This window comes from Scomber japonicus, chromosome 16, assembly GCF_027409825.1.
Source record: "Scomber japonicus isolate fScoJap1 chromosome 16, fScoJap1.pri, whole genome shotgun sequence".
NCBI classification, from domain to species: domain Eukaryota; kingdom Metazoa; phylum Chordata; class Actinopteri; order Scombriformes; family Scombridae; genus Scomber; species Scomber japonicus.
The window spans coordinates 21,514,093-21,802,450 of NC_070593.1; the positions used below are offsets into that span (position 1 = coordinate 21,514,093).

The 288,358-nt window shown below is 39.2% G+C and overlaps 12 protein-coding genes and 1 non-coding gene across 17 annotated transcripts; 9 read left to right on the forward strand and 4 right to left on the reverse strand.

Annotated features, from left to right (window-relative positions):
* The first annotated feature begins 28,265 nt into the window (after positions 1-28,265).
* marcksl1a (MARCKS-like 1a) lies at positions 28,266-31,152 on the forward strand. The gene is made up of 2 exons (XM_053335507.1): positions 28,266-28,552; positions 29,769-31,152. The coding sequence occupies exons 1-2, from the start codon at positions 28,469-28,471 to the stop codon at positions 30,303-30,305; spliced, it is 621 nt and encodes a 206-aa protein (XP_053191482.1). The 5' UTR covers positions 28,266-28,468; the 3' UTR covers positions 30,306-31,152.
* A 965-nt stretch (positions 31,153-32,117) lies between these two features.
* Positions 32,118-32,199, forward strand: trnas-gcu (transfer RNA serine (anticodon GCU)). The gene has a single exon. It is a non-coding gene; the product is annotated as a tRNA-Ser (tRNA).
* Positions 32,200-39,036: 6,837 nt separating this feature from the next.
* Positions 39,037-40,793, reverse strand: gjb9a (gap junction protein beta 9a). Its single transcript, XM_053335427.1, has 3 exons — positions 40,619-40,793; positions 39,671-39,972; positions 39,037-39,565 (listed from the first exon to the last, which is right to left on the reverse strand). Exons 1-3 carry the CDS (start codon positions 40,787-40,789, stop codon positions 39,223-39,225), a joined length of 816 nt encoding a protein of 271 aa, XP_053191402.1. The 5' UTR covers positions 40,790-40,793; the 3' UTR covers positions 39,037-39,222.
* Positions 40,794-47,079: 6,286 nt separating this feature from the next.
* LOC128375524 (protein tyrosine phosphatase type IVA 2-like) lies at positions 47,080-53,268 on the forward strand. Its single transcript, XM_053335896.1, has 8 exons — positions 47,080-47,192; positions 47,933-48,068; positions 48,168-48,293; positions 48,637-49,427; positions 49,532-49,624; positions 49,913-50,043; positions 51,364-51,438; positions 51,555-53,268. The coding sequence occupies exons 4-8, from the start codon at positions 49,332-49,334 to the stop codon at positions 51,664-51,666; spliced, it is 507 nt and encodes a 168-aa protein (XP_053191871.1). The 5' UTR covers positions 47,080-47,192; positions 47,933-48,068; positions 48,168-48,293; positions 48,637-49,331; the 3' UTR covers positions 51,667-53,268.
* A 2,140-nt stretch (positions 53,269-55,408) lies between these two features.
* LOC128375499 (apoptosis-stimulating of p53 protein 1-like) lies at positions 55,409-99,275 on the forward strand. 2 transcript variants are annotated; one of them, XM_053335862.1, is made up of 23 exons: positions 55,409-55,551; positions 65,220-65,367; positions 68,225-68,332; positions 70,965-71,026; positions 83,406-83,501; positions 85,855-85,911; positions 86,035-86,155; positions 86,488-86,567; positions 86,677-86,844; positions 86,970-87,110; positions 87,212-87,407; positions 91,727-91,794; positions 92,209-92,422; positions 92,555-92,782; positions 92,914-93,129; positions 93,607-93,757; positions 93,878-93,915; positions 94,030-94,397; positions 94,725-94,862; positions 96,054-96,187; positions 96,602-96,768; positions 96,925-97,124; positions 98,653-99,275. In XM_053335862.1, exons 1-23 carry the CDS (start codon positions 55,543-55,545, stop codon positions 98,692-98,694), a joined length of 3,150 nt encoding a protein of 1,049 aa, XP_053191837.1. In that variant the 5' UTR covers positions 55,409-55,542; the 3' UTR covers positions 98,695-99,275. The 2 variants fall into 2 exon arrangements, with proteins under 2 accessions (XP_053191837.1, XP_053191838.1); XM_053335863.1 differs by having other exon boundaries at positions 92,212-92,422.
* Positions 99,276-102,753: 3,478 nt separating this feature from the next.
* sdsl (serine dehydratase-like) lies at positions 102,754-127,022 on the forward strand. 2 transcript variants are annotated; one of them, XR_008323082.1, is made up of 11 exons: positions 102,754-102,904; positions 103,093-103,129; positions 103,226-103,365; positions 103,498-103,586; positions 103,757-103,990; positions 104,095-104,225; positions 104,371-104,457; positions 105,435-105,556; positions 114,087-114,225; positions 124,764-124,811; positions 126,453-127,022. XR_008323082.1 is itself a non-coding variant. In XM_053335887.1 (8 exons), the coding sequence occupies exons 1-8, from the start codon at positions 102,758-102,760 to the stop codon at positions 105,536-105,538; spliced, it is 969 nt and encodes a 322-aa protein (XP_053191862.1). In that variant the 5' UTR covers positions 102,754-102,757; the 3' UTR covers positions 105,539-107,092. The 2 variants fall into 2 exon arrangements, 1 of the variants encoding a protein (XP_053191862.1); XM_053335887.1 differs by lacking the exons at positions 114,087-114,225; positions 124,764-124,811; positions 126,453-127,022 and having other exon boundaries at positions 105,435-107,092.
* syt14a (synaptotagmin XIVa) lies at positions 114,142-148,231 on the forward strand. 3 transcript variants are annotated; one of them, XM_053335878.1, is made up of 8 exons: positions 114,142-114,225; positions 124,764-124,811; positions 131,190-131,342; positions 134,243-134,470; positions 141,233-141,537; positions 141,616-142,065; positions 143,037-143,226; positions 147,156-148,231. In XM_053335878.1, the coding sequence occupies exons 1-8, from the start codon at positions 114,213-114,215 to the stop codon at positions 147,467-147,469; spliced, it is 1,701 nt and encodes a 566-aa protein (XP_053191853.1). In that variant the 5' UTR covers positions 114,142-114,212; the 3' UTR covers positions 147,470-148,231. The 3 variants fall into 3 exon arrangements, with proteins under 3 accessions (XP_053191853.1, XP_053191854.1, XP_053191855.1); XM_053335879.1 differs by having other exon boundaries at positions 141,233-141,504; XM_053335880.1 differs by lacking the exons at positions 114,142-114,225; positions 124,764-124,811 and adding an exon at positions 127,425-127,523.
* Positions 148,232-166,515: 18,284 nt separating this feature from the next.
* On the forward strand, positions 166,516-168,486 carry sertad4 (SERTA domain containing 4; the record flags this gene model as incomplete). The annotated part of the gene is made up of 3 exons (XM_053335886.1): positions 166,516-166,669; positions 166,981-167,099; positions 167,722-168,486. Coding segments are annotated over exons 1-3 (1,038 nt in total), but the record flags the coding sequence as incomplete, so codon positions are not given.
* Positions 168,487-192,941: 24,455 nt separating this feature from the next.
* Positions 192,942-201,527, reverse strand: gnmt (glycine N-methyltransferase). Its single transcript, XM_053335889.1, has 6 exons — positions 201,215-201,527; positions 198,379-198,506; positions 198,117-198,230; positions 197,852-197,994; positions 195,177-195,298; positions 192,942-194,572 (listed from the first exon to the last, which is right to left on the reverse strand). The coding sequence occupies exons 1-6, from the start codon at positions 201,421-201,423 to the stop codon at positions 194,401-194,403; spliced, it is 888 nt and encodes a 295-aa protein (XP_053191864.1). The 5' UTR covers positions 201,424-201,527; the 3' UTR covers positions 192,942-194,400.
* Positions 201,528-206,218: 4,691 nt separating this feature from the next.
* Positions 206,219-208,192, reverse strand: LOC128375515 (thrombomodulin). The gene has a single exon (XM_053335885.1). The coding sequence runs from the start codon at positions 207,607-207,609 to the stop codon at positions 206,494-206,496; it is 1,116 nt and encodes a 371-aa protein (XP_053191860.1). The 5' UTR covers positions 207,610-208,192; the 3' UTR covers positions 206,219-206,493.
* A 616-nt stretch (positions 208,193-208,808) lies between these two features.
* On the reverse strand, positions 208,809-210,698 carry LOC128375512 (complement component C1q receptor). Its single transcript, XM_053335882.1, has one exon. It carries the CDS (start codon positions 210,599-210,601, stop codon positions 208,910-208,912), a length of 1,692 nt encoding a protein of 563 aa, XP_053191857.1. The 5' UTR covers positions 210,602-210,698; the 3' UTR covers positions 208,809-208,909.
* Positions 210,699-226,288: 15,590 nt separating this feature from the next.
* Positions 226,289-236,519, forward strand: LOC128374969 (calpain-1 catalytic subunit-like). The gene is made up of 21 exons (XM_053335188.1): positions 226,289-226,525; positions 228,506-228,575; positions 228,658-228,776; positions 229,390-229,523; positions 229,624-229,798; positions 230,603-230,677; positions 230,803-230,888; positions 231,332-231,406; positions 231,876-232,036; positions 233,426-233,583; positions 234,122-234,133; positions 234,252-234,460; positions 234,587-234,623; positions 234,788-234,862; positions 235,204-235,261; positions 235,382-235,443; positions 235,652-235,720; positions 235,839-235,917; positions 236,120-236,236; positions 236,333-236,385; positions 236,493-236,519. The coding sequence occupies exons 1-21, from the start codon at positions 226,289-226,291 to the stop codon at positions 236,517-236,519; spliced, it is 2,088 nt and encodes a 695-aa protein (XP_053191163.1).
* Positions 236,520-242,077: 5,558 nt separating this feature from the next.
* Positions 242,078-251,593, forward strand: LOC128375510 (calpain-2 catalytic subunit-like). Its single transcript, XM_053335877.1, has 20 exons — positions 242,078-242,314; positions 242,926-242,995; positions 243,413-243,531; positions 243,766-243,899; positions 244,011-244,185; positions 244,729-244,803; positions 244,907-244,992; positions 245,766-245,834; positions 246,244-246,404; positions 246,759-246,943; positions 247,462-247,664; positions 247,807-247,855; positions 248,015-248,083; positions 248,913-248,970; positions 249,059-249,120; positions 249,900-249,968; positions 250,137-250,215; positions 250,902-251,018; positions 251,244-251,296; positions 251,567-251,593. The coding sequence occupies exons 1-20, from the start codon at positions 242,078-242,080 to the stop codon at positions 251,591-251,593; spliced, it is 2,097 nt and encodes a 698-aa protein (XP_053191852.1).
* The last annotated feature ends 36,765 nt before the right edge of the window (positions 251,594-288,358 follow it).

Sequence of the window (288,358 nt, forward strand, 5' to 3'; positions counted from 1 at the left end):
GAAAAATATTTCTGTATTTCGCAGTCTGGAATCTCAGGAATCACAAGAGTACTTACTCTGACAGAAGAGAAGAGGACTGCAGAGGGAGATTTTGGGGGGAAGGGACAAAACAAAAATGCAGCATTCCAGCAATGAAGAAGATGTGGTAGTTTTTTGTAATGACAAAATGTGTTACAATAAAAAAATGAATGTGCTGCCGGTGAACCTGGAGGAGATGTATTGAAATGATAAGCTGCAGGTCAGGTAAGGAGAATAAAGAGAGAAGTCCACACTTATTTCCACCACGGTCCTCTGGCATACAGACAGGCAATAACACTCAAGAGAAATGAGACTTTTCCTGAGCAGAATACAAAATGGTTCAAACACTCTCTCACACTAAGGAATGAGCTGGCCGTAGTAAGTCTGATTAAACGTTGGGGGAGGTGGGCAGTGAGGGTGAAAAGGAGTAAATCTACATTTTTCCATCTGGAGAATGTATGTCAGTGGGCTGCCTGGCCCACATCTCGCTCTCTCCCTCTCTCTTTCTCAGTCTTTCTGAGTGGGACCGATTCAGTGCAGTTAAGTACAGTAGTCAGCTGCCAATGCAACCAATTCATATTCAGAGTACGTACTCTGCACTCTCGCACAGCGCACACTGCACACTCTCATTGACTGTCTAATGGACGAATTGAAGAGGTCTATCTGGGCAGCAAATACTCAGTTCATTAAAGTCACAGTCACTCTACTCTAACATCTTTTTTCATTGTCTTAAATATCATTAAGGAACTGCAAAGTGATCAACATGGTATATGAATCAAGACTGTTTACATGAGAATGTTAGAGTGCACAGCCAAGCGTATGTGGACAACACAACATTAGTAAGTTCAGACGCTGAATAAGGCCTGTTCTGATTCATCCCAAAAGTGTTGGATGGGGTTGAGGTCACAGGATAATCAAGTTTTTCCACAATAAACACAGGAAAACCTTTGTTTGAGCACACGGTTACTACCACGTTAAAATAAGACAGGGCCTCCAAACTGTTGCTATTGCTCTAATAGTGGTCTGCAGCACTGTTGGAATTGCCCTCCGTTAAAATTAAGTGGACGTTAAGAACAAAAACTGCCATGCTCTGTTGCTTTAGATACCTGGGTCAGGTTATTATTATTATCATTATTATTATTATTAGTAGTAGTAGTAGTAGTAATTATTATGATAAAGTTTGATTTGTTGCCACACTGGAAGACACACGAAAAGTAATTGTCTAAAGAATTTATGTTAAAAAAGAGAAATTAAGCAAAAGTTCTAACACTGCCAACTTTCAAATCTCTCCACGCCTGGCTTATATTAGTGTCAGAGGGGACATTCATCCCTTCTCCATCCAACAGTAGCATGGATTCAGGGACATGCCGAGCATGACGAGATTGAGATGCCGCTCCTCACTAGCTCAAATTATTCGACCATCTGCACGATCAATAAGATCATGGAATGTATTTCCTAAATAGATAATAGAATTTCAAACTTTTTAAACTTTTTAGATTATCAACAGCACTTGGGGGAATATCCCCCAGGCACAAACACAATTATATACGCACACCACTCCTTCCAAATTGAATTAGGGCTTTAATGAAGAAGTTATTTACCTCAGTCTGTATAACCCTGAGCAAAGGAGGAAAGACATCCCTGTTCTTTTAGATAGAAAAGCTCACAACAGGCTGTTTCCTTGTCTTCAATCTATTTGCATCAGTTGATACCTGAGATAGTTTCTGCTTGTGTGTAACACAAGCAGACAGTGACAGTGTTCGAGCACAGAGAAGCTGTGCTGAGTTTTGCTCACACTCTGTTTCCTGTGTTGTGGTTTCAGTGCCAACAGCTGTGGGGGAAGTCACACAGTATTTGTGGGGTTAGGCACTTGTTTGTATATATGTATATGTGTGTGTAAGAGCGTACATGGCCTGTTCTTCCACCACCCTGCTGGGGCTGTTCTATTTCCTAGTTGCAGGTGCTGCAGTGAGATCACTTCCTGCCGGCTCCCCTCTGTGTGTGTATCCGTGGGTTCCAGCCATTTCCTGTCCACAGAGAAGAGGAAACTATAGGAAACAGGATGAGCCTCCCGGGCAAAAGGGGTCAGAGAGGGATGGGAGAGGTGGACGGAGGGGGTGATGACCCTGGAAATAAGGGAGACGACCACGGATACACGATGCACCATATCAGGACTTGTTTGTCTCGGCAAGAGTAGATAGTGATGGCTTTTAGAGCCACTAGCACTTACAAGGGACAATCATTATGTTCTTGTATTTTCACAGGGGGGTAGTAGGGAAATCCCAGAATTACTTGGTCTCTGGTTCACCTTTATTTTGAACCCATTCTTACCCTTAATAAGGAGGTCAGGATGACAGTATCTAAAGGCATAGTCATTTTTATACAGATTAAACTAACTACAGGTTAGCTGTTTCACAGTTTCCAGTCTTTAAGCTAAGATAAGCTAATCATCTCCTGACTGTGGTGTCATATTGAACATATACATTTTACATAGTTCCCATCTTACACTTGGCTAGAAAGCAAATCAGAATATTTTCATAAATCTAGACCAAATATTATTACTTTAAACCATTTGAACTGAGAAGGCTTCCTTTTAAACACATTACACATTCTTTTGAAAATCTCTTCTTTCTGACTGCTCTCTGAAATGGGTATAAATGATAAATACTTTATCACCACAGCCCACATACAGTGTCTAACCTTGCCAGAATGAGTTAAGGTTAAAAGTCATTATGATGATGTAGCAAACCCTCCCATTAGTTTCCCGTCTTTAGCTGTCATATTTCCTTTAACTGACAATAAACTTCCGTCCTACCTTGGAACTTACTGTCACCCGTAACACAGATGTTATTCATATGTATTCACATGTAGTCACACATGCTGTACACTCTGACACACACAGGCCCATTCATTACCAAAGACCACGGGCCATGTGAAGGGCAAGCCCGGGCAGATAAGTCTCTCTTCTGACAGTTCCTCTCCACTTCTCACTGTCTGTCTTACTATGCTCCACTTCTGGGAAGTTTTGCTCTTTTGGAAAATATTATATTTTGATGTCACTCTTTAAAGAGTCTCTGTACGTGGGTGTTAATGTAGAGCGATGTAGTAAGTAATTAAGAAAGCCAGTAAATTTATTTATATAGCATCTTTCAAGAACAGAGACAAAGTGCTTCACAGACAAAATAAAGTATAAACATACAAACATAAAACACAATAAAGTGAATAAATGGAAAATAGAAAAACTACACAAAGGCAAGTCTGAACAAATGGGTCTTGAGCTGCTTTTTTAAAGGTGTCCATAGATCTTAAATCTAAGGGACAGAGGTTCACAGCTTAGCAGCCATGACCACTTTAGACGTTTACTTTCTTTTTATGTGTGTGTGAATGAGAATAAGAGAAAGTAAACCCACTGTATCATGTGATCTGCATCTTTCCAGGAAATTCCTCTCCACTTCATGGCTCCATCTAAAGATGAAGTGGATACATTCAAGGTCAAAGGATGATCCATGTCCTATTTATGTAAACCCCCATAACCACCCACACAGATCTCATCTTAAACCAGCACACAGCTGACCTCTGACCTTCTCATATCCTGTCAGAAGTTGCTGCATTGCTGTGACTGACACACAGAGCTTCATCTGCTTGTCTCTGCTTGGTTATGCTCTACGCTCATGTGTTCATATGTTAAGATTTATGAATGAACCGGCGGGCCAAGCTGGCAGAGCTTCCTGACTTGCTAGCGTGTGTGTGTCGGTGGAACTTCCTGTCAAAAGATGTGTGATTTCCTTTGCTCACACAGCTGTGCTGTGAAACATTCTGGGAAAACACTCTTAGCTATAGGGAATGCATGGAGAGAGCACTGTAAGTTAAATATATCTCAGTTCAATATGATTTGAGTTATATTGTTCTGAGAAAATATTCAGATTTGAGAAAAATAGACTTTATTCGTCCAGCTAGTCCTTGAAGCAATGACATTTCTTCATAAATGTTGAAACCCCTCTGTTTTTTTACACTTGTTGATTAAAGGCCCTTAGGTACATGAGTAGCCCTTTAAACTCTCAACCAGCATTCTTATGGGCACATGTCATCAGCCTATTCAGGCATGGAAGGAATGTAAGGAAAGACAGAAGGAGAGAGACAAGATGAAGGATTGGGATGGTTCCGTCTTCGAAATATCTCAATCTGGGGCTTCAAGAATGCGTGAAAGCTTTGTTTTGCCTCTCTTGGAGCTGGCTTACAACTGATTGAAAGTTATGTTGTTTTGGGCAATCAGCAAGTTAGTCATGCATTAAACTAAACAGTCCACCAACACTTAAACCTCTTTATCGGAAATGTGTCCATAGAAAACAGTGCTGCTCCCTGTGAGAGAACTTCAAGAAAAATCTGATAAAGAAATATCTAAACATTCATCTCAAGTGAATGGGCTGTGTGTATTTGTTTGTGGTGAGATTACTGAGGTGATAGTCATGTAATTTTCATCGTGAAAGAATGCGGTCATTCGGAGATTGCTGATTACAGGGAAGAAAAAAACTGTAAGATCAGATTAATATCTTGAATTAAAAGAAAACTCTAGTTCTATCTATTACTCACTGGTGAGTTTTGACACATTTTTTTAGTTTGATCACACATAACAACCCCCTCACTGACCACCTCCCTGCCCCCATCACTTCACTCCTTCTCCCTATTTATGAGGTCCTAATTGGCAGAGGACGGCCTTCAGGAGGCAGTCGGGATGGGGCCACGTTCAAGAAGCTCACTCTTCTCATCTCTCCTGGGGGTGGGTTAATGGGCCAGGATCAGTTCAGTTAGCCCCTAGGACGAGTGTGTCACAGGGCCATTAACGCTTTAGCCAAAATGGCTGGTTTATATGAGGTGTCAAACCTGGTGGGACGACACATTTCCAAACTGTAAAAAGGAAAACACACAACTCAACTTGACAACAACACATTAAAAGAAGCCAAACTGAAAAGTTATGCTCCTTCAAGGTTATGTATTTAAAATAGTGCTGTGAATTTTTTTTTTAACTCTGGGAAAGATGAAGAAACTTTGATTAATCTAGTTCTGGACTGTGTGGTAAGTCTCAAGTAGAGGCTGATTGGATATGAAAGGATTTCCTCTTTCCTCCCAGGAGCCACAGCCGGAAGCACTATTTCCACGCGTAACTGCATATCCTCATCGTTCATATCTGCTACTTCATTGACTCCACTTATCGGGGTGGTTCATTTCTTTTGTCAGTGAGAATGAATGGCCCACTATCAGTAGATCCTTTTACTCAGCCTGTTCAAGGCGTGAATGCTGTGTCGTTATTCTGCCTCGCCGTAGTGTATAGAAGGTTTAGGTGCATTGTTATTCCGCCATTAACCCGGCAGTGGAAGTAGTCACATCTCCAGATCAACGTGCGGCAGGACAGTCAGCACTAGATGTGTGTCATACATCACGCCTCTGTTTCTGGAATGCCACGATGCTATCTAAAATCTAACACGGGTCAGCACTATGATGGCTTTGTTGATTTACTGGAAAGGGGCGAGTATCTGTTCTGTAGAATCTCATTAGTTTGTGACTCAACTTTAGGGTAGCCACTATTACCTAACATCCTCCGTTCCTGGTTCCTGCAGATGTTGTAAATTCTTTGAACGTTTATCAGTCTGACACTCTGACTCCTCAAATCTCTCTCTGTCTGTCTCGCTCTGACAATCCTTCACACATGTGTCACCCCTACATATCTCTGGGGTAAACATGTAAGGGCACTTCCTCTTCCTGTGGGATGAGCATACCGGCATCCTGCATATGGACTGCGGGGTACTGTTACTTCCTGTATGACCCGGGGGCAGAGGGGGGCGTTCAGGGAGGCGGAACTGAAAACAGCAATGTCTGAGAGATAAAACTACCATGTGATTCAACAATTTCGCAGCATCCCAGGTGTTGTACTTGCTGAATGTAGATCTTCATTACAACATGATGAAGGGATCATTTAGAAAGCCCCAGAGATGCTGAGACTGAAATTAATGAGTATGCAGTGGCTCCTCTCTCACATACATGCAAGTCATTAGTAAGTTAATTTTCATTCAGCCCCAGTTCCAAAGGTTTTGTCCCACTTTGTAGCTGGCAGTGAGCTATTTTAAAACTGAATGAAATTGTTCCAGCTGAAGAAAATGCAAAGCCTGTAGCAAATAATATCCTATTAAGTACCAAATAATGTTATAACTAGTCAAAATGAAAATGAATGGGTTGAAAATGTAACAAAAACCATTATGGCAGAACCACAAGACTTCTCACATCCAACTTTTACATAGTTACATCCAACTTTTGTATCTTTTGTTTCTATTTATAGACATAATAATTACAAAGATATGAATAAGATGGTTCCCTAAAATGGCTTTCATACTGAAGTTTGACACTGTCATTTGGCAATGTCAAGAGAAAGATTAATTGAAGAACTTGAATACCTTGAAGTGTGTTGTGGTGTGGTGTGGTTGTAAATGAGAGCAGAGCTCTGGCAAAGATCTGCAACTAATTGAAAACACTTGAATAGACTAATTATCTTCACAAATTATGATGCTCCATTTGTAGATAAAACAAAAATGTTTGAAGCTGCCTTCTCTATTCTTCTTAGTCTTCCTCTACTTTGGTGTGAGTACTCTGCCAACTCAGCATTGAAGTCCTAGATCACTGTTGGACTCACAATGTAGAGTTTTTTTCTTTTAAAGGATCAGAATCGATGCAGCAGAACCAATGACGTCGTCTTTTCGTTTTTCCCATGCTTTCTTCTTCCTTTTCAAAACCTGACGCAACTTTCCTGAACTTACCCAACTGTACAGGTTTGGGTATGCCAGTGGTGGCTTATGTAGCATTGAGCTACTAACCAAAGGGCAGATTTGAGAAGAAGGCTACAAAGGTCTTTCTAACTCCCAGATTTTTGTCATTTTCACACTTGAAGTCCTCAACCCCAACTGACACTGACTCATCAATTGAAGGAAATTTAATATGCGCTGCACCTTCTGAGGCTGGCTTTACACATATGTAGTGGTTCTCCCCAACACATGTAAACAGACTTGGAAGTGTAAAATTCTGCATTCCCCTATAAAGTTATTTAAAATCTAATGAGACCCTCTACATGGTCGCAATTAAACTTCCACATGACTTCACATTACAACTGAGACTGTTTTTTTCTTTTCTTTTTTAACAGATGAGTTGACTTCACACCTTTAACCAGCTGTTCACGGTCAGCTCAACCACAAGTGCTTTATGTGTATTCTCACTCGAGCTCTGTCAACTGGAAACCCCAAACACAGAAAGAATGCGCTTACAACAGTGCAGTGTAATTACTACGCGGAGTCAACAAGCATCCTCTCCTCTTCATTGTGAAAGAAATTCTCCACCAAGTCAGTCAAGATTACAGATTTCCATTTCCAGAGAGGAAGTGCCACAAAAATGACACTTATTCTGACACAAACATGAAAAAGAATGCAGTCAGGCACGTACATGCCCGCGGTGAAAATTGGCACCCCAAAAGTGGCGGATTGTTTGCACGACATTGTCATCAGTGTGTGTATTCAGTATGGTGTGTTTGTGTGCGTTTGCATGCATGTGTAAACAGTACCTAACCCATAGCTTTCATAGCTCAGATTCCTCTGGTCATGCATGTTTACAAATAGCAGAGAGAGATTCTCCTCTCCTTGTCTTCCTCCATCTTGAGCCGAAGCTGAAGGAATGTTGGGGTTTAGATAGCGGAGAGATTTAACCCGAAGTTGACGCCAGTGAGATCTTTTTTTTCCATGACTGTTAAACATTTTTATCCAGGTGTTTGGTCCAGTCAGGGTTTGAATCCATGCATGAGTTTGTGTACTCTTCAAATCCTTCTCACACATATTCTCTGATCCCCATCTCCATGTCTTTCCCCTCTCTGTTTGTAGCTCTTTCACTCCAGTTCTTTCACTGTCCACAAGGGAGGTCAGTAGTATTTGAGCTGGAGCTCACGGGACTCAAATAAAACACACAACCAAAAGGAATTTCACAGAAAGGTATGCACATGTATGTGCACAGTCCAAGAAATACTTGGGACTTCAAATATGAAACACTGTTCCGTCTCAGCAACAAATATGTTGGTCTAGATCCCAGTCGGGGATTAGGACAAAGAAAATAAAGAGTGAACATAAAGAAGAAAAAAAAAAAAAACTCTTATTTTGGGGTGGAATTAGTGAATTGCAGTGACACGTGGCTTGACATGGCACACTTGCATTCACAACACATGGAAGAAGATCTGGAATGTGCTGAGGAGAAAATATGGTGGAAACATGATCACTCACACACACACACACACACACACACACACACACACACACACAATCATATCTAGACCTTCAGTGGAAATCTTCAAACTGTTTCCAATTTAGGACCAGTCAACAATGATGAATGATAACGTCTGCTATATGCATGTATGGCACTTCTGCAGCATGCGATTTATGTCCAGTGCCAACATTCAGTGTCAATACAGGAAGTATTCTGTAACGAAGCAGAAAGTACATTTGTGGAGGTTGGGGTGAGGCATGGGGGAAGGGTGGGTAGTGTATTTTGAATCCCGTCACAATCCATCAGTTAACTCTTATCTTTTTTTAAACTATAGCCAGTGCTCTAGTTTTCTATCCTTAAAGTCCCTCCCCACTCAAAAATGTGTTTTTCTTCTTGTTCCTAAAGTTGAATGTTTGAGCTTCACTGAGCAGAATAATGTATGTGCAGAGTTAGACACTAGAAAGCTGTTTTCACATTCATCTGCTGAAAGTGGAAAGTTCTCTGTGATCACTGAGAATCACATTTTTAGTTGTGGGCCTACAAGCAAGATTTGTGACGTCAACTTGTTTGTAAGCTAATAGTGGTCCAGTATTTAACTTACACAAGTGCGATGCGGAAACTTGAAGCCTCCAATGCACAAACACTGAGGATGGACTTCACAGTGAAGTAGGAGACATCTTGTGTTCAGCAGTTAAACTTATTTTTTAAAATTCATATGCACAGTAATAAAACATTATATTTCACAGTACACAGGCAAATAACTGTGCAGGAAAGGAAAAGAAGCCCATGGTGCTTATATAAAATCCTCCCCTTTAGTATAAAAACATATCGACCAAATAAGAAGAGAGAAAAAATAATAAGAGAGAAAAAACACACATTATTGTTCAAAGTAGAATATTTTTATGTCTTAATACATGTCTTTTAACCATGTTCTATTTTCCATAACCACAATATTTCCCTTACCTTAACCAAACCATAACAACTAACTAAAATAAGACAAAACATTGTTATGGTTATGTTAAGGCACTTACAGTACTTGGGGAAAGATCACTCACTTGGTTAAATTATTGAAGAACAAGGCAGGCCACAGCTTTTTGCATTGGCACTCACACTGCATCAACACACTGCCTCCACTCAAATGAATGAGAGGGGGAAACTTTGTTCATCATTGGTTTAACCCTTCCCACACATGAAAAATATCACCAGGGAAAATAATGCAAGTGACGATTTCTTCTCAAAATATATATATATATATATATATAAGCAATTTTTAGGCGACAAGCTTGGAATGGTCCAATACCGCCATTCTGTCAGGATCAGATCCATAGTCAGTACGCAGGTTGCCATCATAGTTTATAAAACCTGCAACCCCAAAGCAACTGATCATCAAACATGTTTCCTTTGTTTCCGAGGCTGGGTTTGTCCTCCATGTTGATCCCTGTGTGGTGTTGGGTATCGAGCCATTTTCGAAAGGCCAAAGAGGGGCTTACAGCAGAGCCTAAAGGGACATGGGAGGGTGGTGGTGGAGGACCGTGTCAGTGCTTATTAAGAGGATCACGTTCCCTGCTGAAGACCCATGGGGGCAGACTACTTCCTGTGGCCATGCGGCACACACCAAACTGTAGACAAGACAAGACTTAACAGATGGACCTGCCAGAGTCCAGGGAATTGAGTATTTCCCTTGAAACTGAAACTCTTCTGCTCATGTTCTGCACACACTCATCTCCGACTCTCAAGACTAGTTTCTCCTATACAATATCTTTAAATTATTTACTGACTGCTATGTAGCTTCTTACTCCTTGTTTCATGACACTCACTTGTTTTCTGCATCACTCATTTGCATCCAACCCCCTCTGTTTTTCCCTTCTTCTCCTCCTGTCCAGCTCAGCTATATTTTTCTTTAAAGCTTGCACCTCATTTCCTTTGAACCCACTCCAAATCCATCTCATATGTCTGTTCATGCTCTGTTGAGATACAACATTCGCTCTAAGCTGCGACATAGACGTATACAACGCCTTGCATCTCTTTGCTCTCCAAGATGAGACAGGGACAGAAGTGTCAGATCTCTTGACTATGAACATCTGGAGAATGTTAATGCAATCAACGCAAATCAGATTCCTCTAACAGTCATTGGCAGGAGTTCAGGGCTCAGGAGGGAGAGATGGGCTCGGGAGGAATGGAGCACAGAGAAAGGGACTGGTGCCAGCAGGGGAATGGAAGGGGAAACGGTTGCTGGTTTGTATCCTCGAGTTCTAAACAGACATGCCGTTAAAGAGGTGGTACATTCATTTTTCTTTCACTGATGGCGGTGGTGGTGTTTTCCTCATGCGCAGAGCCAGAGAGATTACAGAGGAAACACTTAGATGGTGAGAAAATGGGGCCCACTCACAAATGAAATCCCAACCCATGAGATGTATGATCATGTACCATGAAAAAGGAGAGGGGTTCAGGGTCACACACTGTGTGTGTGATTAGTGTGCCTGTTGAATGGCTGAACGTGAGAGTGAGCCATTTGTAATGCTAGCCTTTGACCTATCAGTTCAGGGCTGTCGTAACAACGTTTCCTCTCCCCTGGGTATGTGTGTGCGTATGTGTGTGTGCGCACATGTGCTGTCACAGGGGGAATTAGACATATTTCCTGGTGTGGAGTCTACCCGAGTCCCAATGTAGTGACTGACTGGGAAAATAATGATAATGCAGGACTTCACTCTCCCTCTCTTTTACTCTCTCAGCCTCGAATGACCCAGATTGCAGTAACTGCCAAAGCAGATTTTGGTCCAAGCCCCCCACCCCCATGGACAGAGCACAGCCCCTAGGCCTGCATGTGAGCCACACACTCCCTTCTCTCAACTCATGCGTACTAGGTTTATCATTGTGAAACTGTCACTGAATACTACTACACTGTCCATGCATTACCATAACCACTGATGACATCCACACATGCTGCTACAGTACGCTGCGCTCGTAGGCTTTTCGTCATGTAAAATGTGAATCAGTGCAGCCTTCTGTTCCTACCAATGTTTGCATTTGTGATTTGTCTGACAGAGGACACACTCACAAAATATATTATGTAATATATATAAAGCATGTTTATTATCTTTTGTCTATCCCCCTACCTGTTTTCCTCAATACAGAAAAAAGATTTGAAAGGAAGGAAGGCAGCCGAAAGAAGAATCATGCCGAGGGAAGGATGTGAAGGACAGGAAGAGGTAAAGAAAGATACTGGAGGGAAGCCTGTAAAAGGTATTTATACCCTCCTGTTGGGGCGACTAAAGGACAGACAAGGAGGCAGACTAACAAGCATACAGCCAATACAAAGGCAGGAGAATAAAGCCAGGTGGCTGAACAAGACAGCATGCAATCAAAAGTAAAGATGGAAAATTCAACTGTGAAATTTCTAGAAGCTTTTGTGATCTGAACCAAAGCCAGACATCATGTAACAGATGTTAGCAGCAAAGGGCAGGTAAAGTCTGTCTGATACTGTCTGGAAGTGATCTGTTATTTTGAATAGATGGCAGATGACTCTTGGGAATGGGGCTGACTCAGGCTTCAGACACACCAAGAACCCTTAACTCGAATCTTTGTCATATATTCAAATATTAGAAATACAATCAAATACACCATACAATCATGATTGAGCCAGCAGACATAAACAATATAAATAGTGATACTGTTTCTTCTTCCCTGCAATACTGGTGGAGTTGTCATAGCTTTACATTACTTATCTGTGAAAGTGGAAACCGGAAACTATGCTGTCTGAGCTAGCTGCAGGCATTTTTGCCTTTATTTGAAAGTACATGGCATAGAGGCCAATAAGAAAACAGGGACAGAGAGAACAAGAGGGAAATTACAAGCAGCAAAGGTTCCTTGCCAGAATCGAACCAGGGACACTGCCATTATGTGGTATGCGCAGCAACCGCTCAAGTACCAAGGTGCTCCATTTAATGATGTATTATTGCTGAAGCTGTATTATTATTGCATTTAATATATTTCTTTTTCAGTTGTATGTATGAATAATTCCTGTGCAAAAACTAAAACAAAATTACTGAAGTGCTTTATGACCAAATACCAACTAGAACCTGTGATTACTGACTGGAGTTTTGCCTCAGGTTGGTACACTATAAATGTCATTGTTCATGACATACAGTGCATTCTGTATATTGTTGTGTTCACATAGCCAATTATATTAAGTGAACTGTGCAGACTATAATTAGTTAAAGCCAGACCTACAAAATACAATGATAGTGCAGCTACTGTGCTTTTTTTTCATTCTTCAAAACAGGCCATATTTATGGGAACAGTGTCTAACCTTCAAGCCTCTGGGTAGATGTTTCACATGGCAACAGTTGACTTATATCTGATGGCTAGCGTTGTTATAAGACACACTGTTGACTACAAATGGAGACTACTGACTGAAGCGTGCCATACAATTTTATACAAAGAGTTTTTTTCTGTTTTTCCACATAGTGTTCTCGTCTGTTAGCAATATGTCTCTCCTTCTCATATTCAACATTCCCCCAACTATGAACATTTTGGGAAGCCCCATTTGGGTGTTCTGTTGGTGAAATAAAGTTACTTAGCCTAGCTTGCTAAAGTTAGCATTGATTTCCATTTCACATTACCTATTGTTCATGTCATCTAAAGGATATGGCTTGTTTTTATATTGTATTCCTCTGTGCTGTAGACCTCAGTTAATTAATTAAAGTAAAACAAACATGTCAATGAGTCACACTACTACACTGGGTGACATGTTCCTTCATCCCAGAAGGAATAGCTGTTTTTAAATGAGCTATGGTACCCACTCTTTTCAAAGACAAAGAAACATGTTACCCAGTACAGCAAAGTGGCTCATTGACATGTTTTTTGAAAAACAAATGTATTTAATTTTGGTTTGACTGAGATTTGTTGATAATAAGAAAAATAGAAAATTTCCATCCAATTCCTATGAACACAGTGCCATCGTCAAGCTCCTACATTACTACTAAGTTCAGCTTGTCTCACATTAAAGTAGGGGTGTGACAAACGTTTGCTTTTTCTCTTTCATGGGCCTGTTTGCACTGAAGGAAAATGACCAGACTGTCAGAACATGTTGTCTGGTAAACTCAACACAGTCAGGTAGGGAATGCTCAAATCACAGATAGGACTAAGCATCAGTTAATGGCCTTGTTCACACCTGGCATTAATATGTCTCTTGGGTGACCAGATCACAAGTACAGGTGTGAATGCACCCAAAATGCATTGAGGATGGATTGAGATCCAATCACTCAGACCACATTCAAAGGTGGTCTGTGCTGTATATGCCCACATTGTTTTGGTAGTGTGTACACAAATGTGTCCTGGGCCACACTGAAGGACCACCTACTCAACTGATGTCCTCTGCCAAAAACAGAAGTACGTACTCATTCATGCGCCAACAGCATCATATTAAAGTACAAAACAACAAGAAGAGGCCACAACAACATGCAAAATGGTTTCTGTGGAGATGTTATTCAATTCCCCGCAGACTAGGCCGCCAATTAAAAGAAACAAAGCATTTGGTCTTTGCAAACAAAAATGACTTACATGTTTATTTGGAAAGAGATTGGGGAAGTGAAATGTGATCATAAGTGGTCACTCGAGATGCCTTCTAATGCCAGGTGTGAACTGATATCTATGTTGGCTTCACTGGGTTTTTAACTATCTGTTTTAATATAATGAACCATTTTTAGTGTCCACCCACACAAATATTGCAGCAATAAAATGGAACCAACATATTGACAGCATTAAGATATGCGTGGTTGACCTTGTTGACTTATAAAATGAGTGATCACAGAGAAACGAGAAGGTTGGCCTCTTAACTAGCCATGCCTGTGAAGGTTTCACAGCATTTGTGAGTGTTTTCAAACAGCTAAATTTTCCTCATCTACCTTTTTTAATTTATTCCCTCTAGATATAGTTTCTGAAAAGCATTTTTTGATGGTGGCAAAGGCCGATTTGGTGTGAATGAGGGCCAAAATAGAGAGGAAATGATTCTCTTTCAAATGTATCTCTATTAGTGCACAGCCTAAGCAGGGCACAGAAGGTGGGGAGGGTTAAACTATCACCTTTCTGCCCCTGAGTACTCCCACAGCTACCACCGCCATCTCAAACAATTACAGTCAAAAGGCCCCTGCTATATACCACATACTCTTTCTCTTTCCCTTTCCCCTTCTCTCTCTCTCTCTCTCTTTCTCTTTCTTTCTCTTTCTCTTTCTCAGTCACACACATCAAACACACACCCAGACCAACTGCAAACCAGCAGGGAGTCAAAAGATGTTACCATGTCATAGAAATCACAACACATTCATTCCCTTTAAACTGTAGACTTGCACCAACCCTCTTTTTCAGTCGTCTGGGGGAGTTTTTGGGAGCTCCCAGAATTCACCAAGGAGCTCTTGTGTGGCACTTGTGGTGGGTCAAATTAAATCAGGCATGCTGTGTGGCATTCTGTGTTGGCACAAGGCACTTAACCTACTTCCATGAAAGCCTTAAGACCCAGTCATGTTAAGAGTGTAAGCCAGGGGCCAGGACAACATCAAGCCTTTGATTTGATGGCCTCATTTGATGAAATTCAGCACTTCCATCAGCACAATAACATAAATGTCAAAACTGTTTTCATATATAGAGACAAAAAGGTGTGGTAAGACTTGACTGATGAGCAGAGGCCAATCCTAATGACCCATAAACTTAGCGCTGGGTGTGGTAATCAGCTTAGAAGTTCACGACAGCTCCTGAGAGTTAGATGGCGGGTGGTGCGGTAAAACCATGATGCATTATGAAATAAAGAGCTCAAGGCAGCCCCTAACAGAGTAATGTTATTGAGTTATCCCATAACTGGCTCAGCCAAATCCGCCTGCTGCACTTTGCTTAATGTACAACAGCTGGGGGCAGCTGGGGCCTGTGGCAGCCATGATGGATGTGATGTCATATCGCAACTCCCGCCCACCCTGGCCTGATGATTCTTCATCTGCTTCAGGTTCTTGGAGGGTGTTGAATGTTTGTGGTATGCAGATCATGATCAACATATATCTCCAAAACCTCCTCCTTTTTTTCTCTGTCGAGATGATGCACCATAGAGGGAATGTGAAGGTTTGCTTGAGTTGATCTTATCTGTTCTATACATATATTTTACTCTTCATCCTGTCTCCAACGTTCCACCCTCTCCACAACACACTCCAAGCTTGTCTTCCCATTAGTATGCAACAGAGAACAGCAAGTTAAAATTGGATCATGCTGACTTTGTCTCTCAGTGCCTGTATGTCCGACTATATGTCTGAACATAAACCAACTTCAACCTCACCTTTGGGACGGTGGAAGGTTTGGAGATTATGTATTTTGCCAGTGTGTGTTGTATCTGCATTTGCAGGGGGGCGACCAGGTCTATTTTCTCACCGTCTATATACAGCCACCAGATGTGGGGTTTCTCAGGTTCAATATCCTCCGTTCATGAGATCGCCATGCCAAATGAATTCCATCACTGTTGTCATGGCATTGTCATGGCAACCACTTAGATCCCTGTCTGTGATGCCACTGCTCAGTCAACAGTGTCTCACTCTCAGGGGAAACTGAAAGTGAGACAGAGGGCGAGAGAAAAGCAATGAAAGGGGGGAGGTCGAAAGTGAAAGATGCAGAGTCATAAATGACAATGGGGATTTACCGTGATTGACAGGATGAGAGTAAATATTTCATGTGACTTGACCATTAAAACGTTTTTCATAATGGAAGGGAGCTGTAAGCTGTGACTGAAATGAGCGCTACTAGTGACTGAGGGCTTTACACAGATCCAGTTCTGTTAACAAGCAGACCCACTATGACTGTCCCCTCCTCTCTCTCTCTCTCCTGCAGGGATACTGGGAAAAAGCTGGGATGCACAGCAGGTACATGGTTTATTCATGGTTATGACTCTATTTTGAGACTCCATGTGAGACACGTTTGTCTGAGAGGGTAAAAATGCACCATACTTCATACTTGATCTTTACATATCTAAGGGCATATAGCTTGTTGTTCTCCTCCCTCATCTGTGTCACGACATAAAGACATACAGTATGCATAACTGATGCAAATTTCATCACAACATAACCACATGTTGAGTTTCATCTCTCTTGCTCTCTCACTTACCTCACAAAAACACATACATTCAACCCTCCTTCCTCCATCTGTTTTCGTCTCTCTGTCTGTTTTTTTTTTTTTTTGTTACACTCTTGTGCACACAAAAAAATGTGGATACACATACATGCATATTTCACCGTGCCCTGGCAAATGCACACCACTCTACCCTCCCTTCAGACCAGGAGCTACAAGATTAATCCATTTGCACAGCAGCAGAGGGGCGAGAGGAGCGACCAGAGAGACCAACCAGTAGAGATATAGAAGGGGAAGAGGGCTGAGAAGGAGTTGTGGGCCGTTGGCTATATTTGAACAGAGACTTTACTATATCTTTTACATTTAGACAATGACAGTCATGCTGTGCAGTCAAACACAAAGGAGTTAGGGACCCTCAAGTGGCAACATCTATTGCCTCAGTACATCTTACTTGTGCTTCTTATAAACAGTTAACACTCTCCACCTGGTAAACAATATTAGCACAGACTGAAAACAAGATATTGTCACTTGTTCGTACGTGCAAAAACTTGCATGGCCGCCGTTCTTTGATGTATCAGTGGATGATATGTAACATGTAATGATGCAAGCTGATGAAAAACTGAAAGGGGCTTCAGCAAGAGAATGTGGTTTAAGTCTGCAGGGAGCATGTCAGGAATCATGAGAGCTGTCTATGTGTGGATGTATCTGCCTATGCGACTTGGAAAAACAATTAGCAAAAGGGTTACGTTAGCTGATTCCTTTCTGAGAAAGATAATGGAGCTGCTACCTCTGAGAATGTTCAAGCAAATATGCAAAGCTCCTGTATCTGTTTGCAGACGTCAACCCTATTACAGACACAGGACACAAGACTCAAACATGTAGTCCATTTGAAATCTGACAACTCACAGACTGGCTTTTATCACCTGCTGTGTCATTACTGTTTTCACTGTCTGTGCAATTGCTGGAGAGGCCCAGGCCAAAGCGAAGATGGGTATCTTTCCATTACAGTACTCCCTTCTCATCTGTTATCCTCATCTGAAAGGTACGCCTTTCTATTGATTTTCTCCACCTGCCAAAAGCTTGGTGAACAGCTGCTTGGTTGGACAGCCACATTACTCATCCTGGACACTTAGCAGATATCAATAATCAGCCGTTTCCCTCTTCTCTATTTGAAATAACAAGGCCATACAATGCATCAGGCCAAACAGTTACTAGCTTGCTGCCAAACTGCTTGAGGCTCCAAACTCTTTCAGTCCTTATAAGGTGATTCAGCCTGTGGTAGGAGAAGTGAAGGAGAAGATGGGTCTATAGGTTGGGACATTGGAAACCCACCCAGCAGTGCTGAGTGAGCTGCTTTTCTTCTGTGTCCTGTTTATGTTCAGCTCTGAATACCGAGAAATTCAGCTCATTAAGCTTTATTCCTCCCTATAGCCAAGCTATTACTGCCCTGAAACAACCTCTTGTTATACTGTGACATAGCACTTTGGGAACACACATACATGTGATATACCCATCGATCAAGCTAGACACCTTGTCATTGAACAACCTTGAATGAGTCTGTGTGAGTGCAAGGTCTCATCTGCATGTGCACGTCCAACAGAACCTCTACAGGTTTGAGGTGTTTGATGACAGCACAGGAGATAAAGTCGGTCAAAGCACTTTGCCGCTGGTCGTTAATTACTCCGGCTCACCCTGACCTTGAGGAGGCCTGGGTCACTCTCCCCATTAGAAGGGACAACTTGCCTCCACCCAGGCAACTTTCCCATGACACCCCATAAATCTTCTTAAAAGAATCCTCTGAATGCTCTGCAGAGAACATAAAACCAGGCAGCACAGTTAAACAAGGCACAACATCCTTTCAACCAGTTTATTACCTGCCTGTCTACAAAATCCTGTCCACCTGGAATAAAAGATTCAGGGATTTCTAGGAAATGTGAGGACATCTCTTGTCACTTTTTTGTCCACTCTCAGACAGCTGGAATGTCTGAGAGTGTATTTCTGATATATATCGCAAATTTGAGGAGAAATTTGAATACCCTAGAATATTTCAGGAATGGCCCCCTTTTGGGCAAACTCTTAATCAAATGAAAAAGACACTGTCCCATAACTAGCCACATCAACATCCATCATATGCTGCAGGAACACAGCATGACACTAAATAGCTTTGATAGTTCAACAGTCTTTGCTTACCAAAATGAAACCGCCACTATCCCCGAAGGGCACGCTGCACCAGCAGGCGACAGAAATCAGGCCACAATGGACAGTGATCAAATTGCTCCTGTTGTGCGTGCACCACATCAGTCTGGTCATCTCCCAGTGACACAGGTTATGTGCTTATGTTACACATCTATAGGCTTAAATCCTCCAGTGACATCAATAAAGAACTGACAATCTCATCAAATTATGGTTTTCTAAATATATATCCAAACCATTGTCATTGGATTCAAGCAGATTATCTCCCACACAGGCCTGATCGGCTTACATGTTGGGTATTTCAGTATGTTATGGAAGTCCACCAGGAGCACCTGATCATATAGCGCACAACCTCCTGAGACCTGCACCAAATGATGCCCTTGGCCCTAATATCATCCCTGCTGCCCCTCCTGATGTCGAGAGCTCCATTGTGGGCAGATACCAAGGGTCTTCTAACTGTTTTCCCATTGATCTTCAGTCCCAGCTCATCACTGATCCATGATAACCTTGTTATGAAGCCCCAAGGGGAAGACACACTAAGGACGTCACGTTGTCTCCCTTTGGTACTGAAATATGTCTTTTTCATCTCTCGGCTGTTGTCAGAGCAGGTGTCTTTCATATTGTACCTGTCAGTGGGAGATATATTCATCCCGTTTTGTTTTTAATGTATCTTTCTGTCAGGGCGGTATCTCTGGCTCTGACAAGGAGTGAATGTACAAGAGAATAATTCTGGCAGTAACAGTAAATCTTTGGCCAAACTGACTGCACTTATTTCCTGATGAGACACAAACGTAAATAACTGCCCCGGTACCCACACCCTTACCTCACTCATCCTCCCTCTCTACTCCCTGTTTCAACCAATCAATCCCTAATCAATTACTTGCAATCACTGTCAGGCAGTAGCCAGAGTGTTATGGGCTAACCAGATCTAAGCTAGCGGGAGGTTAATGCAGACCCAACTGGGCACGTTGGTCAGGCTGTCATGGATCAATGCTAGCTATCTCAGCAGACCAGTGGAGATGAGGTCACTGCTACACTGCAAACACAGTCAAGCAGTTCAAGATCAATTAAAGCAATGATAAGAGGGTGGGAGGCATTGCTGGCACAATGGTAAGAAATGCAAGCTGGGTTGCCAGAAGTCAGAGGTGTAATGTTACTCACAGTCTGATGATAGAGTTGTGAAGGCTGGCTAAAGGTCAATACCAGCAGGTTGGGTGAGATTTTAGGAAACTGTAGCCATTGTCTTTATAGCTTCATAGTCATTAATCTAAGGGAGGCTGAGGGAGCCATACACTGTTACGCCCTTTAGGCTGGAGACTCCTCACCTCATTTGCATGACTGACATCTGCATATATTTACAATATAGACAAAGCTAAGCATGAGTATATAGACATATGGGCTTTTTTGGCAGCTGCACCAGTTTTTGCTTATTTTGTACTCCAAATAAGCAGCTGACATGTTGACAAGATAATTGTCTCCATTATATCACTTTTGAGCTAAGAATATTTTTTAAGAGTGAAATGAAAATAACCCAGACTCAACACCTCACCCTGTCTTCTGAATTTTTAATAACTCACAAAGACGTTCATGCCACACTGACGACCCAGTGCTGGTTCAAAGGGAGCTTTTTTATGTAACCATGTTTTGATAAACTGGAGGAGGACAAGAGAGGGAATTGGGGGCAAGAGATAAAGGGGGTGGGTTATAAATAGGTCACTCACAAACAAGTGCAACACACGGCAATGATGCTCTATGACAACCCAGCTGCAATGGCAGATGGATGAAATGGAAAACTGGAGCAAAAATGACAATCAAATAATAATTCACTCCAAAGCTGAGTGTCCTACACACAAATATTTGATTATGGTTATTGTTATTTACAGACTGGTTTGAGTTTTGTTGCTTTATGGCATAGAGAGCAGAGAGACCATCCTTCAGCTGGACTGGCATCTTTTTGGCAAATATTCACCCAGCTTATGTGCCATTGAGTTACTGAACCTGCCCTCACATACCAGCAGAGGAGGGCCAGGTAACAATAAAAACTAATTATTACATAATTTTCACATTAAAATTGTTAAAAATCCTAATTGAACCATGCATGTAACTGTGCGCTTTGTTCTTGTGTGTTTCAAGTGCAATTCAGTGTAATCACACACAGAGAGCGAGGAGTCAACGACAGAAGTGAGCTGACTGTCTTTTTCCAGCGCAATAAGAGGTCCAGAGTCAATGAATCTGTCCCACACACGGCTCATTAAAACACAATGGTTTTGACTCTAGACATTTATTTATTTTCGCCAGAGGCCTTTTTCTACTCTCTGCCCTCCATTCTGGTGTGTGTGAGTTGTCGAGAGGGGAGGGGTGCATTGTCAGAGGAGGGCAGTGGCTCGGTGAGGTTTGACTTCTTGACGCTGTGCTCAGAGAGAGAGACTGGATTACACTACGACAGCTGGGGCAAGCGTGGCTATAGTTTAAGCTGCAGACATAAGAACTAGACAGCCCCCAAATGCACACACCCATCCACACACACTGGTTGCACACATACAAATACACACCCTGACACACTTGCAGAAAACCATGAGCACGCCACAACGTCGCAGACAGCACAAGCACAATAGCTGAACAGCTGAACAGTCTGTGTTGGCAAATTAGTGAGATTTCAATAATAGCTTTACTGCTTCCACACAGATGAATACACAGATTAACACACTGCAGTTTGAATATTATGATCACTCTTCATTTTTTGTTAGTTTGATATGGTCTTAGTCTTTGGAAGAGGGAAAAATAACATGACCTCAGTGACATTAAGCTCATTATGTCTAGACAGTACAAAACGCCATCGCCATTGAACATCCTATTCTTCTCTGTCCCTGGACGAGATTACTGCTGAATGAAGATGCGAGGGGCGTGTCTGCAATCTTTTATTTCAAGATGAGGCCAGGATGTTGATATCTGATGTCTGAGTCATGTATACAGGCTGGGGGATAACCCTAGAAGCTCTCTCTTTCTCTGTCTCTCTCTTGGGCTCCCTTCCCCCCAACCCACGCCGGACCGCCTGCTGAGGCACAGCAGGGCTGCCAGGTCATACTTAACACCAACCACAGCCATTCCACAGACCTCCTCTCTCTCTTTCCCCATCCCCCTCTGATCCCTTCCCCCACCGATCCTTAAATCTGCATTACAATGAAGATGGTTGAGGAGGAGGGGGTTGGTTTGAGGAGCCAGGAGAGAGGAAAATACAGACGGGGGCTCAGGGAGAGTGATGATCTCACAGATTGGCCAAAAAGAAGAAGGCCAAGCTACCAGATAACCCAGAACTGAGCTAGTCTGAGGCTGTGTGTGTGTGTGTGTGTGTGTGTGTGTGTGTGTGTGTGTGTGTGTTTATGTGTGTATGTGTGTGTGTGTGTGTGTGGAGTGGTAGTGGGGGGTTAAAAGCATTCACATGTGGTTGCACGCAAGTGGTTGTTGTCGTATATACAGTATATTCTTTGTGTACCAAACAAACGACACTGATGCTGCCAGTTATTTTTGAGCAGCAGCGGAGATGTCAGCATGAGGTCTTATATCACTCAAGCCATTTTATATTATGCAGGAATGCACAGCTGTCATGAAATATGGCCTATTACGTTTTATTGGTCTGCTTTTAACTGCGTGGAGTGTGTAAGGCTCTCTGTGCTTCTACTTTGAGACCATTAAAAGGATTCCACAAGGGAAAATTGATTTCTGTCTATCACAGGGCGTCTGATGCTTAGTGATTTTTGACACAGACATAGTTTTGATATTTGGTACTGATGACTTACTTCCAATTTGTCACTGACAGGTCCTTTAAACTATTTTGTACAGTACAACTTTCAGGCATGTCACCCAAGTGTTAGTAAGTCCTCAATAAAGGGAAGCTGTACTTTTCTATTAAAACATACATTATTCCATTATAAATGTTAATAAATACAAAGGTAGCATTTGAAAACGCTAACCAGCTACTTAAAATAATAAAATAGCTTGATTTTAAAATTAGCTATGCTACCGTATTCCCAATGATTACTGGGAAATGTAGTTAAATTAGAAAAGCCACTAAATCCCAGAAACTGCCAGTTAAGAAGTCATCCAGCACAGTTTTGTTACACTTACATATTAGATACAGGGTGTTTATTGGTGGACAGTTTTGTTTAACTTCAAAGCCAAGCTAGCTGTTTCCTAATACTAAAGTAAGCTAACCTGGTTGTAGTTTTGTATTAGCCACACAGGCATAAGAGGAGAATATTCTCATCTAAAACCAAAATTTTATAGTCATTGCTTAATGTTGGTTATACATACATTGTTTGTTCACACACTTAAGTGCACAATTTCACTGCTTGCCTACTGAATAGAGGATGATAATGAAGTAATTTAGCCATTCAGCTGTCGTTCAGGCGTTTCAGTTTGGTGGGGAGCTCTTTATGAAAAATAGCTGGGAAAATTACTGTGAACGTTCATTGTTTCCACACATAACTTGCGTTCAAAAAATGTGCTTAGTGTTGACGTCAAGAGCTAGCTAAAATGCTCTTATTAATGGCTGGTAAGCATTTGTTGAGGACACATTAGTCACAGCTTATAAAGTAAACCCCCAAAAGAGAGACCCTTCCTATAAATGAGCTTCTAGCCTAGCATGGCCCTAGCTACAGAGTTACATCTCGACTTGGAGGCAAACCTTATAGACTTGCACCGTCTGAGTCAGTTTAGGTTTACTTTCCATTCTGTCTGAAGCCCAGTATATCTCTCATTGTGGTGTCTGTGCGTGAAGAAGAGAACAACTGCAAGAAAGCGTGGGAGGGATGAAGAGGGAGAGTGTAGGAGGAAGAGCAGGCTGTGATAATGATGAATGAGATGATGGCACACTGACCTAGTAACTCTGCAGTGCCGTTGCCAGTGGGGATGAGCTGCCCTACTACTGTACGCCCCTGTCTGACACACACATACACACATCGACGCTACCAAGCCCCTATCCTCTCCTTCTGCTTTCTGTACTCCTTAACTCCTCACCCTCTCCTTATACTTGTTTCGCCATCTGCTTTATCTCTCAATGCTTTCTTCATGATAAGGAAGAAGAAATAGCCTGACAGGGAGATGGTGAGGGCTAATGTTAAAAGGAAACCACACTTGATTTCCCTGTGGTCACAGACGTTGTGAGCCTCGATTGCATAAATTGTGGGAGTCAGAGTAATGTCAAATAAACAAAACTGAGATGATAAGGCAAACAAAAACAACGCCAAAGCCATATCCTCTTCCTTTCTCCCCATGAGTAGGTTCCCACCAAACCACGTCCCTTCATAACATCAGGCAGGAGACGTCGATAGAGGCAGTAGTTGCCATGGTAACCGGCTCTGTGGCATGTCTGCACGCACGCAGAAATGTAGGGAGGGGTATGTCGTGTCATGAATGTGTCTGTCACCTTCGGCACAGAGTGAAAGAGACGGAGAATGGGGGGGATCAACTGCACACATCAACATGACTACTGTTGGTCTCCCTCCATTTTTAGAGTTTGTGTATTGTGTTTCCAAGCTCCCCCGTGAACAACTATTTCATCAATGAGGCGAGTCAAACATGCAAGCCTGGCTGAGCATTGGACATCCAGCTACATGCCTACCTCCGCCTCTGAGAGCCACTGCCAGAGCCCGACAGACAGATACGTCTGCACAAGCCCCTCGGCCAAGATGGCTGCCATGTGCAGCTTTGTTGTTGCCTGCTGGTGAGGGCCTTTTTGCAGTCAATAAGCCAGTTGATCGAATTCATTAGCATTACAAAGGGCTTTCTTTTAAGTCTACGCACCCCTATTCATGCCAATGAAGAGGGCTGTGTACCTGATTTTCCTTGTAATTAGGTGCTTGGCAATGCAAATGTTCTGTTTATGCTAGACTAAATCAAACATATACAATCAAGTTTACATCTTGGTTTATACAAACAATGATACTTGAATATAACTTTTGAGCAAAATCCAATGCTGCATTTGCATTTATGAGACAATAATATGTAATTTTCTTAGTAGTAAAGCGTGTAGCCTTAAATGCAAGTTTGGCCATATACATGTTGCTTTTCGCTACCGTTTCCTCACATTTATTCCTATTATAAAATCTAATTTATGACTTTGCCTCAAAAGATGACATTACATTAGGTCTTGAAGTATTTGGGCCATTAACTGTGCACAACTGCAGTAAATTTGTTGCCATCAGTGTATCACAAAACTGTAAGAGTGTGCACAGCAAACAGCCTGCACTCTCATTTCTGTGATTGTGTATGCATGAATTGCTGACAAACTGTGGAACCCTGGGAAATTACATATTCATCAAGCTGATATGCTCAAGTCATCTGTTCAAGGTGACTGTCATAAACACAACTTTTTTCCTTCTTGAAGCACGAGGAACCCCCAGAGACATGTTTCTGATTCTTCTCCTTCGCTCCAGTCCTCCTCCCTATCCTTTCTCTTTCTACTTGTGATGCTCATCAGTTGGCTTGCTGAGACAGAGACAATGGAGGCTTTTAGCAGATTTGAGAGCTCATCCTGTGTCAGGGCATGAAAAATGGGCAACCACACAAACAGGAGCATTGACAAGCTCAAAGGGGAAAAAAGTGTGTGAAGAGGAGAAGAAGCACCACGTTTAACGTGACAGAAATAAGTCCTCCAGTCACAATCTCATTGTTCTTAAGGAAATCAGGCCTGGTCATCATCACAATGCGTGTACTACAAGTGTGTGCACGTAGTAAATAAATGGTTTGGCTTTCATTGTCAGTATTCATTGCATTTTCAGCTTCTGTCCACACTAATCTAAATTAATTTTGAATTTATGTTTTTGTTGACCTTTGCAGGGCATAGACTATACAATCCTCTGGCCCAATGCATGCTGGGATAATCCGCCCCCCTGTGATCCTAACAGCATTAAAGTTCAACATGCATATTTGTTCTTTTGTCGAGAGGTGGATAGGAAGATTGATGCCACTTTTATACTTGCACACAGGGAATTAGCCTAGCTTAGCATAAAGACTGGAAGCAGAGGAAACAGCTAGCCTGGCTCTGTCCAAAGTTAAAACAAATATGCCTACCAGTGCCTCAAAATGACTTCTAATTAATAGGACATATCTTGTTTGTTGAACTAATACATAGATAAAAATGTAATGTAACATAAAAAGAACAGGTTGTGGTTTCACAAGGAGTTACAGGCTTGGACTATTCCTTGGCTAGGTGCAGTTATTCCCTGGAATTGGATCATCACCACAGACAGTTTTACTTGTGAATAAATATCCATGGCTGGATGTCATTTAACGCTTAGAAAGTAGGTGAATAAACACATTTTATAAGTGTCGAACTACTCATTTAAGTAGATAAAGAAATTTGTTGTGCTGGAATGTAATAGTATACTAAACTGCAAAGGTCTCATGAGTGTGAAACCATTTTTGTGGAGAAGTTTTCTGATGTTTTGCAGTTTCTAACAAGCAAGATTGGCGGGTGACGACAAATCATGAGTCTCAAAAATGGATCACATGACAATCATTTGCCAAGTGTTTAAAGAAAAGTTTGTGTCCAAATAATGCAATATTGGCATACATTTGTTTCAGTTGACAGAAATTCCAATGTTTTTGTGGATATGAAGCCAAAATAGAAAGACTGACTGATCAAAATGGATCCACATTTTACCTTTGTAGTTTAAGGGTTGCAAAAACCTGGCCAGCTGTGCCTCTGCAGAAGTTTTGACACCCTGCTGTGAAACCAACTCTTTCTTGTTCTGATCAAACCAGGAACACCTCTTTGAAATCTGACAACCTTAATGTGTAGACCTCATCAGAATAAAGACCCAACTCAGGCGTTCCACATCAGAGCGCAGCGAGGAATTCCACAGACATGATTGGGCTATGAATGCATGATACACTGAATGGTAGGGATGGGGGTAAAAAAAAGAAGTTTCTAAAACATGTTTTTCTCTTTCTAGACTCAGTTTGGGAGAATGTATGAAAGGGTGGTGGTTGGTTAGAGAAGGTGGAGGGGTAGGGGGGTGCAGATTTAAAGCCCCTGAGGGGGTATTCCACTCTGGGAAGCTCAGCCCACAGAATGGATGGAGATCATTCTCTGGGTGGCGTATGCATGCCTCGCATACCACAGCTGTGACATGTTTGTGTGAGTGTGTGCATGTGTGGAAGGCTGGTGGGCGGTGAGGGAGTGGGGGTCTATCAGTTTGGTGGAAAAAATGTCAAAAATGGATGCCTTAGAAGAATACGGGACTTTGATAAGAGGAAATCATAAATTAATGAAGTCCTATAAGGATGAGAAACAGTACCAGTCTGTTAACACGGGTTCATCACTGGGATAAATGAGGGCCTTGTTGATGGGAAAGAAAGGATAATTTGGTTAAAGTAGCCAGAATTAAGAGTAACGGCTTGAAAATGAGGCAGCTGCCATGTGTAATGCATGTATGATCCTGTCCCATGGCTGGCTGGGCTCACTAGCACTCATAACTCAGCTTAAAACATATAACCCTTGACCCTGCTGGATCACAAGAGGAACCCATCAGCTTTGGGCTCCCAAAATTAAAAAAAAAAAAATGCAATGTCATTGCTGCGATCGTGGGATTCGCTCGTCTGGCCAAGAGACCTCATTACTGTCTGACAGGCGGATTCACTGTCTCTCTGTCTGCCTCAGTGACAAAGCAGCCCCAGTGCCATCGGAAGGTCTCCTCTGAATGTGAGGCTGACTGCATGTGATGTAACAAGTTTAGTCTTTGAAAACTGAGCCTGTCACTCAAACTCCACTCAGTCATTCAAATAGTGTTTTTATGCAGTCGGAAGATCGGATTATCAAGATGATCTGAGAATTTATTCAAGCTAATTAAAGTCACTGAAACTGTGATAGATGACCTTAAGCTTGACGAGGAGTTGACATTAACTTTAAACAAAGTGTATACAAGAGCTTGTAATGATCTACTGTAGTGGAGCCCAGCCTTTATAAGTAATGCTGAAACCACAGTATGTGTATTTCTATGAGCTGCAAGGAGTTCAACTGAGGAGTGATGTCCCCTTCTTGGCTGATTTTAATCTTTTTAGAGGCCCAGAGTTGAAACTCTGCACTATTTCACAAGAACGAGCAAAGATTTAAGAAAAGACACAAAAATGAATGTAACTCAAGTATTTATACAGCAAAAATATTTGTGTGACTTCTCGGATTAATCTTGTGACTCCTTTACTTGTGAACTTAAGGTTATCTGGAAATTTATAGAAATACTTATAGTATTATTTGGTCATTATGTTGTCATTTAATACATACAACTTATTCATACATCTTTTCAATGACATCTTCATAAAGTGAATCCATTTCAGTTACCTGTATGATTTATACAGCCTGAAACACTTGCATGCGTTACAGTTTATGAACATATGCAACAAGTGATGAATAGGTAAACGAAAGAAGTCTCCAAAATTTAAGATGTACAAAATCTTGCAGACATCTGAGACAGTGGAAGAAGTCTTGCTGAGCATGGAGTTGAGTCGCACACTATGCAGTGACAGGGGGGTTCAGGAGGAGGCCCATCCCTTGACTGCCGATTGGACAAAGATCGACCGACACGCCCAGGGGAGGAGACTCCGGTCGATTTTGAGGCGCGGTTGAAATACTCACAGTCGTTTCTCTGCCATCCTTTAATTTGAGCTCAGCCGCCGTGGGGTCCACACTCACAGAAGGGGGAACTTCTCGTTTCCAACACCTAGCTAGGGAGAAGGAGATCCGGTCGGATTTTTCACCTCTTTGGCAAGATTTCACCTATCCCAGAGCTGGATTTTCAAATCTGAAAAACACCTCCAGGTTTTTCTTTTTCGATTTTCTTTTTTGTTCAGAACACCTAAAGGAAAAAAAATGGGAGCCCAGTTGTCCAAGGGTGGAGTAGCTGTTGAGGGGAAAGCCGCCGCCGACCCTGCTGCTGCCAAAGCCAACGGCCAGGTGAGTAAAGTTTGCCTGCAGTGCCTAACATCAGCGGGGAGCCACATGGCACCCAACGCCCACTGCCAGCATGGGTGCCACAGCGGGGCTCAGCGCAGAGACGAGAGCTGAGCTGTTGCTCATTCACACTCTGCACTGAGGGCACAGTCAACCCTCCACACACACACACACACACACACCACATGGCTGTAGAAAATTGACTTAAAGTAAAATAAAAGCCGGTTGTCTAAATCCAGGGGACCTCCAGCAGACCAGCCGTCGAGTGGCCATGCTCGTCCCCGCTCAGTGCGCACTAGATCTGCCTTTAATTCTGTCTGCCGGTCCCAGGGGGGGCGATTAAACCCCAAAATTTGATGCTACAGTGTCAGATTTAGGTCGAAATGTGTGTTTGGACCGTGTTTTCTCTCATGAGTTGAGAGTCGGGGGAGATAGTCACTCTCACGTCGAACAAAAGATGCGAGGCGAGGCGAGCGGTGCAAAGGATGCAAATGCGCTCTGCTAGAGGCGCATTTTGCGGAGTTGCAAACAAAGCTCGGCCAGGCGCCACTTCAGACCTCAGCTCCTCTCTAAATGCATGTTTTCCCACATGTTGCTCGAGTGGGTCTTTAAAGATAGTGAAAAAATGCGTGATTGATGAATGAAGGGTGATTTATTAAACTGCTGAATGAGTGGAGGGTTGGCTGCATATTTAAGAGATGTTCATTAACTTGAATCTACCGACCCAAACCCAATCTCTATGTATGCAGCGTGGATAGAGAGTGCTTTAAATGTGAGAGAGAGTGAATGGTGTGTGCTGGCTGCGCTGATGTACAGAGCAGTTGTAGATGAGAGCTGCAGCCTCTGGATGAGAGCACACACCAGGTTTCACGGGGATTCCTTTGTTCCGCAACTTGCTCGCCGTGTTGACGTTTGACGCAGCACTACTGCCCCCGTGTGTCAAGTCAGAGTCATGCAAACAGCTGTTGAGCCCACCCCCAAACCGCTGTAGAGTCAAGCAGCTTTCCTCAAGTATAACATGGATTAACAGGGAGTAAATGGGCTAATGCTAATCTGTCATATGCCAGACCCCCCCTAGATTTATTTGCAGTGTTAGCACACATTTCATCACTTTATCCATCTGTGTATTTGGATGATTTCCCCTCTCTGGAGGCAATGTGTTTGTTTTGACCCAGTTTGATTAGTTTAATGCGTTACTAATGACTCCTCTTCTCTGCAGGAGAACGGCCATGTTAAAACCAATGGTGATGTGTCAGCCAAGCCCGACGGGGAAGTAGCTGCCGCAGATGGTAATGGAACAGCTGAGCCGGCCAAGGAGGGCGAGACCAGCGCCGGAGATGCCATCGAGCCCGCTCCTGCCACCGAAGGCGAGGTTGCCAAAGCCGAGGGCGAGGCCGCCAAGGATGCCAAGAAAAAGAAGAAGTTCTCCCTGAAGAACTCCTTCAAGTTCAAGGGTATCTCTCTGAAGAAGAGCAAGAAGGGCAGCGAGGAGGGCAAAGAGGAGGCAACCTCCCCCACGACCGAGGACAAGCCCGAGGAGAACGGCCACGCAGCCAAGGAAACCAAAGAGGAGACGCCGGCCGCAGAGGCCAAAGAGGGAGAGGATGCTGCAGCCGCTGACCCCGCTGAGGGAGAGACCAAGGCGGCGGAGGAGGCCCCACCCACAGAGGCTGCCCCTGCTGAGGAGGCTGCCGCTCCCGCCCCCGCCGAGGACACGACACCTGCAGCCTCCGAGGGCGAGGCCAAGGCAGAGTGACTGCACCCCCGCCACGGCACCTGAACTGATTTTCCAAGATTAAAGTATATAAATATATATATGAGAGACTTGTGCCACGTTCTTAAAGTTATAAACAAAACTACAAAAGAAGACAAAGGATATATCACGTTTGCTGATTCAACCACCAGTTCACTGCCTTTTATTAGTTCTTCGACAGACGGAAACTCACCGGGCCCTCTCATGATGAAAGTGTCGGCTTGTGTCGCCCCCTCATGGTACACACGGGGACTGGCGTGTGGCGAAGGTAATGGATTGGATGTGGAGCGAATCAGGAATACTGACTTATTTTCCCAATTCATGGAGAAGCATCCTTTTTAACAGCGTGGCAGCCCTATAACATTTTATTTTTCTTTCTCATCTTTTTGGGATCTAAAAATTGTCACCGTCACGGAGCAGGGCAGACCATCTCCTTCACTTCGAAATGACTGTTATATGGACACATAAACCTTTCAAATGATCTTATTAATTTTTAGAATTCTACATTCCTATGTTTTACCCCCAAATTTCAAGTATTTTGTCATGTATAGAAAAGTGAAAAACCGAGGAGGGGAGGTGGAAAAAGAGCTATGTCTTTGTTTGTGCATTTTGATTCTTTTCTGGCTAAAACCACATTCAAGCTTCTTGAGTATTGCAGTGTTCACATTTCAGAGTTTATGATGCAGGGGTTGGGATTGTGTACAAAAAAATGTGAGCTTTTTATCTGCAAACTGTCTCTGTAAATATGTTTTGGCCAAAATTTTTGGTTCTCTTTATTTTGCTATCATTTGAAGATGTTAATGGTTTTATTGTAACTTTTAATAAGGGTAAATAAATGTTTGATCCCCTCTGTCTGTGTTCTGCCTTGTGATTCACACCCAAAAGACACACTGATGCAGCTGGAAGGCGCTAGCAAGTCAGACTGGTTTTAGACACTTGTTTTTTTTCCTTTAGGAGGAGGCTGGTTCATTCACTACATAATTCATAGAGCAAAACAAACAGTTATATGATAGAAACTGGGTCATAACAAGCATACTTTCTTAGATGAGAATATATTATTCAAGTTAACCCTGACAAATGAAATGAAGGCTCTAAATAAGTTTCCACATCACTATCAAGTCAGCTAATAATGGTTGAAGACATTTAAACACTGATGATAAAACCGTACTAACTGAACAATGTAGATGCTATGTTACATGTGAACATGAACTATAGAGGTTAGTTACCTGAGTCATGCTCGTTTCATCCATGTCACACCTGCATCAAATATTTTTTTTGCAGCAAAAGCATTTTTTGGACCTATTTTAGATGCAGAGCAAGAGCTATTAATGGGGGCAAATCTATATTCAGCTTTACATTAAAATATCTTGCATACTTAATAAGCAATTATATCAACATACTAATTTAGTTATCACACGCCAGAATTAGGCTTGAGACGTTCAGCATACAACCTCATTTTAATGTGTTGGTCTGTGGCTCCCTCTAGAGGACATTATGGATATTACAAGTGATTATACACCCTTGTTGCTTCTCGGTTGCCGTAAACAGATTTTCAGATTCTCAGTTAATTGTTCATGTTTGGTGATTTTCCAGGAGGTTTAGTCGCTGTTTATCTTCAGTGAGGCTTATGCTGCATACTAATGAATGAAGTGGAAGTGATTTGGCATACACATTACTGTGCTCATAGGTAGAGGCATAATTAGAAGCATAAAGTTGTCAAATGTCGGCCATGAACTGACCCCCGAACATCGAGCGCTGTGTATATTAAGGAAATCAGCTGTGAGTCCTGATATCATGACGGTGTAGTCGCAATCAGACGAGGTGGCCGAGTGGTTAAGGCGATGGACTGCTAATCCATTGTGCTCTGCACGCGTGGGTTCGAATCCCATCCTCGTCGGACTTTTCATTATGTGATTGTCATATTCGTTCAAATTAAGCAGTAAATAATGTTAAATTAATTAGCACAACTGACCTCGTCTCTGTCTCAACGTGATTAGATCTGACTTTGCGCAGAAGATTCTCCATTTGTCTCCACTTTGAGAAATTCAACCTCTGGAAATCTACAGAATTGTTTCAGTTTTTATTAGTGGCAGCGCTCATTTTACCGTTTGACCTGACACAGGTAAGTTTGTAAGTATTAGTTACTTTTTATTGAAACTGCCATTATTAAAGACACTGTTATGTCGAGTAAATAAAATGCACAGGCATACATTTACTGTCATTTTAGTCATCTTGTTTTAACTTTCTACTCGCTCAGCGCTTTGATAACAGCTCTTCTGCCTCTAATGGCGGCGCTGTGGTGCGCAGTATTATTGAAATTGTGGATGGACTGGTATATGTCATATATCAGTCCTAAACAGTCCATGGTCCTAGAAGCATTTTTCAAGGCTTGTATGTATCTTATACGTTTAACTTTACTTTTAAGCAGGCCCAACCACTTTTAAGTAAGTTAACTGCACGTTTATGGCGACATTGACGACAGGCTCAGAAAACCAATAGGCTAGTTATTTAATTAGGCTATTTGTTTTGTATACCCTATTAGTTGTGATATAAGAGTATTTTTTCCACCCAATTTGTCTGAAACTACCAACATGTACTCTTGTACATAATTATTGCCTAATGAAAAGCTGATTTTAAGACCAAAAGTAATTAACACTAAACATTTGTATAATTAATTATTTTCCAAAGGGGAAAAGCTGTTTGAGCTTCATCTCGATGATGTGTTGCTATGGTTACAGCTGAGCACATTTTATGAATGGCTGTAATAACTCTTCCTCTGTGTGGAGTCATTATGTTTTCTTACATGCACACTCAGAGGCGGTCCTGGCTAGTTTTGCGCCCTGGGCGGACCGACTATCGGTGCCCCTCCCCACAAATCCTTCATCACACAAAAAATAAGATAAATAAATGAAATATAGTATGTAAACACCAAAGTAAATTACACACATCCGTCATCATACAAATGAATAAAATAAAATAAACAAATGAAAAATACTAATAATTAACGTAATCTGACAGACTTTCACCCTTTTTACAACTGGCATTAAGATGTTTTGTGGGTGATTAGATTGCTATCAGGGAGTGCTTGACCACATGAAAGTGCAGGTGTAAAGTTATTTATTTATTTATTGCATTTTCACATAACCCAATAACTTACATGTAGCTATAGCGGGTCTGTATTCATTTTATAAATGTATTACTATTTATTTGGAAGCAGCAGTTTGTGTTGTGTGGCCTGGGCTCATAATCATCACAGGTCAGTCTATCCCCCGCCCCTCCCCCCCCCTTGCTTTTCCTCTGAGAATGAGGGTAGCCTATTAAAGCCCATAGACTGTATGTAAGATAAGTTAAGATAAGTTAAAGCCTTGGATGTACATCCATGGCTGAGGCTGTATCTGTTGACTGTATGTTATCACAGTGGAAGGCTAAGCTCGAGGGGTGTGGCGATGACATGATCGAAACGCAGGTATACGTCTTCACCATCCACACGAACACTCAAGGGCTGCGTTTGCGATTTTTTTCACCCTGGGACCAGGTTTCAGAAAGCTTCGTTTTCAGGCAATGTGTTTACAGTATTCGTTTGGACGATCGGCCAAAACGATGCAAAACATCTGCGTTTAAACCAAAAAGCGTCTCCGTGTGGATGGCCCCTGAGACTAACTCACAGCCTGCTCACAGCCTCTGCAGTCGCAAATTGATCCCCCGCCCCCTCCCTTTTGCCTTTTCTTCTGACACACACAACCTGTATACATGACTCTCAGCAGCAAGTTGACATGATAGTAGGGTCGCCTCATCGCCCACTGCACCAACTGGATGTGGAAATGAGCGGTATTAGTCTAGAAAACTGGCGATCTTTTTTTTTTTTGTTGAGGGCGCTCGTGCGCCCCCAAGTAGATTGCGCCCTGGGCGGTTGCCCACTTTGCCCATAGCAAAAACCGCCACTGTGCACACTCATATGTTCAACTGAGCAACAGATTATGGTCGCTGTGGGAATAAGTTGCCGATAAATAACTCCTGTGAGGTTCATATGTTTTACTGAGCTGTATAATGTGAATCTGTCTGGAATAAACTAACTTTATATCAGATTCTGCTTCTTCTGTTGTCAGCCAGTAACAGTTTAAAGGCTGTGTAAAGTGAAATCAGACCTTTTCTTCTAAACACATTAAATAGGTCATAAATGTATTTCTAAAAAAGGCATAAAAAGCATTTCAACTATTTAGGTTTCAATTGTGGAGCTAGGCTTCACAAACTGTGTTTCAAGATTTCTGTGTTCAGTATTTACTGTGCGGGTCTGAAAAGCACCTTCGCATTACCCGCCCCTGCTGCTGTAGAGGTATAAATACATTCAGCGCACACTACTACTACTCACATCTAGCTGAGTTAGCCGCCGAGTTAGCAGCAGAAAGCTCTCATACATATCATCCATGTTTCTTTTATACAGTCTATGGTTTCTGGTAGAAGTGATGACTTTGATTGACAGATGACACTTGGTGGGGGGCGGAGTTTCAGCAAACTCGGAGGGCACTCCCACAGCATTTGGTGGAAGAGAAAGAGGCTGAGTTTTACCTATAGTTTTACATAACTTTGAAGCCTAATTTCATATATTTGGCATTTTTTTAATCATTCAAATTTGGCAGGGTGGTTAACAACACACTTTTCTGTGGTATGTCAAACTCAGAACACATATTTATTCTTACTTTACACAGACTTTAACATCACGGCACTTCACATTTGAATGTTTCTTATCTTGTCTAACCAGCCTCTATCTTCCCATGAAGTCTGCACAGAGGGCCAAGGCCTGTGCGTGGGGGCGGTTCACAGTAGGGAACCTGGCTTACCAGCTGCACATCCTCAGCAGGACTGAGGTGCTATTTGGTCAGTACTGAGACCAGACCTTCCAATGGCTGCTGACCCATGACATCGGCTATGAATGAATCTGCTGGCTGACTACAAGAGGAAGTTTGAGAAGGGGGGGCACTAGTAGAACCCTCCTCATGTGCAGCAAGGACAGGCTGCTAGAACAGATGCAGAGGGTAAGTCAACCATATATCTGGTCCTCTTTATTCACATTGGCATTGTACTGTCTGTAGCCTCAGCAGCAGTTGTTTTACTGTTGTCCAGGTTCCTCTGATGAGCTGCTGGTGTAAGCTGCTGAGTTGAGCTGGATGTAGCTGCTTCAGGTGAGTGACTTTGTTTCATCAAGCTGTGAATGAGGACAGAAGTCATGTATTCTTTTACTTTAATGTAGTCAGTACAAGGTGAAGTCATAGGTGGTACATCATGTGAGCTGTGTTGCTATGCTGGTTCAGATGAAGGAGCGCATGCTGGTTAACAGCGTGCAGCTGGTTGAGCAGCACAGTGGATAAGACAGAGTATTCACTTCCTCCTCATCTGCTGAAAGTTTGAGGTCCCATGAGTTCATCTTTGTTTAGTAAAGCAGGTGGAAAGGGAAAAAAAACAAACACAGATGCACCAATACAACAGTATAAACCTCTAACTCTTTTGAAATCATTGATTGTGTTTGATAAATCAGGTCCTAGGTCACATAAAATCATACATATGGAGCTGCACTATATTTGTTAAACAACATGAAGTAAAATTAAGCCAAAATAACAACTGCTTCAAATAACTTTCTGTTGCTAGTGCAGGTTTTGTTCTACCTTCCATTTAAACTCAAAAAACCAAAAGTCTCTCTGGTAATGGTTATCTTGTCTTACTTGGATGGGGTTCAGTTTATTGTTGTGGCAACTACGTGAGGGACAATATTTTCATTTAATTAATTGTATTCAACAATTCTCCCTAACTTCCATAACACTGATTTCTACTTAATTCATTATAATATCATCTATAAGAGTTATTGAAAATGAAAATGTTTGATTCATAAAGTCAGTCAGTAGTCAGTAGTATTACTGTTTCTTCTATCTACATGTGTAGTAAATGGAATAGAAACATAGCACATATGCAAAGTGCTTCTACTGTTCTCCATTCATTACTACATCATTTACAAAGACCCCACACTGTGTCTGCGGTTAAACTGCTTTGCAACCCCTGACTTCTGAAGCCATCTTTTTCCCCAACAATATGCTGTCCCCTTCTCCCCACTTCACAGAGAATAATGGCTGGTATTCTTGTTATGTCAGTGGTGCCCAAAATGTTCAGGTTTGGACTCCTGTGCTGTCTCAACTGGTACCGTGAGATGAACTGGTGATACAAGTATGTTTTTCGACCTGGCAAATGTGCACACGTGTTGTGTGATTACATGTTTGAGAGCACAGGTCTGTTGCTTCCTTATTAATAGACTGGAAAAAAGTCCGCATACAGACAGGAAGGACTTTTAAAGAGGGATCAGTCATTTATTGTTATGTTTTTCGTAGTATTATTTATATATACTGGTCCCTGTACAACTGAAAATAAAATGGAGAGATACAATATATAGATTGATAGTATTTGGTTTATTTAACTTGGATAATGCTGCCATCTAGTAGTCAAACAGCAAAACATGATGAAGATATTTTTGATCAGTTTTTGAACTGAATTAACAACTCTCAGAAGTCCTCACTAAATGTTTGTAATAAAATAATAATCTTTTAATGAAGAAATTCAAGTAAGTTCATATCCACGATAGGTCTTTTTCACTGATGACACGCTGATGTGTCACAGTAGGAAAATCACAGGTGTAAATAATTTAATTAACGATGGCTACATTTCATTGAGCTGCTTGAGTTCATGCTGGCTCACAGAGCTTACAGAGACACTTGAGCAGAATATTGTTAGTGCCATCGTTAATATTATTAATTACACCTGTGCTTTTCTTACCATGGCAAGTCAAAATGTGCTGTGAAAAAGGGCTATGAGGAATTTGTGAACAGCTAAACACCAAACTCTGAATTCAGTATTAAATACAACCTACATTTGATAAATGACATCTGCTGCTAAACAGACATGGAAGTTTATCACTGATGTAATAGGCATCACACTGTATATATAAACTCCAAATACCTCTTGGGGGGAAAAGTAATATATTTTTTCTGTGAACAAAAATGGTCTGAACACATCAATATTTTTTTATTTTACAGGCATTTAAATACAGAACTATATCAACTAGTCTTAAACAAACTATTGAACCACATTATGACAGAAGTAGTCTGGTCTGTATGTCGGAAATAGAAATTTTCATGTAAAATCACTAGGTGAGCTTAGCTCAAATCCTGTCTGTAAACATAAAAGGTCAATTCATCCTCTCCTGTCATAATAGCATGGTATGAAAATGATGTGATTTTCACATAATGAAAATGCAGTAACTTTAAATCTCACTACACATTTTGATTTCTGATACACTTTAAATAGACGTGAAGGAATCGCCTACTTTTCAGATACAGCAGATATGAGTCTCACTATATCTTCTCTCCTCTGCTGCGCTTCGTTGGAACTCTTAATGAAGTCCATTAATTACCCGGTAGAATTCACTGACCAAATACCTCTGAAACATGTCCAAATCCATGTTTGGTCAATTTTTAATGGAACAAAGAGTTAAATCAACACTTCCATCAGTCTGTGAGGCAGATTCCATGAGTTCATCAAATTCCAGGCGGTGTTTTGGTCACAGGGCCAGCCCAATGCATGATCAGATTAAGTGCCTGCTTATGGACCCTGTGGCCACCAGAGGTCCCGCAAGAGCACTTTAAATGTCCCACAAGAGAACTTGATTAACAGCAATGTTGCCTGTCAGATCTCTTACAGTGACGTCATACACGACTTTGCCTCCACAAAAGCCAGAAAACAGATATTTAAATAGTTTGTATGAGGAATAAATAACAAGAATAAGTGCCTGAATTAAAGTAGTTTATTTTGTAAGTTTTTTTACTTTTTCTGAACCTTTATACTTTATACATAGTTAAAAAAAATATTATTCATTTTTATATGTTATTATTAACTGGTATTGTTATCATGTTCCAGGTTCCTCTGTTCATTTTATATTATTAAGTGTTTTTTATGTAAGACTGAAACTTTACTGACAGAGGTACTGTTTATCTAACTTATTTGAGTTGATTGTTGTAGTTGATTGTTGCCCTGCACTTCTGCATGTTGCAAAGTTTTTAAACCAAAAGCAATTTTGGTGGTTAACTTGTTCACAGTAAATGCACTGTTCACTGCTTATTTTGTTACTTTTCAGTACACCATGTTATGCCATTTGGTACTATATCACTTTGAATTTTATAAAGTACAAACGAATACCAGACAGCTCTTGTGAGTTTTCCACCTTTTAAGGATTAAACACCATAGAAGGGTAAAAAACATGCCAACTGATAAAATTGACAATAGGTGTGTTAGATTTACAATAAGTATGCAAATGACCAAGTATTGACAGCAGCCAATAGTATTGGCCACACAGAGGTGGTGGGGGACCCCCGAATCAAATTCTGCTTAGGGCTCCATAAAGGCTTGGGCCAGCCTTATCTGGTCCCTTTAGTAGAATTCACAGAGTACCGGAAACAACCCATTTCACTTTCAGATAACAAAGCAGTTAACAGTGTTAAAGATATCATTAGCTGTTATACTAAGACTTACACCAAGGTGTCTCATTTAATTAGAAAAATAATTCATGTATAAATAGTTACAAACACAACATCAGATTCCATTTGTGCTATCCATGATGTTTGTCCTCGTACAGACAGCTATTAGATGATCATATCTGTGGTGCACATTCAGAAATATGATATCCAGACATGGTAATACTAGGAGTCCTCTTCTTTGTACAATATCCTATAGCGTACAACCAGACGTTGTTGGTGATCCTTCCAACACAGAATCTGTTGCACACATTCAGTCATCATTACACTGCCGTTTCTGGTGTCTTTTACTGTAACAGGTATATTAGTTAACTCTGTTAACAAAAATCCAGCTTGGTGACATTTGGGGCCTACAGGGTCGTACTTGTTGCATATTCTGTGGCCTTCTCCCTCCGGTTTAAACTCAGCTGGCTCTCTGCCAGTGTTGGATCAGTCCTTCGGTACTGGGACCTGGGTGGGGCAATGTTGTTGAGCTCATGCTGCTCAGCAAACAGGAGCCTCTGGTTATCATGTCTGACTTGTAACACTTTGGCAATGCGCTTGCCGACGAGATATATCATCTCACAAATACACATGAAGATGCACAGCGTACTGGACACAACCATGAACAGCATGAAGATCTTTTTCTCCGTTGGACGACTAATGAAGCAATCGACCGTGTTGGGGCATGGTTCCAGTGAGCACTTGGATATCCTAAAAGAAAAGTGTAGAACATATTAAAGCAAAATTTCATCAAATATGTGGTAGTGTGGATCTATTCCCTCAATGTTTTCATGTAAAGCTTAAAAAGACCTGTACCTTGGCAGATCATATCCATGGTATATCCGATACAGGATATAGAGAAATGATATGTCGAATCCAGCTTTGAAGATTAAACTTAGCAGATAAGTCCACCACAGCCCCCCTCTCTTCTTGCCAGGGTTAGCATACAGATGTGAGCCATTGTGCAGTTCCACATATTTTCTGTCCTTCCCTTCGCGGTATTTAACGTGAGCCATCACCATCAAAGATGGGCAGGTGACGAAGATCAGCTGCAGTGCCCACAGGCGGATATGGGAGATGGGGAAGATGTGGTCGTAGCAGACATTGGTACAGCCAGGCTGGAAACAAAATCAATACAATTTTTTTTTTAAATGACAGTAATGTGCCAGGTGGATTAAATAGGTGGATGGCAGAGGTTGTTATATTCATTTATCCATAGAGGCAATACTTTTAGTTTATACAATAACTAATGCAACTGTCGTGAGATGATAAATACAAAACAATAGTACCATTTTGCTGTCAGAATGAAAAATCTGATCAGGGATACGACGAAGGTCTTAATGCCCCTATATGCCATGAAAAGAATAATGCATCTGGACCTGCAGCCTTTTCCATGGGGATGGTTAAATAGACATAAATCTTAACTAAAAGCAGGTACATTCAAAAGCAGAACTCCCAAAAAAGAACCAATTTATCCAGACAGCTGAAGGATTTTGCAGTTGATTTTTAATGGATTTTGCTTATGATGAAGATTGAGATGTGATTAATTTATGTTTTGGACTCCTAAGAATTTAGGATAGTCTTTCAATAAGGCTAAATGCACTAAAAACCTGACTTTTAACCCCAACCAGATGACAGAAAGAGCAGCTATATGTTCAGCAGGCCAATTTATGCTGCTTCTAAATTTTCCTGTCATCAGTTTATCCAATAAACTCAATCAAACTTGCAAGCACAACACAATTAACAAAGGTGTAGATATCTTACCTGTCGGGTATTACACACAAAGTCTTTGCTCTCATCACCCCAGACCCTTTGCGCTGCCACCACAAACACCAGCACGCGGAACACAAACACCATGGACAGCCAGATCCTCCCAAATGCAGTGGAGTATTTGTTGACTCCACTTAATAGACTCTCTAGCCCCGACCAGTTCATCCCTGCTGCCGCACTCTCCTGGGTGATAGACAGAAGTTCACCCTGCCAAGAGAGTACAAGAAAGAAAGAAATAAGACTTATGGTTCTATGTCCTTATGAGAAGATCAAGCACAGATCATAGCTGAATTATTGGTGTTATTCCTTAGATGTATATTGCTTCCAAATGTCTAGAATAATAAGGCCAAACTTGTTTAAGACTTAGCTGGGTGTGGCTTAGTCTTAAACAAGTTTGGCCTTATTATTCTAATCTCACAGATATCTAACGAACATGCGCACTCATGTCAGACATACCAGCTGTGTTCTCGAGCTTTGCTTGCACAGACTTGCATGAAACCATTGATACCAACTACCCAGCTAATCTCCCAGGAGATGCATTTCACACCTACAAACAATTTCTCACGTCTGTCTATAGGTGTTTGTTGAATGATGAGCTGTTGCAACGCAACAAATTGAATTAAAAGCCAGTTGAATTTGTTTAATGCTTCATATGTTGTTTTTCAGGATTATGAATATTATCTGTCTCCATGCTAATGATAGGTCCATGCTTCAGTAGCCTTAACAGGCTGTGCACGGGCCAGAGAAGATAATGTAATTTTATGCTCAGGGTGGGAAATTAATTTGTTTATCTGTTGACTGCAGTGGCGGGTGGATTTAAAAAAGGCTTCCCATCTTTTCTTGTTTTTTGGTAACATTTAGAAATATGGAAGGTAATATATACATACCATACATTTTTGAGTTACCAGTGCTGTTTCACTGTTATAAAACATAAAATGACTTGTAAAAGTGTATTTAGTAACTGTTTATCAATTTCTTTTACATGTAAATGCTTCTGTATTTGGAAATAAATTAGTATCACATGGCAAATGCAATAGCTTTTATTGCAGCTGGCTGTTACACATAACCAAGTTAGGTTATGATGTTTACAGTTTACTCATCTGAAAATATGATTGGCAAAGATTGTAATGAAGTTTCACTTTCTCATATAAAAACTGTCCATTCAACTTTAATTCCACCATTAACATAAATATTTTTCTGAGGCTGAACCTGCTACATGCAGTCCTTGTTTATCAATGCTGATATTTCTGTCCACACAGCTGCTTTGTGTTCGTTCACAGCAAGCATCACTGCTGTGTTTACATGACTGCAGCTGCTTGAATGAACACAAAGGACTTGTGCAAGGGTAATGAGACTCATGAATGAAAAAGCTTCATGTAATCAGTTCTGTATACATATAACTTAAAATGTAAACCTCATGTCACAATACGTTACCTAGATACTGGGTTGTGTGCATGGGTGTTTAACAAATATTACGTCTCTGACTTTGCAAACAAAATCTAATGTACACAATCAGTGCAGTTTTGTATTCAACTGTCATTGTTTCCATATACAATGTACATGTTTGTATTGTACAGATAGACAATATTTTATCCATTTCTGTATCATAAGTTTAATTTCTATGAAGGATGACTGATGGAGGTCAAAAAGAGAAGGAATGGACCAAAGAAACCAAAAGAAAAAAAAAGTGTATTTCTGAACCCTCCAATATTTATTTCCATATAACTGTCACAAACATTTTATTTTATCTGAGTTTAAGAGTAATTTGAGATCAATTAATGTTTTCTGTATAGCACAGAAATCAATATGCAATTTTTGAACAGCCTGGTAGACAGAAGGTGCAATTTTACAAATAATAGCATACTGATCAGTTATGTTGTCACTTTTTAACCTATTTCATTCATTAGAATAGTGAATAACAGTAGGCCTAATATGGTAACCTGTGGCACACGTTGTCACATAGCCATTACACAACAGCTTGAGTTCTACCTCTGAGATCATTTTCAAACCAGTGACTTTCATCAAATCCAATAGATTTAGGCTTTTCAAAAGACAACCTTAGATAAATCGATAAAGAGGTTGCATAATCATGCCTGTTACTTAATGCACTAGCAGTGGTACTCAAGATTATTGATGCTGCTGGTACAGTCCTATACCTAGGTCTAAATCCTGATTTATAACATTTTAAAATGGAATATTGATCTAAGAATGGTCTCATCTGATCATTTTTACCAGTTTTCCTTGTGTAAAGGTAAAACATAGGCTGTCTTCCAAATGTCAGGGATGTGTCCTAATACCACAGGCAGATTAAAAATATAAACTAAACAATAAACTTAATTTATATGCTACATTCTTTTTTTTTTCGCACAATGGTCATACTTAAAGTCATGCTGTTCTTATTTTGCCACAACATTACTGATGAATTAAATCCTTATGGGACATGTAACACCATTCCTAGGACTGTGTGGTTTCCAGCACAGAACTGAGTGTTTAGGAAAGAGTAAAATATTTAGATTTCAGAAAACAGGAGTGACTCATCACTGAGGACTTTTGTGTGTTAACACTTTATACCCTGGATTAACTCCATTGTCACTCAGGTTTTTCCCCTTTTACTGGCTAAATAATATAGACTTTTAACAGCACCAGCATGACTTCTGACCAGATGCTTTGGCTAACATAGCCTTTCAGATTAGACATTAGTATTTGACACTCCGGTCTGTGATTTTTGTTTTTGTAAGTGTTTCTTTATAGTCACTGCCCAATAATGTCAGTTTTGTCATTTGTTTCATTCATGCTTCCACATTTCTACATTTTAATATGGAAATTACCAAAGAAATGAAAGAAAAACGGAAAAAAGGAAAAAGGGGAGGGAGTACTCTCTTAATGTTCCTGTTGCATTCCATGTATGTCCGTGACTCATTTTCTCCAGTTTCCTTTAAATTCCTCTTCCTTGTGTCTCAACTTACAAATGCGTCTTTCCATTTCTTTGATCTTTTCAACTGTTAGTTTCAGGGTGTTAATACACAATGGTTTTAAATCCAGCTAATTCTGTGTGGTTTGTTTTAATGCAGGTATTCTAATGGGATGATACTCAATGCAATATTAGCCAGTTGTAACAGTTTCTGTAAATGAAACATGTCTGTGACTTTCTCCTGAACTGCCTCCCCCAAAACTTTTTTTGCATGATTACCTCCCTGTTCCACACGCTCCTGCCTGCATTTGGCAAGGTATTTTCATATGAGCTTTGGTGTCACAAAATGCCTCATGTTAATTTTACAGGCAAATTATTTCCAAAACTTTGAGTATGATCTCGTGAAAAAAAATGTCTGTGGTTTATTCCAACTTTCTTCTAGAACTGTTGTTGCTATTTCCATTTCCCATTTCTCTTCGGTGTGCTTTGTAGATATTTAAAGAAATGATTGTTTTCTGTGAATAGACTTGTAATCCCTTTCCTGCCCATTCCTCTGGAAATATATCCATTTTATTTAAGTTCCTCCCATCATGTCTTTTAGGTGGAGTTAACCTGGATTTCCCATTTGATGGTGTAAATAACAAGTAGTAACCACCTTGTTTTAGGGGTAAACAAGAAAAATACATTACTGTAACTGTCTATTATGAGCATGTGTAACATTTACACACACCACTGGTTACAGTCTTTTGTTTATGGTTGAGATCAGAACTTAAAGCAGTGAAATTCATGAAAAACAGAGTAACAGAAGCTTACCTTGTACTGAAACCTTGGTTAACACCAAAACTAAAAATCTGGACACCAGCAGGAGAAGATAAAACAGTCAAGTTGAATGTTGTTAAATCTTGTTTAAACCATTTAGTTCCTTTTTCTCCGTCTCTTTCTCTCTTTGCCTGTCTCCTCTCTTTCGCCTTCTCCTCTGAAATCCTGCCAAACCAGATCCAGAAGTTGCCCCGTCATTTCATGCACACACACACACATACACACACACACACACACTCAGTCATACATGCCCTGTCTTGTCAGTTTGAAGGATAGTAGGAAGCTCCACTCCCTACCAGCCATGTAACCTAACACCTTATGAATAGGTAAATGAACAGACATATACGCTGTGCAGGGAGACGAATATCCATTGTTGCCATCTGATATGTGAGTGAGTGTGTGTGTGTCTACAGAGAGAGAAAAAGCCACTCCCTCTGTGTTCTTACACAGATCCAAGAGGGCTGGCAGTAGGAATAATACAAGTAGGGTTTTTACAGTAAGAATTATGCTTTAAAATGACATGAAAAGAAATTAAATCAACTAAATAAATTCATTATATTGAACGATTTTAGTGGGTTATAGTGAGCGTTTATTAAAAAAACTGGCAAAATAATAAATGCAGTAACAAGTATTAAGGTAAGGTGAACATAAGATGGAATGAGTGAAAAATTATGATTAACTGTGAATATCTAGTTGTATGAGATGGAAAAAAACCTTAAATGATATCTAACAAACAAGAACACCTTAAAATATATAGAGACCTTTCTCTTTACATTTTAAGGTGTTCTTGTTTGTTGTACATTTACAACACATGCAAGTTTCTGTTTGATCGCTTTTGTATCATGTTGCTTATTTTTGGTTAAACTTATGATTTAAGATTTTCTCTACTCTTACAAAGAGTTTCATCATACTTCTCTCATACTTAACTGTTGCAATAAACAAAGAAAACACCACTGCATAACACTGTGAGAAATCCATCATACTAACGAACCACGCCCTTAACACATAAATATAGGGAGGTTAGCTGCAGACCTCAATCCCAGATGTTCACACAGAGAAAACATTGCTCTGTGTGTGTGTGTGTGTGTGTGTGTGGTTTTTTTAATAGCTTCAAAAAAGAGAGTGAACTATAATATCCACTTATTCGCTCAGTGCAGCCTGGTGGATTTTTTTACTGTCAGAAAAACAGTAGATGGCAGCAGTGACCATCATCCTGATAGTGGAACTGCTGCTTATACCTACATCATACATGATACTATACACATATATGTTTACACATCTATATTAATTGATAAACATGCCTGGAAATGTTGGAATTTCCTTTTGACAAAATGACATTTGGAGGAAAAAACATCAACACATAGGATACTGAAGAAGAATGATGTACTTAAAATGTGAAGCCAATGCTGGAGTGACTTAAACCTGCATTCTCTCTAGTGGCCAACATGGAGCGACTCCACTGGCTGCTAAAAGAGAAAAAATGATCCTACTTCTCCACTTGATTTATAACCACAGTAAAGGTTCTCGGTGAGTTCATGGTCTCAGTTTCTAGTTTCAAGTCTTCTTCAATACATCATGACACTGATTTTGTAAATCATGGTCCCATTTAGAGTAAAACAGATGATAAAGCAGAGTACGTATTAGGGCGTGGCTACCTTGTGATTAACACAGTGACAACGTTGATTATGTAGCCTACGTTGTGTATCTTATCCCCGAAGTATAGTTGTAACTACTGCTATTTTATGCGTTTTTTAGTTCATGGAAGTTGATTGGTCACCTAAAATGTTGTTCAGAGTTTGGTTGTAGTAAAAGACCCTCTAAAGACTCAGCTTTTCAGGTATTCCAATTAAACAAAATGAAGCTAAGCTAACCGCTAGCATAAGGCTGGGAACACACCGAAGAGTGACGAAAAGCGGCCTGCAGCGAGTTTACGGCTGCAGGCTGCTTTTCAAAGGATTGAAATAATATTAAATAAGTTATAATAAAAAGAAAAAAGTTTAAAGGGCTAGGTTTTTTTGTAAATCAATTTATTAGGCTATACCTAGAAGTTTCATTGCATTTTTATTTTCCATGACTTTAAGGGCTTTAATATGTCAGTGGTCAAAATGCAAACTTGAGTCTTAAAAAGGGGAGTCAACAAACTAATGGGTGACATCACGTCCATCATTATAAGGATAAGGATAAGGATAAACTTTATTGTCTTTTGCAGGAAATTTGTTGTAGACAGCAGTATACTACAGGGCTGCAAACACAGACACATAAAACACCAACTAAGAACATGAACAGGAACTAGAACAACAAAGGAAAGTGTACCCTGTCACTCCTGATCTACATAGTATTGCACATGTCCCACATATTGCACTCGACTCAGCTAAAGGGCAGTTTGTCATCCTTTTCACCAAGAAGGAGAGTTCAACAGAAAAGTGCTAAAGTGCCAATATAAGAAAAAAGTATGTTGGCCTGATAGATAATAAAAAGAGTGCATATAATTTAACAATAACTAATACAAGCAGAACAAAAAACAAAAGCCTATATTATATTTTACAGTCTGTACGTGCCTGAATACACATCACCTCCATCACCTTGTTAGAACATACATGACAGGCATTTGTTGTTGTAACATAAACGATATCTAGCACTGACCGCCCGTTCAGTACCGGAAATGTCTTCAAATGAAAAGGTTCAGTACAAAGTGTCTTTTAGTCGCTTTTATTCTGAAAACCAATAGACGGGACCGGTAGCGTTCATTGTGGCTAACTTGACATTTCTGTTCAACATGTCTCCCTTTCAGCTCTGCCATTAGAAGCTGCTGGATTTTTCGTGAAACTACTGCGTTTTGTAAGTAGCTCTTTCAGTCGTACATGTTTATCATCGATGTAGTAACTGTCAGTAATGTGTAACTGAGTCTACACGGGCTAACAACGCTGTTACCCTCACTGTCATCAGGCTGTAAAGTGGTGCCTGCATAAAGCCTGGAAGTGTTAGCCTGCTAGTCAGCCACGGTTGTTGACCTGGTTTATCGTGACCTGGCTTACTGAGCCTCTAATGACAGAAGGCGCTGTCTGTTTGTCTAGCGAGGTTTTTGATCTTAGATTGGGCATGTCATATGTCGTGTGTAGTATGTAGCATCAAAATCAGCTACGAGTAACATTAACGGTGAGCTAGTTGGCGGATGTATTTTAACGTTATAATATCGTTTAACCAACTTACGTTAACAGCGTAGTGAGATGTTTCTGAACATACTGGCATCAAATGCTTAGTTAACCTATTAAGCCTCTAACCTACGCAGCACTATATCGTTTTACTGTCGAATATTTTACATATAAAATAAGATAACTTTTAGTTATCAAGCAGGAAACCGTTTTGAAATGTGCCGTTATTTTCTGTGTGGACACAAAATAACTGATGTACCGATATTAACGGGCAGCATAGGTCATTTTAGTGACACCAGTTACTTGATAATTAACGGGGGTATGTAAGGTAAGTTGATACAATGCTATATCCGTGCACACTAGTGTTGTTGTTAACACACGGTGCTGTTAGTGTTGTGTAGCTGAACAGTATTAACATGTTTTCAGGTTAGCAGCAAGCTAGCGGGCCGTTGTCAGCCAGGACCCAGAAAAGCAGCATCATCATCAATGGTGTGTCTACATCCCGGAGCCGTCACATTTTCCTGTGTACGCTCAATGAACCATCTCCTCAGCTCACATCACAGTGAGTATTTTTACACATTAATATCTCTTATCACAGTTCATGTAAATCAGCATCAGCATCAGCCACAGCCATCTCTCTCTCTCTCTCTCTCTCTCTCAGGCTGCATATGTATGGCGTTTGCGAGGCTTGGAGGGGAGTTTTGCCAAGCCCAGCACCTGCTGCTTATTGTGGACAAGTGAACAGGAGACACCAGCTAGGCTCAAACACTGCCATTCACACACACAGGTGGGTAGCATGAAAAGCAGGTGGTGGATTTTGTGTGTTTACCATGAGTGTAAGGGTTAAACAGATTAACAAGAAGTAATGGGATACACAGAATTAAGGACATGCATATAGGCTATACATTAAATTAAGAAGAATGTGTTTAATTATTGAATTATTGTTATTACTTTGTTTAATTTATTTAATATTGGATAATAAATAAATCTTCATGTGTAAAATTGTTTATTCAGATCATTCCAGCAGATAAAGAAAATTCCAGCAGATAAAAATACTCTTTTTATAATAAAGTAAGCAAAACCTGACGTGAAAGTGGTGAAGAAACTACTGACTGTCTGTGTCCTCATAGGTCCTTACTGCCATCCTGTTGAACCCATATGAAGACAAGCCAACGTTCAGTCTGTCACCTATTCTGGGGAGTAGGGGAGGATTTGTTTTTATCCCAGGAGTCACTGTCTCCTCTCTGCTCTTCTCCTTTCCTGCCTTTTCTCCTTCTTCTTCTTCTTCTTCCTCTCTGACTCGCACAAGTCTTCTCTGAATGGGCTAACAGATTTGAAAGAAGGGAAGGACAGATCTTTTTTCTGTCTTCTTTTTTTTTCCTTCTTCAGGATTTTAGGTGTATTCTTTCCAGTCTTCCTGACCCCAATCTGTTTTCGTTTTGTTTTTAACCAAGCCAATTTTAGTTATTTAATTGCCAAGAAAAATTCAGATTTTTACCCTCAGTTTCTTCCCCAAAACATTTATTTTGTCTTTTCTAGTCCGACTACTTTTATGTCACCAAAGTAATACACTTTTACATTCTTTGCTTACATGTGATGCTCAAGCATTAGTTAGTCAAATTATTTGTTTAGTAGTTTACAATTTTAATACCGAAGTTACTTTTCTTTTAGTGAAAACATTCTTTTTCTGTCTTGTTTTTGTTCAAACCATCGGACAGTCTTTACTTGAACACATTTGAATAGCCTGTCTGTTACTCCATTCTCTGAAGCACAGTACCTTTGCTGGTCTTTTTTTCTCTCTTAACAAACTCTTGTGGGTCTAAAAATGAACCGACCGGCTCCAGTGGAGATCTCTTATGACTGTTTGAGATTCCTTATCACGCACAACCCTACCAATGCACAACTGGGAAGATTTATAGAGGTAGCAGCCTTTTTAATGATTCATTACTTGCATGTATTTTCTTTCACTCATAGAGGAAGCAAAAGCCGCATGTTGTATTAAAATGTATTTGTTTTGTTGTGTAGGATTTGAAGGCATTTGGAGTCAACACCCTGGTGAGAGTGTGTGCTGCTACATATGACAAGACACCAGTGGAACAAGAAGGCATACAAGTTCTGGTGTGTGATGCTTATACATTATTCAGTGTGCCATTGAAGCATTACAGACTACAATCTGTGACTCAGCAGTACGATTTGGCCTTGGATGACATCTGAGTCATTAAAAGATTAAGTATACTTACAATGAAGGGATGATTAAAACTGAAGCGTTTTTGTTCAGCATGTGAGATGGACAGCTAAAATACGCAGCTCAAACACATCTTCCTTTTTACCGTTCTGTCAGTTCATCTGTCTAATACAAAACCGCTCATGTTCATGTTTCCATAAACATATACATCCTCCTTCCAGGATTGGCCATTTGATGATGGCTCAGCACCCCCAGATCAGGTGGTTGATGATTGGCTGAATATGCTGCAGACAAAGTTTCGGAATGAGCCTGGCTGCTGTGTGGCTGTGCACTGTGTTGCTGGACTAGGACGGTTAGTATGCAGTAGACACATAGACTGTATATAAGAAATGGATGTAACATCCGTGACGTCACCCATTGGTTTGTGAACTGCTGCTCGGAAGCCAATAGTATCGAATCTAGGCAGCGCCATCTTGAAAATTTCAGGTGCATGCCGGGAAAAAAAAACCCACGGATTCTACTTATATGGGTATGAGGCGGAGTCATGGACGGACGTATGGGCGGGACCAACGGCGGAGCGGGGAGGCTGCGATTGGTTGCGAGGGCTGGATGTCAAGGACATTGGTCAATCAACCTGTCAATCACAATGTAGCCACGTAGCCTGCTTTATCATCAAATATAAAATCAGGGAGGCCAAAATTTCACAAATGAACATCATACTGCATTGAAGAAGGTTTTAAACTAGCGATTGAGACCATAAACACATTTTGAAAACGTTTACTGAGGTTAGAAAATTCTCCATTGACTTGTATAGAGCCGGAAGTCTTTTGAACACAAAACGGTCGCCCCCTGGTGGCCTTTTGATAGAATGCAGCTCTAAGTTACTTCTGCATTGGCTTCTTTTCAGAGGACAGGAACTCCCCGCCTGAGTAGACACAGGATTCACCATATTGTGTTGAATGTGGATATCCTGACATGTTACATTAACAGTCACCAAAGTCAGCTTTTTATAAGTTATTCTTTTCAGATGCTATGATATAGTATACAGGTGTTTAAACCAGGAGGGTTACAGAATAATAAGTACTGTTGTACTAGATTTTCAAAACACACAATACCAGTTCATTATTTTTATTGTTGATTAATCTGTTGATGTTATCTTGGTAAATTGTTTGGTCAAAAGTGGTCAAAGATGTCCATCACAGTTTCCCAAAGCCCAAGATGTACCAAAAATGTCTTTATTTGTCCTGACAAACCCAAATGTAAACAGTTCACTATCATAGTAGACTAAATAAACCAGAAGATGACGTAAGAAGCTGAAACCAGAGGAGAAAAAAAGTGACTCAGCATGATGAGTCATTTCCCAGAATAGTTGGTGATTAATTTTCTATCAATCATCTAAATAATGCAGCTCTGAATACCAGCTGCTGACACTCGGCTTTGATTGACAGTTACATCACTGTGTTAAATTTGGGATTAACGTCATAAAGAGGAAAACTGAGCCAGAAGTAGCAACACCTGTGTAGAAGACTATAAAACTTTTTTGTCCACCGGCCAATGGTTAGTGAGTGTCAAAATTGACCCCAGATTCCAGTGTTTATTTGGCTAGTGAGTGAAGCAAATCTAACTGCCACTACTAAACATGTGTTTTCATCTACATGTTGTTTGTGTTCAGAGCTCCTGTGTTGGTGGCCCTGGCTCTTATTGAGTGTGGGATGGAGTATGAGGATGCTGTTCACTTCATAAGACTGTGAGTACTAAACTCTCTTCTCCATTTCACTCTATTGTAGTTACAACTGCACAGTGTTTTCATGCTCCACGTTCAGTACAGTCCTTTAATTCATCACGTGTGTTTCATGTTGTCAGGAAGCGCCGTGGAGCCTTCAACTCCAAGCAACTGCTGTACCTGGAAAACTACAAACCTAAGCTGTGTTTGCGCTCCAAAGATGCCAACGGACAGAGCTGCTCCATACAGTAGTAATCAACAAAACCCCCTCACAATTTCATGGGAGACTTTCATCCTTTGATTTTTAAATGCAAAGCTGAAATGTGTAGGTGAATTGTTTTGATGAAGTGAAAGCTCACAAAATCTATTTAAAGCACTTGTTATTCTAGAAATTGGATCTCACTTGCAAAAATTCAGAAAATATGATAACACAGGATGTGAGTAGGTGTCACTCTGGATTGAGTTTCAACATGGTGGTGTTATTTCTGATTTTGCATCTAAAATGATCCTTTACAAAAGTGTATGTGTTAGAGGGTTTTATCTGTAACCTCACATTGTCTTTATATTAATATGTAGCAAAAATACACACACACACACACATACATTAAAGGGAAATCCCACAGTCAGACCAAATTTATTTACTGTCACAATCACTGTGAAATCAGGTTTAAACTATTTATTTTAAAGATTGTTTTTCTCAATTTACCGTCACAGTTGCAGCTATAAAAAAAGTCAGCTTTGTTCTGATTTGCAATTTTGAGATTAAAGATTGGACACAGCAAACATCAGTTCTGTGTTCATGGTAGATTTCATTTTGTCATCATTCATTCCTGTGATTTTAATTCGGTCTGCAGCTCGAGTCAAAGCTACAACACAAAAAAAAACGCTGAATACATAGTAGGAATATATAGTAGGCGGTCTCTCCTCACTGACCAAATCAATGTCCTGCTGCCAGAGTGTGGTGCAGATTATAAACAACTCAGACAATATTTTAAAAATGTGTTTTAAGAAGTAAAAAAAACAAAAAAGAAAATGTGTCTACAGTTTGATGCAAATGTGAAACATGCTTTATACCACAGTCTTATCTACCTGCTGTTTGTCCCAAACCAGAGTCATATAGGTGCACAGTCTGCTTCTCTAGAACAAACTCGTGTTGGCTGTAAATGTTTCACACTGTCACTCTTTCACAATGTCACAAAGGCAGGAAGGTGTGCTTTTAAGATCAGTTGGTGAATGTATTCATTAAGAAACACTTGGATATTTTTTGCTAGATTGTCCTATTGGCTGTTGAGGGTTAAAAAATCACAGAAAACCATCAATAAATGTTTACTTTATTGGTCCCAATGCTTCTATTTCAAACTACGTAATGTTAAGCTCTAATTAACATGTGGTTTGAGTGGTAGCATACACGAATGTATTTGATATTAATCCCTCTGTTGAGGAAGTTGAACGATGGTGGGCTCAATGCAAACACATGAGCATACTATTAAAGAGTAGAAGTTAAAAAATAAATGAACTAACGGGGCAATCTACAAAATACTATCCTGTGTTCCTATCACAACAGCATCAATGGATCAGGACTGTGGAGCTGACATGCCACAGTTCTGTTCAGTCTCTGGCTCCGTACCTACCAAGCTAGCTGTCTGGTCAGCCGCCGTGTTTGTAAGACGCTGTTGGTCTTTGTGATGTTATTTTCTGTATTATTTTTTCCCCCTGTATCTTTTATTCTTATTTATTTATTGATTCCACTGTGTTTCTTTGTGAGATGTCTTGTCTGCCAGGGGAAAAAAAGCTGTTAGTGTCCTCTTGAAAATTAAAGTGTTTAGTACTGTAACTGCCTTTTCTTTATTAGTGCGTGTGTTTGTGTGAGGACATCTCTTATCATCATGAAAAACCTGGACTTCTATATATCTACTACATTGTAAGTCTATGTTAAACTGCCAGCCTGGTATCTACAGTACAACAGTTTGAGATCTCAGTGATGTGACTACATGTGAGGCTGTAACTGTAACATAGTCTGACCTGCCCTTGGTAAACTGTGTGTGTGTCACAGAAAGAGATCGCTTGCCTCTGGCTGTTTTGATGCTGTGTGAATGGCCAGTGAATGTGTGTGGCCGTCGGGGTGGAATCACAGCATCACATGGAGCCAATGGATGATTCATGGCTGATTGGTTGTATTGACTGACCTCACTAACACACACACACGCACAAGAACTGAACAGTGAACAAAAGCAATGCAGTGGATGATGACGACTACGTACATTAAATGTCCACAAATTGGGTTAGAGACTATTGTGTGTTTTCAAGGCAATTTGGGAGAAAATCGAAAAGTAGAAAATACAATAAACTGTGCCCTTATATGTGAGCCTTTTGAGTTGTTGGGGTCATTCCAGTTTTATGTTGTCTATTGAGACTAACAAAACAACCTCTAAAATGCTTTTTCATGTGTATATTCTAAAAGTACAAATGAGAAGGTGTCAATGTGGTAAATGGGAATTGGGAGCAGAAAATTCTTGCAACTAGTTTTAGCAAACAGTCATCAGCCTATAATTTGTTAGCTTGGTAATTAGATGACACCACAAACTTTAATGCCAAGGTCAAACCACTTTACACTGACCATTTATACACATATTAAAATAAAGTATTTGCACCTCTTATAAATTGTTTGCCAAGCTGGCAGTTCTATGAGAGGTCGAGTTCAAACTGAAGTGTTTAGAGCCCCTTTGGACAGTAGAGGGCGTTGAAGTCCTGCCAGAATTCATTATCGGGTCATTCACCCTGGGACACTTTCACACCCCTGCAACTGCTTCCTGATGAGGGCTGGATCCACTTCTGCTCACCAGACTGAACACATCACAACATGAACTCTGACATGAGACCTGTTCAAAGGAACAACAACAAAGACTTTTACTAGTAATGTTGCATAAGTTGTGACTTAGTTGTGTAAAATATGACTTTTAAATGAGATAAGGACACACACACACACACACACACACACACGACTTCAGCGTCCTTGGCAGCAGAGGACAGCTCTGTGATAATCTGCTGAATTTATGGCAGCTGAACATCTCTAAGCTCGCTGTAAACTACACGACCCTTTGGTCTGTGTGTATGGGTGTGTGTGTGTGTGTGTGTGTGTGTGTGTGTGAGAGAGAGAGAGAGACAGAGAGAGAGTCCAGTGCCCTATGTAGTCCGAAACACTACTCCCCCCTCCTCATTTTGAGTTACAGAACATGATGGAAGAAAACAGGAACCTGGGTTAGAAAAGCACTGCATGAAACAAACACACAGCTGCTCAACACTTTAAATATCACATCAAATCTCTACACTACATGTAATACATCTTAAATGTGTACTGATGGAAATACTGATAATATCACAACATTTAATAGGCCTATAGTTGCAATAATTACCTTTAACTATTATTCCACTGAAATCAAACTGTTGCTGCTCACACTGCCGATAGGGGGTGCTCGTCTTCAAAAATGACATGAATTAACGTCTCTGGAAAATAGTATTGATATTTATAATCGGTGATAGTTCCACTACTAATTTTCTGCTACAGTCTGTAATAAACCAGTAGGCTATTTATCGTGAGGGGGAGGTGTGGAGGAGGTGGAGGAGGAGGAGGAGGAGGGGTGGGCAGATGGGAGGGATGATCAGGACTGTGACCCAGTTCACCGGAGGACCGCCTGCTGATGATGATCAAAGGATGAAATCATTGAAATTCTTAAAATGACACTAGAGCATCTGTTTGTAGGGGTTTTTGTTATTATATGGGCGTGAAACATCTCATAATAGCTGAACGACAAGTACAAAGTGTGTGTGCGCGCGCGTGTGTGTGTGAGGGAGAGAGAGAGAGAGAGAGAGAGAGAGAGGAAGGAAGAGGGAGGGACCGAGAGAGGAAAGTGAGGAGCAGGAGTTTTAGGTTTTCTCAACATCTGGATATATCTGGCTGGAGCCGCAGAAAGAGAGAGAGACGAAGAGTTTTGGATGTATGGAGGTTTAATGGGAGCAGAAGGGAATATCCATAGAGGACATTAAAAGGAGGAGAAGAAGAAGAGCAGCAGAGGAGGAGAAAGTTATTTTCCTAACGGGACAGGAGGAGCACTGGACTGAGCAGCAGGAATGTTGCCGGTGAGTTTTTCATTCATGAAATGTATCAAACAGGATGTGAGTTGTAAAAATGTAACAATGCAACATAAACTCTGATGAATGTAACTTTAAAAATAACTCGCTAAAGGTTTTTTACAGTGTGCTAAAAACAGCACATATGAGTAGAAATTAGTGAATGTGAAGTAAACGGAAACAACGAAGGTAGCTGATAACATGTAATAACGTTTTTAAATTATATAAACCGCTTTTTAAATACATTTTATAAGCTAACATTGAATTGAAAGAACTTTTTATAGTCCAGCCAGAACCAGTGTGTGTATTTTCACAGCTGAAGTCGAGTACATTTAGATAAGACATGTTGTGTTATTTAGCCAAAAATAACATAACAAAGAACATTGAAGCCGTCAGCAGGGTCTCCTGAGAAACAAACCATTCAACAGTGTTAAAAAGAAAAGCTTTGAGTCACGTCAAGTAAAAGAAATACACCAGAAGTTGTGAGTTCAACTTTCAAAGAAGCTGAAAGTACTGAAGCTAGTGTTTTAATCTATAATTCTTCACTACTATCACCAGACATGACAGAGCTATGAAGTTAGAGTTGTAACACAAACATAGTAAATGTAATACTATGTGTTATTTTTAGGCATTAAAAAAAAGTGACCCTGCAATCATGATGTGTCAGCAGCCTGTATGTAAATGATATCAAGCTTTTGATCATTCTGGCTGTTAAATGATTATCTAAAAAACCTTTAGAATTAGAAACATCATTGTAATTAAGTCTGGGCAATATATCGATATATAGAGATATCGTGATGTGAGACTAGATACTGGATATCATCCTATCGTGACAAATGTGTTGTGTGTTTTCCTGGTTTTAAAGACAACATTACAGTGAAGTGATGCAACTTCCTGAACTTAGAACTGATCTATTGTTTTCCTTTTAACCACTTAGTCATAATATCCTTGTTACTGATGATTATTTATCAAAAATGTGTAAATATTGTGTTAAAGCACCAATACTCACAATATTGATATTGAGGTATTTGGTCAAAAATATAGATATTTAATATGGTCTAGCTTAAACGTTGTAAACTTTGACATTGATAATAACCACAATCCTTTAAAGTTGTCCCGATTCTTTCTGTGTATACATACAGTATATAACTCATTGCACTTTATGTATGTAGCTATGAATATACACAATTCTGACTTTCAAATATTTGGTATTACTCAAAAATGATTGTTAACACATGACTGCTTAAAACATGTATTCAATCTTATGAATGTAGTTGTTGTACATCATTGCATGTTGAAATTGTGCACTTTATTCAGCTGTTCATTGGACACACATGCATCACTATCTGAATACTGAACCGTGTGTTTGAAATGTGACTTATTGATGTATGTTATATGTTTTGTACAAGGAGAAAACAGTGGATGTACATCAGGTGGTGTCACACAGTCTGAAGTTTACAGTTATTAGAGAAAAGGGTGAAAACTTATTGTATGCTTGCATTTTGGAAAGTACCCTAAACCTCATCTACTACCTTGACCCCAGTTAAAACGGAGTCTCAGCGTGCAAACCAATACTGAAATCAGTGAACTATTAGTGTTCCTGTTTCTATCCTGTCCTTCCTCTCCCAAGCTCTCTCTGTCTCTCTCTGTGTCTCTCTCTCTCCCTCTCTCTCTCTCTCTCTCCCTCTCTCTCTCTCTCACACACACACTGAAAACACCTCTTTGTGGCTGTGTGAGGCTGCTGTCAGCTCCGGACAATAGACTGAAGATATAAAGATGTGTTTACTGAGTGTAGAGAGACAGACAGAAACAGAGAACACTTTGACTTTCACCTTTTTTTTTAAAGTACAGGGAGTTTTAGCTAACTTACCGTCTCAGCTCTGACTTCCCTGATTCCCAGAAGCTGCTATCTTCTGAATTACTCAGACTACTGGTAAAATGTATTTACTCTCAGCTATGTTCTCACTTAAAACTTCCAGGACTGATACAGCAAATTCAAATTAGAGCGTGATATCATCTGGCAGTCTCTTACGAAATGTCGAGTAGCCAACACATATTTTGTTGAGTACAGAGCTGGCATCGATGCTGTCGCCACCTTCATTTCCCACAAACACAGAAATGTTGCCAATAATTTATTAGTATTGATTAGCTTCAGCGTTTTGCTTAGCAGAAAGTCTACAGACGTGAGCAGTTCACAGACAGCAGGAGATACAGTAGGGTGGTTTCAGAAGTGTGAGGACTGCTTCTTTCTCAATGAGCTGGAAGCTCGTGTTTCAGTGGTCACATGCAGTTCCTATAGAGACGGTACTGACAGATTTGTGTGTGTGTGTGTTTGGGTGTGGGCAATGGGAGCTGGAGTGTCTGGAACGCAAATCACCTTCAGCTGTCACTGTGTTGCACTGTGCTCAGTTTCTACCTCCCCCTCTCTCTCTCTCTCTCTCTCTCTCTCTCTCTCTCTCTCTCTCTCTCTCTCTCTCTCTCTCTCTCTCTTACACACACACACAAGCGTCAAACTAAACAAAAACTTTGATTCAAAATATCTTCTTTTTCTTTCCTCAAGTTGTATTTTTTTCAAATTTTAAAAGTTTTGGTATTTAAGAAGCTCATTCACCTCAGAACAAGATTAACGCTCCTTCTACTGTTCATTCATTACATGTTTCCTCTGAATGTGTCAGCCAGGTCCTGAGGTGTAAATGTAATCTAATATAGACTCACAAACATGATAAGTGTGTCGTCAATGAGTGCTACTACATATCTGACTCCATATTTAAGCTTGTAAAGCTCCCCAGTTTATTAGCAGGTGTAACTTGAAGCTGCCTCACTGGGAGGACAGTGTGGCAGAGCTATTTTCTTCTCAGCGTGTTATACTTTCCTGATTGTGGTTAATGCACTGACTAAAAAAGGCTGTCTTCGTGTGTGGCGTTTAAACGGCAGCGGTTTCCTCTACGCCCACATCAGCTCCTTTATTCCTCCTGAGATTCATTAGAGAACAGACTAGCCTAAAATGTCGCAGAAATTAAATTTTAAATGATGTGGGCGTACACCAGATGCTCTTAAATCATCTTACTGAAGATTTCAATTAAGCCTCAAGGCCAGTAAGAGTACAGGTGTAGACTAAGATTGTGTAGGAGGTGTAGGAGTAGATACAGCAACAAAATGTATATGAAGAGTCAGGACAATGGAGTGGAAAAGAAGCCACTGGACAGACAAAACAACAATCTGACAGATGACATAGACAGAGAGTCATCCCACTCCCAGGAGCACACCTCTCCCTGAATGGTTGATAGAGCAGAATACACATGCAGATCCCAAAAGAGTCCATCATCATTTAAAATGACATACAGCAAAGCTACAGCAGCCTAAACTGCATCTAATCATATGCTTATGTCTATTACACCATCCTAGCCTCTAGTATGAAATAAAACACACCCACCCCTCCACATACTGTGAATATGATCCAGAAATTCATCATTTTAGCATGTAGACATATAATCACCAAGCACTTTATTAGGTACACCTGTACAATCTAATGTAATCTAATACAACAACTAAAGCTTATTCTAATTCTACTTTATGGATTGTGGTTTATTGTATTGAGAAGAGTTCCTAATATCATGTTCACCACTCTCATGTATGTTAATGGGGTGGACAAAATATCAGGAACACTCTGGCGCCAGATTCAAAGACTCAGTAATTAGAGTTGCTTAGGAGCATTTTGTTTACATTTGTCCTTTCAGTGGGCAGCTGGTGACAGCTGATGAGCTAGGTGGTCATACCATAGCTATACCAGTACACGCGCACATACACACACACGCGCACATACACACACACACACACACACACACACACACACACACACACACACACACACACACACACACACACACACACACACACACACCTCACACCATTGCCTTATTCTAGAAGAAAAGAAAACTTGTTAAAAATATGGGTGAACTTTTTTTTGTACAGACTTCACTGTTTGAAGTTTGTGTGTGCGTGTGCGTGTGTGTGTGCGTGTGCGTGTGCGTGTGTGTGTGTGTGTGTGTGTGTGAATCTGTTTTGTGGCTGTATTGCCTCTAGTGGGTGGAAATACTGTGCCTTTTGAAGTACTTGGAAGAACATTTTGTTTATAGAAATTTCAGTTCCTGCGGAGACATGCACCTCACACAGACACACACACACATACCTCACACAGACACACACACATACACAGATTCTTCTGAAACAATAAACTTGAATAACTGTTACTGTTTGTCTAATGATAATTGAAACCACAGCTCCCTTTTTGTGATTCCAGATGACGCTCAAAATGACCCATGACTACTGTTTTTGGACCTTCTCACTTCTGATGTGCTTTAAGTAGTTATAGTTCAGTATGTTCTCTCTAGGCGATAGCTGCAAAGCATTGTGGGACATACAAATCAGTCAGATTCCCACAAAAACTAATACGTGACTGGTGATTTATTATTGTGTGTGTGAGCAGGGGTGACAAAGAGGTCAAGAGTGAAGGGAAGAGGTAAAACAGAGAAAAAGAGAGATAAGGGTTTGTTTGCTACTGTTGGAATTTGTGATACATACAACCATCAATAGATATATAGCACACCTTACTGTAACATCAACAGACGAGACAGTAACTCATAGTTACGATATAACATATCTTGCTGTACCTTTCTCTCTCTGCACTATCTACTGATTTTCTGTCAATTCCAATAGATGCAACAGAGCGCTCTATGTGTGTGTTTTGAGCACATGCACCAAACATGTGACCTTGTGTGTGTGACAGAGAGGAGAGAGAGAGAGAGAGAGAGCTCTTCTGCCAACGTACCTTCTGTGTCTCCTCGCTGTGTGTGTGTGTCTGTGTGTGTAACAGTGCAGTCATGCTGCAGTATATCAGTGTGGCCTCTCTAATCTCTCCCCCTCTAGCATAACCACCACAGCTTCTGGACAGCTTCAGTCCACACCACAGTCCATCCAATTCAGATATATTTTTAGTCAGTAGATATTAAGGCTGATATCTGCACCAGTGTCTTTTATATAGAGATGTAGTTCATGTTTTAATGATTATTTTTAGGTACAAGTCTAGAGTGTTGTTGCTGTTTGGCTTTCATATTTGTTACTCAGAAGTCTTTTTCTTGTTCCTTTGATTGTCTGTGACACTTATATCATTCACTTTTTTATATTTAGACATATTTAAAATGCACAATAATGCAACAAAAGCAGGGTAAAAATAATTAGAAATTCTGATTAATATCTCACACAATATCCTTATCACACACAATTAATTAATTAGCAATTAAATCCAAATAAAAAGCTCATAGAGGTGTAATTGAAAGCACCACTGCAAGAACAGTCAAACAAACAACTAGAATGTGTTTTCGTGCCATTAATGATTTTGTAGGTGAAAGTGTCACTCTTGACCTTAAGTGACCTGGTCGGCTCCAGCTCTGCTGGACTTGAAGCTAAAAAAAAGTTTTGGCATTGGACTGTCTGGGACATTTTTACGGCTTCACAATTCAGTTGTCACATGCTGGAACTAATGAAGCCTCTGATGGAGTTTAGATAACCACGTAAACATGTTAAACATTACTCAGTAAACTGTGAAAGTTGATATTTGGTGTGAGACATGTTGTAGGAACATTTTAACAAGACTTGCCTAGTTGTTGTCTCTGCAGCGACAAAGACATATAAATTAGGATATAAACCAGCCAAAAACATGTAGATCAACTGTGCTGGGTACATATACGTATAGGAATGAAATGTAGTGCAGTGTAAACATCTGAGCATGTACACAGTGTACAACAGAAACAGAAAAATACACTTTGTAGAATTTAGAACGAACAAAAGTTAATGTTAATGTCAACAACTATAGAGCAACACAAAACAACGTGTACTGATAAGACACACTGTGATATGATTATATGAACTTTTCACAGCCTCTGGAATGAAGCTGCCAATATAAACTATGACTATTGGGTCAAATTTGAACAGTTTGTATTAGGGTTAAATTTTTTGAAACAGACTTTAGACAATCTAGAGAAACTAAAACTGCCCACTTGTACTTGCAGCAGTTTAATTACAGAACTACTGACACTTATTCAGTGACAAAGAAACTGGTAGGGATGCATGAGGCCTGTAAATAAAGGTCGACATTCACACCTCTGAAGCTCATAAGTGAAATCCTGCTGCCACACTTACATGATTTTTGTGGTCACACCTTTGACTTAATCCTCCTCACAATAAAAATAGAAGCACCTCCATCACACCAGAGGTGGATGACACTGGCTGGATCATATTGGATTTGTAATAAAAGTCCAATATCAGCTCAATATCACGTCTACTCTCACTAACAGGCGTGAAAAGAGCTCAGATTCTCTTTTATTTTCTCCCATCGTCTTCCTCACCGTCTCTCCCTCGCTTCACTGAAAGCCGACTCCCTCCCTCTCCTCCCCTCCCTCCCTTTCTGACACACACACTTAAATTTGTATTTCCTGCCCTGGTGCACACAAACACACACACACACACTCTGACATTCACTCATTTCAAACACACTCTCACCTACAAAGACAGCACTTTCTCTGTCTTACATCAGTAATTATCTATCTATACTCTTTCTGAATACACACACACACATGCACCCGCACGCACGCACACACACGACTGTGTGTGCTTTCGGTCGATGGTTTTCCAATGAAGCGTTTCTTTGGGCTGGTGTTGGAGCGACTGGTGTTTCTGTCTAAGAACCTGAAACTGAGTAAATGCAGGAAACCAGAGACGAAGCTCAAAACCGAGAAGACTGGACCACCGGTGAGTGAAAGACAAAAAGAGAAAATGAGAGAGCGAGAGGATGATGCAATGACAGATTTCACTCCAAATTCATGTGATATTTTCTTTAAAATAATTTAAATGGAGAATATATGAGTGTGGTTTTACTTAAGTTGTGAATGTTACTGGGTGGGATTTCATCAGAAACACTCTAAGTTAGGAAAGAAGAGACACTTTGAAGTTGAAGTTTGGAGTTGTGGTTCCAGTTAAGATGATGTACACCAACCACTGCCACCACCCAGCTACACCCAAAATAATCAAACTGTGTTGAAATGCCCTGGAATGACTAATAAAATAAGCCTTCGTGTGTTTTGTGCAGCAGACAGACAAACAGTGAAGATGACTGTTTGTCACAGTCTCACTCTTTCTCTGTCTGACACTGACTATCTCTTTCTCCTCATGATGCCTAAAATAGCCAGAGTCACACCATTCAGCAGCAGAGGCATTTAAGAAAACCACAACTCAATCTGCCTGTGTGTGTGTGTGTGTGTGTGTGTGTGTGTTTGTATTGTGTGTGTCTTGTTCATCACTGATAATCAGAAAGAAGTTCAACAATCAGAACTAGTGTATACCTCTACATTACATATCTTACCATTGTGTCTTTTTAAGGTTTTTCCAGATTTTATGCAACTTATTGCTGCAACATAGTTAGAATGTGATTTCATAGACACCAAACTGTATTATATGTTTTTACAGGAGTACCAGGTTTGATGCTTTAGAAAATATGGCCTGTTTTGACCTATTTAGTCTGGTCTATCTATAGTGGGTTTTCAAGTAATATAAGCTATCCTTTAGTGGCCAGACTGGTGGTCCACAGTGTGTCGTAAACAGCAGATTGGGTTTCTAAAGATATGCTTAATTATTTTTGACAGGAAACTAATTTTGCAGAACTAAATCTGATTCATGTTGCATTTAGATGCAGTAATGTTGGCCTCTTTTTTTATAAGGGCACAAAATTAGCTTGTCAGTGGCAATCACAGCTTCCTTTAATGTTTGCCAACAGATACTAAAAGTGTCTTCAAAAAGCATCACATGTACAGAATAAATGACACACGATGGTATTGCAGTAAAATGAAATATACTGAGTGGTGGTTTTTTGGCAATTGTATAGTACTGCACATCTCACTGAGATATGACCTTCAGTGCCAGAAATCTGCCAAATAATCTGCCAACAACCCTCTGTTTGTATGCTTTTCACAGAGTTCCAGTCATAGGGCAATACCACAGCAGGTGTAGTATTTTGGGATTATCAGTTTTTGACAATCCAGTTGCACATTTCATTCTTATGAGAAGTCCAGAGTTGAATTCAGGATACTGTCAATAACACATCTACCAAATGACAGTGTGTGCTTCATAGTGATTTGGATAGTTTTTTTTAAATGATGGAGTTATTGAGTATTTTGTCAATATCTGCCTCAAAAAACACTCTGAATGATTTGATTATATAAAATGCCCTACCATCATCTGCCAACATTTTAGTGTAGCCAATGATGTTTTTTACCACGTGGAACAGAAACATTAGAGACCTTGTGAGGCCACGATTAGCCTACTTGAAATGATTTGTGGACTTGTAAAACCCCTACTGTGTTTGCAGGGTTTTGTGTACGTGTGTGTGTGTGTGTGTGTGTATTTGTATGTGTGTGTGTGTGTGTGTGTGTGTGTGTGTGTGTGTGTGTCTAATCCAAGCTTTGGAGAATGTGTCCCCGCTCAGTCTGTCTACATGCAACCAGAGATTACTTCACATGATCTGGGACAGGTGTATAGGATAGTGTGGATTAGTGTTATAGTATATAGTTTGACTGTGTATGTGTGTGTTTGGGAGTATGTGGACAATGTAATGGCTGTGTGTATGTGTGTGTCAGTGTTTGTGCATGAGAAAAAGAGAAAGCAACCCTCAGATTAAAAGTGTATCTGCGCCTGTGTGTGTTTGTGCATTGGTGTGTCTGTGCATTCCTATCCCAGATTACCCTAAATTTATCTTTCAACAGCCGACTGGTTGTCTGATATGACATCACCAGTGACATTGCCAGTGACATCACTGGCGACTACACAGGATGTCCTTTTCTGATTGCTATTTTTAATCTTCTAGCTGCAGAATTTAGTGGATTTGATAACAAACTGATTTCATCTGGGATTAACACTACATGGCTGATAGCATAAAATGATATATTGAGTTTTCAGACATGCTAAAAATAATAAACTTACAATGAAGCAAAATTATTTTGATTTTATACAATTTATATTTGTCCAAGAGGGAATTCCATGTGTGTTTCTATGTAGTTATTTACACAAGTAGTTATATACAGGTAAAAACTGTGATCAGTGTGTTGTTTAGTCAGATGTATATATCTTGTTTCAAGCTACTATTATCAGTAGCTTCTCATCACTTATCACAGGCTTTCTATAATTATTGTCTTGAAAACTTTAAGACTTAATTAGGTTAAGTCTGCATCTGTATATTCACCAGGATATCAGGTTTCTTTATGTACCTAACCAAACCTGCTACATTTGAGTGAACGTCCTGATTGAATGATTGAATATTATGCATTTTCAGTAGAATGGAGACATTGCATACACAATGTGTGTAAATGTCATTGTTTTGACAATTTTGTCAGAAGATCATTGATCTGATTCCCAAGATAGGAAGAGGTCTGTAGTTAGTGGTTATTGACAATGGGTTGATCAATTGTTGGATAACTCAATTAGTTCACCAGTCTTTGAAACTGTTTGATCTGATCCTTGTCAGGGAACTGTGGGAAAAATATGGATTTTTTTAGACTATTCGTCAATATTCCAAAAATGAAAGATTACCCACTGATGATATTTTAACCTGTTTGTTTCCATGGTTACAGGTGATCCTGACAGTTTACCTCAATGACACCCAACAGATGTTGACAGAGGTCCCAGTAACCCCGGCAACCAGAGTGGTTGATGTGGTGGAATACTGTAAAGAGGCCGGCGAAGGGGAGTGTCACCTCGCTGAAGTGTGGAAAGGACATGGTGAGTCCATCTGAGGTCCATCCATCCATCTATCCATCCATCCATCCATCCATCCATCCATCCATCCATCCATCCATCCATCCATCCATCCATCCATTATATATCAAAAAAATAAAACAGCATTTTACACTAGTTAAGAATACAACAACTATATTATTCATTTAGGGGGAGCAATTCATGGTTTTGCTATCCCACTTTTTGTCTTTTTAGAACAAAATTCATACAGTCCCCACAATCAGATGCCTATATCAATCACCATTTTAGTATTGTCAGCAACTATTAATAAAGTAATAAAACAAATCACATATTTCTGGACCACAGTGTGAGTTGGTTTAGTCAAACCTGTCCCAGCTTGCTTTGGCTGTCAGTCACATTCTGTCAATCCACACAGGACTGTTTACTGAGGTAAAAACATGCCATTTAGCTTAGCTGTGATGATTGACTGAAGATAGAACATAGGAAAAGATTGTTTGGCCAACTGACTCCAAACAAACTTTAAATTAGTTAAGAGTACCAGATTGTACTGTTGCTGAAATGCTGAAGTGATTTATGAGTCAACGTTACCTAATTTTACCAGCTTGCCCAAACCTTCGCTCTGTGACCACACAGGATTCAGCTATGGAGATGGGATGGTCTTGAAGGAACCAAATCAGCTGGCTCTTTTAAGTGTAATGTGGCTGTTAACAGAGCTAAGAACTCTCACACAAAATCAGTCCATCTCTCAGCTCACCAGGTTAGCTAAGGCTAAGGGTTTATCAGGTGGAGCAGGGCTGGATGGGTAGGCTATTCAAGGAGCAGTTTGGGAAACACTGACCCAGCAGAACGGTCAAAGTCGGCAGGCTGGAGTTTTAAGGCTATTCATTTATGTTGCAGACAGGCATCACAGTGGTGAACAACAGTCATTATCTTACATCAAATGACGTGGGAAACAAGAAAGCAACAAAAACCTGAAAGATGGCCTATTCACCTGCAACCTAATACCATTTCAGACTAATAATAGGCTACTAACTACCATTTCCTGACATGATCCACCCAATTATATACTGTCCTTGATGCATTCTTGGTTTTCATAGCACCCTCAATCTAACTAATCAAGGCTAGTGCAAGTTTCTTGACTTTATCCAAGAGGTTAGATGGTGTATAAATGTAAGAAATTATAATTCCCCCTCCTCCTCTAAAACTTCCAAGTTTATTCCCTTATTTTAAAACATTACCAGGCTCCATTGTTTCATTACTTTTCTGCACTTGTTCTCATTTTAAGCATGTAAACATCAATCTGTACCAATCTACACAAGCAGTCATTAACAGACTGTTAGGGGATTATTAGAAGAATAACACTGATATGATGGTAATCTGGTGTTTTAGTCAGTTCAACACTGATGCATTGAAGCATGATCAAACATAAGCTCCATTAACACAATATGATGATGGTGATAATAATTAATATTGTTGTCATTGCACATGTATCCCTTTACACACTTATCACATAATCCTCCAGTGTCCAGTGCTAATATAATTACCTTTGACAGCCTGTCTTTTGAGCATTAGAGTATTCACCTGATTATAATCTGCTATTATAGGACACTATAATAACAGTGTGACTCTGGCCTACATCATTTGCTTTGAAGGTAATTGTAAACAATGCCAGACCTATATCACAGCTACAGCTTGTGGAATCAATAGAGTACTAAGTGCCTATTGCTTACTGTGTGCCATTATAAAAGTGAATAGACCAGTCCATCACATTCACACACTGGGAGCTACTGTGTCCATTAAAGTGTGGCCTACATTCATTCTACCATAGCTGTTAAAGCATTGATCCACATAACAACACAGTGTGTTTGTGTTGCGTTGTGGTGTGGTGTGACTGAGCGGTCAGACAGGTTATAAATGGCTCTAATACTATACTGTTTCTTCGAGGTTGATGCTGTAAAGCAGCTCATAATAAATGGTGTTATAAATTGTGTCGCCGCGTGACGAGAGGCCGTACCTCAAGGCCACAACTGGCCTCACGTCTGGTGGGTGTGTGGTCGCTCAGCCATTGTCCCTGTGTATTATTAGCTTTGATGGATAGATGTGAGAATAGTGTTGTTGTTTTGTTTTTTTAACAGTGATAAACCAGCATTAGTATGACTTTTCTTTGTTTTTAGCTTCTCAGATTTTACCATATAAATTCAAAGTATATTCACACAATTGAACAATTTGAATTTTACAGAACTGATCATTATAGATCATTTTAGAAACCTATTCAGACTTTGATTTAGATGTTGAGTTTTGTTGTTGGTGGGATTCACCTTTACATTTAAACCTTTGCAGTGTTTAATAGCTCCCTTAACATCAAGTTTGCTTACATTGTTTCTTTAAGTAGCTAAAAGGTTGGTAAAAATCATCTCATTCCATCCTGTCTGACAGTATAATATATATAGGCTACTAGTCCTTATCAGCATGTTTACACTAGCAATATTCAAGCCCAAACCCAACAAATGGAAATATTCTAGATGTCCTGAACATCATTGTATACACATTTCAACTCAGCATGACATATTTGGTATCTTTAAGAAAAATAAAGAAATAAAAAAAGTTCTGTATGGTGGTCCCTGCATGACTTTTATAATGAGGGATTGAATGTGAAAATGTGCAGTTAAACTCAACTTTTAAAAAGTTAGACAAATAATGTGGAAATAATGAGGGGAAAAACAGACCTTTGTCACTATATATGTAATGGTGAAATAATTTATGAATCATATCTTGCCTCTTTGGATAAATCACAAGAAGATGGGCTCTGCTGTGTTTTATTTTCAGCACTGATTTGTATTTAATTGGGTAACGTTGTCTCTCTTTCTCTGTCTCCTGTCAGAGCGAGTTCTCCCCCAGGAGTTGTTATTGTTGGACCTCCTTCAGCAGTGGGGAGCCAGGAGGCCGGAGGTCAGCTTCTACCTCAGACACTGCCCCCCCTGGACACAAGGTAAAGCACAACCAACACACATACAACATGCTGACTCCATGAAAACGTCTTATATGAGTAAAATGCTGTCAAGATTATCATTTGGTCATTGTGATGATGTGGGTTGAAGTTTTTTTTTTTGGGGGGGGGGTGAAAAGGAACACTCACTCATATGGAGAAAACACACAAACACAGAGTCAGTGGTGTGTATGACGTTTAAAGAAGAGGTCAGGGGCTCGGCCAGTAATTAGCCAGATCAGATGATTAGAATTACATAACGTGGACAGGGCAAATCTGAAAGGGAGGGGGGAGACAGAGAGAACGACAGAAAAATACTCTGCCTGCTCCAGAAATGCAAGATGACTTTCTGCCAAAATGAACTGACAGAGTTCAGGAAATCAGTAATTATAGCATTGAAACAACCCAAACAACCATGGTATCCTACTTCCACTCTCACCATACTGCAGTATTTTCTCTGCTAAACTTGTTCAGTAAAATTGAATACATGAATGATTGTGTCATATTTGTGCCAAAATGCCTAAAGCATACAACAGCAGGGCTGGACACTCCTGCAAGCACTGGTGTGTTTTTTGTGTGAGTGTGTGTGTGTGTGTGTGTGTGTGTGTGTCTATTTCCCACAGGATCAGGACAACCTCACCACCTGCTGGTCTATTCCTATTTTTTCCCAATGAATTAAAAAAGTAATTAACAATAATTAGAATCTCATTATTATCATATGCTTGTGAGCTGTGAAGTGTATTCTGAATAACAAATAGCTTGTTGTTGTTGTTTTTTAGCTTGGCTCACTCACAGAGTCCATTAAACTTTTCCCATGTGTGTGTTTTGGGTTGTTTTTTTAATAATAACTAAGCTATAAACCTTTATTTCAACCATTTATGATCACAGGTTCTCACTCCTATCAAATGTCCTGCCAACAATAAACAGATTCAGCCAAACATTTCCATCCAATCACAGGTTTGTCATGCCAGCGGATCTGTAATAGGTTTAGGAGTGGCAGGGTAAGATCACGAGTACGATAAAAAAGAGCCGCAGCTCTCTTTCCCATCCTGCTGTGAAGGGGAAAACACTGCTTGCCCCAATAGTCGGCCTGTTTATTATTCCTACATGTAATACATATGAGGTTTTTATATGAATGATTGTAAGATCAGTCCATGAAAGACGAGCTCATTGAGAGTCAGCACCATCATGTGTGGTTATAAAGGACTGGCTGCTCGATGCCCTCCCTGCAGCACTCAAACTGTCTGTGCCAACTTCTGTTTGGCTCTTCATCTAATATCATAAAACTGTTTCTTAAACTAGGCAGTTGCTTTCCAAGTAGCAGAGCAACAGATTGCCCTAATGTATTACCTCCTCCCAGGCTAATTAAACATCATCTGCCCTCCGTTGGTTACTGAAGGTGCCTGTGGAGAGTTTGCTCCTCCTCTCACAGGGGCATCATCATCTTCTTCTTCTCAAAGGCCTTGGTGGTGAATTTACACTGCGCTCTTTCCTCCCTAAATTATCCGTCCCGTTGTGGAGAGCAAACTGTTCTTGTTTGGGTGGAACAGATTGGTAATAAGTGGCCCACCACGACTCACGATGATGTATTCCCTCCCTGTTTCCAATTTTGCTGTGCCGTATGCCTCGGGACTCAAAATTTTCCAAAAAAATCAGCAGAAGGGACACACTTGCACTTGCACTGCCATTGTTTAGTGAAACCCAAGCCCTATGTGTAAATGCTGTTTTAAATACTCTTAATTGTAATTTACTCTATTTCAAGTTGAATATTTTATCTATATCCTAATGTTAGAGCTTAAATCTATAATAATTTAAGAGCTACTCAACTCAGCTAAATACTGTTTTAACTACTGTGCTGATTGTAAGATATTACTGTGACTGCTCCATTGCATGTAAAGTACTGCTTCCATTGCTCTATTGACTGGAGGTGAAACCTGGAGCCGGCTGGGATTAGCCCAGATTGAAGCTGTCTGGTCTTAGTAGAATTAAAATGAATGATGCTATTTATAGATTACACACGGTGAGAAGAGAGAGCCAGGTATAGATAGGAGGAGAAAAGAGAGAGGGAGTTCCACCTTTTTCTCAAAGTTTATCTCATCCAATTATATTTCCTTCTTGATCTTGTTGCCAGAAATATACCATCACACATGCAGCCTGTGTGGGATCAGTCTTATTGCAGCACCTTGTCGTCTGTATTTTAGTGCTGTTATAGTGGCAAGTTGCCAACAACATCCTCTACATTCTTATTAGAAATAAGAGGCTGCATTTAAATAAGGAGAGTGGCAACAAGGACACAAACATACTGTTATAACATACTGTCATACTGACCATAAATGAATTCATGCATTTATAAAAAGGTATTATCTCCCATGCATATGAATGTCAGAATATGATGGAAATATGCGGTGGAACAGAAAGGAAAGCAAATATGTTCACGACCCAAGTCAGATGATGGCTGTCGATTCATCTTAGAGATAAGGCACACACACGGGTGAATGGTTAATTAAGGCCAAGGCCCTCTGTGTGTGTGTATGTGTGTGTGTGTGTATGTCTGTCTGTCTCGGTCACATGCTTGTGTTTTAACATCGCTGTTCAAATTTCTAATCATCATCATTTATGTTTCATTTATATACAGGAAGTCAGCAGCCTTTGGAGCAGAGTTGGACCACAGATGCAACGGAGAGCGCTAATGACAGGGTAGGAGGCTGAGACACACACACACACATACAGACACACATACACACTGGGACTGGGCTGGGCTGGGCTGAGGGGACGCAGGACAAGCGTGTTATGCATTTCCAATCAGCTCAAGCTCAACACCCAGTATCTCCTCTGCATTGTGCATATAAAGACCTGCAATTGTTTTTAAGCCCTAAGATATGTGAACTAAGTTGTTAGCCTACACAAGCTCCCCCTAAAGCTGCACATACGCTTCAAAGCATCTGTAATATATTTGCAAACTGCTGGTCGTGTTATTTGGCAGACGTCATTTTTGGCAGAAAAATGTTACAAGCTTAGAGACCAGTAGCAAACCACTTATGAAATGCAGCCCAGTTTTCAGCCAGAAGATGCTAATTTAATTACATTTAATTTAGTGAAAGCAAATGTAACATTGTAGCAAAATGTTTGAGCGTGTGCGTGTGTGTGTGTGTGTGGGGGGGGTGTTCATATATGTACAATGCAGTGTACGTGCACGATTGTGTATTTGTCTCTATGTGTAGTGTAGAGGATTAGCCCAGGGATTAGTGACAGTAATGATTATAGTTCTGTACCAGCAAGAACTATGTGAACACACACACACACACACACACACACTCATCTTGACAAAATAATGAGTCATATTGTTAAATAGAAGAAGATGACCTCATGCTGTCAGCTTTTTTATTTATCACTAACAGCTATTTTTGGCTATCTCAGATTTTGTATTTAATCCCAGACTAGACGCTTGTTTTGTGCATGTCGGTTAGGCCTCGGTTAGACAGTCAGCAACCATGTTGGTGTGTATCTGTGTTGGTCAGTCTCCTGGTTAGTCAGCCTGTGTGTGTGAGAGTATGTGAGTGTGTGTATGTGAGTGTGTGCATGTGCTGGTCAGTCAGTGAAGGTAGGATTAGCTTGGTCTCATGACATAACCAGGGTAAGAGGATTGTTAGCTAGCCAAACAGCTCCTGCTCCTCCTCCTCCTCCTCCTCCTCCTCCTCTTCCTCCTTTCACCTCACTCACTCCTTCACTCTCGTCTTGAGGTCGTCTTTCTCCGTCCTCTAACTTTTTTACATTCAGTTTAAAGCCAAAAAGTTTGAGGACAGACAGGAGCTTGGGGGTGAGTTCTGTTTATGGTCTGTTTCATTTCTTTGTGTGTGTGCCCGTTCATTCGTGTCAGTGTGTGTGTGTGTGTGTGTGCCTGTGTGTGTGTGTGTGTGTTTGCTTCACACTCTCTACCTTGCTTAAATGTCTTTGCCTCGGTCTCACATCAGCTCACCATACATAATAGAACAATTGGAAAAACTAGAGATGGGAACAAATGCGGAGGTGACTTTGAAAAGTGTGTGTTTGTGTGGTGTGTGTTTTACTTTCTTGTTACTTCAAGGTTCTAAAAGATGTTTTTTATTCTGTTCATGTTTCCCACTACACTCACTCACACTCACACTCACACACACACACACACACACACACACACACACACACATAAGGGCAAGACTGGCGAGACTGGTGAGACCATGTGTTTCTATATGTGTGCGTTTGTGTGTTTGTGTGTGTGTGTGTGTGTGTGTGTGTGTGTGTGTGTGTGTGTGTGTGTGTTAGTGTCACAGAAACAGAATCAGAGTGCAGTGTGCGTTTGGGTCACTGTAGTTTATATCTTGTGAAAAGTGGACGCCAGGGTGTGGACTTTTGACCATGTGTGTTTGGGCTTCACAGTGTTATTTTGTCTGTCTTTGTGTATGTGTGTGTATGTGTGTGTATGTGTGTCAGCCTTACATGAGAATGTGTTACTCCACGTCAGGGTGTGACTCTTGGTTCTATATAATCATATCCAAAACCTCTCACTCACTAAGTCACACACACACACACACACACATATACACAAACACCAGATGCTGTTTCTTCCCGCTGAATGATGTAAAGATGACAGCACTGCATGTGTGTGTGTGTGAGAAAAGTAGGTTACTTGAACTGAACTGAACAGCAGTTTCCAATTTGTCAGTTCAATGATAATGTCATTTCTTATTACAGTAAATCATCTCAGTATTTTAGCAAAATTCAGGATAAATCAATTTTGCCTCCTATTTTAAACCATGAAACCAAACATTGTTGCTTTTTTCACTTTTTAGTTGCTCCACCAAGACTTGTTTCAGAGTGAAATATCTTCTGGATATAATATCTGATGGATTGCTGTGAAATTTTACTCAGACATTCATGATTCCCAGACATGACTTAAATTTTTGTTTATTACCGAATCAGCCTTTTTCACAGCAGATATTTTACAGGAAAAGCACAGGTGTTACTAATACCGTCTACAAAGCCAGGACCATGGAGAACTGTATATGTTCAAATATGGCCCCCCATTCATAACTATGAAAGCTGCTCACTGACTGCATATGTCAAGAAAGCCTTCGCCATGTTTTTGCATTCTCTTACTCTATCATGTTTTTTGGCTGGTATGGCATGCGGACTACAGCCAAGCAAATTGAGATCATGTGTGAAACTTGTACCAAACAAGCCAGCTGACTTCCTACTGGCATCCTGCACACATGAATGGGATAAAATCATTTAATCACACTGCTTTTCTAGACTTTCCAAATGTTACGGAACAGAATGGATCAAATCCTAATAATGAAAAGACTCTGTTTGTGTCGTGTGTGACGATAAGAAAATATTCACCATTTTACAGCTGCTCCTTTTCCAATTATTGTGTATGGTAAGAAAAAAAGCTCCTTGGGCCAATGAGACATCATGTGATGATCCCAGAAGTTACATGAAATTCACCTATCAGTAATTACATTCATTACACATGTGCATTGCCTACTGACATATCAAATGTATCTGCAAAACTAATTGGCAAGTGTTAGCATGCCAACACACATATTATAATGGTGACTATAGTAAACATGATACCTGCTAAACATCAGCATGTTGGCTCACAGCACTGCTGCACTTACTGCAGCCTCTCAGACCTGTTAGCAGGACTGTAGATTGTCTTGTTCACTCAATCACTACTCCTGTAATAGACTCTCAGTAGTTCACTATATAGTGAGCAGTCAATTTAGATTTCAGACACGTATGAATCATGGTTTGTGTCATCACTCACAGCTTTATTGCAACATTCATTTTGCGTCAGATGTTATTTTTAGCATCTATAAAATGCATCTATAAAACTTAACAAGTATGAAGACTACTTTTTCGCTCCACTGTAGGAATTTTTTAGGAGACTTTATTCACTTTCAGAATTCAGACACTCAAATAAAATGGTTGACAGTGAAACTAGTACACTATAAAATAAGTAGGGAAGGATTTCACACACCTCTAGTTTCATTTGACTTTTAAAAAAAAATCTGCACTGGCTTTATCCTGTAGAGATTTCTTCATTTTGAGGGAAACAAATCAGTGTGTGGAAGTGGTTGTAGTTTTTGGGTAACAGAAGTGCAAGTGCAGAAATGATCTTTACTGTAATTTTAAGGAGAAAACCGACACACAGTGTAGAAGTATGATACAATGTCAGTTTCTATACTGGTGTTTTGCAGACAAAAGCAGTGAAGCTGAGGTATGTTGTCCTCTGGTGTGTGTGTGTGTGTGTGTGGGTTGGGTCATTCAGTCATTCAGTCCTATCCCAGCACCCCCCCACACACCCTCCTTCCCCTCCCCAAACACGCTTACAAACCTCGCCCCCTAAACTCAGAGCGGCCACGGGGTCTGTCACACACTTTGAGTTAACGCGCATAATTCACTGTGTTGATCTAACCGTGTGTAACTCTACCCCATCCGGCTGTGTGTTAGAGCACCGTTGAGGGACATGTTAAGAAGTTAGGTGTGTATGTGTGTATGTGTGCTCTCTGCAAAAAACACACATGTCAGAGGTTGTGTTGATGTAGATTAAGAGGAATATTTTCACTGTATGTCATCACTAGAAAAAGGCCTCAGAGGGAAATGTGATCAGTCTGGGTTCAGGGGCGTTGGTGGACTTGAACCACTATGTAATACAAATTCACCCTGGTGATGGTCTGATAAAGGAGTTTAGGAGCACATCTCTGTTAAGATTACAAGCTTTAGTGGCAGGAAATCTCTTTTCTTTTGGATGAGTGCTGTTTAGTTATACCAGAACTTGAGTTAAGTGTTCTTTAAATCCAGCAGGTCGACCTGTTTTTGTCCCTGAATCCCTGCGAAGGTGTTCGCTGCTCTGCCCAAAGGACACACTGCTGCTGATGGACAATCTGTCTGCGGTGAGGTTCAAAGATTCGACCTTTCAGTTACAGAACGATCTCTGTAACCACCAGGCCACCCGGCTGTGTGAAGGGTAGTCACTGAAGCGGTTCTGATAACACAGTGTTCCCCTTTTGGGCTGCAGGAATGTCTGAAGGCTGTTATTGCAGATTAAGGGGAATATTTTTACTGGAGGCGTACAGCAGATGGGATAGGGATGGGTTTCATTACTAGAGGGACCTATGATCAGAACAACGTGTGTGCCTAGTATGTGTGTGCATAACTTGGAGGACATACACACTGCTGGGGAACGTAAAACTCACACACTGAGAAGGTCAAATATTCCCATGTGCTTCAAATTACAGCCGTCATCTCAACATATGCAAAATCGCCATAGCGACAGGCACACTGTCAGCAAAATGAGACGGTGGTAGTGAACATTAAAAAGTGATTGTTTGAATGATTGATTGTGAGCAAAACACCTTCTACATAATGTATTGTATTGCATTTCAGTAAATTGCTCAGGGAGTGACTTAAAATATATTTACATCACCACAGTAGAACTTTGTATTCACCCTGTGTAAACCCTTTCATTTTCATCATTTTCTGTTCTAATATATGGCATCAATACCTCTGATATACAGAAACAACATTGTGAAGAGAGTTTCATGTGTACCATGTTGATCATGCACACTGGCAGCTTTGAGGATTTGACCTGAAGAGCCTGTAAACAGCTGTGTTAGTGTTGCCCAGTCAAAGCCTCAAACCCTCTCCATTTGTCATAAAAGTAGCCCATTTTGTTTTTTGTTCTTACAACATACACATATATCAAATCATAATTGTTCTTTGAAGTCTGAGGTGTGATATAATGATATTTTGTCAAAAAGCCCACATTCAGCAAAATGGAGCTACTATATTGAAAAGTATATACCCCAATATTGAATAACATCACATTAAACTCGAAAAGGACTCACATATGTAAACAGATGGAAGTTTTTATATAGAGCTATGACTTTCAGCCTAGTTCAAATGAACCAAAATGACATTTGGCTTTGTTAGTCACTGCATGCTGAGCCTGCCAAAATCAGTGCCCTGTCAGTCTCTTCACCTTCATCTCCGTCATCTTCATTCAATCTCTATACCAAGGGTGTCAAACATACAGCCCCCGGGCCAGAACCGGTCTGACAAGGGGTCCAATTCGACCCACCGGATACATCTAGTTTGATAATTAACTTGTAACATGTCTCAGATTTGAAGGACAAATTTTTCCTGGGATCAGAGTCTCTTACAAGGTTACACATATATAGTTTCTTATAGTAAAGTTATAATATGTATTATATTATATAATATATTATTTGTAGGTTATTTTGCAATGGTTTTTCTGGTCTCAAGATCAAATTGGACCCCAAACTAAAATGTGTTTGATACCCCTGCTCTATACTAGATGGTGTCAGTTGATTCACTGGAACTTTAGAAATGTTGCAAAACGCTGCCCAGAACAGTTTCTATTGGCTCAGTCAAAAAAAAAACATAGCCCAACTGGGGTGAAAACATCCAATCTGGCAACAATAAGGTCTACCAATACCAAGTGTATCTATAGTCAGCTTCTCCAATCAGAAGAAACATAGTAGTACAAACAATAACAGATAATGTTTTAGTTTAGACATTACACTTAAATGGATAGGCAACACATCTATACATTCTAATATTGTATTTGTAATGTGCAAAAACATAGCATACTATACTCAATAGATGTCAACATGGAGCCAGTGATGTGTGGGGAACATGTGGATGATTATGTGCTCTCATCATTTTAGTGTAGTATTGTGGTCAAATAAGGTTTACCAAAAAACCCCTCTAGGTTCATTCCTTTTAAGGCGTGAACCTGCCTAAAAGCTTCTTGTTTTAAGAGTTTTGATGTCTAAATTTAATGGTCCATCCTGAGTCATCCTTTAATGGTCTTCATGCCTTTTAACAGGCCTAAAAAGAATGTTGAAACTTCAGTTGTTCAAGTTATATCTGTACCACTGCACACTAATTCAATTTGAACACTCATAGGGAAATAACATTTCATAATAAAACATCTGTGTCACTTATTTTAGCCCTTTATGTTTCCAAATGTCCGACTCACACACGAACAGCCACAGCTGCCCGCACCCAGAATAGCAGCACTGGCAAAAATTCCAGTCTGCTTTCATTACTGGACGTGTGTGCGTGTGTGTGTGTGGTGTGTGTGTCAGTGAGTGTGTGTTCATGCTTGTGTGTCTTTTACTGAGTGAGACAGATGTGCGTCCATTTCACAGAGTGAAAGAGAAAATGTGTGACGCAGCAGTTAAGTCACATGTTACTGTGTGTGTGTGTGTGTGTGTGTGTATGTGTGTGTGTGTGTTGCATAAAGCTAGACAGAGGGAAAGAGAGGAAAGAGGAAAATATGACGCAGCAGGAGTCAGCTGTTCTCCCTACTACACTCTGCTGTGTGTTTCTGTATGTATGCAAGCACATACATCTGTGTGCTTGTCGCCGGACACGTCTGGCAGTGTGAGCTCGCTGTGTGTGTGTATGTGTGTGTGTGTGCGTGCGTGTACCGCAGCTGTCAGCATCCTCATCCTCCTTACAACACACATCTGGAGCGGGAGGCAGAGGTTGATTGAGAGCAGCTCGTGCCCCATCAGGCTGTGGTGCAGTGATTTCCCCTCTGAGAGAAAGTGGGAGAAAGAAAGAAAGAAAGAAAGAGGGAGTTGTGTGTGTGTTTATGTGTGTGTATGTGTGTGTGGCGAGGGGGGGTGGTGAGAGAGAGAGAGAGAGAGAAGAGGATGTCGCTGCAGCAAAAAGCCAGCTGCAGAGTGATGACAAGGGTTGAGAGAAAGAGAGATGAAAGAATGCAGATATAGAGAGGAGTGGCGATTAAGAAGGATGGAGAAAGGTGAAGAAGAAGAAGGAGGGGAGGAGGGACTTATTGATAGAGAGAATGGAAGGATTGGGGGGTAGAGAAACAGAGTTGAGAGGTGTGGGAATAGACTGAAGGAGATATAAAGACAACATTATTGGAAAAGAGGGCCGTATAGAAAGATAGGATAATAGAGGAAAAGAAGGGGGTGTATTAAAAAAAGGATGGAGGTAATCACTTTTTTCTCCTCTCTTTTCCTCATGTTGTACCTGTGTTTGTTTACTGTGGTAATTGAATGCAGTGTCACACTAATGGGCTTTACACTCTGTTTACACGTCATATGAGAACACACCAATAACGGAGAGTTTGTGTGTGTGTGTGTGTGTGTGTGTGTGTGAGCTAGAGAGAGAGGAAAAGAGAGAGAGAGGAAGAGTGGGAGGGAGTGTGGGCCGAGCAAGTGAGAGGGAGAGAGAGTGTCGTAAATCACGGCACATCACCGGGCGGATGAGAGGGAAAGTTGTGATAAGGATCGCTCTGGTCCTCCTCCTCCCCCCCCGCCCCACACTTGGAGCTTTTTGTCTTTCGAGCCTCTGGCAACATTTCTCTATCTGAAACCGTAAGAGTGTGCTGCGTCTCTGGACGGCCGTGAGGATGGAGTGGAATGAGGTGGATCTGGTGCAGGAATTTACTGTTGAAGGACAATGCAGCAAAATTAAAGTCCGCTCCTGCAGGATCACATGGGACAGCCTGCAGGTAAATACAGCACAGCAGGAACCTGATAGAAACTGCATGTTAATGTCAGCTGGGTACAGACAGCCGCGCAGCCTGCGGGATGTTGTGATTTGTGTTAACAGCATGTGCAGCAGAATCTTCCGACACCGATGTGAGTGTCAGGTGAATTGTTAACTTTCCAGCCACTGTAAGGTGCATGTCACCATTAGAAAGCTTTGCTGAGCAATGAAATCATCATAGGGTATCAACTTCAACAGAAAATCCCAGGATAACAATCTGATACAACAATATTTGATCGACAAGTGATCTTTAGGAAGAGCAGTAGAGTAACTGCTACCACTGTAATCACTGCTTAGGTGAAAAGATGCAATTCAAAATAAAGCAGATTAAAGCTTTTAAAGCAGGCAAGTCAGCAAGATACCGTCCACTGTGTCCATGATGCAAATAATGTAACCTACTGTATGCTTTTGGAAACCTTATGTTTTAAATTGTCAGCTTTTCAGGTTTTTGAGTTGATGACCAAGCGTCTTCTGGCTGCTTATACAATAGAGTTCTGAATGCTGCGAGGATGAGGGCTTTTTGGCACAATAGTGATGTGGCTTCAGGGATGGCAGTATCACTTGGCAGATGGAAGCTTTAATATATCCTGTGAAATATCTAATGGATTAATGGAACCAAATTTTGTGCAGATATTCATGGTTACCAGATGATGTATACTAATATGTTTGATGGACTTTTTATCTAGTGCCACCATGATGTTTTTGAGTGGAATCTCTCAACAACTATTTGATTGTGTGCCATTAAACCAGGCATTCATGTCCTCCTCAGGATGAATAATTACTTTGGTGAGCTAGCGCCATCGTTAGGTCAAATTTTCAAATTGTCTAGTACCTTGCTTTATTACTGAATACAAGATGACTGATGTTCCCATCAGCCACAGTTCTTTCATGCTAATTAGCAAATGTTGGCTTGCTGGCAGACTAAATTAAGATGGTGACCAAGTTAAACGTTACCCGCTAGAACATCAACATGTTAGCATCACTGTTTTGACAGATCTCTATTCACATGATGTCTTCCCAGCCAATCAGATCATACTTTTCCATGCACTATACTATGTCGGCAATTTTTAAAACATTTTAATCAGTGGGGCTAGATTTGTAGGTGGTCTCAAAAAGACGTTTGTTTCATTAAATATGTTTTCTTATATGACTCACTTATGCCTATTTGGTCTCTTGGTAATGAATTGTGTACAATAATTTTCTTCAAAATACAATAATTTTAAGCTTCTGACATGATGCTTTAACATTTTCCATCTGGCAATGCTGGTTAGCATTGTTACTGAACCCGTTGGTATGTTGACATTAGCATTTAGCTCAAAACTCTGCTGTGCCTGAATACAGTGCGTCATAGGAGTTAGAAGCTTAGTTTCAGTGGATTATTCTCCATATTTAATGCATTGTCATATGATACACATAATGCATATTTACAGATTTCATGTATTTAGAAATGATTGTATCATTGTGCTTTACGAGGATAAGCCCTCAACAAACATGAATGGATTGGATTCTGTAAAACTTTCTTTACATTACATTGAAGGCTGTCAATACCTAATAATGTTTGGAGTTCAAATTTGCCCAATCTATTTATTTACCTCTGCATCACTGGTTGCAACATTTCCACATAATAACAATAATGTTCTTTAGATACTGCCCTGTCTTCTTTAAGAACACAGCACTGGACCAGAGTGCATTAGCAGGATATCACTTTGTATTTGCGGACTCTTCATAATGCATTTCAAAGTGAGGTTCTGCAGAATTCCATGGGTCAGCAGTTAGCCAATGATATGTGGCACCACTGACTGGAAAGCTAATGCAATGTAGTATGATATTATCATCTAAAACATGATTTAGTCTGCATTATGTTGTAATCCTATATGTTTGTGTTATGTTTTCTATGAATTATACTGTAGAAGTAAGCTTGAAGGCATACATGCTGTCAGTGTGGCTACCAGAGTTTCAGCCTTCTCTCACTGTGTTGTTAGATTGTGGGTGGGTTTCATTTGTTTCACTGATTTCATGTCTAAGAAGTGCCATAACCCAAGGGGTCTGTTCAGGGTAATGGAGTTTTTCATCAGCTCCTTCCTGAGTCATGGCAGTCAAGTCTCCAGTGGGATATGTATTGACTTTTTTTGAACATTTAACAAAAGTGACTAAGACTTCAAACCCCTAGTCTTTTGGGACCATTTTTCTCTCATCCCTCACAGAAATTGAGTTTTGATTGAAGTCCATGTGATGTTGTTCAACCCCTTATCCTTAAATCCCAGACCTCTTAAATCCCAGTAACAATGCATCTATATATCTCCATTTTCCATGTTAAAGTAATGTTTCAGAGTGCAGTGCAGTTCAAGCTTATGTAGATATTGGTTGAAAGGTCTGTTTTAAGGGTTATACCATAAAAACAGACGCATACTCAAGGCACAGTTGTCAGTGTGTTCTGACTAGGAGAGCAAATGTGATCAAACTTTTTGCTTTCTAGTTGTGGATTGATTAAATGTGCATTGATTCTGGAAAATGCTGCTGGTGTGTGATTTGGGTGTGGGTGGTTTTTTGCTTCAATATAGCCACTACAGCCCATGACCTGAGACCCTGGCATAAAAGAAGCACTATCAGTCCTGCTCATTGTCTTGTTTCAAATTCACAATAATAAACAATTGCTTTGAAACATATTAACTGGGGTTCCTCAGGGTTTCATTTTAGGCCCCCTCCTGTTCTTATTTACATGCTTACCCTTCAAAACATTTTCTCAAATCTTGTATATTTCCAACATTCACACTGAGTGACCATTACTAAAACATCTACAACAGCTGTTGAGATTTCTATATGTTTGTCATTGCTGTGTTAACTCTTCTTGTGGTAGTGTTGTATTGGATTGTAATATTTTGAAAGGTTACCAATATTTTATCCATTTACAGAGGTATTTGAAACACTTTCAATACAATGCAATCAATTCAACAGTATCAGAAACCATTGCTACGAGGTCTACCATATGTCTGGTTTGGCACTGTTTGATAGCTAAACACATTTTTTCATATGCATATGCAATATGTGTCCTGCTCCATGTTTAAATATTCATAGTGATGAAATAGTTATGGTTGCAGTAAGACAATGACATCATTTTAACAAGAGTTTGTACTGTGCGTGACCTTCCTATAAAATATACATAACAACCATAACCATTAATTTCATAATAGGTCATAAAAAGGCAGATCATTTTTACTCATTCATCTGTTTTACTTTGAATGGAGACTCAAATGAAGTGAAGCCCATTTAGAGCTGGTGTATAGTGATGTAATAGTATGTTTTGAGGTAGAAAATATATGTTCACAGCTTTGGTTCCAGACATGTTTAAGTAGGCCTGGTATGTAAAGAATGAATGCATTATGCAATAAGCTATATTCATTGTGTTATATCATAGTGGGTCATTCATATATTTTTGCTGTAGTCTGAGATCTGCTTAGTGAGGCAAAGTTGAATACACTAGTGTTGTATTTTATTGTATGATACTTTACAATAACATTCAAGCTTTATTTGATAGAGTGCAAAGTTGGATGTAGTTGATGCAGTCTGACTGAAGGTTTTATAGTGTTGTAATTATGGAGTTGCAGATTAAGAAAGTTGCCTGACTATCATTTTAAAATTTGTAAAATCTCAATGTAGTTAATACAGAGGAGAGACACTTTTTCACAGTTGTATTGTCTGGCTTCACCGCATACTGGGAATAAATGTAACAGACCAGGTGCAGAATGTGTGCGTATGTGTGTGTGTCCATGAGTGAACACACACAATAGCAGGATGTGGCTGGGCTGAAACCTTCCTCTGTTGTCTGCTAAAGGCATTTCTCTCCTCACACCACACCACACCACACCACACCACACCACACTCTCATCTCCCTAAACGCACACACACATTTCTATGATAGAGTCTGTAAATCACAGAAAAGTTTCTTCTGTATAAAATCCCCAAACACAGCTTCGTAACAAGCCGTTCTGGTGTTTTCTCTGTTGGACAAAACTCTGCTCTCAGAGTAAAATACAGGAAAAATGATGAATGTGATAAGATTTGATTCCAGCTGTTGTTGATGTTGTTGTCACAGTACCATAATGATGACCGGAGCAGATAGGATTCCAGCTATTTCCCCTCCTGAACTAATACTATAATTCTGTCATTCTGCCAAGGCCACCAGCTGCTAGCCTAATAACATTTCTGTAGCACACTGAAGGTGCTCTATGACCTAACGTGTGAAGTGATATGTGTGTGTGTGTGTGTGTGTGTGTGTGTGTGTGCAGCATTTATCTCCTGTCACTGCTTGAGTTTTCATCTCATCAGTAACAACTTCACTGATTTTAACCTGACAACAAACGCTTTACTGTATGCATGGACATACTTCATTGATATGTGCAACTCTGCTGCACATTTGTAATATAAAGGTATGCTTGCTTTCTATGTTCATGTGTGTGTTTTTGTGTGTGTGTGTGTTTGTGTGTAGGTTCCCCGTGTGGAGCTGACCCTATCTGAGCTCCAGGAAATGGCCACAAGACAACAGCAACAAATAGAGGCTCAGCAACAGATGTTGGTCGCCAAGGTAACCTGTGCACCCACGCACGCAAGCATGCACGTACACACACACACACACACAAACACACACACACAGCTGCTGGATGGATTACCTGTCAGTTAGTGTAAGGTTCTCTACATTAGAGTCTGTCTGAAAAAGGTCGGCTTTGATGCCCCTGGAGCTACAGTGAGGCCTGAGGAATGTATGTGTTTGTAAGGATCATGGCTCATAGGTCTTTCATGGAAACAGGACATGTGATCTAGGTCAAGGTTTAAGGACTGGCAGGAAAGAACAATTGCTTTTGAGACATCCTGGTTTTGTCAGTAACGACAAATTGTGCGTGTGTGTATGTGTCTATGTGTGTGTGAGAGAGACAGAAAGGGTAAGACAAAGATCATGGTTAGTTGTGCCCATTCCCACATTAGGAAGTAACCTTTAAGTTGACAGGAAATTAGGTCATCAGGGAGCCGTAGCTGCTGGGAAATTGTACGACAATTGAACCAGTCAGGGAAGGACGTGCCAAAAAAAGAAAATAGATGACTTTAATTTGTTAGTCTCTCCATTAATTTGTTAATGTGTCTACGAAAGCTAAAGTGACTGAAAATGCTTTCAACTGTAATATTTTCCAGCCAATTTTGTTCCTTCAAGGCCAAATGTGGCGCTCGGGTCTGGTTTTATGCTGATATTCAGCATTTTTTTTTAAAGTAGCAATTTCCAGGCTTAAATGACAGCTATTAAGTGTTTCCTTCCCATGTGTAAGTGCTGAAGTATTTACTAGTCAAGGCAGAAAACTCTCCCAGTCGCTCTCCCACTTTCCATCCTCAATCATCAATTCATCCATCAACATGAATATAATACAACATGGATTGAGGACTTCCAGGAAAAGTCCAAAACAGGACTACTGGCAATCTTGTGCACCTCTACTCCTGTGCTGTGTATGTAATGAAACAAGCTACTGTTATGTAATATGTTATTAGCATGTGTGTGTATGTGTGAATGCGTGTACAAGTGTGTGTGTTTTTTCTGTGAGTGATGGGGGGCTTCTGGCCAACATTCCATTTAGCTCTTCCTGCATGCTCGTGCATGTGTGTGTGTGTGTGTGTGTGTGTGTGGTTGAGAGAGATACACAGGTCAGCTGTACTACGTGCCAGCACGATACAGCGAGAGGTGTAAACTGCCTCAGTCAGCATCACACATGACAGGCCTCTCTCTCTCTCTCTCTCTCTCTCTCTCTCTCTCTCTCTCTCTCTCTCTCTCTCTCTCTCTCTCTCTCTCTCTCTCTCTCTCTCTCTCACTGTCTCTGTCTCTGTCTATTCTGCCTCTATAAGTTGTTTTGTAATGTGTGTGTAGATATATGCATGAAATATAAATGAAAATCAATAAACGCTGATGGTTTTGAATTGGCGAGGTGATGCATTATTCTATTGGTTTAAAGTTATAAAGCATTACATTTCAGCACCATATTTAGGCAAATATATATGAAATCAATGTGCTAATAAGGCTCTCTGCGTGAGACTTGTTCTATTCTGTCATTGTATTGCTTACAAAGACCCTGTACATTGCAGTTTCAGCAGCTTTTATGTTATGTTATGTTATGAATAAATAAGAAATAGTGCTTTTGAGACATAACACAGTTCAATATTAACCCTCTCTCATTAGTTGAATTACTGGTCCTGCACACACATACAGGTGTTTTCAATGACTGACCATTTAGACCACTGCAGCTATGCTGGGGATGATGTCACCTACTCTATGAAATAAAAACAATGCCCTGCTATAACAGGTGCAATAAAGAAATGAAAGGAGCTGTCAATGAAGCACAGTCTGACCACATCTAGAGTCCTGAGAAGCACACCAATAAGTGGTATTTGGATGAAAATATCAATCAAATGATTTTTGTTAGGAAATAATTCAATTATCAAGAGCAATAAACATGTGCAAGCTTCAACTCCAATATTTAAATTGTATGTCTTTTGAGCTGCACTCTCAATGCTAACGAAATTCAAAACAGCTTGATGGATGTGAAGTTGTTGAAACACAATAAACAGCATACCATTGAAAATGCACTCTATTTGTTTTGATTATTTTTCATTTGATTAAGCTCTGTTCCAAGTTTCCAAACTGCAGTATATGCCGCAGGGGATGAGAGGAGAGAGAGGAGAAGGGTGGATAATTGGGATAATCCATTTCGAGTTCAGTTGTTGTGGGTATTAATCATACAGTCTATGGTTTTAACAAATAAAATCCAAAACATTAGAGTGTTTGATGGCAGTGACAGAAAACACAAGCACTCCAGCTAATTGGGGTCACGTTTGTGTGTCTGCACCACTGAAAATGTCTCTGGAAATGAATGAAAATGCAATATGCTTTTTCCCTTTAGGAGCAGAGACTGAAGTATCTTCAGCAGGGAGGCAGATCTAACCAGGGACAAACACAGGTGGGATCCATATGACAATCAGAGACATTATAATAATTATTCCAAACTGATTGCCATATGCTAAATGAATGGATGTAAATTTGATAAAGCAGAGTAAACCTAATCATTCCCCTCTTAAAATAGTCTGAAGCTGAGAAGCTGCAGCGGCTGAAAGAGCGAGTGGATACCCAGGAGGCGAAGCTAAAGAAGATCAGAGCCATGAGAGGACAAGTCGACTACAGTAAACTGATCAACGGAAACCTGTGTAAGCCTAAACACGATGCAGAGATGATGACTATGGATTACAGGCACTGCAGTTATATTAAAAACACTGTATGTACTGTACCATGAACTTAATCTGGTGAAATAGTCTCGCTGCTTCAAGCATCCACAAAGCAGGACTACCAAGTATGGAGCTAACAAATTACAATATGTACTATAGATTAAATATGTTTGGCTCTTTTACATATTGCTGTAGAATCATACACACTCAAAAACAGATGAATTGTGTTTCTTGATACATGAAGACAAAAACACAGATGCCATTTTGTTTTAAATATTTGTCTGATTTGTTCTCCTCCTGGTTTCGTTCCCCAGCTGCAGAGATTGACCATGTTAGCAGCCTGTTTCAGGAGAAGCAGGCAGAGCTGCAGTCTGCTGTGGTCAGAGTGGACCAGGTAACATGGAGGGGGGGTGATCAGAGAGTGATAGTCAAGCTTAATTTATTTGGTCAAAATGCAGCTTGAGCCAGTTGTATTTACACTCTTTTAAAAATTGTCTTACCAGTTGACTCAACAGTTGGAAGATCTAAGGAGAGGACGACTTCAACTGCATTCTGTAGCACCACATCATGGGGCACACATGGGACACCATGGCACAAACACTGGCCAGAAAGGATCACCCCTGTCTGGCCCTGCAGCCCTGGAACTGAGGAAGCTCTACCAGGAGCTGCAGGTAGATTCAACTTTCTCATAATCTCATTATCATTTCAACTTCAGAAAGCAGATAATACCAAGGAACAGCATTGAAGTTCTTTTGTTTAGATCATAAAATAAGTGTTGTGGTGCTCGCTGTGTTAGGCTCGTAACCGTCACAACCTGGAGCAGAGCAGCAAGTTAGCGCAGAACAAGGAGCTGCTGAACAAGAGGAACACCCAGGTCACAGTGATGGATCAACGCATCGGAGACTTGAGAGAACGACTGCATAAGAAGAGAGCTGAGGTACAACTCTTAAAACTTATAGTTAATTGTTTTAGCGCTTTATTGACTTCTTCTTTTGCCTTTCATTTCTCGTGACTTACAACTTCTGTGTATTCTTCCAGTTGAGTCGTATGAATGGAGGCATCCTGTCCCCCCCTCAAACCTCTTCCCATCCTGGCGTTGGAGTTTCAGGTCGAGTTGCGGCTGTCTGCCCTTATATCCAGGTTCCAGCTGAGGCGAGACAGGAGGCGGGCTACCCCCTGCCATCTGATCCACCACCCAAACCCACCCCTCTCAGCCACATCCGCTCCCTCTCAGGTTGGTACAACTATCTTTCTTTCTTAATTGATTGCACTTGTCTCATATCTCTGTCTGAGCTCTAACTTGCTGTCCTTCTATTTCCTTTTCCTGTCTGTTGGCTCCTTTTTTTCCTTGCCCCTTGTCTGTTGATTTTATCTTAAATGTCAATATTAATGTTATTTGTGATCATTGTTTTGTCACTTGTTGACGTGGTTGTGACTACCCTTGTCACTGTGATGTGATGTCATTATGATGTCATCCTGTCGATGTGTGCGGTGGTTGATAATGTTGTGGTTGGTGGTGTTACTGTCATGTGTGTCTGATGTTGTCCTGTTGTGTTGTTGTTGTTGTTGTTGTTTTGTGGTTGTTACTGTTGTTGTGGTGGGTGTGGCCATGCAGAGGAGGACAGGAGTGGCATCAGGAAGCCTCCCGGCGAATGGAAAGTGTCAGATTTAGACATCGTCCTGTCAGAGCCCACTGAGACGTGGGAGGGGCCTCGGTCCCCCCAGGAGGGCGACAGTAACAACAGTGAGTCCCTAGGAGGCACTAGAGAAACTCACTCTGTTAGCGATAGATTAGCAGCACCTGGCTCCTCACTCCTCCGTCTGCACCCTGAGGTGTCATGCATACATGATTCCAACTTTCTTGTATTGAGCCTGAATCTTAAGATGAAAAATGGGCTGAAAAAAACAAAAAAAGGGTGATTTCAAACCATCCAGGCTGGAGTGTTTTTTGCCTACATATGGAACAGATGGGCTGGAGAGAACATAATCGAATCAGCTGCAGTAAATGACCTGAAAATGTTTAGGTCATGGATATAAGGACACAGACATGACATCTGATAGCCACCAGCTGTATGGGGTTAGGAAGTCTAATACAAGAAAATAAACTGAGGGCAAACCACAGTCTGGACGGAGACTCGTGTTTAGTTTTGTTTTACTTGTGTTAACAATAGAGAAAGGTAAATTATACCAAAGAGTTCAACGTCTTCAGTAACCTTTCAGGTCTAATAAATAGACAAACCGACCACATAAACTTACTTAGATATAAGTAATAAAGAACAAATAATCTCAAGTATGCTTGACATCAAAGAAAAACTCTCTACATTTACTTGAAACCACTCTTACTGTATATTTGCGTGATTAATGTGAAGCTACAGTCAGCAGCTGTTTCACTTAGCTTAGCACAATGACTGGAGACAGGAGTAGACAGCTGTCCAAAGCTCTCCTACCTACAGCTCTAAAACTCACCAACATTTTAAAACTCATTTGTTTAATTTGTACAAAAACCAAAGCGTCAAATTGACAAATTATGTTTTATAGATATGGGCCAGACTATCTTCTTGTCACCTTTGGGTGTCCAGATGAAATGTCCAATTGTTCCTTTAAAGTAACACATAATTGAATTAAATTAATAATATGACTAGTTTAACTTAACTGGCATCTTCCATCTATACTCTAGCGTCCCCCTGGTCAGCATTACCTCTCATTAACCACAGACCTACAGTATGTATAGCTTTCAATCTCTCATCTTTGCTTATAGTAGTATGTAAGCACACCAAGGCAGGAAGTAGCAGAATATTTCCACTCACTTCGTTAAACTCTTGGGTATAAGCAAAGTGTCTTGAACTAGCTCTGTTACAAATCCCATTGTATTCTTGAATGCCAAAGCAAATGCCACAGCTATATTTATTGTCCCTGCTTATGTAATGTAGAAAAATACATTGTTGTAAATTATGTCAACAGTCGATTGGGCAGGCAGGCACAGCAAATGAATGAGAGGAAGTCTGAGGTATACTAACGTGTAGCTAAATATAGTCTGTATAACGTGTGTGTGTGCGCGCACGTGTGTGCTTGTGTGTGTGCTTGTGTGTGCTTGTGTGTGTGTGTTAGACAGGGAGAGATTTTAGTTGAGGGGAGTGCCGGGTCATGACAGCTGTTGTTGCTGTCATCAGAGAGATTAAAACTCTAACTCTAACAAATGTTAGCACTGCATGTCTATTATACTGCACAAGTACAGCAGTCATCAGTGCAAGGAATTTTTGAATACAATAGCATTCTAGAAAAGGAATGATTTGTTTATTCAGTGCAAATTCCACTGACTTGAACAAATATTTGCTGAAAAGTGGTAACGAGACCCAAGAGCCATTTTATACTGAAACCAAATCTCTCTGTGAATGAGGAAGTATGGTTAATGTTATTAGAAAAGGTTTCAAAAACTTTGTTCAAGAAGAAAAATCATTAGACTGTTGAACCATTATGGCAATATGTTTTATTTATTAACAATCAGATCTGGTCCAGTCAGTGTTTTCACTGCAGCATGACTGGCTATAGTACACACACTAAATGCAGTATTAATTACTTTAAAATATAAAGTATGTAAGAATAATTTGCCATTTCTGTTAATACAATTAGTTGCTTTCTTGCTGAGAGTTATATGAGGACATTAATACTACTTTGATGTCTGTACAATAAATATGAAGCTACAGCCAGCAGCCAGTTAGCTCAGTGCATTGAATCTATTGGGACTTTGTATCTTTTAGCCTAAATTATATTTCTGGCTTTGATTCAGAAATGATCACCTATAATCATACATATAAGATATAGAGTAATTAGCAAGATCAATCTACATTAGATGAAACCTGATGAAGATGCTTTAGAAAAAACCCTGAGCTACCCTTTGTCCTTTGTGCCAGGACGTACTGTGATGGTGCCCGTGCTGTAATCTGTACTGTCTTTCCTGCAACACTAAGTGACCTCTTCTAATCTGGGCTCTCAGGCACGTAGCCAAGTTTCCAGCACAGAGCTGACTGTTTGTTTCCTGTCGTGACTGTTTTCTTCCTGAGGTCGACAGGTTACAGCAGCAGCAGTCAACAAGTTTCACAGCGCAGCTTACCGACTACAGGACTCTCAGGTTCGATAGTTAATCAGTATTAGTATGTGATGGTGCCAGAACTGTGATGTGGCTGTACCACTGAGAGCTGAGCCAAATAGTTACAACGCTTAAAATGATACTTTGCTGGATTTTAGATTGCTGTGACATTCAGTGGAAATATCCCACAATGGACCAAATAATATTTAAAGGCTTTTCAATCCCACAGTAAATGTCAACAACTAACATGGCAATTGACATGGCAGTACAGACATATAAGATATTGGCAATCATAAGTTTCAGAAAAAGTGAATTAGTATTAGTCATAAAACAAGAGCCAAAACCCACTTTTGGCATGTTGGGCTTTATTCAATCTAACCTTCCTCTTAGCTTGCTGTTAAAATTCTGTGAAACTGTAAAGCATTAAGCTCACTGACCTCCAGGATTGTCACTAGTTAACAAGCAGCAGATCAAGATTTAGTGACTGACTGGTACTGTGACCTCAGTGCTGCATTGAGCTGTGCCAGTTTGTTATATAACACCACCTCTGTGGAGACAGAGGCTGGGTTAAACTGCTATTTTCCAAAGCTAACCGCTACCACTGCTCACAGCACTGGCTTCATTTTGTAATTAAGAGCTTAGCATTTTAGCACACTCTGTTTTAAACCTCCAAGGCAGCAACTTTCTGTTATTTGGGAGTTTGGTATACACTGTGTTTCAGGGATTTTCTGTGCTGGGCTGTACTTTAACAGTCAATTATATGACTGCAATTGTCAATTACGATGAATGTTTGTCTTTTTCATTTTCAGATACAGATGTTACCATGACAACAACCATTACGTTTGCCACCAAGCACATAATCAGAGAGATTTTTGTGCCATTGATATACAACATACAGGATGCTAAACACATGTTTGCATCGCAGAATACGCTGTAATCACCAGTATGAACACGTAGAGTAGTTGTTAAGCAATTTAGTGCTTGTCTCATTGCATTACAGTGTGTGAGTTGAGGCTTGACAACTGAAAGCCAGACAAATTAAAAATAACTTGATGACTTGCAGTCAGTTCCAAATGTTGCATAGTTGTTATGATTAAATGCTGTCATGTGTACAGCCTGACCTGCACTGTTTTCATGTTCCTATGATGATATGCTTTTTAATTTAGTCATTTGGTTTGTCTTGTTTATTTGTATTGAATCAGTGGAGTTGCACACTGTAAATGACTGCTAATTATCATCAAGACTCCTTCCATCATCTGCTCAGTATAACATATGAGATTATTTTAATACCAACATGCTGTGTCTCCTACTCCATAACCCGATCTCCACTCTTACAAACTCTAACCTACTTTAATATACAATGATACATTAACATCTTCCTTCCTGTTTGTCTTTGTCTCCTCCTTAATTCCTGTTTTATAACATTTGTCCCTTTCTCAACACTTCCTTGCTCTCTCTTCATTCAGCAAATGAAGCGTCATGGCCTAGCATCAGTAAGACTGTGCCCGATTGGAAGACCAACAGTCCAGAACAGGTACAGTTTCTACACTTGACATGAAGACATAATAGTTAAAACTGTCATTGCAGTCATTGTCATAAATGTTTTAACCGATTATTTCTGGCGAATTATATTATAGAGACACTAAACTGTGCCTCATTTTGCTGAGGGCCGCCCTGAGGCTGTCCCTGTCTCCCACTTTAAACACCAGTGCAGTAAAGGATTGTGTGAACTTTTCAATCAAAGAAAAATCTCAGAAGGAAAATCTAGTAGTCATGCAGGTTTCACAGAGAAACAAGGGTATGCTGTCACACTCCAGGAAAATCATTGTCAAACTCTCTCATTTGATTTCAATGTCTCTCTCTCTCTCTCTCTCTCTCTCTCTCTCTCTCTCTCTCTCTCTCTCTCTCTCTCTCTCTCTCTCTCTCTCTCTCTCTCTCTCTCTCTCAGCAGCTTCCCTCTGGCTATGGCACCTACCCTAGCGCCACCCACCAGGCAGCAGGGCATCACTCTGCTACCAGTTCCCTGCCCAGATCTGCTCCTGGTACGCTGGGCTGGCCCCGAACCAATGCTGCCAATGCCACCTCATCCTCCTCCTCTTCATCATCATCCTCTTCACAACAAATACAGCAGCGCATCGCTATCCCTCCACATGCTACCCAAGGTAATTTTAGAATAAACGCTGTTCCTTAATTGATGGGTGTTTGACCTGACAAGAACCTTGTGAAACACATGTGACCTAAAAATACTCAGTCAGGGCGATTGTATATTTTTCTTTCCTTGTCTCTGGTGTTAGGCCCTGCCACCACCTCCCAGCCATCTCCACTGTCCTCACAAACTGAGCGAACAGATCCTCCTCCAGCGGTGGCTGTACGTCCCTATGTCCCGGACCATCCCTCCAGGCCTCAGTCCCCCAGGAAGGGCCCTGCGACCATGAACAGCAGTTCCATCTATAGCATGTACCTCCAGCACCCTCAGTCTAAAAACTATGGCTCTCTCAGCAACCGGACAACTGTCAAAGCAGGTATAAAATTACTAAGACCCGTGCCCACATTGTGCTGTGTAGACTAAACATACTATTTTTATTGTTGTTGCAATTTCCACAATATACAAGCCATCTAAGAACTATCTGTCCCCTTTCTTTTCCTTCCACAGTCTATGGTAAACCCATCCTGCCCACGTCCTCCACCTCTCCGTCCCCTGTCCCTTTCCTCCAGGGAGGAGGAGGAGTAAGAGCAGGAGGAGAGGATGTTACAGATAAAGATGGAGGAAAAGTAGGAGGAGGAGATGGCAGTGATGGGCAAGTCCTCCATCCACCCAGCGTAGATAACATCCCTCGTCCCCTGAGTCCCACTAAGCTCACCCCAGTTGGTAGGCACCAGAGGATAAATCAATAATGTGCTATCAATGTAATTTGTTTCCACGCTAACAGATTTAGCTTTTCAAAGATCTTTATCTTGATTTTATGTCACAGATGACAACACCGGCTTATCAATTAGTGGAAAAATATTTTCAGCACTGTTTGTGCAATTACAAGGGACAAAAGTAACCTAACAAAGTAGCACCGTTGACTCATGATGACCTTGCTATTTAAATATCTCTAACCAAATGCCAAGCGATGATTCTACAGGGAGGTTGTTAAACTGTTTATTATTTTAATCTACTTATAATTTACAAAGCTGATTTTCTTCATAAGCCCGTCCTTAGAAAATACACATTTTGATACTTATCTGGACTATGAACATTTAAATAATCTGGAAAAAAGCAGCAACGAATAAAATCTGAAATAAGCAAATATTGGAAAAGAAATTGGTGGACTCCTTATAAGATAATCTGATTTGTCCACAGCCCACTCCCAGCTACGTTACCAGAGTGACGCTGACCTTGAGGTCCTTCGCCGCCGTCTCAGCAATGCCCCACGACCTCTGAAGAAACGGAGCTCAATCACAGAGCCTGAGGGCCCTCAGGGACCCAACATTCAAAAATTACTGTACCAGAGGTCTGTGTACTGATGTACTCCACCAGATCGACAAATACATTTTCATGAAACTGAATTTGAAAGAGAAACTGAATTAAGGCCGACAGCTAATCTGATTGTGGTCTCTGTTGTGATCTGCAGATTCAACACGTTGGCGGGAGGCATGGAAGTCGGTTCAGGTAAGATGCTGACATACAATGACTGTGTGGCTCTGTATGCTATGTTTTTCCCCACAGCTCTTAATAGTTCTATCTACTTGATGCTTTACTCATCTGTTTCACTCTTTATTCCAGGCAACACTTTCTACCAGCCTGAATGCATTTTGGGCGACGTGGACAACATCCATTCAGCCAATGGGAATGTAGAACCTGGTGACAAGCATATCACTTTGGCAGCAGTGGAGGGCGAAGTTAAAAATCTGAACTCAGACTCCCGCCGCTTGTCCCCTCCTTCTGTCACTGTAGAAACACCCAATGAGACAGCACCGACAGTAGAAACTACCAATAAAGTGTCACCAACGCCAAAACCCAGCCCACCCCCCGTACCTGATAGGCCGGAGGACCGGAATAATAACAACCAGACAGGTTGTAGTCCTGCCCACAACAATATAAGCCGCGCCTCCCCTGCTCCATCACCACCTGCCCCACCTACACTGCCGAAGGTATGCATAGATTATAATTACACCTGATACTGGTTATACACATAAACATAACTAGGACCTATGTTTGCTAATATTGAAACTTTACAATACTTTTGACTCACAGAACTGATAAACAACCCCCTCACTTATTTCTCATCATTTATAGCATTACGTTGTGCTGTATTCTTTTTCTCTGCCTCTGAATAGTTGCTGCTTTCCTAAACAAAATAATTGTTCTTTGTAAAAGTTAATGTGCCAGATTAAGCAGTAAAGGCTTATTGAGCTATTCTTATTCTGCACTATCAACACTTTGCTGTGTATGTGTGTTTCTCCCTATCTCTGCTGCAGACTAAGCGAACCAACCTGAAGAAGCCGGCATCAGAGCGTACCGGCCACGGTCTGAGAGTCAAGTTTAACCCTCTAGCTCTGCTGCTGGACGCATCATTAGAGGGAGAGTTTGATCTGGTGCAGAGAATTATATACGAGGTAAAACACAAGATTATGTTATGGTATTAGTATTAACATTTTCTCATTTTTCAGATTTTTAAAGAGCTTTATCTATGAGCGGAGATTAAGTAAATTCAAGTTAAATTGTAGTCCTGTATTATTCAGTTTTATTTCTCAATGGGCTTGATAATGGACAAACAACCAGGAGGAGGAGAAGAGACAGCACTTTAGTGGGAGAACATTGATTGTATGTCAACTTAGAATTCATTGTCATCTGCATAGAAATGTATGCTGCAGCTTCAAATTAGGGCAATTTCTGTGCTGTGAAAGATGTAAAAGGCAGTAAGCTGGCTAATGGTAAATGGAGATTAGAGATGGGGGATTCTGAAGCCACAGTCTTCCAGAGTGTAAACTCAGTGGAGGATTTCAAAATCATGTGAACAATAATTTTCTCTGGTCTGATGTAACTGCACAAACATTATGAATCCTCTATTGAGTGCACACATTTTGAGCTGTTACCTTAAGCTGGGCTGGGAACAGTTTGGTTGTAATACTTTCAAGACATGTCTTTGTTGAATGAAAAAACACATTTCTTTATGCAACAGAAGAATATGTGCATGCAGTATGCCAGCAATAATTACACACCCACGCACAGATTGCCTCAATAGATTTACCTTTAAATATAAGAATCATAATACCTTCATGGCAATGCTAATTATGTTCAATATCTTTGATCCTCAGCAGTACTGTCATGGGAGATGTGGTCTCAGTTGTCAGTTGTGCAAAGTTTTTGTTGAGGACATACTTTGTATCAGTGTCTTACAACAGCATCATAGTGAAAACAAAGCCTTACTGTACAAGTAGCAACTACAACTTTGGATGCAAACCACTCATCTATGCCCTGACATCTTTCAGCATTTAGATGGACAAAAGTGCTTACTGACTCTCCGGACTGCAAACTCTAGCTGATGCTCTCAAGTAAAGATTCAAATGCTTCATGTCAACAACAAGCTCAGTTTGATGGTTTCATACCCTGAAGCAATAAGACTGCTGAACAACTTCCTAGCTGTTTGAAAAACGCACTATCCTGAGTGGCACTTCTATAGTTAAACCCACAAGGGTATAAATGTTGATTTTAGGATTTTTCCATTGTCACCAGTCATTTCAACACCTTCAAAATAGTCTAATATCTCTACATACAATCATCTTTTCTCATTATCTGTCTTTAAGGTGGAAAATCCCAGTATGCCCAATGATGAAGGTATAACTCCTCTCCATAACGCTGTTTGCGCTGGCCATCACCACATTGTGAAGTTCCTGCTGGATTTTGGAGTGAATGTAAACGCAGCAGACAGCGACGGATGGTCAGTACATTTAATCAGTCATCCAATCATGTAACAGTCTGGACTAATAACAGATCAGTGGCTGCTGGAGGGCTAGAGGGGAAATGAACAAAGTCTGTAGCGGTGATGCTGGAGATCAGCTCACAGGCAACAATGACAAGAAGATAATTACATTTCTAATTCATTTTTGACTCAGCTGCCTAAGCATTATTAAAAGAAGAGATTAGCAAGTCTAATGAGGATCTGTTTTCAGAAGTTACTTGATTTAATTGCTGATGCATCTGACTGAATTCATGCTTAGTTAATGTCATCCTGTTTCATGATGACATTGATCGTGTTAAGCCTATTACATTTCCGATTCAGGTACAGTATTCAACATCTCTAAGATCATATTTTAATATTCTCTGTTTGTATTTAATGCTTCCTTATTTCCAGGACTCCTCTGCACTGTGCGGCTTCCTGTAACAGCGTCCACCTCTGTAAGATGCTGGTGGAGTCGGGGGCGGCCATTTTTGCCACAACAATTAGCGACGTTGAAACGGCGGCAGACAAATGTGAAGAAATGGAGGAGGGCTATACGCAGTGTTCTCAGTTCCTCTATGGTAGGTAGATAAAGAAGAAAGGAAGATGAGAAATTGTAACGTAATTCATGGAAAAAATTATAAATATATTTGTTCTTGTAGGAATTTAAGGATAAACCACTGAAATGTGCATGCAAACATCATGGGATGCTTTTCTTTATTCTCTACCGCTCTCAGGTGTACAGGAGAAGTTGGGAGTGATGAACAAAGGCTTGGTCTACACTCTCTGGAATTACACTGCCCAGCAGGCTGATGAGCTATCCTTCAGCGAGGGCGACGCCCTCACCGTGCTTCGTCGCCGTGACGACACTGAGACGGATTGGTGGTGGGCGAGACTTAATGACCGCGAGGGATACGTCCCCCGAAACCTGCTGGGGGTAAGAAAACACAATTGACACCTCACTTAGAGACATGTGTCAGTTGCCTCTCCACATAGATAGATAGATAGATAGATAGATAGATAGATAGATAGATAGATAGATAGATAGATAGATAGATAGATTAGATAGATTAGATAAAACTTCATCCAACAGAAAATGTTCTAGGGTTAAAAAATGTTCAGGGAGTCCTGAAGCTTATTCCACCTTGAAGGAGTATTAATAAATAACGCAGTTTCTTCCAGTTGTGTATAAGGCATATCCAATGTAATGCTGCAGGTACAGTATCTTATATTTCTAACTCTTAAAAGTGATGACAAATGAAATAGTTGCTTATTTAGTATGGCTTTATAGATTTTTTTAAAAAGACTGTTGTCGACACCACTCCCTCCTATAGGATACACTGATGGCTTCTAAAAGTGTCACCTATAATAAATCTAAGAGAAATGTGATACACAGTTCTGCACATACATGCACATTATACCTAATGTTTATGTTGTGGGTTAAAGTAGATGCTCAGGGACAGACGCCACAAAGGCTGAACAGAACTCAGCAGACGTAATGCATAATTCACTCTCCCTTGTGGAGTATCACTCTGCTGGGCTAAATATTGCAGTAACAGGTAATGTGCACAATTATGTAGCTCCCATCACAACACAGAAGTTATTTTAAATCATGCAATGAATGTTATTACTAGCCCTTTACTTCTGCCCATCTGCACTATAAAGTAACTTAAGGAAGTTGTTCTATAAAACCAGATAGACCAAAATAAGTCTCATTTTACACGAGCAAGCATGGTAGAGGTTTGGATTCTGACTAAATACAGCAAAAACAAACACAGTTCAGATGTAAATGCATAAGAAAAACATATTTGGTGTCAGCACAATTACTGAAAAACTTAAAAGATTTACTGGAAATGTGGTGGCAAAGTATTTCTTTATAATGAGTATTTATGAGCCACAGCAATAAAACTAACTGCTAACACTATATGGCCTCACTCCCAAACTCTAAAGGAATGTTTACTGGATCAATAAATCATTTTAATTGTGAAACTGAAGTGACAAGAATAATATTGGTGGCTGTAACAGAGGGTTAGAGAACTATTCATTATTGGACAAAGTTTATTCTTCACACAAGCACTGTATGCCTCAGGGAGTACAGTATGTTCACACTCCATAATGGTCCAAAATCAATTCTTTTAGTAGAACAGCTGAATAGTATATAACTTTAATTAAACTGTCCATCACAGCAACCCTTTACAGCTCCAACTATATAGCTGCAGCTGTGCTGTATACATGCTGCCTTCTGCTGTGTACTTTCAGCAGTGTAAGTAAGTTCTTGAGTGGTCAGTTTACACTAAACATAGGGTGTCACCAATACTCATTCCCATTCATTTCCATCCAGCTTCTCAAATGGCAGATTTATTCCCACACAGTGTCTTACGGTCTTCCTCCATGATGTTAAGGCACCTTGCGAGCAATGTTAACATGATGTAGTGACCCTGCCCTCTCTCCTTCTCTCTCCGCAGCTGTATCCAAGGATCAAACCCAGACAGCGCTCACTGGCATAAAGCCCAGATCAGTAGCAGCCAACGTGCACGCTCACAGAGGCCGCATGCACGCTGAGAAGAAGAAGAAGAAGAAGAGCAGCAGCAGCGTGTGGGCGCAGACATTAGGCCAGAAAGAAAAAGAAGAAAGAAGTGACAGAGGAGCAGGAGGAGGAACACGAAGATGAAACCTGCACCTCTGAAGCAACTTTTTGTTTAGTTTTTTGGTTTGTTCGGATGTAACGCTGGAGCCACACAGCCAAATATATTTCCACGTAGTTGTTGCAGAAATTTAAAAAAAAAAAAAAAAAAAAAAAAAGAAATCGCCAGAATCTTATTTTGAGCAAAAGTACAGTAGCTTTACAACTTTAAAGTGCAGCCGCATGATAGACACCGAATACAATAAATAAAACATCAAATTCATCATTTGGATGCAGCTTCAAGTTCCACCTCAGTTCATCCAGCTCTGAACATTAAAACATGAGCTTTGAATTATAGGGCTCGAGCGACTACTCATCCAAATATTCTTGACCTTTGAATGTCACTTTATATTTTTATGGTGTTAATCTTGTAAAAAAAAAAGAGAAAAAACACAAAACACCCAGATCATAATACTAAGCTCATGAGCTGCATAGCAAAAAGATTTGCTCATTCTCAAACAACAGTAATCCAAATATGTTGTCTGAAAACTTTAAATGCAATACATTTACAGGCTAGATCAGGTGGAAGTATGTGTGAGATATGAAATGTGAAGATGGAGAGAGCGAAGTGAGAAGAAGGGAACGGACAGTTTTCGTAACTTTGAATGTGTGTTAAAGCAAGTCAGGTTGTGTCAGTGTAAAAGGAAAGATGTTAAAGTGCAGCTGAAAGACTAAAGAACAGAATCCAGCCAGCATCTGACGCCCGAGATCAACATCATCCCACATAAGCACCACATGTTCACAGTTTAATATTATGACATGCTAAAAAAAAAAAAAAGGTTTGAACTGATATCAGAAGAATATTTTGGTTCTGATACGAAAAGCATCAATGTCTCAGCCTTTTAGTATTGTGTATTAATGTTGACTCAGCACTGGCGCATGCTGTCGTAACAACATCTGTTCCACTTTGACATGATTTCTTGTACAGTACAAAAGAAAGAAGGAGAAAGAGAGGAAACAAGAATGTGACTGGAATGTTTGTGAAATGCAATTGAATTTGTTAAACCAAAGTACATAAAGAGGGTTAAGAGGTGACAGGAGAAAAGAAATCGAATTTGTTTATATATGAAAATTGAAATCCACTGTTTGCCAGAAACCATTTCTAACAAAGTTAAATATATGAAGAACTCCTGTGGCTACTTTTTTTGCAACTTCTTATAAATCCTGGAAAGAAACGTCTGTCTTCAGGGTTGAAAATATAATGTATACAGATTATCACTGTGCTGAGTGGTTAAGTGTGAAAAGGGCTAAATTAGCCCAGAGTGAGTGAATAATCTAAAGTGTGAAAACAACTCGAGTTCATCTCTCTGGTCATTTTTTTTCTTTCATATTTACATATTTGAGTAGCTGTATGAAATGTATTATTCCCCTGATTTGTGATTTTATTTAAAACAAAAAGTGTTTTTCTATTATTATTATTGTTATTATTATTATTATTATTATTGTTATAACACACTGCTGTCCTTTCTCTTGGTCTGGGTTTTAGTGCTGCCAACACTCACTGCTGCCACCCAGTGTCCACCAAGGCTGTGACGCTGCACAGTGTCATTTCCCTCAACACATGCTGTGTATGTTATGAAGCAATAAGTGTGATGTTTGGTGTGAGAATGGCACGTTGTACCATTACATTGTGTATATGCAACCTGTAACTATACAGCTAATGTACAATAATAATAAAGAAAGTATAATCCTTACAGAGAATCAAATCTGTGACTGTGACTCAATATTGTATAGAGGAATGAATTGAGAATAATAGAATCCAGTATGTAATAGAGAGTAATCAAATGTTACATGCACAAATGGATGAATGCAGAAGAAAAGAGTAATTACAAAATATACTGTATAACAGCAAGACAGATTAAGTATGCTGTTCCTCTGATAAGGACACCTTATCAAACGTCTCTCTCTCTCTCTCTCTCTCTCTCTCTCTCTCTCTCTCTCTCTCTCTCTCTCTCTCTCTCTCTCTCTCTCTCTCTCTTACTCACGCACACAGTGGACTTTAGAGAGGAATTAAAGTTCACCAGTCATTCAAGTCTCTGCAGGTTCTTCACACGTAAGTTTCTGTCTAATTATACCTGCTGTTTGTTGTTGACTTTGTGAAGTACAGTTTCCTCTTATCAAGAGCTAAAATATGCTGAATCAGGTGCAACCTCTGGTAATTAAAAGATACAAACAAAATGTGTCAGGTTACCGCACCAATAACAAATGATACAGAAAAACATGTTTTCCAAATGAAAGGAGTGGATGGAATAATACAACTGTGTACGTTTATTTAGAATCTCAGTGGAACCATGGAAATCTAGCAGTGAATAACCCAGGTCATCACACAGGTGATACACACAGCTAAAATAAAGGGGTTTATAACTTCAATCTTTATCTCCATGTAAGGCAATGTACATCTTACAATTTTTAAGTAAATAATAAATAATATGAAAGAATATCCTATTGTCTACTATTGTTGCACAATTATGGGCAGAAAATCTCAATTTTACTTGATTCTATTGTAAAGTATGCTTCAGAATTGGGATTATTATTATAATTATTACAATTATTATGATTAGAATAATAATCATAATCATAATAATGATTATGATTATTATTATTGGAAAACTCCTTGCAGAAGAGTGCCATTTATTCCTATAAACTCCTTGCAAATGTCCCCATTGTATCACTAATAAAGGAATTATTTGATGTCTTAAAGGATCTTGATCTCCCCCTGGTGGTCGGCTTCAGTATAGTTCATAAGTCCCACCCCCTCCATATTAGCGGATGGGACATCAGCCAAAAATTAAAACTACATGTCAAATAATTTTTTTCCAAACATGGCCTCTGTCATTTTAGACAGTTCTTATCATGTTCATGTTTGTTCAAGTGCTCATCTTTCTGAGAAGTTAGTTTTTAATGAGTTAGTCGACGATATTAAAAAAGGTGATGAAACGTCATGATTGACAGCTGGGACAGCCACTCTCAAACCTCCGCCGCCTGAGCAAGATGGCAGCTCCTAGGAAAGGAAATATTTTGATTTTGCTTCAATTTTGTACAGAGGCAGGAGGTGGAGATATGCCATCCATATTAATATACAGTTTAAGTCACGGTACTATGTAATGTAATATGATAATATGATACATTTTGTATAAAGAAATAAGCCTAACATTTAATGGAGTGAGGCTCGTTCAACAAGATATCCAAACGTAAGTTTTTGCGCTGTTACATTATGACGCAGATAACAGCATAAAGTACGTAATTTAGTTAATTTACGTTGCAGTTTACTGTGTCACGTTGCGTTTTGTAATCAACTAGTGCAGTTTACAAGCCTTTGTTGCACAGCTTTTCAGTAGAAGTTCATCCTCAAACAGCTTGAATTATTTCAGGACGAAGGTGTGTCAAAGAAATACTCCAATAAAGACTGAGAAAATGCAAAGTTCACATTTAACACATCAACAGTAAAACATACACATATGATTCAAGTATTAGTATGTTTCCTCCAACACAGCAATGCATTGTACATGACAGGGCAGGAAACAACAGTGAGGATATGTATCTCTGATTATAATACAAATCTGTTGCCAAAATCCACTGAACCACCTGCTGACCCTGCTTTGTAAAGAAACTTGTAGAAATAGGTTGAAGGTTTCTGACACAACTTCACCTACTTCCAATGTGCCTGGAGAAAGAAAAAACAAGTCTGACTAAAGTCAAAGCTTCAGCAACACTTGTAGTAAAGGAGAACTTTATTATTAGACACGTTGGTCTGCTAATAAAGACCTTCTAATCTAATCTAATAAAGTTTTCCTATACTACAAGTCTTGCCTGAGCTTTGACTTTCTAAAGAAACTTGTAGCAGATTGTCTGTAACACATTCTTTACTATTCAGTGAAATCAGCAATATGGCTGAGCATTTCCACGTGAACACGCCTCTGCTGGAGAGCGTCACAATGTCCAAAGTGGTGGGAACCACTGTCTACATGAAGATGGAAAATTCACAGCCCTCCGGCTCCTTCAAAATCCGTGGCATCGGACACCTCTGCCAGCAGGTACAAACCCTGAACCCTCTCTTAGTGTTCTCTCTTCACATGTATCATATTAGACACAGACTGCCTGATTGGTCATCTTTTATTTTAAGACCTGTATTGACTGAGTGTGAGTCTGACTGTGTGTGGTATGGATGTCAGGAAAGTATTTAAAACCTGCCACTTTAACATGTCTTTGCTCTCCTCTGCAGCTTGCCACACAGTCCAAAGGAGTTGTCTGCTCTTCAGGTAACATCTCTACTATAAAACTGCATGTTAATATGCACAATAAAATACAGTAACAATAGACTGTGTTGACTGTAATATGACGTGGCTTTATTCTAGGTGGTAATGCAGGTATGGCTGCAGCCTATACAGCCAGAAAAATGGGCGTACCAGCCACCATCATAGTTCCCTCCTCGTCTCCTCAGCTGGTAGTCCAGAGACTTCAAGATCAGGGTGCTACTGTGAAGATTATAGGCAAGGTAATGTACACATTTTTATCTATTTTTAGATTTTTGATTTGTGGCATAGATGTTTGTTCTGATCATGCTTGTCTGATTTGTAATTTTTTTTTTCACTCTTTGGAATGAAAAGTAACATTTTCTCCTTCTCAGGTTTGGGATGATGCGAATGCAGAAGCTCTCAGACTGGCAGAAACTGAAGGACTAACCTATGTTCCTCCATTTGATCATCCACTGCTGTGGTAGAAACATACACATCATAACTCATGTGGCCTGTTTCTGCAATGCAGTGCTAATACAATAGTAATTCCATATATGTTAACCCCTTCTGTGTCCCTCTTTTTCTGTTCCCACACACACACACATACACACACACACTCACACACACACACACACACTCACACACGAGTAGGCAGGGCCATGCCAGTATTATTGCTGAAGCCGCAGTGTGTCTGGGCCCCAGTGTGAAACCCGGAGCAGTGGTGTTGTCTGTGGGCGGAGGAGGGCTCCTCTGTGGAGTCATCCAGGGCCTGAAGGATGTAGGCTGGGCAGATGTACCTGTCATCGCCATGGAGACGGAGGGGGCCGACTGTTTTAATGCTGCAGTCAAAGCGGGGAAGATGGTCACTCTAGATGACATCACCAGGTTAAGTTCAAATATTGTCCGTCTTTCGGCCGTGCTGGAAAATGTGTGTTTAAAGTAAAGTTGAGTGAAGTAAACTGGTTTCTCTCCTTTTGTCTTTTCCACAGTGAGGCAAAATGTCTCGGAGCAAAGACAGTTTGCAAGAAAGCCTTTGAATACAGTCAGTGCAGCGAGCTCACTATCATCTCTGAACTGGTGACTGATCAGCAGGCTCTGCACGCTGTCGAAACATTCCTAGGTGAGTTTGTATGTGTGTGTCTGTGTGTGTGTGTTTCCAGTTTTGAAAGTACTTTCCACCCAAATAAAAACTTACTTTAAGGTAAGATGGATAAACACTGTGCTTGTGCTTCATACTGTCTTTGCCTTTGTGTGTGATCTTGTAGATGAGGAGCGTGTGCTGGTGGAGATGGCGTGTGGAGCTGCACTGGCTGCTGTCTACAGTGGAGTTGTACGCAGATTACAAGATGAAGGTAACCACTCTAAACCCATCATCGTGCTAATAGAAATTCACCACCCTGGTTCTGTTATATATCCTGTAAAGCTCCTACTGTGAACAGAAAATCTATCTCAGGACTATTTTCTTGCAGTTTTCTTAAAAAAATCTTTTGGCATGGTCTGTCCTCCCTCTGTCTGTTCCTCCAGATTCACCTCCCACATCACATCACATACTGTATATTTACACATCTTCCCCTTTTGTGTGAGCAGGCTGTCCCTCTTTGATATCTGCCTGGAACATATTCAGTGTAACAATGGTGCAAAGACCTCAGTTTTGCACTCTGTGCTTGTGGTTTAAATGTGTTTGAGAAATGATACATGTTAAATTGTAAGTTGTACTAAAATTTGTGAATAATAATTTTCTTTATTTATTATTCTGCCAATGTTTTACTCAACTAGTCGCTTAGTTTATAAAATATCAGAATATAGTGAACATGTGGATTATAATTTTCTCAAGCTCATGGTGATGTCATCAAATTTCTTGTTTTATCTGACCAACAGTCCAAATTAAAACATATTCATATACCATTATGTATGAGAAATGAAATAATCAAATCCTCACATTTGAGTAGCTACAACCATCACACTTTTTGAAATGTTTGCTTTAAAAATGACTAAAACGATGATCTGATAATCAAATAATTAAAAATAGTTGCCAGTCTAAGGACAACACCAGGTTACTAAATCTTTTGAAACATCTGTCTGTTTGAAGGTTATGACAGTTGGCTTTGATATTTTGCATGTGAGGACTGAAGTAATGAGCTTGTTGATGAACGTGTCTGAGTTATACAGCAGTTGACATTTTTCTAACTCGGTGCATCACTGGAGCACCTTAAGATATTTGTACTTCATACAAGTTTCATAAAACTTCTTCAGTTACTCCTTTCTCATAGGAAATAGTTTTTGTAGATGACAGCAGCTGCTCGGTTTGATTTGTGACTCTACCCTTCAGGTCGTCTACCAACTCTCTTGGGCCCCCTGCTGGTGATAGTGTGCGGAGGCAGCAGTGTTGACATGAAGCAACTGTCCCACCTCAAACACAAACTCCAGACTTAAACTTCTGTATATGTGCAGGTGTGTGTGTATAGGTACGTAGCAATAATATAACTTGACAGTTTTAGGCTACAACAGCTAAAGACATCACTGTATTAATGCTGTGAATAGTGAACGGAATTAATAAGATTAATTCTGGGAAATGAAAAAAATACAGAACAGAAATTAATTTTCTATGCTTGGAAGGAAATATTATTTTTAATTACTAATTAATCATTATGATGTCAAGCTGCATGGTTAGTGCTTCTTATATTGCATATGTTTAATATTGCATTAAATACAAAAATACATGTCCCTAGTTACAGTAGAATTCAATGACTAGGTTTCCCCACATGGTGGCGTCACAGTTTACTGTTGTGAATATACTGTACTGACCATCCACAGAAGCTGGGAAGGTAGATCTTTTGATTTGAAATGTGCTTTTATTGCTTCTAAAAGATATTTGATGAAGTGTAGATTTTATCTTAAATGAATCAGACTTTAATCTGAGAGTCTGATGCATATCAGAATAATAGATGTTCTTATATTTCTTAATAATTTGAGGAAACCATATGAATATTTTTACACAAACTCTTAGTCTTTTTCATATATTTTTATTTTTTAACATATAACAACAGACTTTTAATACTGGATTGTTACAAGCTGTCATTTTCTACCTTCACATTAACTTTAGTAGTCCAGTCAATTTGTGTGATGTGTAGGAAGATATTGCTATGGAAACAACTCTTCACTGTTCTGTCTGCGTCAGAGAAGTAAGTGGCGAGAGTTGCATTTAACTACCCGTTGATAGTCTTAGCCTTCTAAAGTCAGACAGTTACTTAAGATATTAGGTTGTTCATAAAGTGTATGAGAAGAAAATAAATGGCCTTCACACTAACTTTATAATCACTTCATATCTCTACCTCGTATATGAGAAGCAGAAGGGCAAATGGTTCATTCATCAGAAACATTTCTTTTTATTCATAGAAAAACAAATGGCCCATATAACCCTGTGGAAGTGAATACTGGAGTGCTTTGTGATGATGTTAACGGCAGATGTTGCAGTGCAGGCTGTGGTATTTTTACAAGAGGTGCATTAAACAACCACAACTGAAATCTGTCACTCAGAAAAAACTATTAACTCAACGTCCACTTGCTAGATTACTGTCACAGCTTTCAGCCTCATTTTGTGGCCGTCATTAGCAGATGGGTTTTCCTCAGTTGTCATGTAGATGGTTTGGTAGTAATCATGTGACCTAAGTAAAGAACTCTGGTCATGTAATAACAGTCTAAAGACATTTGTCACGTTAGGACTCTGTCTTTAAACTCATTCAGTAAAAACATGACAGATTGTATTTACCATGTTAAACATCATGATATAATATAAAATATATCTATCTATCTAATAAATGAATTACTTTATCTGGTTTGAAGGTCTGGGAAAAAAGACTCATAGACAAACTACTGTGCAGCACATCCTACCACTGCTGTGTATTGCTGTCCTTGCTGTCGTGTGTGATTTAATGTCCTCTTTCTCACAAAGGCAAATAAACTAGAATAAAAAATTGCAGAACAGGATGTTAAGTCTGGTATTATGTGTTTTTCCACTACATCCGTTGTACAGTATATAATTGATTTTGTGAACTGACATGAAACTCTGCAGAATACCTCACTTGTTTACACATTCAAACACACAGTTTCCTGTCTTCAGTCTTCTTGTTGGATCATTCTACAATGCTCGCCTTAAAAGTGGCACTAGTTTCAAAGAGGGAGATAGTGCCAGATGACTGGATGGATTACATGATTTGCTTTGAGGAAAAAGGGAAAATGTGTCTAATGCTTTGTACATTCTGTACACCTATTAACCGGAAAAAATGTTTTTCCACATATTAGTAACACAGATCTGAGTATGTTATGACCTTTATTTGACATTTACAGCATTTCAAAACCATCAAGTCTTTTCTGGGATGCTTGTTGCTAAGCAGTCAATATCCTTGCTTGTTTAAATAACTTTAATGTAAATTAGATGATGTAAGTCTGGGTGTTGTGTTTATGAAACCGCCGCTCACACAGTCATATTGAGTGGTTTAAAAAAAAAACACTTGCCCCTCTGATTAACCAATTCTCCCAATGATACCATAATACCAGCAGACTGACTGAACTGGGTAATTCTCATGAGTACAGGCAGTGTTATCACCACAAGGTCATACATGGAGTGGACATGACTGTAATGTAAATGCTGCTCTCTCTTGTCACAGTCCAATGAGAAGAGAATATATAGATATTAACCCTTTGATGCCAACACCAGTCAAAAATGACCTGTTTTCATTTTCAATATTTTTTGATACACAGCTGTAATATCTCTGAAGCAAAATCATGTCATCGCCCAGGATTGTAAGAAATAATAATTTAGTTGTTATCAGTCATCATTATTATTATTATCATTATATTATTTGTTTCTGGCTTCCTCTATAGAGAGAAAAACGTTCACATATCCAAGTTCAATTAGCAGGCAGACACCATGATTTTTTTTTCTAAAAAGCATAAAAAAACATACTTGTTTCAAATGCATTGTTCTTGCAACAATTCTGACTATACAAAACAATTCATGCTTGAAATGTATTGAGGTGTTACTTCCTCAGTATAATATACACAATACGTCACTATATCACATCACATAACTGATTACAGTGTTAGCTACCCTCTAAACAGTGTCAACCTCCACTTGTAATCCTTTGTTCTCTCATCGAGGACAATCATATCAGTAACCATGATGTAATTATCACACTGATTCTTGTACATGTGTCTGTTGCACTGTGAGCACTAACTGCTGACTTTTCAAACACTGTAATGAACTCTGCTGACAGTCATCATATGAAGCTGATCCCTCAGGCGCACACACACACTGCATTGTGACCCTTCAGGGCACAGTCAGGTTCATCTTCAGAGAGTCCTTATTTTCATGTTACAGATTACAGTCAAGTGCACCCTGCACAGTGTGCCTGGGATGTGTCCAATACACTTTGGTGCTTCCTGTGGTGCACTTGGGTACGGGGTGGGATCAAACAGAATATATTATCATACATTATAAATGGGCTAATTTCATCTCCTTAAAGCACAAAGCTCTCCCCGTCATGAAGCACTGACAGTTTGGGAGTCCTGTGGAGAATCTCTCTCACAGGAAACATGAAAAGTTTGTAGGTGTAAAAAGTTTTAAATATAAATACAGCAGAAGTATGCTGCCAAGAATGATGATGTTTTTTTAAGGTGAATTCACTCTTATGGAGGCGCACTCATGAACAAAGATTGCAGTACTCCACTGAATTGAGTTTGCCACACCCTCTGCTGCAAGACTCTGAATCAGTGCTCTGAATTGCCTCCTCATCATGCACTTGTCACGTCTACAAACATATTGTGTAAAAAATCTGGCATGATTGCAACAAACCATGTCAGCTGTCATGTCACTGACCTGTGACACGGCTTGATGTGACAGGAGACAATGATACGGACACATGAGGCGGTTTGACCCGGAGGGAGGTCATACATTCTGACCTATGACCTACAGTATGACAGTACTGTAGCTTTAAAGCAACACTGCAAAGGTCACCTTGGAAAAACTGCTGCTTTGAATCACAGGGATTAAGTCTCACCCTCACAGCACTCTGGATTATGGTGCTATGACAGGTATTCTTATTTTAAATAAACATTAGTTATCACGGATATAAACACCACGATTGTATGTACCTCTGTCCTACAACAACAAAATGAGACAAAACAGTTAAATAAGACAATAGTAATCAGAAGCACTGCATGCCCTGGCAGGTCATTTTTGACTCACATCTGCAAATTTCAGTTATATGTGTAACCCTAATGTGCAACTTTTGTCCTCTTTGTCAAAATTGACCCAGTTTGGTTTGACTTTTTATAAAGCATAAGGTATAAATTATCACCCAATTCTGGGTTAGATCTACATTCCAACTTATCACCACAGGTTTTACATATACTTTGTTGTTAAATGATGGTCATTAACCCCCATTTAAATGAAACTGTACCTCATTTTCTAGGTTAACAAAAAAGTCCTCCAAAATTGAGAACAGGAGGGGTAAACAACATTTTTTCTCTACTTAGCAGGACAGAAAAATCAATACAATAACTTTAATAAAAACAACAATATACTTTGTTTCTTAACATTCTCTGGGAAGACATGATTTTGCTTCACAGATATTACAATGAAACATTTATGTATCATATAATATTGAATGTGAATACAGCTCATTTTTGACTAATGTTGTGCATACTAAAGGACTAAGTGGGAAACAGCACCAATTATTGATTTTGACACGATTAAATAATAGTTACATTATTTACATTGAAATCATCTACCTGGTCAGATCTAAGAGTCTCCCTGACACACAGCTGTGCTCCCTCCTCTGGTGAGTCTGAGTCTGATTCGGGCAGCAAGCAGACGGAGGAGTTAATGGACGTGCCAGCCCATTTCTATGACAACAGGAAGGAGTTGCTTTGATGAGCCCAGCAGAGGGCATTTGAGCAGAGCTGCAGCTAAAAATAGGACAAAGTAAACAAGAGATAGAGAGGGAAACGGAGCGTGTGTGTTGATATGTCTTTACACATGTACATGTTTGAGCATATTTGTTTATGTGCTGTTTTTTTTAATACTAGAATGCTATTGCCAGCTCTTTTCCTCGTGCACTGGGTTCCAGATATTGTGATATCTGTGTTTTTGATCAATTGTCTTAAAAGTGAGTGAGAAGCTCAAAGATCTAGCCATACTCCTTTCTTGTGTCAGTAAACTCTAAGATAACATTTATTTGGTGTCAGTCTAGCACCCAGCAAGGCTTTTATATAATACTCTGAACTTGGAAAGCTATAAATCTCCCTGGAGACTGCTGCCTAGAAAATCTTAATAAGACAAAGCATTTAAAGAGATACATTTGGGCATCTCACTTGGAAATAAAACCCTGTTTGTAATGTGCATGTGCAAATAGACCATGTACATCAGGAAGGAAATGAAGTTTAATTTGTAGATTTTGGAAACCTCTGACATTTCTTTTGTTTCCAACTGATCATTCATGTACAAATAAAATACATTTATTTTGTAACATTTTGTAAACCTATGAATTTGTGTATTACATATGTAAAACAGTAACAATGATGAAAATGCACTGTGAAGGTCAAGGGGTAACGCATGCTAGATTGCACATGCACTTGAAGCTGATATTAATCTAACATGTTCTAACGCTTCTTTTGCAGGAAGTCTATTCAATTTCAAATCTGTTCTGGGCCAGAAATGACCATTTATCACTGATCAGTTTTGTATTCATATATTGTCACCTTGCTGGTTTGCAAATCTGTCTTGTTCATATATGTGCATTTCCACACAGTGTTTGTCTTAAATGCCAAATTATTGCAACAATCAACAATCTCAATCTATAAGCCATAGTGCTTCAAAGTAGAGACTGAGGCTGTAAAAGGAAAATATTTCAACAGCATCACATTAGTCATGTTTGGCTGACTATGATGACTGTAATGATAGTTTCTGATCGCTTGGATGGCTCTTTTTCTGGCTTGAATAATGAGATGGCTGTCAGTCATCAACACAAAGATATTTACTGTTACATCATATCATTCTTAACTGCATTAACTTGGCTTTAGTCTCATGTGTTGGAACATGTGAGAGCATAAATATCAGACATCCTTGTGTTGCACTCACGGTGATGAAATGATTTGCTTTTGTCCTCACTGAACATTGAGAAGCTTCAATCAATCATCTCTCCCTTCTATCAGAAGGCTTTCATGTTTGGTAATGATGTTTAATCTGCCTGTCATATTATATTACAGAGCACCCTTCAGATATGTACCTCGTGTTTTTCAGTGTAGCACAAATCTCCAGTGTACATCCTACATGCCAAACAAAGCACATCTGTGTGCACTGAGTGAAAATTTGGTTTCTAAAATTAGAGTGACAGCAGAGTGAGGACACAGCGAAAGCGTGTTACAAACGCCTTGATTGGGTAACATTTGCACATGTTTTTGACACAGAATAAAAACCTAGCTCTCAGCAGCTGCTGTGTGTATCTGTGGCAACCCAATGACATAGAAGTATAAATTGAATCTCAAAATGAAACTTTTTTTTATAATTCTATTGTAAGGTTCTTATTAATATGTATACAATAAAGCAGCTGTGTGCTTTCAGAGGCTGAAATACAGAATCAAGCAACATCAGCTCTCTGACTGGCTTACAATGAGTACATTAGCTGGATAAGCTTAATTATGATTTGATTATTGAAATGAATGAAGGTTTAATGAACCTCACTGGGAAACCAGGTCACTGCAGCAGCACAGAGATTCACTTTTATTTCAGACTATAATAAATACACAGTACGGAAGTTTATTAGGAAATTACAAGATCATATACTGTATGTAGGTTGTGAATACTGAATAAATACAGTGCTTCTTTGTTGTAAGCTGTCTGTGTTGTATAAAACTAAACATGGAGCTACATTAAACCATAATTCCAGAGTTAGGTAGAAGACACTTGTGCAAAAAGAAAAACAGAAAACTTGTATATGTATGTTGTATCATTCATGCAAAACACAAGTTCAGGCAGGAAAATGTATAACAATTCTACAGAACCCCAAATAGGTGTGTTATATATGGATGTACAAAGATATTTAAGGATCCTTTACAACCACTGCCTTGTCTTACTATATGTTTTCTGCTGGTGGAAGTACAGCAGCTTAAGAAAACATCCCAGAGAGCACTGAGCAGATATTCTCATTAGTGACAATACCCGCTGCCTGGCTGGATGAATATTTAATTCCAGTGCTGTATTTAATAACTGACCTTTAAGATTCATAATGCAGAGAAACAAATCATCATCAGATGCGTTTATCCTCCCAGATATCATTATTTTGTGATACCCTGGAGTTATATTGTAATTACTTCCTAAAACTCTCAGAAAGTATTTCAGCAACTCCCACAACAAACCTTTGAGCTTGTTGCTATTGAAAAGACTGCTGTTTATGAATATGAATGTTTATTACTGATTTCTTAACAGTGATTTTTCTATGCTTTACTGTCCTGCGGTACTGGTATTTCTGCTGTCAATGATAAAGTGATATCTGCCTGATTAGTTGAGAGAGTGAGACAAGTGTAGGAAGAAGCTTTTATTCCTTTTTTTATGAGGGTGAGGCTGATATAAACACTTACCGTTGATTTTCAGAGCAGCGGCCTGTTTTCAGGAATAAGAGCGCTGCTGATGTCCTCTTCAACCATCAGCAATCAGTTGATGATTAACAACTGAAGTAGTGGGTGAAATGTAATAAGTGGTAACGAAAACCAGCAGCATTGATTCATGTGGAGCAGGACTGAGGACTGCTGTTGAGGTGTGCTGAACATTTTCCTCAATTACTGTCATTAAATTTAGTCAGTGAAATGAAATGTCAGAAAAATGGCCCCTTTAATGCAAAACTGATGTTTTTTCAAGTATGAACTTTTAGGTTGGATTTTTCATACAAGCTTTAAAATAACAACATAACTCCTGAGGCACATTATTAAACTGTATTAGTATATAATACAACATAATAATACAAAGTTGGATTTGCCACGCTACATCATTACACTGTGTTAACATCTAATAAAGAATTAAACATAATAATACAGCATAGCCTATTAATGAACATCTGGGTTGGCTAAACTACATTATTAATCTGTATTAGTATTTTACTAGCATCATTATTAAGCTGTATTTACATCTATAGGAATACTTAATACTACAATGTATAACCTAAAGTGTATTATTAAACAGCACTAGCATCTCATAAAGTAGCTACAATGTAAGTAAATTAATATTTTGTTTGACTACATTGTTACTATAGCCTGCTTTAGCATTTAATACGACAGAACACATTACTGAAATGAACATTTGGTTCAGATAAGCTACATTATTAAGCTGTACAGAGTGGACCTATTGCATATTATGCACCTTAATGTATTTTTTTTTCTTATGAAACCTAAAACTTAACTTTTGGGTTGGCTAAACTACATTGTTTTTGTGTTAGTATCTACTGTAGTATAACACATAATTATACAACGTAGTTCATACTGTTAAATTAACTTTTGGTTTAGCTAAACAAGGCTACATTATTAAACTGTACAGGCCTATTAGCATATTAGCATCTAATGCACCTTAATAATGTATCTTATGAAACGTAAATCAACTTTTGGGTTCACTAAACTACATTTGTAAACTGTGTTACTATCTACTGTAGTATAATGCATAATTATGCAATGTAGTTTATGCAGTTAAATTAACTTTTGGTTCAGCTAAACAAGGCTACATTATTAAGCTATAGGCTTGCTAAATACACCTTAACTACACTAGTTTAGACAACCTTAATTAACTTTTGTGCTGGGTGAACGACATTATTAAACTGTATTAGACCCTAGTTGTCTGTCTCATTGAACATTGCTTTCTGGACCTTGAAAATCTGTGCTATATATTCACAATGTTTTCCCTGTTGTAAATTATGGATGTACGATGTGTTTTCAGACAGCAAGTTTCCTCCCCGGTGTCTAATGGACTGTACCACTGTGTGACTCCCCCCTCCACCCCCCTCGCAGTGGGCCGGTCCCCCTTCTTCACCGCCCGCGTTGGTTGAAGCCAAAACAGAACATCATGGCGATTGATGGTAAGTAGGCCAATAACGTCTCTCCTTTCCTTGTAATTAACTTCAACTGGAAATAATACGTTACATGGGTGAATTCGTACAGCAAAAATGTGCAAATGCTTGTAGGAGAATGGTGTTTGTTGGGGCTTGAAGTAGTGAAAGTTTTTCATGTCTTTTATAGCGGTGTTTTTTCCCCCTTTGCTGTGTGTCAGAGTAGAAGAGACGGAGGAGTGTTGAAGCGGCATTTTTTTCCCTTCACGGTGGTGCTGAAAGGACAGCTCCGATATTTAAACTGCATGCCATTTATTTAAAGGCAATGTAAATGAAACGGTGGCTTGGTTGTGTTTCTATCGTTTATTTAATATAACTCTGACTGTCATTTGGTTCATGTTGAAGTCGGCTGACCGTCATGTCGCCTCAGCAGCATGTTGGTACTTTACAACTTGGATTTGAGAGAGGAAAGAGACACACTGAGAGTTGAGGTTGTATTCAATGTGGGTGCAATGTGAGAGTGTATGAAGTCTTCTTATTTTTCCACATCAGAACAGCCTTTGAAATTCATGATTCATCTTTGATATCTAAGCACCAGCTGGAATGAGTTTCAGTATAACGCTTTACTGTGCACTTTAGTTACCAGGGCTTTAGTTTAACTGTAGTATTTTTTTAATCTGTTTGTTAAACTACCATGAGAGCCGCACCCTGTACAGATATGTGCTTTTACTCTTCACCTTTCTCTGCTTATGTAACTTTTAAGTTGTAAGCTGCTTTTGTGCTGATTTGAACAGTTTAAATATCATAATGCTCGCAGCAGTGGAAAGCATTATTTTAAATATCGCTGAAAAGAGGACAACACGCAGCTCAATGATAAATGAGCTGCTTTGTAATAATACAGAGTGTCAGCCTCTTGCCTTTTTCAATCTGAATGAAAAGCTGAAATATTCATCAAAGTGTAAAAGAACAGTGGTTAATAGTTTTCTTTTCACTCTGTGCTTGGTTTTACACAAATACTGACATAGTTGTTGTGTTCCAAAAGTGAATGCTTGATTGGCAGTGGTGAATTCATACATGTAACACTACTTGGTTGTGACTAAAGTCTCACAAAATAGTACTACATGTGTGCTTAAACATATAAATAAGGTGCCACTGAGAAATATTATTAAAGTATTTACACATCATTTTGTTTGATGATGTCTTTACAAACTTGAATGAGTGGGATATCAGTGTCAGTGCTTTCACTAATCACTTCTACTCATTGTGACCTTATAATGGGGTTTTAATATGTCGTATTTACTTTGTGAGAATCTTAAGAGACAGCACAGTTCTTCAGTCTGTGAAAAAAGCTAAAATAACAGGACATGATTAATAGAGGACAGCAGGGCTCACCTCTATAAACCAGCACAGTATGGTGAAATCTCCAGTTCTCGCTGTAAACTAGGCAAATAGACCATCTACCAGCCCAGAGCCTCGGGGCTTTGCTAATCACACATTAGACACACTTCACATTGTACAGCATTAGTCTCATCAAACACATGAAGGAGAATCTGGAAAAAATCAACTTGTTGAATAACACAATAACTCTCACATGTGACTTGTTTGTTGGACAGTTTTGATACCTAGTCTTTCTTGTCACTTGTCATCATGTTACTGTTAACCAAAGTCAAAACAAATATGTAAGGCTGCAGCTAAAGATTAGTTTCAAGAAAATATCAATCACCATTTCCCAAAGCCCAAGGTGAATTCTCAGATGTCTTATTTTTGGACAACATAAATATTCAGTTTACTAGAAGACTAAATAAACCAGAAAATATGCACATTTGAGAAGCTTGAATCAGCAACAACAGGTTAGGGTTAGGGTTAGGGTTAGCAAAAAATAACTGCCGATTGCAATAACCTAATTAACTAATCGATGTAGCTTTACAAATCTGAGCCTGGTCTTTGTAACTTTATTTTTGCATAATAGATTATTCTGCACTTTCCGCCATGATCTATAGCGTCTTTTGACACAAGAGAACACAGCTGATTTCATACTTTACAAACCTAAGAAGTGAAAAATGTTGAGTCTTCGCAAATATCCGAAAGACACATCATAAGAATCACCTCCCTGAATTATTTAATCACAACTTGCCTCTTATGCAACACCCTCACCAGCATTTCACCACTTCCCCAGTTTATCAAGCAGCCACACCTCGCCTGTGTCAGATGCTTATCGTACCCCACCCGCCAACCTCAACTTCCCACGACATTAGTCAGCAAAGTGCCGTTTCCTGAAAGGCCATAATTGTAGCAGCCCCTGTCAGCGATATTTCACAGGAGCTAGTTGGCTCCTCTGAGATTTATGGGAGCAGCAGCTGTGGGGTTCAACTGACACCTGCAGCATCCAGGGGCCGGGCTGTCAACACCAGTGGGGAGGCTGTGTTTCTGTCTGTACTCGTGATGATATTAGGTTGGATGAGCACCATCACGAGGTGCCGCAAAATAGGCACTTTGGAGCGAACGATTCATTTAGCTGTGAGGATGTTTTTTTTGTTTTTTTTGTGAGTCTGCACGAATGAGCGTTCGCAAGTCATTATGTCGTTTAAAAGGTGCACTTATTCAGAGCATGGCTTGTCATCTCGTTTATAGTTCATCGTCAGTTCAAGGATAACTGCATCAATGTTTCATACTGATGCTCAAATGCTGGAGAAAATATAATGAAAGGTACAGAAGCAGTTTGCAGAATGCTTTTTGTTACAGGGAAACAAAAGTAGGAACTCTTTTAACACTTTCCTCTTTGTATAAGTTTACTTCCCCTAGTTCAATTCACAAAATTAACCTTAATTTTTGCCTAATGTTGGCTCATATTTTAGCAGGTGTTCTTTCATTCTCTCTTTCTCTCTTTAAACATCTTCATCCCCATTTAGTTTGCAATCAAATGTTATTTTGCTACTTTTGCTAAAGTTGTGCTTCATGTCAGAATCCTCATGTTTAAATTACCCCGATCAAAACACTTTAAATACCAAACACATCAGAGCCCTTTATGTTTGTTAATTGGATCTACCCAGCAGGCTCTCTGTGAAAAGACGTGACTTAAGCTTGTGTGCACAAAAGGTTCTTTTTTTTTTGTTAATTGACTGCAGTGAAAATAAAAATAAAAATTTACTAATGCAATTCAACTAAGACAAAATGTGGATTTTCCTTTGTAAATGTTATCATCAAGCAGGACTGGTGGATCATGTGTTGCTCCAGCTCTGTGACTGCGCTACATGCATCAGCTCCATGTGACAAGCTGTAGACTGATGGACTGTCTACATGTCCTGGTTAAGCCCGGGTTTTCTGCAGATCGAAAGGACCCCAGCTCCTGCACTCAGTATTCTTAGTGTGTGTGTGTGTGTGTGGGGTGGTGTGTATAAAGCCTCATCGAGCCCTGAACCGGAGCCAAGTATCGAGCAGGCAGCCCAGAAGGTGTTGAGCTGTGGAAATATTATGTGTTAAAATGACAGCAACAGACAAGCTTGTCACGCTGACATTTTGACAGTATCTTCCAAATCTTAGTGAAATGCCTGCCTTGTCATTCATCCTCTGGTGCCTTTTAAAATTTGAATCAGAGATAAGTATTGTAGAAACATGTTGCTTCATATCAAGCATTTTTGTGCCTATTTCCCCTCCTTCTCACTGAAATAGCTGTTTGTTTTGGAGAGAACATGATATAATGTGATAATAGCCAATATGTCTTCAGACCATTTGAGCTAATGTGAGCTGTGAGACAATGGTGCTGAAATATAAGAACAATATGTTCCCAGAAAAAATATAACAACAGTTTTTTAAAATTAAATTACAATGTGTAATGTATGCCACAGAGAGTTATGACCTGACTGTAGGTTTTCTTAGTTTATTGTTGTGGTTTTACAGCCTGCCATTTTACTATTGTGGTTCAATCTGTCTCTTCAGTTTTATTTCCAGATGCAGTGGGCAGCTGTTTTCTGTGAAAAACACCTAATAAACCCAGGGTACCCACTTACTTGATAAGATTAACCAGACAATCATTGTTGTCTGAAACTAGAATCTAAATGGTATGAAGTTGATGGATATTGACTGTGGAATCAATATAATAGATTAACTCCAATTGATTTGGTAAGAAAAGGAGCGTTCAAGTCACATGAATAATCACCTGTTGCATCATGGACAGAGATCTGTACTTCTTCGTTGCAGTTTCAGTGCTGTCTTCTCAATTGTATGTTAATCTTCCTCACTAGATTGCTCCCAGGACCTCAGAGGTTTAGTTCTTACTGTATGTTCCTGTTCACTCACACTGTGGTTTTAACACTAACACACGTCTCAGATACACTAGGATTGATTGTACATCCACTGCACTGACTCATCATCTGCAATGTCTTTGCCAGTTATTAGATTTTTCTGTCGTCTCAGGGCTTGTCGTCTGCTTCAGATGAGGCGAGCGATTTGTTACGTTACTTGGTTTTTGTGCAGTTTACTTATTGATCGCCTCCGCTGTTGACACATGTCGAGGGAGGTTGGGAGTTGGATTGTGAGAAACAAAGAGACAGTCTAATCATTTCATCAATTTTGGAACAGGACAGGGTGTTAATCCAGGACTTAAAGAGTTGATGAATTTGTTCAAGCAGAAGATGAGAAAGGTGGGAGTTTGATTAGGGATTATTTCCACAAATTTTTGGAATAACTCATATTTTGCAAGCATTTTTCCCTCCCATCTCATCAGCTGCTACCATACATGCTGTTCATTTATTTAACATTTGTGAAACTAAGATTCTGACTCTAAATTGGGCACACTCGTCTTTTTCAGCTCTAAAAATAAAGTATCAACTACACCACTTTGAAAGAGTGTTTCCATTGCCCGGGGCTATGGATCGAGCTGGTAATATGGAGCAATAGTTAGTTGTGTTCCTCACTAGAAAACCCAGAGCGGCTGTACGTGTTGTACAGCTGTAGTCTGAAGAAACTGTTGCTGCTCTATGAATTTATAGCTGAACTGTGGGGTAAGCTGGGGTAATCTTTGACTTACTGTATCCTCTGCTTGTTAATTGGTTTAGCTGGAGCCTATTCTAAAGTTGCTCCCTCGTGCCTTTCCATATGACAACACTACACGTTCCATGTACAAACCTGAAGTAGCACGAGCCTTCCCTCTGCCAGTTTCAATAGAGAAGCTGAGCTATTTTAATGTAAATTGCTGCCGACAAGAAATTTGTCTAGTAAACCAATTATCGGCATTATTGAGAGGAGATGAAGTAACTCAAGAAACACACGCTGATCCTCTGTCACCTAGAGACCACTGAATGTTTAGCAGAGGTCCAGACCAGGAAAAGACTACTTATAGCTGTTCATTTTAAAGTATAATGTGAAAATGAACATTCAGAGTGACAATCCGACGAAGAATAACTCAATAATAACTTTACATTACCCTTTTTGATTAATTCTCACGGCTCTCATACCATCGTTATCAGCAATAAAAAAGCTAAACCCATGGTATGCTACCTGACTGGCATCAAATTACAAACCAACAAAGGGTCATAGCTTCAAACTTAATGGGGACAACGCCACAACTTTGTTTCCCTAAGTTCTTTTCTGTAACAGCACATTCCCTCCTCGATATCTCCATCAGGTCAGTTTCTTCAGGCCAACTTTCTGTGTCACGGCTCAGTCCATCCCTCCTGAACCCAGACAGTCGGCAGCCTGATTAGAGGAGGCAGGTAGAGGAGATTCCTTAAAGAAACTGGGACAAACCCTAAAAAAAAAAAAATGCCCCAGACGTCTGTAGGAGGGCAGACTGTGAAGACACCAAGCTTCACCCCGATTTAGCTCACGTACCAAAGTGAGACCCGCTCTCCTGTGAAGCGGAGCGTGTGATACAAGCACTCAGAAACTGCACATATTGATCACAACTACTGCTCCAAATTGATTTCTGTCAGACTCGAGAAGAGATCGTGTGAATCTCTCCTTGTTAGAAAGCTGTACTGTCTATTCAGAAAAAGGAAAGGCATGTAAAGGATAACACTGCACATTAAAATCATCCACTGTCTCTCACCCACCATGTTTGAGGGAAATCCATTTGAGTCCCAGTCGAATCAATTTTGAAGCAAGTTGCTGCCTACATTTACATTTAATGAGATAAACTTGGCTGTCTGTTTTGTAATAATTTTCCCATGTGTCCATGACAAGTATATTAATGCACTAATACTTTCCCATTATTGCATTCATTTGCTTATTTAACAGTCTCATTATCTCTACCAGCTGTGTTTTGATATATAGGTAATTATGGCGAGACATAAGGGAGCAAAAGTGCGTCTTGGAGGTAAGAAATTCTTTAGCAGATCCTGTGACTGTAATGAAAACAAACAGACTGTGGTTTTCATATATTAATAGCAGAATAATATAGTATTAAAATGGCATCAGGAAATGCAGAAAATATTATAACGGTTCTAGAGAAATTGCTTGTGATGTAATGTGAGCAACCACCATTGTGCGCCTTATTCAAGAGATGTTATTTTTGAGAAGTATGGTGTGTGTTGAGTGAAAGCGGAGTGAAAGAGCACGGGGAGCTTCTTCCCACACACAGCTGCTCCGTTGATCTACTGGACAACAGCGAGAACTCGGCTCTCAGCTCCTGGTTTGGAAGGAAAGATATTCAGGCGGTCTTGGTTTGTATTGTAGACGTACAACTTCCTTCTTTCTTTCAATGGATGTGTTTACATGCCGTAACATGGCTACCAGCCATACATCGGTTCAGGTCCCACTTACGTTTGTGGTTACGTGATTTCTTATGACGGCTTTCCTGAAGCTTTTGAGCACTACTTTTGAGCATTTACCTGGGAAAGAAATGATGCTATTAGTGAGAGTAGTGTGTCCCAACTGTAAGCACTGATCTCTGTTTATTTAACACTAGTGGTGCAGGTGGCAATAAGTGAAAATAAATAAATATGATGTATTAACATGCCACAAAGTTTTTAGGATCAGAATCTGTTAAAAGCAACAAGTTAAAACAGTGTTTTAACATCTATAATATTTATCTAAGTTGTGTTATTGGCTTACACAGACTCTATGTATGCAGTGTAAACAGAGGAGTGTTTGCACTTCAATAGCCAGAGACCAAAGAGATATGGATCGACATTATGATTTAATCTAAATATAAAGTATTGAACTGCTCAATAGGAAATGAATTGGAGAGTGCACATTGGAGAGGTTTATATTCAGAGCTATAGACACTACTTCATAACAAAACTCATGTGGTAACAAAAACTGAAAAGCTGTTTCTCCATCTCTGGTTACAGTGTGGATCAAACCAATAGCACCAATAGTGTTAAGATTTTTAGTTATTGTTGTGTTTTTGCCCTTAGAAACAGTCAGTCTCAACCAATCCAAACAAAGAGAGCCATGCTGTAAATCTGATTTGTATGTTGGACTTGAATGACAGGATGAAAATGTTGACAAGAACAATATACTAATTATCTATTTTTTCAGCCTGAATAAAGTGCTTTTTTATAAAATGTTACTAATCTTTTTTATTTTGCTGTTAATCAAATAGGACAAAAGCTTTTGTTTCCTCTGGCCCAACAGACTGCTATTATCTAATTATACTTTCAATGGTTCAAATGTCAGTATGGTATGACAGATGACATGAGACAAAGGTCATGCTACGCCATGATCATAGTGATGCCATGTGTTTCACTGCTCTCTGGCTTTTGCAGCTTTAGCACAGAGCTGTACAAAGTGTCACAGTTGAAGGCAGCTAGAGCTATTTGAAACCTCAACCTGTAGGCAGACCCCAGAGGCTGCAGCAGTGCTCTGTGACTGGGAGGCCATCACAACTGTGAGTAATACTTCTGAATTACAGGCACTGTCTGGAAGCCTGTCTGTTGAAGAAGACCACGGTGAGCTCTTTGTATAAGCCCTCTGTGTCTGAATTACAGCTGTGGTAGACACCTACTGCTGCATACAGCCAGTGCAGCTGTCACTCATGGAGTCAAGCCGACTGAGCTGACACAATGGTTGACAAGAAATCAGAGTGACAAAGGACTTCAGTGAGGACACCATGATAGAACTGCTGTCTTTAGTTAGTTTCAAATCAAGAGAGAAAGGCGTGTTATCTGTTCAGACCACCATGTTAATCCAGACTGAAATATCTACATTTTTGGATGTATTGCCATACAATGCTATACTACATTTTCGGCCCCTAGAGACTGAATTGTAATGACTTGGGTGATCCCCTGACTTTTCCTTTTAGTCTCACCATGAGCTTGACATTTGTGATTTTCAGTCAAATGTCACTACAGCTATTGGATGGGTTGCTAAGAAATTTGGTGCAGTCATTCATGTGCACCTAATGAATTGTGATAACTTTGGTGATGCCTTCACTTTTCATCTAGTGCTATCATCAGGCCTAGATTTTAATTTGTCCTTTAACATGCTCAAGGACCACACTCACAAGCATGCAAAGTCATACATACATTGGCTACCAGTCAAACGTTTGGTCCTAAGTGCGTCTAAACTTTTGACTGTATGTATGTTATAAAGAGGAGTTGAGACACGATTGTCATCTATATTCAGTAATAATGCGCACATGTTCAGTTGTTCTGTCCTGTAAGATGTTTATAGATGTGTAACAACCCAAAAAGTGCTAGATAGTCCAACTTTGTTATTTCCACATACGTGGCCAATCATGGCATAAGATAAGTGACAGTGATGTCAGCATTTCCCCTCACTCGTGAAGATAATTTGGCATTTAGGCTGTTAAAGTATCTCTGAATATTTAGGACAGCATTTAAATTTGGTATTTAGGCTGTTAAAGGATCTCTGAATATTTAGGACAGCATTTTAAACTCTTTGATCTCCCTCCAAAAATTCAGCTCATTCCATTCTTGGTTGAGTTTATGTAATCATCAAAGACTGTTACAAGTGTGTGTAGATGTTGCCAAGAAATGCTCTGAGATAACAAGACACATTTTGCATTCCGTGTTTGTCCATGGATAAGGATCACTGCGCGCGCTGGGTTTAGAACAATGCCTTGTGGAGTCAGCTCACACATCGACAGTCCTTTCTCATCCGCATTTTTGCGAGTTGCATTCAGAATATCTCAGGTCTTCATGCTGACTGCCTGGCGCTCTTGCTGACAGTGACAATCAAGAATCAAATGACACAAAGATGCACAACTGAAGATTTTATCATGTGGTTTTTCTAAATGTCAGAGATGTTGTAGACAGACAAAAACAACACTCAGGAAATGTTCTGGTTTGCATAATGATTCAGCCCAAATAAGTGATCATACAGTGAGTTTCAGTGCAGATTGATGAAACATAAATCTAAAGATATGAAATGGCCACATATATTAGATTCATAAATATATGCAGTATACATGTATTTTATCTCCACAGGGTGTTTTTAATAATAAACAGTATGTACCAGTAAATCCACATTATCAGACTCTGAAGAAACTGAAATTAGAAACTGCTCATGAAACAGTTAATAAGAACCAAACCATGGCCTTGAATTTCCAGATCTCAATCATTCATTGCCTCTCTGCCCACAGAAGAACACAAATTAGACTGGATGACACATACCTGACTTTAGCTGCTGTTAAAACATTTGAGGACTGAATGTGGGCTGTTAGAGCAGATACATGCCCACAGCTTTCTAGTTTAGTTCCTTGCTGGGGCTGGAGAGAGAAAAAAATAAAAGCAAACTCAATGTCACCGCCATAAAAAGGTTTATTAAAGATGTTTGCAGTGTAAGAAATGACAGTGTTGCTTAGTTAAACCAAATTAATTTCAATCAAGAAAGACCAGAGAATGATGTAAAATAATGTTTATTATGCAGATGATATTAATTATTAGGCATTGTGAAAGTCTTTCGTCCTAGGACTCTGTAGGGAGAATTTTTGAATCGAAGCATGGTAGATCCCCCCCATGGAGTCCATACACTGGTGGTGGTGGCTGATGACTTCGATCAATCAATCTCGGGCCAAATCATAACAAAGTCATCTTGAGGCTGAAACTGACCGGGCGGATGAAGTTGCATTGAGGAATCTGAAGACTGGGTGGTGATGGGGAGGTGGTGGGTTGTGCAAAACAACATCAGGAAAGCACCTGAGCAGAGAGGGAGAACATTTAAAAAGACAGCCTCAAGTGGAAATATCAGAGATTAGAAAAAATGTCGAAACATTGCAAAAAAAAGTTTTCACGCTTGGGGGAGATGGAAAAGTTGGTGTACCAATAATAGGTAAAGTGCAATGACTTACGGGATGATAATTAGTGGTAGCTGAGGTTACGTAATCTCGTTGCGCCCCCTTCCTGTGTGGCAGTATAACGGCACCTGACTGGAGAATTAGTGCCATCTACTGCTTAATATTTGCATAACAGAAGTGAATGGAAACTCACATACATACATTTGGACAGAAACCCGTTATATGTCAGTGTCTGATATCTGTCTTGTTCTCTTGTCCTCTTCTGGGAATTTGTCTAAATGTGTCAATGTATTTTAACGTGTATCCATGATGTTTGTCTTTCGTTCCCTCCATCACAGTGTGGCTCATTGAAACTGCATTGTCTTTCCAGGTGGCGATCGTAACTGTGGAGTACATGAGCTGATCTGCGTCAGAAAAGGTAGGGCAGATCAGAGCTCGGAGAGGTTGACCTTTAACCCAGCACTGCACCTCCCACTCCACCTCCTTCATCAACATTTATCACTGTTACCACTGAAATCGTCCACGTTCTCCTCTTCCACTGTGTTCGGGGTTGTGTTGTTTGTTTCAGTCTTCTGCTTGTGTTTGTGTGTCAGACCAAGTAAAGGAAATTAACTTTTAGTTATGAAGTTTGTCTGCAGGAAGATTTGTGAGAATTTTAAAGGCATAGAAATAAATTATATAGTGAATATTTTGAGCCTGCTCATATTAAATGATAGCAGGGTACAAAGAGCAAAGACAGGCAGGTTCTGCTTATATGTCATTTCACAAATGCAATGTCAAAAGCAAGGAGCATGGAAATCTACTACTCTAAAATATGGCTGCAACTATTGATTACTTTATTATTGATTCATCTGTTGATTATTAGTTGATTAATTGATTAGTCATTTGGCCTATAAAAGGTCAGAACTGTATGAAAAATGCTGAGCACTGATCCCTAGCACCCAAGGTGATAACCTCAAATGAATATCATGATCCAAAGATATTCAGTTTATTATCAGAGAAGACCAGAATAATCACTAAGTCCCTTTGAAACACACAGTAGAACCCAGAATATTAGAGGGAATAACAATAATAACAGGTCATGATTTTGTAGATTTATACAACAAATAGCTGATTAATTTAGTAAAGATGAGCCAACCCTAACCCTCCACTATATGAGTAACTCTAAAGTTATAATTTGCAGCATTCGTATAAATGTATATTTGACCTCTTGTCATGTCACAGGTATACATGATTTGTTTTTGATTTGAGTACCTGCAGTATATCTTGAAGGTCATGATGGTGCTTGTTTAAAGTTTGGGGAAAACAAGCTCTGAACAAATCAGGCTTGTTAGAACAATCATACTGTTGCATGTTCAGTACTCAGCGCCTCTCTTTGCCATGGTGATATTCATATTCTAGATGGAGACGAGGTTCTGAAGTGGCCTGAGAGGGTGCTTATCACACTGTTTGGGCAAACTGAATTGTCTGGTTGTATAAGTGTGCGTGTGTTTTATAATTTGGTTATTGTGTTGTATTATTGGTGGAAATTGATTCCTTAGTATATGTGTGTGTGTGTGTGTGTGTGTGTGTGTGTTTGGATGTGCGCACAGCATAATAGATATTGTGCTTCAGAGCATTGTCTGAACATGTGTGGGAGTGTGTATGGGAGTGCTGGTGAAAGTGCTCATAGAGTGCCTGTGGAGTGTGTGGGTGTCTTTGTGTTTTTGACTTTGAGTTTTGTGCTTTTTGACATTCAACATGGCAACTGTTTCCATGCGGGCAGAATGCAACTAAGACAATAGAGATGTACAACTATGAATGCAATGAAAAGGATAAATAGCAATAGTATTTGTCTACAGTGGCGATAAACACAACACTCTAACATGTAGGACTTCAGACAAGAGGATGTCTCAATTAGTTTGCAAATGATCTACTGTAGATTTCGCTGATTGACTACCTTCCCAAATACTATCATATATACTATATAATATAATACTATCAACCTTAAGAACGTACCAATATCTCAGCACCATCGTCCATCCATTTATTCGTCTTTTTTTTTTCTTGCCTCTTATAGTACCTGAGTCAGGTTGCCATGGCAACAGGGTCAGCTGAGCAGATGTCCTTTTCCCCAGCAACATCCTCCTTTTTCCACCTTGGGGATCTCTGAGTGTTTCCGGGCATTCTGGGAGATGAAATTGTCAAAAGGCGTATTTGTTTAGACAGCACATGTATTCTTGATTTTCTGGATGAGGATGATAAAATGGTAAACATGCAACAGCTGTAGTTTCATTTCAACATAATGACTGTCGGATCCAGTCAAGGTTAGCCAGCTCCATCCGTATATATGGAGGAAAGGTCGTCATGTCCTTGAATTGCGGTCAGGGGTTGTACAGTGTTGCAACTGCTATTAAAATAAATCACACATTGTTTTTTACTCCTCCAAGCAAATTCAGACATGACAATTCTTCCTGTCAGTCTGCTGTCAAGCTAAATTATTCTCAGTTCCAAGCACCTCAAATTGTCTGCTGAGTGAGATGGAGTTAAGTAAATCTCTAATATCTCCTTTTTCTACCATCAATCAGAGCGTCTCATGCAAATACCAGTCGCACTAGTTGAATATCAGACTGATTTGCCTGCACCACCACTTTAAGTAGCAGATAAATCCCTAATGCCAAAACCTCTTCTCACTTAAGGAAATTGATTCTTACAGGTGCAAACTTCATTTAAAAACTATTAGTCTTACGTTCCTACTTTAATGTTCTCTGTACTTCTTGTGTAACAAAGTCTCCTATTGTTTAATCTTCCTGTGAGTCATCACTCAGCCCCCCACACACACACTATGTGAGGGCTAGTCTCAGGACTTTAATGGAAAACAGTGGATTTGGTTAAATAAAAGGTATTAGTTGAAATATGTGTGTGGGTGCCTGGCCATTAGCAATCTGGTCTGACATTTTTCTTTGTTCACTTTACTCACAAATGTATGAATTTGAAATAATATTTTGTATTATTATAGTACTATTTCCAGTTATCTTCGGTTGGTGACTGGAGGTTTGAATAACAGGAAAGAAGAAACTTGGCCTCTGTGGGATGATGATTAAAACTGTCCTAACTTAGTTTTGTGCCTAAACTAAAGCAGTGGAAGATAGTAAGTGATGTAAAACATTCAACACTAAAATATCTGGAGTTCAATGTGTCTGAAGTAAAAAATATTGTAGTCTGAAGACAGGAAGTCCAAAGTAAAGAGTGAAACTGTCTGTAGACTTGATTGAATATTCGTTTCCCTGTTCGAGCCAGTTGGGGAATTATACAGAGCAGGATCCCGCTCCATCTGTGCTGTGAATAATTCAGTCAACAGTGAGAAGCTGGTTCAGTGTTAGCAGACAGGCTTTCCCATGGGACAGTGCCTCCTGCTCCCACCTCACCATGTGATCAAACATTGTGGGCTTCCAGCAGTAATCCAGGCTCATTACAGCCCAGTAAAACTCAACGGAGACAGATATTTAATTACTAAAAAAAACACACATTGTCTATTACAGAAACATGTCTTTGTAAGCTACAGAGTCAAACAAGAGCCCAGCAGGGTGTGTAACATCATTCGCTTGGTTTTTTAGCTGTTGAAAAGTGAGACGGGCTGTTAATATGTAAAAGTTTTGATAGTTATGGGAGCATGTACTGTGTGTAAAAATATAACAAACCCATGGCAAACAAATACAAAAGTGCAGGCTGTGGAGCTTTTCATGGTGACACTAAGTCTAGTTAATTGTCACAGGTATTTATTGTCCTAATAAATAACAGAAAGCCCATCCTCATCATTGATTGGAAAATAAGATGTCATCTAAGTGCACTTTCTTGCCAAATTAGCTCATTATCTTCCATCTTCACAGAGGCAGTCATTGGGTTTAATTGAACTCAATGGACTTTACATTTACTGCAGTGATTTCTGCTTTCCACAGAGCCTAATTTATCTTTGAAAAATGAGCTCAGCAATTATTAAAGGAGTGAACAATGTAGTCCATTTAACTGCTCTAAAAATCCCTTTTATCTTTCCCTTCTCTGACATTGTTTTAATGTTTTATCACTTTTTATTCACTTGACTCTTTAATAGTCAGAAGAATACTGTTAAAAGAATGTGTCTCAGACATTTGCAATTCTTACCATTGATTGCTGTTATTATTATTTAATCTTTTTTATGCAGTTAAGTGCCTGGGGCTGTTTTTCTTTCTTTCTTTTCCACATAGGGCATAGTTTGTCCTCTTTAAAATGATATGCCAAGAGCACTAGTGGTCCTATTTGTATTTCTCTTCAAAATGTGATTCATTGTTTGAAATTATTAGCAGATATTTGAACAATATTTCAAATCCTAAATGCTTTTTAATAAATGATATTTATTTATTTTGTTGAGAACATATTCAAACATCCACTTTTAATTATATCTATGTAAGCTGGGAGTGGAATCAGAAGCAGTTACATCCACTTTTCTTCTGCATTGCGCAATCCAGATCCCCCTAACCATCATCCTGCACGTAGTAGTGAGTACAGTCAGTGCAAACATGCCCAATTGATCTTTTTTCCATCACAAACTTCATGTGAAAAGGTCCATATGCACTGTTTGGGACTGTGCAGTGTTTATTCACTCTATAATGCACCATACCGGACAACAACAAGCAATTTCCAGCCTCTCTGCAAAGGTTTCAGCACTGATGTGAATTTATTTGCAAAGACACCATCATCCTGCATAACTGTGTCTGTCAGACTAATAAAAATGGTTTTAATAGGTAGTTCTTTACTGCTCTTGCACACAAAATGGTTTTTCGCCTCGTATCCTTTATTTGTGTCTGAATACCATTGCTCTTTGCCTTAATTATTGAGGATGCCTAATCTATTATACTATAAAAATGATTGTGAAATGTGTCCCCATTTGTTAAACAGTAAATTACAGATAACGTAAGACAGGATGCAGTAAGAGTGCAGCAGCTCTTACATGACAGCTGTGGATGGTTCTAGTAGATCTTTTCAAACACTCATAGACACTTTCTTTCTCTAACCTTGGCCAGCTCTGGAGAAATAACATTCACTCTCTCACACTCTTTCAACACACTTTTGAATCATGTCACTGTGCGTCCCTGATTGCAGAAAATTATTTTGCAGGTGTAAAATGTCAAACTAATTTTCTGAACTCGCAGTGGGAGATGACTGCAGGACTCAGAGGTTTAAGGTTGATTGCGTCTGAACTTTAGTAGAAATGACAAAAGTACAAATAAGGACAAAGACGTAAGCTGTTCTTTTCTTATCATCGCTGTAGAGAAAAGAAAACATAAGACAAGCTAAGACAAGAAATCTCCCCTGTGGCTACACTCTGAAGGTGTTGGAAGATCACATGTGAGGTGGAAGGTCAAGCTGCTGACTTTCATCTTTAAAACACTCGTCTTCATCAACAGGGTTCATTCTGTTTTTACCAATCCTCTCTGAATATCTCATGATGGTTTTTTTCCTATCCAAATTCAACCTACTGATGTGTGACAGTCAGTGCTGCATTTAATGAGATCTGACTTGCCTCTGTATCTGGAGTCTTGAGTGACGCTGCACCTGAATCTGTTGCTATGGCAACAAACAGGTTTGCGTCCTTATAGGCTACAACCTGTCTCTCTTTTCTTGTCCATCTGTCCTAGCCTTGTCACTTTGCCTCTGTCTTCTTGGGTAAAACTAATGCACCTCAATTTCCCCCTGGTCTCACACTGCTGCCTTATCAAAGGTGCATTTGCTAGCATTAAAAACATTCATTATGCTGTAAAAGTGTATCATTCTGCCTTTGAACATAAACTAACCTCATTAATTTAAATATTAATAAGCACAGACTGAGAATTTTTTTTTTCATGTTTATTTAATTTATTTAGGGTACTCAAGACTATGATCACGTGATATGGAGCACATACAAAAATAACAAAATGATAGCACACTGCATGGCTGAAGTACAACAAATGTTACATAATTAATGGACGGACATTTTTTCAAAAAGGCACCTAATTTACAAGTAACTTTCAGCTTGTCTGATTGTAATTACAATTGAAAAGGTCACAGAATCCCTGGTTTCCATCCAGCTCTTTGTATCTTCCAGTGACTTTGGGACTTCTGCTGTTGTTCACCTTAAAGTTACAGATAGCCTGTTCGTACTTTGGGTTTTCATACAACAGATACTTTTCCAGTTTAAGCTGTTGTATTATTTATAATTCTACATAAATATCTCATGATCTCACTTTGCCACTTTTGCATGAACTAAAAAGAACTGTTTCTAAGAAGACCAATAGATCCTACTGCCTTTTCATGATAGGAATAGTGTCAAATTGTAGGTATAGTCAAGACATTTTGGGAAACTATGCTTTTTTTCTTTCTGGTGGAGACTTAGCTAATCTGTCTATTAAATATAAGGTTACAGACAGCAGTTGGTTAGCTAGCATAAAGAGAGGGAAATAACTAGCCTAGCTCTGTCCAAAAATATATTTACACAACTAGAGATGTTCACCGTACAGATATGAAAGTGGTATTAATCTTCTTATGTAACTTAAGTAACTCTCATGTAAAGATAGTGAATACATGTATTTCCTAAAATGCCAAACTAGACAGGTAGGGTTTTAATATGAGAAATACCGTCACTAGCACCAACATTAGCACTACATAGACGTTACTATCATCCCAACCATGGTCTCATTTTTGCACTGAAATGAGACCAATCATTTTTAACTATATATTTAATTGATATTTACAGTGCCAAACAACAGCACAGCAACATTGAATTTGACTTTCTGTGTTTCAGTCTCTCCAGAGGTGCTGGGGTTTCTGACGGCCATCGGACTCTTCATCATCCTCATGACCTTTTTGTTCTGGTACCTCAACAACAAGTTGGCACTAGAGAACACAGGGAACCTTCAGTGCCTTGATGACTTCAGGAAAAACCCAGAGCTGCAAGGTGAGCCGGTCTTCATTTACATACGTGTACTTTTAGGCATTTTTTCCATTTTTCCATTTTTATTTTGTTTTTCATGACAAACCTATCCAACAGTCTATTCATCATTATTTTTACATGTCACATACATTTTGGGTGGTATAATACCAGAGCATCCAGCTTCCAGTTTTGAGTGATTATAGGTCACTAGCAATGCTTAAATAAAGAAGTGCAAGGAAATGAGCCTCAAGCAAACCAAAAAATATGTGTGATGCAGAAAAAACAGATTCATACAGTAAAGATGTATTTTACAGGACTGTATCATGACCTTTTCAAGAGGTTCTCTGTTCCCCTCACAGTAAAGATACTTGTACCTATGCTCTGAAAAAGTTAGACTCAGGTCTCTGCATCGTCCAACTACTTCTAAAAAAATTATTGACCTTTGTCACTGACTGCAGCATGAGGTCTGACCTCTGCATGGAGACATTTTCCACTGCCACTGGCCTTTCTCAACACACAAGGGGATTAGTGTTGCTGACAGATGTAGAGCTGTTTACGTGTCATCTGTCCACAGGGCCTCAGAAGTTTAAAAGGTTGGTGGCCCCGGGGAGCCCGTGCAGGGAGTAGGCTCTACCCTGAGAAGCCACCTGGTAAACATTCAGTTAACAAAGGGAAGCTGTATCAAGTGGTGACAAGTGGCTGTTCTTTGGGCATGTGTTCCTGTTAATCTCCTCCGCACAGTGATGTTTATTTTAGATAGATAGATTTTGCTAAATTATGCAATTAATGCATTGAGTGAACCAGAAGATATTCTACTGTCCTCTTCATACCTAAATATGTATTTTATTTGGAATGACAATATTTAAACATCTTATATACTTTCTGCTGTATTTTCTGAAACCAAGCACTTTGCAAACACTATAGTTTGAAGAGATGTTTCAGTCTGCAGGGTAAATGTTACAGCACAGCTCTGCCTGGAATCATTTCAATGCTCTGCTGCCCCTTGCTGGAAGAAACGTGAAGCTACAGCTACAGTAGTGTTTGAGTGGTTGAGTGATGAAAACCAAGGAGGTGGCAGTGACTGATGTACTTCATACAGTTTATAATATACAACATATACAAATACAACATATTCAAAATACATTTGAATATATAGATATACTCCACATACTTGATATGGCAAAAATATTGTTATGTTTAAGTATGTAATGGTTGTACATCACCTACTTTTTTGATTTATTATTGTGTATTGGTTCTACTTCTCATTACACCCTCTGACTATAAAGTAGTGTAAATCAAGACCACTACCGTATAACTAGCCCTAAATTACTATAGTGATACTAATTGTAGTTTCATAAATGTCAGTTTTGTGTTGCACTGCACCTCACAGTTCATTACCAGTATACTGAAGTAGCATCAATATATTCTTCAGATTTCCATAAATAGTTTTCTGTTGCATAACATGGCACTTTGTTGCATAATGTGTGATCATGGACACAGCACCATGGTAACATCATTGTTGCGAAACAACTCATTAATGGTCAATACTGTATGTGGCCAATGCATAAAGTTCAGATGTTGCTTCTCCACTGCTTAATTCTTAAAGTCAACTTTGGCAAATTGATCCGTTTTCTTCTGCTGAGCTATTTTCTCTGATTGTCAGACTTTTAAAATGCATCATTTAACATGTATAGTGTCTTAAAAGATGAGCAGATGGGCTTGAATGACTCCATAGATGCAGCTACAAGTCATTTAAAGCAGCATTCTGTATCTGCTAGCATTCCAAAACTGAACCATGTAAAGTCCGGACTATTTTTATTACATGAGGTGAGAGTGGAATAAATGAAGATTACCATATATACAGACAACTATTGTAAATATGTATACTGTATATCTGCCCTTGTAGAGGTACCTGTTTTAAACCTTACCTGTAAACAAAGAAACAGGGACCCTCAGGTAAAATCTGTCTATATTGTCTTTGTCCTGTTACTCACATCCAGGATCCAGGGTCCATTCTTATCAAGCATTTCAGAATCACTTTGGTGCAAAAAATATCTTAGACTAGCTTATAAATGAAGCTCCTTCTCCGAGTGTTAAATTCACCTTTGAGAATAAATGATGTCATTGCATTACAATACCCAAAACCATAAAATTAAATGAATCATTGCATCTTGTTATATTTTGTTTGTGTTTACACTGGGATCTCAACCCATTCAAAACACTGGAAGTATGATTTAGATAATTTGATGTAGAAGAAATGAAATAAAACACAGAAAATGGATTTGTCGGATGAGTGCTCTTTAACTGCAACACCTTAACAAAGAATGATCCAATCAACTACAGCTGATACAACTAAACACAACTGGGCAATGAATGGATGTTTTTAATATATATATATATATATATATTTTTATATATTTATATATTTAGACAACAAAACACAAGGTACATTTCTTTTTTTTCTTCATCAAATTTCTATTATTGTACCACTACAACCTGAATTATTATTAATTTAATTACATGTATTAAGACATATGAGTACTCTGAACAATAATATGTCTGGTGGGATTTTTCCACAAAAAAGTTGAATTACAACTTTCAAATCCTTAAAATGCATTTCCTCTTTCTACCTCATTAAAAATCCCTGAATCTATGAAAATGCAAAACTACTAATTCTACTTTATTCTTTAAAGTGAAGGGTTTGCCCACTGAAGGCTTCAACTTTCCATATCATACTTGTGTAAGTCACATGCTGGGCTTAAAAATTTTAAAGATTTTCTTGTGAAATTCAGCGTGTGTGCCAGTAGAGGCTGCCAGTCTACCTGTTTTCAGTCAATGACGACTGTAAGTCTCCTTGCTTGAAACAGAACTTTTCTGCATCTTCCCCCTCAGTAACCACATCATCTTTTCTTACCCCAAAACAGAGAAGGTCTACTCTGATGCCGACCTGCAGGGCTCATCATCGGACAGCGAGGATGAAGTGATGGGTCAGTATCAAGAAGCAGTCAGCCGCTCCCAAGGCCTCCGGGGAGGAGTCAAGGCCGCCGCTAATGTCAAACATGCAGGAGGTTTCAGCTGGGAGAGTCGGCAGAAGTACAGCCCCCTGACAGCTGATTATGACGGCTACAGCAGCGAAGCCTCTGCTGATGACGGTAGGTTTTGTATCTGAGAATCAGAAAAATGTATATGCTATCCTGCTAGAATTCATATATGTATTTTAAGGTTATTGTTCCTTACAATAATCTTGATTTTTGGTTGATTTTCTATCCATGACATAATAGTTCATTCGTACAATGAGAGATTTCACTAGAGTAATTTGATTAATATGATATTCCCCCTTATTAGTGCAGTAAGCTTGAGTCCCCTGCACCTCTATACTGACAAACGCAAGTACACCACACACACACATACACACTGATACACACTATCAGTTAATCCAGAGAGGTGATCAAAGCGAAGCTCGCGTTCAGCACACTCTCCGTGGGAGGGTTGCGAAACAGTCAACTGTCTGCATAATCTGCCCAGCCGCAGCCTCACACTTCTTTTTTTTCTCTCTTAAAAAAAAAAGGAAAAAAAGAAGATGCATCTTTCATTCACTGTGGTGGATAGAAGGCAGTTTTTATTTTTATTTCATCATAGAGTCACAGGAGAACGCCAGCACTGACCTATTTGGATAAATCTGTTTGCTCTCTTATTCATCTGTCACAACGCTCGACTGGATGTGTGTGCTGTTGATTTGATGCAACTGCACCTGGAGCATAAATCAATTTATTTCGGGTTTACATCTTATGATACAGGTCTACTGTAGTTATGTGCTATTTTTGACACCCTTAGTCAGTCTCTATGGTGTTAAAATAACACTGAAAATGGAAATGTATAATATTAATCTGTGCACTCAAATAATTTATCAGAAACAAGGGGGAAAATGTAATAAAATCTGCATACCTGTGTCACTATTAGTGTCCCTAATTAACACATTATTTCTCGGAAAAACAGAAAAAACTGAAGTCACTGCAATTTTTCGCTAAGTTAGTCAACTGCAGGCTGTAGCTTCATGTTAACCAAACAGAAATGAGAGTTTGTCAGTCCTCTCATCTAATTTCTTACAAAAAAAGGGAAAAAGGTCCATATGTTGAACCTTTAAATAAGCAAAACATTTTTATACTTTTATATTAGATCATATTTTTAAAAGGGAGATGTAGTGATATCTTGCAGGACTGTATCAGATTCTAACATTATGTTTGGACACATATGAAATGCCTGTGTCAGACAGTGTAATGGTTTTTGCCGTCCTAAATTGGTGAATAATTTCTGAAACAGCTTTGTGTTATATAAGACAGTGGGTATCCAAGGCTGAGTGTCTGGCACAATCTATTTAAAGCAATGTTTGAATGTGTAGCTGAGGGATAAATAGTGCATGACATGCCTCTGACTCCATTAGTAAAGATGCACCACACTGTACAACAGTGTTGTTATGCAAGTGCTGCAAAACCTGTATGTCTCTTTATAACCACTAGATGGTCTCTGTCATCATTCGTCTGAGGTTGGAATTTCAAGCTCATCATAGACATACTAGAGGAGGAACAAGTGCAGCTTGGTGTTATTTTTATATTTTCAGGTCTTTTCTTCAGTTTTTACATCTCCTGAAGTGGTTGATGTCTATTATTTCAAGTGATTAACACACACAGAAATTTCTTGCAAAACTCAACTTGCTTTTGTAACACAAAAAAAAAGGAGACGTGGATCATCCTATCAGGAGTGAAACACAACAGCCTAATTTAATCTGTGTCTCACAGCCGCAGTGATTCTTCATTTTGAGACTGGGAGGTTAAGAGCTAATCAACTATTCTTGGCCGACAGTCAAGTGACTCTCTGACAAGAGTGAGAACATGCAGTCAGTAACAGATAACTGAGCTGTTGTCCACCGAGAGAGACAATCAGTAGTTTCTCTCTGCATGTGGTCGACACATGATTTGGAATATGACGTTCAGCTCATCTCATATTGCAGTCTGTGATTTATGTGAGAAAACAATGTGTTCTAATGCTTTTAAATGTGCCACATGTAGCACTTTTACAACAATAAATCAGCATCAAATTAATAGTTAAAGGAGACTATCACAATATTTTGTATCATGAATGTCTGCCAGTTAGGACCAGATCAACCATAGATGGATTCCCTCTTGAGAGTCTCAAAGACAAGAGTGAAATAGTATAAATGTGTTAATCTGTTAATCATCTTAAATGTTTGCGAGCTGTTGTGGGGTTCCTGGTTAGTATCCATACTTGCTGTTGACTCTTTAAAGTTATTGGTGTAATGTCAGAGTCTTAATACACAAAATTCTACATAATCTCAGAGTGTTTTCAGAGAGAAAGTGTGTAGAAATGAGCCTACACACAAATCTCCACTGACCTCCAAGTAGACATGACTAAAACTTTTCATTTACTGTATTTCAAAGAAACCACTCTCTCTGTATTAAAGACATTTTTGTTTTTTGGACAAAGCTGTAGCTGACTTGTTGTCTGTAGCAGTGAGATTATGCGGTGAGTGTTTCTTGTAAGAGAGAGGCAGGGATCTGAGTCATGTGTGCCTGGCAGCAACAATTTGAAATTAGCTTGGTTTATTTATATGACAACATTTTAGCTATGAAAGGTCCTGTGTTCATTTTAGTGTGATTCAAATACCCTTGAAGGTTTGAAGGATTATATAGAAAATTCAAAGGTTTGAGGCTTTCTGTAAAAAAAAAAGAAAAAAGAAAAAGAGGGCAACAAGAAAAACATAACTAACACCATTTTGCTGTTTCTCAAAACCCTTTTTTTGACTCATCAGATTATTGTTCATTTTGTTTATAATCCACAACACTCAAATCTGGTCTATAGCCAGGAAAGTGGAGTGAGAACTGTGTCTGTCCATGGCTGCACCTTGTTTGAAAGTACTAGAGGTTATTATTTTCCTCCTTGGGGTGACACTTTGATTGCTGCTCCCAACAAGCAATCATAGATCAGCAATGACATACAAACCAGTCCTGATATAGAGGTCAGTGTTTTCCCTCCCAAACCGAGAAATATTCTATACTTGAACATAGGTAAATTCCATGATATACTTGAAGGCCACTTATAACAACCCTGAGTGTGTTTCATTTGATTAATTTCAAACAAGCAGTCGTATAAGTTCTGAGGTGCCTGTTATTTCCTCTCGACTCCCACTGCTGCTTGTGTTTGTATGAGAGTATGAAGTAGCTTTATCCTCAGGACATACATTATACAAGAGGAGGATTGTGCAGAGGCTGCAGCATCAGAGAGGGTGGATGTCCTGGTGGCTTCACACAGCCTCCCTAAATAGAAAGTAAGCATTAAGAATGTAATCTAAGGTTTGTCTGGACCAACTTTTTTCTATCTCTTAGTCTATACAAAGTGCTTACCATCATTATTGAGTTAAAATCTTGTGTTTTTGTATGAGAAATGGTAGAATAGTTCACTATTGCTTACTTGCATGGAATTAGATGAGAAAATGAATACTGCTCTCATGTTTTGATAAATATGAAGCTATAGCAAGGAGACAGTTAGCTTAGCTTAGCATGAAGACTGGAAGCAGGGGGAAACAGCTACCCTGCTCTGTGCTTTGATAAGTCCTGCACATAACTAATTTTTAACACAATTTTTACCCAATTTTAATGGATTAGAAAAAAGCTTTAGAAGTACTGGTAGGTGAATATTTTTACCTTTGGACATAGCTAGGTTAGCTGTGTCCTCCTGTTTTAACACTGTGTCTAGCTACCTTTTTTAGTTGTCCATCTCACACGCACCTGACAGAACAGATGCACTTCTATTTTAATCAGTCCAGCTGTCTACACACACATGACCCAAATCATATTTTTATGCTTCAAGACTGCTTCCAAATGAGTGGTGACCTACACTCAACACTGTGTCTGAATGCCTCCTGTGTGGAAACGATAGTCTAGATGCTAAGCTAAGCTTATGATAATAAACTGTTTTTTGCCATAGTATTATATCATATGATCATGTTTGTATTGTTGATGTAACTGTTATATGTTAATTAGTGAGATTTAAAGGTCCAGGTAGGTATCTATATTTCAAAAATTAGATGGCTAGCTGTTTCCCTCTGCCTCCAGTCTTTATGCTAGGCTAGGCGTTAACGGGACCATGTCCTGACCCAACTGCTGCACAGGCATGAGACTGATATTAAACCTTCTCATCTTACTCTATGCCTTTAAGAATTGAGGCTAGCTGATTAACAAGGGAGGCTCACAGTAGGGATCATTATCTAGGGTGTGTTTGTTATTTTCCTGCTGCTCAGAGGCATACACAAAGAGCTGTTCCTAGTAAAACACCTAATAAAATCTGCTTTCACAGGCAATAATCACAGCCATGTACAGGTCTATAATAACATCTATCATATCTATGCTCAGTTTCTCAGTAGTACTGGAATTATTATTAAGCATTCATTTGAATTACCGTAACTAATTTGAATTTAACTCAGTCATTTCTTTCAATAAACAAATAATACTGGCTTAAAGCTGACAGTAGAAACTACAGCGCTTGCCAGGCGAAAGGTCAGATGTGTTTTCCATCCCTCACAGTCATGAGTAGGACAATAATGTGCAGCTTCTCTCCTAAGATATTTATACCTGAGTTCCACAGTCAATATTCACAAAGCACTTTGTTTCCACACTTACAGAAGTACAAGAAGGCAAAACAAGGCGACTGCTAGTGCAGAGGGGATGAAACTCTGTTAAGGAAGGGTTAGACGAGAGGAGGAATGGTAACCATCCCAATTAGTGGGCTGGAGAAAAGAGCAGTGCTTTTACACAGCAGCTTCCATCAAATCAACCGCCCCCGGCGCAGCAGGAAAAAAGCTGCTCAAAATGGATTTGCTCCTTTCATCAAGCCCTCCATGACACTTAGTTACGACTCCTTTGCCTCCATCCTGCCACTGATATGTGCCACTTTGAGGCGGCATCTCACTGACATTATTAAGAGTGAAAGTTTCAAGAACTTGGGAGAAAGCTGGAACAATAAGTTGGAGTGAATTACGTCATCATAGTGTTGGCTTTTTCCTTAAGTTAGGAGACAGCAAAAGAAGAAGAATTTTTTCCCCAAGTTATTTTCGTCTTCATCTTTTGTTTTCTTTCTCTCTTTTTTTTTTGCAAGAGACCGAGTTTAAAGCACTCCTCGCCAGTGTCCCTATGGGAGTATTAGCATCGGCTGCTCAATTTTTGTGAATCCAAATTGGACAAGGGAGGCAGATTTGAGAATGCAGCTGACAACACTATTCAAGGTTCTTTATAAGTGCCACTGAGACGCTCAGCACAGCCTTATTCTTTGCCTTCCAGGCAACTGAATCATTTAGAAAGGTGAGAGGCATGAAATCTGTGGCAGATTAAAAAGTATTCAGTTCAGTCCTTTAATGGTGCATATCTGATGTTTTATTTAGCTTATGCATTCAAAAGATTCCACTCGCTGAGAACATTATCATGAGGATGGGCATAGTAACCTCAGTTTGTCAGTGAAAACAAAATGTGTGATGAATTACATATAATGGTGTATTAGTCAATGTTAAATAATTACATGAACTATTCAAATTTTACCAGAAAATAAGAACCAGAATCATTGTATGGAGTTACGGTGCAGCTGCTGATGACACATTTACTCTCTGAGCCTCAGTAAACTCTACATGAAGCTAGGCGGAACTATATATGCATTAATGACTCTGTTATCCTTTGGTTATGAGTGCTTTACTCACACTACAACATTGGTTACATTCTTTCTCCATTATCTGGCATTAAAATATTTGAGAAGGCAACTCAGTCTTCTTCAGTATAAATCAATACTGATCTACATATGTTTAAAGTGAATGAGTAATGCTTTTCCCTACACCCTCAAAGCAAACACGAGAGAGCTGTTTCTAACCATAATTCTGCATGGAAAAACAAAGCTCAAATACTTGTTTGCTTCTGTTTTTATAGTAGTTAAAACTTCCAGACAGCTCTTAGACATGCACAATCAATTTTTTTTTTCATTCTAACCTCTACAGTACGTCTCTTCATGAACAGCGCTTTGAATGGTCCTGTATATGAAACATGCACGAATGCAGAGCTCAATGTAGTTAGACCAGAACTTGCCAATTTCAGCACAGCTGTCCATCAATTGCCACAGGTAGTGATGATTGAAGGGGCTGCTGGCCAGAGTGAAACATAAAATAATTATCTTTTTTCCATTTAAATCATCTCTAAAAACAAGTTTTAATAGTTTATCTGTTCTGATTTGATGGATAAACTTGTTTATGGTATTCTACCTTAATATGCTGATCTAACTTTTACATGCTATAGGACACTAGCAGACATAATTGGCCATAGCAGATTAATGGTGCAGTAAAGAATATTTATTTTCTTTAAATAGTGCAGAAAACAACCAAAATATCAATTGGAAAAATACTGTCATGCATGCCCACATACAGCAATTTGCATGTGCACATTATACAGGCAAATCCTATGCACTAATTATCAAAACGTCTCATGGATAAATTAGGAGCACCAAAGTCGTGTGCCTGTTTTTACCAGTACATGGGGAGGGTGGTATATTTCAATGACATGTTATACATTTGTCACTGGTGGAACTAGATAAAATGTAAGGAGATCAACAAAGTCATTAGGGTTCTCCTCAAGGGTCGTTGAATATCTGTACTAGATTTCATGCCAATCAGTCATACAACGGTCAAGATATTCCTCTGCAGTAGATCTACCAACCAATACTGTCAACTCTGGACCACTGCATGGCTAAGAACAGAAAGTATCTTAGATTTCTTTTCTGTATGATTTAAATGAAAATGTAAATATAATATGATATTAATAATATATTTTGTTCTTGAACATCTCTTCTGTCTTCCTTCCAAACAGCCAACTGCATCCAGAGGATGAGACGAACGCCACCACTGGATGAACTTCAGCCACCGCCCTATCAAGATGAGAATGGCTCTCCTAGGATGTCCTGCACACTGTCAGACCTCGGTGATGCCAAATGTGATCTTTCCCATACCAGCGGCAGTCCCCATCTTTCCTTTGGCAAATGCCCAAGTGAGGGCAGTGATGGCCACGAGACAGAGAGTTATCTCAACAAGGGCTATGAAGAAGATGTGCCCAGTGACAGCACCGCTGTCCTCAGCCCCGAGGTAAATACCAGAACTACCAGGGAAAGATACAAGGTACGACTGAAAATTTGTATTGAGGTTATTTACTGAGTAATGAGATATATATTAAGTGACTCATTGGTCTATCTTTAGGACATGTCAGCCCATGGATCAGCAGCACAGCTCCCTAAAGGTTATGAACCAGATCCAATTGCAAAATACGGCACTCTGGACGTGGTGTTTGACTATGACTCCGAGGAGCAACAGCTGGTGATGACCATCATGGCAGTAACGGACCTTCCACCCGTAAAACGCACTGGCAACATCTCATGGCAGGTCCACCTGGTACTGCTACCCACCAAAAAGCAGAGAGCGAAAACAGGAATCCAGAGAGGCCCCTGCCCCATCTTCACGGAGACCTTCCGCTTTAGCCATGTGGAATCAGAGATGATCAGCAACTATGCCATTCGATTCCGCCTTTACAGCATGCGACGGATGAAGAAGGAGAAGGTGCTCGGGGAAAAGGTGTTCTACCTCACCAAGCTCAACCTTCAGGGCAAAATGTCTGTGCCGGTCATATTAGACCCATGCTGTGCGCTCCCGGTAAGCAGGATCAAAGCAGGTGTTGGCTTTCAAGCTCTCTCAACACCTCACTAATTACTCCCCTCTGTTGATTGATCTTTTATGTGATTGGGTAACATTTTCAGAATGAGGTTATATTTTGCAGCTTGAGAGAATATATAAATCATTGTTTTGTTTGCTTTGTTGGTTTTATGTGCCTGAGGAATAGGTGGTAGTGCCTGCATTTTACATCAGGGAAGAAAACAACAAAAGTTCAATTCCAGTAGTTTGTTTTCCTTTTTGCAAGCATTTGAAACGTTACAGCAATTTAGATGGATGGATGGATGGATGGATGGATGGATGGATGGATGAATGGATGGATGGATGGATAGATCGATAGATAGATAGATAGATAGATAGATAGATACTTTACTAATCCCGAAGGATTAAGCATTTCAAAGCAGTTTAAAAAACCACAAGGGTCCATTAACATATTTTTAAGGAATTTGTCATATATATAATTTTGCTTGTCTTTTATTGTTTCTCAAAACAATATTTTTTGAATTGTGGGGAAATAGAGAACACAGGCTATTCAAAAAAATAAGTACACATCACCAGGGAAGTAAATAATTATAAGGTGGTTATGTTGACTTATTCAATCATGCAGGAATCCAAACCTCCTACTAAACAAAGGCTTTTTCTTCTTTTTCTTTCTCCACGTCAGTTGACCAATTTATAAACCCTTCTCCCAAAAGTTAGACCAAAAATAACTAAGTAGTGTTGAATTAGAATTAGTAATTAAGAATTAGTAAAAGTAGAATTCAAATGCATCTCTAGTATGGATAGTGTGTCGGCACTGACTTTCTGTTGTGTTAGGAACTAATAAACTTAAATCTAGAACATATATTTCACATGATTAATCGTTGATATTACACAAACAGAAATATCGGAGATAAGAATATATTGACAATACATACCAATGTACAATTTTCATGGTGTTCTAACATTTCCAGGGTGGTGAATCCCAGGTCAGCCTCTCAGATATGACATGCAGTGAAAGCGCCTCATCATTCCAGTCAGTCAGTCAGACTTCCACACCAGAGATCCTCGTGGGCCTGGTGTACAACGCCACAACAGGACGTCTCTCTGTGGAGATCATCAAGGGCATCCATTTCAAAAACCTGGCAGCCAACAAGCCACCCAGTAAGTATTCTAAAACGTTTCATTGTGGTCACTGTGGAAAGACCAGTGAAAGGTATAACAGAAATTGTGTGCTCTCTTTGAGATACTAGACAAGGAAAAGGACAAGTTGAGTCTTTGCAAAGAGTTTTGTTTTCATGATTCCTTACACAGTGATGATGATGATAATAATAATAATGCAGCTTTAATCTGCTTCTATAGTAAATGTTAGTCTGACATAAGACCAGTTCTAATGTTTTACAATGCAGTAATCACAGTTGTAACGAACAGACAGTATTGGACATTTATTGCTGACATTTTTCTTTGTTTTACAGATTAGCAAATCATACAGACCACCAACTTGTTTTTTGTAATAGCATAGAGCTATTTAGTCAGTTTTATATAAATGTAATGTAATGTATATGTAAGTGTGCTACCCATTCTTTTACCTTTATATTGAGTAGAAATTGCAAACGTTACTGTACTTGTAAAAACATGCTATCTGCATTGCTATACACAGCTTCTCTTAACAAGAGATAGTCCAGTCTATTTCAGTTCTGCTACCTGCTTTTCAGTTTTCCTCTGGTCTGATCCCTGGTTTCCCTAATTTACCCATCAGCCTCCCTAGTCAGTTTCCAGGGATCCAAGCAGCAAGTTCAAACAGAAACTGCCTCTTGTTGAACTTTGTGCAATGATGTTGGCCTCCTGACCCTGTTTCTCTTTCCTTGCATCTTCTGTTATTGTCTGCACCTGAAATTCTCTCACCCTACTACCTTTTTGACATCTTGGTCCATTGTTTTTCTTACTGCTCTCCAACCCTTGTTGTCAGATGGGCTGTTCTGTTGTCTAAAACACTTGATAGGTGGACAGGTTTATATTATCAGAGGTGAGTCTCTGTCCCTGCCACAAAGTGAGGTGCTATCATTGTTGGATCCTGGATGTTTTCATACTAACTTCATGGATGGAGTTTATCAAACACAATAAAGCTTTTTCCATTGGTTAGCTTTTGTAATTTATACTGATTAATTTTAACATTAACATATTAACTTACCTATTTCCATGATGAATATAACATTTTCCATAGAAATACAGTACCAGTCAAAAGTTTCCAATTCACTTGAATGAGAAAGTGGGTCAAAACTTTTGACTGTAGAAAAAACCCTAACAAAAAAGTAACAACCATTTAATGTACAAGCACATTGCTAAAGGCTGAGTGTCAGGCGCTGTCTTTGCTAACCCTGATTTGTTTATTTCACTAAATAGCAATAGCTTGACATTTTGGGAAGTATGCTTATATCTATGTACTAAATTATATATGAAGCCACCACTAACATCTGGTTAGCTTAGCATAGAGACTGAAAACATGGACAGAGCATGTCTCTCTTGATTAACTGCCAATCTCAATAACACTGAGTGACATTTTTAGTATTTGGTTTTAAACAAACAAGATATTACATAGCTATAGAGGTGTGTTGGTAGGTGGATTGTGTGACCTTCAGAAGGACTCAAGCAAACTGTAGTCCCATGTTTCCAGTCTTAACCTAAGCTAGCAGCAATTTATTAGACAAGTACAAGAGTGTTATTTCATTTAATCTAACTCTTAGCTAAAAATGCATAAGCAAAATATAAAACTTGCATTCACTGAAATTTGGTGTCAAATTTTAATTATTTTTAAAAAGGGGTGATAGGAGCCATATAATAACTATGTGTCTTCATTTTTCACTCCTTCACACACATTAAAAAGAGATAACACCACTCATCCATGAAGATAACTCCTTGTTGTAAACCTTGTTCTTGCATTTCTGAATATGTATCTCTTGCATGTAGCCCTGTTACCACCCTCCACCACCTTGTGTTGTGTGTCTCTCTCGTGTTCGTGCCCGTGATGCCTGAAAGTCTTTCATGTTTTGACTCAGAAGCAACACTTTTCATGCTAACCCAATCCGGTTTGCTTGGTGGCTGATGGCCAGCTAGAAGGAAATGTTGTGCGTCATTGACTGGCTGGCTTAAACAGCACACTTTGGCATGCCTTGGGTGTAATTTTACATTTTTCAGCTCTGCTTACAGCACATGAAACAGAAACAGCACTTCTGTGTTAGAGTAGAGCATACATATTCATGTGAAAGACACACTGTACTGCCCTCCCATTAATCGCTGTGTTCCTTGTATCCATGAATGTGTGTAACAAATGACACACTGCCAGATTTTTGATATTGTTTGCGCTTTCCTGAGTAGCATATCCAAACTGTGTAGTCTTCAATTTACATGTAGCAAATAGTCACATCTGGTAACACTGAAAAAAAATCTTTGTGCAAAATCCTTATGAAGGCCTTGATTGACTTTGTGCATCTTACAACGTGGAAAGAGCGTAGTGAAAGATGCAGAGCAATTTCAAAGCCCCTTTTCTACCATTTCAAAACAGTACCAAGCCTACAAGTCAAGTTAATCATCAGTCGCAGCCCCTCTCATTCAGCAACAATACCAAAGAGCCATGCATCACCGCTACTGACCACTTAAGACATCCACAGCTCTACAGAGCCCATTCAGCAGCAGTCAAAAAAGAAATCAAGGCTATTTTTTTCACTGTGCTTTTATGTCAAAGAGAGCAACTGAATGTGTGATTCACGGCGGTGAGCTAGGCGTTGGAAGGCAGCTGGCACTCGACAGCATGAAAGCCTCAGCAATTCATTCCTTCTACTCCCTCTTAAACAGGAACATAATACACAGCATTATTACGGAGTATGGTTGTAGACGAGGGGCGAAACATTCTCAAAGACCCATTGTGATTGCCAGTCTTGCCTCGTTTACTTTCAGCTGGATTTGTGGCTTCAGTTTATGTCATGGTTTCTGCATGGAAATGAAGAATGAATACGAAAACCGTGAATGCTGAATCACTTGATAATGGCAGTGTTTTTCCATTTCTCATTTTCTCTTTGGGTTTAAATGAATAAGATTTATTGAGCATTATTTTTTTTTAGAATACACGCTGATTTAGGAAGAAATAGAAGGGAATCAGCTGGGAAATGTCACCCAGGCCGAGAGTGTTCTGCGTTAGACCTAAATTGTTGAATATTCCTCATATGAAACAGGTGTAAAGATAATGCTTTCTGTTTGATTTTAAGGATCATGAATTAGATTTGTTCATTCCTCATATGAAAGGTTAATCTGTGGTTTGACATCCTATGTTATACCCACTGGCATAGTTACAGTCATAGCTTTTTTCCATTATTGTGTCTCTATATGCACTGGTTTGGCTGCAGCAGGCATGCATCTACTCCAGAGTATGTGCTGCACGTTTTGGACAGAGCACATTTTAGGACACTGCCCTGGGCTCTAAATGTCTGTGCACGTCTTGTCATGACACTGACATAATGTCAAAGTCAGAGAAAATAATAGCAGGCCCTCCAGGTATTTCCTGATGAGGAACATTAATTCCAGCTACATCATCTGTTTCTGAGGAAGCTTCTCATCCTATAAGCACAGGCAGACGTATTGCTAACTTTTTGTACTCCATTTTTATCTTCAACATTATCCCCCACAGGTTAGACATAGTTGCATAGCAACAAGACTGAAGTAACGCTCCTTGCACCCTTTGAGTTCTTGTTCTGTTATCAGCAACACTCACAGCTGCGCTTTGTGTTTGATCAGGAGAAAACTGCATCCTATACGGTCACAATCGCATACATCAACTGCAGTGACATTATTAGCAACAAATGCTTTGTAGAGAAAATGTGTCATACTTTCCTGCAGACAACTGCAGCAGGAAGTGATGTTTTAATTCAAAGTACAAACTGAGAGACATGAGGATTTTGCACAAATGATCCTGTGCTCAAGTCAGGTGCTTTAATTCTTCATTACTAGACAACACCATAAATGGTTTAGCATTTTTAAACAGACATGTAAAAGTGTCATTTCCCCTCTAATTGTCTGCTAATTGTCTGTTTCTTGTTTAGATACATATGTTAAGCTGACCTTACTGAACTCCATGGGCCACGAAATGTCCAAGTGTAAGACATCTATCTGTCGAGGTCAGCCCAACCCAACCTACAAAGAGACGTTTATTTTCCAGGTAGCCCTTTTCCAGCTATCAGACGTCACACTCATCCTCTCCGTCTACAACAAGCGCAGCATGAAGCGTAAGGAGATGATTGGCTGGATTTCTCTCGGCCTCAACAGTTCTGGAGAGGAGGAGCTCACCCACTGGACTCAGATGAAAGAGTCTAAAGGACAGCAGGTTTGCCGCTGGCACAGTCTGTTGGAGTCCTAACAGCGACAGAAAAGGATGTGAAGAATATGCGTGAGGACAACTGCACAGGGCAGTTGTCATCCCAGTTGGGTAGGAAATGGATAAGGCCCGCTGGGATAGATGTTCAGGGAACCAGGGTCAGTGGTGATGAAGGAAAAGACAGGAACAGACAACCACATATGTCACTCAGAGATGCTCATCTTGACATAGCATAAACATCTTCATGACATCGTCTTTAAAACCACTGACAGCCATTGATCAGTCACATCATTTTTTTCCATGGATTGTCTTAATGTAATGACCTAAAAGTGTCTGTAGATATCACTCTTTATCTGCTCAACTGGGTGAGCTTGAGCCTCTTCCAAGAAGTAGGTTTACTGAGGTATCTGGATGACTTGTTTACATGACTCTTGAGTAAATTATCTGATCCACCTCCAGCTCAAACAACTGATGTCAAGATTATCATTAATCTTACCAAGAAGGTTTCAAAAAGCAACCTTGGCAAGCCCCCAGAAAACACTACACTTCTCATTTTTTTGCCTTTGTACAACATGGTTGAATTAGCTGAAAAGTATTTAGGGTAGACAGAGAAGATAGCTTTCTTTTAGAGGACACACATGGCCATTTCTCACATTAGTAAATCATTATTTTGTACTTTCTACAACCAAGACCTTTCCTTTTTATGGAAATTACGTGAAAATTCTTCTTCTTCTGGGTTTTTGTTTTCCTGCTAGCTAGCTAATTGTAGCAACTATATTGCTCTTACAACACAAAGCAAGAGTGCACCAGTGCCATGCTCTCCTTAAGTAAACTTGACTGTTAAAATTTTGACAACAGCCTGGCATCACTGCCCTTTTCTTGTGTTTGAATTACTCTCCAGACTTCTGTTGTTTAAGCTAGAGGTGTGGCTACCATCACTGCTCATGCTAGCTACCCCATTAATAACAATTCAATTATTGTTGTCAGGCTAGAAACACAAAACATATCACTTTCCTGTGTCCAGAGTAAACACGAATGAAACACATTTTTATAAACTAGATATACAGATTATAACTTCAATTATTTTTTAGGACATGCTACAGTTTTGCCACATCCCACTGTTTCCAACCCATTATCTGTTGCATTCAACCATGTGAAGACACGTTGAAGGATATTTTGAGCACCTAAGGGGGAAAAGGCAATTTTGGATGAACCTTTAAGAGAGACCATAAAGAATTGATTTGGAGAGTTGAGTTGAAGTTGAGTTCACATTTTCACATTTCACATTTTCATGAATCCCTCTCAGTCGACACTGCCAACACATCTCAGCATTGTTAGAACCTCAACTTAAGTCAACAAAACAACTAAATAATTTCAGAGATATGTTTTCAAGGCAGATAACCTGATATCACTGACAGAGGAACTGTCATGGTTGATGTCGAGATGAAGTTCAGTAGTGATCTCTGAGAACATTGTCAGATATTTTTGGAAAACACCAGTTAGTAGAAACGTTGACAGACAGATATGTTATATATAGAAATGTGTAGTAGTTACTGTGGTGGTTTTGTGATCTAACGTTTCCACCCATGATTCAGAAGTCACACAGAATATCAGAGGAATATTCAAAGACATTTTTTTATTGGTATCTTTTGAGTAAAAAAAAAACAAAGTTCTGTAACAAATAATAATAATGCTAATAGGCGAGAAGAAGATATACCTGTTAATCTTTGCATTGTCCCACCTTTGTACCTGCTCTGGTGCTATGTAAGTGCTGTTGCTGCAAATACCGAATCCCTCGCCTTATGGTTTTTTTAGTTCATACATTTCTCTAAGTGGATCAAAAACAGACACACCCTCAGAGCACACAGACCTGCATCCATAATTAGACAAGCACACAGTACAGCAGCACTTAACCTCACTGAAGGGAATTCAAACTTTGAGGAACGAAATGTTTTCATAGGAGCCACATTATGTATCGACAAAGTTGCAGAATGTCCTCGGGCACGTGGGCTGTTCTTTTAGCTGTGGCCACTCTCTCACTTCATTTAATTTACAGACAACAGAAAATACATATACTCTTTACTGTGCCTGTGGTTGTGGTGAAAGCTAGCTTAGTGCAGTGTTTACCAAGTGGAAGTGTGTGTGTGGTTGAGAACATATGTGTGTGTGTGGTTGAGAACATATGTGTGTGTGTGTGTGTGTGTGTGTGTGTGTGTGTGTGTGTTGACTGGAGAGGTACAGTAAAGTGGGTGTGGGGGGATGTGATATAGGTAGTTGTTGCATTTTCTTGCTGGGTGTGACAATTGCTTAATTTTATTGCTGTTGTTTAGAAAAAAGGTAACCCACTTCTTGATTGTCTGCTGTATACTTTAAATACTGTATATCTAATATCTATTTTTGTATCAATAACAGGGAAGAAGTTGTGTCAAGAATCTAAATATGAACCCACGCAGAGAGTCACACTATTCTGGATTGCTACTTATTTATTCCATTATTTTATTTTATGTTGTAGAGGAGAAAGTATAATACAGTCATTTCATATCGCTCTGGTCCTCTTTACATTCCCTTCTTTAAAACCAGAAAAGGAATGTGATGGAGATGAGCCGAGCTCACATAGCAATCTGTCAAGACTTGTAGCTTTGATGCTTTCTAACAGTGTGAAACAGAAGCATAGCCCTTACAGCACAACAGAGAAACACACCATGTGAAAGATGGCTTTGCAGTAAAATCACTCGTTGATGTAATCATTTGCATCCAGAACAGTCAGCGAATAGTAAAAAATTCACTCTTATTTGCAGCAACAATTGGGTCTTTCCTTGACCTTCCATATTTAAATTCATTTTAGTAAATTAATAATCATTTCTCCTATTTAACAACCTGAAAAAAGGGTGTTATGTTGGATCAACAGTAGGTGTGAAGGAATATAAATATCTTCAAAGTGTGATATATTGTCAGTGGGTGTCTGATGGCAGCCACGCTCCACATTCAAGACTTTATGATCAGTGAGGAAGTTGGTTTCTCTGCTTCTTGACTTTCTCCCTGGATGGTGAATGTAGAACATCAGTACCAAAATACAAAATAATATTCACTGACTTTTCACTGACAGTAAGCTGCTTTCCCCCCCCAAAATATACACTCACTCGTTCCATACAGCACCATAGATCCTATAATTAGTGTGATTAGAGTGATTGACACTTACTTTTTGAAGGTTAAAAGCAGGTCTTGCTACCAATGTATGGAAGCAAAAAAAGGCTGTAGGAATTGTTCTCTTACAAGCAACTGAATGATATTCAGTCACTACTTAGTACGCATTGTTAAACATTTAAATATCACATTACACAATTTATAATTTTATAATTTATACATTTATGTTGAAATCCTCTCTTTGAAGTTTCCAGAAGATAAAAACACATTTTGTCCAACTTTGGATGTTTTGCCAATCTTTCACAAGATGTTTTCTTACTAATAAGGTTTTTAAACAATATATTTATGCTTTGCAGTATTGTTTTCATTTTCTTGAGACATTTTGAAGAGTCTTCTGGTTTTTAATGCTGGTTTTGATTGTTGGTTGTTTTTTCCTTTTAGTTTAGAAACAACCTATGCCACAGATGGCATCGGTGCCTTACTGTTTTTCACTCGGCAACCTTGTGTCACAGTGTCTTAATGTACTTGTAAATGTACTTTTTCCTCTGTACTTTAGGCTGAGATTAATTTGTAAAAAAAGTCTTACAAATTGATTTATGATAGAGATCATTTATATGTGATGATATTGTTTAAAAAAGAGCAAAAAGAAAAAAATGCTTGTGTTGGAGCAGTTTTTACTTGATCTCTGTGTGTGTTTCTGACATGTACCCTAAAGCAACTACTCTACTATTGATATTAACAAACTACTACTTTGTGCTCAGTGTCTGCAGGCACACGAGGTTGCTTATGACTTACACAGTGTTGAGCCTTTTCACACTGAGAGATTTGGGCTTTTGTGGTTAGATTTGCAGTTAAGCCTTGACACATAATATTTGGTTTCCTCCGCATCGCCACCATACAACCAACAGGTGGAGCAAGTCTTGCATTTTACTGCTTATTCGGCAGTTTGGCAAATTTGTCCGTTAGAGCTATATAACCTTTTAACTTTTCTCAGTATAATTCATAACTACTAGAAATCCTAATTCATATGAGTGCATATTTGTCTCTGAAAGCAAAGAAGCTACTCAGCTGTTGAAAGCAAAGAAAGGCAAACAAATACAATAAGAAGTAAATGGTTTGGCAGGATAGATACCTGGGGGAATAATGAAAATGGCATTGGTTCACTGGCAGGTGCAGAAATGGAAAATACAAAAAGATGTAATGTAATCAGGTTGATATGTCAAAGTGTGACATCTGGTCTATCCTTCGTATTTGTGTCCAAATTTGATTTTGTTGTTTGTTGTCTTTTTTTTTCTTTCAAAAACCTCGGAAAGCATGTTAGGGAGCTCTTAGGAGCAGAGTTTCCTCTAAGCTCATCATTTGGTGAGCTACATTTGTTCAAACTGACAGATAATAAACTTTCAAGCCATCAGTTCTTGTTCCAGTCTGCCGGGACTTTTCTGTGGCGTAGGGCTGACTGAATTCTTGACGCCCTTGCTTTGTGTGATCTTGGAACAAACCTTAAATCTTTCAGAGCTAGTTGTAGCTATTGCAAAAAAGAGGAGAGGATAAAAAAGGTAAAGAGAGAGAAAACAAGATCAGAGATATATGGTTTTTACAATTGGGCTAAGTGAGTTCTGCAGCACATTCCACAGCTGAACACAGAACAAAACGCTTAGGGGAAGAAATGCTGGAAAATAAGATTCAGTGGCTGCTGCTGAATCAAAGGGGAAATGCATAACAGATGAGAGGGGCTTGCTCCCTCCCCTCTCTTTGTCGGTCACATCCCTGCAGAGCAGATCTCCAACACACAACCCGTCTAAAAAAAGTGTTAGAATGCCTTCAGGTGATGTCGGAAATATGACAATTGGTGCATATAAATGACCCAGACAAAGTGGTAATGATGCGACATGAGGGAGAGTATAAAGGGAATGGAAAATTAACACAAGATGAATATATTGATAAGCAAATATGCTGTAAAAGCGGTGGTGTAGTCATTGTTGTAGCGAGGCTGAGTGACAATTAGCCTACTAGTCCGACAAAACATAGCTCAACAAAAATGCAACTAATATATTTTAAAACAAAAAATAATTAGGTTAGAGTTAAGACAATTTGAACTAGGAACAATTTGTCATTTAGTTAATCAATTTGGCAAATTAAGTGATTTTTTTATCATCAGTTGCTGCCCTAATTGTTGAATTAATAAAAAATAAATAAAAAATGAATTAATGTATTAATAATTTAATGCATTTTTCAATCAAAAATACCAACAATTCCCCGGTTCAGATTTTCAAATGTTTGAAAAGATGTGTTGCTTATCTCATATCGCCTTATATGACAGTGAATAAAAATCACAGGATTTTACATCGGTGGTTGGACAAAACAAGCCATTTAAAGACGTCACATTAGGGAATCTGGAAAAAGTGATGGTCATTTTTCACTATTTTCTGACCTATTTTATCTATTTTTCTAGACTAAATGATTATGAATTGAGAAAATAATTGTGAGACTAATCGATAATCATTAGTTGCAGTCCTAAACATAATCGGCAGGAGCTTCCAGTCAAAAGGCGCCACAATGAGTCACACACTGTTCACTTTCAACTTAGTGAGCCAGACAATCGTAAAGTTTCCCAGCTACCCTTGAACTCAGCAGCAGTAGTTGACTGGAGGGATGGAGCTGCGGCGGCGCTCGTGTTGTTTTCTCCACCGTACGTTCACATTAACCGTCAACCCAGCCGTAACAACGTGAGCTGCTTGCGACCTTCTGCACGGGGGAAACCACCCTGAATGGACTACTGCACGAGCGATAGAGCACGAGCTTGCCTTTCTTCCTTTCATTGAAGAAAAGAGAAAAACAACAGCTGCCCCCCTGAAGAAAGCGCGTGGGGATGCTTCGCGCGGGTATAGTGAGAGGAGAAACGCGCGCACTTAATGATCAGTATTTACACAAGTAGCTAATTAAGTAGTAATTACATAAGTAGTATTCAAACCGCCAGTGAGGCTCGCGTGTCTGCTGTAGTGGTCTAAAATTAGCACCGCGGAGCAGCCAACGGAGGACGTGGTATTTATTGAGTAGGAGTTTTTCATTTTTCATCGACGCACCTTGGATTTCAGTCGTTATCAAAAAGCAAGTGTGGAGCCGAGGACGAGGTCAGAGCAATTTAAGACAGGTACGCTTTTACTTTACTCTTCAAATGTACAAAATAAGCTTCAGGTAAAAAGTTGAAGTATGTAAGCTTATATCTTTTGCCACCAAAAGTTTGTCAGAAATTCTTATAAATTGTGTGTGTGTGTGTGTGTGCGTGTATGGGATGTGTTAATGTCCTCCAATTTATGTGTGTGTTTGCCTCCATAATTCATAAAAAAACAGCACAGCATCCTATTTGGACCTAAACTAAATATTGGCAAGTGCACACACCTTGTTGACGCCCTTACTTAAATGCTATTCAGCCATAGTTTTTATTTTTATTTTATTTAGTATTTTTAAAGGTTACAATAGGTCCATGAACAATAACTTTCAAGGTTATCTTACAAAATATATTGCTCAGGGATTCCAGAGTAGTTCTATTTCATTTTATTATGTAATTGAAACCAAGTAAACAATGGCAATTAAGTATCTAGGTGCATCAATCTAAAATATAACATTTTTTTTTCAAGGTAATTCTGAGGTTGATTTACTTTCTGTTCACTAAACTGCACATTATTAGATAAATCTGAAGTGGATTGATTGGAGTTTATGCTGCAGGATTAATGAGAAACGGGGCCAGTCAATAACTCACTAGTATGACATGACAGAGACCCTGGTCTTACACATTATGAAGGCTGACATAACCAGCCACCCTCTTGGCATCCATCCAGCTTCACTTCATTATTTTGTTCGGACTGCTTCTGGCTGCAAATCCTGAAGTGGCCGTTGCCTGTATTACTGCTGCCTTTAGAAAAGAAGGGGGTGATTTAGCCCAATTCTGTTCTGTTCATTCTCTCCTTGATGTCATTTCTCTGCTTTCTTCGACTTACTGTGGTGTCACAAGCATCGACTCACTTGCTCAAACTGGGCACCCCCGTTAGGAGAAAGGATTAAAAAAAAATGTTAAAAATAGCAAGTCTCATGGAGTAAGGGCAACAAGTAAACACCACCTCCCCTCTGCCTCTTCCCTTCTTTATCTGTGGTTTTGGTGAAAGAAAGGCTCCGAGCGCAGTGGACTGGTAATAGGGTTGGATGCGCTTCACCTCCACTCACTGCCAACAACATCCGGAGTCACTTGCCAGGAATTCCACCTTTGCTATTTGTTTCCTTCAGAGGAGAAAAGTGTGCTATGTGGAATATAGTGAGGCACGCAACAGGGAGGAACATCCAGCTCAGATTAAACTCACAGATCAGAGACGAGGGGCTGTAACAAGAGGAAGAACGCTGGCTTTGCGGCATGGTGGACGGGTTCCTGGCATCCAGCTTGTGGAAGTCCAATGCCAGATTCCTTCTCTTTGCCGCCTGCCAAAGCCCTCCACCCCCTTTTGTCTTTATCAAAAGCCCTCGCTGCGATTCCTCACTTCCAGTTCTGTCGCGGTGCTATCAATCATATCTTGCTCTCAGCAGACTCTTCTGCTCATTAAGGATGTGAACCTGTAGGTAGCCTGCAGCCCCCCTAGCCATTCATCTCTCTCAGCAGGGGCGCAGAGACTCACATCTGGAGCAGCATTTCAAAACATGGCTCTTAGCAGACGTGTGGTGTTCGATGAGGGAGATCCGATACATTTTTAAAGGCTGCCTTTCAGCGGACGTGGTGCCAAGCATAAAATTGACTCTGCTTGAAGTGTGCTGCTCGTACGCAAAACCTGTATTGGTTTGTAATCTGCCACAAAGGCAGGAAAAAGCAGGTGTAGTAGATAATATGTATTACACTACAAAGGAATGTCGAGATCACAAGTGAGAGATGTCTACAGTGATTATAGTTGGTAAGGAGAAACCTGGCTTCATAGGGTTGTCTTCAATTATGACAGAAAACACTCATGTACATGTTTCATTTTATAGGATTCTTAAACTCCATCACATGTTTCACTATTCTGATTTTTTTTTTAGCTTTATATCTTTATGACAAGTGTGATACGATGGAGAGAATCCTTTACATGGTCAGCACTAGTGTTGCACAATACACCGATACTGGAGAGGTATCGCAATATCCTTTCATTAAAAATGGTACTATACCCCATTTTAATAGTATCAGTACTTTAAGAATGACAGTGTTTTAATAAGAAACGTATTTCCTATGAGTTGCATCAATGTGTGACAGTGGAGTAGTGTGTGTGTGCGGCATTCTGCTTCCACTCCCTGCAGGCATAGTGGGCGTGCCAACAGCTTTTTTGTTTGTTTGTTTGTTTGTTGTTGTCTCATGTGCATGGTGACAGAAGAAGAGGCACGGCAGCAAGTAAAAATGTTCTTTCTGACCGTCCACGACTTGTTGACACGTCCAACTTGGTAAAGCATTTCACTAACTTGCCAACCTGTTCAGTGACAGGTTAGCAAATGTGATAGATAACATAATTACATGCCCTCAAATATAAGTCATATGAGTGTGATTTATTTTGTGACAAGCATTTTTTTCCCCTTTTGCAATGATAAAGGTTTAATTAGTTGGCCTTAGTTTTTTTAGCTAACTCACCAGTGTGGCAGGAAAGCTGACTCAGGGTCTCTGCTGATGCTCAGTAGTTAAAAACACATCTGTATGAATATTTTGTCTCCATTATATGCTTGAACTCTCTTCAGCAGGCTGCCATTTAACCTACGAGGTAAAGTAGTTTTCCACCAATCACACAATCTGAAAGTGCTTCCAGCCAGACACCATTCATAAATCTCAGGTTTAAAGGCACTTGGCTGTTGGCCAATGTAGTTTCCTGTCACAACTGGATTCAAGGTGTTTTCCATGTTCGTCAGGTACCGCTGCTCCATTCAGGTGTCAGGCTAACATACCTTGATGATACCTTTCACAAGAAATGCTCTAATACCGCATAGACCACATACCGTGCTGTTGAACCTCCCTAAATCACCACAGGGGGAAAATTCCTTCACCGCGACAGCCCGAGTCAGCACATTCATACAGTATAGAATTCCCTTACATAGTTAATACCGTACATGTATACAGTGTATCCATCATCTTCACATCTCATTGCCTTTGTCTCTTTCTTTCTCTGCTCTGTTTTGTATTTTAAAAAAAGCCTCAGCCAAGAAAAGTTGAGCTGCTTTGGTGTGTGTTTTTGTGTAAATTGAGTGTGTGCGAGGACTGCAGGGTGTAACCCCAGACTTCTTTTTTCCCTCAAGGCACCGCTTCCCCATCATGAATACGCCTTTATGCTCCAGACAGACACACCAGTAAGGTGGACATCTTGAGCGGCAGGAGAAAAATACACTTGTGTAAAAATAGTGGAAGGTGTGATGAGACATGTATTTATATCAAAGAGCGTATGACTTCATCCTCACTGAAAAAAATGCACTTACAATCTATGGTGTAAAGAGTAACTAAAAATAATTTCAGCACATAAAATAACTTTAAAAAAACACACATATTTGTTGTTTGTGGGTTAGGGTTAGTAGAAAAGACACTGTTGTCATTGGATGTCTACAACTGTATGTTCTGACATGTACATTCAGCCTCACAGAACCCCCTGTGGATCTTTTAAATGCCACATGTCTGTAAAGTATACTGCTATAATGTGACACAAGAGATTTTCTTTTTTTTGTTTTTTTTGTTAAGTAAACACGTACTGATGGCCTGCTCTGTCGTTAATCTGCTGCATCCACCTCTGGGAGCGTGGCAGTGATGTACCCACAGAGCCCTCGCCTGTTAACCCTCACAGCCACAACAAGCCATCTCCAGATAGTCCATAAAGCAGCCCCCCCACAGCCGCCCTGTCACAACACATGTGTCACCACTCAGCAAGAAGAGCGCTAGGCGAAACCCCGAGGGCCCTGAACCCAGCTTAGTCACGCCACCGCGGTCAAGACGGCCCTCCACCAACCGCAAGCCGCTCTGATGCCTCCTGACAGGCTGCAAGCTGGCACAAACACAATCTAAGACGCAACCAAAAACATATAAATACCAACACAACACAACACAGCGTAAGAGTGGAGTGGGAGAGGGAGAGGGGGCAGCCTCTGGATTGGCTGTTATATTTGGGTATCCTGGAAAAGTCTGTAAAAATATGAATTTAGATAATAATGTAAAGCCTGAAATGTACTTTTACATACAGTTGAAATTATTGGTGAAATAAATGAAATAATTCATCAGTCTCACCCACATAATGAAATTCATATAAGCCCAAACTAAAGTGACAGATGTACCTTGTGAAGCAGCTTGATTGACAAGATCACGCTAGAATCCATCTCGTCAACCTTGTGAACCCCCCAGTTGTTCGGACCAATCAGCGTCGCAAATCCAGCTGTCTCGCAAGGTAAGACGGTGATAGACAGATGGGTCATCCAATAGCCTGCAGTATTTCTTTTAAAGCCCTTTTCCAACTAGTTTCCATGGACGACTTCTCAGATGGGTGTTATGGACAGTTTGAAAGGAAAGACTAAATGTCATCAGCATATGATATGATAGGCTTCTAAGTGCCAATTAGGACTCCATACATGCCTTGAGGTGACTGTAGGGCTTTTATAGAGGTGGTCAGTGCATCAAAGCTCTTATAGCAGCTCAAAAAGCATTAGTGTTTAGCAATTAATTGATTTTGTTAACTCCAAAGCATGTTTGTCTAATTTGCTCAGCGTGTCCGTCCTCTATATTCCTGTGTAACTGGTCCACTCTACTGGCAGGGGACTAATTACTTGCTGCTGGAGTGTCTCAATTTTGATTGGTGACGTACAGTGCCTCGTTGTTGCTACTCTGAAGGAGAGCTCGATGTCATGAAACCTATTATCTATTCTCTGTCTGCTCTCTCTCGCTGTGTGCTTCACCCTTTTGTGCCAGCACTTGCACGCTCTCCGCCCCCACGTCAACAGGCATATTGATAGGATGTAGCTCCTCCATATGGATAAGAAGTGGGATGTAGCCCGGTTTAGAGATGATCAACAACAGATTACATTCCGTCATCCACTTTATTTGTCATTAGCCTGCCTTCTGACTGGTATTTACCTGCTGCTTTCACCTTTTAGCTAATTGTGTCTTGATCAAATGTATGATGGTAAACAGATTGCAGGTAGAAAACACATTACCCCCACCCCCCACCCCAATTTGAACTACCTTTCAAAATGCCTTTACTGAGCCCTTTGAACCACACACAGTCATTACATTAGTAGTTGCACAAGGACATGTATGCCTTTTGTGAGCATGGGCGAGCCTGGTGTGAAACACATTTCTGGTGACATAAGATGTTCATTTTGACTGTCAGTGCAGCATTACAGACAATTAAAAACGGCTTTGCAATTATTTTATGAGGCAGGGAATGAATTCAGCATATTTGTAACGCATAAACATAGACACAATGTGTTTTGTTGAGAAAGAAGGAATTTAAACAGCACATGGAGAGGAAGCAGTCATTTAAAATATCAATACATTCTCCACTACACTTTTTTCCTTTTTTGTAAGAATTCATCACAAAAACAAATATCTTAAGAATCCAAAACTAAAAAAAGTACTGAGTGAGACATTTATCAGTAGAAAAATAAACAATGAAATGGAAATACTTAATTACCAGTTTTAATCCACCTCAAACTTATATTTTTTCTGTACTTCTTCTTACTGATCAACTGACATAAAGACAATACATCCTTATCTGCTGTAAGCAAACATCTGTTGATATATTGGCCACGTCAGTTTATTGGTCATTTGTGTGCCCTTTGTTATTTACATACACATCTTCTAGAGAGTCGGACGTCAAACAATTAATCAGCTGCTATTTTAGGCTTTTAATTGAGGGAAACAAGCAACTTGCAGATGTCACATTAAGCTTCGGGAAATTGTACTATTTTCTAACATTGCGTAAACCATAAAAATAATCAATTATTCAAGAAAATATTTAGCAGATTGATCAACAATGAAAATAATTGTTACTTACAGCCTGTCTGTATATTCACAGTTCATTTCTCTCTCCATATTTTTTATATTGTGGTTTAGCCCAAAATGTTCTTCAAACAGTGTGGAGACACATGAGTTTCCTATCAACTGCTAATGTTTTTTGTGTCATATTGATCAGATTTTCAGTGAAATCTTTTTGCAGATTGCTAGATTTGATGTCTTTGAAAAGAAAGGAAGATTTTTAAAGTGATGCAGGTGATCAGGTTGCACTATAAAAATACAACAGGTTCTCCACATGTGACAGATTCAATGGCCCTGTCCCTGTCAAATCAATATTGAGTTATGTGTGTTTTTGAGCAGAAGCAGCAGCCATCAAACTAAACAGAAACACAGGAGAGCAGGGAAGGCAGTGCCAGCACTCAAGTCCTCCGACAAGATTCAAAGCACCTGCCGTGAGATCACACAGCTCTGAGGAAGCTCGCTGTTGAGGCTCCTGTCAGCACAACCACAGGCACCTCTTTCAGGGCTACGCCCACTTATCTTCTCACTGTGGAGATGTGTCGCTTAGATTTGGTCCACCACACAAACTGTCACTGTATTCACACACACACACACCTGCGTGTATCTGTACAGGAGTAAGTGCTGACATACATGAGGGCTGACACTGAAAAGAGCTGACATTGTCAAGAGTGACTCATAAAATGATTTTTTACGGCTTTGTACATATATGCAGAAGGTTACTGTCAACGCCCCTCCCAATGCTCTATACACATGTTATAAATTTTACTTCACTTTTCTGCCAATCTGCACCCTCACAAATTAATGCACAATGAGCTTCATTGGGAGTTCAAACAAGCTCAAAAATCATCTCTACAAAAACAGCCAAAGATGGTTTACATTAGTGCTGTGAGTTCCTTTGCAGCAAAAGTTGCATTGCTCGAAATGGATTTTATTTATTTTTTAATTTAATTCAAATGTGTTTTAATCACTGATATTCATAAACAAATCTAGATAACATAATCTGATATCTATTATTTAATGTATTATTTCTCGTATTAAGCCCTTCTCCTAATATTCTCAAATTCAAAAACTTCCTTTACACATGATCAGTTATAATCTTGGAAAATCCAATGTGCACCAACGTAACCCAGATAAACACTGAAAATGAGAAACAGGCATAAGATAGAGACGTCAGATAGGGAAAGTATAGAATTGAGCAAAGTGGATTACTCAATGCTGCATTTTACTCATGTTTGGATTAGCCAAACATGAGTAAAATGAAGTCATTTGAAAACCAGATGGCAAATACGTATTCAACTAAGCCACAGCTAATTTAACTGCAACATAGAGGTGGAAAAATAATTTGTGTATATATAATTTGCCTACATACACACATTTTTTGTTTAGCCATAAAAATTGTAGTAATACTAATACACCATTATAGGACTGCAGTCATAAATGCATACATATTGTGGGTATGTGTCTTATTAGTCTTTATATAATGTATATTCCAGATGCACCGGGTGTGTACTTAGGTCATTTATAGTTATAGAATATGACATGACCAAATCTTACCAGCACGCTCCTGTCCTCCGCAGAATTCCCTGTTCCACAATTTATATGCAGTTAATAAGTCATTACACATGGCATGGTTTGTGTGTGCTGTGAAGAGCCTCTCAGGCGAACTGGGATCTATTTTGATGTGAAAACCACAGACATGAACTCTTTTCACTGCTATCTGTTCCCCTAAGGCTCGGAAACACTTAGTAAAAACCTGGCCAAAAGAACAGGGGGTAAACATTTAACACGCACATGCACATACACACACGTACACATATAAAGCATACACTGTCATACACATGCTGAATCGATTAGCATTTTTGAGGCCTCAGAGAAAAATACTTTGAGAGATCACCAAGTTTATTAGAGGCATGTTTCATACTCCCCCGGAATCACTGAACAAATGAAATCTTCCCCAACGTTTGGTTTAGTTTTTCTATGACTGTTTTTTATTAAATGTGGAGCGACGGCCAGTTTGTGGAACTTGGAGACACTCCTAAAAAGCCACAACCCAGGGAATAAAGATAAGCACAGAAGCATAAAAGCTTCCCCATATATTCTATTACTGTTTACCTTTATCCTGTTTATCTTATTTTTTGACATAAGTGGTTTGCAGAGTGCAGGGTCATAGTTTCCCCCCATCTTAATATCCTGTCTGCAACCAGTGACAGCACCATTTACACCCTATAAACCTGCTGTGGATATTGTGGAGCAGTTGCAACCAGAAAGTTGAACAAAAGAGTCCAGAAAAATGTACATCAATCTGTCAGTTATTTCCTCTATTAATAATCACTTAATATCTAAAAATGATCAAAGCCCAAGATACAACCCTCCCTTTGAGCTAAATGCTAACACCAGCATGCCCTCACAATAATGAAGCTAAATTCCTGTTGTTAAGCATGTAATGTTTGTCATGGTCACAATCAGCATTAAATATAAAGTACAACTGAGGCAGATTAGAATGTCAGTTAGTTTAACAAATGATTTGGTGATAAACTAAAGTATTAGATGCATTCAGATTTTGACCTGATGATGGTGCTAGATGGAAAGTGAAAAGATCACCATAGTCATTAGAATGAATCGTACTTATTAATTGTGCTAATTTATGCTAATCTATCTAGTAGCTGTTGAGATAATTTCATTGGATAAGTGTAAAATTTGACCTTTTTGTGATGGTCACGGGATCACCAAAGTCTGTGGACTTCATCGTCTAAGGATTATGGATGTTTGTACAAAATTTAATGTCAATTTATTTTAATAGTTGTTGAGATATTTCAGACTGACCTTGCCACGCTGCTAGCTTGGCTATAAATTAAATGTCACAGTCTCCCAGAGCATAAGATGACATCTTTATATTGCTTGCTCTGTTCTAATAGTCCAAAACCCAAAGATATGTGTTTGTAGCACACATCCCAGACACCAGTTTCCATGCAGAGGGTTCGTTGTTCGTTTCTTTAGATTTTCTCTTGAAAGAGGATAGAGTTGTGTGGGTGATGCACTTTGAATTGCAGACAGTAAAACAGACATGTATTCATATGCAAATGTTGTTTCTTAAACACCACTAGAATGTAATCTAAATCCCCAATTAAAACCTCACCAAAGTCACCAAAGACACTTATTTAACACCGTGAATGTCAAAAGTAGCCTTGTTTGAAGAACATTAGACAAACATCTAACATTAAATGTATGCGTCTCATCATTTCAGTTGACTATCGTCGCCTCGGTTAACTTTCCTTCCAAAATATTTCAGGACGCTACATGCTGTGCATGTTTGAGTGTGTGTGCCTGTCTATCTCAGCGCTGGAGGGAGTGAGTCAATCACAGCAGCAGAAATCATCCCTGCGGGCGACCTGTCTTCACTCATGACAAGGCTCCTAAGGCACTTTATCTTTCCTTCCCTGACTCATTCCATCCATCCATCCCCTCCCTGTCTACGCCCTCCCTCTATCTACCCCCATCCACCTCTTCCTATTCTCTATCGCTCTCCGTCTCCCTCCCACAGTTTGTCTCGTGCCCTGGCACTGCAATTAACTTCTCATCATCAAAGGGTGTAATGAAAAAGAAGGCGAGATAGAGAGTCAGACAGAGGTAGGGAAGCTATGAGAGAAGGAAGATAAGAGGGATGAAGCCAGGAGGAGCTGTGACTGAACAGAGGTGAAAGTGTTTCACACACACACACACACACACTCACACATGGTTGTGTTACACTTGTACACACTAACAGGTCCCCCCCCCCTCCCTTCAAATACACACTGTTAAACACAATCACACACACACACAGCCTACACTTGCTCTCAATCACTCTCACATTCCTGCGAGATGCAGACAGAAAGGGAGAAAGAGAGGGATGATATCCCCCCAGGAGATTTTTCTCTCCTCGTTCCTTGTTTTTATTTCTCAACCCTCCATTTCTCTCTTCCTCTTTCACAGACGCACACACACTTGTTCACACCGTCTCCCCTCCTCCTCCTCCTCCTCCTTCTCCTCATCCCCCTCCTCCTCCTCCTTTTCTTTGAAGAACAAGTATTGCTGTACATGTAGGGAAGCTGCTCTGTCGGTATTCTCATTGTTTTTTTTTTCACCCCCCTGGTTCAGAGAGCTGTCAACTGTGACCGCTGTTGAAAGGATGTCAGCATGGGAGAGAAAGAGAGAGAGAAAGAGATTGAGACCGGGGGATGAAAGAGACGGTAAAGGAGGGAGGGGGATGTCAAGATGGAAGTCCCTACGGAGGGCAGAGGGAGTGATGGCATGCTTGTTTCTTTGTGCCCAAGCAAACGTAACAACAGCAGCAGTGAGGGGAGGTGATGGAGAGGAAAATAGCTTAGGGTAAAAAACAGCTCAGGGGGGAAATGAGAAGGGCCAAAGCTGCTAATTAACCATGGCACCAGTGCTCAATAACAGTGACATAATTGGCCCCAGTTGGTGGTCCTTGGTGGGGGAGCCCTCAGCAGTGGAATCTAGCTCACACAAGTACGGATTGACTGACAATGCTTTGTTAAATGTGAATAATCAACAATGTCACACAATGGATTATGATCAAAATGCTGTCTCGACCATATTGTTGAATGGTTGGAGCAAACTGAATCCCCCCCCCCCCCCCCCCCCCAATTTCTATTTGTGCTACAGTCCTTTTCTTCACTAACTCAAAGTGTTGGCCTGCAGCAAGTTTATGCAGTCGCGTCTCCTCTGATGCACATGGAGTCAGCAGCTGCTTATTTTCACCCATTAGTGAGATACTTCACCAGGAGGCTGCAAAGGTTGACGCTTATCCATCCCCGATCCCTACCCCTCTCTGTACAGACCCCCCACCAATGAGTGGCAGTTACTATTGCAGCAATAAGAGGATGGTAATCCCCCTCCAAACACTGTCAAGTTGCAGTGTAGATTTCATCATCAAACTGTGACAATTTTTTTTTTGATTTTTCAAAAAAGAAAACAGTGCAGCAGAGAGGCTGCTCTCCACCTCTGGTTATAGAGCATTAGTAACAACCACATGGTAACAGTACCCCTTTGTATTTATATAGGTTTGAATTCTCAATGTAATTGTGGCACCATGAATCAGATCAAATCAAACTATGAGAAAGATTCCACTACCTTTTTAGCTACATACTAAAATTGTAAATGACAATATGGTGAGTATATCCACGAGCACCTCTAGAAAAAGGAGTCCAGCTCGTACGTAGAGGTTCTGGATCCAGTACTGAGGATAGAGGCGAGCCAGTTAGCATCTCCCCCCATGTTGCATGGACAGGCGTTGATCTGCCAAAGGTTCTCCCTTTGTCCACCATCCATATGGCAATGCACCAAATCCTCATCCACATGCTTGCATATGGTGGCCCTCCATAGCATTGATGCCATATTTTTTGGGGCTCAACCCAACTGGGCTTCATTGGTTCCAGGCTTGTCACCACACCTCCCAGGCCTGGGCCCTATTCTGGATGAGGTGCCGCTTTCCTGATGGAATCCATGAATCACTTTGTGTCAAGCTGCTCACCTGTGTGCACCAGCCGCAGTTATGCAGGATTTGTACTGGACTGTCATTGTTGAATCCTGTAAAAATGTAAATGTTGCATATATGCCATCACCCCCCGGAGCTGGATAGCACAGCACTGTCTAAGATGATGTTCCAGTGGCTTTAGGTGTGTCTGATTAGTCAGTTAAAAGCAAATACAACACTAGCAAAGCAGCTCACAGAAATAAAACTATTCAGCCGAGCAAAGCACTGAGCTTATTGAAGCAGACATTTTAATCAGCTGCCCCAACAGGGGTGAGGATGAGATGGTGTCGCCTCAGTTTGATCTGTCAAGAAGGGTTGTAGTAGATAGTATCTGTTCACACGGGCAGGTGGAGGAGGGGCGGGAGAAGCTTTGAGGAGGAAAGATGGTGACAGGGGAAGTTCGGCCGCTGACGCCTGAAACAGCTGGCTTTGCATTCTGCATGAAGAGGAGGAATCATCAGTGAATCAAGTGACAGCCGTTTACTGTGATCAAAAGGACGATACAGTTTCTCTCTTCAGATTCAATAAGTCCTCTGCTTATTGACAACACAAGGGCAACAACAGCAGGGCTCAGCTTTGAGATTTAAAAAGCTCCATTTTCTGGATAGTACTGCTAGCTGCAACACTGCCAAGTAATGTATTGATCCACTGTTCCTTCTCTCTACATTATTTTGAAAGATAGGTAATATGCTTCAAGTATTATTTGGAAACTGACAAAAATCAATTAACTGAAATCAAATATGCAGTTTGCCTGTTGGATACCTTTTGTCAAGTTGTTTGCCTTGTGCACTGGACCCACTGGCACAGCGCACATCTCCTTTTCTCTCTAGCTTATCGTGCTGTTGACACAGCTTCCCCGTGCGATTCAGCGTGTGGGATCCATTTCACCGAACAAATTGCTGTCAAACATTTCGCTAACTCTCCTACCAACTAATCAATGGGGAATTCATGGTGTGAGTGGGTGTCATTTCTCCATCTGTGTCCCGCTTGTTACAGAACCATGCGTATCACAGAGTTGCCAGCCATCTGCCAATTTCTAGTGCTCACCATAATTGTCGTTCAGATTCGTCATGCTGCTTGCATAGAGGCTGGTTACTCCTCCACGCACCACCAATGTATTTGCCAGTTTCATAGATAAACATCTTGTTGACATTTGCCACATCATTAGGAAAGCATATGCATAATGCTTGTGAGATTTATGGAGATAACGTGCAGTGTTATCGGCATAAATAGTTTCTAAACTGGTACTGGAATTATCGACTAATACATGAATAAGTTGATGTAATATTGATGATAGAAACTGTTATAATGATACAGCTGATCAGGGGTTCGGCTTTCTTCGGTGTCCATTTGATAGACTTTTGCTCTGTTTTTTCCAGACCTGAATCAGAGAGAGAGATGACCCTTGTCCTGTCCATGAATCCTTTCCTGGACCCAGAGGGAGACCCTCCACTCTCTTCATACCAGCCCATATGGGAATCAGAGCGCTGCACTAAGACCTGCTTGTCGAACCCCGCCCCACCATGCAGCTCTGACGAGCAATTTACACCGGGTACGGACACCAACACAAACATTTTATTTTCTATTTAGTTTATTTCTTTTTAAAGCTTGATTAAACAGGTGCTGTGCCACATAAAAAGCTGCCATTACTTTCCTAGTGCCATGTAAGGGTTAATCATACAAAGGATGTAGACCATGGCGGCGGTTAAACAGTCGTTTCAGTTTCACCAGAGCCTGCTGCTATTTCGGCTACTTCTGCTTAAGTTCAGCTCAAACTCAACCAGGCCAACAGTCTTTTGATCAGACTGAAACAGGTTTTCTTCAGTGCAGTTGATTTATGGTAATGTTTTTCTCTTTCTGCAGAGCCCCCCTGTCGGCGAGTTCCTGATCATGTTTCAATGTCAAGGATTGCGTACTTCAAGAGGAAGTTTATTGATGATGATGATGAGGCTCCTTTCAGTTTCAGGACATACTGCCAGACTGTAAGCATTGATCTCACCTTTGCACACAATGTAGTATCCTGTGACCTTGTTGGACAAATGTGTTATTTACATACTGTGGAGTCTGTGCTTAATAGTAGTGGTTATGGTCAAGCATAGTTAATTATATACAATTATTTCTGTTTATCTATCTAATAGTTATTGTGAAATGAGGACATGCAAATCAAGATTGCATGCAATAAACTCATTGTAAAGCACATAACATCTTTGGAAAGATGCCACAAAGACAGTTAATTTGCTTTTTCAGAATTGATCACAATCATTGCCGCTGCATGATGCATGTATTGTGAGGAAAAGGAAAAGCTCCAAAAGGATTAGAGAGCACTTCAATTATAAAGGGAGCAGTAGAGTGCAAGGGTGCCAGTCTTGGTAGATTAAAGCTGAAACATGCAAGATGTGCTTGCAATTGTTAAATAGGTCTATTCAGCAGCACAGAGGTCATGTTTGCTGCCTGATTTGCATCTAAATCAGTGAAAACTTTAAGAACTTTTCACTCTTCAAAAAACGGTTATGTACTGCATTCTTATTGAATTTAAGTCTTTATTTTTTTAAGCAGCTGACCCAGGTTACAAACATTTAGATCTAATAGGTTACTGTCTTCTAGGTGGCACCAGTTTTGGAGGAGCGTGCCCATGTGCTGCGCCTCTCCCTGGAAAAGATGCGATTCATTGACGACCCTGAGGCCTTTCTCCGACGCTCCGTCCTCGTTAACAACCTCCTCCGGCGTCTGCGAGCTGAGATCCTGCTCCAGAGCACTGACTGGTGCTTCCCGCCCAACCCGGCATTTACCACCGGCCCCTGCGTCCTGCCACCCAGCACGAACCCCGCTCACCAGGCACTCCACGGAACTGTACCCACCCGGATCTGCTTAGCTCCCCAAGCAGGACCGCCATTCCGCAAGCGCTTCCGAATGGTCCGTGGGGGACAGGGCGAGCTCCGGCCTGACTGTGCCCAGACATGCTGCTGCATCTACGCGGCGGCTGCAGCTGCGGGACACTACCTCCACCTCCCGTTCTCCATGTACGACGCGGCACTCTCAACCTGCCCATCCACACCACACTCCTCCTCCTTTTTTCAACTAGCTAGCCACAGCAAGTTAGGGCTGACAGTGGCCGTGGAAGAGCATGATGATGAGGATGATGATGTCGAAGAGGAGGATGAAAATGAAGAAGAGGAAGAAAGGGAAGACGAGGAGGAGGAAGAAGATGATGATGAAAGAAGACAAGCGGGGCCTTCTATTGATTTGGTTAAGGACAAGTCAAGCCAGAAAAGTAGGACTAGGACCTTGCTGGGTCATGCACACGCAAGGACAGAGGAGGACAGCTGCATGACAGAGAGGGTAGAAGAAGAGGAGGAGGAGGGGGAGCAGGAGGAGGAAGAAGAGGAGGAGGAAGAGGAGGAGCAGGGTGTGAGACATTGCCAGTGGGACTCTACTACCACAGAAAGGGAGCTTCACAAGGTTCGCTTTTGGCACCGCAGGGGTCACAGACAATGATTGTGCTCTCTTAGAATTCACTTCCATTCGAAGTCTTAGGATGAAAATGTAATGATGACGACAACTGTCATCAGTTGAAGATTATTTCTCCTCATAGCAGATGAAAGGTTACCTTCACTATAGTAATGCCATGTCAGCTTTATTTTAATGGTCTAATATACTCCAGGGTGGCACACAGATATAGCTTCAAACTCCATTCAACTCTATTACTAGTGCTACGGTCGGGTGAAAAATAGACAATTCTTGGCCTTTGTTGGCACTGGAAACATTTCTCAAACGATTATGAAGGCTAAAGTCACATATGATGGGATCTTATATCCCGAAGGTGAATTGAAACTTGCTATTGCACTGTCTTCAAGACCATTTTCAAGCTCCACAGCACAAAACTAAAGGTCTCAATTGGGGCTTTTTATTGGTGCAACGGTCTCATTTCAGGACCCTAAACAAGCCTACGAAATGAAGGGTTGTGGATTTGGGAGTGTGTGCTTCTGTGTGTGTGTATACGTGTGTGTGCAAGATATGATGTAGCATTTTAAAACTTGATTTTAAGCTGTTCTTTTTATTAAACTTGGGGTTACGCATAACTGTGCGGACCCGTTGATATCTGACGCTGTCTCAGGCAATGGCGAGCGACTGTGCTGCAGTGGCGGCACGACGTGTATCCAATTCAAATGATTTTAAGAGACAACAATCATAAACATCTGGAAATGTTAAATCACAATTTCAAGTGCCTTAGTGTTTTTACAGATACGTGTACATTGTGTGTTAATGTAATTGTTCTTGTTACTAAGTAGCTATCTTGCATTCCAAGTGACTGCGTTTGACTAAAACAGGACACAGGCATGTAGTTAAATGCAGTAAATCTTTCAAATGTCGTTAAGAGGTTAGAGTTTTAAAGCTAAATGAATTTACACGCCCAAAATGTGTTCTGTTTGTTTTAACTTCAAAATGCATGTTTTCTAGAACTACCTGTGACGATGCACAAACTTCAAGCCAACCATCGAGGACAGTAGCTATGGCCTAGAAAAGCTGAGTGTGTCCGAAAACCTCATATCCATCAAGTTAGAATCAACCAACGTTCTTTTTATGGTTTGGTTGATCTGTCCATTGATTAGGGTTTGAAAAGCATGAAAAGATTAAATAGGCAGCACAATAATTAGATATTGTAAATACATAAACATCTTTTACTGTTGCCCACCCAGTTAAGCAATTATAAAAGTGTTTCATTTTAACAAAGGAAACATCAACAGCACTTAATTGAATCAATGTTTGGGACAGGTAGTTGCTCTTCTCATAGACCACCAGTAGAAATCAGGCTTTCAGCAAACTTTTTAAAGTTTTTTTTTTTTGGGGGGGGGGGTTCATTTTAGGCCTCAGTTATCAAGTAGATGGTAGAGGTGTGACTCTTTTTACATTTTTTACATTACCAAATGTCCCAACAGCATGGCAGAACAGTGCTCCACCTAGCTTCATCACTTCTTAAACACTTCTGACACACTGTCTATTATCTTTATTTGGGAGTTAACTATCATAACCTGTATCTCCTGAAGCTTCTGACAATGTAAGCTTCTATAAACAAAGATTATGGAGTGAGACCATCGTAGTCAGAGAACATTGTTTGGGTATAAACTGAGTGTGGGAATTAAAAAAAGGAAGAAAAAAAACCCCCTGAGATATACAAACAGCCAAACCAATCAAGGACAGATAATACCAAACCTATTCTTATATATGTACATTATGTGAGCATTTCTGTCATGATGGCATGATCAGTGGTTTCTTGTTTGTCGCTGTGTCATGTTCGGCACTTATGAAGATTAGGGTCATTATATTGATGACAAACCCAAAGTTAAAAAAAAAAAAAGATAAAAGATTAAATCAGTGAGTAGGTTACAGTTTTTTCACTTTTATGACATAGCTTACTGTCAGACCCAACTCATTTGGATGGTGGAATTATTCCAGCTCTGCAACTTTCCCTTATCTTTTTTTTTTTCTTCTGATGTACAAAATAACACGTTGCATCCCTAATGACTGTTTTGGCATCAGCGACACGTCTGCGAGTAGACGAGCGGAGTACAAGCCTATTTCTTTTCATTTCTCTAAGAACCCTAAATTATAAAAAATCCTGTGATTATCAGTGGTATTTTTTAAAATGAGAGAATTTGACAAAGCAATATTTGTTTCTGAGACAAGAACGTGTAACTGCATTGTCTGTTATTAAAAACAACAAAAGAGCAAGTCTGCTCTGATGATTTTATGTGATGTTCTGTGACAAGTGTAAAGATCAGTAAAAGAAATGTTGAAAAAAAGAAGATTGCTTCCTCTTTCATTCCTTTATATTACAAGCATGTTGATGGCTGCAGCTCTCAGATACAGTACAACGAGATGTGTGTGTGTGTGTGTGTGTAACGCAAGTGTGTGATTTCCTCCTTATTGTCTTACTTGCCACCCTGCCTGCTGTTCAGTGGAGTGCAGTGCTGCAGCTTATTGCACTCGCCAAATGTCTCTCAGGTGTCACTTTGCCGCTTGATTCTTGTTAATCTTTTTGACATTATGTTGGGAGCAGTCACCTCCACAATCCTCCCTGTACCCCCGTCAGATGTATTGTCCCTGCAATATTCACTTGTAGCATAAAACACACACACACATAGTCCCTTCCTCTTTTTATCCCATGCTATTTCAAAAGACACACTTGCTCACTCTTAATTGTGACTGTTAAAGATGCTGACATAATGCAGTCTGTGCTTACACAGCACTGTCATCCACTGGTGTTATTGAGATTTAAGTTAAATGCTCCTTTGATCCACTAATAGTACTCAGTATGTGTACCCTAATTACTGGATAATTTCTAATACCATGCAGGTTTTGTATGACATTGCCAAGGATTGCTTGAAAGCAGACTAAGCCATTTTAGTACATATTGAAGAGTGTGTGTGGGCATGTGTGTTTGCGTGTGTGTGTGTGTGTGTGTGTGTGTGTGTGTGTGTGTGTGTGTGTGTTGGAGGATGTAACTGTGGGAAGTGGAGAGGTTAAATCACAGGTCTGAACATCTTGACAGCTCTGTTGCGAGGTGAGGATGGAAGATCATCTTTTCATGACACTTCTGCCGCAGGGGTGTGTGTATCCTGCTGCTCAGCCTGCCCCCATCTTTTTCTGCGTCTACCTCAGATCCCTCAGTATCGCTCACTCTCATTTCACTGCACTTACTATTACTGGACTGAGCGCTTTAATTGAAGGACTATTGCGAAAGCAACACACAGGGAAAAAAAAGTCAATGTAGATTTTTACATAATTTAATATTTATATAATATCCTATGTGACTGAATGAATGTAATAATTATTAATTGGAGGTATTATAATCTACAGACCACAGCCCTGCCAGTTGAACCCCTACACTGATATCAACTTTAATGATCCAAATGTGTTCATCTGAATTGATTTTTAACTGGATATTATTTAAAACTATTAATCATATAGAAGTGGACATTGTTAAGTCATTTGTCATACAATTAAATTATCAATTCAGTGTTTCGCTTTTGTACTACAGCTTTTTAAAATGGCAGAAACTGGACATTTCAAGCCCTTACCCCCTACTGTTAGCTACCTCTGTCAACCATTTACATCTATTATTTTCAGCTAACTATTTCAACCATTCATCCAGGAGGATTCTGCTGAGAGTAGAAAAAATCCACAAGATGAAATACAACATGACGCCGTTGGCATGAACACAGTGATACGTGTCAGGTTACAATGTCCAAGCTGTGTGCCTACATGAATATGATTGGATGTTACTAATAATACAGCTGTGAATGAAACAGCCAATACAAGCAGGACTTCAGTGCACTGCCAGAACTGACGCTATATGCTTCATTGTTTTCTCTATTTCAACCATGTATCCATTACTTTTAGCGAACAATTTAATGAATCCAATAATAATAATTTTAATAATAATGTAGGCTAATTACTATATAAAATATACAATTGTACATAAATAATAGAGGTAACGCCAACATAAACAACATGTAGGGAAATTATTCAGGAGCCTGAAAGGGTATGTCAGACAGTATAACGACTACTGTGTGTGTGTGTGTGTGTGTGTGTGTGTGTGTGTGTGTGTGTGACTGCATGTGTGTGTGTGTGTGCGTGTGTGTCTGTATGAATACTGAATGCATGTCTGCATACGTAACACAATGCTCTTTCTTTCTCTCTCTCTGTCTTTCTGTCTCTGTCCCTTCACCCCTTCTTCCCCCCATGCCCAAGGCAAAGATGGGGACTTGCCAAATAAAATACACAGACACACATAGACAGACACACACACACACACACACACACACACACACACACACACACACACACACACATCGCCAGGCGAGTGCTGAGGAGAGGGGAGCTGTCATTTGTCAACAAGGAACTTTGGCAGCTCCCCGTTGCCATGGGAACTGTCTGTTGCTGAGGACTGGTTTTGCATCACAAGGTCCTCAAATTGGCTCTAAAGCCTCAGAGGTCCCACCCCTACTCCACCCGGCTCACCTCCGTCTCTCACAGCTTCAAACATATTGTCAGGATTGTCTTTTTTTTTCTCTTTCTTTCTTTTTTCTCCTGGTTCTGCTGTCTTCCACCTCAGACACAAAATTCCTCTGTTTCATCCCATAGTCAAGCTTTCTTATTAGAAGAGAGATTTCGATCTACTGTTTGTTTTACAGCAGATAGATAGATAGATAGATAGATAGATAGATAGATAGATAGATAGATAGATAGATAGATAGATAGATAGATAGAGTAGGGTGTTAGAATGCACATTTTGTATGAAAATATGACTACAGCAATGATTTGCCCTCTGCAAGTGCTTACAGATTATTATGCTTGAATTTTCATCCATGCCACTGCAACTCAAGCCCAACAAGTCGATCCCCATAGGATCAATTTGATTCAGCTTACATAACAACCACAGCTCTCTGGCTGTTGTTGATGTTTCTGGGTCTCTCCCTCCAGCATAATGCGTCTGTATTTTCAGAGCAGAAAGAGGCTGTTGGTATTTGATAAACGTTTGCAGTGTGTAGGATGTCCTCAATCCTTGACTGTGAAGCACACTCCCTTTCCCCTCCAGTCAATCTTCTACGGCAACCAAAACAAAGTTGACCATGAATTGTGACTGAAGATGAAAGTGATGCGTTTTATTTTACATTAATTTGTAGTTTGGTGTATTTTACTATAAAAAACATCAAATCTGGATCTAATAATAAAAGTACCTTTCTGGATTAAGTGTGCATTTTATTGTCCCATATCACATTAGACAGTGTATATGTTGTGTAATGTAAGGGTGCGCTAACTCTAGTCTTACTGTAGATTATTTCTTTATTTAATAATGAAGTACCAGCATTCAATTTTTAATGACAAATGACTTTGGTAGCTGGTGTCCTCCATGCTGAAACTGAGGAGAAACAATATTGTAGACACTGCTGATTGGAGGAAAACATGGAGGAATAATATTCTGTTTTTGTAAAATGACACTCATTGGCCTAAGAGGAGTGATATAATATGAGTTTAATGTTCTTTCAGTATCTTGGAACACTGATGTGACTTTGATGAAAACTCAGGGAGTGATGTAATTATTCTGTTTTGGCATTTTAGAAATGACTCATTTGTTTCACACAGACCTATAAAATAAACTGCAAAAGAACAGGTGATAAAAACTAAATGTTAGCTGTTCAAAGCTGATAACATTGAAGTTGTTCTTTAATAATAAACAGTTTTATTCCATTTCAGGGGCCTTTTTAAAAGTCTGCATTAACAAATATGTTTAATATTTTTACATTAATTAGAGATCTAATGATTATATGAAATGTAAAAAGGTGTCACTGAGAACCATCACTTGATTTTTTCCCCCTTTCAGCGTTTCCTGTGTTTTTGTGTCATATTTTACAGTGTTCAACTTCACAGTTTTAGTCTCACCTCTCTCATCAACCCCATTTTCAACTGGAGCATGCAGCTTTTTTGTGATAAATCCAGTAAAGCCACTGTTATCTATTTGCTCTGTTGAATAGCTGATGGAGCATTTTAGCAGTTCAAGAGCCACATATTTGAGTTGGTGAACAAACCATAGTCAAAAGGAGAGTGAATTTTGGACTTACATTCACCAGGTGAACAGAAACACAACTCCAAATGAATGCTAATGTTCCCTGCTGGATGTGTAAAACACATTTCTAAGATGATGATAATAGTCAGTGTTGTGTTTTCAGTTTTTTGCGCTGACCTTAAATGGTAGCATTTATTTTCCTATTTTTCCCATTAGTGTTTAATCGCTGTTTAAACAGCCGTTGCCAATGTTCTTTTGACTTTGCAGAAAGGTTTTAAGAGTGAGTAGATGTCATGATGCGAAGCAGAGTAAGCAGTAAAGGATCCAGGTGGGAGGGCAGAGAGGGGGGAGACTGGCAGAGTGAAAGGCCACACCCTGTCTGAAGACTGATATATTTGGCAACAATTCATAAGTTTCCTGTTGAGGCCTTGAATCACTCCCCTTGTTTCAGCCTGTAGTAGCAGCGAGGCCTGACAGACCTGAGAGAAAGAATGAGGTTAAGCATTGGAGGAGGGGAGGAAAATGGCCTGAGAGCATCCACAACATGTCCTCCCTGAACCTGATTCTATATCCGTCCTGCTGCATCCCCAATTTTACTCCACACCAACTGTACAACCCCTGGGATCAGCTGATAAGCTGCACATCTCTTTACCACTGGACCACTGTCCTATTTCCTCAAGTCATGTCTTTTCTCTGCACCATAGTCTCTTTGAACTGACTGTAAAATAGACAGGGAATCTGGATGTGTTCCTATACATGAAGCGTCAGAAAACTGGCAACACAGAAAGACGTGGAAACCCTAGATGTGAGTCTTTAATCTAAGCCTGTAAGTCTTAACCTGCTTGTACCAACCATTTTCACTCTCCACTTCTGACTTTCAAATGTCAGCCCCCTTTTTTCTTTTTCCTTCTTGGATGCATTTATCATTTGAGGCAAGCCAAGTCATCTGTGCCTGATTAATGCCACTCTCCTGGTCTCTCAGCTTGTTGTCTTCCACCAAAGCACTGTTAGACTTGAAACGCAGTGACTGTGTTTTGAAGCACATATGATGGTGCAACCAAGCTGAAAGATGTCACAGACAAAGGAAATCATTGGGGCATTTTAATAACATACAACATTATACTGGATTGTAAACAACATTCGCATGTGATACCCATACTGTCCAGTAGTCAAATTACTGTCTAACATTTCCCTTTACCCCCATCAACAAGAACAACTACATTCATAAATTCCATATGAAATTGGAATTTTTTCAATATTTGGACAGACATTAATTTCATATAGTGTATAATGTGTCCTATCTCAAGAAAAATGATGGATTCATTAGTAAGACCATGTATTTTGATGGGCATTTTAGACCCACAAACACAATACTTTAACAGACAGTGGTCGCAGTCTCCTGAGAGCTGAGCCATTTCAATGATAACTGAGCAAATTATTTCAGTTGATAAAGAGTGAGAATTACCAAATGAGTGGTGCTCTCATAAGGCGAAGCTGTGACTGCTTCCTTATTCTCTGGCAGCTTGTGTGGCGCGATGTACAGTTTTGAGAGTTTAACCCTTAAAAATGTGTGCTAAAAGTGGTTTGGTAAATTCAATACAATGGACAAAAGGAACATGTCAGTAAATACCTACCAATGCTTTTATTTTTTTCCTGTTTTAAAGAACCAGTGTGTAGGATTCAGTGGTATTTAGCAGTGAGGTTACAGATTGCAACCAACTGAGTGGAGTTTGGTCTGTTCTGGCTTACCCTAGAAACGTGATGGTGCAACATTGCAGCTTCTTGGAGCCCGTTTGAAGCTGACTGAAGCTAACGCTAGCTTACTTGGAACACCTGGGCTAACTGGGACACTTTTGCTGCATTGCGTTAACAAAGCAGGTAACACAATCAAGTGGCATTAATCTTATTGAAACTGAGCAGCCCACATTTTAGAGGCCCTGAATTTAGCAACTGAGACCATGATGACCCATTGAAAAAAAATGACTGACTTAGTATTACTATAGAGAAGTTGGCACTTGTTTGAATTAGAGTCAATTGGAGCCAGAATGTAGCGGTCATTAGTGGCATTGCACTTATTCTGCACTGGCTTCAGCCTCAAACCATGGTATTTGCCACTTGGTCTCCACCACTTCCTGAGGGAAATATCTGGCTGTTTAGATGCTAAATGATCCACATAGTGATCATTTACTTTGTCAGTCTGCCCTTTGGTGTGGTGCAGGAAGGGTACAGTGGGTTCTTGGAGCTTGTTTGCAAAAAACAGCCGCTTCCATCAGGAAACGATGGCGATGAGAGCGGTTAGACTGAACCAGTAAACTAAGACCAACTTAAAGGCTGCCTTCCCAAACCTGAGATAAAAAACTAAGTTTGACCTCAGCTTGTCTTTCTGCTTAATTTACAGCTGAAATGTCTGTAAACACTTTTTTTCCACATGTAATAAAAATTCCTACACAATTCATCCAAGTCCTCATTGACACTATCCAGATAAGTGTAAATAAAGACTCGCCCAGATCTCTCAGTCTGCCAGCATTCATCATAATAAATGCTGTGACTCAGATTGTCCTCTGAGTCATTTCAACTGCTTCTCTCAGCCTCAAATAACCTGAGACTCCAGACTCTAATTGGCACGCAAGAAACATTCTTACAAGCTGGACTCTTTGTCTCATGTGTTTTTACGGTAAGAGTTTTGTTAAGAATTATTGTTCCCAGTATTACCAATTAAAATCCAGACAAACAAGGAGGTCTTGCACTGTGATAGGCCAAAAGTACATTGCACAGTGCAGACACTTGCATAGTGAAGCTGAAGAAAAATGTAAGTTTTTCGTGTATTTTCCACTAATGTTAAATCTACAGAAGAGTCTGGTTAAATTGATACAAATACATAAAACAGAAGTTACATATTATACTGGTCAATCATCATAACATGTTGAGATCATTGTACAGTGATTATCATTCTACATGTGATAAAAATCAATAACTTTGCTTGTTTTTTTTCTTCTATACTTTCATCTGATACTGAACTTGCATTCATTTTAACTAAAGGGTAGGAAATATTTGCCATGAAGTGTTATCACTATTATCACTCCCACTCATAACTAGGGTTTGAATTTGAGATACACTATAGAGAAAATACCTCCTACGCTGAAAAAGCATTCAAAAAGCGATCGTACCTAAAGAAAAGAGAAAAGATTAAAAACAGTTCAAATGTGATTTTCCAGCAGCTTTACAGAATGCATCAACAAACTGTTGCATGGCAGAAAGGGAGCTTTGTTGACAACAACCTCTGCAAATTCAACACAAATGGAGTATGGTTAAATCAAAACAAAATTTCTGGGAATACAAATCATGCTTTTAATATCCAATAAAAAGAAAACTTCTCATCTTGGCAAGTACAGTCAAACAGAGCAACGTCTCACTGTCCAAACAAACACATATTGGCCACTTTTATGACAAAACAGGACCAAGTACTAACCACAATGCTGAAACAACATCAAAAATCCCACTACAAAACTTTCCCCTGGTAGTACAACTACATAGCAACCACACAGTAAATGAAAACATTTTGTACTTACATAAATGTTAACTTTAACTTTAACACTGCAGAAAGGTGATGTGTATAAATGGCACCTCAGCCAACTAACATAAATTACTTCATTATTCTGAGATCTTTTATTGCTGTCAGTCGATCCCGCACTTTGGTCCAGACTGAAATATCCCAGCAACTACTAGATGGATTTCTGTGAAATGTTGTGCAGGTATTCTTGGTCCCTGAACAACTTAACCTTGTGACTACAGTATGATGAACTGTGGACTTTTTCTTTAGAGCCACCTTGAGGCTGACTTTTTGGGGTTTTTATTATTTTTATATCTTGACAACTATCAAAGGAATTGCCATGAAATTTGACATTAAGAGGCTGATTCTAAGAACTGCAGTGATCCCCTGATTTTCCCAATACATTGGTGTATGAACAATAACAGTACCCATTAAACTAATGACAACCCTCATGTATAGTTGTTAGCATGCTGTGTATTGTCATAATATGTAGTTGATCACTCAATAGGTGGCAGTCATTTTCTAGTCCAGTAGCCTACTGATTGTTAGGATTACAGAGATCAATACACTTTTGGATTTCATGCTAGCAGCATGTTCCTCCTTACAAAATAAGGAATAAAACATGATACCAGAAAGGAAACCTCAACGTTGTTCACTGGAAACGTCAGCAGCAGCGGCCATATAAGCTACAATTCGCGTTGTACTTTAAAGCCTTCAGACTGGACAGTAAACCACGCAAATATTGCATTGTCTGTGACTGGTAACACTTGTGTTTGACAACCTAGAGGACAAAGATTAAGGTGAAGAAGTACTCAAAAAGTTTGAAGGCCAATGCTCTCTTAAAAAAATTAAACCTACCTTTTTTTTAAAGGGAAAGGATGAGGATATCCTGGGATCAAACCAGCAAACAGACAGATGGAGCAGTTCCCTGCAGTTCCTCAGCTGTTAACACTGCCCACAGTCAAACATATTCCTCAAAAGAAAATAAATGGATAGAATTATGTCACATTGAGTTGGACACTGGTGCCCATGCAGACTTGATCAGCATGTCTGATATTGCAGCAATGAAAGACAAGCCTAAGATAAAGGTAAAATAGTGCCACTCACTGTCTATAATAGAAAAGAACCAAGAGTTAAAATGAAAAAAGTACATTGTGTTTCTCAGTCATGTCATTGATGAAGGGCACGAAGCCTGGGAAAAGCTAGGACTAGTTAAGAGTAACACATTAACTTTAACAGTCCTATTACAAACATAAGTTATGACTGTGAACACTATTGTACATAACCTTTTTTAGGTATTTTTAAAGGATTAGGCATGCTACCCTATACATATAAAATCCAGCTAAAGGAAAATGCACAGCCTATTGTGCATGCTGCACACAGAATTCCAGCACCACTCAGAAATCATCTAAAAAAGGAACTGGATAGAATGACCATGCTTGGAGGGTTCATGAAGGTTCAACAGCCCACAGACCGGATTAACTCCAATGGTATGTTTCACTAAAAAGACGGAAGACTTGAGAATGTGCATGGACCCAAAAGATTTGAATGAATATTTTTAACATAAAGACTATCAGACCCCAAAGCGTGAAAAAATCACCATGAAAAGTTCTTCACAAAAGTTGATGAATCTCAAAGCTTTTGGCCACTGAAATTGGATGATGACAGTTCAAAGTATTGCAATTTCAACACCTTTTGGTAGATATTGCTTTTTGAGACTGCCTTTTGGAATAGTGTCTGTGTCAGAAAATATTTCACAGAGCAATGGAATGTCATTGAAGGACTGGAAGGCACTTGTCGATGACATCATCGTCTAGGGATCCACACTCCGGGAGCAAAATTAGCGGCTGACAAAAGTGCTGCAGAGAGTCCACAAGAATGGTCAAAAAGTCACATCAAGCAGAAATGCCAGTTTGGTGTTCAAAAGACTGTATTCCTTGTGGATAAGCTCTCGGCTCAAGGAATTCAGCGTGATGAACAGAAAGTCAGTGCTATGTTGGACATTGGTATATTGGCCAACAGACAAAAAATCATGGGGATGATTGACTTCATCACCAAGTTCATTCCACACAAAGACAATGAATTTGTGTTGATATCTACCAGAGCAAGAATGGCAGGCTCTCAAAACCACACTAACAACAGAGCCTGTGATCACTTTCTTTGACCCAAACAAATGGCTAAAAGTGTCCACAGATGCCTCTAAATATGGTTTGGGTGCAGTGCTACTTCAGGCTGAAGATAGCCACTGGACGCCTGGCATATGCATCCAGTTCCTTGGCCAACACTGAACGTTGTTATGCTCAAATTGAAAAAGTGTCTTGGTCTTGATGGTCGGTCTTTAAAAAATTCCATGGTTATGTTTATGGCCGGTAGGAAACCCCGGGGGAGACCCAGGACACCCTGGAGAGACTATGGTCGCACTCAAACTAGGCAATCGTACCGTGCTGGGAAATCAACGATTTTTAAAAGGCAACATTAGCTGAGCCCTGGTCATTTCAAGCAACACTAAATGCAACGAGGAGACATTATGCATATATAGGTTCATATATAGGTTCCCAGTCCGACCATTTTTTGTGTATTATTTTATCATTATTAAAGCGACTCTTACCTTTCTTGCATTTCACACAGCACTTGAACAGCAACAACCCCTCCTCCCTCCTATGTCCCACCCCTGCACTCCCTTCCCTTCCTCCTCCGCGAACGTGCACTACAAACGTTTTCTGATATAGTTTTCTTTTTCCCCGTGGGAGCGGCTAGAGGTGGAAGCCGTGGCCCGCTTTTATTGGTCATTGTCAGTCGCTACTGTCTGTTTACAGCTATCTCTGTGGATCATGGATGTATTATAATGCCGTGGATCCATAACAGACTCTCTTCTGGGTGGGGGTGGGTGTACGTAATGCGGAAGGGGAAAACAGGCAGGTCGCTCGGCCAGTCATATCATTCGGTCCGAATGATATGATTGGTCAGAGTTTTCACAGAATATTATGAGAATGGAATAATGAGTTTCTATTCCTGGTGGATCTCTCTAACATTTTAGAGTGCTATTACCTTATTAATAGCATTTTAACCTAAACAAAAAAAAATGTAAAAATGTAACAAAGGTAAGGGTAGCTTTAAGGCAAAAGAACTAAGGCTAGGGCTTAATATTAGTTTGCATCCAGCGTGCTGCGTAGACTTCATTACACCTGCTGCACTGCTGTTACCACAATTATCGAATGCTAATGCTTATTGTCTGTGACTGTGACCCTCATAAAAGTAATATTTTACAAATCTACATTATATAAACTAATGAAATTTGTAAGTAAGTAATTTAGCGACTTGTAAGTCATTCAGTTAAACTAAGTCTATTCCTGCAAGCGTGAATGATCACTTGAAGATTGAACTTTCTTACTTTTACTGGAGTAAAGAGTTGAATCAGTACGTCTGCTTTTACTAGAGTCTTTTTTACACAAGTATCTGTAGTACTGCATACTACACAGGCATGACTCAGAAGAACACGCTTGCACTTCTTAATCATAGTGCGTTGTGTTAATTGATCGACTGTGTTGTGTTTTACTGGCGCACAGCACGCAAACACACACCTGTGCGTGTTTTATGAAGGTGAACTGTCCACCTATGTTTTAGTGAATATATTTCACTAATGTTCTGCGTTTTTTAATTTTTAAATAATATTTTTTTGATTGGATTTTACCGAACGCCTCTGGATTCCCCGGGAAGAGCTGGACGAAGTGGCTGGGGAGAGGGAAGTCTGGGCTTCCCTGCTTAGGCTGCTGCCCCCGCGACCCGACCCCGTATAAGCGGTAGTAGATGGATGGATGGATGTTTATGGCCTTCCAACCTTCAACTGTGGAGACAAACCATTGTTCATTGATTGCCATAATAAAAAAAAACTTGAATGAAAAGTATCCCAGAATTCAAGCCCACATGATGAAGTTGCAGAGGTATGATTTTGACTTGATCTACACACCTGGCATGCACTCTGTGTTTGCAGACAATCTGTCATGACCACCCACAGGAGATGGTGTGAGCTCAACTGAAAAAGTTGAAATGTATGTTAATATGATCAGCTACTCATACTGTGTATGACACATAGCTGATGCAAATAGCAGAAGAAACTGACATACAGTTGCAATTGGTATTGGAAAAACATTCAGAATGGATGGCCTCCAGGTTCCTGTCGTTTGTATTATCACATCAGGAGTGATCTAAGTGTTGTGAATTGGGATTGTCATACCACACAGCTTGAGACAGGACATGTTGCAAAGAATTCATGAAGGCCATCTTGGTGTGGAGAAATGCAAAAAATGAGAGAAAGAAGCTGTCTTTTGGCCTGGAATAAATAAAAACATTTCAGGCCAAAACACAGTCGATGTTAAAATTGCCAATGACACAGAAACAGGCAAACAAATGATCCAATGATGGTGGCTGACCTACCAACAGTTCCATGGAACAAAGTTGGAATGGACCTTTTCACCTCAAAGGCAAAGATTATTTGGTAGTCATTGATTACTAACTGAAATTTCTTGAGATGATATTGCTTTCACGTACATCTGCAGTTTGTTTCATACCAAGTTCATATTCACAAGGCATGAGTGATAATGGCACGTATTGTAACTGTAAAGACTGGAAGACTGGACTTCTAACACATCACATCAAGTTGACAGTATCCTCTGTCCAATGGTAAGGCGGACATGGGAGTTCACATACTTAAGCAACTCCTGAAAAAGGCTGCAGATAGCAACTCTGATCTATACCTTGCCTTATTAAAATAAGGCTGTAGTTTACAGTGATTTTAAAACAGCTAAGGGTAGGTGTAGTTAGGCGTTAGCTTGTTCGGTGTTCTAAACATCCTCCTCGTTCAAAAATCCCCTTTGCTGCTCTAAAATCCCTGTAAATCATGGCTTTGTGGGTATTATTGCTTTTATAAAACAGTTACTGCACATACCTGGCAAGGTTTCATTAAATAAACACACATCAACAAAAAAGGCAATAATTTATTGATAACAAATCATCATTCTTCCACCAAGCAACGTAGTTCTTCAGGGATGTTTAGTAGAATGGTTGCCAATCAACACACAGAAGCAGTGGAACAGCCTGGTTTAGCTCCATTTTGGTGATTGTTTTAAATCAATAGGCAAATCTTTTTCGGCACACAAGGTCGGAAAACAGCGAACAGACAGATTGTTTGTTTTGACTTTTCCAGCTCTTCAATTTCTCTGTCATTAATTTCAGCATGTCTTCTTATTCCTCCTCTATCCTGTCCATCTCTTTCCACCGCTCATCCACAATTATACACACAATAAACAAAATCTTTGACACAGTTTTGTATAGATGAATAATTGCTGCAGTAATTTGTAATGCATTCACAGCTGTGTGTTTATGAGGATTTTACAATGGCTACGAATGTAGCTCAGTCAATTATAATAAAATATTGGAACTAATTTTTCTGTAATCACATATAGAGCCTCACCTTTAGAGCATGGCTTATCTCCTGCTTAATTATTGATTAACAGAAAGCGTTGGACCACACTTCCTTGTTGCTTGCAACCACAAGAAGATGTAATGCTTGGACAAAAGCTTATGCACATAAACTGCAACAAAAGTCATTTTATGACTGATTCAAAAACATTTTGAACCACTGTCAAGAAATGATGTTAGGGTCCAAATACTTGGAACTGAAAAGAAACAGTGCTCCAGGAAGTTACTCCAAGGCCATACACAGTGAGCACAGAGGATGGACATATTTCCTCAGATGGAATCGTCGCAGTCTTCTAAAAACCAACAAGACTGTACAAGAAGCCAAGCCAGTGAAGGCAGCGACGTGACCTCTCCACCAGCTGAGACTTGAAACATGAACTTTCACATAGACTTGCACACCAACACAAACACACAAGAAGAGATGTTAAGAAACATGACAGACTTGTGAAATAAAAACATACAATAACATTGTGTCTGAGCTCTATTCTTTGTTACACAATAAGTAATTAAACGCACAATTTGGCACAACAGGTTAAAATGATACCAGCTAAACATTAACCTGTTAGCACTGTCACTGTGAAAATGTAAGTATACTCAACATTGTTGTGCCTGTACAGCCTCACAGAACCATTAGCTGGTCACTTTTGGTCATGTTAATTAAACAGATTATAACTGGAATTGTATTGAATTTTGGTGCTAATGTTCATGGTCCCCAGAAGACCAGTCCTTAAGTGACCTTTTGTTTAGTGCCACTATGACCTCAACATTTCCCCTAACTAGCACAACATGCTATGTTGAAAACAACTGCTGTAAATGAAATGATCTGTGGATATTCATTTCCTCTAAAGGAGTAATTATTATGTTTTTGGTGTAAACCTATGATCTTCCCTGAAGCAAAATTGTTATACCAAAATGTCCCCTTGTGCACATAAATATAAAAACCTAATAGGCAGGTTTCTATTAAATTGACTGAGAACATTTAATTCATGCTCCCCAAAAGATGAACCTTTTATAGTCCCCCCGCCAACCATGTTTTAAGACATATAAAATGCTTTGCTTGAGCTAATATATTGCGTCTGGCGTGTTTTCTCTGCAAAATAAGTTTAATTATCTTGTTAAATCTTTAAAATCACATATACTGCGCCTGGACACTTGGTGAGCTTTCCTTATTTACCACTAGAAGATTAAATTGTCTTTGTACATGTGAAATATTAAACCATAATGGAAAATACTTATATTGATATATGAGTATGACTTTTCTTTTCTTCATGGAGAGTTCACCGCTTTTTATACCACCTGACTCACTCTATAATGTTTAATGGCTTAGAGCGTAGGCTTTACCTAAATCCTTCCTTAACATTTAAAAGCTGTGGAAATCTTGAGCTTCTGCAGAAGTAGACCTGCCAGGAGGAAAAACTTCCTCTATGAAAGTTTTATATGATGATACCCATACGTGTGTGTGTGTGTGTGCGCGTGTGTGTGTATGTGCTGTGACATGGCAGGTTGTACTGAACTGTATTCCATTAGGAGAGCTCACCATGTGGCTGCAGTTAGGAGAATGAGCGTAGTTTCACTGGTGTATAGAAATGGATATCCTCCCTGCCCCCCCTTCCCTGTCTCCCTCTCTTTTTGGGCAAACCCTTTGCCGCTCTCTATGGGACCCACAAAGCCTCTGAACAATAGACGCAGTGTACTCAGGACTGTCACTGAAATCACTGCTGTGAGAGCTTATGTGTGTGTTTGTCTGCTTTGTGCACGTACGAGTTACACCTTCCACATGTGTGTTTGTGTGTTAAAATGACATCTATATGTTCATGTATATGCATGCACTTTTGTTTGGTGTGTGTGTGTGTGTGTGTGTGTGTGTGTGTGTGTGCGTGCGTGCATGTGTGTGTGCAGACTGTGCCATGTCTCACAGAACTGAAGACACATTCTTTGAGTGGTGGGCGGCCCAGAGGAAGCAGAGGGGCTTTCAGATGCTATGACGAGGTAGCTGTTTAACTTGGAGAGCTCAACTGTTATTTCTGTCTAACCTGTGTCGAGCTGGCAACACTCTCTGAAATGAACCTGGAGGACCACTGGGAGGAAAACTAAGCATAAGCGATGAATGGGAAGCGGGGTGGAGAGGCACAGACAGACAGAGAGAGAGGGAGACCTCACACACCAAAAATTTTTAGAGTCTAACTGAAGAAAAACAAACCAAACAGGCTGTTGTAAAGAGGCCTAAGAGTCATGGCTGTCATGACTGTGCCAAACCGTGCTGCCTGTGTGAGACCATGACTGCAGCCATTGACAAACCTCTGGATTACACACACTCTCTGTACGTTGGATTTGTATGTGTGTGTGTTTCCATGAGTGTGTGTTTGTGTGAATATGAGCGTGTGCAGAAACGTGTACATAAAGGGGCTGTGTGTGTACGTGTTTGTGAATGTGTTAATGAGCATTAAGTGCTGGAGTTTCATTTACAGTAAAGCCACAGAACAGTTTATCGAGCTCTAAGTAGAGATTTGACCAGACGAGCTACTGAAGGGATGTTAGGCCCTCTGTGAAGCTGACACACACACGCTGTTCCTGTACATACATATTTCTGGATGACAGAAGACAGACAAAGAGATAAATGAATGGAGATTTCTTGGAAACAAATTCAAAAATGTGTTTCCATTCAGTATTTCTCAACAAAATGCATCATGTGTATTTTTGCAGTATTGATGGTATTTCCTTCCTCAGAGAACACTTTTTGAACATTGCAATTATGCTTTTCTTTACCTTGCTTGCATATTTATGTAATATATTTACTACTTTTTTCTTTTTTCTTACATTTTCTCACCCCCTTCCTCTTCATCTTCCTTTTCCCTTTTTTCTCTTTTCGCATGTATTGTGTACTGTATATGTATACATGTATCTAATTAGAAATGAAGGATAAGTAATCTAATATATATATTTTTTTTAATTTATTTTAGTTAATGTTAATTTAAAAATATGCATTTAATGTTGAGTGTATAGTTTCATTTCAATTTGATATAATGTATTTCATTTGATTTGATTAATTTAGTCTAATTTATTGGATGCCAATGACATTAATTAAATCACATTAATTCATATTTAACATTAAATTGAATAGCTCTTTTAAATCAAGTCAATTTTATTTAATGTGCTTTTGACAAACAGACAGACAGACATGTATTCAGAGTAGATTCATTCACCATACAATCTATTTGATGAAAAGATTATTTGTTAGTGTCAATGTTGTTTTATGTTAAAGCATATTGTAACTTATTAAATACCGCAGGTTACAACTTTGACTTCTTGCCACCTACAGTTATGTGATTCATCTTGTACAGTTTCAATGTCGTTAGCAGCCTCAAGCAATATACTGCTATACAGCTCACACCTGTATGTTTTTCTTATTACCACAGCAAATACATGCAAAAAAGTAGTTGATAAAGTGTTTGAGAGCCCATTATTTTGGTTTTACCTGAGAATACTCTGGATATCCTGTTAGAGCCTAAAATTTGCCCCCAGACATAACTGTGAATTCAATATGACTTGACTGAACTTGTTCTTTTGAGGATTGTTTGCCAAAGTTGCACATGACCTCACACAGTGTATTTCTGTGTGACTATTCTGAGAACAAAATGCAAACTAAATGTACTGGAAATAAGTCCAAAAACGTGCTTACAAATGATGTCTGCTCACTCTAAAGTCTTAACTTACAGAGAGTGATTACTTTTGTCCTCGTGCAGTACTTCTTTCATAAACAAATCATATTTACTTCCATATGTGTTCCTCCATCTGTGTGTTTGTGTGCTTGTGAAACCGAGAGGAACTCTGTCATTTGTTTGTTTAGGGCCCACAACAAGCTAAGCGTTGTCCACTCGCGGGCCTCCTGCCAGAGAGCTTCCTTCACTCGCCAGGCTTTATTGTTCTTCAGGCCCTCTCTGCGCAGCGGGAGGATGTTGTCTGTTTCTTGATTCTCTTACCGGTCCTTCTCAACACACACACACACACACACACACACACACACACACACCATTCATGTGGAAAAGAATGGGCCCACTCTGGATTAGGCTATTCCCCTGCGTAACACTAGACAAGGCATTCAATATCTCCAGCCCGCTCTGTCCAAACAGTGTCTTGGCACAGGCTGAGGTGAGGGCTGGAAAATCCCAGAGCTGCTGTTGAGTTTTTGGTGTGACCCACTCTTTTATTATAACGACTCTATAAATGCTTACAGACTCTAAACTTGGCAGGTCCCGAGGAAGGATTTCAAGACAGCCCCCGTTAAACAAACACACACACATTATGTAAGTGCACGTACATACAGCAGGACTTAAAGAGCTGATGATAAAACAAAACACACACAAACTAACTATCTATTCTTTCACTGTGTCCACTTTGCTCATCAGGAGTCAAGCAGTGGCAGCTGGGAAAGAGACAGCTGGGGCTCCTTAGTCTTGCTCCTCTGCTTCCCAACACACACACACACACACACACAAACACACACACATACAGGGGGACTGAAAATGAGAGCCAGGCTAGTACTAAGGAATCACATGACACACACACACACACATACAGACACACATAAAAACACCATTTCTCACGCGCCCTGGAAAGAAAACGATCAGTGATGTGGGAGGAAGAAGTGAAAAGAGGGGAGAGATGGAGGAGAACGGGAAACAGTTCAATGAGTTTATAGGAAGCCGTCGAGCTCGACAGATTCTTTTTGCTACATCTATTGTTTTCTGCGAGCACTGTGAGGCTAATAGAGGCCATCAAAACACACCGAGGCCCACAGTGTTTGCAGCCTCTTACCTCATGGCCTGACCAGCCTAGGAAAGTCAGAGGAAGACAAATAAAAAGAGAAGTTAAAAAAATATATTTTTTCCATTCAGATCCCCTCCCTTTTCTTCTCCCTACCTCTTACATCTGGAAAATCATCATCTGGCAGCTCACAGTGGAAGCAACCAAATCCAGTTAGATACTGTCTGACTTTTTTTTTCTCCCTCTCTCTCTCCCTCTCTTTCAGCACCTCTGGGTTTCTCTCGTATCTTTTCTCACTCTCAATTCAAAGGTTTAACCTCTTCACATGCTCTCACAGCCCTCACTTTTCTGTTGGTGTTGTCTCACCTTCTATTCTTTTCTTTCAATATCCCTCCCTGTTTCAGGAATTTCAAGATGCCCCTTTCTTTTCCTCACTGTCTTTCTCCAAGTACTCAAACTGTTTTGATGAATTTTTCATTATTTTTATATTTCACAAAGAAAGTTTTACTGGGAATGAATGAGAGACTGTATATAAAGATCTACGTAGCCAGGTGTGAAATACACCCCTGGGACTGAAGCTAACACTAGCTTACAGGGAACACTGTGTGCTGCATACTTGGGCTAACATCAGATAATTTAGCTAAATTATGCTAACAGCAGATATCGTAATCATGTAAACTTACCAAAATATTGTAACAACAGAGCAATCATTTCCAAATTGACCACCAGCAGTCTTATTCAATGGCCTAAATTTAGTCATTGAGACCATACTGACCATTGACCTGGTTTTCCTAAGGAGCAGCTAACGCTTTTTGAATTGAAGTCAATAGGAGCCAGCGTTTAGAAGCCATTGGTGGCATTGCACACAACTTCCACATTGGCTTCAGCCTCAAGTTGTGGTAGTTGGTGCTTGGAAGTTACATATTTGAGGTGGAAACAAGTCTGCTTTGTTGAGAAATTGCCTGCTGTGACTGGAAGCAAAGTCGAGAGGTGATAATGAATCAAACAGTAAAGTTGCTGGCTATATAAACAGCTGAAAGACACTAAAACACAATAGAGCTGAGAGGAACTGCAGTCAGGTGATAATTCATCACTATACGTGACACCTCTCACATTAACAGATACTGCACTTTTGTTTAAAAATGTAGATTAGTGCAGCTTTAAACAATTACCATTATATCAGCAAAAGCTTCATCATGGAATCAGAGTGAAAAAAGACGAGTAAAAAAATGAAATGATAAGGTAAAAATGTGAATCAGAACAATTCAAGAACTCTGATGAAGCAGAGCCTAAATCTTTACTTTGCTATGTGGATGGCATCAGTTAGGTGATGATAGTAAATTACGACAGTGCTATAATTGACAGTTAAAGTGGAACTGTCTAATCAAAACAGCAAACATCTAGAAAAAGCTTGAAAAAATGTATATCTGGATAAGATAGAGGCTGGAAATCCTGAGGCAGAAATCTGACTGGCCATAAATTTGACAATGCTTGCCTAGACATTGTACATATTGTATAATTTGTGTCTTGTGATGTACAAAACAAGTACCCTATAGTGTAATTTCATGGGTTTAATATAACAACAACCCATTGTGTCCTTTTAACCAACTATGTGCTTGAATTTCTCCAGAACTCTGTGAGATTTACGAGATGAAAGTCTCGTTACAGAAGATTAACTCCAAACAAACTGCTGTTGCTTCACTTTCTGTGCAGTAGAGGATTTTTCCTGGGAATGACTGACCAGAGATTTTAGAAAGACAAAATATGTAACAGCTGGATGGAACGAGTGCATACATGTCAAAAATGGGTTTCTGGAAGGACGTACTTAGGATTGGAGCTTACAACCTTTTTTGTCAAATATTGGAGCCAGAAAATCCAAATTTGAGTAGTAAACCCAACATTTAGTTCCTCGTGATACACACACACACTGCCAAAATCATGACAATAATCATTTTCTCTGCGAATACAAACCAAATACATTCCTAACAAGATCATAAATTAATTTTAAGTCCTTTCTTTTCCTCTCCTTTAAAGGCACTTCAGTATAATGATTAGTCATCATAATTACTCATCTCCTTCTTTCCAGCCAATCCATCTCTCTCAGCTCTCTCTGTTTTTGTTTGATTTGGCCAATGACGTGCTGTGAAAGCGTTCCTCCCCAGTCAAGCCAGTCATGGTTGACCACTTTGACTCTCTAGCAAAGCAAAGCAGAGCAGCCACATCTGGCAAACGGTTCTCACATCTGGTTTGTGTATCAGTTCCTTGCACGGCCGTCTACCACAGAGTCTGATAGCATACCTTAGAGACATGAGATGAGATGAGCTACAGACACTCCAGGGAGGCAATGCTAGATGATGGTGAGCGAGTTCATGTTCAGGGGCCAGATATACAGAGCAGGAAATGTCACTCACGGACAAAATGTCAGACAGCGAAGGTGAAGCTGTGTGTTTTATTGGGTCAAAGCACTTTAAAGTGTTCTTTGTATTTTAATTTGTTGCTGCTGTGTCACGAAAAACAGCTATAACTTAACAAACTTTGACGATAACAGGATTTAATCTTCTGTAATTCATCACTCAGATTAAGATACTAAACTAAACTAAATATAAAGGCCTTGGTCTTGAAAATGAGATACACAGTGTAGCAATGACAACAAACATAATAGAGACCAGATACATTTTCTTAACATGAATTTTGTCATTCATTCAATATTTTTTTGTCAATGAATGTGTGGGATACTAATAAAAACGATCTACAGTAATGGTTTGGTCCTCATTTGTGTAGACTGAATAGTTACATGTAATGTAATACCACCCCCTTGTGTTTAATCTGTATTCTGCACTTAGAGTAAAATACCTGATGCCCTCTTAATGGCAATTTATGGGTACAAACAATGTCTACAAATTAAGTTAGAAGCTGTAGCCTAATTGTAAGAAAAATAATACTCACATCTCCAACTTCTTTTTAAAAAATGTAGTCTACTACTTTCATATTAAATCTAAATCTAAATACAAAAGACCAATACACAGCTGTTGTGTTACCTACTGTAAAACTGAAACTACTGGACTGTAGTCTATATTTGTACTGTATGTGTTTAACTCCACAGAAGCTACTGTATCTGTCATGTGGGTAAAGGTCCTTCAACAACATTAGTGCTGCTAACATGCTGATGCTTAGCAAGTATAATGTTAAGCAGGTATATTTGTCGTGTTCACCATCTTAGTTTGGTGCTAACATTTTCACATTAACACTCAAACTCAAAGTGCTTTTTCCAGGTATTTTTGTCACAAACCAAAGTACTGGAGAAATTGGAGGAATTAAATGTCTAATGGTGGCACTAGATGAAGTCAAGGGATCACCACAGTTATTACAATTCCTCCTGTTGGTACTATTTGTACCAGAATGGAAATTATTCTCAAGACTATTCACTCAAAGCCACAAATGTTCATCTCATGATGGCACTAGAGAAAAACTCAGAAGACCAAAGCCATTGGGATTCAACATCTGGGAACCATGAATGTTGGTATGCCAACCCATATGTTGATATATAGATAAGTGAAGAATGTGGTGGTTGTGTTATAGAGGGAAAAGTCAGGGACCACCAAAGTTGTTAGGGTTCATCACACCATAAATGTCCATATCAAATTTCATAACAGTCCATCAAACAGTTCAGATATTGAGTCTGAAGCAAAGTGGTGGACAGACTGACATTACTATCCCTATATTAATGTGGATAAAAACATGATACACAAAATGAAAACATGAGTTTTTTCTCAATTCCTTTTTATTCCATGCAAAATAATTCCAATAATTATATAAGCAATAAACATTTTAACAGTTTTTACACCTTTTTTTAAAAAGAATTTGTAACATAATAAGACTGTTCTGAAATAGTTTGATCTCTTAATAAACTTCCAAACCCACAGCCTTTCTTACCACAGTCTGAACCTACTGCTGATCTCATATTAATCACATACTACAGCATACCGTACATTTTGTTCTACAACAGGCACTGGCACAACATTTGAATGCACCATGCGGCCCTGTTGGCAAACAGCAGGGGCAGGGATAACATTTGATTTCTGGAGCTCTCTCATTTTTAATTTGGTATGAAAGCAAAATGTATTTGGAGCTGGATAATACAGCAACATAAATTATTCTCCCATTGTTCATTATTTGGGTAAACTCAATTATTTGAGAGACGGCAGAGTGCATCTGTGCAGAACAATTGAATAAAACAAATTCAAAATTGAGCAAAGAAAATAATACTTTTCAAAAGTCTTTGGTTGAGAAGAAGAGTGTTGGGCAACTGTTTGCATTTTTAACCAGTTTGGTAAAACCCTGCTTAGCCACTGGCTGTTTGAGTAAACATAAAATGATTCTGTAGTTTTTGCGGTCACATTCAATGGATAACAATCACAGGTTTATAAGTGTAAATGACCAAATAATGTGAAGGCTGCTGTTGGCTCAAATACAGTCAACTTTATTGTACCACACAGTAAGAGAAAACAAAGTGAAACAAAGTCTTAATTGCTAAAATAAAGGCAAATTATTTTCAAATATGAGAAGTCTTGAGCCATTCTCTCAAGAGAAAACATAATTTTTTCTTTGTGCCTGCGTCAGAGAGGTCAGATGTCAGATCTGGACCTAGAGAGGCATTTGGTAAGATGGTAAAGAGCAATCAACGGTAGAGAATTCCCAATCATTCCTATGATTGAACTCCTTGTTGTCTTCACAGATTGCTTGACAGGTAAGCAATTCCTGTTGTACCTTGTGTGACACTCCAAGCAGGTTAAACTAAAACTAACAGGCCTAGGTGGTGATTCACAAGCCTTACTAGCTGTTTTTGGTCCTACTTAAAGTGATGTTAATGATTGTGCAAGATGACAGTTAAGGAAATGACACTTGATTGTGGGGGTGCTCATATAAGTGAAACTAACACAGTGAAACTGTCATCATGCTGTGCCTGTCAAAGATTTCTCTGATGGTTAAGAAAGGCAGAAGGCCAAAATGAGATCAGCTCTTTTCTTTCTTTTCCAGTTCAACAACACATGAAAGAAGAAAGGCTACCATAATCAAAGACACAGAAGCTTCATCTGTGCATTTAAGACCATTGTGGTAAACGTACAAAATAGAATTGTCTATGAATACATCTCTTTACATAACTGGCGATGGACAAATATTCCCCTCGTGAGGAATATCACCGGTGTGCAGCACCATTTTGAAACATGTTCATTTTGGATACTAAAGTTCAGGGAGGGAAGAAGCTGGGTGAACAGAAACTGAAGAAAATGTAATACAAAAGCAGCATATTGGGTAGATGCTAGACATGGGCAAAACAATGGTCCAGTACAGTTTAAGTGAATCTGTTTTTAAGAAATGAAGAACACTTTGTAGGTGTTATTTTGTAACCTACGCTCTTCCTATTAAGACTATTGATCTATTTGAAAGTTCGAAGGACTAGCTGTGTTTAACTCCACTGATGCTATCAGAGCACATAGATCAAAATCATCCAGTTGTTCCTAGTAGAGGCAAAGACTTAGTAGCTCAAGCATTTTAGCATACATGTGTTTTTTTGTATGAAATGAGAGAAAATGAAAGCCAAGTTGTATGAATAACAACTTTTAAGGCCATAAAAAAGTAAAGGCAGATCTTATGTATGCTCAAGTATTAACATGGGACACTGCAGTCAACAATCTATCAGGGACACATGGATGATTTTAGAGTCTATGTGTTCTTGACTTAACCGGTCCTAAGTGACCAAACATTGTGTATTACTTTCCATTATTTGTCAAAAAACTCTATTTTTACAAGAAATATGAGATGATATATGTCGAAAACATATTCTAATTTAATTTTGCTCAAATCTGGAGGATTGTAGGAGCATGTTGGGACTTAAACAGGGCAGAGCTGATGGGTAGGGCTCTTAGGCTGTCTTCTTACAGACGTGGATGAAGTAGCACGGGGCTTGGGACTGACCCGGGATGTACGTCTGGAAATCTCCGTAGACGCTGTGCTCCACTTTACCGTTGAAGGCCCCTTTCAGCAAACCTTTGAAGCTCTCCAGACAGTGAGGGTAGTAGGACAGACGGAATTTACTGCAGGACACAAATTGAGCACAAACACATTAGGTTACTCTCTCCACTCGATAAAGGAACTTATTGTTGTGTCTAACATGTCTGGACATGGAGTGTATCGACCTTCGACTGAAAGGGATTTGAGCAAACATCATAGAGAGTCTTCACAGTGAAGCAATAACCCAGACTGTGAGACAAATATTATCAAATGTCACAGCACAAACACTGGAGAACACATTTAAGGAATGTGGCTTAGGCATGCTAATGATGGAGAGTCAGTTATTTGATGATCAGAAAGTAAAGTAGATACTGCTTTAAATATTTATCATGCAAAACTTAACATTCACAAAGAGATTGTACCTGTCACAAATACTGCATGTCATATTATGGCTTATTATCAAACACTAACTGTGCCTGACAGGATAGTTATTATTTTCATGAATCTGTCTCCTGATCTTCAGTACTAAGGTAGAGTCTCTCTGTACCTCACGCAAATAATCAGTGAAATCCAGCAATACAATGTTAGTTTCCTGCCAAACATATTACTGTAGTACAAGTTGAGGCAGGCAAAAAGTAAACTGTAAGGTTGGGCGATATAACAATATAATGTTGGCTCAACACTTACCTGATTTCAGGAAGATTTTGGAGGGCAGCCTCAGGCACAGTGATGGTGTAGTCCAGTGTGATCATATGAGGTTTACTGTTGACCCACAGCACTGAGGTGGAGATGTCCTGAGTTAGATCGCTCTGAAACACAAAACACATGTTATACAGTACATTTATGCGTAACACTGACTAATATTATACATGCTGGTGAGTATTACACACCAAAGACTATTTCCCACAACCTTTCATCTCCTCTTCAGTAATTCCAAGAGAGAGCTGAGCCTGATCAGAAGCTATTTAGCAAAACCAGGAAGTTGCTCTAGCTGTTATGGAGTTGGACCATGAGAGCAGACTCTGGGATTACGGAGGTATCTGGAGTGGATTTTGCTCTAGCACGCGACTGTTGACTTAGTATTTACGTTTAAGCCCTCCAGCTGGATAGTTCCTACGTTGGCTGGATTAAAGAATATGGAGCTTGTTTGGAGGAAAATAAAGTAAATCAAATATGGCTCAAAGTAGTTGGTACCTGCTGTTATGTCTTTTTCTATTTCATATATATGAGCTTATGCCAAAAGACAAGAAAGTAAACTTCAGGACTGCTTGCTTATCTAAACTTAAGATGTATGGACCCAAAGTTTTGCAGAAACATGTTGGTAAAAAGAAGGAAAATGTGTAACTGATTACTTGTTGAGACTTCTTGCTGGTACCATACAATTGTATTTTAACTGCAATATAGATGCTACTCAATAAGGCTGCATGCTTACATGTACTCCAAATAAACTTTTCTCAGTTTTCCTGTACTCTTTTCTCACTGTTTTCCAAGAACAGTCTTACACCAGACAATACCATGCACAATTCCCTCTGTTTTGCCTGTGCCTCTTTCACTGCAGATCTTGCAATATCCGGCAGGCTCTGAAAAGAGATTTAGGTCTTATACTCAGCTGCTGCTAAGGCTGTTGTAAGTAAACCATTCATAAAGAGTAGTATCTCTCCAACTCCACTTCAGAAAGCAATGAAGAGCCAGATAGTACTGAATCTGTTTTAAATTAAAAAAAGAAAAAAAAAGAAAAGCCTTTTTGTGTGCAGCTCAAGCAGCTTTTTTTGTTCTTAATTGGCATTTTTTATTTTTTACAAACTTGCAATCTGTTTCACTTTTCAGAAACCCACTGATGGTGAGAAAAAAAGGTTACATTTACAAAAGTTAGATGGTTATTGCACAAACTGTTGATTAATAAATTACAAATTTGTATATACAGGTATTAAAGCGGGCCAGAACAATCAATAAGTAAATAAATAGTAAATGCTTGATAAAAATGATTGGCAGTTTCATAGATAATAAGGTCAAGAGAGTTCATTTGTCTTGGAGAAGGGTCAAGCAAGCTCTTAAAAAACATCCATGGTTCAGCTGTTCAGACCAGGGGTTGTGCGTCAAACTAAACCCTCGCATGTAATACCCCATCCGACCACAAAATGAGATGCAATAACAGAGTGGCGCTGTCCGCATTTACGCTCGTTCACTCTACAGGAAATGAAGACCGCAGAAGCAATGATTCAACTTTTATAATTTCGCTTGAAACTAAAATATGAGACATTCGAGTGTTTTTATGGTTGTGGTGAATGAAAGTCGCCAGACTTTTCTTTGTTTAGCTGTTTCTCCGTTGTGAAACCGGATGAACGGTAAGAGACAGTCGTGTTTAATGTCTGACTTTTTTGCATTTTCACAGCGTAACGTTATCTTTTATACAGTCTATGAACGTTATTCGTCATCTCTCCACGCGACAACATTAGTAAAATTAATTGGTACTGACAACAACGACCAACAACAGTTTACCGTACTGTTCTGTCTCCTGAAATATGACTGACAGTAAACTATAACATTATCTGTGGAGCAGCAGCACTGATAGATATGTATGTGAATGTATTCATTTATTTTACATCTGTGATTAAATGTTTTCTTGGTAAAAGCAGAATCACAGGTAGCTGGATGAGGGAGCTGTGGCGAGAGCAGCACAAATGGCTCATCGTCACCTCTGACCCCCAGCGGTGGCCTTCATTCAGGCCTCTAATCCTCCAGGTCTGATGGCTCCAGGATGAGTACAGAACACTGGGTGAGCACATAGTTTCAGTTCAGCATCATGCTTTTCTCACAGCTGATCTGCACTGATGAGAGCCAGTAATTTCTCTGCGTTGTGTATATTTTCTTTACAGTCACCAGAGACCCAGTCTGATCTGAACCGATAAGGTATTCGGTGATCACAGCGAATAGATACAAATCTCTCTGACATCATCAGGAGATCTAGATCAATGGACCTGATGCTGCTTGTCAAATACACAACTGACACACCTACAAATTAACAAGGTCTCAGCATGGATGTTCATTTCTTTGGCTGCGCCTCCTTTGGACGTCTGGATTCCAGGAAAATATGTCAAGAAATGGGTGCTTAAAAGAAGGTCAGTTGATAACATAGCCTGTCCATAAAGAAAACAAGCCCACCAGAGCTCAGAGTACAAATCAATTTGTTATTTTGAGGTGAGTCAATTTCCCCGCTGCACCACTACACCGGATCTTAGGGCTCCCCTCCTGTCAAATCCCATTTTAACCCCTGTGTATCTAAATTAGGTTGAATAGATTACATAATCTAAATGTCAAACTTTATATTCTATAAATGTTCTTAACCCCATTAAGTTCAATACCTTGTAGTAAATATTTTTGCCTTGTGGTGCTTTCCCGGTCTCCAAAATGTAGTCGTAGTTGCGGTGGTCAATGATGAGGATACCACCTGGTCTCACCATACTGGCAATGTTGTGAAGGGCCAACTTCTGTTCACTCTGGTCCCCTAAGAGCAATACAACATCACCATCATTATTAAGGTTAAGGCTGTAATCAAGAAAAAATAAATACAAAGGTGATTGAGACAATTAATTGTTAGAAGAATGTTCTAATACTTTAATCATGTACCTTTAAAATCTGGTAAATGAGCGAATGAGTTGCCCAGGCAGATAACAGCATCAAAGCCATCGCCTGGTTTTTGAATGTCGTCTTGTAACATCAGCCAGTTGGCCTCTTCAATTACTGTGAATAAGAAGGAAAGAGAAAAAAGATATTAGAAGGATGTCACTTGAGGAACACTGCAGAGATGTGATCTTTACATACCGAAATAAAAAAACAATGTGTGTTCAACCATGACCCTTCAATCTGAGCAAAATGAAAAACATCATACCCCACTGGTCGAAAGCTTTTTCTTTTCTTCTGTCCCATCTCGACTTCAGTGCATACTTGAGCATTTTGTCGCTGGCATCCACACTCACCACATTGAAGCCCTCCTCGAGCAACATAATGGAGTCGACTCTATAAAATAAAATAAATATGCTCTGTAAATACAACCCCTGCATAAAATCAGCCTACCTAAATAATAATGATAAAAACACTCAGCTTGGTACACACCATGCTTCATCTTTAAAATGTATACTGCAGCAAAGTAAGCCGAAAATGTTACCAATGGTGAGTTAAGCTACTTTTGATTTTACTTTGTCTTGTGTGCTTCCTTGTGACTGCAGCTGATGTCTGCTTTGTTGAAATGTCCTAATACGATTAAATCCTAAATTCAAAGTACAGATTATTTTGGCATCTGAATTTGACTTTGTTGCATTGTTTAATCGAACAAGAATACACACACAGCCACTTTGTTTAACCACGCCTGTTTGTTCCTTCTTCCTGGTTTGTACCGGCTGCTGACATTATTCAGACATGATGCTAAGTAAACACATTAACACTCCTATCATCTACTTTTTAAATGATCTTCCGATTAAGGAGTGGTGCTCTTTGTTAGTATTGACACTATCGTCATACTAAAGAGAGGAAACAAGCCTTTAATGTTTAACAGGTTTAAAGAGCGGGCTGATATTTGATAGCCAGCAGCTCCTCATGCTTAGAAAGCCAAAAAAAGAGGTCAAAGGTCAGTTTGGACAGATGAGTGATTTGTCTCTTTGCACTTAAGTCTTTTCCAGTAATAACTAGTTGTGAATTGATGTTTCACAAAATTCAAGTTCATGTTAGAAAATAAGCAAAAGCCACAGAGGGGATAAATTCAGTGGACAATGACCTGAAAAAAGGTAACACACAATAATCATTAACAGCATCCGACAATAAACAGCAGGAAATGTTTAAAACAAAAACAACACTCTGTCTGCAGTAAGATGACAAAAACCAATAGTAAGAAAAGAGTGGAACTACATAATTGTTGCAAAAGAGTTTTACAAGCTGTGACTTGGAATTACACAGTGTATACCTCAATGCAAAATAAATCATTCATCTGCAAGTTTTGATTATATTCTAAACTACAGTTTGTAATCTGTAGGTTCTTGCACAAGCTGCCACTAAATTTGGTCACAGAACAACTGGAAAGCCTGGCATCACAGTCACAGTTAGTGAGCCAAAAATAGTGGGGCGCTTTGTAACCTCATTCCACTACAAGCATGTTTACATTGCCCCAGAAGGCCCTGCTACTGACACACTCTACTACTATGGAATGAGGTCAACGTCAGAGTTCAACACGACAACATCCACCCAACCGTTGCTCTGTGAGATATGAAGCTTTACAATGTTTACTTCTAAGATGCGAATGATTGCGTTTTGACCTGGAGTGGAGGGAGTTATGATAAACAGACGGTTAATAATTATCAGCCAAACAGAATAGGCTGTAATGGCAACTTTTAGATAAGATGCGTTTTGTGGGCTAGATGACAGATTAACTTAACCGGCCCAATTTCAATCACTGATAAACTGATTTTTAAAGAGAATTCAATAAAAAGCATTTAAAAAATGATATTGGTACATTGTCCAATTACATGTCCATTACATGTCCTGCATAATTGTCCCCATATGTAAAGACGCGCTGAGGTTGGCTGAGAGGTTAAAATGTGTCGTATTCTTGTCTGAGTTCAACTGATGGCCTTGCTGCTGTCCCAGAGCACAGATACATTATCAGCACAGGTAAACAGACTGCAAGGAACCAGTCAAAACTCACTGCAGCTACCTGTCACTGGTTCACCAGCCACTGAACTCTGTCTGCTTTTCCACACAAGTCACTTTCAGCAGCCAGCTTCTATTTTTTTAATTTATTATATTTTTCAATCTCCATTTAGAAGCTCGCTGTGGATCAAAATACATTAAATGTGTGTAAATGCGTGCTGGGCTGCTCTGCAACACTTGCATCTTTTGCTTAGGCAATTATGAGCATATATGGTTATGAAATCATCTAATAACTTTTAAAGTCACTTTTAGTAATGGCCCCAACCCCCCAGACTGCTGCTGGAGGGATGAACTGGTAAAAAAGTGCAACTCTGCACTTTCATTCATTACTTTCAGGCCTAATCCGGATTTTGTCCAGAGTTGAAACGGTCATTGGGTTGAAATTCCAGGAAAGTCAAACTAACCTGATTATCTATTAAGATATGCAATTTATAATATTTTCCCCCACTGAATTATCTAGAGCTGTACAGAACTGAGAAATCTCTTGTCAGCTGTTTTCTATTTGTCTGCACCTCTATCAAGCACAGACAGACACTTACACGTGGCAATATGCACAGACTGCAAAAATTAGTCTCTGCTATGGAGCTCCATAATTAAAGCATACTGTAGACTATTTTCAGAATGGTCACACCCATTCACAAACCTGAAGAGTAAGTATGGGAGCCCAGTTTGATCAGCACCTTAACCTCTCACTGTTACACCATGTGCAAGTGCAGTCTTCAATTCGGCATACACTTCATACACAAATCTGCACACATCTCTGAATTACAACTATTCAATAGCTGTCTTATTATACCACATTTGCCATAAACCAAAAAAATACAATAGCAGAAGTCTTTTTAAAATAATGTGTTCTTGATGTATAGGACTAAAGCCGAATTAGAGATTGGATTGTACTTAGATACGGTGTTTATATAACTATTCACCAGGCTTGCTATTTTTGCTCATATACAAGAGTAAATCTTAAATTGGCGTAAATGTTCAAAGGGTTTGGTGAAACCAACCCCTGCGGAGCCTGACATTACCCTGTTCCGCAGGCTACATCCAGCACTCTCCGCACCCCATGCTCTTTCAGCAAAGACACCACCCAGCTCTTGTACTCCAGCGTCCTACTCTGCGTGTCTCCGATGTACAGCTGCCAGACTTTCGCTGCTTTGCCGTCGGCATACTGGTCAGGAAGACCCTCGGCGGCCACACCGAGGGAGCGGGTCCTAAACACGCTGTCGACCGACATGCTGCTGTTGCTTCAATCTGCGAGAGTATTCAGCTGACTTGAATGTATGAAAACGGTCTACTTATATAACAGGGATTCTCTCTCACATGCTAGCCAACAAATTCGGTTGTTATTATTTATATGAGCAGCTCAAGGGGGACAAACTTTAACCCAATGACACCCCTCTAGACACTAACGCCTACTTTTTGATAGGATGGATAGAGGAGTGAGGGAGGGAGACTTCCCCGCTTCCGTATTTACGTCTAGACGTTGTTTTTACATGACGCTTTTAACCCTAAGCATTGCCTGACAGGAACATTTTGGCGTTGCACTTCAACGACAAGTTGCAACAAGTTCATTTCAGATACTTTATTTGAAGTTCAGGTTTGGGTCAGGGACATTTTTGAGGCTATAAGTCCACTAGTGCTGCTGAAAGAGGCAGAGGTTCAGCCTGAGAGAAAGGTGTTGCAATGAGGCAGTGCTCAGGGCAAAATACACCGGATACGCCTGCCATCTGAAAATGCACCGACATATTTCATCATGTGCCATTTCATCATGCACCTTGGAGGAATTACATGTTTGGCTAAGAAATGATTATTAATACTCTTTTAGTCAAGATGTAATGGTTTACATCCAATTTAACACAACAACAATAATATTAAATGTTCTCTTTATTGCACAGCACTTATCACAGTGAGAACTATAGGCTACATAGGCCTACATATGAATCAAAATTCTTTTGGCAGAAATTCAACAAAGCCAAAAAAAAAAAAAATCTAACAGAGATTGTCCGCCAATCAAATACTGCCTTTTTTCAGTCTCTGCACCCTCCCAAAAAGTGAACTCCTCCTGTCAGGATTGGCAGATTAAGTCCGCAAACGAACATACAAATGTACTGGAAGAGGTGAGGTTATGTCAGCCACAACCGGTGCCATCCAGGTTAGGGTTGTAGCACCCAGCCTTATCAACTCCTACCCTCTTAGTGACCCACATGCACCCTCATTTTCAGGACAACATAAACATACATAGAATAAGGCCACACAGGTTCACAATACTGCTAGTAGTGGTTTAACAGACAATAATAAATCAAAAGAAACTTGTGCAGTTTTCCACCTCCACCCTTTAAGTGGTTTTTAAAACCGGTTTTACTGAAAATGCTGAATCATTGATGAGTGGTGTGCACACGTGTGCATAAGCAGATTTGTAGAAAGTTAGTCACTGTAGACAACTGCCTCGAGATTTTGGGGAAACTGGCATAATTGTGGTTTCATTTTGTAAATCGACTCAAACAAAATGCTATATCAGTACTTTATTAATTTTAATTCATTAATTACTTCATTCATTTTAATTAATTGATTTAATTATTTCATTTTAATTGTTTCTATTATTATGTCCCAAATTAGTAATGAATATGTACTGTATTGTGAGTGCAGATCAGATGATGTAATTTGTGTAATTTGGGTACCTGTTCTGGTATGGAACTGGGCCAGAATCACTTGACCTCAATGCACTTCACTTGCTGAAGACCAGACTATGGGCAAGAACTTCCCAGAACAAACTAACACAGTAAAGTAAATATGAGAGTAACAGTTCAGGCCTGACACATCATCATCAAGAAAGATATGACATCTTTGCAACATTAAATATGAACATTTTGTTTAAGTTTAGGTTCATTTGCTCAATATATTTTGGTCTCTAAAAATAGTTTGACCATATATCCAGGTTAGGGTTGTAGCACCCAGTCTTATCAACTCTACAGTCCTACCCTCTTAGTGACCCACACCAACCCTCATTTTCAGGACAACATAAACATACATAGAATAAGGTCACACAGGTTCACAATACTGCTAGTAGTGGTTTAACAGACAATAATAAATCAAAAGAAACTTGTGCAGTTTTCCACCTCCACCCTTTAAGTGGTTTTTCAAACAGGTTATACTGAAAATGCTGAATCATTGATGAGTGTGCAAACGTGTGCATACAGATTTATAGAAGGCATAGTTACTGTAGACAACTGCCTTGAGATGTTGGGGAAACTGGCATAATGGTGGTTTCATTTTGTAAATTGACACAAACAAAATGTTCTATAAGTACTTTTTTTAAATTTTAATTAATAATTAACACGTCATCATCTGGGAATATATGAAATCTTTGCAACATTAAATATGAACATTTTGTTTAAGTTTAGGTTCATTCGCTCAATATATTTTGGTCTCCAAAAATTGTTTGACCATATATATGCACACCCCAAAAGCACTCAAATTAAAGGATAAGTTTGCACCTTTTAAAGTCTATCTTAAAAGATTTGTCAGGTGTTCACATGAACCTTGACACGTTTTTGTTGCTATAATCAGTCCAACTCTTCACACTGACCATTAAGAGACCTCTTTGTAGTGTACTTTCAATGAAGGTGATGGGAGGGACAAAATACACAGTCCTCCATCTGTACAAAAAATGGATTTATTTAAAAGTAAATTTTAAGCTAATGTGAAGCTCCAGCCGTCCAACGAGTAAAATCAAGTCAGTGTCTTTCAAAGTAACTTTTTAGTGCGAAATTCCCTCTTTGAACAGCAAAACGTTGTGATTAAAGCCCTAAATAGAGACTTTTTACTTAAAAAAAAAAAAAAACCTAAGCTAACGTTGGGAGATACATGCTTCACTTGACTAATTTGGATGGCTCACATTATCTTCAGATAATCTTTTAAATTCATTTTTGTTCAAAATGAGGACTGTAAACTTTATTGTCCATCACTTACATGTGAAGGGGATCTTCTAATGTTCAGTGTTAACTAGACGAATGCTTACTGTGAGCAAAACCTGTTTCAATGTTCATTTCGGCATCTGAATACAGTTTTAATAGTTTTGAAATTTGTGAACTCACCCTTTAGAGCTGAGTCACTCACTGAAACGCCCTAAGTAAATGTTTTGAGTCATGCTGAAACACAACAGTCTTATCTGCTGTGCTTCTTTTGTGGGAGAGGAGCATAAACATTCATGTAACTGAACAAGATAAAGGCAGCAATCAGATTTGTTCAAAGTTTCCTCCTTAGCTTGGGTTTTCTGGGTCATCTCACAGTTGATCTAGTTGATGTTTTAACTTGTGTAAGATCATGTTGCCATAAGGTCACATATTAATTTAAGACTTCCAGTTTTGGGAGTGAAGGAGTGGCTGCTTTGCTGTATATTACTTGGATTAATTGGAATTTGGTTACTTGTGTTCTGAGGCGCTCTCACTAAAATATGTCTCTAGTAACATCTAGTGGCATCTGTAGGAAACTACAATAACATACAGAAATAAAGCTGGACTCCTATGCCTGGTGATTTTGTCTGTTGCCCTCTGCTGACAAACTTCAGACTACATTCTCAAACCTAAAGACAGGTTTAGGTGAGGTTGTTGCACTAAATGCCAGAGTGATGATCAGGTCTGTGCTCTGATGTTTCTGTGACCTTGTGGAACCTGAGGAAAAAAACAGGTTTCTTCACAGTTTTCTATGCAAAGGAAAAGTCCATGGAAATGTAAACTGGATAATAAAAAACTCAGTAAATCTACATGGAAACAGCATCTTATCATCAATAACCTACAGGAAGACAAAGATAAACAAAACAAAAAGAAATGCAGTATGGGGTGATTTGGGTGTTTTTCTCTTGCGAATTGCACATTGTTTGACTGTCTCCTGTGGATTCAGGATGTCTTCAATTGATATTTCTTTCATTTTTAAATTACATCATTATTGAGTCAATCACCAGTATTGCAATTTTCTCCAATTCTAGCAAGACTATCACATTATTTGAAGCATCGACACTGCAGTTTATATCGTATTTTATTGTATTTGTATCATTGGATCAAATTTGTTCAATAAACTGGTAAACAAACTTTATGGTACACAACAGGAAGTCTGGGCTGTTTATTCAACAGATAATGCATGTTTTAGAGTTTAGGCAGAAGACTGATCTCAGCAATCCCTTTTAAACATGTTATTATCAGTAATACTGAAGCTAAATCTGAAACCGATCCAGAGTGCTGGCTCACTGCTCAGCAGAGATACTAGTTTTGCTGAAACAACTAACCTGCTGCAATCTGCATGAAATAAAAATGGCTCTGTTGTAATCAGGTTTCCTGTTAAGACATGAAAGTGTGATAGTGAGCCAGCTGTACAAAACCAGGATCCTGAAACAGAAACAGCTAAATGAAATTCAGCTATCGTTCACTTCATTATTTCCACCTGTGCTTTTCCTACTGTGACAAGTTAAATGCCTGTATTTGACTTTGGAAATGTATTGTTTGTTATCTTACTGAAGATCCTCCGGTGTGGGGATAAGCAAATATGTTCATCAAATAATTATCTACGACATGATGACTAAGAAGAAGTATGTATATCAATTTTAGATGCTTCAACACAGGAGCTGATTTCTAGATAGAGATTCTTGTGTTGTTAGCCAGGTTTTTCCTCTTCCCTTTAGCAGTTTGTTCAAAAGAACAGTAGATGGCGCTCTAAGAGAGGCAATACAGTATACAGCATGGACTGTTATGAATCGACTTATACTTAAATGTCACACCACCAAAAGTACAATAAACATGCTCAAATATGAGTTTCTACATAATGAAGTATCATAGAACATTTACATGAAATTTCAGATAAGTAACTTTTGAAAGAAAACTAGCACTTTTACCATAGGATTTCCATTTTGTGAGACTACTTTTTCCTCAACTTCTGTACATTTATTTGATAGCTGACAATTTAAATGATATTGCTTACCTTAACACACTGTTACTTATTTCAATTTTGATTTTAACTTGTTTGTTTATTGATAGTCTCTATTCTCTTTGCAAAAAAACTACTGTAAATATGCTGAATCATTTAAACAGTTCCAATTTAACACATTTTCACCAATCAATCAATTTCCATTAGTTTCATGTTACATCATACATTTATTTACAAGCTTAGCATATATTTGGCTTGTAACAGCTTACTTAGTCCAAGTAACTGCAGCCATCTGATAAATGTAACAGAGAACAAAGTACACAATTGTCAGTAACTGTAAATACTATACAAGCAAAGGAATCAATATTAATGATGTTTTGAATTGGTTTTAACAGTCAGTGTTGTTCACAGGAGCAGCAGACCGTTGATTGGAACTTTGCTCTCTGCGCTTCTGACGTTTAACAACATAATACCTTACCACACATATTAACACTACCACAGCCACAGTAATAAAAATCCATATCCAAATAAAACTCCTTGCAGATGCAGATGAACCCCGCGGACTATTCTTTTTAATAGGTGGCCTCACAAAAGCTGGGACAATTTTAGTGGTGCCATTCGCTCTACTACATTTGACTTGATCTTTTAGTATATGCCCTTCTTTGCAGGAGCAGAAAAAGCCTCCAAAATAGTTTTTACAGTTTTGCTCACATTGCTGCATCGAACATTCATCAATGTCCTCACAAAATCCTTCATTCTCTATAAAGCCGTCAGGACATTCGCATCCATCGCTTCTCTCACATATTGCAGGGCATTTCTCTGTTGCACAGTGCATTTTGCACCGACTTGGGTCTTTACTGTCTGGAATATATCCATTGAAACAAGAGCATATATAGCCTCCTCTGACATCTTTGCAGGTGTGCTCACAAGGAGCAGTTTTACAGCCCTTAGAACTCTTGAAAAACTGTGCCTGGCATGCATCTTCGGGCTTTGTTTTGCACAGAAACCCATCCGTTTTCTCTGAGCACAGCCTCTCTGTCCACTTTTGTTCATTTGAAAGTGACACACAGTGGGGAGAGCAGACTGTAACATTGTCTTTCCAGGTGTTGAAAGATGGAGTAAAGTTCCTGTCCATACCAACAGAGGTCCACTCATAGCCTCTCAGCAGAGCTGAAAGGTTGCTGCAGGCGGTATCTGGTAAACGCAGTCCAATCCAGAAGTTCCCATTCAATTCTTGACCCAAAAAGTCAAGAATGCTCTCATCCGCCTCAGACTGAAAAGTCATTAATTCTCCATTCCTGTCATGACATGTTTTTTCGGCTGTTTTAAAGTCCACACTGTCTTGATTAACAGTTATGCAGTCACTTACAGTACATATAGGTCTGCAAGTGCCAGTCTGCTTCATGCAAACTCCTACCTTAATAGAAAATAAAATAAATGACATCAAAATAGTCAAAGACACTACCTTCATGGGCACAAACATAGTCAGTTTCAAGCAGGCCATGTTGTCATCCAGTAGATCATCTTAAAATGGTGGGTGGCTCATGGAAATTTTAGCGTTCCAGCTACCTACTGCGGAAGGAAAGTTGAAAACAGGAAGGAAATGAGATAAAGTTATAGTACTGTTTTTTTCCAGTAATAGCTACTGACGGCCGAAGATACTCTAATGTACATTAATTTACATCATTGCATAAGATTCACACCAGCATAAACAGATATACAGACTTCATTCAGAAAGTAAAATGTGTTTAATTGTGTTTGTGAACGAATGTATCCCTGTGGCAGTGGTGGAAATTACATTAACACAGATTTTTATTTATTTATAATTCAGTACATTTACTTAAGCACACATCTGAGAAACTTACATTACTTGAGAGTTTTTCAATGTTATGCAACTTTATACTTGACTTAAAGAAAAACCTCTTTTTCCATACGCAGTATGTGTGCATATAAACTACTGAGCATCATATGAAGAGGTTAAAGCCCCAGCTTGACTAATTACAATATTTGAGTACGACACCTACAGAAACCAACTAAGTTTTTGTTTGTAATGTAAATTTGTATTGAAGTTTTAATAGTATATGTGTGGTATTTGAAGACTCCCACCACTGCCCTGAGGTATGGAAGGAAGTGAACATCCCCTTTTTGTGTCATCTGACTGAGGCAGTAAAGATAATGCCTTCTAGGGCTGGGGCATTTTCTGTCTTACTCAACCATAGAGTATGAGACAGTGGGTTTAGATAACAGGGAGAAGTACATACATCAGTCATACAATAATAAAATGGCAGAAAAAGCAGTCTGTTTTGACAAGACAAATTACAAAATCAGCTGGCAGACCTTAGAAATATAGATGCTCACTTTTAATGTCCCATCCTAAATTATTTTATTGGATTTATTTTTTGATCATTAACTATGTCAGTGAAATACAGACCACCCTCAACACAAGGGGGCTTTGCAAACCCACCACCCCTACATACTGACATATTACTGCTTAACTTCTTACACAGCAGAGGCTATTTACCATTTTGTCTTTTTTTACCCAATATATTTATTTCTCATTATTTATTATGTACTTATACTTATGAGCGAAATAAAAGATGGCGGTGAACACTTAAACTTTCTCTGCTTTGATTTGATATGTGATCATTTGATATCCCTCTTAACCAGAGAGAGAGAGCGAGAGAGAGCGAGAGAGAGCGAGAGAGAGAGAGAGAGAGAGAGAGAGAGAGAAACATAAATTACATAAATACATATTAATCAACATATAATCAGAGTTCACAGTCTTCTTCTCCATCACTATCAGGTCATAGGTCGTCAGTCAAGATAGACTCATACAGTTTCTCTAAACGTGGATCCAATCCAGAGGACACCCAACAGTAGCCATCTGTAGTGGTATTTTTTTTGGCTTCTTTTTTGGAGCGACTGCATCGACAAATTGCAATTGCCACAGTCACTGCGAGCAGAAACAGCAATGGAATGACCGAACCGAGGACGCAGATTATTACCCTCATATTGGCTGTCTTGGCAGGACTAGTAGTTAAGGATACGTTGCTCTGATGATCACCGTGCGTAACGTTCACCAACTCTGGAAGTGGTGTGTCAGTATGAGGGGACTGATGCTGGAGCTCTATTGTTGTTCTGATTAAAGACTCTGTGAAGTTTTCTTGTGTTTCCTCATCAGCATTTGATGAAGACACGGTCACATCTGGATTGCAATTCTTTCCATCGGTATCCAGGTTAAAGCCGGGTGGGTAGGTGCACATGTAGCTGCCAACAGTATTGATGCATTCAAAGGGACAGTCACTATTGATGCATTCATTTGTGTCTACACATGAGTGGCCATCTTGAGATAAAGTAAAGCCCTCTTTGCAATAACAGGAGAAAGAACCAACACTGTTCAAGCAGCTGTGCTGGCATCTTGAATGCATGCACTCATCCACATCAATGCACTTACCCTCAATCATTTTATAGCCATCACTACACTCACACTTGTAACTGCCGTGTGTATTCACACATAAGTTATCCAAACAAATCTGCGATTGGCATTCATCAATGTCAGAGCAGTTGCGCTGGTTTGCATTCAGTTTGAACCCATCTGGGCACTTGCAGGAATATCCTGACTCCCCCATTACACACTGATGCTCACAGGTGTTAGTGCGGCACAAGTTTCTTATCCTGCAAGAAACTCCATCATTGTCCAGGTCGTAACCATTTTTGCAGGAGCATCGAACCCCGTCGGCGTCCATGTGGCACAAATGTTCACATCCACCATTGTTGATCACACAATTTTGCTTTCCTGTTTTGCAAAACGGACCAGGGTTAGTCCATTGATATATGCCGTCAACACTTGTGCACACAGAGTAAACAGTCAGCTGCTTGCCATTACACGAAATGTCAGCATATGTTCCAAGAGGAAACAATGTCATTTCACTTCTTTGTGGCTCTTCGGAGAATGGCGCTATGTAGGTTATTTTTCCAGGCCCCAGCAAAGCCAATGGTTTGCACATTCCTTGGAAATAAAACTTACATGCATAAAAAACAGAGCCTTTGCAAGTTCCAGCAGCCCATTTTAGTTGGTTCTGACTTGAAGTGTAAGTAATCTTTACACATCTCTCAGCGCATGTGTACGTAGGCTCATTTTCCCAGTTGGAGTAGTGAGAATCTTTTTCCCCTGATACCCACTTAAAACCCCTGAGGGTCTCATGGGCTAACATACAGTCTCCCCTCTGCAGTTTTAATCCAATCCAAAATTTGAAGTCCTGATGTCTTTGGATCTGTGAAAGAAGCGACTGTAGTACATCCTCTTCTTCCCTGCCTCTGACAGTCATCAGATTACCTCCATTGTCGACGCAGTTTTGATGGGCCTTCTCAAAGTTCACCTTGTCCATATGTAGAGTGAAGCAGGCCTTTGAAGTGCACAGCGTTTCATGTTCAGCTCCAGATCCCTTAAAGCTGTTGATAAGCAGCAGTAGAAAACTCAACAGCATTATTGCCATGGAGAGCAACAATTTAACTGATATCCAGAGGGGCCCTGGGAGTTTTTGAGTAAAATGTGACCAATATGTGGCCAAAAAACAAGTGGAGTGGGTCTGAAACTAACATTCATGCTCCTGTATCCTGTTTGGGACACAAACTAAAGACGGAAGTAATGTTTTGCAGCAGTTATGGATTCTTTTTTTCTCCCCCACTGACCACTTCCGTTTTGAAACACAAAACAATGGCAGGGTGAAAATTGTTTTGACTGCTTCTCCAGATGTCTCCGGCACCAGGCATTTAAGCTGACTCCCTGAATTGTAGTGAGTTACAATACAAGCACATACAGGGGTCAGAGTCCCAGGGAGCCTTTGACACAATAAATGGAGACTGTGGATAAATGCACAATAGCTGTAGCTGGGAATTAATCTGTGACCTTTTCCACCATGCTGTCCCTCCCAACGTATAATCTTTATTATAATGGTAGAGTACAAACATCATCATCATCCACTGTAATTAATTGTTTACTTAATATGCCATATCATGCATATCAATGTGTATAAACTATAACTACTATTATTTTATTAATTGTGCACCTAACATAATGCTCATGAGTTAAGACAAAACTGTGCTATGGTTCACCTCTGTATCATACTGTGGGAGAAGTTAGGTTCATTTTCACACAAACAAATTGGTAAAGGATCTGCCCTCTGGGATTGATGGGAGTTTATGTATAAAAAATATATGATCCATGATTGTTCACTTCCATGCATTGGTCAAAAGACAACTTAGTCGTTCGATGGAGGTACACATTTTAAAATATATACCTTACATTTACCATAACAAATGAATACGAAAAGCAAATAAAGGTGTAGAGCCGTATGTATTACTTTAGTCATCACTGTGTAGGATATAATCAATTCCATACACAGACCATGAAAGGTCTTTAAACCACTAGATAGTTGTAGGTTTTTCCTCCGGTTCACAGCAGATGTATACTTGCCTTGTAGAAAGCAATAGCATATTTTTCTTTTTCATATATGTTTCTTCCCTAAAGAAATTGTACCAAGTAAACATTATGAGAAACACAAAACACCTTTTTTCCCACAAAAAATAAAAGGACAGTCCTATGAGCATTGAAGTAGTGTTCCACCTTCCTCCTTACATTCAGCGATGGTTTCATGTAAAATATCTGGATTAATATAGGTTCTTTTTAACTAACTGTAAAAACATGAGCCTGAATACAGTAGTTAAAACCTGAGACTGTAAAGAAATATGTCTCCACAATGTCTGTATTATTTCTTCGGCTATATCATTACTCCAAACCGATCTGCTACTTTCAGATTAATCATGGGAGTGGGAATTGATTACTGATTGCAAAGGGGAGAGAGAAGGTATTGCTACCGTAAAGAGTTATAAATGAGTCACCTTTAGCCATATTTAAATAATGGATAAAAACACCTATCTCATGCTATTTGTATTCTATCTGATGTGCTCTTCTTAAAGGTTTTGTCCTTTAGACTGACTCATTCATCTGTTCTCTTCTATAGCTATGGACAGCGATGCAAACTGAACAAAAGAAATAAGTAGTACTGGTTGTTCATAGTGCAGGGTGGATTTGGACAACCCTTGTCTACCAACTGTGTGTGTTTAAGTTACTGAATGCCAAGGACATTCATGTGAATCCAGACATTTCCTGTGTTTGTTTAAATACAGAAAGTGCCCCAACTACAATCACAGGAAGTCAAGTAAGGCACCCCTCCACCCAATGAGCTCACATAGGTAATTAAAAAAAAAAGTCAGCCTCAAAGATCTCTCCATAGACAGATTTGTCCTTTTCTATCTAACACAGTGTTGCTATCAAATTCAAATCTTGCAGTTTTATTTTTCAGGAATTTCCAGACCACCAAACATTTTGGGTGTGTAACTAAGTTTAGACAGAATTATGAACTATGTGATCTATCCTTTGAAGTCAAATCATTCAAATCCTATATTACAGCCTGTCATGTGTGTGTCATGTCATAAAGAAGTAATAGTATTTCATGAAAAAGCAGGACATCAGTTCTGGCTAAACAGAAACAAAATTTAAGACTCACATAATGGCATTCACTTGTGCTCAGTTCACAGTGTAGAGTTTATACACATATCCTACTACTATAATTGGAGAGCATAATGTTTGTCCATCCATCTGTGCGTTCACCTTTCGCCAACCCCCTCCATTTCCTCCAAGGTTTAGGGAGCCAGCCATTGCATATGGCATTTTTTCGCATTTCATTTAATGTCAACTTCAATGTCTATTTCAATGTTGAATAAATAGTCAGCAGTTATAGTTTTTATTGGGGACTACGGACTGGGACTAGTATATGCGTAGAAAGGCCGTACGTAGGGGCGTGAACGACGGGAGGAGAATAGGTGCTCCGTTCCTGGGTGGGGCTTGAGGTTTACGCGCTGCTGATTGGGTGTACTCAAAGCGGGATGTGGCGTCAACAGAAAGCATCAAAATAAGCAGCATTTTTAAAAACCCAGCAGAAGAAGAACAGTAGCAGAAAGTGTGTACGCCTTATATACCATAGACATATATACATAGACGCCACATTGACTGTGGAGAGGTGTGCCTAAAGCGCCGCCATCTTGGTACAGGGCTAGCAGAGGCAGTAGTGCATGTATATCTATGGAGGTAAGAGCTACTCCACAGTTTCAAAGTAGAATTATTCACTGAAATCTCGACCGATTTCCAAACGGTTTGACGTGTCTATGTATCTGTCTGTCTGTCTATCTGTCTGACATTTGTAACAAACAACCCGTGTGAATATATGTTGACAATTGAGCAATTGTATTTATTTATTTTTATTATAATTGAGAAATGTTTGATCACTTTTTAATAGTGCAAACACATCATTCCTCTATAGACATAATGCACTGCAGGAGCGAGTGGCCCTGTACCAAGATGGCCGCCGTGTAGGCACGCTGCTCCAATCGGCAGCAGCAGTCAATGCGGCGTCTACGTATATATGTCTGTTATATACAGTCTATGGTCTACACCGCCGGAAAAAAGTTTATAACGTCCACCGTCATCTACACGAACACGCAAACCACCTCCTTGTCGTTTTTTGTTATGTTTTCAGCGGTGGGTCCTATCTGGGTCCTACTCTGTTATGGATGGAGACATTTTGTTACGGTCACAGACATTTTCAACATGCCTAATAAGAGCAAATCACTGTTGGAAAACACTTGCGATTCCGCCAAATGCTGCATGACATTAAAACAAGGTGGTGAAACTCTAGAGAAGTCAGGTAAGGAAACCACGAAACCCAATCCACACAGTAGCTAATGCTAATGCTACAGCTACAGTTTGTTGGCTACTCACCCATACAGCCTTTCAACCATGTAATTACCCTCCTACAACATTAATTCACGCATTATGTTCCTCTTTGTCTCAGGGTTAAGATCCTTTTTGGTTCAACGCACACACACACACACACACACACACACACACTTCTGGTGGTTGTAGCGCCTTACTAGCAGTTTTACACCAATATGCCTTTGTGCAGATAAATGTGAGAGGATGACACCTGAAAACATGTTTTTGGTAGTTGGATAATGCTGGAAGTAAAATAATTGTTGATCTTCTTCTTCTGCGATTGGCTGAATTCATGTTGGTTACCACTAAACAGCTAAGCTGCAAAGTGAACAATCACTATATCTATAAAGTATATCAACAATCAACACATTTCCTTTTCAACTGTGTATTAGATTAGAGTGGAATGTAAGGTCTCCACTGAGGTTAAGGTGAACTTCAGGTTTATAAACAACTTCTTCAGCAGAGAGCCAGCAACACAGGTCACCATTTCTGACGGTCACAGATGTTGGTGTAACACCGGTTAAAACAAGGGAAAATATATTTTTTCAGACAATACTTACATGAACTATTCAATTTTTGTGATGTAATGAGTATTCGCATTTCCCTCTATCATTACCCATCCTTACCAAGATATAGAAATTATTACTTAGATTTTTGTTTTTAACATATGATTGTTTTCATTAGCAACTAGATCATACTTCACAATGTGACTTTGCATATAAAATCTCACCTTTTCATGCATTGGGTCCACTATATTACAATTTAGTCCGTGTGTCATAGCCTATATAAATATTTTTCAGAAATCCCATTATCAATATATATAGACTTTGTTAACCAGTGGTGTGTCATCATGCATCATCTAATTTAAAACAACTGTCTTGACTTTTTCGCAGTGTGCTGTGAGGACAATTGCCACAGAATGAGACAGCAGAGGACATCAGAGCTGCCTGAGGATACAGGTACTCATACTTTCTGATTAACCATTTAATGCCTTTATATGCATATATTTCAATTAATGTAAAAATAAACAAACATTTTGCTGCTTCACTTTCTTACCTACCTGCTAGCATTACCATGCTAATAAAATACCTACCTATCTAACTAATTTATCCCACAACTCATTAACAATTCTCATTTACATACACCATCTTATTCACACATGGCCACATGTGTCCTTGGTTATGTGGATCTTCTTTCAAACAACTATCTGACTCAATTATACTCATGGATTATAATTTACTCAACTGCATAAAAAACGCACTTTAATATTTACTTTTCAGCTGAGGGACATGAGAATGATCACCAGCGAAAGAGACAAAGGAGGTCATTGGAGCCACCTCAGGTTACAGGTACTCATACTTTCTGATTAGCCCAGCAGAATTATCACACAGTAACAACATTAACGATGATAATTTACATACACAATCTTATGCACAGATGGCCTAACGTAGCCTTGGTTATGTGGCTCTAATTCCAAACAACTATCTGACTCAATTAAAACTCATGGATGTATTATGTACTCAACTGCACAATTCACAATTGCTGACTAGAAATGAAAAGACTGCTTTTGTCAACCCCCGTCGGAAATCAAGGACCCATTGTTTCAAAAGATAGTAAATAGTGTGACCATTATCACTGTATATGGTAGGAGAGCTTGACAAGTGTTGCAAGTGTTGCTACTGTGGTGCTTAGTGAACCTGTTCTAGCAATAATTAAAAAACTATTTTAAAGACTTTACACTCCCATTATACACCTACGCAGATGTTTCCAGACGGCTCTGTGTGGGTGTGTATATGGAGCTTGACTGACAGCTCCCCATTCTTGTAAATTATGTTACACCAGTGAGGGCGGGCCAGCGTGCCCTTTTTATTAGTACATGAGCTAAAACACGTTCAACATGAGCAGAGGTTTAATCTGCTAGAGTAGCTGACAAAGAGCATACCTTTGAAGTATCAGCTATTATGTAACAATATGTTGATATAAATTAAGATAATACATTTTTCAAAATGTATTGATACAATTATGATGTAAAAATGTCTTTACATTTAAGCAATAGTATGATACAATCTGTTCATTATGAAATATATTATGACAACATATGAGTAAAACTAGTCCAAAAAGTTAGAAACACAAAAATCCTTATTTATCTTCTATATTTCAACCTCCTCAAATATCCAAGTCAATAAACCTTAATACTGATCATTATTTTCCTCTTCCTTTGTAGATTGTCCTTCAGATATGTTGATGTTGGGTCTATCGTTCAGGTAAAGAAGTATGGGAAAAATTGTATATCGACAGTTATGAAACGCATAAGTAAAATTTTAAGTACGTTAATGTTGGATTGGCTTCATAAAGTAAATGTCCCATACAAGTGTATATCAGCAGTCTAAGTGTTGTTTTGTAGTACATTATCCAGACAACATTTCCTGTATTTGTTCAAATGCAGGACATGCCCCTTGAATTGCAGGAAATAGCAACAACACCCTGTGCCCCTGAGCTCACATATAAACACTGACTATAAACACTGGAAACGGGCCATTAGACTCATTACTCACTGGCATCATTTAAGTACATATCAGTCCTGTATCCTTCACTGTTAACTCTTATTTGTTTCATTGTTTTCAATTCAATATTTAACATTGAAACAAATTCTCTTTTCATATCTATATCTTCATAGAGCAACAGAACTTTGCTGCTTCTTTCTTGTGTGTAACCCATATCACTTAATTTCCATAATCAATCAATCAACTAATAATAATAATAATAATAATGATAATAATAATGATAAAAATAGTTGTTTGCGGTTTGATTTGGGTGTTAATTATAGACATTGTATTGTTTGGCAGCCAATGATCTTGATCCTTTACTGCCCTCTGCTGGTGTTAGTCAGTGATATTTGATGTTGATTTGTGACACCCCCCCCCCCATGCAACATTCTGCTCACAACAACAAAAACAACAGCAAACAGCTACTGCTAAATCAGAAAAGTGTAGCAGTGTATCTATTAAGTACAAAAAGCCTTACATCATATAGGTGAATAAAAATCTCTACTGAAGCTTTGTTCTTTACTTGTTTAGTTTTTCTCAATTCCTGAATGGCTTTTGGATCATGACTACATTATTTGAACCCATAGATAGTTAATAATTCATCCAAGATAGCCTGATATTGCTCTTTGATGTACTTCAGACTACACCAATACATTAAAAAAGTGTGTCTTGTCTGAAGATATTAATTTATTTTTGACTCTGTGGGAAAGTGGGAAAAATTCCCCACAACTCTGAACCATGTGCTAAACCAAATCTCACACACACAAACATCCATTCACCTCACCTGTGACAGCTTGGAGCCCCACTGTGGAAGCCTGCCTTCCACTTTGAAAACCTCTGTTATTAAATATATTAAATATAGATTTACTTTCTCTAAACTACTTCAAACATATTTTTTGCATGTCTTTTCCTGGTCAATATTTACAAATGTATCAACCCACCACATATATCAGTCAAGGAAATATGAAAATCCAGTCCATGCCAGAGAAGAAGTGATAACATGATCATTTTGCAGGTACTAGTTTGTATACAGAAAGCATGTGATGGACCGTGGTTTCTTGCCCTTACCTGTTTTATGCAATAATAGCCTAGCAGGGTACCTCTGTCATCTTAAACCACCTACTGCAAGCTGCCTTTGCTTCAGGCATTTTTTGTCAAGTGTACTTTTGTGTGATTATAGTACCGAGGCACATTCCTGTCAATCACAGCGTTAAAACTTCACTGACAGACACACATACTGCACACCAAAACACCTAAACCAAAGCAGCCAAAATGATTCAGCATTATGGGTTATGTTCGTAGAATATTCTATCATTTTATTGTTTAAGTCTGGGGAGGATTAAAGCTATTTAAAACATGTTTTTGCTTACATATCTATGCAAACATCACCAGAGCTGCTGTGTCTTCAATAAGACAAACAGTCATCCTCTTTGAAGTTTGTGTTATGCTTTTAGCCAATCCGCCTGCAAGGCTACGATTGTTTGTTGTACGGATAATGCACCTCTTTGGTCCAGACTGAATGTCTACTGAACAATTCCCATTGTCATGGTAAAAAGTGGATGATGAATTCTAATGACTTTGACCCTTGACTTTTACTCTAGCACCACATAGTTGACATTTGTAGTTTTTAGTGTCATTTTGTAACAACTATTGAACAGATTGCCATTCATTCATGTCCCACACATGAAGAATTGTAATCACTATGGCGAGTCCTTGACTTTTCATCTAGTATTATCATCAGAGGAAAATTTCAGTTTTTCAATTCAAGATTGATGAGTACAAACCTGCAACACTCACATTCCCATTAGCCACGGCTGTACTTTGTATTACAATAGCAAATGTTAGCGCACTAAAATGCAAAGCAAAAATGGTGAAATAAAGATGGTTGACAACAGCATGTTCGCAAAGTCAATGTAAGCATTTTTGCATGCTAACATAAGCATTCAGAAGAAGAAGAAGAAGAAGAAGAAAATGTATTTATACAGTATAGTGCTTTTCACAGACAAGAGTCACAAAGTGCTTTACAGGAAGAAACAGGAGATGTAGTGACCAAGATTAAAACAAGGACACAATGAACAATACAATAAGAAAACACAACAAGTGCCTAGGACACAGATGATGAATGGAATTACCCAAATGTCTGTCTAAACAAGTATGTCTTGAAGTATTGGAGTAATGTGGGACCATCTATTTGACCTGGTTGAGTAATCTTGCAGCAGCATTCTGAACTGACAGATGATCAAGATCTGACTTACTAACAAAGAAAAGTGTGTTTCAGAAGTCGATATGAGACGATATGAAGGCATGTAAAAGCATTTCTAATGCAGCATTTTATTCAGTTATTTTACTATAAGCGGGTACAAGAAAATAACTGAATATTATCAAATATTAATTTTCTTATATTCTCATAAGGGCTGACACTAGTATATCTGGTTGTCAACTATTACTTTATTAAATGTGACCTTTGATCACATGCCCTTTGGAAAACATCACTTCATGTCTGCTGATTACAGCCGATAACTACGCAATGTGTAAAACATAACATGTTTTTAGTAAACTTTATAGCAAAATAGTTATTATGTATATAAAATAATTATTCTGTAACCAAGGAAAAAGAAAACAGTTGAAATAATGAAATACATAACAGGCCCATGATCTGTACAGCTCTTTGTAATGATGCCCTCTGCAAATGCAATTTATTAGTATGTGAAAGAAGATATTGGACAAACCACACACTTTAAGCACTTTAACTGCTTGAGTTTTACTTTGAGTTAAAAAGAAAATATTCAGATTTTGTCGATTTGGAAGTAGGCTATATATACAGTATGCATTAAGTAATCACACAGTCCAACACAGCTCTTCTCCAACCATCACAACTTATTTCTGTCAAGGCAAGTCCATACAGCTCTCCACGATTTGCATAGAGTAGGTTGTCAAAATGAGCATGTCTGTATTTTGCATACACTGCACATGAACAAACATGATTAACCTTTGAATTCCTCTGAAAATATCCTTTCAGCTGCCAGCCCCCACTGACAGAATGCCTCAAAGAGGTAACACAAGACTGAAAGTTAATCCCACTTACATAATGCCACGAAGACGGAAGTAAAGGAGTCATTGTCCTTTAGTATGTGACATTAACATTTAGAAAGACTTTCAACTCGTGTTTTTGTCTGTGGTCTTGTCATTTTTATGTGCAATGCTATTATATTATACTTTATATTCACCTCAAACTTAGTGAGTAAAAGTTCAAATGGATTTGAATGGGCGGATTTAGCTCTCAAGGCTTTCACTGTTGGGGGCCTCTTTTCAGGCTATGAGGCCATTTTCCTCCAGTTTCTGGCCTTTGTCACAACTACCCTCAACAGGTATATGTTATCACAGAAAATCTCACTTAATAATAAGCTCCCCACCCTCTACAGACCCTTCCACAATCCTCCCAGAGGCCAAGTTCAAGTATCAGCTTGCAGTGTCCCCTCCATTTATTGCACACGTCTCATGAGACACACAGGCTCATACAGCCCAAGAAAATAACGTATAATACTTATGATAGATTTCTATGCTGCAGAAAGGAAAAGATAGATACATATAGAACTTATGGAATACAGTCATTTTTCAAGTGGTGGAAAGGGAAATATTGTACTTTTTACTTTACAGATTAAGGTTGGCCATTTAAAAGTAGTACTCAAAGTTTTTTGGATTGCAACCTCTTACAAAATAGCAATAGTAGTTGGGGTCCTATGACACATTTAGGATGTCTATGTCTACAGTTCCACCAAAGAGACATTCATAGCAGAGCTCTGTTTTTTATAGATTAGATAGATATTTTTTTAAAGCACTTTACATTTTAATCTTTAATTTGCATACCTTTTAATGATTTTAAAGCTAATTTATAATTTTATGCTGCAATCTTATATTTAATGCTCTATTCTAGCATTTTATTTATGTCTTTCTATTTTTCTGTACTTTGTTTTATTGTGGGGGGGGGGGGGGGGGGGTTAATTGTATGTTTTAATGTTTCTGTTTTATGTAAAGCACATTGAGTTGCCATTGTGTATGAAATGCGCTATATAAATAAAACTGCCTTGCCTATTGTTGCAACAGTAGTAACAATCTAATTTTGTAATATATATCACTCACAGGGGCCTTTCTTTCTGTAGAATTAATACATTTTGCTGATACTTCACTGATACTACCTCACTGATTCTTCTTCTCATCTTCTCAACACTGTCAGACACAAAATGGGGAAAAAAAGGGTCAGAATCATGTCTTTTTTTCCCAAGCATTCTTGTTGCTTGTCAAAACATGCTTTCTTTACCCACAGTGCATAGCAACAGCCAACAGTTCTGTCAGAGATTCAGGTCTGTAGAGGATAGATGTGGGTTTTGGGGACTTTTACCTGTCTGTTTAGTTGTCTTAACTTACAGATCCCTTCTAGGCATGTTTCATGGTGTATATAAAATACTTTTAAATAAGAAAATAATTTGTGTTTTTCCTATAAAACCCCCCCACAAAAAAAGTTACATGAGTATGATGAGAAGTGCACAGTGCCACAGTGAAGTGTGACAGTGGTAAAAGTCTTGTATGGAGATGAGTGCTAAAGGTGTGGGGGGAACCATCCTTCATTGATGGAATCATGAATTCACAGATTTACTGCAGAATCTTGAAAAAGAAGTTACTCCCCTCTTTCCACACCCTGAGTCACCAGGCACTCTTTCAGCATGACAATGACCATAAACATGTTTCAAAGAAAGGACAAGGTCAAAATCCTGTAGTGGCCATGTATGTCACCTGACCCCACCTTATTGAACACCTTGGACTTTTGAAGAAACAAGTTGAGCAGCACTTCCATCAAACATCAGGGCACTCAAAAAGGTCATCCTTGAGTGGTAGAACAGGACAGATGGGATAGTATGTCGCAAACGTGTACAATGGATTCCAAAAAGGGTTAGTGTTTCAGTTGTGTGAATTTTGTCATCTTCCTTTAAATTGTAACAGTGATTATTTTGAGAAGAAAATATTTCTTTATGTTCAGAAGAGGTGTACTCATTTATGCTCATTTTTCCACATCACATTTCAAAAAGTTGAATATTGAACCAGAAACCTGTGGCCACGTGGCCTTTTATGGAATAGTTTGAACACCTCTGTTTTAGTAAATTGTAAGCTCATTTGTGGCCTAGGCCTGTGCATGTTCAGATGTGTTTAGATAAAAATATGTATTGGCAAGCATTCACTATCTGTTTACCACTAATTTCAAAGGAACTCCATGGAGGCTATAAACCCCGCCCCCCACAAAAAAAAGTTACATGAGTATGATGAGAAGTGCACAGTGCCCACAGTGAAGTGTGACAGTGGTAAAAGTCTTGTATGGAGATGAGTGCTAAAGGTGTGGGGGGAACCATCCTTCATTGATGGAATCATGAATTCACAGATTTACTGCAGAATCTTGAAAAAGAAGTTACTCCCCTCTTTCCACACCCTGAGTCACCAGGCACTCTTTCAGCATGACAATGACCATAAACATGTTTCAAAGAAAGGACAAGGTCAAAATCCTGTAGTGGCCATGTATGTCACCTGACCCCACCTTATTGAACACCTTGGACTTTTGAAGAAACAAGTTGAGCAGCACTTCCATCAAACATCAGGGCACTCAAAAAGGTCATCCTTGAGTGGTAGAACAGGACAGATGGGATAGTATGTCGCAAACGTGTACAATGGATTCCAAAAAGGGTTAGTGTTTCAGTTGTGTGAATTTTGTCATCTTCCTTTAAATTGTAACAGTGATTATTTTGAGAAGAAAATATTTCTTTATGTTCAGAAGAGGTGTACTCATTTATGCTCATTTTTCCACATCACATTTCAAAAAGTTGAATATTGAACCAGAAACCTGTGGCCACATGGCCTTTTATGGAATAGTTTGAACACCTCTGTTTTAGTAGAAGGAAATTGTAAGCTCATTTGTGGCCTAGGCCTGCATGTTCAGATGTGTTTAGATAAAAATATGTATTGGCAAGCATTCACTATCTGTTTACCACTAATTTCAAAGGAACTCCATGGAGGCTGTGCCAAATTGTCATACTTGGAAAATGAAGAAGCCATTAAGTGAGTAATTGTTATTAACAAGGAAGCAGTAGGATAGCTGTTAAGTCAGTGCCTTTAAACAAAACACTTTATTATTGTCTGTTGTTTGTTAAATATACTGACTGTGTGATTTCATGGTGAACACAATGAACAAGTATTATATTTGAAGACTTTTGTCTTTTGTAATACAGTAAATGCATATAGGTGAAGTATGAAATGTTGAATGGTATAATCAGTTTAATGTCAAGCACACACATTTTAAACAAACATCAAGATGTTTAATAGAAGGACAAGATGCGGAGAAGAGTGCACCTTGATAGCTTATGTTTATGTTTTAACCCTAACCCTAACCCTAACCCTCATTATAATAAATAAGTGAAGAACTTTGGCCAAATCAAGTGTGATTTTCAAGATAGAAAGATAATTTGGACTCAAACAGAAGCCTATGAACATGCGAAGTTTCTAAGTGAAACAGTTATTTTCACAATAAAGTGTAGGAAATAATTTTTGATGAGAATTTGTCTACAGAATGTTTTTTGTCTTGATGTTGTGGCTAATATTTTAAAATAGAATTGCAGCAAGCCCCAGAATCTTTTCTTTTTAATGTTCCCCTTTGTTTCTGAGTACTCCCTGCAAAATCTCATACTTTCATACGCATACCTACCATTTACATATTTTTGCCAAGAACATGTCCCGTATTGGGCCTCCTGAGACCAAGCAGCTCAGTGTTGACGTTGTTCATTATCAACTTGTGATGGCCCAAGACGCAATCAAAGTAGCAGAGCATACTGCTTAAGAAGTGGAGACATACCAAGCTATTAAATCAATCTTCTGTCATGCCAACCCTTCCTTTTAGTTCATTCTTATGCCGTAGAGAGTAGTTCCCAGGAAAAATATCTGTGTTCCTATGAAGTGGTCTCAGTACCCAGATTGCCCCAAGTAATTCCAAGCAATCCATGAAAGAGGAGGAAGTGGGGGTTGCCAATACAAATTGAATGACTATAGGCTGCTGTAATGCTGAGAGACAGCTCTCTATAGTGAGACATCTGACTCTTGTTATTGACTCAAGTTTTTGCTTGCTTTGTTATTTTATTATCTGATTTGTTTGCAGATCCCTTTATTATCCTTGTCCTGTACACGATTGCACATGATGAATTGAGAATTTCCTAATATCTGTGTCACTAATTTCAAAGGAACTCTGAAAACTGTGCCAATGTTCGTTTCTTATAAGCCACCTTGTCAATTATCAGTCATAAAACATGAGGCTTATGAGGAAGCAGTAGTGTTTCACAATAGTTCAACCATACCAAAAAACAACTTTCTACTGTTGTCTGTTTTTCACATGTACTGAGCTGTGTGTGTTTAATGAAGGAATGAAGAAATGAACAAATATTAAGTTTCCAGACTTTTGTCTTCCTTAATATGGCATGACAAAAAACAGAGGTGCTTTGAAAGTGAATGTTTGATTATATTAAATAAAGAAATGGAAGAGGTATAATCACAAAGAGTGCTAAATGACTTGTCCAAAAAGGTTGATTTTAAGTTAATCTTAAGTATGTGTTGTCGTTGTGGTTTTAAAATACTGCCTGATTCACATTGTACAATACATTTTTGGTTGATTTCAAATGAATACTTATTTGGTAATTAGAACTACTGAAAGGTGTTTTTTTCTTTTTTACTTATTGATCTGAACTGCTATTCAATCTAAATCTTCAATTATTTCTAACAGGTGTCTAATTTTAAAGTTTTACACTCAGGTAATGGTCATGTTGTGTATGTCTTACTGCTTTCAGTTTTGTTTTATGGTGCCTGACACACACAAGATTATGGATATACTGGTAGGTTGTAAATAAATTCAACCATCATTAATCAAAGGGGACAGCGGCTGGCTTTATTATTATATTAGCTTTTGGTTAATTATTTGAAATGTAGATGCTCAAGGGTATCAAAGGTTCTTCAAAACAGTAGCAGCCAACAGGTTGAGTTTACCTTAGCTGAATAGGGTGCCCAGTCAGATGACACTTTTTTAATCAGTGACCATGGTAGCACATTGAGAAGTGAGCAATAATAAATACATAATAAACAAATATAAAGCCTGTAAAAACTTGATTTAGGTCATAAATATTGATTGATAGACCATCACAGGTTGCAGGATCCTCCCATTGAAAGTAGAACACCCACAAGCTCTCTACCTGCTATATAGTAACCTGCAGGTGATCATAGGCTGAGTTAGTTCAAAGCTATTCTGTTTAAGAAAGACAAGTACATCCTACCAGCCCCTGGAAGCCTCAGGCATTCACAAGCGAAATATAAGCGTGGAAGCTTCTCTGTTTTCACCTGCTGATCAACCCACACTCCTTTATTACACACGTTGTCTCTCGAGCTGATTAGGTAAGATTTACAAAACTCATCATCATTTAAAGTAACTTATTCAGATATATTATTAATGTATGTACTTGCTGCATGTTGTTTTAGAGCCAGTGCAATACTGCCTTAGGAAACCATTCAGCATGTTAACAAGCTTTAGTTTACATTTTGACAGACGTGTGAAAGTAGTGTTTAGACTTTGTTCACTTTAAACTGCATATTGTGTGTTTTTGATTTACTAATATATTATTCCTTTTACTAATGCTAGTAATATGTTTTTATATTACAGGAATAGTATTTGTTTTCTAATGGACTGCAGTAGTTTTGGCATGTTACATTTTACACAAATCATTAAGTTTGACTACAGACAGGTGACAAATGCTTAATAACAGTGGACAAATAAAACAAGTACAGGTGCTTTCATTCAAGATTCACTGAATGATATGATGAGTGTGAAATAAATGTGAATCATTTATGTTAAAAGTGACATTTTTGTACTTAGTGACGTGTCTTCAATAAGTAAAGAAGTAAAAGATGAGAGTTAGAACCCCCTTCAACTCCACCTCACATCACTACCAAACAAAAGATCATAGATGGCTGCAGCACAAATCTTTTTTTTTCTTAAGTGATGGTACACTATAGAATTAATTTTGAGTGACACAATGTCTTTAATTCAAAACAGGGAGGGTTCAGCCTGTTATTTGCAATTAATTTGAAGACCCTTCTTTTCTCTTTTTAAATAATTTATATGGGGTGCCAAAGGCAAGAAAAAAAAGATTTTATTTGCAATTACTCCACATGCATCTTTATTGTCTGCACTTGTCAATGTAGTATTTCAGCTGCAGCATCAGGATTTCTTTCCTGCTCCAATGTACAGTACAGTAGTCTTCTTTTTGCTTCCTTTTTCTGAAAAGTAACTATTATTTCACTTACAGTACACTGTAAGTAGGAGTAAGTCATTTGATAAATGTTTTGTACTTAACCTCAAATTAGGCTAAAGACCATTCATAAGTGTAATATTTACAAATAGAAAAATAAAAAAATCTCAACTCAACTGACTGTAAGTCAAAAATGTCACTATAAGCAGTTAATGATAAATAGGTCACAGCATATGATAAATCGTATTCTCACACTCATCACACCATTCAGTTACCATGTGATGAAAGCACCTGTACTTAAACACCTATGGGAGATCAACACAAGGAGCAAATGAGGGAATATCTTTTGACAGGTGCTCATCCCTCTAGCAGAGATCCCCAAGTGCACTAAAGATGTTATGATAGCTAATGGTGTAGCAACACTTAGAACATAAAATTCTTGTGAATGTTCCTAAACAGAGTCCAAGCATTGCAGCAATGCCTCCTCCTGGTGTGTGTCTAAACATCATAGAGGCTCGTCACAAGAAAGATGGTTATGGGAGCCTTGCTAAACCTGAGATGTTCCTCAATCAAGACTTTAAGCAGCTGCAACAGTACTGTCTCGTCCGAGGAGTAAGGTACATAGACGATATGTTTCCCCCAGATGCAAAGTCTATCGGCCAAGGGTTACTGAGCCCTTCTGACTTGGCCCGGGTGGAGTGGCTGAGACCAGCGGTGAGTGTTTTGAAAGGGTTATATTTCAGAAGACATTCTGTATCACACTAAATGTTGGATGATGACTCAAGCATGTGATTTGTTGTAGTCCGTCACCAGACTACAACAACCTATTGCATCTTGCAGCAATTCAGGGGTCAGCACTTTTACCTTAAAACAACAAGCGTCTGGGCTCTAGCTCAACCTGGTTAACAGGCTTTTTTGGGTGAAATTTGCATGTCTTGTGTTTGAGTCAGTCTCCACATGTCAAAAAAATGCAGAGCGGGCGTCTGACTATGTGTGTTACGCATTGGCTGTAAAGTTTTCTTTTGAAGTATTTTGAACTGACATACTAGCTGCTGCCTGAGGCTAGAAATGTGACCTACTTACAGTTTCCTGAATAAATAGATGTCCGTAAACACTGAAAGAGCTTCTCATTTTGTATCAACAACAGCAGTTAAAAAGAAACCTGACAATTGTCAACATGATATAATAATGGTGTATGACTAGGGACTGTATAAAAATTTTTGTAGTGGGAAATCCGATAATGTAATTCAATAACTCCCAACAAACTAATAAAAACTTTCATAACTCAATAAAAAAATAATAAAACCTGATAATGTAATAACTTCTTGAGAATATAATAAAGTGCATTTCCCAATAATTTAATCATCTCTATACCGATGATGTAATAAATTAATTACATTAACAGGAGGTTATTACATTATTGGGTTAACCTTATTTATTACAGAACCTAATAATGTAATAATTTCCCAATATTGTAATAACTTCAGCCAAAAGTTCACATAGCCAGGTCTTGGGAGGACCATGTTCATTATAAATCAAGTGCAAGTGCTTTGCAATTTCACTACTGCTTTTCCCTTTCAGTGGCTGAAGCCAAACGTACCTAATGAACACATCTTGCCCTGTTAGGACATATCTGTAAAGTACCTTCCCACATGTTACTTTCCATATGCTCATGTCCAGAATGTCAATTTGGTGCCTCATGTGAACTTCTTTTACATTTATCGGTTTAGGAATAGGCTTGTTAGTGAACCTTGCCTGGAAGTGTTGGTATTTTCTAGATTTATCAAGCTGTGATTGTATCCTGGCCATACTGATGCCTGTGTAATGCTCCCTAAATCATACCATGAGTTTTCTTGCCCCAGAGCCTTTAGTTTTCTCTTTGCCACTTTCCACCAAGGTTGGAATTGAGCCACTTTTTACCATAATCTTCCCATCACAAAGGACAGTCTGGCTATCATCATCCAGGGAAAAGCGATCACTGTTCCTCCAGAATCTGACAATAGCATTGCACTGACTTTTTGTTTGCATTTTCACAGGGGTTTTGAGCTTTACTTGCAATAGCTGGATGATGGTGTCATAGGTCTCATCATCTACTTGGCCCCCACTGCTGGCCTGCTACTACAGCATTGACCAAAGTTATTACAATATTGGGAAATTATAACATTATTAGGTTTTAACCCAATAATGTAATATCATCCAATTACTGTAATAATTTATCACATCATCTGTACAGAGATTATTACATTATTGGGAAGTGCACTTAATTACATTATCTGGAAGTAGTTACATGATCAGGTTTATGAGGTTTTTTTTATTACATTATCAGGTTCTACAGGGCTCAACCTAGTGTTTGGCCTTTTTAGAAAGGCCCCTCCCCAGCAGTATTAAACTTGATCTGGACTCTTGCCTTCACAAAAACAGCAACATCTTCCCTAATAGCTTAATACCTAAAAGTAATAACATTTAATAAGAACAGAATCACTTTGCAATTACTACTAAAACAGACAAAGCATAAAGAATTTAGATGATGTAATCCAATGTAAAGTTAAAGTTCTTAATGTAATAATGTAATGTTTTTACTGCACCTGTAATTAATGCCAATAATTATTTAAATGCTCATATGGACATGTAAGTAAAATGTGAACATGTTAAATTTGTTTTAAATTTTTTATTTTTGTATTTCCTGTGTTTCAGAAAATTGCTAATGATCCACACTTTGTGCTTGATGGAGTCTCCAGGTTTGACTTTGGTCAAGGAATACTTGGTAGGGCAAATTCTTCATCCGTAATATTTTACTGTTGTGCCTTCTTGTCTCTCTGATGACCAATAAACATTATTTACCACAGGAAACTGCTGGTTTCTTGCGTCAATCGGATCTCTGACATTCCAAAATGAGATCCTCGAGCAAGTTGTTCCTCTTGAGCAAACGTTCAGTGAGGACTACTGTGGGTTGTTCCACTTCAGGGTAAATACACATTGTACATTATGCACATTATGTAACAATGATTGAAATCAGCTTTTCTTTAATATAGCAAACTATTAATGTGATGCAATATCATCATTAGCATTTATGAAAACAATCAAATGATGGTTTACACTGCAAAATGCACGTCATATTTTTTTGGATCATGACACACTTTTCATTGTTTAGTTCTGCTCCAGCAAATAGTGAAACAACCTCTATCCTAGCTTTTTCTCAATGGTACCCAAACCATCAGTATTAAACCACTGAATGTTGACTGGCCAATACTGTTTATATGATAAGGATGTACAGCCCCAAATTAAAGCTGAGATTTTGCAGTTTTGTCATTGTCTCCTACAAATAAGCATGTGTACAGAGCCAAAACAACAAAAATATGTCACTCTACAAATTCTTATGGACTACAGCAAAATTATCTGCTGAGATTAATCACCTAATATGAATAAAAATGGCAAAAAAACTAATATTTCTGTCCATATATTGACCATATATTGATGTATTGACACAGACCATGTCAACAGTGATTAATTGTGGGTTGATCTAAACTTAACAGAAGAGTTTAATATGTTCTTCTTTTCATCTTCTGTTACTCGTTCAGTTTTGGAGATTTGGAAAGTGGGTGGATGTTGTCATTGATGACAAGCTACCAACAGTCAATGGAAGACTTATCTTTGTCCAATCCAAAGACCCAAATGAATTTTGGCCTGCTTTGGTGGAGAAAGCCTATGCCAAGTAAGAAAATAAAATAAAAATAAAAAAACTCTCTTACATACATTTTTTTTGGTCATTTTCTTGGATTATGTATAAAACATATCACACCCATTTGTGTCAGGGTGTGTGGTTCCTACAAAGACATGAGTGCTGGAACTCCTGCAGAGGCTATGATGGACTTCACTGGTGGTGTTCACATGTGTATCTCGCTGTCAGACCCCCCTCAAAACCTGTGGGAGCTGATGTACAGAAGTGGCAAATCTAAAGCACTGATGAGCTGTGGTACACCTCAAGGGGTAAGTTAAAGTTTTGACTCTATGTGACATGCACATAGACTATTCATAGAAATGCTGAACTGAACCTCAATTTGAAAAAAAATGGCAAAAGAAAAAAAGCAGTGAATCTTTTAAATTCATTGCATGCAAATAGGCAGAACAAGCATGGTCTCTTGAAATGTGAAAAAATGATGATGGATTCACATGCTTCAAATTCCTTTATGTTTCCTTGAACAGCATTGCTGAGACGTGGTGGAAAGATATTAACACAAAGCACATTTTGTTCTACAATACCTCCTTACTTTGGATGATATCCACTTGAGTTGGCTTACTCAGACTGCTGAACCCCCATGTTCGTGAGGGAGCTCTTCACGATATGGATAGTAGGGACAATTACAGTGATCAAACACTTTTTCATTGTAGGCCTATACATGGGATTGTGAGCACCATTATAAAATAGACTTGAAAAATGTAAACCTATCCTTTAATTAGTAAGTTTAGTGGTGCTGGTAGGTGGATTTAACTTTTGACAGAGCCCATCTATCAGTTTCCACCTGTTTGCAGTCTTTATGCTAGTTAAATTAAGCTAACTGGCTGCTGGCAGTAACTTCACATTTAGTCTAGTGCATCGATCTTCACATCTAACATGAATAAAAATAATAAACATATCTTCTGAAGTTGAAATATTGCTTTAAACGTGACACAAAGCCACAAAGTAACTGTCACATAATTTGTGTCCCCAACACAATAACTGGATAGTTTCTTTACTTTTGTAATTTTATGCATCAGGTAAAATTTAGCAATGATAAATGTCTTTGCTTGCAGGAGACAGCTGACAACACTGTATTACCAAATGGATTGGTCCAAGGCCATGCCTACACTGTCACAGGTGTCAAACAGGTGAACACTACACTTGGAATAGGAAGTAGCTGTTATAAGCTTCTTATTAAGCATGCTTTTGTAAACTGCATTTTACAATTATGTCAAATAACAATGTTACTTTCTCCTGTGATGATTGCTGGTAGATGATGAGTCAAGGGAAACCAATAAACCTGTTGCGTTTGTGGAACCCCTGGGGCAAAGGAGAGTGGAATGGAGATTGGAGTGATCGGTGAGAACGACTCCCGCTGAGTAACTTTTTCACGAAGCGATGGCTCAGGTTTACTGTTCCAAAGACACTGAGATTATTTCCACCGACAAATGATGATAGATAAAGATACATTTTCATCCACACACATTACCTAAGAATCCACCACTCTACACAGATGTTTTAACAGTAGTTGAAAGTCAAGCAGTTGCTAACAGCCAGGGGTCATTGCTTTTTTGAAATATAATAACTTAAGTGCTTAAGTGGTATGTTCTGTACATTTCTGTAGGTAATGCCTTTAACTCCACCCCACCGCACATTATTCTAAACTGGTTTAGTCAGTTACAGCAGTGAAGTAATCCCCTGTAATATCTGGCCCTGAAGGCATCTTAGACTGTTGTTTTTGCATTTGACTATACAGCATTGTTTGTTTTGTTGGTTTACTTAAATGACAAACTGTCTTTAAGGTCACCTTTGTGGAAAACTGTGAGTGCTCACGAACGTGAAGAATGCCTTTCAGTTGCTGATGATGGAGAGTTTTGGTAACTATGCTGTCATTTGTCAAACATAGGAAACTTATGTAGGCATCCATTTTTTTAGTCCCTCTCACAAATATATAGCAACAACATAGTTTTTCATTTTACAATTAAGTTTGGATTGATATAAATCTAATTTCAATCTCTGTTTTTGTACAGGAAATCAGTGGTCATTTACAATGCTATGTGTGCTTTTGTTTGAATTATTCAATTCCTCTTACACAAATATTCTTTCAGCTTGAATCATGATGAGTCTGATGTGACTCACTGACAACAGTTTATTTTTATTTGTAAGCTTCTAAATAATGGTACAGGTGTGTACTGATTTGATTTGTACCACTTACCCAAACTGATAGAAGCAAGACACATTTTGCCTTTAGAGATCTAGTACAGTACTAAGGTGATGTGATGCTGAAATATATTAGTAACACATCATTTGTTGTGTGTTATCTAAGTTAATCTCTGATTTCAACAGGATGACCCTGAAAGACTTCTGTAAATTCTACGTGGATCTTGACATCTGCTGCACTAGTCCGGACTTCCTTGATGGAGGCACCTCCCGTCAGTGGAGTACCTCAGTGTATGAAGGTAGATGGGTTGCAGGAACCACTGCTGGAGGATGCATAAATAACAGAGGTACTTCCAGGATTAGATTACATAAAATCTCATATTGTTTGTTTTACTATACTAGCAAATGTGTTAAAATACATGTGTTTGATAACACTGTAATTATATCAACATAAAACATAAATTTGGAATTTATGTTAAATTTGGGTGTGGAAAAGAATAGTATTCTCTGTACCTGATTTTGTACTGATTTTTCCTTTTATATAAGACATGATTAATCAAAACTTAAATGCAAAATGCAAAAACCATCTCTTCAAAAGCAGCAGAGGAGCATTCTGTTCAGGGAGAGCTGAACTTAATGAGAGTAGAAAAACAACCAGATCATTTTCTGCACTCACTGCCACAAAAATATTTATTTATTTATTTATTTATCCACCCGTAGTCCTCACATTAAGAGACAGACATACATACCATAAAAACAAACAACTTAAAATATATATATAAAAAAATAATAATAGTAATAATAATAATAAAATAAAATAAAATGAATAAAATAAAATAGATAAAAGTATATATATATATATATAAATAAAAGAAGGCACAGTGTTAGCAGCAATTCTATCCTAGGATACAGTACAGGATATGATATGGTAACAAATAAAGGCTACAGTAATACTGTATTAAAGTGCTAGTCAGAGTGTTATTCATGGGTGCATATTTGGTGGGACAGTAACCATTCTTTAAGATGTTTTTTAAAAGCAGGATAGCATATCACTTAAATAATTAAGTGATATAATATATGACACTGGAAAGACTATGATCTATTTATACCTGAATTATTTATTGTCATACATGAATTTGAATGCATGAAAATGAGGCCTGGCTATTAACACATAATAATAACACAACTAGGTTTTCTGGTATTGTGCGGATGAACTAGTGCTCCCTTGTTAGTGGTAGAAGAGTGCCATGGAAGCAAGTGAAGATGAGATCAGATCAAAAACTGCTAAATTTCACTGTACCATTGTTTTACACAGTACCTTGTCTTACATATGATGTCAGAGCAGTTAAACTAAAAATCTGCAATAAAGTGTAAACTGTCACAATATGAGCGTAAATGCTAAACACATATGCAACTATTAGCTTCTGTATGTTATATATTACAGAATATAGAAACATTTTATACAAATGTAGTATGATGATAATATAAATAACGATCGATTCAGTGACAGATTATCTGACACATTTTTAATAACTGTTCCAATTTAAGTACACAGATTAGTTAGATGATAAGCTTGCATTGCTTTCAACTTCAATTTTCAGTTCATCATACAATACATACGATACATAAGAATACAGAATGATTTGTTTTTATCTTAATAAATCAATCAAATCAGTAACCCTACTCTTTGTAAAATTATTTAAATGCAAATAAAACTCTCTCTTTTTGCTTTACAGACAGTTTCTGGACTAATCCACAGTATCGGGTGAAGATTGGCGGGGAAAGCTTTGAGAAAGATGCTGAGAAGAACATGCTGGTGTCTCTCATGCAAAAGCCTGACAAGAGAAACAGACGCCTGGTCCAAAATCTCCATATTGGGTTCGGTATATATGAGGTAAATATTGGCCTTCATTGTCACACTATGTGGACTATTATGGATGTGCCAAGGTTCACAGCTCAAGCTGTCTTTATTATTGGGGGGCAATTTGATTCACAGCTAGCAGTAATACATAGACATCCAACAGAGCAAATAAATACAACAACAAAAAAAAGGAAAAAAGAATGAATAAATACTTGCTTAAACTTTAAGTGGAAATAATCAATTGGAAATTGTCATTAGTTTTGAAAAGCAGACATTCAACCTTTGACAGAGACAAATATCTAAGGTTTTTCAGTGGCCCATATTCTAAATCAAAGGATGTTTGCTGTAAATCAAAAGCAAACACAATAAAGGGACAACTAAGATCAAGCAATGCAATCTGCATTTAGACAAATAATAGTTGGGTAGTGAGGCAGGTTTAAGGCCTTTGTCAGAGTCTGTTCTTCATTTTGAATAACTGTATGCATGAAATAATAATGTCTTATTTTAATTGACACTGATGTCATTTATTTTTGTCCCCAACATGAACAAATTTCCCCTGACTTTCTCCAAGGTGACTGAAAAAGTAGGAAACCATTTTATCTCAATCCTTGTTCCCAATAAGTATTCTCCTATATTGTGTATTTGTATAACCTGCAGCATATTAAATGTCTATTTATTGTTATTTAATTGTATTTATGTAGGACAAGGCACAAAAGGGGAAGTTCCAAGCTTCTTTCTTCAGCACTCGTTTGCCTGTCGCGCAAACTAAAACCTACATGAACGCACGTGATGTGATGGAGTTCACCTTGCTGAAGCCTGGTGAATACGTGATTGTGCCGTCCACCTTCAATCCCAATGACACAGCCTCCTTCCTCCTGACCATCCTCTCCAAGGCAGAGACCCATGGCTAGTATGTATACTCTCTCTAGCCACTGCTGGTCTTACTGTCTGTATAAGTGAATCAACTATCTGCAAATAATCTGCAAGTCATACATTGTCATTATTAAGAAAAGGTTATGTCTGGTTATTCCCACAGTGAGAACTCTACTTACCCTAATGGTGAAGCAGAAAAGGTACATAATATTTAACATCACAATTTTGCCAGTATTCCACTGTGTTAAATGTTTTTAAATATATTTTATAACCAGTGTAAATGTGTGAAACATGTTTTGCCAATTGCATTTGATTAGTGATAAAGTGCCTCAATTTATTTTCTACTTTCTATTTTCATTTTAAGCCCCAGCTCAAACGGATCGCAAGTGAAGAGGAGAACAAAAATAAGAAATCCTATTTCCGCCAGTACTCTGACAAGGTAACTCGTGTCTCGTGTAAAGGTCTCAGTAAATAACCTCATTAGTCAGTTTAATAACTGGAAACATCATATTTGGTGTATCCACTGATTAACACGCCTGTGAAGAGATGGAATCAGGCAACACCAGATGGCCATATTGTGTTAAACATGCGTGTTGAGTGTAGCATGCAATCATTTTGGTTTCTTAACATAAAATATTTGTAATGAGTAAATATAGAAACCTATAGGTTACCTGAATACAGTAGATGTCTTTTATGTCTGGGTGAGGTGGGTCATTTTGTTCAGTAATCTTGTAGCTGATGGAAAGCTTGTTAATCATCTTGTTTTAATTTCATTTTTAGTATGAAGAAGTGGATGCTGAGCAGCTCCAGACACTCCTAAATGAACAGCTCCTGAAAGGTTTGACAAATAGCATTATTCAATACATTAAAATATATGGTGATAATCTTTTTTAAATGCTGCATGACACTGCTATCTTACTCTATCTCATGCTAATTCTTTTTAATCCTTTTTATTTAGGAGACTTGAAATCTGGAGGCTTCACCATTGATGCCTGTCGCAGCATGGTTGCTCTGATGGATGTATCCTGTTGTTATGCATGTGACACTGTTAATAGTAGTAGACTGCATTTTTTAAATGTTTTCTCAAATGAAGCTAACTTGCAAAAGGTACATTTTTCACTTAACTGTTGTTATTTAATAAATGTAAGTAGTGTAAATGTAAACAGTGCCCTTTTGTTGATATAACACACATCACTGGATTTGAATGTACCTTAATTTTGGGTTAAAGTCATCAATCACTGGCAAACTAAATGGTGACGAATTCGTCCATCTGTGGAATAAAGTTGCTTCATACAAGGTGAATGGATCCAAGAAATCAAATAATTATTACTGATAATAATTACTGCGTCAGGTACATCCAGATGGAGATCTGGAGAATTTTTCTGAACACGGTTTTTATTTTCTTCTTTTACCAGGAAATTTTTTTCCGCACGGATGTTTCACGAACAGGAACACTGTCCCTGAACGAGCTGAGGAATGCAATCATGGCTACAGGTAGACCAGCTGATGATTCATTCAGACCCTTCAATATAAACATTAAAGACAAAAATTTGGACAGTGCACACACACACACACACACACACACACACACACGCACGCACAGAAAAGAAAATACATTTTCAACACAGGACATGTCTTGTGCAAAATATTCATAGTTCCTGAACTCTTTCTAACGTGTACTGTGTATGATGGGCAGGAAAAAATGTGGGAGATGACATGCTGAATTTGATGGCTCTGCGCTACGGTGCATCCTCTGGACACATGACACTGGAGAGCTTCATCAGTCTGATCCTTCGCTTGGACTGCATGTACAGTAAGTGTCCCAGACCCAAACAGATAGCCACTGTCTTCACAGTTCCTTTTTCTTTGTGATGCAATTCAAATTTACAATTCATGTGTTGCTCCACAGAAATCTTCAAACAGTTGTCTGATGGAAAATCTATTAATCTTGGACAGTCAGAGGTAATAAATCATAATAAACGTATCATTACAATAACTTTGAACAAGGGCTACAAAAGCTGCTGTGTATATTTTGCAGTGCATTCACAATCTCTTCTTTTTCCCCCCAGTGGATGTACATTTCCATGTACACTTAACCCAGCAGAGGAGATGTACTGCAGAGTTCTTTTGAACTTACAGAATCCAATGTTTCAAAAGAACATTTAATATCATCTGGAAATTTGCATGAGAAATAAAAGGTATATCCTTTTGCACATAAACCATTACACAGTAAGAAACAAAATGGTATTTTCTTTGCTTATATAGCTGCTGCTGATTGTAACACATACTGATCTGAAAAATTTCAATCCTGTAACATGTGAAGATATCTTTGTATAAATAATGTTTGAATGTTGTAGGGAAAGGGTTACTTCTTCGCTCTGTGCTTTATTAAATACATTTGTTCATTTCATTTTTCATTTTTAGTTTCATTTTAACAACAAAAAGCAAGAACTCAAAAGCCCTGTTGACCATTTACATGACAATGTTTCAATAAAGAAGAAAAAGCAACAACTTAGAGAGAATGTGTTTACTTGTATCGATTTGGGTCACTGGTATGATTCAGGCTAGACACGCTTGTAATCCTCCTCTTTTGCAATGTTTTGCATGTTTTCAAACACCATTAATGATTATTAATAACATTAGTTTTTTATTGAGTCATCAGGAACATTATGACCTTCAATCACACAATACTTCAATAGAAACTCTTTGATAAAAACAAAGACCTCGCTGTTTGTTTTGAAATCGATACTGAAGTTCAGTTTGTGAGTCATAAAAAACTTAACTAAACTTCAGGCATTATTCCAGAGTGCAGTGTCGTACCGGTTTGACCTTGGTGATGAAACCATTTGCCTTTTGTCCCTTTTATTGTGCTGAAAACAATACATCAGCCTGAGGGTATATTGATGGATCAACTTCAAACTGTGTGGCAATTCAACTTGCACACAAATCCCACTTAAGTTTTTCTTTTAAAAATGTGACATTTTGTGACTTTCCTGAATAGAAAAGATAATTTTGGACGCATGACAGAGCAGATCTGCCAATAGCCATGAGTGATCTGTTTTCTGTCCTTACCTGTAGAGATAATGGTGCTAGAATTACATTGCAAGTGCATATTGTTCACATTTGAATAAGGCAGGGCAGAATCAATTTATCAACATGTATGCACAGGTTCATTCAATTAAAGATAATTTGGGTTTTAATTCATGTATACACAGGTGGAATGTCAGGGATCATGTGCTGACATTTGTAGTCTCGGGTGTGTGCAAGCATTATAAAAGAACTAAAGCCTGTTCTATCATACTTGCTGGTCCACCTAGACTCCACAGTTTCCCTCGGTGGTTAGTTAGGAAAGGTTAAGAACTTCTTTAAAACATATTAAACAAAACGAATTAACTAACTATAAAATGTATAGTTTAGCAAATTGCAGTAGTGTTATAATTGTGGCCCTGGTGTTTATTGTGAAAACAGGGTTAGTTAGTAGTAGCGTGCAAATCCATCAGGTCTTCCTCTGTTTGCCTGTAGATGTCAAAACATTACAAGCTTTAAAGAAAAGGTAACTCTGATTCAGTGTGCAGGTACTTCTTGCAGTTTTGATCTAGCAATGTAATCATAAATGCAAAATTGAAAACACAGTGTGCTATTTCATTACAAAGTTTATCTTATTTGTGATGCAAAAAAATGTGTTCTTTCAATACCTCTTAGTGTGTTTGTTATTATTGTGAATTGTAGTCTTTCATAAATAGCTGCATTACTGACATTTCAAAATGTTATTTTAACGCTGGTCTTTTCAATGGCCAAAGTTAAAGTATGGCACTGTGTCATTTTACAGGAAAACATCAAGCTAATTTACTGCAGAGGGCCAGGAAACTAATGGCGCTTTTCCACTACACAGTTCCAGCATGACTCGACTCGACTCGGCTCGACTCTACTCGGTTTCTCTGCGTCTCCACTAGGGATAGTACCTGGTACCTGGTACTTTTTTAGTACCTGCTCTGCTGAGGTTCCAAGCGAGCTGATCCGATACTAAATGTGACATCAACAGACTGCCGGCCACTGATTGGTCAAAAGAGTTGTCGCTGGAAGAGTCATGAGCGCACACAAGAATCAAACCCGCCATTTTAAAATTGTTTATGTGTTTGTGTCGCGTATGAAACGAAGTCATAGCAGTTTCGCGGAGCCGTTGCTATGACGACCCCGTCCACGTTGAGTAGGTACCTTTTTGTAATGGAAAAGGTCGTTCCTGGAACTGTGTCGAGTCAAGTTGAGCCAAGTCAAGCCGAGTAGTGCTGGAACTTTGTAGTGGAAAAGCGCCATAAGGGCCTGATTTACTAAGATCCCAAATAGTGGGCACTAAATTGCGTGCACAGTGAAATTGATTGCGCGTTTCATTTGCGTGCGTTTTGTGCATGATCCCAACGCACAACCCCAACCCAAATGTTATAAGATGACACTGTGTTATTTTAAAGTACCTAGCTGTAGCCCTCAGATGAATGTGGTGAAGTCAACCGTACAAACAGCTACACAAACCCAGTTTTATTGCACAACACTTTTAACCTTTAGTTGCGTGTCAGAATGGGATTATATAATATTTTCAGTGATGTTGTTTTGGTGAGGGCTTGCCAGCCCCAGTCCCATGCCAGCAGTCTTCTGGGCCAAATCAACCAATAAGAATGCCACTGGAATGGAGATATTGTGGTGTACTGTGAAATTTCTCACAGTCATCATGAGCAGGCATTCATGGAAAGGAGCCAAGTGTATTGAGGATGAAAGAAAAACCAGTATGTGGAAGAACGATAGCTTGACATAAACAATAGGTCATTATTAACACCCACACAAAAGTTCTTTAAATAATATGTAAATTTGTGTCCTTTTCATGCATAGACAGGTAGAGAGTAAAAGATTATATGTTGACATGAGTAGCCTCGGGCGTGTACAGGCACTATATAAGGACTGAAGTCTCCTCTCTCTGACTTGCTGGTCCACCCAGACTCCATACACTCTCTCTCTCTCTATCTCTCTGGCGACTGAGGTAAGGTTACAATCTTCTTTAACATTTTAAAACGGGCAGATTTAAACTTTCATTTACAGTTTAGCAACTTGCAATATTGTCATAGCTGTGGTCTCAGTTTTTGTCGTGAAAGAAAATATGTAGTGTGTACATCCATAAGACCACAGTGGGGGTTTGTATACAGATAACAGTTAAACTAGTTATAAGAAGTACCTACACACTGAATCAGAGCTACCTTTTTGTGATTTGCAGAATTTGCATGTTAGTAGGATGTATTGGCCTACTGCTATAGTTGTGCAACTGCTGTAGTTGTTTTATATCCAAATTTGTCCAAATGTAAAAATGTGATGTGGTTTTGGGCAAGTTGACAGCACTTGTTTCTGCTAGTGCAACAAAACAATGTGGGTAAATGTCAATAAGCATTTCATCAAACCACCTGCTAAACAGCATCAACTTGTAGAAACTGAACATTTCGTTATAAATCATTTAGTGACAATAAGGCAAATATTTTGCTTTGCCAGCTGTGTCCCATTCACCACCAGCCAGTATGTTTTATACCACTACAGCATGGTTGTTAAGCTAATAATATAAAAGCTGTCTGTATGTAGCCTGTTTATCTGAGTTTGCCACGTATCTTAAATCCTGCCAAATTCTTGCAAACATAGCTGATGGCTGAGACAAATCAGCCACTCCTTTCTACCTGCACTACCTGCAGGCAATGCATGACATTTGCTGCAACAGAGGGAGGAGTACAAAAGTTAGGAGGACTCTCTTCACAGAGAGCTCTGTACACACACATACACCATGAATCAGGTTGTGGCGACGAGGAGTTAAAACTTTTATTTTATTTTACTTTATTACAACAGGCTGCAGGTAGTGGATTGCACCTTGCTGAAATAGCAATGCTATGTGTGCAATGAAGAAAAAAAGGTGCTAAAATAGCCAACATGTCAAGTGTGGTGAAGAAAGAAAAAGCAAAACAAAACTGTAGTAAATTATTGACTGTGGGTCATTCAAGGCAGGAATGCACCTTTGTTGTCTCACTGTACTGTATAAAAGGCACCGCTGGCACAGAGAAAGCCTATAAACCAGATCAATAAAACATATGTTTCTGATTGTTACGTTCAACAGCTCCTGAAAAAAATAGTTACATTTTATGTAAAATATTGCCATTGATGCATAAAAGCATAAAAACATCTGCATGATTGCAGCATATGACTTGAGGTCACGGATGCCAAGGAATAATTTTGAGAGTAAAAGTAGTGTAACAAAGCAAAAATAAAATTATACACATTTACATTTTTAAAATGAGTCTTTGATTATGCTCTGGCCCACAATCTAAAGGCTTAGAAAAAAATTGGCCTGAGGCCAAACTTATTTTTCATAGACGATCTAGGGTCAGAAATCATACAAACATTCAGAACTCATGGATCCGTGTAGATTACAATAATCCATTTTTTGGTGTGATGTGTTTGAATCATAATAAATGGGATTTCTTCAATCATATAAATAAATTAATGTTATACACCTAAAACATAAATGTTCATTTATCAGCTTGTGAGCCACATTTCTGCAAACTACTGACACTAGCACACTGTAGACTATATGGGTACAAAAGAGAGGATTTTTTTATTTATATTTTGTAAAGCATCCTTGGGTTTGAAAGGCGCTATATAAATCACACCTATTATTATTTTCTGGTATTATTTTTGGTTTACTCCAAAATATTGTGTCAATGCAATGATGCATCAATTTTATATGACAATGGCGTATAATCTTCTAATACCTATCTATACTGTAACTGTTAAGAGACACAGCTTTATTGCACAACAGCCTTGACATTTAGTTGCGTGTCAAGATGTGAATGTTTTGTTTTCAGAGATGTTGTGGGAGGGTGTGATCCCATGCTAGCAGCATTTTCGATGAAATCAGTTATTTCAATCTATCAAGGGTGCCACTGGGCTGGAGATCTTGTTGAATGATAGTGAAGCTTACCCGTTGAAATGTTTTAAGTGTGCCAAGAATGAAGGAAAAACAATATGGGAAAGAACATGAATAATGCAGGGTTAAACTGTGCAGATCATGAAAGCAAACAAGTTTGTAAGCTTAAGATAATGTCTTGACCACAAACAAAAGTTTACCAGCTTGGTAATGTTACAATGACCATACCTCTTTCCACCACATTTGTTTTTCATTGTCTAATGCTTATTACTAAATAAATGTAATTCCATGCAACAGCTCACCACCCAGAACAACACTCAGTAGATGCTGTGAATCGCTAAATTAAACAAAACTTTAAAGGCTTCAAGAAAAAGAAAAGTTGAATTCTTCTGTTCCTCCCTGAAAAATACAAACCATTACATTTAAAAAGAGTTACATTTTTGTGGATGATGCACTGTGTTGTTGTCAAACACTGTATGCAACTACTTGTAAAAGCTACAACATAATACATTTCTACATATATATTTACATAAAATGTTTTATTCAGTACATGTGCCTCTGCATATTTCTCCATACCCACCATAAATAACTTTATGCTTAAAGACACTGATTTACAGTCAGTCAGTATTTCTAGAATTGTATAAGCAAACCTTTCAAGATTTTTCTTGATCTCCTTCTCCTGAACACAGCTCAAACACTGCAGCAATGCCTACTTCGGGTGTGTGTATGAGCATCATCAATGCACGCCACAAGAAAAATGGCTATGGGTCCACCGACAACCCTGAGAGATTCCTCACCCAAGACTTCCAGCAGCTGAAACAGTATTGTGCCGGCCGACGGGTAAGGTTCATCGATGATATGTTCCCTCCTGACAGAAGGTCCATCGGCAAGGAATTAATGAACCCTTCTGACATGGCTCGAGTGGTGTGGCTGAGACCAGCGGTAAGTGTTTTATTGGCTGAAAATGCAACCGTGATCTCATATCATAATAAATGTTGATGGTTAAACAAACACATGATCATTGTCTATAACCAACAGTGAGCACTGTTTTTTCTAGTTTTTCAACCAACAAACAAATAGCTTATGTTGTGTTTTGGTCATAACTAAATACATATGATATGAATTCTATAGCTGTATCAAATCATTTTTGGCCACTAGGGAGCAGTGCACTAGGGAGCAGAAAGATTGACACAAACTCACATCAATAGTATATTGCTTGAGTGTTTATGACATTATGGCAACTTACTCAAGCAGAAAAAGAGAAGCATAATCATCTCTTCAGATTTTTCTTTCTGGCCACTCATTGAATGTAAGCTTTAACCCTGGTTTGGTCAGTTATCTCCCAAGACAAAAAGTGTTCGATTTCCATGTGAGATTGTTGCATAAGATTGTTGAAAGCTGCATAGATCCACAAAGCATGGTGTTGATTCTTAGTTATATCACAGTATTGGTAGCTCTGTCACATAACCATCACTGATTTGATTTAGCGTAAGTATAAAATGTTTGCTTAACCTTTTACAAGTTTTATTTTGTCCACGATTCCTTTGTTTCAGAAAATTTCTCCCAATCCATCTCTTATTGTTGATGGGGTCTCGAGGTTTGACTTTGGTCAAGGCATTGTTGGTAGGAAAAATGTTTTATGCAAAACAATTAATTAATTGGTTTCTTAGCAATTCCTTCTTGAGATGCACATCATGACAAGGGTCAGAAAACGGTTTTGTATATGTGTATGTGTGTATATATCACCTTTTAACCACTTTTGAACAGCTGTTTTCGAGGGTGAGGTGGATGTGGGATTTAATCTGCACTTTCCCTTTCATAGTTTGAGACAGCAAGCGTTAGATATTTTTTCAACTACAATACAAGAACTAAGTTATTGTGATACAACATACAGCTGCTACTTACATTGCACCCCACGTTTTCTGACCCCTGACTGTGTTATGCAATTCTCAGTTGTTTCTAATCTGACTATACACATTTTACTGCCATGTCTGAATAGTACACCTTTCTCACAACCCAATGCAACATCTTTTACCTTAGGAAACTGCTGGTTTCTCGCATCTATTGGAGCTCTGACATTCCAGAAGCACATCCTTGCGCAAGTTGTTCCTCTTGACCAAAAATTTGATGAGGAATACTGTGGAATCTTCCACTTCAGGGTAAATATACAAAGTAATAATGAAGCTACACATCATCAATTCAATTTTATTGTATTCAACCGTATGGAAAACACAATTTCTTTAATATACTGTAATAAAGGTAGAGTAAAGAATTTAGCATAATGCTTTAAGTGTCCTAAATAAAAGCATTAAAATTAGCATTTTCATTCCTGTACAAAATGGTACATAGTAATCTTGCTATAAAACATGTTCTCTCCTTTCTAAACCTTTCAGTTCTGGAGATTTGGAAGGTGGGTGGATGTTGTCATTGATGATAAGCTACCAACAATCGATGGCAGACTAATCTTCGTTCACTCCAAAGACCCAAATGAATTCTGGCCTGCTTTGCTGGAGAAAGCCTATGCCAAGTATGAATAATCAGTATATTGGTTCTCAGTCATAAAATGTCTTTCCTCACTATGAGATTTATCTTACTTTTAAAGAGTCTGTGAAAGTAATTTCCAATCCACTTGTTTCAGGGTGTGTGGTTCCTATTCAGACATGAATGCTGGAACACCTGCTGAGGCTTTGGTGGACTTCACTGGTGGCGTTCACATATGTATCGAGCTGTCAAAACCCCCTCCAAACCTGTGGGAGCTGATGTACAGAGCGGCCAAATCCAAGTCACTGATGGGTTGTGGCACACCTCAGGGGGTAAGCAAAAATATACCACAAAATAATACTCTTTTTACACTAGCTCTCTGGTATCTATGATACCAAAATTGAACTGAGCTCTTGCTCTTTGTCCAAAACAAGATGATTTCATAAAAGCATTTTAAGGCTTTGATTATTTTAACCCATAGTTGCAAAGATCATCCTAATATAGAGTTTTAAATAACATTTCTTTAATTAATGTTTTGCTTCCTTCCAGTTGGGTTTGTTTTGCTAAATTGTAGAAGACATGTTTATTTGCATAGCTAATGGTTAACTTTAAATCTATTTCTATTTCAGGCTGATAATTTCACAATGATCACAATTATATAAATCACAATTATATAGAGGGTTTAGGTATGCTTGGTTTGTTTGTAATAGCATTTAAATTACATGTACATCTCATATTCTTGCCTTTTCCATTGATCTTGGGTCAAATCTCACTTGGCAAAAAAGTGAATTATTGTTTATCTCATTTAAAAATCAAATTTTCTTCTTGAAATCAATTGTGCAAGACTACAATGATGCTGAATCTATGTCTTGTAGGAGACATCTGCCAACACTGTATTACCAAATGGATTGGTCCAGGGCCATGCCTACGCTGTCACAGGTGTCAAACAGGTAAAGAATAGCATTTGTTTTAAACAATACTCGTCTGATGGTAAACATAAAGGTTATAAAAGGTCAATAAACATTGGTGGTTTCTGCTGTGTTTTCTGATTAGCTGAATAGCAGAGGGCAAGTCGTAAACCTGGTGCGTTTGTGGAACCCCTGGGGCCAAGGCGAGTGGAAAGGAGACTGGAGTGATCAGTAAGAACAACTCCTATTAATGTTTCACAAAGTGATGGCTCTAGTTTGCTGCCTCAGAAGAGGAGATTATTTTGAGATTATTTTACAATGAGAAAATACCATAATGATGACTTCTTGGTCTCACGTGTACAAGCTGTTGTTACTAATTTGTTCTGTTTCTTGATAAAGTAGAATATCTACAACAGTATATTGTACTACATCTATAAAGGAGTTTCAGGACATTTGGAACAGAGACATGAGAAACCTGTTTATGGTTGCTTAATCATAATAATCTTGCTTATGTAAACTGATTGTGTCAGCTGAAAAGAAGTGAAATGTGATGAGGAAGGTGTTGTTTTCAACTGTTGGATACATTTCAGTATATTGTATTACAGTGCTAATAGTAATCCTTATGCTCTCGAGCTATTTCCATTATGTTGATAGTTTTCACATACTGGTTTGTGCAATTTGAGCAAGTCTTGGCAAGTTTTGTTGCATAGCAAATGTAGCTTGTTGATATCAATATAACATCTCCTAACCCTAGCATAAAACGCTTTGCCTTGAAAATTCTATTATGTTGAAACTATAGCATAATATACTATAATAGTAGTAGCAGTAGTGGTGGTGTTGGTGGCAGTATGTAGTATCTTCCCAGTACAACCACAGTGTGATCTGTTTGGTCTCTCAACAGCATTTACACTATTTTTCAAACTAATGTTTTGTAACTTCCCTCTTAAATTTAATAACAGCTGATAATGATGCCTGCTCCTCCCTTCCTTCCTTTTTCTCCCAAGGTCACCTTTGTGGAAAACTGTGAGTCCTGAAGATAGTCAGATCGTAGTAGGTGATGACGGGGAGTTTTGGTAAGAATGAACAAATGTAACAGTCATCTCTAAGAGTCAGGATGTAAAATATTTTCTATGACATACTGATAAATTTGTCAGTGAATATTAAAGTAATTATTGTTTCAACCTTTGCTTGCATAAGAATACACAATTAAAACTAGTTTGTATTTAAAAACAGTTTTACGAAAACTACAGGTTACCAAGTATACACATATATATATATGTTCTTCTCACTAAACTATACACATTTTTTTGATAACAACATCCCTGCGGAAGGCAAGAGAGCCATTATAATTCAATTATTATTTACCCTGTAATGGATACAGAATAAATAATTTTGCTTTTTAACAACGCTTTACACTTTTCATCATCACAGTCAGAAAAAACTATGTATAAAAATATCTAGAGTAATGTCTTATTTCAACAGGATGACCATGGAAGACTTCTGTAGATTCTACTCTGATCTTGACATCTGCTGTCTCTGTCCCGACTTCCTTGATGGGAGCACCTCCTGCCATTGGAAGACCTCCTCCTACGATGGCAGATGGGTTGCAGGAACCACTGCTGGAGGATGCATGAACAACTTTGGTACTTCCAGGATATCTGTTCTTTAAAACTGCACTATGAACATATATACTTGATAGTAGAAATATTACAAAGTAACATGTAAATTGCATGTCTTTTGATGGTATATAGAACAGAATATGGAAACATTCCACAAATATGCTTTATAGTTGGTAGCTACATGGTACATTCAGTAATAGATAAAATAACAGTTCTATCCAATCCCTCATTATGATTAAGAGCATTCATGTCTGGTTGGTTAGCTTTGCTTTCTGCTTAATTATACAGTTTAAGGATTAGATTTCTTTTTTAAAGCAATGAACAGATAACCTAACTCTTGGCAAAATTGTAAAGTGCAAAATTGTTTTCTTCTTCCAGACAGCTTCTGGACTAATCCCCAGTATCGAGTCAACATTGATCAAATGCTAAATGAATGTGCTAGCCAACAGGGCGAAAAAAACATGCTGGTGTCTCTCATGCAAAAGCCAGACAAAAGAAACAGACGCCTGGTACAGAATCTCCACATTGGATTCTCTGTATTTGAGGTAAATATGACTTTCATTGTTTCTGTCAGTGTGTGGACTATTATGCATATGTCATGCATGGACATGGAAAGTAGCTGTTGAAAATAGTCATGTGTCAACAGTGTTCAATGTACTGAAATACTACTGCTAATCTAAAGTTAGCAGAAAGGAAACTTTGCCTATAATTCGTTTTATGTGTCATGTCAATCAACAAATTTCAACTACAAAACAATATCACAGGATCAAGCATGCTCACACCTGTTCAGAATGACCTACAGGCTTGTCATTTCACTATAATCTTGGTAAATAAATCCCCATAAACCTCCAAAGTGAACATCACTTACATGGTTATGACTTGTATTATTTCCCTATTTTAAATATGTTTTTGTCAAAATTTGATCAAACTAATTGTTTTTTCCCCCCAAACATGGACACTTTTTCTACTGATTTCCTCAAAGGTGACTGATGAAGTAAGTCAAATTTGTATTTAAATATTTCTACTAAGTATACATATCAGAAATGTGATATCTAACTATTTACCGGTGTTACAGTTCAAGGCACAGAAGGGGAAGTTCCCAGCCTCTTTCTTTGCCAGAAACCCACCTGTTGCCCAAAGTAAAACGTACATGAATGCACGTGAGGTGATGGAGTTCTTCACTCTGAAACCTGGTGAATACTTGATTGTGCCATCCACCTTCAACGTCAATGAGACAGCTTCCTTCATCTTGACCATCCTCTCCAAGTCTGAGACCCATGTCCAGTAAGTCACTAATTAGCCTTTAAAATTTAGTAGACATAAACTCAATGTACATGTCACACTCTACATATTAAAAGTCTTTAAATTAGAAAAATGCACCACTGCCACAAGAACTGTACCTTATGTCTTTTGTCTATCCCTTCAGTGAGAACTCTGGAAGCCATGACCATAACCATGATGAAATGGAAACACAGGTGTGTGAAATTTAAAAAATATACAGTCAATATTTCTTTTAATTTTGGTATTGCTGTTATATTGTTTGCTCTCTTTTATTGATTACATTGATAGTATTTGAGCTAAAGCGTACACTCCCCAATGTATTTTTAATCTGGAGTTAAAACACTCATTTGCAGTTCTCACCAATTGACACTGGAGCGGATGATGACCATAAGAGAGAGTTTTTCAGTCAATACGCTGACAAGGTAATTTGTGTGTCTCAATCAATATATAATTTAATTTTGACTTTATTTTTAATATGTCTATCCTCCTTTGAGTCTACTGATCTGCTGAATGAACATTTATAATTGTTGGCATAGAATCATGATTTATACTGTTTTCAATTACATCCATTTGATTTCTGTCAGACCCAAATGGCTTCTTTTACAGTATTTCCCTTCAAATAAATTCAACCCCAATTATGAAACAGTGGTCATGACAACCCAACCTTAGCACAATATAAGCATTTCCTGGCAGGGTTGGAGACATGTGTTATATTCTTTCAATTTGTAGTTGACAGAAAGCTAATTAATTATTACTTATGACCCAGTAGAAGTGTGTGCTTGTGTATTTATCTGCAGAGACTGCCCTCTGCTTGTATTCTCTTATTATTTTTGCTGTGTTCTGGATACTTCTGGGCATCAGCAGTGGTTGTGTGTTAGCCAGTAACAATGTGCAGGGTGTGAGTTCTGGACTGGCTATTGACTAGTGTAGTAACCAGGGTACATCGCTCTTTCCATCTCTCTCCTTTGCTCTGCTCTCTGTGTTTATGTCATGGATGTATAAAGAGCTGCAGGTCTGCACCACTCACTTTCTTCATTTACTCTTTAGCTCTCTAGTCTATCAACAACTGATGCTCTCTCTGTCTTTGTCTCTTTCTCTCTCTCTCTCACTTAATTGAGGCAGGTAAGTGGGGTCAACTTTGAATGCTGTGCGTCTGCAAATACCAAGTGACAAATCTTGCATAGTATACCTTCAAAGATTACAAGGCCAAAATTCCACTGTTTTCTTATCTTGTTTTAATTTCATGTCCAGTATGAGGAAGTGGATGCTGAGCAGCTCCAGAAGATTCTGAATGACAAAATCCTTCAAGGTTTGGACTGGAAAACTTTACAGCATATTAGCTAAACAAATAAAAATACAGCAATTTTTAAAAAATAATTTGTTTATTTTTTATCTAGGAGACTTGAAATCTGGAGGCTTCACCGTTGATGCCTGTCGCAGCATGGTTGCTCTGTTGGATGTATCCTCTTTTTATTCATATTGATTGTAAATTGGTTTTCTAGAAACATTATTTTCCATTTTTACATCATTCAGCAGTTACTTTGCTTAAAAATACATCTCTCACAGTAAATGTAGTCACATAAATCATTCCAGTTGAGATGGTGTTTGGGATCTCTTCATAAGTCAGATCACTTGTGGAGTTTGTAATCTTGTGATATATCTGTCAGAAGACGTTAAAAAACCCCTCTGAAAGGTTTCTTGTACTTTACTTGAAGTTTGCACAGGTTTACACTTGATAATGTTTGTGATTTTTAGAAGAAGAGAGAAGGCATAAATATATACCATCCACCAATTAACCAACACAGAGCTAATTAGTTTCTGCAATGCTTAAATACATGTGATCCAATGAGCAAATAGTACTTGAGGAAGTTGCTGTATCTGAACTCCAAGATAACTGCAAGCCTTCTTCAGATAACTAGTATACATGCCGAAACCTGCCTGCACTTTTGGTGAACACACATGACAACACAAGCTCAGGCATGAAACAGTATATTCAACATAGCGTTACTTAATGCTGCTTCAGTTTGCATACCCTTGCTGCTTCTTATGCAATCCACCTATACCCCCAGCACCTCCTTCCAGGCTATGTCTGACTTAAACAATGTCACTTCTGTTGTCTCTTCTTGCAATTGTTGCGTGCTCTGTTGTGTACCTGGGTGTTTGCCATTGCTCTGGGACAGGGAGGTCACTGCTCCTGACTGAAGTACAGTTCTGATACCTTAATGTTGGTCTAAAAAGTCATCAATCACTGGCAAGCTGAACGGTGACGAATTTGTTCGTCTGTGGAAAAGGATTGTCAAATACAAGGTAAATGGAAAATTGCAGTTAAAATTAAACAAAGTTTAATTACTGCTGACCTCCTTAAAGTTATAGACACATCTTTGTGAGTCTGCTGATTCGGGTGCATTCTGATTTAGAAATCAAAGATATTCCTGATCAGAGTTTCACTTCATTAAATCTCTTGTATTTTACCAGGAAATTTTCTTCCTCACTGATGTTTCGAAAACAGGGACACTGTCACTGACTGAGCTGAGGAATGCATTCATGGCAACAGGTAAAATAACCACTTTTTTCAAACCTACATGTTACAGTTGGGAGATGACCACATATAAAGCATTAGAAGGGGTTCTATACAAGGTCCCTTGCAACAATGATGTGTGTCTTTAAATCCAGCACAAAAACTGCTTTTGTTAGGTAGTCTTGGGGTTAGGTAGTCTTGAATCTACAGAGAATGAAACACATCACCTGTAGGTGTTACTAATGCATGTACAGTACATTTTCTGTATCTTAAAGGAATTATTCATATACTGTACAGTTTACTGGCAATACTCCAATATCTAAAAGAGCAACTTAACTGAAAAATACTGCTATTTTGATTATGTAAGCTCAATCCTTTTGACAGATTAGAGACACATAAATTAATATTTAATTAATTCAAGCAGATTCCAGCTGATTTTCATTTTGAATAATCAATTTTTAACTTGTCATAGTAAGAAACCCACAGATATTACTAATAATATTAACAAAGGGTCTGTTTTATTCAAGTGTCCCAGTAAACCGTGACAGTGAGCCAGTAAGGCAGGAACCTTATTTCGAAGCAATTTTCATAGCAGAATTCTGCCATTATTAATTATAATATTTATTTCCTGAGTGTCTCTCATGAAAACGGTTCATCCAGTGTTTGAAATCCAGCCCTCAGAAAAGTCATATCTGAACTTTTGTCCTTCGTGTGTTGATCAGGAAAGAGGGCCAGCGATGATGTGCTGGATTTGTTGGCTCTGCGGTATGGTGCCTCCTCTGGACACATAACACTGGAGAACTTCATCAGTCTGATCCTTCGCTTTGACTGCATGGGCAGTACGTACTTGAGTGCTCCTGGTGCATTGTACCAGCAGCGCATATTTACATTTTTACATTTGTCATTTGGCACACTCATTGGTGCAAAAGCACAGTAAATGTGACAAAGATAAAGTAGTAGCAGAAAACAGTGATGTTTAACTTGTGTCATTGCATGTGACAGATGCTGTATTATGTTTCACTCCTTGCCTTAACGATTAAACCATGTGTGTATTTTCTTATTAGGAGTGTTCAAGCAGTTGTCCGATGGAATGACTTTGACTCTTCGTGAATCAGAGGTAATGAAAGTTCCTCAGAGATGTTATGAATGTCTTGTAGGTGATTTAAGGTTTTTAAATTGTACATTTTTGCAACCTGCACAGCAGGGAGGAGAATACTTTTTTGGCAATTGTACTTATATGCAATGAAAGTCTTCAAGTGTTTTGAATGTGTTTTTCAGGAAATATGTCTTGCTTGAGCTGCATTTTTCTCTTTTCTGTGATTAAATAATGATTTTTGGTGTAATATGTTTGAAGCACATTAATAATTGTTCCATTCTCTATTTGCAGTGGATGTACATTTCAATGTACACCTGAGAGAGAGGATGAACTACTGGATTTACAGATGTTGTGAAAAGAAAAATCAATACAAAATGTTTTTACTTAAGCTTTGGTAAGGGTATGTAAACTGTCTACCCTCTTGTTATCCAATTGCTATGTCTGTCCAAACTAGGTTACTATGTCTGTCACTTCCCCACTACAAAGCAGAGTGGGAAAACAAATGAGAGGCACATAAAAATAAAAATATACTACTCACAACAGCAATGACATCAGGCAACCTTGCTTACTGTATATGTCATACATTCAATATTTGAAAATAGAGTTACATTTAATTCACATCTAGAGCATTGGATCATAACACAAAATGTATATGAAATTATTAAATGTGTATATTGTTACACTTAATGTACTTTGAAATATATTTGTCCCATAATAAGGTATAAGGTATAAGCTGTAACCATAATACTTAACCTTTTTAAGTAAGGTGGTCTCTCTGATGGGGTACTTCATGTGTTGTAATGGATGTTGTAGTTCTGTCTGAATAGGAATTCTGTCAACATGCAACAGTGAATTGAATGTTTATCAGTTGGTCAGTCAATGTACTGGCACCTTGGTCGCAGATTAAAAATACCTCCTAACCCTAACCCTAGTTGGGTTGCCATGAAATTTCATTCAGATGTCCATGGTACCCACGGGATGAGGTCTACTTTTTGTTTTAGTGTCACGTCAGAGTTTCCACTCATCCTGTGAAATATCTTAACATCTACTTCCTGGACTGCCACCACATTTTGAGCAGACATATGCACTGACTTGTCCTCTATTGAGGTTAACATGTGTGTGTTAACACACTAAATTAAAGATAAGATGATAAAGATTACACCTGCTAAACATCAGCATGTTGTGCTGCTGTGCAGCCTGAAAGGATACAAATAAAAGTGCTGAAGAAAACTCTGATGGTTACAGAACAGTGAATTGGTCTCTTGGCAAGAGTAAAGGAATAGCTGAATGGTTGAAAGCTATATTTGTCTCTGTTGGGAATGTTACAGAATTTATGTGTTATTGTTAGCTGGGAATATGCTTGTTATCAGTCTGTACTTTACAAAATAAAGATGCTCTTAAAACAATTTTCTGTATATCTTTCGTCCTTTACAGTCATGGAAAGTAACTCATTACATTCAATACATAACAAGTACATTTTTTTTTTTTTTTTTTAAGTATATTTTTTCTGGCTTTTTTGCCTTTAATGTACAGGACAGTGGAGATAGACAGAAAACAGGAGGCAGAGAGAGGGGGAATGACACGCAGGATAAGACCACTCAGCTCGGGATTCGAACCAGGGTCACCTGCAACGAGGACTGTAGCCTCAACACATGGGGCAGGTGCTCTACCCGCTGAGCTATGCTCAACCCCGATAACCAGTACAATTTTGAGATACTCGACACAATGGATAACATAACAAGCTTTTAAAGTACAACGCATTGTTAAAGATGAAACTAGTGGTTTCCAACCTCTTTGGCTTTTGACATCTTACAAAAAGCAGTGTTAAGTGAGGGTCAAATTTCGGATGTCTCAGTGATTAACAGCTCAACGAAATGGTGATTTCTCCCTCTAAACTTCTCACATGGTTTAATTTCAATAAATGTTCAGATGATTATTTCACCAAAAATCACACTGGAGAAAAAGTCCAAAAACTGAAAACAGTATATCAGATCTGATTTGTATATCAGAACTTTGTTTTATCTTCTGTCCTCTTCTAACTTTAACTTGTAATGTATTTCTGCATTGTCATATTGGTACTTTTACTAAAGTTAATATGTCTTTCACTACTGGTCCCTTGCAATGTGACAAAAACTGTCCTGAAATGGGATTGTTAAAGTAAAGTAAGTAAAAGCGATGCATAAAAGTTGGATTGTATTTTAACTTTCAGTGCTGCGTAACAGATCTCATACATTTCTGAAAATGATGTTTCATTTTTCTCAGTCAACCATTTTAATCTAATTTAAATCGTCTAATTAGGTTTTACTACAGGACATCCTACAATCTGTAACTAACCAGGATTTGGTTAAACTAAAAAACTAAAATTAAAAAAAACAAATACAACCTTGTACTGGTATTAGTCCATGTCTGAAATTACCTAGATCACCATCAGCAAATCATGGTTTTAGATATCCTGATAAAAGATAAAAGTTGAGATTGTAATAAGACTTGAGTGAGATTATGTTGCCTTTTCCTCAGTACTTTGTTATCCACATAAAAGTACACAGAATATCTCAGACCTGTCCTTTGTTACTTGAGTCCTGACTTAACAATGTATTTTATTTTTATTTTTCAATGCACACTGCTAATTCAGAAACTATACAAGTGTAGTGCTGGATTTGATTGCTATAGATAAAATCCATAACATTTCAGGACATACGTTTTGAATTGCTTTATCTCTTCAAAGAAATACACACATCAGATATTTAATAAGTATGGCTTTATTAATTTAAGAAAAAGCAATACAGTGTTAATGATTACGATTGATAATTAAACACACATTATTTTTTTATGCACTATTCTGTAGATTTTAATGATTTAATGTAGATATTATTATTTGCAGTATAATTACAAAAAGTAGATACAGAGAAAAATCCCAAATCAAGTAAGAAAACACACTTTTGATTCCTGTGATCATTCATTAACAGTTTTACAATCTAAAAAGACGCAGAAGCAGAAATTAAGTTGATATGAAGCAATTTTCTTGAGGCATTAATAAATAGCATTGATTAATATGAATGAATCAAGATGTGAGCATTACTTATAACTACATTGATTAAGTTTTGATCATTGATTTGGAAGCTGAAGTCATAAATGTATTCAGGCTGGTTGTTGTAGTATTTGCAGCACTGATGTCAGTAGTGCGGCCAGGATTATGAATATTGGATGCTTTGCAAGCTCTGCTCCCCCACTTGTAGTAGTAGCTAAAAAAAACAAAAACAAAACATATCTGGACTGTAATTATGTTTGTCACAGATGTAAAATTGCATGCTTTTCTTGACAGCTCTTATCATGACTCACATGGTTGAAAAATACATGATACATATTTTTTTACACAAATATATTGACAGTTGACAGATATGTCGCATAGTTTTAGTCCAGTGGGCAAACCACACTCACCTTGTGATTGTGATGTAGTTCCTGTAGTGGCCACGTTTGCAATTGAGTTATTTGTGCTTCCTGAGGATGAAATTGGATATAGTAAGTTGGTGCACTTTAATATGTGTCGACACCAAGCAGTGTTACATCCTGTGCTATCATAATGCGAAAGTACATTATTTAAGTGGGTTAAAATGTCTGTGAAATAACCCTGTCATAGTTGTTATATTAAATGAACACAAGGTCCAACAAGGTTCAACATCCTTGTTGTCACTGAAATGCTTTGTTTTGAACTCGGACTGTGACACACTGGCACCCTCTTGTGGCTGAAAATAGTATAGGGTGCAACCTGAGGACCTCATCACTCCACAATCAATGATACTGTCAGTGCACAAACTAAAATACATACCCTTGTGGGCTACAGTTCTTAAATATGTAATTAGTTTTATTCTGTTGACTTGTTCAATTATTCCACAAATTGAGATAACAACAAAGTATCTGAAAGTTATAAAATATAAAATACTGATCTTGCCTATAGGTTTTAAAAAAAGATTTTTAACTAAACACACACACAACTTAGAATTTCTTTTTTTTTTTTTTTTTTAAACAAACAATTTACCATGATTTCTTTACTTGTAGAGCTGCTACAACCTCTAACTGGAGATTATGCTAGTCGGTCCAGTTAGTTAAAGTAAAGTATGCTAAAGACTAAGCCCATAAAGCCTATTATATGCACAAAAGCTATGTATTTTTACCTGTTGTTGTTGTCACAGTGGTGCTGCTTGCAGGTGATGCAGAGGCTGTCGTGCTGCTGCTGCTGCTGCTGCTGCTGGAGCTGAGTGGTGCAGTGGTTGGGCTGGTTCTGTTGGTTGTTAGACCCACACCCAGTCTGTCAAGGTCTGACTGCAGCTGCAGGTTCACCCAGGTCTGGATAACAGTATCGTTCTCAAACAGCTTCAAGTCTTGTAGGTGGTTACCCATGAGGCCATTCACATTGGTCACAGACAAACCCTGTGCATTTCAAATGAAACACAGAAAATAATTGTTCTGACATTTTAACACATTGGAGAATAAGAAGCAATGAATATAATATGTGTATTTAAAACAGAAAGTTGATTTTCCTAGAGACATTTGGTACAAACAATTATACTAAAGTTTTCAGCGCAGACATAGAAATCGTTGCTTTTAAACTCTCAGAGGGCTGGCACACTTATCACAAAATAAATACTAACAATAGAGAGTTTCACACATTTTGCAGCTTTTTTGGACTCTGCTACTACATATATATTGTTTTTTAGATGACACAGGATAACACACTGCACTTTGGGATACTAATATAACGCATCACCTTGCAACCTATTGTCATGTTACAGATCAAGCTACAGACACTCAACCTAGACATCTCAGATTGTTGGGGTTTGAATCACTCTGACCATATCACATTAAAAATCTGCCAGTAACAGTTTTACACTCTTTACAATCCCTAAGTCTTTGATTAAAATCACATTCAAAATACCTATAAACTTTATGTTTTGAGAAGTTATGCTGAAGAGAATCAGCTCAGTACATTCCATATATAACAAATAAATAAACAGTAAATGTCTACTCAAGTATTCTTACAGCAATCACGTCAGGATCAAGACTCCTGAAAGCATCTACGTCCATGCTGATGTTCTGGCTTGACAGCTCTACTACATCTGACAGAGGTGCTCCACCTATTAGAGTAGAAAGCAGATCAGTCAATCAGAGGGGAGTATCTAAAAGATAAAGAAACAGACAGCACAGACAAGTAACATGTATTCTTACCAATAGAAGGCTGAACTAAGGTGTAAAAGGTGCTGGAATTGGCACGAAGTGAGCTGAAGGAAGTGTTACTGATCTCATACAGGATTCTCTTCTGCTCAGATGAACATGATGCCAGATTCAGAGGGTTGGCATTTCTGATGATGTTCAGGAAGGAAGCAAAATACAATGTTAAGTATCAGCACTCACAGTGGCCATGTCTGGCATCTCAGAGCTTCATGCTGACACCCACCTGATGCTGTCTGGGGTGATGGTCTTTAGAGTACTGGTATCTAATGAGCACAGGTTGGAGTCAATACTGTTCAGCTCATTGTTGCCCAGGGAATTCCCAGAGGTATTCAGATACCTGGTGATGATTGCTTTGCTCTAAGCAACAATAAAGAAAACACAGTTAAAAAAATACATATATCATCAGTAAGAATTTATACAGGTATGAGTACCGTAGTAGTTTTTTACATCATACCTTTGCTGCCTCCCATTGTCCATCTTCAGCTTTCATGAGGGCTGCCAGGGTGTCAACTATGGTGATGTTCCACTTAGAGATGTCATCAAGTGATGCGACACGAGACACTGAACCAAGCACCTGGACGTCACTATCAGAAACACCTGATGGGAAAGCCTGTAAAAGTGGAGAATGCGTAGTAACTTATGGTAGTGTTGAAATAAGCCCTAAAACTTTCCTTTCAGGATATACAGAACATCAATATGATGTAATGACAGCTGTATCATATTAACCTACAAGATATGGTGACAGCTGTGCCAACATAACCTTTTGGATTTTTAAGACCTTTTTTGCTCAAAACAGTTGTCAAGTTGTAATTGATGTGAAAACAACAACCATGTAACACAATATGTCTCAAACACAGTAAAACACAGGAATATTCCTGTAAAATATTCCTGGAAATTTCACAAAATTCATGGATATTCTCATAGAATCCATCCCCAGTGGTGTGACTATTCATAGCATATGCTGAATAAATATTTCAATCACACATTACTTGCAAAAATAGAGACACCGTGTGCCTCATACCATGCAACCAATAATAAAAACAAGCTCACATTTTGTAAATGTAATGTAAATTTACCTGGTTGAGTTTGTTCAGAATGATTTTCTGGAAGTCATCATCATCCACTTTCTCACAGATTGAGTTGAGGTTGTCCTTCAGAACGGGGACATCCAGACAGAGGTCAAATTGTGTCTGGTCGTAGCCAAAGGGGAAGGAGGCGTCATTAACTGTCACCTGGGTGATGTTGCCCACTGTGCAGCCTTGTGAATAATTAGCCAACAAGAAAAAAAAATGAGTTAGGTGTATATAATTTTCCTGCATGGCATTCAGCTGAACACTCACACACTCACTAGTGCTAAAGCTTGTGAGTGATTAATCTGCCATTATTGTCTTTATTAATCTTTTTTCGTAGTTTGTCAAAAAATTGGGAAAAAATGACCCCTTAAGATTTGAGGTTGTATCTTCAAATTACTTTTTTTTGTCTGAACAACAGTCCAATTCAGATATTCAGTTTACTATGATTTCAGACATAAATAAAATGAATAAAATAAAGGCAGCAAATCCTTACATTTGAGAAGCTGGAACCATCAAATGTGGCATTTTTGCTTAAAAATGATAATCAGTTGATTATCAAAACAGTTTCACATTAATTTTCTGTCAATCCGGTATCAGTTGCTGCTATATAAAAATGAGCACAACATGCCTCTCTGCTACATTGTCCTTTACCTGCTCCTCGTTTTATCTTGAGACTGCTAATCTGTTTAAACAGCGCCTTGAGCTTCCTCTTCTCTGTCTTTCTTTTCCTTAGCCGGGACATGAAGCTCTTGAGGAACCTTCTCTTTGTTGACTGCCAAAAAAACATCCCAGACATTAGTTTTAAATACAGTTAAATGGGACCAAATAGTTTGAAGGAAAAGTAAGAGTGAAACACATACAGTTTTGAACTGGCCCCAGATATTTCTTGTGAAATATAGAGGCAGGATCCCAAGGTTTTTCAGTGTTTTCCTGTTCCAAGTGGAGGCCTCTCTGAAAACAGAGGAAGTATTCTTACAGTCCAGCCAGTTACCTTTTTGATAACATAATCTTGCATGCTGCGCATTCATGCATTTTCCTTATTGCCAACAAATCCCATGAAAAGATGAACAATGTAATTAGTCCATCTCCCAGAACTTTCTGACTCCCCTTCTCTGTGTGTGGCTCTAAGTCTTGTGAAAGTGAGATGTTTGTCTAATTGATATAGTATGTTTTAACTTGTTTTTGAACAAATTGGCAATATAAGCTATGTGAGGTTTTTGATACAAAGAAATACTAATTACAAGAATTAGTGCCTTTTTTGTCTCAGTCTTTTCATGGGATTGGTTTACGGTAAAAAAAAAAAAAAAAATAGGATATCAATAGCCTTATCTGTTGAGGTGCAGTTTGAATAACTCAACTTATAACTTATATAATTCCCTTACCCATAACTTGTTTTCCCAGACAGCAGCAGTGTCTCCATGGCAGCAACCTGGTTGTCAGAGAAGCTTTTGCAGGCTTTGAGTTTTTCCAAGATAAGAGGATCAGAGTTCTGGATGTAAGAGCTGTCCAGAGTGCAGGCCATGTTACCCAGCACCTCTATGTTGTCTCTGCTTAGGCTCACATCACTTATGCCCTAAACAATTGAAACAGGATTTCATCATTATTTATGTAAAATGTTGCATCTACATTCATTCATTCATTTATAGGCATATCCTGTCACTCACTGATGCCATACAGATGTGATTTAACTATCCCATATACCCCAAAGTTTTAATTTTACTCATATTTGATTCATGCAAGATTTTACATTTACCTTCCACAGAGAGTCTTTTCCTTGATTTAAATTACTATTACCTATATTGCTGCCTGTTTTTGTAGGAAACCATAATTTATTTGGTACTCACCAAGCAGTCCCTGGCTTCACCGAATAGCACTGAGTTCTTGTTCAAAATGCTTGAAGCCACAGAGAAGTCTGCAGCACCCACCGCCGAAAAGTATGACCTGCAGTTGGCTCTCTTGACATCTTTGTTGCTGCATTAAACAGATATAAAGATGGGGAAATCAATACAATTTCTAATAATCTTAAACCATTGAGGCATTATGAGGTCAGTACAACACATTTTTTGAAGGCAGACTCACTTGAAGTAGAGAAGCATGTCAGCAGGATAATCTGTGAAGGTCTGGGAGTAGTTTCCATTCAGCAGATTGTACATGCAGGTCAGCTGTAGAAAAGACACAAACAAGTACACAAGTTAGTGGGAAATACATTTTAATTTCAAGGAAAGAATTCTGGTTTAATGTTCAAACATAAAGTTGATTTTTTATTTATGACTCTGGCATTTCATTACACTTCAAACTTATCTTTCAATGTCAGAAAAGGAGCCATACAGTAAATATTTTATTAAGTTTAGTTTCAAGCAGATTTAATTTGAATTTACCTGTGATTCCTTCAACACCACCTTGGCTCTGCCTCTCCTCGGCCGGCTGGAACGGATCAGCCTTCGGATCCTTTTTGTTGTCATCCTCTGTATTGATGTGCATGTGAAGCCTTGCAGCACAGAGGGAGAAAGCCTGACAAGGAGATGAAAAGCACAAATAAAGTTAATAGACCATGAATAATCATACCTGAAAAAAACAGCAAATAAGTTTTGGACATGTACTTACTGCTCGATGTCAAAGTCTGTATTACCCAGCACCCCAAAGAACATAGCAGCCTAGGAGAGCAAAAAGATAAAACTTACATTAGTCATCCCTTTATAGCATCACTACAACTGTGGTACATAGTAATATTCCTTACTGTATATTAGGTATATTCTTGTGTGTTCTCTAATTCTTAATGCTTGCATCATATTGCCCTTGTATCAGACTTTACATGCAACAGGTGGTTTATAAATTGTTGATTGTACCCATATGCTGGTAAGCAATGTGTAATCCCACATTTACAACTACACTTTACAATTAAATTTAACTGACGCTTTTATCCAAAGCGATGTACATCTGAGAGATGATTTAATACAAGCAGGGATTTAGGATGTGTTGAAGGCTTTTTTTTTGTTTTGTCTTTGTTTTTTATTCAGCCTATGAAGTGCAAAAGTGAGAGCTGGATATTCAGTCTTTTCTTTAAGATTGAGAGGCAGTGCAGATTGAACAGTTGGGTAACTTGTTCCATCAACGCAGAACTAAATAAGAGAAGAGTCTGGCTAGCGACCACTGTTGTGGTGGCTGTACCAGGCACCTTTAGAGAGGTTTGAATGTACAAAACAGGAGGCCTGCCAGTAATGATTTGCACTAGTCTGCGTCTGTGGCGCCACAGATCTTGTTCTTGTTTTTAAACTGACTGAATACAATGATTCTTGCATACCCTGATAGTCACTGAGTCCTTGAGCTCTCTAGATTTATGCCATTTTCTCTGTATCATTATGTTCAGAGTTTCACACTTTGCTCTCTGAAGACTTCAGTAAGCCATGGACTGGGGGAGGGGGTTTGTGGCCAGGTTTGGATATTAGAGGGCATACATTCTTAATAGAGGAGGCTAGTGAAGAAAAGAATGTGTCCGTGAATTTATTAAACCCAACTTTAATTGATTCCATTTTGGGTGTAAAACTGAACACTGACCTGATGTTGTCTCCATGTCTTCCTGTTGATCACACAGATGTTCACAGCCTCTTCAGAAAACACCAGCAGGGATGGTGGAATATTCACCGCCATAGCATCAGGGACATTCACCAGCACACTGGCTGGACTTTGATCCACAGAGATTATCTACCAGGGAATTAAATAATACATGTCAACCGTTAAAACCGAATATCAGGGAGAATATTTCAAAAGTGCAGAACATGTAATTACAAGTATCTATTTGTATGTAAAATACTTACCAAAAATGTTTTAAACTTAAAAACTAATAATAATAAAAAAAAAAAAAAAAATTAAAAAAAATATTTTTCATCTAAATCTAAAATCAAGATTAGAAATGTTCCATTAAATATTTTAATCTGATATTTATGTCGATTCCCACAGAGAGATATTTTCAAAATAAAAACCAGAGATGGACCTAAACTGACTTGAGAATTATTGATGGATTGTATCGTAGCGTATAAACAGAAATTAACTTTGTACCTTTTGGACATAGGTCTCTTGGACAACTGTTGGGGCCACCAGCATGTTGGAAACAAAGGTAGTACTCTGGGAGATTTTGAGTAGCTCAGATGCTTGAATGCTTCCTATTGACTTTGAAGGAATTCCAGCTACAAGTGTGCCAAGGGATTCCAGAGAGGATCCACTGTTGATCTGTTGAATACATTGGCATTTATAGCCACAGTCATTTGTGGCATAAGCAAAACACTTCTGGGTCATTTTATATTTAAGGAGAAAGTAGAAAATAGTGAATATTGAAACAAATACAGGACACTGCTAGGCAAGTGCTTTGACGTATTAAATATTTAACATGATTATCAGCCCTGTTAAGTTACCTTGAAGCCTGAGGAAGTGATCACTTGGATGATTGTGGTCGCTTGCTCCTGGTTCCAGGTGCTAACTGAGCTCAAGATGGACAAACTGGAAATCAACACTGATGGGGAAACTGAAGAGATCTGGCTGCTGGTCAGGCCTGAGCTGGCACTTTCCAGGCTCCCAAATGTCTGTGCTGTGACAGTCTGAATATTGGACGCCAGCGCAGCAGAAACCTGTAAAATAAAATACATATATTAAGGCACAATGGTGCTTTTTAGCGAAAAGCTAACGTCAGCATGCTAACATGCTCACAGTGACTAACACACTGACACACTATGGTCACAATCTCAGTTAACATGTTAACATGCTAACAATTGCTCATTAGCACTGAACACAAAAGGCAACTGAATCTGATGGGAATATCAGTTTTGTAGGTATTTGGTCATACAGTATTGCACAAATTAAAATTCCTGATCATAGGTGCAGTAAGGGGATCACCAAATAAAAATGATTACATAAAATATGTGCCAAACTTATATGGCAATGTATTTAAAAGCAATTAAGTTATTTAATTTAAAAACAAGCAGTAGAGTAAGAGTCTAGGAGTCTTTAAGATACACCATATGGGAACCATGAATGTATGTACAACATTTTCCATCACACTACTATCATACACAGATCATAATCAAGACCTGAGAGTAAAGCCAACTTAACAGACAATGTAATGCAAAACTGAACAGTTTAAAGTTGGAAACCTTTTTTTCTTGAGGAAATATTGTATTAGAAGCTGCTACCTCAGGGTCGTTTGTTCCATTGCAGAATGTCTTCAGCTCATTCAAGATGTGTATGGAATCAGCTTCATTCAATGAAGAATATACTAAACTTGGGATCTCAGAAGAGCACAGGAAAAAGCCTGGAAGCCTAGATGAAAATAACACATCATTTTAATATACAGTATGACCAATTCACCCACTATACTATTATGAGTAACATATATGCCATGATGACATATTTTGTCAAAGCTATTAATAATGTGATAGTTTAGATACTCACTTCAGAGGACTAAACGTTGGGTTGGATGTAAAAAGCTGTGAGATGTAGTAGTTGGTTACATTTTCTGGGATTGCTGTGTTGTTAAAGAGCTCAAGGTTGGCTTGATCCTCCAAGAAAACATTGATCTTCAAAGACAGAGAAAGAAAGGTCAGTGACTTTGAAAATGCCTCTTGTTGTTTTCTCATTCTTTAGTACAAAAAATAAATACATTATTTTACATTTTTTTAATAGACCTGGAAATACTTAAGTGACAGTTACAGCTACTTGATTTAAATTAATAATTTCTATATTCTGTTTTGGTTTGAACATATATTAAAGATAAATTATATAGAACTGATTTGAGGACATACCTGACTGGTAGACATGAAGGTGGTAATATCATCCAGAGTGATAAATGTCACAAAACTGCCAATGTAATTGGCAAACCAGGCAGTAGAGTTTAATTCTGCATCACTGGCATTGTAACATCTGACTCCAGAGCCTATGGAAACAGGGGAAACCGAACACATAACAGAATATATTTAGAATTGACTTATCTCCTCACATAAAATATTAGGACTTATTCATTAACAGATGAGTGGAGCTGTGACTGAAATAATCTGCTGCATCTTTTATGGAATTCATTAAAACAATCAAATAGTCCATTAGGATAGAATTCATTTTAAAAATCCACTTGCCACTCAGTGTAAGTTACAAGCTTCACATCCTCACTTACTGATACTCTGTTGAATCACAGTATTTGTCATAATTATTCTGTGGAGGTGGGTTTGTATACTTTTCCACCTACCCCACACAACAAATTCCACATGAAAAGCAAAATCAAAAACTTTTGCCAAAAAAGTGTTGTTTAAAAAAAAAAAAAAATTTTACCCTGCCTTGTCATTTTAATATATTATAATAAACTGTTTTAAAAGGCAACTGGGATGATTCAAAAAATGGATTACTTGAATTTTAAACATCTACATTATACATTCATTGTACATTTGTTCAAAAAGGCATTTTACCAGCTCTCAAGTAGGTCCTGATGGTGGTGTATACATCATCCCGTCCAAAGTCAGAACTGTCATATGTGAAGTTGTTTCCCAATACAGAGATCCTATTGAAAAGAAAAACGACTTACATTTGTGTATCTTGAAATCTATCTGTGATAGTCCAGTTGTACCTGAGATTTATCACACTGTGAAGAAGATACTTACAGTTTCTGGAAGGCAAGACATGAAGCATTCTGCATTGCTGTGGAGTTGATGAGGCTCTTACTGAGGAATCTGAGATAGTTCCTCAATCGTAGGTTAAACCAAGAATCAACCTCAGATCTACTGTTGCTTCTCAGTGCCAACGGCCAAACACAGGGCAGGGTCACCATCTTCACATCGTCTGGAACATCCTCCTAATGGAAAGCACATGTGTTTACATTTTTAATGGGAGACTGGTGTAAAATTGATCATCAAATGTTTTAATTGTATATATATATATATGAGTCCTCTTAAGTGTTAGTAAAACTTTAGAAACGTTCCCTTGAAAGGAAAAGTGTGTCCAAACTTTTGACTGGTACTGTATGCAATATGGGAACATTCAGAGGAAGCACATACGGTTTCTAGGAAGGCAGGAGTGTTGTTGTAGTTGTTGAAGATGACACAGATGTCAGAGCCATTTCCAATTACACTAGGTTGACTGAGGAACTGACGTAGCTCTGACGTAGTGATGGTACTTAGGAGCTGAAAGTGAAAAGTGCATTTTCATTAAAAAAGATACCATGGACTATAGAGTTTTCTGTAGATTATTGCTGGGACAGTGAATCATCAGTTGGCATTTGCAATAAAGCTGTAACCAGGTAGTAACACCTGCAATGAAAGTGATGATTTCTGCATTTTAACTAATGCATCTCTGTGCAATTAAAAAAAAAATATATATATATATAGAGAGAGATATTACCTCTGCCTTGCGTTTCTGTGGCAGAAGAGATGTGAACATGGACAAATCTGGAAAGCCAAAGCTGAGGAAAGTGTTTCTCAGATAGCTATAGAAGCTTCCACCACCATAACACTTGAGGGGCGTTGGACCTGTTTTAGACACAAATGAAATTAATATCTACTCACATATATAATAATGTGTTTTATCTTTGGACACATATCAGGGAAAATATGCTCTTTAATATGACTGTGAAAAAAATCCCATCACAAGAAGTTTCTAGGTATACATATAAACTGCATACAAACCTTGGAGGAAGAGGAAGGTGCTTTTGTAGATCTCCCTTTGGGTGTTGCTGTTGAGTGTCCGGTGTAATGTGTCCAGTAATGCAATCCTAAATTCAGATAAGTATTAGTCACAAGCTATTTAAAAGTACAAACTATTTATCAGTTAATTTGATCAAAAATCTTGTACAATAAAAATATTTTACAATATTGTATATCATCAATCATCATCAATACAGAGCCTTTCCATTTATTGAATTTTTGGGTAAATGCTTACATCTCTTGGCTGCTGTTACAACTTCTGTTGTTCCCAATGTCAAATAAAGGTGTCACCAGATCAGGAGAGAGATTGATCAGGAGGGGGCTCAGTCGAACCCTGAGCCACTGAAGGAATTCTATGTCACTTATAGCCGGAGAGGACAGGTCACCTCTATCAAATACTGCTTGGAGGAAGGCAGATTTCACCTCCTCTGTGTAGTTGGTTGGGTAGATCTGGGGAATTGTATATAGTATCAATAGAGTTTGAAAAAAATAAATAAAATGTTACCATTTAGGCTGTGAGTCATGTATGTAAAACCAGTTATGGATACAAAGTGCATCTTTTGGGGGGATCGAAATCACTTTAACCGATAAAAACTTTCTCACATTTATTTTGAAAGAGGAAATTGTCACTGCGCATGCTTGGTGGAGTAGGCTGTTTAAACTGACTTTCTCTGGTAATTGTTATGTAAGCTGTGGCACTGAAGAAATAAGGCTGCCCCATTCTGCATCTAAAATGACCAACTTTCACATTTGGTAAGTTTAAACCTGTTTAAACCCCTACAACACCATGCTAGTTATCTTGCTATCTTAAGCTAACCTCTAAATAATGCTAGTGAGTGCACTATTCCCAGGTGCATGTAAATTGTTATTTTACTACTTGAGTATGACTCAATACAACAGACCCACAAACATCAGCCTCTAAAATGATCATTAAATTAATTCAATATATCTCTAAAACTGTTTATTATAACCTTCATGCAAGTAGGTTATAATAAATAGGGTAGACTCCATTAGCTTTAACAAGGTTGATCAAACAAACATTTCATATGATGTTGCAAAACAATGTGCATTTCAATTTCAGCAGGAGTTTAAAATTAGGCTACTATTTCATATATTAGCATTTTTAACTTTAACGCATCTTTCAAATTGCTCTGATGGCAGTCTATGAGTGGAAAAATGAAACAATCCTGCTGAAAACTGGTACATTGTCAATCTTGATTCAGCTACCAGAAGCTTAGGAATTTTTCAAATCCTACAAATTGTGTATTCAAATTTAACCAGCACTGTGAGTATTACTGAGCAAAAACAAAGTGCCAGCTATGTAGATGTTTACCTCAATTGCCGGTGAAACTATGTCAAAGAAAGCACCATAGTCAACAGGAGTGATGACTGTCATTATTTTTGTCACATCTTCCATCTTCTTTAGCTGCGAGGGGGTTGCTGCAAGCTGGGCCAGCTGAATTGGAGTAAGAAGATCCGCAACATGCACCTAAAAATGGTAACAACATTTCAGTAAGTGAACACACCAGTGGGACTCTAACCTGTGCAACTGTATGCTTAGGTTAAGATCTGGCCTCCCACGGTATACATTCACCTAATTTACCTTTATTTGATAAAAATGGCTGAAGATCATCAGACTTATAACTTACTCCATTGAAATTTTCCTTTAAGGTAATAAAATCTATGAAGGAGGCTTGCACACGGAACCGGCCAAAGTTGTCTTCCAGCCAACGTCTGTCATCATTTACAGATTCAACACAGGAGAAACCTAGAAATCGAAAAACTGGATCTTTAAATTGATTGATTTCTACACACTCAAAGCACACACACAAGTACTAAAATATATAATGTTATGCCATTAGGCTATCCAAGTTACCTGAGGAGGAGCGCCTCCTTAGATAATCTCTTGTGAATGTGAAAACCTGGTGAGTTTGTCTCTTGGAGAGATGAGGGAAAACATTGTCACATCCCAGGACACTGTGAAGACAAGCAAAACGTACCTTCTATTCACCAAAACTGGAAACCGCATGTTTACATTTTCTTTTTGAAGTATGTGTTGTCAATTTGACAAGGTGATACATTTTTGACTCACATTTCTTGATAGGAGTTGCAAGTAATATTTCTTGGAATAATTTCAAATGTGCTTGAGTCAATGCTTGTTAGGAACAGAGGGAGGTAGACCTGGAACCACAACTTGAATCCCCCTGCATTTAACATGTATAGATTTGGGCTGAGTGCCATTAGTGTCAGATTTAGGATGGTGTCTCGCACTTTGGGGTCAATGTTTGTCAGGTTTTGCTGGAAAAGATAACACAAAATAACATAAATTGTGTAGATATTTTTCGATTTTAATGACAACAGTAATAAAGTATGATTAAAATACTTACCTCTGCAGCACCACTAACAAAGTTTTCAAAGAAAGACCCAAGGTCTTCCATACTTGATGATATAGTATATCCTGTGAACACAAGTCTCACAAGAGTCTCATTTGACAGATTGTTTGGCTCAAGAAGAAATTCAGCTTGTTGACTTGAAGAAAGAGAGTCGAGGACTGTCACCTAAGGGAGGGATTTAAGACAAAATTTAATTTGAACTTGAAATATTAAGGGTTAACAGTGTGGACAAAAATGATTCATTAATACTATAATAATATAACCTCTGACGACTTTTGTGGTGTAAATGAGGAAGCACTCTGGTGCATGAACATTCCTTTTACAGACCTTGACCAAGACTCATACAGGTTTAAACTGATTAAAGTTTGTTCCATTGAAAAACTAAGCATTTCTTCTGTACCCTTTGTGACATATGTTCAAGCAGTAGCTGTACATGAATACAGTGCTGATAAAAATGTAGTGTGATGGATTAAGCCCAATATGCACTTGCATGTGTTACACTACTATACTTAAGAAAAAGATGTTTACTTGAAAATCTCTGGTGTAGACCTGAACTGAAAAACCTCTAGTCCTTATCGATCATCAAATGGGCACAAGAAGTTTTGAAATATTTCCAGCATCATTGAAAGTTTGACACTGTTGAAATATTTAGTTATGTGTAATGGCCAATAAGTATACCACAGAAAAAGTACTACTATAACTAATGAGAAAAGAACAAATACATTGTTTACTACAAAGGTGTAAAAAAAAGACCACACTGACAGTGCTGGGTGCATAAAATTCAAAACGATAAATATTGCACTACTAATATCTAAGAGGATTAGGAGTGAAATAATGACGTACCCCAGAAATGTTGAAAAATTTGAGGTCAGAGTAGGTTGCGTACTGGGAAAACGGACCACAGTTTGCTTCAAGCCACTGGGCATCACTCTCAATTCGCTGCCTGCAAACTGAGGTATATAGATAAATGTTAGCATAGGTGCAATTTAGCAAGCCTTGTTTTTCATAAATACACATGGAACAAATCAAGTTCCAATTTCATTCTCTGTGCCATTTAAGCATATTTTGGTCACAATTTCAAATTCTACAAAAAGCAAAATCATAGCACAGTGTACTGTGCCAGGCCTACCTGGCTTGTTGATGACGCTGACAGATGTCCTGAGGTAGTCCAACAGAACCTTTGTGATTCCTTGTCGTCTAGGCACTGGTATTGCAGGGAATGCTTTGGACAGCCCTCTTACACTGTGTACGGTGAAAAAAAGATATTACATTTTAACCAATCCTCTCATTTATATGTACTTCTTTGGAGAATTGCCGTCTTGTTTGTCTTTGAAATGCTACTCACATGACATGGTAATTTGTGCAGTTTAGGCCTGATGTTGCTTTATTGAGCATCACTGGAGTGAAACTTGGGAGGACAGAAACCAGTTTTAGATGGAACCAATCAAACCAGTCGACTTCCTTGAAGCTTGTGAAATAGACACTGATGATGACGAAGGTCCTATTCATTATGCGATCTCTCACAACAGGTGTGAAATCAGGCACCTGTCAAAATAAGACATCAGAAGATTTAATGACCCCACAATTTGCATGTTGCCAATAAACCATGCATAATTGGCAACTTGGCAGAAATGCTAGAAAGTATGTAACACAATATATACATATGAGTCCCCTACAAGCGCTTTTGAGATTAAGGTACATATCTAAGTACTGCCTATGCTATCTTAAAGCCTAGGACTGTACATTCTTCCACAGTGTCAGGGAGTAGCCTACCGTTCCATTTGCTGTCAGTTCTGTCAGGAATTCATCTACATTTTCCAGACCATTGCCCTCCTCAAGTCGCTCAAACACAAGGTCAATCTGGTCTGTGTCATTCGAGGCCCCTGAGCTCAGTGTCAATTGTGCCACCTGAGTAGGAGTGAGCACTGACAAGGTTTCGACCTATGAAAGGGAATCGATATGAAATGAAACAGCAAAAACTGCTAGACCATAGGTAGACACTTCATTTTGGGCCAAAAATACTACAACCGTGGTCGGCACTTACACTGGAGAAGTTGGGATTGAGGGCCTGCAAATCTTGCAGGGTTGCAAAGCCAGAGAAGCTGCCAAGGTTTGCCTGTAGCCATGCTTTACTACCTTTGGTAAATGAGACACATCCAGGATCTGCACAGAAGACAGAAACATAGGCATTGGCAGGGTATTCCCACTGCATTCTATCAGGACCTTACCCAATTGTGCCTGGGCGCGCGCCTTTACCTGATGAGTCATTCCGTGAAAGGAATGGTTTGATGAAATGAGTGAAGACTGCTCGCTGTCCTTCTCTGTCCATGGATGCCCTTTGGCTACCAAATGCCTTGATGCTAAAATTTGAAGAAAAAAAAAGGCTTTTAACATCTAAACAACTACAACACTGTAGGTTCCAAAGCAATCTTGTCCCACAATGGAGCAATATATCACATATTTGCTTACACAGTGTGGTATGTTTGGCAGCTGAAGTCCTTGGAGCTGAGGCAGAAAAGGAAGTTGTTGGATGGTGATGCCAAAAACGGACGAAGGTTTGTCTGGAACCAGCTGCTGACAAAGGCATCGTTCTGCAGTTGAGCCTGGCTGAAGTTGGCAATTCTCAACTCTCCAAGAGCATCAAGAGCGTGTGACAAGGATGGGCTGCTTTTGTTGGGGGCCTAAAATTGGAACAATCATGTCGGTTTGACATAGAATTCACACAGGGGAATGCCACTTTTGCAAAATTGTGGTTTTGGATTTACCGTGCTGGCGAATGACGCAAGAGCCTGGTCAAGTGCAATAGAAGCCTTTTGGAAGAAAAGCTTCCAGACCTCTACGGGGTACGTAGTTTGGCTTTCCAGTGAGCAGTTCATCAGTGCGACCACATTGCTGGATGTCAGATGCTTAGCCTTGGAAAAGTCAGACAAGGAAGAAAGTCAACATCTCTCAGAACATATGGAGATTTGTCTCAGGATGGCAATGCGGCAAAGGGCCAAATGCTTCTCTGCCATTCACAGATTGCATGAAACAGCCTTACCGAGGAACAGGCATGCTCGTTGATGGTGAAGTTGCACAGGGCCTCAGAGGAATTGTCCTTTGCCAGGGTTTGTTCAAGTTGTGAGCTAAGGAACACAATAAAAAAAAGGAAACCATTGTAACCTGAGTTTGACTGTGTAAAACAACTTTACCTATGTAAACCTACAACTGAACACAACAGTAGTTCACCTACCTCTCGAATGCACCACAGATTAGGTCCTCTGTGAAAAGACAATATTGGTGTCAGATATTTCTACCTTGAGAATACGATGTTGTCATCAAACTTGACATTTCTTGTATGTTAGAGACTTACCATTAACAGGGCTGTCCTTGCACTGGAGGAGGGCAAAGCACAATTTTTAGTCTAGTGGCAACCGCTACTTTAATTGAAAATACCTTAACACAGCCTCCTTAACAGATTGAATATGCCAAATGTGGCTTGTTAATTGTCATGGAAATCACATCATCCATGTAATGTAGTCATAGAAATGAACTTACCCTGAAGGACTCTGGAACCGAGCAACCTGTTTGAAAGCAAATTGAAAAGGAAGCATGGCATCAATACAAACTCATTACAGTAGTGCTAATCTGCTCTTCTGAAAGATTTTGCCAGCAGGGCGTTTGGTCACGTACGTTTGAATGTCTCCTGGAGTGCCTCAACGCTTGATCTCACACCCTGTGAAATGAGCACTGGCAGAGATTTCAAACTTTGCCGAAGTCCAGTGAGTCTGAAGGAAGAAAACAGAAATGATTAGGACCTGTCTTCAGCCACAGTTTTATATGATGCCTCCCCAAAATGTCTGTGGACCACAAAACATATCTCTTACATGGCTGCGTAGGATGCACAGCTGATGTCACGGGGGATCACCACCAAAATGCCAGGATGAATGCTTGCCATCACAGGAGCCAAGTTAACCTGGAACCACAGCTCAAAGTCTACAGGCTGAAAGTCTTTAAATTCAGGAGCAAGGGCTGTCAAGGTCAGATTGAAGATGATGTCTCGCACCCCTGGATTTGTTATGATGGTGATGTTTCTCTGTAAATAAAAGTGATAAAGGGATTCATCTGTCAGTTCGGGGGTTGACATTTTACCCTTCTGAAATCATTGTAGAAATGAACGCAAGCTTGGTGAAGCATCTTTGTACTTAAGTGTATCAGCTGTATTTCTCAAGGCATGGTAGGCATCAATTCATTCAACAAGCATATGGGAAACTTATCAGTTTCAGACCAATCTTGGCCCCTTGTTAGCTTCTGCAACAATTCCTTGATCCCAGGACAATATTTGCATGGCATGGCTTACTTGTCAACCAAGCTCGTGGGAAAATATGGCAATTTCAAAATTAAGAACTTACCTGCTTGTTGATGTTTGTAAAAGCCTGGAAAAACTGAACAAGCTGCTCATTATCAGGGGACTCTGTCAAGCTCTTGAACACCTCCTTTATGGTGGCCTCCTCCTCCAAAGCGCCACTGTCTGGATCTAGGATCAGCTCAGCCTTCTGCTGTGCTGAGAGGGATTCCACAACTGCCACCTGATGACACAAACAAAGCAGATGTAGATTGCTTTTGTTTTTGACATAGCAAATCCATGCCCGTGTGCAGATGGTCCAAGTTCTGATTAAAGCGTTGCTGTTTTCAAGGAAGATGGTTGGCGAAATGTAAGACTTACCCCAGAGATGTTGAAGAATTTGAGGTCAGAGTAGGCTACGTACTGGGAAAACGGACCACAGTTTGCTTCAAGCCACTGGGCATCACTCTCAATTCGCTGCCTGCAAACTGAGGTATATAGATAAATGTTAGCATAGGTGCAATTTAGCAAGCCTTGTTTTTCATAAATACACATGGAACAAATCAAGTTCCAATTTCATCCTCTGTGCCATTTAAGCATATTTTGGTCACAATTTCAAATTCTACAAAAAGCAAAATCATAGCACAGTGTACTGTGTCGGGCCTACCTGGCTTGTTGATGACGCTGACAGATGTCCTGAGGTAGTCCAACAGAACCTTTGTGATTCCTTGTCGTCTAGGCACTGGTATTGCAGGGAATGCTTTGGACAGTCCTCTTACACTGTGTACGGTGAAAAAAAGATATTACATTTTAACCAATCCTCTCATTTATATGTACTTCTTTGGAGAATTGCTGTCTTGTTTGTCTTTGAAATGCTACTCACATGACATGGTAATTTGTGCAGTTTAGGCCTGATGTTGCTTTATTGAGCATCACTGGAGTGAAACTTGGGAGGACAGAAACCAGTTTTAGATGGAACCAATCAAACCAGTCGACTTCCTTGAAGCTTGTGAAATAGACACTGATGATGACGAAGGTCCTATTCATTATGCGATCTCTCACAACAGGTGTGAAATCAGGCACCTGTCAAAATAAGACATCAGAAGATGTAATGACCCCACAATTTGCATGTTGCCAATAAACCATGCATAATTGGCAACTTGGCAGAAATGCTAGAAAGTATGTAACACAATATATACATATGAGTCCCCTACAAGCGCTTTTGAGATTAAGGTACATATCTAAGTACTGGCTATGCTATCTTAAAGCCTAGGACTGTACATTCTTCCACAGTGTCAGGGAGTAGCCTACCGTTCCATTTGCTGTCAGTTCTGTCAGGAATTCATCCACATTTTCCAGACCATTGCCCTCCTCAAGTCGCTCAAACACAAGGTCAATCTGGTCTGTGTCATTCGAGGCCCCTGAGCTCAGTGTCAATTGTGCCACCTGAGTAGGAGTGAGCACTGACAAGGTTTCGACCTAGGAAAGGGAATCGATATGAAATGAAACAGCAAAAACTGCTAGACCATAGGTAGACACTTCATTTTGGGCCAAAAATACTACAACCGTGGTCGGCACTTACACTGGAGAAGTTGGGATTGAGGGCCTGCAAATCTTGCAGGGTTGCAAAGCCAGAGAAGCTGCCGAGGTTTGCCTGTAGCCATGCTTTACTACCTTTGGTAAATGAGACACATCCAGGATCTGCACAGAAGACAGAAACATAGGCATTGGCAGGGTATTCCCACTGCATTCTATCAGGACCTTACCCAATTGTGCCTGGGCGCGCGCCTTTACCTGATGAGTCATTCCGTGAAAGGAATGGTTTGATGAAATGAGTGAAGACTGCTCGCTGTCCTTCTCTGTCCATGGATGCCCTTTGGCTACCAAATGCCTTGATGCTAAAATTTGAAGAAAAAAAAAGGCTTTTAACATCTAAACAACTACAACACTGTAGGTTCCAAAGCAATCTTGTCCCACAATGGAGCAATATATCACATATTTGCTTACACAGTGTGGTATGTTTGGCAGCTGAAGTCCTTGGAGCTGAGGCAGAAAAGGAAGTTGTTGGATGGTGATGCCAAAAACGGACGAAGGTTTGTCTGGAACCAGCTGCTGACAAAGGCATCGTTCTGCAGTTGAGCCTGGCTGAAGTTGGCAATTCTCAACTCTCCAAGAGCATCAAGAGCGTGTGACAAGGATGGGCTGCTTTTGTTGGGGGCCTAAAATTGGAACAATCATGTCGGTTTGACATAGAATTCACACAGGGGAATGCCACTTTTGCAAAATTGTGGTTTTGGATTTACCGTGCTGGCGAATGACGCAAGAGCCTGGTCAAGTGCAATAGAAGCCTTTTGGAAGAAAAGCTTCCAGACCTCTACGGGGTACGTAGTTTGGCTTTCCAGTGAGCAGTTCATCAGTGCGACCACATTGCTGGATGTCAGATGCTTAGCCTTGGAAAAGTCAGACAAGGAAGAAAGTCAACATCTCTCAGAACATATGGAGATTTGTCTCAGGATGGCAATGCGGCAAAGGGCCAAATGCTTCTCTGCCATTCACAGATTGCATGAAACAGCCTTACCGAGGAACAGGCATGCTCGTTGATGGTGAAGTTGCACAGGGCCTCAGAGGAATTGTCCTTTGCCAGGGTTTGTTCAAGTTGTGAGCTAAGGAACACAATAAAAAAAAGGAAACCATTGTAACCTGAGTTTGACTGTGTAAAACAACTTTACCTATGTAAACCTACAACTGAACACAACAGTAGTTCACCTACCTCTCGACTGCACCACAGATTAGGTCCTCTGTGAAAAGACAATATTGGTGTCAGATATTTCTACCTTGAGAATACGATGTTGTCATCAAACTTGACATTTCTTGTATGTTAGAGACTTACCATTAACAGGGCTGTCCTTGCACTGGAGGAGGGCAAAGCACAATTTTTAGTCTAGTGGCAACCGCTACTTTAATTGAAAATACCTTAACACAGCCTCCTTAACAGATTGAATATGCCAAATTTGGCTTGTTAATTGTCATGGAAATCACATCATCCATGTAATGTAGTCATAGAAATGAACTTACCCTGAAGGACTCTGGAACCGAGCAACCTGTTTGAAAGCAAATTGAAAAGGAAGCATGGCATCAATACAAACTCATTACAGTAGTGCTAATCTGCTCTTCTGAAAGATTTTGCCAGCAGGGCGTTTGGTCACGTACGTTTGAATGTCTCCTGGAGTGCCTCAACGCTTGATCTCACACCCTGTGAAATGAGCACTGGCAGGGATTTCAAACTTTGCCGAAGTCCAGTGAGTCTGAAGGAAGAAAACAGAAATGATTAGGACCTGTCTTCAGCCACAGTTTTATATGATGCCTCCCCAAAATGTCTGTGGACCACAAAACATATCTCTTACATGGCTGCGTAGGATGCACAGCTGATGTCACGGGGGATCACCACCAAAATGCCAGGATGAATGCTTGCCATCACAGGAGCCAAGTTAACCTGGAACCACAGCTCAAAGTCTACAGGCTGAAAGTCTTTAAATTCAGGAGCAAGGGCTGTCAAGGTCAGATTGAAGATGATGTCTCGCACCCCTGGATTTGTTATGATGGTGATGTTTCTCTGTAAATAAAAGTGATAAAGGGATTCATCTGTCAGTTCGGGGGTTGACATTTTACCCTTCTGAAATCATTGTAGAAATGAACGCAAGCTTGGTGAAGCATCTTTGTACTTAAGTGTATTAGCTGTATTTCTCAAGGCATGGTAGGCATCAATTCATTCAACAAGCATATGGGAAACTTATCAGTTTCAGACCAATCTTGGCCCCTTGTTAGCTTCTGCAACAATTCCTTGATCCCAGGACAATATTTGCATGGCATGGCTTACTTGTCAACCAAGCTCGTGGGAAAATATGGCAATTTCAAAATTAAGAACTTACCTGCTTGTTGATGTTTGTAAAAGCCTGGAAAAACTGAACAAGCTGCTCATTATCAGGGGACTCTGTCAAGCTCTTGAACACCTCCTTTATGGTGGCCTCCTCCTCCAAAGCGCCACTGTCTGGATCTAGGATCAGCTCAGCCTTCTGCTGTGCTGAGAGGGATTCCACAACTGCCACCTGATGACACAAACAAAGCAGATGTAGATTGCTTTTGTTTTTGACATAGCAAATCCATGCCCGTGTGCAGATGGTCCAAGTTCTGATTAAAGCGTTGCTGTTTTCAAGGAAGATGGTTGGCGAAATGTAAGACTTACCCCAGAGATGTTGAAGAATTTGAGGTCAGAGTAGGCTACGTACTGGGAAAACGGACCACAGTTTGCTTCAAGCCACTGGGCATCACTCTCAATTCGCTGCCTGCAAACTGAGGTATATAGATAAATGTTAGCATAGGTGCAATTTAGCAAGCCTTGTTTTTCATAAATACACATGGAACAAATCAAGTTCCAATTTCATCCTCTGTGCCATTTAAGCATATTTTGGTCACAATTTCAAATTCTACAAAAAGCAAAATCATAGCACAGTGTACTGTGTCGGGCCTACCTGGCTTGTTGATGACGCTGACAGATGTCCTGAGGTAGTCCAACAGAACCTTTGTGATTCCTTGTCGTCTAGGCACTGGTATTGCAGGGAATGCTTTGGACAGCCCTCTTACACTGTGTACGGTGAAAAAAAGATATTACATTTTAACCAATCCTCTCATTTATATGTACTTCTTTGGAGAATTGCCGTCTTGTTTGTCTTTGAAATGCTACTCACATGACATGGTAATTTGTGCAGTTTAGGCCTGATGTTGCTTTATTGAGCATCACTGGAGTGAAACTTGGGAGGACAGAAACCAGTTTTAGATGGAACCAATCAAACCAGTCGACTTCCTTGAAGCTTGTGAAATAGACACTGATGATGACGAAGGTCCTATTCATTATGCGATCTCTCACAACAGGTGTGAAATCAGGCACCTGTCAAAATAAGACATCAGAAGATTTAATGACCCCACAATTTGCATGTTGCCAATAAACCATGCATAATTGGCAACTTGGCAGAAATGCTAGAAAGTATGTAACACAATATATACATATGAGTCCCCTACAAGCGCTTTTGAGATTAAGGTACATATCTAAGTACTGGCTATGCTATCTTAAAGCCTAGGACTGTACATTCTTCCACAGTGTCAGGGAGTAGCCTACCGTTCCATTTGCTGTCAGTTCTGTCAGGAATTCATCCACATTTTCCAGACCATTGCCCTCCTCAAGTCGCTCAAACACAAGGTCAATCTGGTCTGTGTCATTCGAGGCCCCTGAGCTCAGTGTCAATTGTGCCACCTGAGTAGGAGTGAGCACTGACAAGGTTTCGACCTACGAAAGGGAATCGATATGAAATGAAACAGCAAAAACTGCTAGACCATAGGTAGACACTTCATTTTGGGCCAAAAATACTACAACCGTGGTCGGCACTTACACTGGAGAAGTTGGGATTGAGGGCCTGCAAATCTTGCAGGGTTGCAAAGCCAGAGAAGCTGCCGAGGTTTGCCTGTAGCCATGCTTTACTACCTTTGGTAAATGAGACACATCCAGGATCTGCACAGAAGACAGAAACATAGGCATTGGCAGGGTATTCCCACTGCATTCTATCAGGACCTTACCCAATTGTGCCTGGGCGCGCGCCTTTACCTGATGAGTCATTCCGTGAAAGGAATGGTTTGATGAAATGAGTGAAGACTGCTCGCTGTCCTTCTCTGTCCATGGATGCCCTTTGGCTACCAAATGCCTTGATGCTAAAATTTGAAGAAAAAAAAAGGCTTTTAACATCTAAACAACTACAACACTGTAGGTTCCAAAGCAATCTTGTCCCACAATGGAGCAATATATCACATATTTGCTTACACAGTGTGGTATGTTTGGCAGCTGAAGTCCTTGGAGCTGAGGCAGAAAAGGAAGTTGTTGGATGGTGATGCCAAAAACGGACGAAGGTTTGTCTGGAACCAGCTGCTGACAAAGGCATCGTTCTGCAGTTGAGCCTGGCTGAAGTTGGCAATTCTCAACTCTCCAAGAGCATCAAGAGCGTGTGACAAGGATGGGCTGCTTTTGTTGGGGGCCTAAAATTGGAACAATCATGTCGGTTTGACAGAGAATTCACACAGGGGAATGCCACTTTTGCAAAATTGTGGTTTTGGATTTACCGTGCTGGCGAATGACGCAAGAGCCTGGTCAAGTGCAATAGAAGCCTTTTGGAAGAAAAGCTTCCAGACCTCTACAGGGTACGTAGTTTGGCTTTCCAGTGAGCAGTTCATCAGTGCGACCACATTGCTGGATGTCAGATGCTTAGCCTTGGAAAAGTCAGACAAGGAAGAAAGTCAACATCTCTCAGAACATATGGAGATTTGTCTCAGGATGGCAATGCGGCAAAGGGCCAAATGCTTCTCTGCCATTCACAGATTGCATGAAACAGCCTTACCGAGGAACAGGCATGCTCGTTGATGGTGAAGTTGCACAGGGCCTCAGAGGAATTGTCCTTTGCCAGGGTTTGTTCAAGTTGTGAGCTAAGGAACACAATAAAAAAAGGCAACCATTGTAACCTGAGTTTGACTGTGTAAAACAACTTTACCTATGTAAACCTACAACTGAACACAACAGTAGTTCACCTACCTCTCGACTGCACCACAGATTAGGTCCTCTGTGAAAAGACAATATTGGTGTCAGATATTTCTACCTTGAGAATACGATGTTGTCATCAAACTTGACATTTCTTGTATGTTAGAGACTTACCATTAACAGGGCTGTCCTTGCACTGGAGGAGGGCAAAGCACAATTTTTAGTCTAGTGGCAACCGCTACTTTAATTGAAAATACCTTAACACAGCCTCCTTAACAGATTGAATATGCCAAATTTGGCTTGTTAATTGTCATGGAAATCACATCATCCATGTAATGTAGTCATAGAAATGAACTTACCCTGAAGGACTCTGGAACCGAGCAACCTGTTTGAAAGCAAATTGAAAAGGAAGCATGGCATCAATACAAACTCATTACAGTAGTGCTAATCTGCTCTTCTGAAAGATTTTGCCAGCAGGGCGTTTGGTCACGTACGTTTGAATGTCTCCTGGAGTGCCTCAACGCTTGATCTCACACCCTGTGAAATGAGCACTGGCAGGGATTTCAAACTTTGCCGAAGTCCAGTGAGTCTGAAGGAAGAAAACAGAAATGATTAGGACCTGTCTTCAGCCACAGTTTTATATGATGCCTCCCCAAAATGTCTGTGGACCACAAAACATATCTCTTACATGGCTGCGTAGGATGCACAGCTGATGTCACGGGGGATCACCACCAAAATGCCAGGATGAATGCTTGCCATCACAGGAGCCAAGTTAACCTGGAACCACAGCTCAAAGTCTACAGGCTGAAAGTCTTTAAATTCAGGAGCAAGGGCTGTCAAGGTCAGATTGAAGATGATGTCTCGCACCCCTGGATTTGTTATAATGGTGATGTTTCTCTGTAAATAAAAGTGATAAAGGGATTCATCTGTCAGTTCGGGGGTTGACATTTTACCCTTCTGAAATCATTGTAGAAATGAACGCAAGCTTGGTGAAGCATCTTTGTACTTAAGTGTATCAGCTGTATTTCTCAAGGCATGGTAGGCATCAATTCATTCAACAAGCATATGGGAAACTTATCAGTTTCAGACCAATCTTGGCCCCTTGTTAGCTTCTGCAACAATTCCTTGATCCCAGGACAATATTTGCATGGCATGGCTTACTTGTCAACCAAGCTCGTGGGAAAATATGGCAATTTCAAAATTAAGAACTTACCTGCTTGTTGATGTTTGTAAAAGCCTGGAAAAACTGAACAAGCTGCTCATTATCAGGGGACTCTGTCAAGCTCTTGAACACCTCCTTTATGGTGGCCTCCTCCTCCAAAGCGCCACTGTCTGGATCTAGGATCAGCTCAGCCTTCTGCTGTGCTGAGAGGGATTCCACAACTGCCACCTGATGACACAAACAAAGCAGATGTAGATTGCTTTTGTTTTTGACATAGCAAATCCATGCCCGTGTGCAGATGTTCCAAGTTCTGATTAAAGCGTTGCTGTTTTCAAGGAAGATGGTTGGCGAAATGTAAGACTTACCCCAGAGATGTTGAAGAATTTGAGGTCAGAGTAGGCTACGTACTGGGAAAACGGACCACAGTTTGCTTCAAGCCACTGGGCATCACTCTCAATTCGCTGCCTGCAAACTGAGGTATATAGATAAATGTTAGCATAGGTGCAATTTAGCAAGCCTTGTTTTTCATAAATACACATGGAACAAATCAAGTTCCAATTTCATCCTCTGTGCCATTTAAGCATATTTTGGTCACAATTTCAAATTCTACAAAAAGCAAAATCATAGCACAGTGTACTGTGTCGGGCCTACCTGGCTTGTTGATGACGCTGACAGATGTCCTGAGGTAGTCCAACAGAACCTTTGTGATTCCTTGTCGTCTAGGCACTGGTATTGCAGGGAATGCTTTGGACAGCCCTCTTACACTGTGTACGGTGAAAAAAAGATATTACATTTTAACCAATCCTCTCATTTATATGTACTTCTTTGGAGAATTGCCGTCTTGTTTGTCTTTGAAATGCTACTCACATGACATGGTAATTTGTGCAGTTTAGGCCTGATGTTGCTTTATTGAGCATCACTGGAGTGAAACTTGGGAGGACAGAAACCAGTTTTAGATGGAACCAATCAAACCAGTCGACTTCCTTGAAGCTTGTGAAATAGACACTGATGATGACGAAGGTCCTATTCATTATGCGATCTCTCACAACAGGTGTGAAATCAGGCACCTGTCAAAATAAGACATCAGAAGATTTTATGACCCCACAATTTGCATGTTGCCAATACACCATGCATAATTGGCAACTTGGCAGAAATGCTAGAAAGTATGTAACACAATATATACATATGAGTCCCCTACAAGCGCTTTTGAGATTAAGGTACATATCTAAGTACTGGCTATGCTATCTTAAAGCCTAGGACTGTACATTCTTCCACAGTGTCAGGGAGTAGCCTACCGTTCCATTTGCTGTCAGTTCTGTCAGGAATTCATCCACATTTTCCAGACCATTGCCCTCCTCAAGTCGCTCAAACACAAGGTCAATCTGGTCTGTGTCATTCGAGGCCCCTGAGCTCAGTGTCAATTGTGCCACCTGAGTAGGAGTGAGCACTGACAAGGTTTCGACCTACGAAAGGGAATCGATATGAAATGAAACAGCAAAAACTGCTAGACCATAGGTAGACACTTCATTTTGGGCCAAAAATACTACAACCGTGGTCGGCACTTACACTGGAGAAGTTGGGATTGAGGGCCTGCAAATCTTGCAGGGTTGCAAAGCCAGAGAAGCTGCCGAGGTTTGCCTGTAGCCATGCTTTACTACCTTTGGTAAATGAGACACATCCAGGATCTGCACAGAAGACAGAAACATAGGCATTGGCAGGGTATTCCCACTGCATTCTATCAGGACCTTACCCAATTGTGCCTGGGCGCGCGCCTTTACCTGATGAGTCATTCCGTGAAAGGAATGGTTTGATGAAATGAGTGAAGACTGCTCGCTGTCCTTCTCTGTCCATGGATGCCCTTTGGCTACCAAATGCCTTGATGCTAAAATTTGAAGAAAAAAAAGGCTTTTAACATCTAAACAACTACAACACTGTAGGTTCCAAAGCAATCTTGTCCCACAATGGAGCAATATATCACATATTTGCTTACACAGTGTGGTATGTTTGGCAGCTGAAGTCCTTGGAGCTGAGGCAGAAAAGGAAGTTGTTGGATGGTGATGCCAAAAACGGACGAAGGTTTGTCTGGAACCAGCTGCTGACAAAGGCATCGTTCTGCAGTTGAGCCTGGCTGAAGTTGGCAATTCTCAACTCTCCAAGAGCATCAAGAGCGTGTGACAAGGATGGGCTGCTTTTGTTGGGGGCCTAAAATTGGAACAATCATGTCGGTTTGACATAGAATTCACACAGGGGAATGCCACTTTTGCAAAATTGTGGTTTTGGATTTACCGTGCTGGCGAATGACACAAGAGCCTGGTCAAGTGCAATAGAAGCCTTTTGGAAGAAAAGCTTCCAGACCTCTACGGGGTACGTAGTTTGGCTTTCCAGTGAGCAGTTCATCAGTGCGACCACATTGCTGGATGTCAGATGCTTAGCCTTGGAAAAGTCAGACAAGGAAGAAAGTCAACATCTCTCAGAACATATGGAGATTTGTCTCAGGATGGCAATGCGGCAAAGGGCCAAATGCTTCTCTGCCATTCACAGATTGCATGAAACAGCCTTACCGAGGAACAGGCATGCTCGTTGATGGTGAAGTTGCACAGGGCCTCAGAGGAATTGTCCTTTGCCAGGGTTTGTTCAAGTTGTGAGCTAAGGAACACAATAAAAAAAAGGAAACCATTGTAACCTGAGTTTGACTGTGTAAAACAACTTTACCTATGTAAACCTACAACTGAACACAACAGTAGTTCACCTACCTCTCGACTGCACCACAGATTAGGTCCTCTGTGAAAAGACAATATTGGTGTCAGATATTTCTACCTTGAGAATACGATGTTGTCATCAAACTTGACATTTCTTGTATGTTAGAGACTTACCATTAACAGGGCTGTCCTTGCACTGGAGGAGGGCAAAGCACAATTTTTAGTCTAGTGGCAACCGCTACCTTAATTGAAAATACCTTAACACAGCCTCCTTAACAGATTGAATATGCCAAATTTGGCTTGTTAATTGTCATGGAAATCACATCATCCATGTAATGTAGTCATAGAAATGAACTTACGCTGAAGGACTCTGGAACCGAGCAACCTGTTTGAAAGCAAATTGAAAAGGAAGCATGGCATCAATACAAACTCATTACAGTAGTGCTAATCTGCTCTTCTGAAAGATTTTGCCAGCAGGGCGTTTGGTCACGTACGTTTGAATGTCTCCTGGAGTGCCTCAACGCTTGATCTCACACCCTGTGAAATGAGCACTGGCAGGGATTTCAAACTTTGCCGAAGTCCAGTGAGTCTGAAGGAAGAAAACAGAAATGATTAGGACCGGTCTTCAGCCACAGTTTTATATGATGCCTCCCCAAAATGTCTGTGGACCACAAAACATATCTCTTACATGGCTGCGTAGGATGCACAGCTGATGTCACGGGGGATCACCACCAAAATGCCAGGATGAATGCTTGCCATCACAGGAGCCAAGTTAACCTGGAACCACAGCTCAAAGTCTACAGGCTGAAAGTCTTTAAATTCAGGAGCAAGGGCTGTCAAGGTCAGATTGAAGATGATGTCTCGCACCCCTGGATTTGTTATGATGGTGATGTTTCTCTGTAAATAAAAGTGATAAAGGGATTCATCTGTCAGTTCGGGGGTTGACATTTTACCCTTCTGAAATCATTGTAGAAATGAACGCAAGCTTGGTGAAGCATCTTTGTACTTAAGTGTATCAGCTGTATTTCTCAAGGCATGGTAGGCATCAATTCATTCAACAAGCATATGGGAAACTTATCAGTTTCAGACCAATCTTGGCCCCTTGTTAGCTTCTGCAACAATTCCTTGATCCCAGGACAATATTTGCATGGCATGGCTTACTTGTCAACCAAGCTCGTGGGAAAATATGGCAATTTCAAAATTAAGAACTTACCTGCTTGTTGATGTTTGTAAAAGCCTGGAAAAACTGAACAAGCTGCTCATTATCAGGGGACTCTGTCAAGCTCTTGAACACCTCCTTTATGGTGGCCTCCTCCTCCAAAGCGCCACTGTCTGGATCTAGGATCAGCTCAGCCTTCTGCTGTGCTGAGAGGGATTCCACAACTGCCACCTGATGACACAAACAAAGCAGATGTAGATTGCTTTTGTTTTTGACATAGCAAATCCATGCCCGTGTGCAGATGGTCCAAGTTCTGATTAAAGCGTTGCTGTTTTCAAGGAAGATGGTTGGCGAAATGTAAGACTTACCCCAGAGATGTTGAAGAATTTGAGGTCAGAGTAGGCTACGTACTGGGAAAACGGACCACAGTTTGCTTCAAGCCACTGGGCATCACTCTCAATTCGCTGCCTGCAAACTGAGGTATATAGATAAATGTTAGCATAGGTGCAATTTAGCAAGCCTTGTTTTTCATAAATACACATGGAACAAATCAAGTTCCAATTTCATCCTCTGTGCCATTTAAGCATATTTTGGTCACAATTTCAAATTCTACAAAAAGCAAAATCATAGCACAGTGTACTGTGTCGGGCCTACCTGGCTTGTTGATGACGCTGACAGATGTCCTGAGGTAGTCCAACAGAACCTTTGTGATTCCTTGTCGTCTAGGCACTGGTATTGCAGGGAATGCTTTGGACAGCCCTCTTACACTGTGTACGGTGAAAAAAAGATATTACATTTTAACCAATCCTCTCATTTATATGTACTTCTTTGGAGAATTGCCATCTTGTTTGTCTTTGAAATGCTACTCACATGACATGGTAATTTGTGCAGTTTAGGCCTGATGTTGCTTTATTGAGCATCACTGGAGTGAAACTTGGGAGGACAGAAACCAGTTTTAGATGGAACCAATCAAACCAGTCGACTTCCTTGAAGCTTGTGAAATAGACACTGATGATGACGAAGGTCCTATTCATTATGCGATCTCTCACAACAGGTGTGAAATCAGGCACCTGTCAAAATAAGACATCAGAAGATGTAATGACCCCACAATTTGCATGTTGCCAATAAACCATGCATAATTGGCAACTTGGCAGAAATGCTAGAAAGTATGTAACACAATATATACATATGAGTCCCCTACAAGCGCTTTTGAGATTAAGGTACATATCTAAGTACTGGCTATGCTATCTTAAAGCCTAGGACTGTACATTCTTCCACAGTGTCAGGGAGTAGCCTACCGTTCCATTTGCTGTCAGTTCTGTCAGGAATTCATCCACATTTTCCAGACCATTGCCCTCCTCAAGTCGCTCAAACACAAGGTCAATCTGGTCTGTGTCATTCGAGGCCCCTGAGCTCAGTGTCAATTGTGCCACCTGAGTAGGAGTGAGCACTGACAAGGTTTCGACCTACGAAAGGGAATCGATATGAAATGAAACAGCAAAAACTGCTAGACCATAGGTAGACACTTCATTTTGGGCCAAAAATACTACAACCGTGGTCGGCACTTACACTGGAGAAGTTGGGATTGAGGGCCTGCAAATCTTGCAGGGTTGCAAAGCCAGAGAAGCTGCCGAGGTTTGCCTGTAGCCATGCTTTACTACCTTTGGTAAATGAGACACATCCAGGATCTGCACAGAAGACAGAAACATAGGCATTGGCAGGGTATTCCCACTGCATTCTATCAGGACCTTACCCAATTGTGCCTGGGCGCGCGCCTTTACCTGATGAGTCATTCCGTGAAAGGAATGGTTTGATGAAATGAGTGAAGACTGCTCGCTGTCCTTCTCTGTCCATGGATGCCCTTTGGCTACCAAATGCCTTGATGCTAAAATTTGAAGAAAAAAAAAGGCTTTTAACATCTAAACAACTACAACACTGTAGGTTCCAAAGCAATCTTGTCCCACAATGGAGCAATATATCACATATTTGCTTACACAGTGTGGTATGTTTGGCAGCTGAAGTCCTTGGAGCTGAGGCAGAAAAGGAAGTTGTTGGATGGTGATGCCAAAAACGGACGAAGGTTTGTCTGGAACCAGCTGCTGACAAAGGCATCGTTCTGCAGTTGAGCCTGGCTGAAGTTGGCAATTCTCAACTCTCCAAGAGCATCAAGAGCGTGTGACAAGGATGGGCTGCTTTTGTTGGGGGCCTAAAATTGGAACAATCATGTCGGTTTGACATAGAATTCACACAGGGGAATGCCACTTTTGCAAAATTGTGGTTTTGGATTTACCGTGCTGGCGAATGACGCAAGAGCCTGGTCAAGTGCAATAGAAGCCTTTTGGAAGAAAAGCTTCCAGACCTCTACGGGGTACGTAGTTTGGCTTTCCAGTGAGCAGTTCATCAGTGCGACCACATTGCTGGATGTCAGATGCTTAGCCTTGGAAAAGTCAGACAAGGAAGAAAGTCAACATCTCTCAGAACATATGGAGATTTGTCTCAGGATGGCAATGCGGCAAAGGGCCAAATGCTTCTCTGCCATTCACAGATTGCATGAAACAGCCTTACCGAGGAACAGGCATGCTCGTTGATGGTGAAGTTGCACAGGGCCTCAGAGGAATTGTCCTTTGCCAGGGTTTGTTCAAGTTGTGAGCTAAGGAACACAATAAAAAAAAGGAAACCATTGTAACCTGAGTTTGACTGTGTAAAACAACTTTACCTATGTAAACCTACAACTGAACACAACAGTAGTTCACCTACCTCTCGACTGCACCACAGATTAGGTCCTCTGTGAAAAGACAATATTGGTGTCAGATATTTCTACCTTGAGAATACGATGTTGTCATCAAACTTGACATTTCTTGTATGTTAGAGACTTACCATTAACAGGGCTGTCCTTGCACTGGAGGAGGGCAAAGCACAATTTTTAGTCTAGTGGCAACCGCTACTTTAATTGAAAATACCTTAACACAGCCTCCTTAACAGATTGAATATGCCAAATTTGGCTTGTTAATTGTCATGGAAATCACATCATCCATGTAATGTAGTCATAGAAATGAACTTACCCTGAAGGACTCTGGAACCGAGCAACCTGTTTGAAAGCAAATTGAAAAGGAAGCATGGCATCAATACAAACTCATTACAGTAGTGCTAATCTGCTCTTCTGAAAGATTTTGCCAGCAGGGCGTTTGGTCACGTACGTTTGAATGTCTCCTGGAGTGCCTCAACGCTTGATCTCACACCCTGTGAAATGAGCACTGGCAGGGATTTCAAACTTTGCCGAAGTCCAGTGAGTCTGAAGGAAGAAAACAGAAATGATTAGGACCGGTCTTCAGCCACAGTTTTATATGATGCCTCCCCAAAATGTCTGTGGACCACAAAACATATCTCTTACATGGCTGCGTAGGATGCACAGCTGATGTCACGGGGGATCACCACCAAAATGCCAGGATGAATGCTTGCCATCACAGGAGCCAAGTTAACCTGGAACCACAGCTCAAAGTCTACAGGCTGAAAGTCTTTAAATTCAGGAGCAAGGGCTGTCAAGGTCAGATTGAAGATGATGTCTCGCACCCCTGGATTTGTTATGATGGTGATGTTTCTCTGTAAATAAAAGTGATAAAGGGATTCATCTGTCAGTTCGGGGGTTGACATTTTACCCTTCTGAAATCATTGTAGAAATGAACGCAAGCTTGGTGAAGCATCTTTGTACTTAAGTGTATCAGCTGTATTTCTCAAGGCATGGTAGGCATCAATTCATTCAACAAGCATATGGGAAACTTATCAGTTTCAGACCAATCTTGGCCCCTTGTTAGCTTCTGCAACAATTCCTTGATCCCAGGACAATATTTGCATGGCATGGCTTACTTGTCAACCAAGCTCGTGGGAAAATATGGCAATTTCAAAATTAAGAACTTACCTGCTTGTTGATGTTTGTAAAAGCCTGGAAAAACTGAACAAGCTGCTCATTATCAGGGGACTCTGTCAAGCTCTTGAACACCTCCTTTATGGTGGCCTCCTCCTCCAAAGCGCCACTGTCTGGATCTAGGATCAGCTCAGCCTTCTGCTGTGCTGAGAGGGATTCCACAACTGCCACCTGATGACACAAACAAAGCAGATGTAGATTGCTTTTGTTTTTGACATAGCAAATCCATGCCCGTGTGCAGATGGTCCAAGTTCTGATTAAAGCGTTGCTGTTTTCAAGGAAGATGGTTGGCGAAATGTAAGACTTACCCCAGAGATGTTGAAGAATTTGAGGTCAGAGTAGGCTACGTACTGGGAAAACGGACCACAGTTTGCTTCAAGCCACTGGGCATCACTCTCAATTCGCTGCCTGCAAACTGAGGTATATAGATAAATGTTAGCATAGGTGCAATTTAGCAAGCCTTGTTTTTCATAAATACACATGGAACAAATCAAGTTCCAATTTCATCCTCTGTGCCATTTAAGCATATTTTGGTCACAATTTCAAATTCTACAAAAAGCAAAATCATAGCACAGTGTACTGTGTCGGGCCTACCTGGCTTGTTGATGACGCTGACAGATGTCCTGAGGTAGTCCAACAGAACCTTTGTGATTCCTTGTCGTCTAGGCACTGGTATTGCAGGGAATGCTTTGGACAGCCCTCTTACACTGTGTACGGTGAAAAAAAGATATTACATTTTAACCAATCCTCTCATTTATATGTACTTCTTTGGAGAATTGCCGTCTTGTTTGTCTTTGAAATGCTACTCACATGACATGGTAATTTGTGCAGTTTAGGCCTGATGTTGCTTTATTGAGCATCACTGGAGT

What these genes read in the sequence shown, in the direction of transcription:
- marcksl1a (XM_053335507.1), top strand. Translation starts at nt 28,469, where the DNA reads ATGGGAGCCCAGTTGTCCAAGGGTGGAGTAGCTGTTGAGGGGAAAGCC. An exon ending in CTGCCAAAGCCAACGGCCAG is followed by an intron (nt 28,553 to 29,768) that starts GTGAGTAAAGTT and finishes TCTTCTCTGCAG; the next exon opens with GAGAACGGCCATGTTAAAAC.
- gjb9a (XM_053335427.1), bottom strand. Translation starts at nt 40,789, where the DNA reads ATGAACTGGTCGGGGCTAGAGAGTCTATTAAGTGGAGTCAACAAATAC. An exon ending in TTGTGTGTAATACCCGACAG is followed by an intron (nt 39,973 to 40,618) that starts GTAAGATATCTA and finishes TTTTGTTTCCAG; the next exon opens with CCTGGCTGTACCAATGTCTG. An exon ending in CATGGATATGATCTGCCAAG is followed by an intron (nt 39,566 to 39,670) that starts GTACAGGTCTTT and finishes CTTTTCTTTTAG; the next exon opens with GATATCCAAGTGCTCACTGG.
- LOC128375524 (XM_053335896.1), top strand. Translation starts at nt 49,332, where the DNA reads ATGAACCGACCGGCTCCAGTGGAGATCTCTTATGACTGTTTGAGATTC. An exon ending in TGTGTTGCTGGACTAGGACG is followed by an intron (nt 50,044 to 51,363) that starts GTTAGTATGCAG and finishes GTTTGTGTTCAG; the next exon opens with AGCTCCTGTGTTGGTGGCCC. An exon ending in GCTGTTCACTTCATAAGACT is followed by an intron (nt 51,439 to 51,554) that starts GTGAGTACTAAA and finishes TCATGTTGTCAG; the next exon opens with GAAGCGCCGTGGAGCCTTCA.
- LOC128375499 (XM_053335862.1), top strand. An exon ending in TGCATAAGAAGAGAGCTGAG is followed by an intron (nt 87,111 to 87,211) that starts GTACAACTCTTA and finishes GTATTCTTCCAG; the next exon opens with TTGAGTCGTATGAATGGAGG. An exon ending in CACTAAGCTCACCCCAGTTG is followed by an intron (nt 93,130 to 93,606) that starts GTAGGCACCAGA and finishes ATTTGTCCACAG; the next exon opens with CCCACTCCCAGCTACGTTAC.
- sdsl (XM_053335887.1), top strand. Translation starts at nt 102,758, where the DNA reads ATGGCTGAGCATTTCCACGTGAACACGCCTCTGCTGGAGAGCGTCACA. An exon ending in TTTGATCATCCACTGCTGTG is followed by an intron (nt 103,587 to 103,756) that starts GTAGAAACATAC and finishes ACACACGAGTAG; the next exon opens with GCAGGGCCATGCCAGTATTA. An exon ending in ACGCAGATTACAAGATGAAG is followed by an intron (nt 104,458 to 105,434) that starts GTAACCACTCTA and finishes TCTACCCTTCAG; the next exon opens with GTCGTCTACCAACTCTCTTG.
- syt14a (XM_053335878.1), top strand. An exon ending in CTACCAGGGAAAGATACAAG is followed by an intron (nt 141,538 to 141,615) that starts GTACGACTGAAA and finishes GTCTATCTTTAG; the next exon opens with GACATGTCAGCCCATGGATC. An exon ending in GGCAGCCAACAAGCCACCCA is followed by an intron (nt 143,227 to 147,155) that starts GTAAGTATTCTA and finishes TTTCTTGTTTAG; the next exon opens with ATACATATGTTAAGCTGACC.
- gnmt (XM_053335889.1), bottom strand. Translation starts at nt 201,423, where the DNA reads ATGTCGGTCGACAGCGTGTTTAGGACCCGCTCCCTCGGTGTGGCCGCC. An exon ending in GATGTAGCCTGCGGAACAGG is followed by an intron (nt 198,507 to 201,214) that starts GTAATGTCAGGC and finishes TTTATTTTATAG; the next exon opens with AGTCGACTCCATTATGTTGC. An exon ending in TCATTTACCAGATTTTAAAG is followed by an intron (nt 197,995 to 198,116) that starts GTACATGATTAA and finishes TATTGCTCTTAG; the next exon opens with GGGACCAGAGTGAACAGAAG.
- LOC128375515 (XM_053335885.1), bottom strand. Translation starts at nt 207,609, where the DNA reads ATGGCCTGCTTGAAACTGACTATGTTTGTGCCCATGAAGGTAGTGTCT.
- LOC128375512 (XM_053335882.1), bottom strand. Translation starts at nt 210,601, where the DNA reads ATGGCAATAATGCTGTTGAGTTTTCTACTGCTGCTTATCAACAGCTTT.
- LOC128374969 (XM_053335188.1), top strand. Translation starts at nt 226,289, where the DNA reads ATGCCTCCTCCTGGTGTGTGTCTAAACATCATAGAGGCTCGTCACAAG. An exon ending in CTAATGGTGAAGCAGAAAAG is followed by an intron (nt 234,624 to 234,787) that starts GTACATAATATT and finishes TTTCATTTTAAG; the next exon opens with CCCCAGCTCAAACGGATCGC. An exon ending in GAATGCAATCATGGCTACAG is followed by an intron (nt 235,918 to 236,119) that starts GTAGACCAGCTG and finishes TATGATGGGCAG; the next exon opens with GAAAAAATGTGGGAGATGAC.
- LOC128375510 (XM_053335877.1), top strand. Translation starts at nt 242,078, where the DNA reads ATGCCTACTTCGGGTGTGTGTATGAGCATCATCAATGCACGCCACAAG. An exon ending in AAAGGAGACTGGAGTGATCA is followed by an intron (nt 244,993 to 245,765) that starts GTAAGAACAACT and finishes TTTTCTCCCAAG; the next exon opens with GTCACCTTTGTGGAAAACTG. An exon ending in AGGTAAATATGACTTTCATT is followed by an intron (nt 246,944 to 247,461) that starts GTTTCTGTCAGT and finishes TTACAGTTCAAG; the next exon opens with GCACAGAAGGGGAAGTTCCC.